General features: G+C 38.7%; 2 protein-coding genes across 3 annotated transcripts; one reads left to right on the top strand and one right to left on the bottom strand.

The window, feature by feature from the left end:
• Positions 1–57,553: 57,553 nt before the first annotated feature.
• On the top strand, positions 57,554–191,200 carry TBL1X (transducin beta like 1 X-linked). Of its 2 annotated transcripts, XM_008926805.3 has the most exons (16): positions 57,554–57,626; positions 106,314–106,421; positions 140,701–140,808; positions 157,683–157,828; positions 160,706–160,955; positions 166,565–166,697; positions 173,985–174,126; positions 176,963–177,026; positions 177,129–177,226; positions 178,754–178,814; positions 183,303–183,424; positions 184,549–184,623; positions 186,996–187,123; positions 188,268–188,433; positions 189,189–189,290; positions 190,337–191,200. In XM_008926805.3, the coding sequence occupies exons 3-16, from the start codon at positions 140,751–140,753 to the stop codon at positions 190,361–190,363; spliced, it is 1,572 nt and encodes a 523-aa protein (XP_008925053.3). In that variant the 5' UTR covers positions 57,554–57,626; positions 106,314–106,421; positions 140,701–140,750; the 3' UTR covers positions 190,364–191,200. The 2 variants fall into 2 exon arrangements, with proteins under 2 accessions (XP_008925053.3, XP_029820593.1); XM_029964733.1 differs by lacking the exons at positions 57,554–57,626; positions 106,314–106,421; positions 140,701–140,808 and adding an exon at positions 153,325–153,398.
• Positions 191,201–205,419: 14,219 nt separating this feature from the next.
• Positions 205,420–219,270, bottom strand: GPR143 (G protein-coupled receptor 143). The gene is made up of 8 exons (XM_008926806.2): positions 218,124–219,270; positions 216,356–216,465; positions 213,333–213,427; positions 211,894–211,986; positions 211,295–211,404; positions 209,864–209,972; positions 207,445–207,562; positions 205,420–205,993 (listed from the first exon to the last, which is right to left on the bottom strand). The coding sequence occupies exons 1-8, from the start codon at positions 218,365–218,367 to the stop codon at positions 205,694–205,696; spliced, it is 1,179 nt and encodes a 392-aa protein (XP_008925054.1). The 5' UTR covers positions 218,368–219,270; the 3' UTR covers positions 205,420–205,693.
• Positions 219,271–230,082: the final 10,812 nt, after the last annotated feature.

Below are 230,082 nucleotides of genomic sequence, written 5' to 3'. Positions count from 1 at the left end.
CTGAATATTGGTGTGGTGTGATGTAAAGCGAGTGACCCTTGACCTATTTAATGATATGTTGTTGGGCTCTCGGGCAGGCATCCTGCACAGCGCAACAAGGGGGGAAAACACCAAGCCACACCCTAAAAGTTCGGCTTGTATATTAATTTCTCAAAGTCGGCGTTTACACGGAATAAAGGCTTCCCTTTATGTGTTGCCTTAACATGCTTCTCGCTGTTCTCCACGAGGATTCGTACGGCGTTTCTCTTTTCCTGACAAACGAGCCTTGGAGTGTGGATGTGGATGTGTGCGGTGGGGGAGGGGAGGCGGGATGTTCGGCGGGGCTCATCACTGCCTCCCCCCCAAAAAAAGAGAATGCTGCAGAAACCTAAAATATTCCTTTGAAAAGAGTGATGTTTTCAAATAAAATAGAGTGTAAAATTAAAATGTCAAGACTGATGTTTTAGGCTAATAGTATGCAAATAAATATATTGTGCCAGGGGGGATCTAGTTGTAGGCAATAAATACAAGGGCTTTAGTCGTGATAAATATAACGTCATATCTTTCTTCCTTATTCGATTTATTAGCAGTCCTTTAACTGAGACTGTTCCTGTGTCATATATAAGGTTTAACGTCATATACTTTGCTTACCATATGACTGCACATGCTGAGCTTAGGCCTCTCCCTGTCCTGCAGTCAGTGTTCTGTCATGTACAGAGACACCGGGCAGGTTTTGAACTAAATATATTTATTCCATGATAGCAGATGTTGTTGGCAAGAGAGCAGGATTTGTCCTAGTGTGTGTTTTGGCGTTGGTTTTTTTTCTTAAACAATTACAGATAATAATTGCAACATCTCAAAGACAGCAATAGTAAAACAGGGAAGCTTTTCCACAGAAGATTTGTAGAGGGGGTGGCAGGAAAAGGGAAAGCAAGAGGGGGAGGATGCTATCACATTAAAAATGCGTTAAACCTCTCTTGGGCTACATGTAATAATGGCAAAAACAGTGGAGATTTGAGCAGAGCTACTGTAGTCGTTTCAGTTTTTAACACCTTCAGTGAGCTATGCAACAGTCTAGGATAGGGCAACCCTCAATGTACACAGACTGAGGAACAAGTGGAGAGCAGTGCTGTGGGAAGGGACCTGGGGGTCCTGGTTGACAGCAAGCTGGATATGAATTAGCAGTGCCTTGGCAGCCAAGAGGGCCACACATGACATGGAGTGCATCAAGCAAAACATCACCAGCTGGTCGAGGGAGGTGATTGTCCTGTTCTGCTCTGCACTGATGTGGTCTCATCTTGAATATTGTGTGCAATTTTGGGTGCCACAGTATAAGAAGGATCTAGGGTTACTAGAGAGCATCTAAAAGGTGAAGGGTCTAGAGGGGAGGCTGTATGAGGAGCAGCTGAGATCACTTGACGTGTTCAGATTTGAGGAGACTGAAGGGAGACCTCATTGCAGCCTACAGCTTCCTCTTGAGGGGAAGCAAAGGGGCAGGCACTGATCTCTTCTTTATGGTGACCAGAGACAGGACCTGGGGGAATGGCATGAGGCTGTGGCAGGGTGGATTTAGGTTGATTAGGAAAAGGTTCTTCACCCAGAAGGTGACTGGGCACTGGAATAGGCTCCCCAGGGAAGTGGTCACAGCACCAAGGCTGACAATGCTCAAGAAGCATTTGGACAATGCTCTCAGGCACATGGTGTGATTTTTGGGGCTGACCGGTGCAGGGCCGGGAGTTGGACTCAGTGATCCTTGTGGGACCCTTCCAACTCAGGATATTCTATGATTCTGAGGTTGTTTTTTTATCTCAAAAGATGAAAAAGTGTGTTTCAGAAGCATAAAGGATTAAAAATTATGCATATGTGCAAAAACCGGCAACTGCACAACTGTCCAGGTCTCCTAGGACGTAAAAAAACTCTCTGCAGATAAGTTGAGTACATCCTCTGCCCTTCCCCCACCCGATTAAGTAGCTCCAGTGTCCTCTGCTATGCCACTGCTGAGAGTTATGCTATGGTTCTTCTTTTCAGCCGATTTCAGGTATTCTCCACAAAAAGAGTATTTAAGGAGCAAAAATAGATTAAATCCTTGATAAGGAAGGGGAACTTGTCTGCACCTGGAATTGCCAGGCTTCTGCTCTACCAGTTTGCCCAGTTTTCATGGAATCATAGAATGTACTGAGTTGGAAGAGACCCACAAGGATCATGGCGTCCAACTCCTGGCCCTGCACGGGACCGCCCCAAGAGTCACACCATGTACCCGAGAGCGTTGTCCAAACGCTTCTTGAGCTTTATCAGCTTTGGTGCTGTGACCACTTCCTGGGGAGCCTGTTCCAGTGCTCAGCCACCCTCTGGGTGAAAAACCTTTGCTTGATATCCATCTAAACCTCCCTGGACTCAACTTCATGTTGGTTTGGTACTGTCATTGATTTACAGATGGGCTTTTCCCATTTTTGTGATGACAGGGGCCAGAAGTAGACCTTTTGTCCACTTGATAAGTCTAATGTGCCATGTCTCCTGGGAGAGCTTCCTGAACAGAGGCTTCTCCTCTGTCAGCAGCAGCTGTTAAAGGCCTGTCATCCCTGAGCTTGGAAGGAGTAGAGGAGAACGTCCCTCAGTGCAGATTGGATCTTGTTTCTCGGTGTCCGAGATAAGTCAGCGGTGCGATACACTTAGGATTGAGCGACACATTCAATGAATTTGGTTCATTGTGGGGATGAGGCCGGAAAACCCATCCCAGGGTTTAGCCTGGCCTTTGCCACAGATAGTGCAAATGTGCTTTTGTGCTGTTAGCTCTTGCTGTTTGCTGCTGTAAAGAGTTCAGTGTTAGAATTTATGCTGTATAAAACCGATGTTGTTTATGTTTTAGTAGTGCCAAGGGGCCCCCATTCAAATCAGGGCCATTTTGGGAATATTGTAGACGATGGTTCTCGCCCTGAACAGGTTGTAATGTGAGTAAGTGAGGGAGACAAAAAACCAGGAGGGTAAATGATGGAAAAAACTGACTCAGGGGAGCAGCAGCCGATTGTAGTGCCTTATCTGCACAGCCATGGCCACGGTGTGATCTCAGCTGGTAGGAGAGAGGAGAGTTGTTAACACTTGGCAGCACTGTCGCTGGTAAATCTGTCTGTTCTGTGTGAAGAGGAGTGGGCATTATAACATTCGATCCATATCCTGGATTCTCTTTACTATTGCTCTTTTAATTCCTGGTATTTTAGGTTATGTACGCCAACCTGCCTGTAAAATGATGCAGGTTTTGTAACTCTTGGGACAGCTTCTTTTTTTCATAATCTTCATTATGAGGCAAGATGGAAGTAATTTTGTGAACTCTTTTTTCATCTGCTAAATTAAAACTCCACTCCCTCTTCCCCTCCCTCATCTTGCCTATTTTTAGTTAGGAGGAAATAGCTGACCTCTTTACAGCAAGAACCCATACCCCCTGGGTGCCATTTATAGGTTTCTACCAAATGGCCTACTTGGACAAGTTGATTGAAATTAAACAAAAACATTGGGACTACAGCTCTACATAGGAATAGCAGCCGTCCTGTCAGGACAAAATCTTGGCATTTTGATGACACTGAAACAAACATCCAAAGGCGAAAAAAGGCGTTTAGGTTATTTTGCTTTTCTTTGGTAGACAAGAGAATATTTTAAAGGCTTTCTTTTTTTTTGTTTGTTTTGTTTGGTTTTGGGTTTTTTGGGTTTTGTTTTGGTTTTTGGTTTTTTGTTTTTGTTTTTGTTTTGTTGTTCTTGCTTTCTGGTCATTATTATAATGGAATTTCATTTAAGGATGACTAACAGTATTTTGTTTTACAATGACAAGAAGCCTCCCAAAGCTAGGGCTGTGTAAAAGCTAGGAGCAATCGAAGAAGGGTGTTCAGTAAGAAAAGGTCATAGTTTCTTACCAGTTTTGTTCTTGTGTAGAGATTTTGTCCTAGATGGAGATTTATAAATTGTAATTACTAATGTTTAGTGATTCCATAGAAGTATAAAATTGCTTTTGTTAGCTTAATTGAAAGCAAATTTAACTCCATAGTGGGTATGTGACTGTTTTTGAAGGTGGAGCTGCACAGGCCTTTTGTGCTACTTTTCTTGCACTGCTTTTCCTGTGCATATTTGTATTTACTTTAAGAGATACTAAAAATACTGGACTGTAGCAACAGGTATTGTATTTCTTCATTTGTTGTTTGACAAGAGAAGAATATATTGCCTTTGATATCTTCTGTTTGGATCCCAGCTATTAGTCCCTTTCTTTCCTCTGGGTTATGAGCATGATTGCATCAGGAAAAGAGGCTTGGGCTTAGGAACATTTGATGATATGCCTTCCATCTTTATAATCCTGTTGACTTAATGGAAAAAAAGGGGCATCACGATATTTAACCCCATTTCTTGACTTTCTTTGTTTGTAGTATGGACAATTAATATGTGTCTGCTTGACCTATTTAAACTGGAGTCTATGTAAGGAGTGATAATTTACGTGAAGTTGCAACAGAAATTTATGCAAAGAACCCTGTGGTATTCATGCAGTTCAAAATCATGACGATAGTACTGTAGTATGAAGAAACAGTTATTTTAATATTTTAGCGAAGTGTATTGCATAACTACAGTTTGGCTTGGGTGTTGAATGTTACTCATTTGCTGTGAGAAGTTAACACAGCACACTGAACACATGGACAGAACAGTGCCTTGATGCTTCGATGATATGACGGCCTATTTCTGAGCAGACAAGTAGACTTATAATGTCTAATAACTATATATATATACTCATCAAAATACTTTTGTCTAATTAAGTGGTAAATTTTATTGACCCTTTGCTTTTGAAAGGTGGAACAAGGCATTTAAAGAGCATTGTTCTCCATTAGTATGTAGCGGTTGCTCTGTACATCACTCCACTGCCATTCGAAATGAGATTGCATTTACTGACCTAAATTTCATTTAAGCTGCTAATTCTTAGTTACAGTTTAACCTCTTACTACTATGTAGTGGCTTTAGGATGCATTTTGTTATATAAAATCATAATTTTATTAGATGAAAAGATGTGGTAACATCAAATATGATTTTTTTTTCTGTCAAAACAGAACTTTCCCATACCTGCAGTAAGTTATTGATAGAGCAAAAAAAGCAAAATTTTTCCCTTACGCATTAAAAATGCTTGTAAAATATTCCTTTGTCATTATTTTCAAGAAAACAAAGAGGATTTTACTTTGGTGGATAGATTCCCTTTGTCATTCTTTAGAATAATATATTTGTTGTGCTCCTTTTTGATGGCAGTAAACTGCACTGGATGTACAACTTTGCCTTCTGCTACAGTTTGCTGTGTAGCACTATCAGCTCTTCATTAACCCTCTGCCACTGAATGGAGACTCTGCAGAATATTCTCTTGTTCAAGAGTGAAGCCAACTATTTATGACTTATATTTCTGAACAGAATAATCATGTTATAGAGGGACTGCTGAAAGGGAGCTATTTCAGTGTTATAAGTAACATGTATACATCTGTTGTTATGTTTCATGCTTAGAAGTGTCCAGTGATGAGTGTGTCAATTTGAACACCACCCTGTAGCCTACAGCAAAATAATCGGAAAGATGTTCTTCCAAAAGAATTGACCTTCACAGGGCCCAGTTAATGAATACATGAAATTTTTATAAAGTGAAAATATGGATTTTTTTTTTTTTTTTGCAAATCCATGCATGTCAGTAACAGAATTAGGAATTGTTATAACTATGCGATAGTTTCAGTGTCGTTTAGCAGCTACAAGTAGCTTGTTCACTGTACCAGTGGGTTTAGTCTGGTTGCTACTGGCAGAGGATATGTGTGTGTCCAGAGACCTATTAGTAGCAAGACTTGTGTTAGCACATAGTCTCAGCTGGGATTGTAGAATAAGAAGCAGTTTTGCAAGTATGAATTGTTTAAAATGAACTACACTAATTGCCGTATGTGATTGTGTGCATGTGCATGTAGGTATACGTACACGGATAGCCTTAAAGGTAGTCTAAAAATTAGTTTTGGAGAAAAAAGGAATCTCCCTGAGGTTGGAGAGTGGTGCTGGAGTGTAGTGGCTAGGCTCTCACACCCCAAACTAGGATGTGCTCAGGTTTCAGGCTCCAGTCACAGCAGCACCTGGGGTGGTGCAAACCCAGTGAAATGACTGCAGGACTGGGCCAGGCTGGATGTCAGGTTTTGGGAGAAGACGGAGTGCATTATGTACTTGTTGAAATGTGGCAAGGTCAGAAGTGCATACTGTGCTTGTACATCTGACTGAGCATGGTGAGCCCAGGAGGTGACAACTGGGCTATTGTATATGGCTGAGAAATGCATTCAAACTTCAAAATTATATCTTTTTTTTTTTTTTGGTTACTCCTAGAAGTAAAATTTAAACCCTGAGCTTGATAGAGAGACTGAGGGAAAATTACCCTCCACTGGAATGTTGTCCACAGATAGGGTCGAGTTTTGCTGATGGGTTAGGACAGGGAATCCAAGCACAAACAGTGCCCATTCATATTGCGGGGGTTAATTTCCAAGGATATCTGTCTGTTGCTTTTTACAGTCACAAAACAAACTTAACCCTTTTCATTCCTGTTTACATGCTCACACGTGGACCTCTAGGAATTTGGTTACAAAATTGACTGAAACACACCAAATATTTTCTAAATTTCTCAGAAGGTATTGGTAATGCTGCTAATTATATGGATTCAACTCTCTCTCATTATATGGATTCAGCTCATAATTGCAGCTGAACTTTGCTGTTTGGTTTTTTTTTTCTTTTTGGCTTTAATTTTGTCCTTTTTTAATGTAAGAGCTTCTGTAGTTTTATGTAGTTAATAAAGTTTACGTTTTCAATTTTTGACTTTTAAACTAAAATACTATGATCTGAGGAAGGTACAGATAAAAGGTAGGCCTGAGGATTATTCTAATGAGGAAAACATCTTCCTTCCTATATCAGTTCTCAAAAATGAAAGTAAGGAAGAGAAGCAAATACGTTTTTAGTAACTTTACATGGTGTTCACAAGACAGATTTTATGTCATTCTGTGAAAACTATTCAAGGTTTCTTTATTTTCATTTTGACTATTACTGGGTTTGTTTGGGTTGGTGGTGTTGTAACTCAATAACAATTCTTGTTTGTATTTGGAGGAATCTGGTTTTATATTAAAAAACCCAAACACTCTCAACTCTAATACTTCTGCTTGTATCAATAGGTATCTTACATAACTTCTTAATTTAAACGAACCAGTTAGTGTAAAATTAGTGCATGACAGTGTATCATAAAAATTTATCTGGTTTTATTCTCCCAGGATTTTATGTGCTTGGGAAAAAACATAAGGGAAGCTGTAAAGGTGGCCCTAAACACAATATCAGAGTGGAAGTAAAGAACTTATTTGTTACATACAGCTCAAATTTGCTAAAGCATTGATGTAATGATTCACCTCACTGCTGATGAATGAAACCAGCTTTTCTGGGAGGCCACCATCATGTCTTTACTACATAGTCTGGTAGTGCTGGGTAGAGGTTAGGTAAAAAACAGTAGCTTAAGCCCTGATGGGCAGTTTACAAGGAGGAAGAAGAAGAGTAGAGTGGAATAAGCTACCTGAAAAGCTGGGCTCCCCTATTTTTAACCTGCGGACTGTCAAGTAGCCAAAGAAATTTTTAAATTTTCTGAACTGTATTTTTTTTTTTCTTGGCTAAGATGATGTGTCTTCAAAACAGTTATTCCTGTGCATTTTTCAGTGTTAGGAGGGTAGTATATATGGTATGTGGGTACTTTATAATACGTTATTTTGTGGTTACAGATACTGCTTTTTGTGTGTGTTTGGTTTTTCTAATGTTTAATGTATTTGTGTGTGAATTAAATTTTTTATTTTAAATTTTACTTAGACTAAACAAGAAATTCTTCGTGGTATCTACCATGTTACCAACAGCATATATTTTCAGTTTAAAAACCACCTGAAATATGGAAGGGTTATGTGTCCTCTAATGGCAACATGCAGTTAAATGCAGTTATACATTGTCAATTAGATCATATGCACTGAATGGTGGGTTTGTAGATAAGGTTTGTTTTGCATAGCAGGTGTTTATGTACATGGAGACCAGAGTGAAAGAAAGAAATTTAATTTCCTCTTACTATAAGTAGTACCATGACCTATATCCCATACCTATTTAAAGAGTGCTCAGATAATTGCGTTGAATGATTTTGTAGTTGTTTGCTCCTGTATTCATTTTGCCATGAGATTTTGAAGTACAACATTTTTCCTTTTTTTAAAAATAAATTTGAATGTATGTCTATGAAAAGAAAAAAAAATCTGTTCCTTAATATCTTTACAAGGCAGTTGATAGGGCACTCCTTTCCACAGCTGGGTAAATAATTTACATTCCACTTGTGGTGGAATGTTACCTGCTTACCATCCTACAGAACTGCTATGAAGATTTTAGTAATGACTACTTTTGAAGAATTTTAAAGATCAAAATACATTATTTGATCTTTATTTTGTTGCTAGTTTATTAAAACGTGAATGTAAAGTTCTGCTTACTAAAGTAGAATCCTATTTTTCATTAGTTTATCAATTAGGGTAGCAGGGTATAAAAGGAAAACTGTGAAAAAAAAAGTTTTATCTCCCTTTCAGTGTTCAGTTTAGAATTAGAAGTAATGATTGCTTTAATATGTTAATCTTCTGTTAATCTGTAAGTTAGTTTCCTGGCTAACAAAGTTGGGTTTAGGGTATTAGACTGCCTCAGAACAAGACTTTATGGTTTTTCTCAACCTTTTTGTAATTACTTTTAAACTTTTTTTTTATTACCTCCCTCATCCAGTAAAAAATCTGTTGGGATTTCCAGTGAACTTTTAGAGGTTTAATTTTAGTGGATATTTTCTGTGCGCCATAGTTGTTCTTTCTGATAGCTCCACGATACCTGTGTAACTTCAGCAAGGACGGAGTTGATGATCCGTTTGCGTTCTGAACATCAACAAATCCTGTTATAGCTATGGCCTGATGTTGCAAAAATATATTTGGCTTGTGCAGGAGACTTCTAGGATCAGGCCTTATATGATGGCAGCACAGATTCTTGACTGATTAAGCAAACATTTCTGAGCCATATTTAAAGCAATGGATGATGCACTTTTAGATTTAGTCTGTCAGTCAGTGTTCTTGTAATAAAACAGAGATCGTGGTGTCCCTCTCATTTCCCCTACCCACATAAGTAGTATATTTTGTATGGCATAACTTCCAAAGTCTGTCTTGAATACCGTTCTTATGTGAATCCTCACAGTGTTCTTGGAAGTTTCTGTAGCTGAGAAACATTTAGTTGAGATTTAGAGCCCGGTTTCTTTACAGCGTGCAAGGAGCTGTGTCGGCTATGTTGAAATTTACTGGGCTTACTATTTCACAGTATAAAGTGTAAAGCTTAGCAATTTTAAGGTTGCAAACACATATATTGAAAAGCAATCAGCTTAGTTGGATGGTTGGAGCCTATGACCTTTTTCAGTCAAGTGTCCTTAGTTTTTCAGGGAAGGCCACATTAGAAGGTCTAACAAACACTAGCAGCAACCACCCGTAAGGGACTAGCAGGCAGTGGTGAGATGATCTCAGTGTTGCCTGTCTAGATCATGGATAGTCTCAAAACTGTTCTGCCAACTATGACGTACCACATAAGAAGCCCAGCATCTCAGATGTGGCACCTGATGGTTGTCTTTTGTGTAGGGGTTACAAAGGCCATGCCCTCTGTTGAGAGTGTGCACCAGTGCTCCCACACAGCAACAGGTGTCCCCAGGCCAGGTACACCGACTGAGCCTTGTGCTGGCTGCAGGCTGGAGCTGTGCTTCCTCTAGTCTGTTCTGCCATGGATCTCAGCAGTCTGGCTCTCGTTATTTTGCACAGACAGCAGCGCCAAACCTTCCTCAGCCAACTGGTTAATGCCAGCTAAGCAAAGCCTTCTGTGGGTAGGGGTCCTGCAGCTGCCTTGGTTGACACCAGGGAGGCTTTGCTGGAAAGCAGAAGCCTGACAGTGCATAGTGTAACACTTCATCCTTCACAGCAGGTGCTGGCTAAAGAAAAAAATACGAAGATTACCCTGCTCCTAAATGCAAAAAACCCCTAGAATGGGTATGTCTGTGTACTGGTGATGTGGTGTGTGTATTTTATTTTAATGTACTGTTTTTCTCTGGGGTGCTTGCTCTGTTTGTCTGCAGTAGATAAGGAAAACTACACAGAAGGATCATTGCATTTATTTTTCTAACCTTAAAAATAAATTTTCTAACTTTTTTTCATTTGATGACTCAAACCTCCTACAGTTAGTTGTCTTAAATATATAACTGTTTATGCTATTAGCATTGTCTTAATTGTTATTTTTGTCTCTGGAAATACATATGGTTATTTTTCTGGTGTCTCAAGTGGAGCAAATATCTTGCCAGCCTGTTTAACGTGCTAACGTATGTGAGAAAGTATGCCCTGTGGCCTGAAACATCATTTATGTATTTGCCAGTTGCCTCAGTGTTTTAACTTCTGTTAGTACGCATTGCATTTGGTTAGGTTGAATTTATTATTGATTTCAACTGTTTGCAAATAGTCTGCTGACAGACCATTTGCTTGTGTCTCCTTTGAGCCATCATTTTACCCTCATTAGTCTATGGATGCGTTCTTTTGAATGTTAGCTAAACACGTTCATAGAACCGGTAAAATTAATAGAAGGAAAAATAGGAGATATTTGTAAACAACATTATGAAACTTCCTTTCAGTGTTTGACTCTATACTATACTACATTTATTTTTTTTCTGCAAGTTTTCCCTTTTTATTCTCTGGGGTTTTATGAGCTTCCCATCATATACAGCCATTTGCTCAGCTCTTTTAATTGCCACCCCCCTTTTTTTTTGGATACACTTTTGCTTGATTTGGTTTTGAAGACTAAAGCTACTAGGTAAATAACAACAATAATATTCACCAGTTCTCTAATTCTGTAGTTTCAAACCATGGTTTGCAAGCAGCTAGGTCTGTTTTTATAGAGATCTGGGGGTTAAAAAAAATAGGAAACCTGTTGTAATTCAGTTCAAATTCGCTGTACAAGATATCTTTATTGGCCCACAAATTTAAAGAATTAAAAGATCCCTGGTCTAACTGTATTGTAAACTTCTTAAGGATGTGATGATATCTATTTTTATGACTTACTGCTTTGTGGGTGTGAATATCATTAAGCAAGTAATAATCTGTGTTTTCACAGAAGGTAATTTATACCAACATTAAATTTTGGCGTTTCGTAGATATTTATGAAGATCTCCCTTCTCTTACGTAGGGCTGTGAAGGGTATTTTCTCTGACAGAACACAGATTTGGCTGATCTTTAATTGCACAAAGAATAATCTATAGAGGAGCATTTGGATTCCCTTAGTTTGTGTTTATCAGGTCTGTCACGTAGGAAGCCTGCTGAACTGATTTTTCTTTTCTTTTTTTTTTGGGGGGGGTCTTGTGCAGTACTTGTTTTGCTTTTAGAGTCTAACAATTTATATGGCAACATCACATTTCAGTAAATCCAAATTCTTGCGTCTTAAAACGTCAAGAATTTTGTTATTTGTGTTACTACACTTCTGTTTTCTCCTCTGCTTGAGAGCAGCATTGCTTGCTAATGTTAGGAGGGGTTAGGTAGAGGAGGTGTGTATGGTGAGAGTGAGGGCGGGAAGTAAAACAGGCTCTGGCTGTTTACGCATTCCAAGCAACCATAGATCTGCTTGCTTTGAGGCCAGAAATATTTTCCTTTTCACTATCAGTCTTGCAGATCTGGGGTATTTGGGCACACTGCCAATAAAAATAAATGGCAATGTGTTAATCTCTTAGATTGAAATGTAATAAACCATATTTTAGCGTTTTGTGTGTATGCATAAGAATAATAGATTAACAGCACTTTGTAATTAGAATATGACGTTTTTAGAAATACTGAAAGTTATGAATAGTGCTATACTTTCTTCAAGAATTGCCTATAAAAGGCAATCTAAAAGAAAATTTGACTCCTTCTTGCTAGCTTATTCCAAAGGGAAAGTTGCATAATCAAAATATTTTTGCTAACTAGATTTTCTGTTTTCAGCATGATAACCTTTGGCTCAAGGAGCTTATGATGAGTCTCTCTTTCTAATTTCTGTGTAATGTGTGTATATATATGCATTTTTTTTCATTGATTTTGTAGTGAGTTTAATCTGGTTTGTAGTCCTTCATTTATCATTCTGGTTTCCAGCACTTGTGTTTCAGAGTTCTGATGAAATCAGATACACAAAGCCATCCACCTCCATGTCTTTTTTTCTTTTTTTTTTTTTTTTTGTCAGTATTGAAAATTATTTCCTGCAACCTGCACTAAAATACAGACTGAGCAGGCAGGCAGATGAATAATGATTTCTTCTAGGTTCTGCCTAATGTAATGAACAGACCTTCTGTTTATTATTATTTGTTATCAGTATTTGTGTACATGTGATTTCCTTCCCTGAAGCTTGCTTTCTTGGATTTCTTAAAGCTGTATGCTATATATGACATTATTAGTTTATTCCAAGTGGTGCAGTAATTCCACTTTGTCACTCCAGCAGCTTTGTCACTGGGACTTGACATGACTCAGCTTCTTGTTGTTTCTCCTTTCTGACCAAAATTTGTTGCGCTCCAGAAATATTACCATATAATTATGGCACACACAAAAAAAGACATTCCCACTGAGATAACAGCTGTTACCCTCAGTCTTAAGACCATCCTAGCACATGCAGTGCAAAAGGTAATTCAGACTATACAGTTGGGTTTTTTTCCAAGGGCAGCTAATTGCTTAAAACTTTCCTGCATAGCTGTGGCTGCCATCCAATCTGCATTTCGAGGCATTAAACTGCTTTTGGAAAAGCTGTAGGCTTCTTCAGCTAGACCACCAGCAACCTGGACAAACATGGTAATATCTCTCTTGACTACATTTTTAGGACAAAAGTACTGCACCCCTCCTGTAGTGACCTGGATCTAAAGCCAGAGGTTGTTTGGGGCTGCTGTCAGGTGAGATCAGACTGTTGAGTTTAACCTAAATGGAAGTAAACACGAACGTTACCTGCACCTCGTTATCGCTGTACTTTTATGACACACACTCAAGACTGTTTGTATACTGGCTATGGCTCATGCTGATTATGTTGTTAATAATTTGTGTCTCTAGAGTGTGTACTAGCTGGGTGCTTTAGAAGCCAACGTTTTTGAATATAGATAGCTAAATAAGAGGCTTGTTTTTCAGAAGCCTTGAGTAGGTACAGCCACAGTTGAAATCAGGAATTGGTGGCTGCTTAGTGCCTGGATAAATAATTAGCCTTAATACAGGAGTGCATCATAAGATTCTGACAATAGAAGGTCACCTCCCTCTTTTTTCCCAAAGATAAATAAAGCGCTGTTTAAAAAAAATCATAGAATCAACCAGTTTGGAAAAGACCTCCGAGATCATCAAGTCCAACCCTTGATCCAACACCACCGTGGTTACTAGTCCATGAAACTAAGTGCCTCATCCAGTCTCATCTTAAAAACCTCCAGGGATGGTGAATCCACCACTTCCTTGGGCAGCCTATTCCAATGTCTGATTACTCTCTCTGTAAAAACTATCTTTCTAATATCCAACCTAAACCTCCCGTGGCACAGCTTAAGACCATGCCCTCTTGTCCTACTGCTGGTTGCCCGGAAGAAGAGACCGATGCCCACCTGGCTACAACCTCCTTTCAGGGAGTTGTAGGGAGTGATGAGGTCTCCCTTGAGCCTTAAAGAAAAAGATCCTACCAAGTGACTACTACAAGTCTGCATATAGATGTGTGGTTTTTTTCCCCATCTCTATATGTTTCTTGAAAGAGCAAAATTTGGCCCTGATCCTCAGCAGCAGCTTCTCACATGTAATATATGAGTGTCTGTCCAGGTGGTATATGATTTATATTGAGGTTAGAGGGTCTCTGTTGTAAATTGGTAGCAAGTTTTTCTGCCATATGTGCTTAGTTTTATTTAATGTAACATTTGATGTAGTGGGAAGATGTATTATTATTGTAGTAGTGATTTAGTTTACTATTTATTACAAATATTTCCTAACTTAACATGAAAACTTGTTTTTTGGTTGAAATAGTAGGAACTGGGAATCTTGTTCTTCTTTACACAAGCAGAAACACTAAAGAAACAAGGATATGAGGTATAGTGGCCTAATGCAAAAAAAACCAAACCTCAAATGCTTCTTAAAATTAGACAGATTTACATATTAATTATATGTATAAATATCTAGAAATTAGTAGTATCATGTGATGACCCGTACTAGATAAGAATTACATGCAAATTGCACTCGCTTGGAGGTTTGTTTTTTTTTCTTTGTAGCTTAGAAATATTGTCAAGTTGGTTGAGAGCTTAGTAGAAGATATTTATTAAAAGAAATTTGATGAGAAGAACAAACTGGGATGTACTGTTCCTGTCGACAGAAAAGTTTAGGAACTGTAAAATAGTAGCTTGGACTTCTCATTTCTTTCTCTTTTTGTTTAGGTTGAGAATGTCAGCCTGCATGGACCATACTGTAGGCTGGTTAAATATTGTCAATTAATTTCGAGCCACAGAAACTATGAAACGAAAATTTAGACATACTTTTGAAATTGTGGTTGTCATCTTTTTTTTTTGCTAGTAACAAGTCTTTGACAGCCAAAATCAATATAAGAAAATAGCATTGTTGACTTAGCAAAACAGTTGGGTTAATTGTTCAACACTACAGATGCTACTTAATAACTTTCTTTAGAATTATTATTTAGTACTTATTTTTTGATTCACAAAATTTCTTAGAAATCTTAGTTGTGAGTCTGGCTGATGCAGTAAAAAGCCCCAGTGAACAGTGTCACAGAGGCATATGCAGCTTGTGATGGAAAGAGGCCAGTTTAGTACTTAATTTGTTTCTTCAACCTCAGCCAATCAGTGAGGAACACCTGCATTTTGCTTAGTTGTACCAGCATCTAACTGCATTCAAATAAGGAGAAACCCCACCTTCCCAGAATATGTGAAAGATGGTAAGCTACTGTTTCAAGAGACCTCTCATAAGTAGGCGATAATAAGGAGCACGAGCTGATCCTTGCAGGAGGAACCCTCACCTAGCTGACCTCGTTGGTCTTTTGCAATTGTTTCAAAAAGGTTTCTCTCACCATTGGTTTCACAGTTATTGAACCTGATAGTTTCAAAGCCTGTTCTCGGCTAGCCTGCTTCCTGTGAAAAGTGGTGTTGGGCGAGGTGTTCGTGTGTGCCACATCACGCCGGTGAGAAATAAATTGTGTTTTGATCTGCAGGTCTTGCTTTGCATATTAGATTTTATGTTGCCTTTGGAGGGGGGGAACAAGATAGAGAGAGAAAGAAGCAAACAACAGTGCTGATATGGTGCAGTTTTATTGGAGAGAGGCACTCATACCAGCTTTCCACCAGGTTTGATCTTTTCCCTGATACTTACTGCTGGTAGGTGTGGTTGAAGCTGGTAGCAGAACAGCTTTAAAAAGGCTATGATCCCTTGGAAGGTAAGCATTTACACAGTACCAGTTGTCAGGCTTTAACTAAGCATTGGCTTTTCTGAAAGAGGAAATTGGTTCTGCAAGTGTTGTAAATTGCTACAAATTGTTGTGTTGATGAATCTGTAAAAAAAAAGCCCTATGAAAGTAAACCAGAAGAGCACTGAAACAAAACAAACAAAAAAACAACCCCCAGCATCCCTCACCAAACCAAAATTAAGCAGATGACAGATTTGTTAACTGAGCACTGAGGGTTGTCTTAGGACATAGGTGCTTACATTTTGAATTGATTCTCAATTGTCAACTTGACGTGTGTGGGAGGTAAAGTGAACTTTTCCTGAAAAACATTCTCATAGGAACAATTGCTATTTGTGGTTCTTCTGGTACACTTACGTGTATGTTTGGGGAGAAGGGAAATGACATATTAGTGTTTTCAAGTCTTTTAAATCAAAGAATTGTCTCACTTTTCTTAAGCAATGCAATTTTTAGATCATATCCATTTTTTTGGCTGCTAGATAGATATGCTTTATTTTCCAGTAAATAAATTTTTCTTATTTTAAAAAACTGTAATTTTGTCATTATAATTGTAAGCAATTTAATTAAAATACTGATAATAAAAAGAGTATTTATATAAAGGAGCTGATTACACCTGGTGATATAAGATCAAAATTAGGCCAAAATTTTGATGTTGTCTATCAGGCTCCCTGATGTAGACATGTATACCATTATTCCAGTTGTTTCTGTAATAGTTTGCAGACCATTTTAGCTGTTTTATGATTGCCAGTACTGTACAGGTTGACACTGATTTAAAAAGGAGCTGTGTTTAGAACTAATCTTTTTGCTAGTTACAAATATGTCTTTTTCCTCCTTGAACTTACTTCACTGTAAAAGTTAACTTAATAAAGCCATTTCTCCCTTAACATTAAAACCAAAGTGCTGTTAGCTGCATTTTGATGAATTGAAGTGTTCAAGACCAGGTTGGATGGGGCTCTGAGCAGCCTTGTTTAGTGGAAGGTGTCCCTGCCCATGGCAGGAAGGTTGGAACTAGATGATCTTTAAGGTGTCTTCCAACCCAAACCATTCTACGGTTCTATGAATATGTCTGAGTTTTAAAGAGTGACTAAAAACAACCCCAAAAGCAAGACGTCTTACAAATGTAAGTATTTATATACTTAATATTTCTGTGAAAAATGTGTCTTTATTGTAGGCTAGACATTTCCTTCATATAGGATGTGGCTGTAGGTATTCAATATTTATGTCTGTGCTTAGTTGTATACACAATAGTTTCACAGGAGTAAACAGCAGCACTTGTGTGGGGAAAGCTTAATGTGTGTATGTTTAGGACTTGACCCTAATTACTAGTTTATAACTTCTAAGAATTTCCTGTCTGGACTAGAAATGTTTTAAAATCCATCTTACTTCTACTTTGTAGATTTTAAAAACAGTACCCAGTAACTAAGAGCTTTCAATGGGTGGGCAGTGAACACCTACTTGCTGGGCCTTCTGATTCATCTTTGTGTACCTCCAGCTCCCTCTCAGCAAAGACTGGGTAGAGGAATATTTGACTGCTGCCCTCAGTGCTCTTAAGGAAGAACAAGTCTGTGAGGCTTCTATGTAAATAACACAGCATTTAGTAATGAGAAAGTTAGCAACTCTGATAATTGCTCATGAGGCATACCTATGTAGAATTGTGCTTTGAAAATTTCTTTCAAGTTATCTCCATATCTCCTGTCTGAATTTTATATCCACCAGCAATGCAGACTCATTCTGCAACTAAAAGCAAGAAGTGTATATTTCAAACATTGTCTAGTCATGGTTAGTTTCCTCCTGTTACATTGCTTAGAGAAGTTAATGCTCCCTTCTGAGATGAAGGAGGCCTGTCACCAAAGGAATTGAATAAATTATAGTGGTATTCAAAGGGTAGAATGAAAAGACAGGTGTGGGAATCGCAGCTGAAGGTTTAGTCAGATGAAGGAAACAGTTGTAAATATGCAGTCTGGTTCATAATGTAGGTTAAAGGGAACTCATAGAGTTCCCAGACAGTGTATAGGCAGAGTTTGAGTGGTTTATAAATATTTGGGGTGCTTTTTTCCTCTTGCATTAAACACACTATTTTTCAAAGACTTTCTGTCTAAGGTAGGCACTAGGCTTCGTTTACCCAGCCATTTTGAGAAGCAATGTGGATGTTTTTCATAAAACGCATGGTTCACCATATTTTCCAGAGCTGTGGGGCTGTGTGTGCTGTCTGTCCCCAGTGCCAGAGGCTGCTGGGCATTGCAGACATTGCCATGGCCAGCTCCTCGTGTGTGTTGCTGCACACAAGTCTCACCTGCTCAGGGTAAAGCATCTTCTGGGACAGTGTGACACATTTGAGGGAGCCGCCGTTCCTCTCCCAGGAGAACATGCATCTGTCAGATGTTCTGGGAAGCCAGGGAGGGGGAGGAGGTTAGCAGCAACAGTATGAAGCAGCAAGGCCAAATTTGCCTGGCACAGCCATATGGCTGTTAAAGTACTGCTGTCAGATTGCTTCTTGTTGGTGGGTGAAGAGGGCTGGGGTGCTCCCTGCGGGAGGGTAGGGTTGGAGGAGGCAGGAGCTGGGGAAGAGGGATGCATGACAGCTTTTCCTGGGTGGTAGGGGCTGCAGGACATACCCTCCTCCTCCTCCTCCATCTACTCCTCTTCCTCTTCTGCACACTGGCAGGGGCTGTCCATTGGCTGTGGCTATTGTTTGATGCAATTAGATTTTATTGACTAAGACAACCTTAATAGGTTTCATTTATGTACCTTGGTTTTATTGCACTTTAGCCCTCTAAATACCCATGAGGCTCCTAAAATAACAAAGATACTATTAATTAGAAGCTAAAGGGAGCATAAACTTTAAAACAATCATACTTCGCTCATCCTTTATTATGTGTACATATTTAAAATATACTTTCAGTCTTTGAGTCAAAAATAATTTTAAAAAATCATTTTCAAACCCATAAAAGCAAGCATAAGAATTACAGTTGATTTAACCTGTGACTCTGTTGTACCCCACTTGTTTGAAATTGAGAAGATCTCACACTAATGGTATCTCTTAAAATGGGGGGAAAGGGAGAGAAGAAACAGCAATAGCTAAATAAGAGACTTTAGAGCTAAAAGCCTAATTTGTAATAGAGTATTTCATTACCACTTGTGCAGTCAGCAACAAAATAAAGACAGTACATTGGACTGGAAGCTGAAGTCTTCTACTGTGAAATGGAAATTTATCTGGTATATTGTACTTTTAAAAATATATCATTTGTTTTTCTGCTAATGAGTGCATGCCAGATTATTGTTTACTAGTGATCATTCTAGTCCAAATCAGAATTGAAGTTGGCAGAACATAAAGGAAATTTCAAGACAGCTAAATATCATCATCCGGAGCTTCATTTACTGTATATTTTTGTAATTTCAAAGTTAAGATAGACCGAGGAACAGGCATATTAGTCACCAGCACAGTTTGGTTCAAATAACTAATATTTTTATGGATTCATCCTATTTAAGAATAGATTAAAGTCTCAGTATTACTGCCTTTAAAAATCCAGTTGTCTATTAAAAACAGAGCTGTTCAGAGTGGAATACGAGCATGGACTTTTGTGTAACTAGGAAGTGCATGTGAAGCACTATGCTTTTCCCTTGTGAAGTGGCTGGACTGGCTGCAGTGCTGTGCAGTGTTATGTTCCGTAGGTGTTTTGCTCTGCTGACAAGTGTAACCATTTCAGTGCCTGAATGTAAGAGTATGAAAAGGTTGAGAAGAAAAAGAAACCAAAATAATCGATTTGTATACCATGGACACATTGACAGCTAGAGTGAGTTCTGTCTGATTTAAGCACTTGCCAGCAGAAGCCAGAGTTTGTATGGTGAAAACTAAACGGCAGGTCAGTAGCACGAATTGGGTAGCACGAATGAGCTTGGGGATTTTGAGTTGGTGAGCATCATATGTCTAAACATTATTGAGGTTTTCCTAAGAAACAAAATCTATAGTTTGCATTCATAAAATCATAGAATATCTCAAGTTGGAAGGAGCCCATAAAGATCATCAAGTCTAACTCCCTGCTCCTCACAGGACTACCTAAAACTAAACCATAGGACTAAGGGCAGTATCCACATTTCTCCTCTGCCAGGCTTAGTGCTGTGACCATTTCCTTTGGGGAGCCTGTTCCAGTGCCCAACCTGGATGAAGAACCTCTGGGTGAAGAACCTTATCCTACTGTGCAATTTGGCATTGACTGTCTGTCCCTCCCTCCCAGAATAGAACACCTGGCTGTGTTAAACAACAACAGCCACATATGGCAGTGTTAATGTGCTGGCAGTCTTAAAGATAGGGGATTCCTACAGGTGTTGCAAGGATTAGTGGCTATGGGGGTGAAGGAGACAAAAGTCATGCCAGACCCTCACAAAATGGGAAGAGCGTAACTTCCTTCATTCCATGGGGCAGCAACCAGCTTCCCAGTCAGGTATGGAAACACTGACTGGCTGGGGGGACATGCTGTAATCGTCTGGGTAACAGCAGAAGTTTGTGAGGCTCTTCAGAAGGCATGGAGTCTGAAAGTGTCAAAACCCAGATTCCTTTAGTTCTGCTACTTATAGAACAACATATTTATTCATTATGTGGGCTGCAGTCTGGTATGAACTTAATTCAAATGCCTATTTGCAGAAGGGGCATGAACTTACTCTTTTTAAAATATGCTTTTGAGTGTAATTATGAAATGCAGATAAAGTTATAAATCCATCAGTGAACTGACTATTTTAAATCCAACTAGTCATGTTTCCAGAGATTAGATTTTTACAAATGTGATATTTTTAGATGGTTGAAAATGAACATGTACCACATGCCGGAGGTATTGAGGAGCTTTGTAAACTGTAAGTTTAAAGCCTGCTGTTTACAATATGATGTTTTGAAATCTGTTTATCAAGTGGGTTTATTGTTACGGAAGCTTAGCATAGTTCTGAATGTCTACAGAATTGCAGAATCATTGTAGAAATTTATTGTTTATCAAACAACGAGAGAATTTATGCTGATAATTAAGACTTCTTATGTAGTTAAGTTCTGTAACTCTTGCATGAGGACTTTCTGTTACTAAGCTATGTACAAAAGCATGTATAAATTCTTTGAGGTATTGGGGTGTGATGTGCAATACATAAAAGACTGCTTTATTTTTAGACCACATTTTCACACTAGCTTGCAATAGGAATATGGATTTTCTTTACATTTTAATTTTGATTATTTTCGATTATGGCCCAGCTGGCATTTCAAAATACATTTTATATATAACAGAATGCCTACCTATTGTCAATAGGTACATTTTTTGGAAATTAGTTGTGGTACGGTTCTCATCCAGGTTGGTCCTAAGAGGGAAAGCTGCATCCAGTAGCATATCAAAGAGCACCACCAGCTGCTCAAAGAGGTGATTATCCTGCTGTATTCAGTCTTGGTGCAGCCTCACCTTGAGCACTGTATGCAAGGTCCTTGAACATGTCCAGAGGAGGAAAACAAATGTGGTGAAAAGGGCTAGAAAGCATGTCCTGTGAGGAGTGACTGAGGACTTTGGGCTTGTCTGCTCCTTGGAGAGAAGGAGGCTGAGGGGTGACCTCATTCCTCTACACCTTCCTGAGGAGAGGAAGTGGAGAGGGCGATGCTGATCTCTTCTCTTGGGAATTCAGTGGGAGGACACATGGGAATGTCTCAGAGCTGCATCAGGAAGCATTTCTTTACCAAGAGGGTGGTCAAACACTGGAACAGGCTTCCTAGAGTGGTGGCTGACACTCTGAACCTGACAGTGTTAAAGAGGCATTCGAACAGGGCCCTTACAGTATGCTTTAACTTTTGGTCAGCCCTATATTGGTGAGGTAGTTGGACTAGTCAGTTGTAGGTCCCTTCTGACTGAAATTATCCTATCCTATCCTATCCTGTTCTTTAGCTATGGAACTCCTGTTATTTTTGTTACTAGACCTGTAGAGCATAGTATCTCGCAGATCAGGCTAAACATATATCCTGAAACAATGCAAACCAGAAGAAAATGAAAAAGTACCTAGGTGTTCCTTTACATGGGACTTGATAGAAAGCCTGCTTTGAGTGCGGTTTCAGGCATTTTGGAACGTCCACTCTCGGCAGTCAAGTCAGAGTTTGTTGCGATCTGTTCTCGATATTGTTTTCCAGGCATAAAGAAGCTTATTCTCCAGTGGTGATTACAGTGTAAAAAAACTGTGCTAACCTAGTGCCACCTGTGTAGGCGGAGCTATTGTGCTAGAGGTGCTGTCATTTTTGATTTTTTTTTTTTTTTATTCAGTTGTAGCCTGTTTAAAGCTTAGTCCATTTACCTATCCCCTTACGGTAAGTCAGCAAGTATCAAGTTGTTTGAACCACATTACCTTAGATTATAAAACACTTCTGTAGCAATGAGTTGCTTATTCTTAGCAGTGGTTACAGAAAATCTAATAGACATGAATATGACTTTATGCAAAACAGGGAGAAAGGACTTGTGAAATGACTGTAGAGTGTACAGCCTAGCCACTGTTTTTGTACCATTTCAGGCATACTAAGCATTCTGAAAGCATGCAGAATTTCTATCAAAAAAATTTACCAAGCTTTTATTCTGGAGGCAAGAGATTATATTGGTAACTGGAAGAGTGCTCAAGAGAAAAATTAGTTGTTCGGGATTAAGCTCACTGTCTACGATGATCATCTTTCCTGGACTGACGTGTCCACAGTGTGACCAGTGCTTGCTTTTGTTTTCTCACTGTGCTCAGATTTACTTACATGTATTTAGAATGAAATCCTATAAAATTGAAAAAGTATTTACACTACTTTGCACCCACAGCAAGTCATTTCCTCTTGCTGGGAATAGCTGTAAAGAAGTGGTGCTTTAAGGGAGGGACTGCACTGTGTGGTTGGATGGGATGAGATATATGGATGGAGTGGTTAAAACTTGAAAGCCTCCCTTCACCTATTTTTGCTCTATCCATTCTACTGAGAAATTATTAACAAGTGCTGAAGGCATGACTGCTGCATGGCCCTGAACTCTCAATGCACAAAGAAAAGATCAAACATACCCTTTTTTTTAAAAAAAAATGAAAGGAAACCACAGGAGTTGGAATTTGTTGTGAGTGAGGACTAATCTGACAATACTTACTAGATTTTAAGTGAAAGTGAAATATAACTGTTAACGATCACATCAACGGTTGTTTTTCAATCTGTTTTTCACGTCCTACCACAGAGAGGACACTAGTAGACTGAGGAGGGGTTAAGAAACTATTTTAATCAAATGTTAAACACTGTTGAGGGAGGTATGGCTGGGAGTGCCGTGCTCAGGAAGAGATACAGACACTCTTCTAAAATAAGTAAGATGATTTTGCCCTCCTTTTTATTTTTGTATCAGTGCTCATCCCATCCTCCACATCATGTTTGTTAGGCTGAAGATTTTGAAAAGATAACATTTGCTTTCTCTCCATATCAAGATCTCAATCCCATTTGTGTTGACATTTTAGCCTTATGAGCGAGAATGCATTATGTAAAGTTTCCATTAGCCTGCAAAATATTAAATTAAGTGTTGAAAACCTGAGTTGTTTGTGGTGAGTGAAGCAGAACAAGCCACGGAGATGATTTGTAGTCGTCAAAATTAGATAAAGTTGTTGGTTGTTCTTTTTTTTCTAAAGTTAGACAGAGAATGTAGCTACCACTCACTTTCTTTCCATTCTCTTTACCTTTGTTCGGAAAATCAAATACATTGAACAAAGGCCAAGTTCTTAATAACACAAGTGAAAGCATAACTATAATTTGTAGTTGGAAATACTGTGAGTAGCATATGTGGCTGTATGTTCCTTTGGCAAGATGTTATTCACATTCTCCTTGAACATATAATTATGTATCATTGCTTAATAAGGAGAGAACTTCTTTGTCAAACATTTCTCTGTAGCATTAAGCTTTCAAACTGCATGTTGTAATAGAATGCTTTGGAAGATATCAAAAGGTTCAACTGCATTTTTTTTTTTCTGATGGGAGATAACATAGCTGCAGCATTAATAGGTAAAAGTGTAATATGCAGTAGTGTATTTGTGCATAAGTAGTACAGGATATAAATGAAATCTGTCTTGACATGCATTTATGGTAACATTCTTGCAGCTTGTTTACAAAATGAAAGAATATCTGTCTTTGGTAGAAAATTCTATGTTTAAAGCAGTGTCCTACTATCCTTTGAAGTGTTAAATGCTCCTGGGTTTCATTTTTTTTGGCACAAGGATAGTGGATGTTGAAGAAGCCAACAACATTAGCTTGCACAGGAGCATTCCTGTCTTATTTTTGTTTCTAGGTCTGTTTCCTGTGTTGGGGGAAGGGGAATGAGAGCACAGCTGCTCCCTAAGTTCAAGATGAAGCTGCTTCTTTAGTGTGTTTTAAGCCTTGGTCACAGTTTCTTACTGGAAGCCTTTAAATGAGCTTTAGTCAGATATTCAATTGCGCTTTTATAGGCATGAAATCTCCCTCCTTCCCCCTTCTCTTCCCTGACTCTCCATTCTAGTCCCGAGCAACAAAACCCACTCCCTAATGAAACAGAACTCCTGATTATCTGCAACATAAATATCCCAGAGGACCCTCAGAAGCAGAGCATTTTGATGTACATGTTTCTGAGTTCAGCATCGGCTGGACAGAGCGATTGATCAATATTTGATCTGAGATTTATTTGTTTTCCTCACTTTTAAATTGTTGATGCAAGCCAGCACAAAAGATTGGCAACTTTGGGTACCAAAGCTGATACATTTGAACCTTTATTTCTCAGAGAAACTGAAACATAACAGAGAAGGGGAGGTGAATTTTCTGCCTGGTTATTTATGGTACCTCCAGTTATTCAGACAGAAAAAATAACAGCCTATTCTCCTATTTCCTTATAGATATTTTAAACGAAGTCTTCTATCTGAATTTTGCCATTCATATTCCTTGAGCAGAAACACTTCTAGTTTTTCATAGTTGTACAAACAAATTAAAGCACCTCTTTCTTCTGTTTGTCCAGTTCACATTTTACTGGCCTGTGTTGCAATCAGATATATATAAAAGAAATAAAACAAGCCTGCATTGGGAAGAATGTCAGTGTTGCAGTTATTCTCTTTCATGCAGTGGTAGGACTTTATATTGAGGTACCTTTGCTTACATAGACTAAAATGTTTTGGTGGGAAGGAAAACCATGTATTGTTGGTTGTATTTTATTTTCCTGCGAGAGAGCAGTTTGATGGTTGGATAGAAGGGTGCATTTTGTTTAAAATGCAGAATAATGTGGGAAAAAAAAGTTGTTGCCTCCCAGAGGCATACAGTCTGGGGCAGCAGATACATAGATGGAAGTCCAGTTTTCAGCATGGCTGTTTCAAAGTCTGTACATAGTTTAATCCAAACGGAGCTGACAAAGGAGTTAATGTTGGGCACTCACTGTTGATTTACAAGTCTTGGCATACCATGAAGGCACTAGAAACCTGGCTGAGCACCAGCGCTGTAGACTAGATAACCAAGGTAGTTATAAACCTGGATTCCTATCCAGCTAAAATGATGGAATAACTCATGTAGGGCATGGCAAATAAAGGTCAGAGGAGAATCACAGGATGTTGCTAATGCTTGTCAGCATGAGTTTGTTAAAAGTAGGCCTTGTAAGACTGCTACCCTTGCGATGTTTTTCATCTGCTTATGCAGTGGGCTGTTGATGAAATAGTGTGAAAATACACATTTAGACTTGTGTAAGGTTACTCCCTTGGTGCTATTCAGCATTTTTGTGAAGAATCAAGAATGATGCACAGTGAGAAGGATGCACAGTAGCTGAATCAGACCTAAAGGAGGGTTAATACACATACATTTGAGGTCCTTGTGTGTCTGTGTGTACCAGTGGGTTGCCAGTCCTCCACACTTGAACATTTTCTTTTTTACCTCTGCTCATGTAAGAATAATCACTTTAAAAGTTTATAGAGTATTCAAAGATTGAGAAAATAATAATGAATAGAGCAAATTGCTGAGTGATTATGCTTGTAAAACTGGGAAAAAGAAGATTGTTGCTTTAACATAGCAAATGTAGCATTCTGCAGAAAAGGACTAAGACATGGGCCTTCTTTTAGAGCAATAGACTCCATCCCATGTAAAACATCTATGGCTGACAGGCTGACATGGTCTCTGGGTACATAAGCTAGAAAGTGTGGGAATGGGAAAGGAGATGACACTAGCACTGAGAGGTTTACGGCTGGGTTGTTTTCTCTGGTTCTAATGTCCACAACTAAAGAAGAAAATAACCGAAGGTTCAAAGAAGAGTTGCAGGTTTAAAGGGTGGAAACATACCTTAAGTAGAAAGGTTCTTTGAGTTTAAGATATTGAAGTTAACAGAAAGCTAAAATGTATTCTCTTTGAGCCTTCGTAATGTATAAATCCCTGAACTTTGGTGCTTAATTCTAACTGGGAGAATGATGGAGCCCCTCTATTCTGATCCCAGTTCTGTCATGTCTTGACAATTTTAAAAGCTTCAAGAATTTTATATAAAATAATGGCTTAAGAGTTTTCAGTGAAGTAGTTAAATATAATCACCTGATTTTATAGATGGAGAAAGTGGAATAAAGTCACATGCTTTAGTTCTACTTCTGGATTTTTTGTGGAGTACATTTACAGAAATCTCAAGGTAGGGCTATTTTCTAATTGTGTTGTCCATTGAAATGGTTCTGTGAACTTTCCAAATTCATTATAATGAAATAGTTTTAAAGGAGAATTTATATTTGTTATATGGGCTATGATCTTGAGGAATTGTATTAGTAACTGCAATCCTAAAACTGAAATTCAGTGGAAACTAAGATGGAAAGTTAATGGTTTGGTAATTGTCTAATAACTGCAAAAAGTGAACAGTAACATAATGAAAAATATATTAAATACTTTATTTAATTATCCAGTGACACACATGCATATTGGTGTATGGGCTACTCGAAAAATCAAACGTGAGACTGGTGTGAACTGTAGCATGTTATAGAGAAAGACCGTGAAGTCAAGAAATGTGTGATAGAGGGAAATGTTGGAAATATACTTTTAAAAATGCATCAACTTATTTTTCAGGGAATCATACCCTATGCATATATGTATATATATGTATGTGTGTATATATATATGTGTGGATATTATATATCTTATTTCTGTGGAAATTAAAATGGTTTTTTTTCTGTATTAAGAAGTGCCATATGCTGGTGCTGGAGAAAAGTTTTAGTGCCATTTCTTACCATAAAAATGTATACTAAAGAAGAAGTAATACAACCTCTAAATTATTATTGCATGTTTTGCATAAATGTTCATTATGCACTGTCTTTTCCTATATTAGTAGCAGGAGGCAAATAGTGACCTGAATAATGAATGGTGTACACAATATAGTGTTTTCAAGCAAAGCGCTTATGTTTATGCAGAGCAGGAAAAACATAAGTGCAATACAAAAATGTGGAGGAGATAAAAAAAGACTGAAAACAAAGGAACAAGGCATGGAAATAGGATCTAAAAGTTCACATTTAAGCAGTTTTCATATTAATACATAACTATATTTATATATATTTGGCTAAACAGAGTTTGACTAATTGTTCTTAATTTGAATTTTCTCAGGGATAGCTGCATACTTGCTATCCTATGTCAAATTAATTTTTTCTCAGGTATAAACTTGTCAGCAGATGTTCCAAGGTTCTAGTCTGCTTCCACCCTCCTGATATGATGGGGTGTGGTGCTTCAGAACTTGGCTACTCTATACCTGGGAAGAGTGATTCAACTTTAATTAGGTCAGTCTTTTAATGTCAAAACCCTCAAGCTTTCCACTGTCCCAGCAGATGCATGGCAAAAAATTAAACCTGCAAATCTCAGTGCTGTGTGTGTATACATGAACTCTTGGAACTTCAGTGCTGTGAGCTGTAAAACCAGAGTTGTTTATGCTACCAACAAACAAATAACACCAGGTCCTGCCGTCAGCCTTTTCTGAACTCTTAACAACCGAGCAGAAATGTTCCAAAGTGAATTACAAATGTAGCAGTCTTGCAAATTATAAGAATATTGAGATCACATGTTTATAGAAAGTGTTCGGCAGATGATCTGGGTCAGTGCTGAGGGGTTCAGCCCTGCAGCCTGACACAGAAGTTGTGGCTGATTAAACCGGAACTAACTTAGCTACTGTGTCAGAATTGTGTCATTGCTCAGAGCCTTCCTAACTCATTCCGGGGGAAACAAGGTCTCCTTTTTCTTCTCTAGCCATTGTTGCTTTAAAAAACAAATCCAAAATATTAACTGTACAGTAATGTTGTTGTCTGATGTGATCAACAGGGAGAATTTTCCTCAAATGTGTATTCGTGTATAGATGGTGGATGATTGTGTTTGTTCTTGAGGACTTGACTGAACTTTTCTCTAAATGTTGTGTACTTGTCACAACAGTCAGTGTTCATTAATGTTACAGGCGATAGAGGTGGAATGTATAAATACATTTGTGGCTGTGTGTTCTGAAGTCTGTTCTAAAGTGACATATTCAGTTGTGTAATACTGTTCTTTCCTCAGTAGTATTTTTTTACGTCTGAACAATGTAAGCAAAAACACACAGGTTTTTTAAATTGAATGATACCAGGAAGGTTCAGGAAGGAAGTCTGTATCATTATTTGAAGGGAAGGAAAAAAAAAAGCAGAAAGGAATCAGTTTTTTCTCCCTCCCCCCCCTTTTTTTTTTTTTTTTGGTGTTCTCAGACTGCAGCAGAGTTTTGGGTGTAAATAATATATATGGTGTTGTATGTATTTTGAAACAAAACATCTCACATGCAAGTATATTTTAATGTTGGAAGTTAAGCTCTATGCTACGTCTGTTCAGCACTAACCTGTCTCTTTCAGTCTGGATCCTTCTGTGAGTTGAGTGCCTGGGGGAAGGGAGGGCAATGTGCCTTCTTCCCAACTCTCCTGTGATTTATAGCAGTATGTGACGAAAATGGCAGGACCCAATGATACTGCATCATATGTAATTATTGTCGTCCTTCCTCTTGGTGTACTTTCTCTTCCATTTTTACTCTTGGTGTTTTCTGTGTCAGAATTTAGGTGTTAGTCTAATTCTGCCTCTGTCAGCTGTCTGTCCTCATAGATTAGAGGAATCCCATTTTTAACTACGTTATTTTCTTGAAGACCTCTATCCTAAATTTTAAGTTACTTAGATTAAATTATGATTTTTACAAGAGCATGTAGTGACAGGACAAGGGGGAAGGGGTTCAAATTGAGAGAGTAGGTTTAGATTAGATATTAGGAAAAAATTCTTTACTGTGAGGGTGGTGAGGCACTGGAACAGGTTGCCTGGAGAAGGTGTGGATGCCCCATCCCTGGAAGTGTTTAGGGCCAGGCTGGGTGGAGCCCTTAGCAACCTGGTCCAATGGAAGGTGTCCCTGCCTATGGCAGAGGGGTTGGAAGTGAATGATCTTCAAGGTCCCCTTCCAACCCAAACCATTCTATGATTCATTATACAGAATGTTATCCAGTGACTCCCTTCCCATCCTTACTTTTTTGGAGGAGCAGAGATGAGGCAAGGGACTGTAATACGCTACTCCCAGCCTTTATTTTAAAATGCATGTGTTTTTTTTTAAACCAAGTTTAGTCAGACACCAACCATGGGGAATGCTAATCTTTTATCTTGTTTGGTTTTTTTTTTTTAATTATTATGAATTGAAATGTAAAGCTGGTATTTTAAAATTCAATACTAAAAATGGGACAACCAAAATACTTGATTTTAAATCAAGTCAACAGTCTCAATTTTATCATGTTGATTACTTTGATAGGACCATTTCTGCAATATTAAGCATGTATGATATTAATTTAAAAGAAATTATTAAAAATACAATTTTCTTTTTAACATATATTTCAAGTTGATTTGCATCATATGTCTTTGTAATTATTTTTGCATTTCTTCCATCCAATTTCTGCAAGATATGTTTGAAAATCCATTAATTTTCCTATGTATTGATGGAAAATGTTTTTCCATCAAATTTTCTAATCAGATGTACTTAAAATTGTTTTGCAAGCAAAATGATTTTTCATTTTATGGACATTGAACAACTACTTTGCATTTATACCAGAAATAATAGTAATAAAAAGGTACTCCTGGCAGAAAAAGGTATCACACATCATCCATCTTTACACCTTTTCCTAAAACCTGCCTGTTTCCATTATGGAAACATATGAGATGCCATGAGTCTCTTGGTATGTTTATGAGTGATATAGATAAGTGTTCACAAGAAAATAAAGCTGCCCTGTGATTTCCATGGGTCCCACATGATAAAATGTGTTACAGAGGAAAATAGATAGTTTTGTGTTACATGCTTTGCTTTCAGAGAACTATGGATCTCATTGCCATGGACAGCACTTTAAAAAAAATGTGATTTCTAATTTTGTTTGTGTTGTCTCATGAATGCTGTTCTCTGTGCCCAGTGGATTGAAGAGTGAACCGTATGAAGTCTGGAAGTGGCTTTAGGTCACTCATCCTTGCTGGTTGTTTAGGTGTTTTTCGGATAACAGGAATCACTAGGAGAACTATTCCTGCTTGTTTACAAATGTGTCAGCTCCTCCCAGCAGGCGTTCCTGTGGAAGCACACAGAGCTAATAAGAGAACTTGCTAAAAAATAAGTGTGACAATGGCAAAGCGTTGTAAGCTTCTGATAGCTCATTTTGTGTCTCCTAAGTCCAAAAGAAGGTCTCAAATGTACCCTTACTCCAGAATATATCAGTGCTTTGCAACAGAATATAAAGTAATGTACTGGCTGATTCCTTAAAAAGTCATTTGACTTAATATCATAAAAATCTGTATGATCATAGCCACATGTAAAAATTTCGTAGTTACGCCATGCAAACCTCATTTTTAAATTTGAAAGTATTATTGTTGCCTAACACAGACCATCAGAGCCTGGCTATTACAGAAGCCTGAAGCTTCCTGTACTCTAGATTCATTCATCCCAAAATGGGGAATAACATGCCTTACATTCATCCTTGCATAGCAATAATAATAAGGGCTGAACTGAAGTGCTTTCAGCACTGTGGCATCCTCTGAGTGCTGAGGGAAAGTGTCACTGGCAGAACAGTTTTAAGTGCTCATGAAGAGCTTGATCTTTCCAATCTTTCAATTTACCTGCAAAAAGGCTACAGCATGTGGTCACGTGCACAGTATCTGGGAGATCTTTTTGCTATCTTACTGCAGTCTTTTCACAAATGGATTTTTGAATGAAGTTGTACTACAAAGCCGGAAAATATGCTTACATCAAGTTGTTTTCCACCAGTGAATACAGAAATGAGTTGAGTAGAATGCTAGGCACACTGAAATGTTGTACATGGAAATCAGTGTTACCATCTTGGCAAACTATCAGGTTCTTTGCAGAAGCCAGCAGTATTGCCATAATAGAAGATGCTCCAGGCTCCCATGAATTCCAGCCATCCCTACTGATGGAGCAAGAAGGATAAATGTGCCACTCTGCTTTAGCTATTATCTCGCATTTGTTCACGGACTAGAGGGAGAGCAGCTGGTCTAAGCTACTTCAGAAAATGGAGTTCTTACTCTTTCTCTTTTATGAAAAACAAATATCTTCCTTTCTGCTCCATTCTCCTCTCCCCACCCAATCCTTACCTACTCAGGCCTGATTGCAGGTGTAAGAGGATAGATAAACAAGCCCTGGGACCTGCGTTATGCCTCACCTCCATCTTTCAGATCTAGAAAGGAGGAGAAGTTGACCTTACTTCATCTGTCCTTGATCTGAAAAAAAGGGGGTTGGGTAGACTTTGCCATAGCAGGAGGAACAGAAATTGTTTGAGGGGCCTGAGGTGCATGTGGGTGCAGTTGGCAGGTGATCTGAGCTACAGGCAACTGTAAGGCTGGCAAAACAGATAGCTAGTGAGAAATTTGAGGAGTAACAGGGAGCTCTGCTGCAATTCTGAGTAGCCAGAGTACAGCTGCAGCAGGAAGCAAGGTTACTGCACTCTGTAAAGTGGCAGCCCCATAGCTGCTCTGTGTGTTATAGATGCGTAGGAAGACTTCAAAAATCAAAGAGGATTAGAATAAAATTGAAATGCATTCATACAAAAACAGAGGCTAGTTTTTAATTAAGTTGTTTCTGGTCTTCAAATAGAGTTAGTACTACAAGAGAAAAGCTTGTGATATGCTTAATGGTAAGCACATCTTTTAGTGTTTTAACAAATAATTTTTTTATGTATGGTTGGTTTGTTCACTGCTGATGAGAACTACATAGGGGTAAAAAAGATACTTGATCTGTTTAGGTAATGTCATGCTGTTATGATCTGCTCCTTCTACCTTTGGAATGATCAGTCAGTTACATTTTTGATTAAGATAGGTATGCATCACAGTTACAGTAGGGTTTTCAGTTCTGGGCAAATCAAGATAAAAACAAGTAATGACTTAAAAAAACCTGGAGAAAAACCAGCTAATAATATTTGTGTCTTGATCTTTGAAAGTTTTTTATGTATGTATTTATTTTTAAATAAAAGTCTTTCAGCAGCGCGATACTCAGAACTTTCATTGGAAATGTTATAGACATTTTCCAAAATTAGCACCCTATATCAGTGCTACCTAAATTTTCTAGGCATTTCAGTCGGTGTTGATTGTTTTACCCAAATACATTTAAATTCATATAAGCTGATGAAATTTAGAAAAACCTCTGAGTCTAATAGAAACCCCTCATTCATCTTACCCATTGGACCAAAAATAAGATCATTTGATAAAACAAGTCTCGTTTCTACTCCAACCTGATCTTACAAAATTTTGAGGCCCACCAGCTTCTCCCAATTAGTTCTTCATTGTGAAAGATAAATTTAATTTTGTGAGAGACCAGGTATGCAAAAGTCAATGGAAAAAGGAAATATTTAGGGCCTAAATGATAACAACGAAGACCTGTATAGTGATGGAAAGAATTTTTGCAGTAGTAACAATGCAGCAGCAGTATTATCTTAATACATGTCAAGGTATAAGTGGTTCACAAATCACTTAAAAATATTTGTATGAGAATATGTTTTGCAACTATCAGTGCAATTCTGTAATCTCAACAGTTATGCAAATAATTGTGTGAAAAATAAAACCAAAAATTACCGCAGGTTTTTTTTTCCCCATGTAGAACGAGTGAGACTCGTGTCATCAGTGCTGCTTGTGGGCTCTCTGCCCTCTGCAGCCCCAGCCCCGTGGGTGTGTAACATGTGCCCGGTACCGCCGGGGCTATCGGTGTGTGGGGAGAGGTGTTGCCAGAGGCCAGACTGTCACAACACGTGCCATTGCTTTCATACAGGGTGTGAGTTGGCTGTTGGGAAACTCGCATGTGTGCCTGGAATGGCAAGAACTGTGTCGGTGACCTTGGAAGTTACAGGGCTTCATTAGAATATTCTGCAGTGTGCTTTGTAAGTCCTGTTTAAACCTCTACAGAAGTGAGTCTTCAAGTTGTATGGCACAATATTACCACAACTAAATGATAAATATCTTTAAAAAAAAAACCACCACAACTTTTAACTGTCTTTACTGGATCTGTGTTTCACTAGGGAGGCAATATTGAGCTTCCCAGTTCCAGTAATATTGGAGGCAATACACCTCCTTCCTACCTCTAGAATAGATACAGATTGCATTTTAATTTAAAAAAAAATAACAGGATGATTCACATAATTTTTTTTCCTGCATCTTTGGGAGACCATTTCCTGATGCTAAGTTCTAGTTATATGCCAGTTATGTCAGCTGTTTAACTTCATTTTCCCTTCTTTTTTTTTTTTTTGATGGGTAATTTAGCAACAAGCTATCCCAGTGAAAATAGGACTAAAAAATCTCAGTGAAAATAAGAATGAAGACACTTCACAGTTACTACAATGGTCTTGACTATTGTTAACACCACGAAGAGTTTCCTTTGGTAGGAAGGGCTCTATGAGGCCAGGCAGTTTTGGTAATGTAGTTTTGTTTCAGAGCTCTACTCATTCTCTAAAGTTTCTCTCATGCTGTTAATAGAACAGATTTACAGGTGTGGAGGAATATATGGACAGTATAATTTTAATCCCTTGCTACTCTAAAAGTTAATGCCTATCACTTCCATAGTTAGGAACTTTTTATCTAGAAAAAAAAATGCTCTTGTGAGCTTCCCAGAAGACAAAACAGAAATAGGCCCAATTGCAGTTCTCTGAAGTGAATCCAAGAAACTTTCTGGTACAAGTCTCTAATAATAGACATCTTAGAAGAATTTAGGAATAATACTTTTATTGACCAATGATAAATAAATCTCAGAGGAAACCTCCTGTAGCAGAAACTGCCTGACCAAGCTTGGCAATTAATTGTTCTGTACCTAATGTAAAGAATTAATTAAATTTTGATATAATTATGTTGTCAAGGGATATCAAATCAGTGCTCAAAGGTGGGCAAGTGATTTTTTAAAATTAAACAGTAGTCCCCCTTTTTTGAGAGATAAAGTTCAGAGTATAATTTATTCACTTGTACTGTTTTATTCTGATTAGAAGGTTAATTAGAACATTTTCTTCTATTCAGATAATATAGCCAGCTCCTTTCACTTGTAGACATTATACCATCTAAAAATTTAGTTGCTTATTCCTCACAAATTTGCTCAACATGCTTCACGTACGTGACAAGACTGTTTTACTGTTATGAGGAAGCATTAATTGTCTCCAAATAGTGATCCATGAAAAGCTCACCTATTGTGGAAGAAGCCACCAAGGATGAGCCCATGAGGGTCACTAAACTACATCAGGTTTGGTCTCTGGTCTTGGATGGAAGGTGCACTAACCTCCCCAGCCCTATCAGTGCAAATTTAGGCATGCCTGGTAAGTGCAGGCAGAATTCATATGTTGAAGAGGAAGACATGCCTGAGACTGAGTACTTGGAGTTTGGGTAGTCCAGATTGCTTTTTTTGGGCTGAGGGTTGGGTAGCTATAATCCAGTCTGATCCAATTTAACATGTCACTTGGGTCTTCTGTGCATTTAAGGAGAGAAATGGAACCCCAGGTAACCTAGGACAGGGACAGTAAACAGAGAATCAAGGTGCTACCAGATTTTAGAAACTTGACTAGTTACTCTAAAAGGCTAGGAAGTGGTGTGCAAGTGCCTCCCTCCTTTGGTTGGGACTGTGAGACAAGTGCCAGCCTTTCCAGGTCAGAAGGGGAATAACTGGAGTCCTGGAGTTCTGGAGTTGCTAATTCCCAGTTAGCTATACAGTCCTTAGCACTTTGACTTGGCTACAGGGGAGAGGCGAGAGGTGGTGTGTTCCCAGTTTGCAATTTTGCATTACCTGATGTCACTGTAGGCTGGTACCAAAAAAGGGATGTCCTTGTAGCTGTCTTTTTGTTGACTTTAGCACACAGGCCCTGGGAATCACATGGCATGAGGGAGAGTCCAATTAGAAGAGTCGTTACACCAGAAAGTTAGTCAAGGTGTGTGTAGGAGGGAGTAATTTTCGCTTCGACTGGCTGATCTGCCTTGCACTTCTCTCTTCCCCACCCCCCTGCACTGTAGCCATGGGACCATGGGCTCTGAGGCACATGAAGAAGAGCCAAGCAACCAGGAGAGCAGCTGTAACTGTCAGTGGTGGCAATCTCCAGTTAACCAAATTAGATGCAGAGTGAAAATTTTCAGTTCTTAAATCCCATATCTGCATCTTTTCTCCACGTGCTCTGTATTTTCCTTTGTGTTTGAGGTGGTCAGTTAACTTGAAATGCTGTTCTGTGCTACACAGAACAGTTTGGATTTTAGACCATTTGTTCAGCTTCAGTCTTGGGATTTTGTAATATTTTGTGTTTGGGCTGCTAGCTGGAAACACTCTCCAGTGTATTTCCCCAAGTTTTAACCTGAGTGAGCAATTTTAGATTGGGTGGCCTTCCTCTTTTGCTCCTCTTCTTTTGTCTCCATCGTACACTGTGGACTTCCCCCAGGAACTGTAGGGTGGTGGTGTAGGCGTTTGCCCACAGCTCTCTGGGTGACCTTGCCAGCAGCTCCTCTGACTCCCTTGGTAGATCTCTTTCCCCTGCAAAAAACCATGAGGGGAAGCAATGGAAAGGGCCATCAGCCTTCTGCTGAACTCCCAAGGCGAAAGGCTGGGCTGTGTGTCTAATACCTCTCACTACTAATGATGCATCAGATCTATTATTTATTTTTCTTGGATCTTTTAAGTAAAGTCTGATGTATTTGCTGTACTGTGTTAGCCCGAATTTTGTCTAATATTGAAGTTCTGTACTTTTGCCAAATGTGTTGTGAAAACTTAGTTTTTTCCTTCTGCCTTTTTAGTGTGTTTGGGAAGGCACAAACTCATACTTTTCTATGTTTCTGAGCAGCCTTTATTTCTTGTTCTTTGAAGTATGTACTGGAGCGAATGGAAGGTATTTCTTGCTGCAAGCTGTTTTAAATGATTAGTCAGTGGTCTTTCTGTACACACACAAATGCACATGTATGTATGTGCGTGCACACGCACACATAGAAACAAACATGTATAAGCACTCTAGACCAAATTCTTTAAGAAACTGGTTTTCTTCTATATTCTCTTCCTGCTTCACTTTCTAAAAAGTAGTAGCTTCAAAGGTTTTAACCCATTTTCTGCATTCTCATCAAATACAGCATTTGGCTAAGTGTTAAGGTGTCAACCTGCCCTATTTCCCCTTCACAGGAGCATTCTTCACACCTGCAGCTTTCTTCTGTTTTTCGTAGCAGAAATATTTGCATCAGTCTTAAATCTTTGCCAAATCACTGGTGACACGTATTTCTGTAGCGCTTTATTTACAGTGTGGATCTCTTTTTTGATATGAAATGTCAACATCTGCACTGGACAAGTTAATTTATTTGGAGAAGGTCATGACATCACTTAAAGAAATGCTGGGCCATCAGCTGAGAGTATGGTTTAACATAATCCTTACCTGTTATGATTATGCTGGAAGAAAGCTTGTTGTAATGAAAACAGTACATCGAACTGAATTAAAGATTATCTGTGGTACAGGCAGGAATTTCACCACATAAAAAACTTGGCACATGATGGGTTTTTTTTTTCTCTTCTGAGACTGAATTAAATATTGCAATAATCAGAAGACTACTACTTCAAATAATAAATTGAGGTAGTTGAGTAGGAGTGCATTAACTCTTTATATGACACATTTATGTTTCAGTAGATCTGTTAATGCTGTTGCACAGTCTTTGGCCTTTTAAATATTTGATAAATAATACTTATGTTTAGTGCCGTTTTTCACCACCTGATCATACTGCAGTCATTTGTGGGCAAAGACACTCATAAATGAGTCCTGCACCTGAAGGATAGTTGAGGAAACTGTCCAATACAGAGATGCTTGTTTTGGTCTAGCAAAGCACATGGATTACACAGTGCTGTCTTAATTAGTCCCTCTGGTGTGCTGAAATGCTGAGCTTGTAATACCTCATTGCTTGTGACAAAACTGTGGTGTTTAGGAGGAGGTAGAGAATGCTAAATGTATAACCTTCATTTGTACTCACGTCAGGCATATCAACATAAAACATTCAGTTTTTCACTCTTTTTTGCATGCCTTGGTGGTTTTCCCCTTTTGCTGAATAATTGTTAATGAGCCTTTCTTAAATTCCCTTCATGCCCCTTGATCATCAGGCTGTATTGACAGAAACTGTTTTAGATGTTTAATCTTTTAGGTTTTTTTCCTTAGGCATTATAGGGTGACAAAATGAGATAGTAAATGTGGTAGCCACTGCATTCTACTGCTTGTGATGGTTAAGCATTTAAGAAAAACCTTTTGAAATTTCTGTAATTTGTTGGTAACTTCCTTGCTTTGTTAGGTTCTGTCCTCTTGCTCTCTGAGTCATAGAGGGATTATTTACTTATACTTCATGTGTGAGAGTGAGTGAGGACTGGCTGATAGGACTACCACCTGTGCAGGCTCAGTGGGAAAAAGGGTGGCTGGAGGATGGTTCATTGTGGTGGTCTTCAGGCAATGGAAAAACACCTCTTTGGCAATCTCTAGCAGCAGCAGCTGTCCAAGACTCTCTGACCTTGTTGCTCTCCCAAGAAGAAAAAAAAAGTGCATCAGACTCGCAAATACTTTCATTAACAATTAATTTCTGTATTACTCCTGATTTGCATAGCACTTCTGAGACATAAAATATTATCCTTTTTTGATTAGGCAGGAGTACCTTATTTTGAGCTCCAAGGAAACTGTACTATTATCCCTTGCCAGAAATGAATTTTGTGTTCACAGCAAGTTATGCATTTGCTTATTGTATGTTATGTAAGATGTCCTTTGAACTTGCTGTGTGTGATATTTCACAGGAGCACTGGAATAGTGTTATTTTTCAGAATGCACCATCAGACAATGCAAATAATATCAGTTCTCAAAATCCCAGTTTATGGGAACATAGTATTTTCTGAAGTATGTTATTGTAAAAATTATGATGAAGTGGTGACACAAATCAATAAAGCTAGGGGATTTTCAGAGTAGAGACAAGTCTGAAACATCTCTGCTTCATTCTTCCTGTTGTGCAGTGGTACTAGCTTCTGCTCAGACTTTAGTGTCAGTTCTAATTCTGAATTTATCTGACAGATTTATCTCTGTCAACCACAGGATTTGTATGCCATCTCATACTGTAGTTTCTGGTGCCTGTACTTAACTGATTTGTTTCCTATCTGCCTCGTCCATCTTTTCATTTCTGGCAAACTGGATTTATCTTGTTTTTATGATTAAATGGAAGGAGTTGCTAAGGAATGAGATCGGGATCCTTTATTACATTTTAGCATTGTTCCTTGAAAACCTGATTATATCTTGCAAATTAGAGTAACATCTCGAAGGTAATAAATCCTGCATAGCTTGTTAAATACCTCATTTTTTACTTCTAGATTCTTACTGAAGCAGAATAATATTATTCCAAACTACACTGAGTGTGAAGTGTTTTACTGTTGCTCTGTATGTTCACTAGTAACTAAGCATTTGCCATCCTAGGACAGAATTATTTTGTCTCAAAGATTTTACATTCAGAGTATGATTTCATAACTGTCAGTTAAATAATGGTTTTTTGTTAATGATATTTAAATATTTATCGCCTCTCAAACAGTTGGGATAAAGCGAAGGAAGTACTTTTCTAGACAAATTCAAATCCATGTCTGTTAAGCCTCTGTTTATCTTCCATTTTCTAGTATGTGACTGATACCTGGGCTTTGTTATTTGATGGGCTATAAAATTTGCTTTTGTGTCTCATGCATTGAAAATGTGCAGCATATACATATATTTTTTTACTGCTGATAATTAGATTATAGTTTTGCCAGTCACATTTGCTTCTAAGAGTTTATGGTATAGATCCATTGCATTTATGAAATAATTTTAATTGGTTTCTCTGACTGGGAAGTGTTCTGAGTATGTATATGCGTTTCTCCTCCTGTCCTGGCATCTGAATACCTTACAACTTCACTCGTGAGCAGCCTTCATTCATAAAGGATTCTTTTGAGAGTCTCTGCTCTAAGATGTTTCTTGCCATTTCTTAGTATTTTTGTCTGATGAACGTCTTGTTGCTCTTGACAATAAGACACTAAAATGGAGACGCTGCAGAGATCTAATTGACCTAGTAGCAGATTGTGGGCAGTAGCCTTTGGACACGATGCATTTTCAGTCATCTCCAGATGAAAACTTCAAAAGCAAATGTGTTGGGTTTTTTTATTTTAAAAAATTCTTGCCCTTGCAAATTTTGGCTTCTTACCATTGGTAATGATGCAACTCATCACTTTAGGAAAGTAAATATATGTGTGATTGCCTCTGACAGAATTTTCAGTGACTGAAAAGACCATTTCTTCAGCAAATCAAATGTCCTTCCATGATGCTTACTTGAAATTTGCACTTATCATGGAAATTAGAAACAGTGGGCAGGAGTAATCATACCTGCAGGCAAGGAACAGGAAATCAAGGTGATGGACTAAAAGACATAATTAAGAAGTTAGATCAAGAAAAAGAACTGTATTTAGGGAGAAAACGAGTGAATCTGTGAGTAAACAGAGCACACAAGCATGGACTGTAAAGGAAATTCCTGCAATGAGGCAACGGACCCAGGAGTATTTCCAAGCCATGAAGCAGTAGTCATGGTTCATATACCTCCTGACCTGTATTAGGTGGGAACTAAACAGGCACCAACTCTGTCACCTTGATTTCCACAGCAGGGGCACTCTGGTAAAAGGGCTGGAGCTTTTATGAGTGCAGAAAACAGATTTGACAGCAGCATTCTTACAACTAAATCCAAACTTTGCAGTGTCATGTAGTGGAACTGAAAATTATAATTGGAGACATGCTATTTCTTCACTTGTTGACTTTCTAAAAAGAAGCGTGGCTTTATTACCTCTAATTTTTAATGTAATATTCACTAGTTTGAATACCGATTTTTCAAATTAGTAGTAGTTGATAATTATCAAGCATCATTCTTTCAAGTATTTTAAAATGAGTGTGATTGATGTAAAGCACTTTCCTGCCACTGAGGCATACCTAACTGGAGCAGTGGATGTACCATGTGGTTAGTCAGCATTCCAGGCAGCAAACTCCTGTTGTGCCTTTAATGTCTTTAGTAATCATAACTCATAGCAGCCTAAGGTTTACTCTAATTTATAGACCTAGGATATGTTTCCTAGGTAGTGCCATGTAGTGAAGGATTGGTGGTGCAGGAGCTCTCTGCTCTGGCTTCCACGTATTTCCATCCCCACTGCTGGAGTATGGTGGGGACAGGAGAAGACTGCCTTGTCAGTTTGTTAAAGGTGAGCATTCCTGGGCTTTAGCAGGGTCATCTCGCGGGTGGAAGAGTTTCCAGCTGCCTTCTTGCCTTAGAAATCTATCCATTGTGTGTTATATGAACTCAGGATGAGGTCTTATTTTAGTTTCAGCCCTGGAGGGCTGGCCATTTTGGTATCCTTCCTTCATTTCAGGGGATCATACATATGTACTGTAGGCTCTCACTGTTCTGAAACTGTGTGCTGTTGGTCCATTTAGAATTGCTAATTAGAGAAGATAGGTGGAAAAACTTCATGTATGTGTTTCAGTTTCCAAGATGCCCTGAACTCTTGGCATATATAGACTTCATTACCAAAACAATTGAGAGCAGGCACTCAAAATGATGGGATAGTATTATACTGCCTTTGTCAAGCCTTGTACTAGGGAAAAAGGAAACAAAAGATTAAATGGCTGGAAGAGGAAAACTCATCTCCTCTCCTCCACTGTGGCTTATTTGGCTTATTTTTATGCTAAGGTCAAGAGAAATACTCTTTTACAGACAATATCTAGCTGCTTCTTTTAGTCTGTTGTGCATGAGATGGCTAAATATAGGAATGCACATGCAGTATTTATGTTGCTGTGAGACAAAGATACGCCCTTAACTTGGCCTGATCTGAAAATAAAAGCTCTTTTGGTCAGAATCACTATTGCTTTTATGAAGTCTATAATCATTATGCTGCAGCCTGTAGTATTAATGATGTTTACAAGTACCTCACAGTTCCCTTTCCATTTGTAATTAAACTGGTTCCATGTCTTGATAAACAGCATCACTGAAATATGTAAAGCAGAGCTCATTTCATGTACAATGTTCAAAGTCTCACTCCTTTTTCTGTGAGGTTGCCTTTCTTAATAAACTGTTGATTCCTAATTCATGACCATTCTCACTGAATCTGCGTTTTCTCTCGAAATACTTCCCTAGGCTGCTTCTGTTGTTCTGAAGAGCTGATAGGTAATGAATGGCAAACAATGTTTTCCAAGGCTTAATCAAGGCCTGCTGTCAGAGTAGGTCACTGGAGAAACTGTGGCTCTTTGCAAGAGTGTCCTCCTTAACTGGTAGCCACAGTTGGAAAAGGTGAAACCTGAGGACAGTGGAGTTCTGCAGCAGCTCTAGAGAGGAATTTAGCTGACATAGACTTGATGCAATAATGACAAAAATGTGTGGAAAGCTGAGTACAAGAGATCACGGGGAATTCTCCATTTCTTCTTGCCCAGTAAGATCTTAACTGCGATACAAGCACTCTTACAGGTGAAGAAGATCTCCTTGTTATTTTGAAACTGGTTATAGTTTCCTTTCTTTGGTTTGCTTTTTGCAGGCATAGTTAGTGTGTTGACTTTTGTGTTGCACGTAAGTCAACTCACTCCTTCTTTCCTTCAAACTGGACAGGGTCAACATGACTGTTAGATTGCAAATATTTTGATGAGGGCTGTTTTGACAACATGCAAAAATACTTGCTGCAGAAGAGAAAATAGCAGAAGATAGAAAAAAAATAATTCTAATTTCCTTGAATTTAACACGGTAGACATTTTAAACCCTACATTAAAATTTCCATCTTATCCTTTTTCTTTGCGTTTTCCTTACTTTCTTTGTCTTGGAGAGGAGGATACTTAAAAGATGGAAGTCCAAAGCTGAAAAAAATTTATTAAAAATAATGCTCTAAGATATTCAGAGGTTTTAAAAGAAGTCATTTTATTGGAAAAACCATCATATCATTGGTGATTTCTTTTACTTCAGTGAGTTTCCCTTGAAAAATTACAATGTTCTGGATATGTTTAAGTGAGTGGGTATCCTGCCATGTATTAATGTGGAGTGGAGTCACTCTTCTCCCCTTTTTTCACATTTGCTTTTCCTGATCTCAACAGAATGTACCCGAAAACAATACATTGACTAATTTTCTACTGTCTTTTGCTACTATAATGTACTAACCTTGACTTAGTATCGGATTGGGTAGAACTGACTCAGAGCAGTGTCTAGCTAGTAGTCATTAGCTAAGGTGATGTTTCAGGGAAATTGGAAAGCTCTCCTATTTAAAGCTCCCCGTGTTTTAGTATCTTATTTACCAACATTTTCAGTGAACATAATACCTGTAAGAAATGATTTGCTGTTAATTGCATGGAGTCATAGCTCTTTCAGATAGCATGGGTTGTTTTATTGTTATATTGATGTTTAGGATAATGGAGATGCAAACTTCCATTAGCATGCTTGGTCACCAGGAAGGCACAGAGGTGCTGAAGTAAATATTACTGTCTGGTATCCTTTTTCTGTTGCTCTGAGTAGACAAAAAATGGCCGAAGAAGGTTATATTTTCTTTTTTTTTCTTTAAATACATATTTGACCCATATGTCAGATAACTGCTAATCCTGCAAACACCAAAGCATGCGTGAAACTTGCTCAGATGAGCATTTTTACTGACATGGAGGTTGCTGAGGTGAATAGTGACTCATTTGCATGTAGTAAGAAATCTTTGAGTAAAATCAGTGGCTCTTGTAAGTGTGAATGTGTCTGACAATTAGCTTTAAGTATGTTTTATCTTGATATAAAAGAATTATTTGGATGAAAGCACTCCCATGTGCCTTATCAGAAAAAAATAAGAATTCTCCAAAGTGTTTCTTTTAAAAGCCTCTCTCAGAAGTCTTACTATGCAGAGTATGCTGCTTCTTTTCACAGGTCTTGACTGGGCAGTTTAGTTTGACATGCATGGTAGAAGTCTATTAAATAAAATATGCATAGATTAAAATTCCTATGATATTACCTTTTTCTAAAAAAATATTTCTTCATCAGTAGGTCCTACAGGAATAATATAAAATTGTATTGTAAAAATGTTTTTTCTTCCACTGATACTTTCTGGTTTTCATGAAATTAGCTTAGTTTACTACTCTGCATCATTTGACTCAGTAACTGTATCAAGTATTTAGGTCCAACCAACTTATTTAGGAGTTACTGAGTTTCTAAGTAATGCAAGTATTTCTGTCAATCTTGAGACAAAACCATAACTTTGTATCTCAGCATTCACCTTTGTGTTAAATATCGAGTACTCTGTTCTATGGAAAGTTCCCTGTACTTTCAGTGTATTTCCTTATACTCAGCTGTAATGTGTTCCTAAGAGACTAGATCTGCATAGTGTAGAGGTTCAGAATGGTTTGGTTTCAAACACTGTGTGTGGGCAACCTTGCCAAATGTCAGCTGTGATAACATGTAACTAGTAGTATCTCCCTATAATTAGCAGTGTCCCACAAGGTTCAGTATTGTATAACTTACTCATTAATGAGTTGGATGAAGGAGCAGATGCCTCCTCAGCAAGTTTACTGATGAAGCAAAGCTGGGAGGAGTGACCAATACCCCAGAGGGCTGTGCAGCCCTTCAGAAGGACCTTGGCAGGTTGGAGAGGTGGGTGGAGAAGAACCTTCTGAAACTCATCAAAGGCAAATGCAGGGAGAATAACCCCCTGCACTAGTACAGTCTGGGAGTGACCTGCTGGAAAGCAGCTCTGCAGAGAAGGACGTGGGGGTTCTGGTGGACAACAAGCTGTCCGTGAGGCAGCAGTGCCCTTGTGGCCAATGGCATCCTGTACTGCACTAGGAAGAACACTGCCAGCAGGTTGAGGGACGTGATCCTGCCGCTCTATTCAGCCCTGGTGAGGCCATATCTGGAGTTCTGTGTCCAGTTCTGGGCTCCTCAGTACAAGAGAGACATAGAGTTCCTGGATTGGGTCCAGCAGAGAGCTACAAATATGATGAGGATATTGGAGCATCTCTCTTATGAGGAAAGGGTGAGGGAGTTGGGCCTGTTCAGTCTCGAGAAGACCGAGGGCAAACCTCATCAATGTATATAAATATCTGAAGGGAGGCTGTCAAGAGGATGGAACCAGGCCTTTCTTGATGGTGCCAAGCAATAGGACGAGGCAACAGGCAGAAACTGATGCTCAGGAAGTTCAACCTGAACATGAGGAAGAAGTTTTTTATTGTGCAGGTGACTGAGCTCTGGAGCAGATCGCCCAGCAAGGTTGTGGAGTCTCCCTCACTGGTGATGTTCAAGAACCTGTTCAAGACATCTGGACACAATCCTGTTGGACCAGATGTCCCCACCAGTGGTCCCTTCCAACATTACCCATTCCTTGATTAATTTACTTGGTAACCCTGAATAATTTCACTAGGATGTCATGAATGTTGTTAAAGTGAAGGGACGTCTAGTTTATAGTCCCCTGCTCAGTGTCTTAGTGGCCAGCTGGTTACTCTGTATGGAAAATTTCAATGGGGCTTTGTGGCATGAGTAGTATTTGGAAATCTTAATTGCCTATGCTGTTACTTCGATGCAAAATACAAGAGAGTAAACTGAAGGAAGTAATTTTGGTCTTGTGTGTTATGCTTTTGATCTTCTGAATAAATTTAAATTTACTGTAAATTGATCAAAGTTAGAAAACTCAAGCCAAAGGCATCACTGGAGTCATGCCCCTAGCAAACCTGGTAAATACCACTCATGAAATTTTTGAGTGCTCCTCCTGTACTTTCTTGCCTCCTTTTTATGGGCGTTAACTGCTCTCTGTTGTTTCTGGTTTGCAGGTTATTATCCCACTTGACATCTGCATTTGCTCAGACCTTATCCTGTGTCATATCTGTACTTTCACATCATATATGTACACCGCATTCATAAAATACATTAATCGCAAGATACTCTTCACTGTTAGAAAAAAGTGTGCTGCAGGTAAACATACATTTAGGAGCTTTAGGTTCCCTGGTTTTGAAGGGCATTAGGCTTCTTAGCATAGGTGCAGGCTCTGTGTTGGCCTTATGTTTTATTTTTTCTTATTCTGATAGTTTTGATATAAAGATTAAAAAGTAAAGTAGCAAGGCCAGTTAGAAGGAATGAGTGGGACTTAGTGACTAGAGATGGAAGTACTGATGATAATTGAATCTGTTCAAGTGTGTTGTGGTTTGAAAAACCTTGCCTTTATGCTAACATCAAAAACAAACAGTGCTCAAATACAGATAATTCAGTATTCTTGAGATATTAATTGAAAGATCAAGCACCATAAGGCAGCAATGCAAACTTCCTTGATTTAGTCTCATAACTGTGTATCATCCCTGGCCAGTGCGAGTAATTTACTGTAAATCACTGTAATTCTTGTCCTTCCTGATAACACCATATCACACTGTCAGTTTGAAACAGGACCTGCTCATTTTTGCTTGTAAACTGTGATGTTTCTTTGCCATGTATGCATACAAAGATTTCAGTATCTGTTTGTATACACGCAAACTATATGCCTTATTTGCAGATGTATCTTGGCAAAGGTATTTTCCTACTAGGAATATGAGTGGATTTTGCTGGCGGGACTTTATGAGAGGTACATACATTTGTATTCAAATAAAGTAGATTTTGAATTCTTCTGGAGATGCTGCTTGTTTTCTGCATCGAGATTCCATATTAGAAGTAAAAAATACACCTCTGTTGTATGGACACTGAAATTTTAATATATAAATAGAATGTACACAGATCCCAACTGCTAACACCAGGAGATAGTTGTCCTGATTTTCAGTTTACTTACTTTTTGTTGGTATAAGTCAAGCATGCACTCAGTCAACACTGCGTGTATTTTATATTCCATGTGTCACAGACCGAAAACCTAACCAGAATTGTGCCTGATATTTATCTGCAATTTTAGCAAAGCATAACCTTTTCTATTATCAAAGACCAAAGGACCAAACTGATATATTCTCATCTAGCTAGTGAGCATGTGTGAAACACAGGACAGAAAACCATCTTTACAACCTCGGGCAAATTGGACTACCTTTTAATAAAATGCTATGTGTTACTGCAGCTTTGTATGAGATGGGTCATCATCAGGCTTGGCAAAACTGGCTTTTCATCCCTTCAGTTTTAAAGTAAAAGACATACTTAAGCCGCCTTGGGCAGGTTTTTCCTCTCCCACTGCTGGGCAGTTGCCTAGATGTGAAGAATGTCTACCTCTTCTGTAGCTGACTCAGCTCAGCTGGCCAGCAGTAACGTGCTAGGTCATGTCAGCTCAGTTGTTTCTGATCCATGCCTACCTTCAGTGATGCATGAAAGTGCTCTGAAAACATAAATATCTAGAAATATCTATTTTATCCGTAGAAGTGATGTAGTGAGTTGTCTACAATTTCTGTGAGGTAGTGCTTGAGGCTTTGTACAGCTGTGTGGTTTCACTTCAGTGCAGCACTGTTGTTAACATTGACTTCTATACCACAGGGTACTAGCAAAAGTCATCTCGTCTGTCTTTGCTATTTGTGAGCTTTTTCCAATACCAATAATGGGTTAATCTGTGTAAGACAGATCTAAATGGGAAATGGTTAGGGTATGTATGTGATAACAAGTAAAAAAGAGAAACCAAGTTCAAATACAGCTAGGATATTTATTTTCTGACTAGAATACTTGCTTTATTTACAGAAAAATACTCCCATGCGCTTAGCTCAGAGGACAGTGCTGGCTCTGCTTGTTACTTGGAAGAAAAAGTATTTTTTGGAATGCGACTGCAAATTGCGTATGGCATTTCTGGGCAGTTAAGAGATCCTGAGCTTTAGAGGAAAGTCCTTGTTTTGTCTGGTTCTAGTGATGTTCATGTTTTGAACAAACTTTCCACAAAAGTACATTTTTATTAGGAATATTTGATTGTAGTAGTGAAATTAACACTATGATGTGAGTAGCTACAACACACTGACTTGTATAGGTACCACCAAGGTGTTTGCTTCTTAACAGTCAGTTCCTTTGTCCATCTTTGTTCTTTGAATTTGTGCTCCTGCATTCTTAAATTTTTTGTGTCTTTTTCTTGGGAGACCAGGAGACTGTCACTTTCAGTATGATCTAAATTCTTAAACAAAAAGAGCATTCAAATTGTAAATTCAGAATCCTGAAAACATTTTTCAGGAGAATATATCAGCGTAGATGTGAGCTTCAGTGGAAGGGGTTATCACTGAACAGCTCTTGCTCTGACAACTAAGAGCAAGTAGGTGGGAGGGGAAGTGGCCTAACACCTAGGGACTTGTGTGGATGTAATCCCCACAGAAAGGCACTTTTAGTGCTAGCTGAGGACATGAAGATGAGAGCAGGCAGTGGGGACACCATGCCCAAGTCAGGGTGGGTGGAGGTTTGGCCTTTCTGGGTATCTTCTGTGCGGCTCCTCAGCAGGCTAATGCAATTAGTACATGGCAGAGAAGTGGCTGTCTAGAACCATCCATTTAGAAATTAGTTTTGAGCGCAGGTACGTGCATTTGGTATGTAGTAACAGGAGTACCCTTGTGCGCTGTGTAGGTCATCTGTTTGCTCCTAAGGTTTGGAGGTGTATATTTAGGATTAAGAATCAGAAAGTCTCAGTTGCTAATTCAGCTCTGCAAGCCCCCAGTGCCTGGTCTCAGAGAGGTCGCACTAATCTTTATTTCAATGTTTAAAATGAGGAGAACATCTGTTAACATCGTAGGATGTTCTGTAGATGATTTAATGGTTGTAGCAGTCTAAATTAGGTAAAGTACTGTCATGATGCCACTTAAATGGCTCTAAGCCACCAGTATGATGCAGCTGTGAAAAAGTCTAATGTGCTTCTGTGATGCATTAGACATAATATTTTTGTAGAGAGAAGGAGAAATGCTAATAGCAATTTCATGAAACCTTCCTGAGATCTCATTTGGAATATTGTGTCCAATGCTCTTCCTTTTCAGTGAACAGAAAGATGGACTTAAATTGGAACAGGTGCAAAGACAGATTACTAGACTGATCAGAATTAGGGAGTATTTATCTTTCAAAGAGCAAATTAGAAAGCTTTTATTGTTTAGCTTAGTCAAGTGAAGGTTGAGAATCACAGAATCACTGAATCTGCTGATTGGAAGAGACCCACAAGGATCATCAAGTCCAGCTCTTAGCCCTGCACAGGACCATCCCCAAGAATCACACCATGTGATTGGGAGCATTGCTTCTTGAACTCTTATCAGGCTTGGTCCTGTGACCACTTCCCTGGGGAGCCTGTTCCACCGCCTCAGCATCCTCTGGGTGAAGAACCTTTCTCTAATATCCAACCTAAACCTTCCCTCACACAACTTCATGCCATTCCCTTGGGTCCTATCACTGGTCACCACAGAGAAGAGATCAGTGCCCACCCCTCCTCTTCCCCTCACAAGGAAGTTGTAGACTGTGGTGAGTAGACTGTTCAGCCTCCTCCAGGCTGAACACACCAAGTGACCTCAGCTGCTCCTCATACCCCTCATTCCCCTCAAGACCCTTCACCATCTTCCTTGTCCTCCTTTGGACACTCTTTAATAGATTAATATCTTTCTGTATATAGTGGTGCCCAAAACTGCACACAGTATCAAGGTGAGGCTGCCCCAGTGAAGAGCAGAGCGGGACAATCCCTTCCCTTGACTGGCTGGCGATGCTTTGCCTGATGCCCCCAGGACACGGTTGGCCCTCCTGGCTGCCAGGGCACTGCTGACTCATATTCAACCTGCCATTGACCAGGACTCCCAAGTCCCTTTCCGTGGCACTGCTTTCCAGCATCTCATTCCCAGTCTGTACAGACCTCCAGGGATGCCCCATCCCAGGTGCAGAATCCAGCACTTTCCCTTGTTGAACTTCATCTGGTTGGTTATTGCCCAGTCCTCTAATTTGTCAAGGTCTCTCTGCAGGGCCTCCCCACCTTCGAGGGAGTCAACAGCTCCTCCCAGTTTTGTATTATCTGCAAACTTGCTTAGTATCCCTTTAAGTCCTTTGTCCAAGTCATTTTTGAAGATGTTGAAGAGCACAGGGCCTAAGATGGAGCCATGTGGAACCCCAGTAGTGATAGACCACCAATCTGATGTTACCCCATTCACTGTTACCCTCTGTGCTCGACCTGTGAGCCAATTGCTCACCCACCATGTGATGTGTTTATCCAGCTGCGTGCTGGACATTTTGTCCGGAAGGATCCTGTGAGAGATGGTATCAAAAGCATTACTGAAATCCAAGAATATTACATCAACTGGCTTCCCTTGATCACCTAGGTGGGTTACCTTGTCATAAAAGGAAATCAAGTTTGATAAGCGGGACTTTCCTCTCATGAAGCCGTGCTGGCTATGACTGATGACTGTGTTGTGTTTCAGGTAATTTTTTCAATATATCCCAGAAAAATCTTTTCCATGCTTTTACCAGGCACTGAAGGCCTGTACTTTCCAGGTTCTCCATCTTGCCCTTCTTGAAAATCAGGTAAATGTTTGCCAGGTTCAAGTCAACTGGGACCTCTCCAGATTCCCAAGACCACTCAAAAATCATCAAGAGAGGTTTTGAGATGACATCAGCCAGCTCTTTGAGGATTCTGGGATGAATCCCATCAGGCCCCATAGATTCATAGGGATCCAGCTGGAGCATCAGATCCCGCACAATTTTCGGGTTGACTGGGAGTTGATCATTCTCACAGTCATGGTCCTCCATCTCAGGACTCTGACAGGATGAAGTTATTCTTTGTAAATAAATTTATGAGTAAACATCAGCAACCAAGACCTCTTTCAGCTGAAGTATAGTCAATTTTTTTTGGTATTAGTATTATCAATTGGTCCTGAATGAACTTAGACAAGAAATTACAAGAACTTCCCCCACCATTTCTTCTGAACAGAGCAGTGGGGCAAAGAACCTGAACAGTTTTAAGCCCAAGTTTAGTAAGCTGCACAGGAGATTTCATTCTGGAATGACGATAGAAAGTTAAGTTATGAGACAGGTCTTTGGGTTTGAAGTATTGAGGTCTCCAAGGGGTCAGAAGGGAGACTGAAACTGCTTGTTTTCATTGTATTTGTTTGGCACTAACAACATACTTCAACATTCCCAGTGGTTGCTAGTGGATAAGAAGCATGTTTTTCCTGCTCTTCCAAACCCTTTTACTAACAACTTATTTTACTTGTTCCCTGTTCTAACCCCCATCTTTTTGCATTCGCCATGAACCAATTACTAGATCTGGGATCAGGAATGAATGAGTGCCCCTCGGGAAATTAAACGTAATATAGATATTTTTATCCCTTTTTTGTTGTGTGAAGCATGGCCCACTTCCTGTGATCATGTAGAAGTTGTTACTTAGCAATTATTAAAAACATATGCAGCTATTGCAAAGACATAGAATATAGCCAGTGCCCCCAAGCTGTATTCTATAATTATAGCTTTTTCTATAGCTATTTTGCCTTTTGTAGGGTATTGAGAAGCTTTTTTGGGGTTTAGTGCACATGGAGCAGATATCCAACGGAAACTTCAGAACTGAACATTCATTGTGTGGTTGCCTGCAGTTGCACATCAGTCCCGAAAGGATCATCCCGTGTCTCTGAACTGTGCTGACGCACACACTGAAGTGCCTGTTGGTGATCCAGAGGAGGTGTTGCATTATTTCTGCTGCTCAAACTTTGCTGTTTGGTGCAGACAAGTTTCTTGGTCATGTTGTCTGGAGAATATATGTATTTGTCACCTCCTGTACCCCAGAAGAATTGTTCTCAGTAAGTGACGTCTTGCAGATGGGTTATCACTCTGCCTTTGCATTTTTGGCATTTCTGTGGGAAAGTTGATTTGCTGGGAATTCAGCCAAGACCTCAGATTGAGAAGGGGGAACTACAGAAGGAAAATGAGATGTGAAATTCTTTCATAGGCTCTAACTTTGGTATTCAATTAAGTAACCAGAATGTGGGCAGGAAGTAGAGGATGGTAAAGAGCAGTGCTTCCATTCGTTTGTCTTGTTTTTGCAGAAAGCTGTGCAGCTTGAGAGGAGCGTAGTGTTTATAATACATCCATGACATGGCTGTTTCTTGGTAAGTGTGCCACAGGAGGAAGTGTTGTTCTTAAATTAGTAAATGAAAAAGCAGCTGATAAAGGATGGGGGCTACTGATTTCTAGATTTTGTTCACGACAGGATTTAAAGGGAAAAGTTTCTTTTCAGTGTTTCATTGGAGGGTCAGATTAAAAAGTAAAATATTTACTGGGCTTGATAGGCTCAGGCTGTATTGTACCACCAAACACTCATCTGTCTGTGAAAAGGGCTCTATGCTTTAGATGTCTATTGTCATAATAAAAAAAAATTATTCTCACAGAGGATGGCTATAATGTAAACCTGAATATTTGTAAAATACATTGTTAAGCAGTTGAGAATTCCTAAGAAAATAAACTAGTTAAATAAGATATTGTTCCTGCTTTCACCAGTAACTTGTGTGCTTTTACACATATTATTTGAAAAGGAGACAAATAATATTGAGAACCTCATTAATGTTATAATTGAGGCCAGTTCAATGTCACTTTTGGTTTTTACCATAAAAAGATGGTAGCTCCCATTCAGGATGAATTCTGTTTCAAAAATTGATTGAGTTCAGAAGAGTGTATTTGCTGACTAAATGTAATAGCCAGTCTTCTGAAAATTTTGGCCATAACATTTATATTATATTAGACTCTTAAAATTAACCTGATTTATAAATTACTTTGAGATCAAATATGGTAGGAAATACATTTTAATGGAAGGGGTTTATACTGTGGTAAATTTCTTTCCTGTTTAACACCTTATAGATCATCAGTCTGGGGGAAAAAATGCACTGAAACCTTGTCTTTCATGAACAACTGTGTGACACCAACTGCACTGTTTATATTTAAACCATTGGATTATCTCTACTACTTTCTAGCAATGCTCTTCATGATGAGTTCCTGTAATTAATGGTTCCTGAAAGTACCAGCACCTCTTCTCTCCCTCAGCCCTCTGAAGCATGAAACTCAAGGATCAAAGAAATGTTAACTATATTGGCTTTAGACTGTATAAAGTATAATCCCAGGTCACTTGTTTGCTGGAAAGTTCTAGGACTTTTCTGTGTGAAGCAAGTTAACTGGCATCAGCCAGACTATAACAGCTATAGTGGTGATCCTAAAATCCTCTTACTCTAGGAGAGATATTTTGAGGTGAGCTGGGCTTCTTTTGGATGAAGGCTGTTAGGCAAAAGACCTTTTGGTTGCCAAACCCTCCCCCTCCAGACCCTTCCATGGAATATTTAAACTAGTTCACTGTATGATTCTGTCACTATTAACTGGTAAATTTTCTATGCCAGGAAACCATTAGATGGTAGGAATCATTACTTTCCTTCTGTCTTGCAGGTATTGGGAGGCACAGGCACATGTTAATGTGACCAGGTGGGGAAGGAGGCAATTCTTGTCTTATATGTGTGATTTGTGGGGGAAAATGATGGACCTTCAGTTGTAAATGATTTTCTTGACTTTTCTGGCAAGGACATATGTGTGGGTAAATGAAGTGTCTTTTTCATGTCACCGGTGATAGAAACTAGAATATAAACATTGCAATACAAGGGATGCCAGGAACCTGTGGGCAGGAAGAGAAAATAAACAAAGCAGAAAGTTTTTATAAAGTGAGTGGAGGCAAATACTGACATTTTTTTTAAGGTTTTTTTTGTTGTTGTATTTTTGGGGGGGAGGGGTTGTATGTGTATGGGTTTTGTGGGTTTTTGGGGTTTTGTGTTGTTTTTTTTTTAATTCAGGATCAATCTACTACTAATAGTTATGTTACTAATTTCTTGTTACCCTAAGTAGCAAACATGTGAATATACTGATTAATAGGAGACTCAGAATGCCAGCTTTTGAGAAATGCCTCCGATCACCTGTGATGATTGGCTTGTGTATGAGTTGCAGTCATTGTATGAGTTATGTCCTGAAGCCTAGTTCCAAGGGCATGATTCATATTGACAGTCCTCCTTCCTACATGGGATGTGACAATAGTGGATTTGGAGGATCAGGCCATGCTGGGGATGGGAGCCAGGATAACTGAATCTGCTTCTGCCTTGGACACCAGCAAGGCAGTGTACGAAGTGGAAGAACAAGCAATTGCACAGAATTAAGTATATTCTTGTGACTGTTTGAACCTCTTCAGAAGAAATAAGAATAAATATCATCTTACATTATCCTACATTATCTTACATTATCTACATACCTTTCCATGTTGAGTACTTATCAGCAAGATCCAAGTATTTTGAACATTTCTATTTCCCTGTTGCATTTGGGATCAAATAAAGATAATTAGATCCCACCTGCAGCATTAAAATGTACTTAACACAGTGTGGCTCAGCAGAGGAATGAGTGATTTATTTGTAAATACTGTGTTCATTAATAATACTGCATTTATACTTAACTTTTATGTCGACCACACAAAAAGGTTGTTGAAAGGTTGAATCCTTCTAGTGTACCTAAATATTTTTGATAATTTGTTATTTTAATATAAAAAGTATTTTATTGACCTTTTTCAGTTAAATCAGAGATTATTTTTTCTTTTTAGTTTCAATATTGCACGAATCAAGATGTAATAGAAATTCCTCTCTAGCAGACAGCTTCTATCACAGAATCATTCATCTGTACTCATTAAGTAAATTATGCTGTTACTAAATGGACACAGTAGCAGTAATACAGTAGCAGCATAGGAGAGATTTATCCATAATCCAGGACTGCAGCACAGGCTGGTATCTATCCACCTGGGGAGCAGCTCTGTGGAAAGGGACATGGGTGTTCTGGTGGACAGTAAGCTCAATATGAGTGAACAGTGTGCTGCTGTGGCAAGAAAAGCCAACAGGATGCTAGGCTGCATCAATAAGAGAATCACCAGCAGAGATAAAGAAATCCTTATTCCACTCTACTCGGTGCTTGCCAGGCCACACCCAGAATGGTGTGTTCAGCTTTGGTCCCTGCTATGCAAAAAAGATGTGCTGGAGAGGGTCCAGAGAAGGGTCACAAAGATGATCGAAGGACTGGGAAGCCTGTCATGTGAGGAAAGGCTGAGAGAACTGGGCTCGTTCAGCCTTGAGAAAAGAAGGCTATGGGGACACCTTATGACCATGTTCCGGTACTTGAAGGGTGTCTACAAAGATGGTGGAGACTCCCTTTTTACAAGGAGTCCCATGGGAAAGATGAGGGGTGCAAGTTACTCCTGGGGAGATTCCAATTGGACACAAGAGAAAACTTTTTCACGTTCAGAACAATCAGCAATTGGAATTATCTCCCCAGGGAAGTGGTGGATTGCCTAGCACTGGAGACTTTAAAGATTTGGCTGAAGAGGATGCTGGGCCGGCTTGCCTAGATGGTGCTTTTGCCATGGAAGATTGAACCAGATGATCCTTGAGGACCCTTTCAACCTGGTATTCTATGATTCTATGATTGTATAAAATCATCTTAAATTCAGCCTTAACCTTCTTAGCCCCCTCACACAAATCACAGGGGTGTTTGAGACAGGATAGGGAGATGTTTTTGGTTAGTTCGTTCTTTTTGGGAGAAATAGGTGAAGGTATGCTATAATCTACTTTCTTCCAGTACAGTAAAAATAAGAACACTTATCCTTGGTAAACAGTGCCAAGAGAACTCTGTTCTTAATTAAAACCCATTCCTCCCTCCCCCACAGTACCTAATATATTTGACTGAATCAAGGACTGTTTTGTCTTCAGAAAGAACGGTTTGAAGAAGTGTAAGGAACACCTTGTTAACTGAAAGATTGAGTTAGATGTAGATTGAGATTTAGACTCTAAGTAACTTTATTTGGATCCCTTGTAGAATGATAGAATGATTTTACTTTTTTTTAATTTTAAAAGGCTGAATGGTGTTAATCTGCCATCAAAACTGAAGTACCTACAGTTCAAAAAGCCTTCATTACAGCTGCATTGACATCTAAATATGTAGGTGTCTGTAGTGAGGGATTTAAATGCCTGAAATTCTGTCTGCTCAGACAGCACTGCTGGTTTAGCTTCTCTTCTGCCCCAGTTCTTTTGGGATCGTGACATTAAGTGTTCCTGCTCATTAGCCCTTGTACAGATCTCTTTAACACCCATCCTTGGAAGTGAGTTCAGCACATGGCTATGGCACGCTAATCACCAACTGTGTAGGAACCAGGAAAAGATATGGAGTTGGTTGTTGAGAAGAAATCTGAAAACTGCCAGGGCAAGAGGCAAGCATGAGAAGTGAGTGGGAGAGTAACGCAGTGGGAAAAACACTGGGAGGTGAAAAGCGGTGCAGAAGAGCTAACAGATCTGTGAAGGGTACAGAAGATGTTGAGATTAAAAGGAAAGCTAATATAGGAGAACTGTAAGCTAATGGGAAATGGGATTCTGGTTGTGGGGAAGGAGCAATATATTGTATAATGAAGTTGATGAGAATGAAGCAGTTGCTGAAAAGAGGCAGAGGGGCAGGACTGGGATCACAACTAGGAAACTGAGCCTGATGACAAAGAGTGTGATGGGGGTGGTGGCACATGTCCACAGGATTGGCAGTGGTAGAGCTTGGATGAGAGAGTTTCGAGGGAGACTTAAGTGTCTGCATTGAACAAGGTGGAGCTTCTCCTTTCCAATAGTTACTGTTTTAAAAAAGCTGGAAGTTAAACCAAGCTCAGAGAGTTGCCTTGAGTAAAGTTGTTAAGAGTTACAAAGAACAAGTGCTGCAAAGCTGGGATGGTGAAGAATTAAGATTTTCTAAAATATGTTAACTGAGCTTCCTTGGACATATGCGTTATGATATAGTTTTATATCATATGATTACAGATTTGCATGGTCTTTTTAAGTGGAACAGAGGTGTATGAAGACTGCAGCAAAGTAGACAGGTCTTTGAAAACTTGCTTTTATTTGTTGTAGATGGCGGGGGCAGTGCACAACAAGCCAGGAAAGATGTGCGTCACCTTAATAGGCAGCCAGATGAGTACAACTTCCCCAGGAAATTAGTTTGAGGCTAAGTAGTCTGATAAATGAACTTTAGGAATCTGGTTGAACACTGAAGTTTGTAATGCTTCTGATTCAGAAGTTTCAATCTTGTCTATGGGGATCATATAACCTACCTTGCAGGGGGCTGTAATGCAATCTGTTGTTATCCTGACAGCACCAGAGAGGAGCTCTGTCTGGAAACTGGCATTTCTGTGCTCAGAGTGCTGTTCTGGAACAGCACAGGATGACCCAGGGCAGGTAACATACAGAGCTGTGCTGTGACCACGTGTAATGCAGTCAGTGTGTAGATTTCCAGTACTCTCTTCTAGCTACTGTATTCACTGAATCAGGTCCTGTAAAAAAAAAAAAAATTCACGTCATCACCTAGTAAAAAGCCAGTCAGACGAGATTTGAACAAGGGGGCCCAATTAACTCCAAATCTTAAAAAAAATTAAAACCAAAAAAAGAACTTCTGAAGTGCTTTCCTTAAAAATGTGTTAGTTTCCACCTCATTGGACACCTGTCCTGTATTAAGATTTTAGGGTTGTTGAAAATGTTGATGTTTGTATATAGCTTGATGACTTCTGTTTCTTTAAATGGCATGCTTTCCATACATTTTTCCTGGGAAAATCTGAATGCACAATGTGCAAAGAAAACATAAAAACTAGGAAGCATGGTTACAGTCAGTTTTTTAATTTTCCTTGACTTCTGGTAATATCTTCTTTGAAAGATTGTACCTTGCTTAATTTTCCAATTATATATACTTGCATGATGGAAAAGATGAAAAATAATTTTCTTTTAATCTGATGTAATTACAGCTGTATTTTAGGGGAACTAATTCCATCTTATCTTATTATATTCTGACCATGGTCAAAAGTAAGGCTGCAATTACTATTTAAAGAGACTAGTTTCAGTGGTTGTGTCATATCAAATGCATTGCTTTTCTACTCTGTTATTGTTAGATGGAGTGCTCTAAATTAGATGGTCTAATTCTGGAAGATTTGAATACATGCAGGTGGACTTTTGTGTCAGCAAAGCTACACTTGTTTAATTGGAGCTCCATATGTCTGCAAAAATTGATTCCATATGGTCAAATAGCACATTTTTAAAATGTTTCTTTGATTCATACTACTGCCAGGAGAAAGTAGAATATTTTTTAAGCTCCTACTTAGCTAAGTGACAGTACACCTGTACACAAACCTTCTTTCGCGTTTTAAAGTGTTAATTGAATATGTAGGATTTTCCTGTCATGTGTTAACATTTTTGAGGTAGCTTAAACCTGTGGCTGACAAAGGCTTAACTGTGTGCTGTCTGTTTGTACTCATAAAAACAAGTGATGAAATATACTTAAATCATGCAATCCCACCTTCTACTGGGTTGAATTTACATTTCATTTAAGGTCGTGCTGAGTCTAAAAAAATATATATATAGAACTGGTCAAATAAAACCCAGTCTTTTTACATGGGAGAAAAAAGCTTTGAGTTTGCTTCTGGTTAAGCAAATTGATGGGGAATAATCCTGTTAGAAAAGCTGGATATCTGAATTTTTAAATTGGGGCCATAAAAGTTGATATAATCAAGAGATGAACTAATAAGAAGTTATGCAAATTAATTTTTTCTTTGTTTTTTACTGTACACAGGTACCTAAGGATAAAACTGGCCTGAAGGGAAAATCTGGGGGAAACTGGGGAGCTTGACTGTTCTTGCACCTGAGTAAGTGAATGCTTAGCTGAAAATCAGCTTTAAAAAGTGTTAGAACTGTTAAATGTTCTTCAGCATCTCCACGCCTAATCTGTAATTTGAGACAATACTTTGGCTTTTGAATTGATAGAGACTGGAAGAACTACGACTAGCTACAGGGAGGGAATGTTGTGTAGAGCCTCTAGTGCTTTGCAGTAGGTTTTCCTTTTATTCTTGCCCTTAAAGCCTCCATAAAGTGAAACACAGATTATAAGCAGGATTTCTTGGTATTTTGATGCTTCACCTTTTTAGTTTTTTATCTTCAGACTAATTCCTGAGTTTCTTAAGGTTAAACTTGATCTTGCTGGTTTGTATTCAATAGTAAGGCACTTCAGCAGAACTGAAGTCCTAGGAATGGGCCAGGTTAGGTATGAGGTCATCAGAGGGTGAAGGCTGAGAGTGACCTTGTGGTAGCCTAATACAGTTGTCTTGCAAAGGGTGAATGCTTATTCCATGGTTTGTTTTTTTGAGACAGAAACTATTACCTGGGTTGAGTTTGCTTCCGCTAAAATAGGACAGGGACAGCTTTTCTTCATCAGTTGGACATGGCACATGGCAGACATTCCTAGGGATCTGAAGGACCCCAGTTCCAAACTCAGGCTACGCAATTTTCTGAAACGACAGAAAAAAATATTTTCCAGTTATCCACCTAGCTTTCTTTCCTGGCAATCCAATGCTTATTCTGTTTACAAAAAATAATTTTACATGTCAAAAAGGTACTTTGATGTATTACTTATTATTTAATGTATTTATTTAGTCATACATATTCATATATGGCATACATGTAATATTAATGAGTAGATAAATATTGTATGGCATGAAACTTCTTTCTACTGGTAACGTATTTTTAAAAATGGACAAGTTAATTGAGTTTTCTGAAACAATTGCTAGAGCTGGAGCCTTTCTTCCTGCTGGCATTTATCACACTAAAAGAATTATCTTTGGTTTTGGAAAGCTTCAGTAAGTTGAATATCCTTACTGGTATCTGCATTAAATTTTACAAACAATACTTACCAGTCGAGAGTCTCTCAATTTAATCTGGTCTAAACTTGTTACCAATGCTGTTTATTCCAAATGTGCTGTGGTTTAATAATATAATAATTATATTCTTGTACGGAGTGCACAAACTTAGAAATTGATATGTCTGCCTAAAAAATACTCATTTTGCTAGAGTATTTACTGTGTTTATCTTTGCAGTAGCGTAGTAGACAAAAAGGTCTCTCGTTGCTTTTGATATTAAAGAGAGTTAAATATACAACTTAAAAATATGCCAGGCTTTGTGAGCTATACATGCATAAGACTTCAAATTCATTTAGAAATGCACCATAGCAGCATTTAGCATTATCATTCTTTGATTTGTAAATTAGGTACTGAATCACAACTAATACCTGAGACTATTATAAGTAAATGGTTGCCTTCCTGTGCATTAGTAGTTCTCACTGAAATTCTAGTTCCTTGTCTTGCACTCATTTTGTATGGTTTTAGGAATTAGTCTGTGGAATAGCAAACTACTACGTGTAAGGTTTATTAAGGAAAAGAAGTTCAGTGTTCTTAAATAATAATGGCATATTTTGAAATCACAATTGGCTCAACAGCTCTGTTTTAAATCCAGCAGGACCTTTGAGAGAGGGGTTTGCCTTGTTTCTTTTAACTTCTATACTAACATGCAGCAAATGTTTTCATTTATTTCCCGTGTTATCAGTCCTACTCTGCATATTTTAGTCTATTGCTTTTGACAGTGATGAAAGGCAGGTATTTTTTGACCTTTTGTATTTTGGGTGCTTCATAAGCTCAGCTGTTCATTTGGGGAATATTTTCTCTTTCGGAATATTTTTCTTCTCTTTTGTTCCTGTTTCCTTGTTTGAAAGGCAGCACTAGAAATTCCAGGTGCAATGGTAATGTTTCTGAAATTACAGTTTAGATTTTGTGCTTGCGTACATGGGACAGGAACTTGGCCATACAAAAGAAAGGCAGTCATCTGCTGGGTTTGAGGATCTGTAGTGACTTCTGCGTTGACAAAGATATCATGTCAGTGTTATGTTGCTTTTTACTTGAAAATTGTCCTTAACTGTTGTTTAATAAAGCAGAAGTCAAGAATTACTGAACTAGGAGAGGAGGATAATCCAATTGAATTGTGTAGTCTGTTCCTTTATGAATGTAGGATTGATCTCTAATTTAGGTGTTTTATCCAGTTTATTTTTTACCAGTTACTGTAGTTACTGCATCACCTACGGATTTTCTCATTCAGACTTGAAATTGAGTGCCTTGGGGCAAGATTTTCTCAATTAAGCATGAAAATGAACTGGCCTTGGTTTTGAGAGCATCCTGTGCGTAGCAGTTCTTGTGCCTGGTGTTCTGGAAAGATCAACGGGTTTGTGCAAATCTGCATCTGGGTTTGAAGCAAGATAAACATATCTGTGCTGCAGCCCTCTGTGTGCTGCATTGTGCTCTTTTTCAGGGATTGGTAGGTATTAGTCCATCCTGAATTTAGAGACTGAAGTGAAGCCAACTGGTACTGTTGCTGGAGCCTGTTGATACTGTAGGATGAAGCTCTTCAGCTTCTTTTAGCAGTTAATTGTAAATCACAGTGTATGGTTTCTGACAGCTTTTAAAGATGTCATATGCTCTGCTGTTCATAGTCTGGAAATCTCTGGGGGTTTAAAACTCTCTACAGTATCTCTCTCACAGAGATCAATTAAGTTTCTAATTAAAGCTGTATCAGCCTAGCATCTACTGAAATCTTAAAAGAGTTGATGTTAAAATAAATATAGTAGGTTTTTTAATCTTATGAAAAAAGAACTTTTGAGGATTATTGGGGGGTTTTTTTTATATTTTTGAGAGGGTTTCTTTGTTATTCACAAAGTGGTGTTTGAGTAATGGAAAGCTTCAGTTGCTGAAATTTTTAATGAAGAGAAGCCAAACAAATTTATTTAAACAATTTTATTTATTAAAATAGCTTATTCTCAGACAGCTAACAGAACTGTAGTTGCAACCCTCCCTCATGCTTTCTGCCTTTGAAAGACTACTTATTTTGATCAGACCTAAAATGTTGATGAAATTATATCTCTCTGTTTTGCCTGAAGTCAAGTGTCACACCCTTTCATTGATGTTTGGAAAGTTGTATATCACTACATTTGAAAGGTACCAAAGTCCTGTGGTTGGCCTCAGCATTAAAACACATAGACGCTTCTGCTTTATGGGGCTGTAAACCAGATAATTCATCACTACTGACAATCTGGAGGTAGATGTGGGCTTTTAAAGAACAATATATTACAAATTCCTTTGGAGGGGGAGTGTTTGTTTTTAGGGATTCCTGGAGAGTGGAAGCCTATTATGGTGGTATTGTGCATGTGATAAATCATGTACTTTGCCTAGGTTGGGGTTTTTTTCCTTTTTTTTTTTAAGGTCTAAGACCATTCAAACATTCTGTCATAATAAGAATAACAAGTAGTATCCTCTCTACAAACACCGAAGAGAGGTAGAAACATTTTTTTTATTTTCACAGTGTAATATTGTCTCTATCTATATAAATAAATGATAGTGTGTCACACAATTCACATGAACAGCAGTGCAGCTGTATTGCTGTTGTCTGCCCAAATAACAAGAAGTGAGAAGGAAAGAGGGGGTGACAAGGGGGATATGTATTGGAGATGGGCATTGCGGTATGAATAAATTGACACTGTGGTTTTATGGGGGGGGACACTCATTACAGGAGGCTTCATCTGTTTGCTGCTTCCCATATTTAGAAAGCATCTTTAGTGATCCTTTTTGCAAACCAACTCATGCAGTAACTGGCAAAACAGAAGCAATTAGTGGTGTAATCTCAAAGGGAATCTCAAGCTTCACTCTAAGTGCAATGATTAAATCCACTAAAATGATAACCATTGCTGCCAAGAACTCCTGTAATTGGTCACTAATGTATTTTGTTGTAGCAGTCGATAACTACTGCATTTCATGCACGTAATTAGTAATGCATACACGTTTGGTCAGTAAAATTGAAAATCCTGATAACCGAGGGTTGAGAGGGTGGGAAGGAACATAGAGCTGCAGAACTGAAATACTGCTCTGTTGATAGTACCTAACTAGAACTGTGTGCTTCAACAAAACAAGTGTCCTACTGTGCTGGAATACAAATGGGCTGTCTGTGGCAGGATATAGCAAAGACATTTGGCAGAGAGGGATTTGAAAGCTTCTGGCATAATGTAATTGAATTGGCCATTTCTTTAAAGATACAGCAAATTGTTTGCTGCAGCATTCATCATCATAAGGAAGGTCAGACAGCTTGCCAAACATATGATATTCATAATAAAAAGTAAAACGGTGACGCTTATATTTAAACACAAATCATGTTATCATGTTTGTAAAATCTGGGGAAACGAATGGGAATATTTTTGGTGGCGCTGAGGCGTTAGTAATCTAAGTAAGACTGTAATTCAAGAGGGGGAAAGCATATAAGAAAAGACCCACAGGGGAATTCAGCTACTGAGCAACATGGGATCCCCCTGATTTGAGAGGGTATTAGGTGTTTTGGTAGGATTATTGCTGACTTTCTCTTCTGATCACTTAAGGGAATATTAGCTTGTATGATCCTATTTTTCCCTTTTAAGAAAACAAAGGGAAAAATAACAAAGAAGGACTTAAGTCTTCAGAAAGAGACAAAATTTGAACTGAAGCATTGCTGGGGGTTTTTTGTTAGTTTTACTGTGACAAAATAAGCTGATGCAACAACCTGTAGCCTATCTGAAATGTGATATGAAATGCTCAGTATTGGTACACTGGGAAACCCCTCTCGAGTCACATCCAGAACACTGAACGTAAATTGCACGGTGACGGGGGCTTTGGGCCATGCAGTGATGCCTCTGCAAATGAGTAGCTGTTAGCTTTTAGGTTCTAACACATTCAGGAGACTGGCATTTTGATTTCTTGCACCACTGCACCACTGATAGGGTTGGAAATGGGAATCAAAATAATTAGATTGGATATATAGATCCCAGCAAACCAGCCAAGAAAGAGGTTGGGCTGCTCTGAATTCTAAAATGTGCCAGTGCTTTTTTTATGAGAGTGCGAGGATGGAAGGAATAAACTAGAGTGCAGATGCTCACCGTTTATATTCAAAGCATGTAATAAAATAATTGAATATATGCTTCCTCCCATTAAAGCCTGTTAAAATCAGTAATAAAGTACATTAGTGTTATATTAAAAAGGGAGCACAAATTTTCAGGTAATATATCTTAGTTGTATGCATGGTGTACAGATAAGCAGACTGGGAGATGGTCTTTTACATTATCCAGCATATTCCTTGCTTATACAGGACTGTTCCTGTCAGTGCATTTTCTGTTATTTTGCCCAGCAGTAGCTTTGCAGTATTCCCTCTGGCAGTTTTTTTACAGGCCAACAGTTGTTCCCCTCCAAAAAGCCTTTCCTGCTAGTCACTCAATATTTTCCATGTAAAAACCTAACAAAAACAAACCACCAAAAAACCCCTCACTTTCCATGTACTCCTTCTTGAGTTTCTATAACTGGCAGAAAATGTGTTCCTTTTTCTGCTGTGCAGATTCCTCCTTTAGATATTTGTGAACTAATACCCCACTTTCTCTTTGCCCCACCTTACCATTTTTCACCTGTACAAAATCCATCTCTCAGTCTTTACTCAAATTTCAGTTTGTTATATATTTACTCTTCATTTAACCAAGAGATTTAGGAGTCCAGTTCCTCCTAAAATTATAGAGAATATGTTTTTTGCTGTTAGCATGATATCTGATGCTTTTCTTTTTTAAATTCTACTCTATGGCTTGACTGCCCTTAATATCTCTTACTTCATTTATGTCTCAGTACACTATCTCCTCTCCTTCTCTACCTTCCCTATTACTGAGTTTTTCATAACCAACTTGTTATCTCTCGCATTTTCCCAGGTAATATCTCTGTTGCTTTCCATTTATATTTCTGTGTTTCCTTTTACTGCATTAAATCCAAGTCCCTCTTGTCTCTGTAACTTCTAATCTATCTAGTCAATGTTCAGCATCAGTCCAAACCAGCCTATTGGTTTGTGTGCACATCTGTGATGAGGAAGGCACTGGATACAGTATCTCCTGTGCTTTGAAGCCAGATGCTCTGGTAATACTGTGTGATAATTACACATGCTGAAGGACTTGCCTACTTTTGCAGAAGCCTGTCCTGCGTGCTGTCCCTAAAATACTGACTGAATTTGTAAGTGAATACAGCAATTAATGCAGTAGTCGCTGCAAAAAGCTATGTTGAGCTGTTTCTGAACTAAATATCAGCATTTTTTCCCATTTCCCTACTTCAGATCTACAAGAGGTTTGCCCTACTCAGTTGTAAAGATAGTGATGAGGAATAGCAAAGTGATGTCTTCTTGTTTTGATCTGTACAAGCCCATAATATCTAAAGCTCCTTCACAAGTTGTCATTTGTGTATCTTGAATGTGCATTGTGGCCATATTGTACAGCTCGCACATAGGTATCCTGTTCAGTGTGATAAGATGTTTTGATGTAAGATTGCAATAGTAAAAAATGAAAACTGTATTTACTATCCATATGGAATGCATGATAAATAGCTAGTATGGAGGTGCAGTGTGGAGGAGCAGTACTCCTACCAGAAGCTCAAAGAATTTGGATTTATTAGGGAGACAGTTTGGGAGTTCTGCAGGAGCTAATCTTTCTGGTAGAAAACTGACAAAATCCAATGTGTTTTGTTAAAAGGAAATTGAACTTGTGAGTTGATCATCATCTAGTAATAAACATGTGAAGACTTATGATGTGAGAAGGCTCTTTTCTTTGGATGCTATGGAAATAAAAAGATGCATTGGAAATAAGATAAAGATAAAAGAATTCAAAGAGGAAACCAAGTTTGTTATTTCCCCAATATTCACAGCTATTTTTAAGCTGGCAGAACTGTTGAAGTTGAGACGAGGAATTGTCCATTAGCTGAAATTTTTAAATCCTGCTCAGATGAATTTCTAGAATACAGACTTCTTTCATTGTTTCAAAATTATGTTTAATGCAAGAATTGCATGTTTGAGTTTCAAAACTTTTGTTATTGAGGACACTCAGGTAACCTGTGTGTTTCTTGTTGAATTCATGCTTATTAAGGCCTTCAGTTAAGGTTCAGGCGTTCATACACTCAGATTATTTAGTTCAGATGATGGTCGTAGGTTTCTGGAGGACAGTTGCAACACAGTAGTTGCTGTGCAAGAAACTGAAGTGGTACAGTAATTTGTTCTGCTCCAAAGGTTAGCTCTTAAAACACACAGCTCACTTAAGAACCCAGTAAGGATTGACTGGTGTTGAGAGTTTATTTGAATGCTTGGTACTGTTGGGAGTTTGGAAAAGAAATGTTATTTTGGTGTTTAATAAATTTTTCCTTTACCTTTATCTGCAGCAAAATTGACAGGCAGTATCACAACAGGTCTAAATGCAACATTTCTTTTATGGCATTAATTTTATAGAAGAGCAAATGGAGTTTGGAGAAAAGAAGAAATGAACGACTCCTTAGCTTTTTTAGATTAATAACTTACTGAATGTGAATGAGTGCAAATGCCAGTGACTTGAACAAAGGGGTCAAAATAAATACCTTGAGCAGGTTCTACAATGTCTGTCTAAGAGGACTGCAACATTTGATCCCCCATATTTTGACTACTGCCATTCAGACAACAGTATAGCAGTGTATTACACAGGTAACATTTTCTGTACCTTTTAGGGTGTTAACTGCCATTAAATATTTTCTGTTCCAATGTATAAATAACCCTCTGTGATATGAATTCTAGGTAATGGAAACACCTTACATATTGCAGCACCACAGTATAGCATTTGTTTTATTTAGGAGACCTGCAGATGTATTTAACCCTCTATTATAAGTTATTAAAATCATATGATACAAATGTCAGGACTTGCCACATAGCCAATTGTGCTGTAACTCAGAACAGCTGAGCTGTTTCTTCCTTGTGAGGAAGACTTTTCTATGCTCGTTGTTGTCTTATTCTTGGTTATTGAAACCAAGTTTATGTCCCTTTACAATAATCTTCAGAACTAATTAGGTTCAGTGAATATCTTTTCACTGCCAGTGCACATAATATAGGATGATTTCTTTTGCTGTGTAACTAATGAACTCAGCTTGTTATTCTATGTTGACTTGGCTTTTGAAGGCCATCTGAAACATAGGTAAAAGAATATTCAAACTATTTTCATTTTTCTGATCTCTTTGGCCAACACTTAGAAACATGGTGAGTGGCTACCTCTTTGTGAGAGACTATACAGTCAAGGAAAGTTTTAGGTTCTTCCTGAGCTCATGGTGAAGTTACATTTACACAGAAACTTAGCTGTAAAGAATTAGTTATTTTAAAAAATAAACATTGTGGCTGTGTAGGACTCAGTTTTACCAAAGGATGTGGAAAATATTTTTGTAATTTTGAAAATAAAATCCCATTGTTTTTATATGTTCTTAGAGGAATGTTTTTTTGAAACTTGCTTTGTTACTGTAGCAAGTTTTTTAGATTTTCAAAGCATTAGTCCTTAAATGAATAATACCCTTCTGCCACTCATGTATTGTTTGGGGAAATTAGGCTTGTTTAGGAAATGATAAGTGACAGCACTGATATCTTAGCTCCTTATCTTGGGAAGTGCTCCCCTTATTTTCCTTTTCCATACCCCTCTCCAGGAACAAAAGCAATACAAAAATGCAGATGTTGAAAGGCATGAAATTGTACTTAAAATATTTTCCTTTTCTCTTGGAACAATGGTTGCTGACAGCAGAAAGCTTGCTTGCTTGTTAAAATTAGATTTGAATCATCAGTGTAATAGCAGTAGGAAATTGTAGGATGGAAAGGTGCCAGGAAGCCTATCTATATCTGCCTTTTCAGAACATGTAAGGTGGGCCCTGAATGACTTTAGCTGTCTCCTCAGTTGAGTGAGCTTGCGCTATATAACAAGTACTAGTTAAGCATCTTTAAAACAAAATATTTTGCCCTTGGGCAGGGGCCATTGAGGTGACATCCCAAGAACAGACACAGGCACAGCTATGCAAGACAACTTGCATGTTACAAGTTAGGCTTCCAAAGACTGTTTTTCTTATTTGTTCCTTGCAACATATTTAATTAGGCCCACTCTCATTACCTCTCACCATTTTCCTGGACTGGGATTAAAAAAAAAAGTCTGTGTTTGGGGTCTTGGTTTATTGGATTTTATGATTGTAAAAACACTGGGAAGTTTTCATAAGCTAGCTGTGAATAAATCAGAGGATGATGCTTGCTCTGAAGCTGCATCATTCTGGTTTTCCTCAGCTGTTTTAAGGCAGTCCAGTGCCTTAAAACAGTGCCCAATTGCTTCCTTTATGTAGTCATTATCTGTTGGCTTTGCAGTAACCCAAGCTATGGAAGTGACCCAAGCAGTGACCTCTCTGTGCCCCTTAAAACCATTCACAGAAATGGTTGTAATTCTGCTGATGCAAAATGCAGCTGCCCATTTAAATCTCTTTTTCTTACAGGGGTGCTGGTTATGTCTCTGCTGTGTACCGGCTTCTGTTTAATTTCTAGTGAGGTTTTTGCACTATTTCCATAAGCAGCTTAGTTCCTAATTACTTCAGGGAGTGCTTTGCCTGATATAATGGTAATTGATATCAGCTGAAGTGCTAAAGCTACCAGTCCTCTAATTTAAATTAGTGCCAGTCGGACGTGGGAGAGCCAAAAGCAGGATTGTGCATGGGAGAGGACTCTCCTTCTGAAAATTGTTTAGTTTGCTCTCATAACAGAGGAGGAGTTTTCTGACCTTCAGGTCATGTGGTTATTCTTGTCCTGGGTGGCAAAGTAAAATCAAAGTGTTTGTGAAGGGACGATCAAGGAGGAATTTTAGTTTAAGTGTTTAATGGTATTTAGTACATTACTATTCTCTTCATCAGTGCTATGAATGCAATCAGACATATTTTAAAATAAATCTACATAAATAACTGGGTTATAATAATGCAGCATTGGTTTATATCTTTTTATATAATTTGTTTACATCTACTCCGTTTAACACTCTCTCTATTGTATGTATGTATGTATCCATCTATCTGTGTATATCTGGAGTTTATATATGTAATGTTTATTTTATGGAGAAATAAGCAGTTCTACAGCTGGACTGTATTGTTTATAGATATTATTTAATTGTTGGCAAATATTTGGAAGGCATGGGACCACCATAGTTCCGTGAGACTGCTGTAGCAAATTTGATGGTACCTAAGAGAACATTGAAAGCGTTGCTTGAGCATGAGTGGCCGTCTTGACTTGACCTGCTTGTGTTTTCATCTTTTAGACCACAATTCCTCCTCCTGCACATGTACCAGCTGGAAGAACAGTGGGTTATGTGAAAGATTTTACTGGAAGTTGCTGGTGTATCTGTGATTGAAAAAGTGGATAGGGTTTGATCTGCTTTTTTCCCGAGAGACCTTATAGGCCTGGTGGAATGATGTACTGTCAGGTAGACTTCAGGTCACTCAGATGATGGTAGTTTGTACTTGTTCTTTTCTATATATTGACTCGATTATTTATTGTTATATCTTTGCTGATTAATTTAATTGCTTGTCCTGTATCATATTTGTAGACAGTTATTTGCCACATTTCTCAAGACAGGGACAGGAGCCTTCCCCTAAGTAGCCCAGATACTTGTGTTATATAGATCCTTCTTGTAAGCGTTCTTCCTATTTGTCTTGTAGGTGTCTATAAAAGTATGTAAATCTAACCTAGAATATTAAGGGTTTTATGGCCTTAATACTTACATTTTAGTTCAGTGCAGTGCACTGTGGTATTGCATGTACTCTTAATCATACTGTTAGCCAGTATCATCTTTAAACATATTCCATGTCCCTTAGGTCTCTACCTACCATCTGTTACTTTATCCCATTAGATTTCCACCAGATTTCCCATTTTTTCTCCAGCATACTGTGCTGAAAAAACCCCTCCTTATAGTTTCCCTCATTGATCTCCCAGTTTAGTCTTTATTACACAGCTAATCAGATTATGGTGACTTTTTCTATTTTTCACCTCCCTGCGCTTTCCAGTATGACCAAAAGCCGTGCACCGGGGTACGATACTCTTCATTTCTGCACACAGGTATTTTACATGAGTGTACAAGATTCTTCTAAGCACTGTTTTGTGTTCCATTGCATGGCGGGTATAAAGACCTACGTGGGGCCCAATTCTTCGCAACTTCATCCTCTCAGCTTCCACTTCCTCCTGTGGACCAGGGGAATCCAACTCTTCGCAGCTGACCCAAGCCGATTCAAAAGCAGTGGCTCCAAAGGGCCTGTCCTGCCCTCCTTCCCCTTCTGCTTGACCTGTGCTTCTGCTCCCAGAGTACTGGCAGCTCTGTTGTCATGCTGAAAAATGTGAGGGGAGCGTCCAGTTAGCTCAATAGTCTGATCCAGCCCTGACACATGGCAACAGTAGGCTCTTAAATAAGCTTAGGCTGGCTGTTAATACACAGGGCTGAGTCACTGCTGAAATTACTTTGAAGTTACTTTGCTGTGCACCTTTTTAAAGCCAACCATTGCTAGAGCTGATCTGCCTAGGATGGCTGTAAATCGCTGTCCCAGGCCACTGAATGATGAGCAGCTCAGCTGTTTGTATGGAGAGCTAAGGGTGGCATCTGTGGAGAGCTACCTCCGTGGGGGTCTGCAGCCACCCTGCCTCTGCTCCAGCATCACTGCCCAAACAAAAACCTAGGAAAATACTCTACAGGCAGAAGAAGTGGCTTTCTGTTTTCTTTAAAATCTGTGATATATAAAGTATTCTGGGAAGATGAGAATTACTTACAAACTGGTGACAATTCCAAACATCTGAGAGACCATGTTTACTGATAACTAACATTAACCGACATTCCTGCATGGGAGACCATTGTTTTATAGGGTGGGAAGGGCTTCGTCCATTCACTGCTCATTTTTTGTACTGCTGGACAAAAGCTTGCCTTATGAAATAGCATGTTTTCATGGCTAATGAGCTCGGCCAGCCCTTGGTTTCTCTCCATGTACTACAGGAAATAAACCATATGGAATATTACTGTGGAATATTTAGGTTCATTTATAAATACAAAGATTCATGTGTACAAATTGGCTTCAGTCTTAATTGATTTAGAATACTTGATTAGACAACACAGCTGAGCCAACATAATTCTTGCTGCTGCTGTGAGAGGTGGTTCAGCCCTTGCTTTTGTCTTCCTGTCCCTTCTAGCCATATCGTGCTAGACTCTTCAGTCCACTGCTGAACTCCTTCCTTCCTGGAAGAGATCAAGCCATTTTATCTAGTTTGATGGTATGAAAATGATGTTTCAGCTTGAGGGTCACAGGTCTAGTGAGAAAACCTCCAGTACCAAGAGGCATGAGCTAGATCAGCATGGGTTCATTTCTCCTTACTGTCTTGATCAAGAAAATGAGTAGTCTGTTTTTACATATATCTTCTGTGATATATTTTTAGACGTTACCACCTGCAAATGATATAATAGTCTTATGGCAAAAAAAAAGGCATTTCTAGCACAGATGGCATGATTAATAGAGCTGTGGTTTTACATACTTTGAATTTTAGTGGAGTGAGGAGACTTTCTACTCTTAAACTTATACTATCCTGCATTTCAAAATAAAAGATACTAAAAAATGCCTTGGTGCATGTATACTTGGCAGAAAAACAAGACTTGTTACTTTACCCAGTAAAAATAAATGGCCACAGAACAAAAGTGTTCTTCACTAGCTAATCATGTAGAACAGGGCTATGTTTCAGTAGTTTTGGCAGCTGATGAGGGCATCACATGTTTGAAGTACTGGTGCTCTACTTCTGTTTATTCCTGTCTTACTGAGGTTCTACAAAGCTGGCCAGAGTCACCTCTGGTGTCATGCAGTAATTTTGGGAAACAGTTACAGAGTTTGCAGCATTAGGAATGATGTGTTGGGGTACCATTTTGATTTAACAACCTTAGCGAGCATGTGTGAAAGTGGAAGTGCAAAGGTTGCAGAGGCAAACTTAAGTCTTGTGCTCAAGAGCTGGAGCAGGTACTGATTGGGGCAAGAAATATCTTGTAGTGTTGCCTGATTTCAGCTGCTGCTGTTTGCCCAGCATGGAAGCAGCAGTGGGTGGTGGTGGGAGCTGCCTATGGTCAGAGGAGGCAGGTGACAGGAAGGGAGAGCTCAGAGCAAAATTGTGCTTCTGGCTGGAAAAAGCAAAGGAGAGATGATGCCTTAGATTTCGACAGCTCAGGTATGCTTTTCTCATATTTAGGTTTTCTATGGTCTTAATAGCGTTTTCATTTGTGTGTCACCTTTTTGGCTGTTCTGCTGTTTTCTGTAGAGAAAGGAAACTTCGTAGGTGTAGTGCTAAAAACACATAGTATTGACAGCAGTCCTAGTTTTGGGATTCCTGACCATTGGCACTCCATGACTAAATTGCTTAAAGCTGACCTCAATGATTATCTTAGGTAACAGGATTGTACTGCTATCTCTTGCGGATCAGCCACTGAAAAGAGATGTCCGAGTTGGATATAATGAATTTAACGTGCCAGCAGAGCCAAGCCAGGCAGGTCTGCCAGACCCTCTGTGGGTTGAACTGAGCTGGAGGCATGGGGACTTTGATGGCTTCAGGAAATCACCTTCTGCTTGTGCAGCCTCTGTCCGCATGGAGAAGGAGCTCAGTGCAGCACTCTCCTGCCGGCCAAACAGAAGCTATCAGAAGTGGCCGAATGGGAGCATGTGTCCTCCACTTACTGAACTTCCTGTGGGCCTGGCTGGGTGAGCTGGCAGGGCAGCCTGCCCACTGGGGTCTGGCTGGAGCCTGACTTTGTGTTGAAGCAAAGAGCCAGGGCAGCATGCATAGGGTAGTGGGGGACTTCAGCAAATGGGTTTTAGTAGTCTCTGTTGACAAAAGCTGAGTGGGAATTTTTTTTTTCTCCAGAGACTTTGAGCATAGCTAAGTCTGAACATGTTTTGCTGAAACTGAAAAGGTATCTCTCTGCGCCCAGGACTTCTTGCTGCCCAGTTTTGAAACACTGCTGCAAAATAGGGAGGTTTACAAAACTGACAAGAAAGTGGATTATAATAGAAGACAGAGGTAAATCTAAGTGCCATGACTTCTTGCTTTACATCTAAGGACAGACCTCTCTATTCTCAAGCTATTACCAATCTCGAATATCCAGATTTGTATACTGTACAGCATTGGGGTGCTCAGTGGTTTTGACAGTCTGGTCCCTTAAAAAATTATTTCAGAGAGGTTACTTACATGTAAGAGAAGTTACTTACAGCCATGTTTCCTATGAAAACTGCATCAGGTATGTGTGGGCATACAGGTGCATGTGTACCTGTGCCGAACACAATTAAAATCACTGTCTGCCCATACAGACCACAAGGAGGCATTTTCCGCACCGGTCAGTATCTTGGACACACAGGTTCTGCAAAAGCATTTTCTCACAGTGACAGTTTATTCTTGGAAACACAAAACCGTGAGGAAGCAGCGTTATGTCACATGTCCGTGAGGTTTTGCACAGATGAAGGGTAGCGCTGCCCAGGAATATGGATGTTCACATGGAGGCCTCCCCATCCGTGCCTCCCTCCCTTCCTCCCCCAGCCCCATCTGCACTGCCTGCCCCGGCTCACAGCAGAGATGGCTGTGGTTGTACCTGTTTGTGGGTGATGGGTTGTTTTTCCCCTCCGATCGCTGCAGGCACGGAAGAGAACAGCAGCTTATCAAGCACTTCAATCTGGTTTGCTGAATGTAACAGCTTATGAGAAAATGGCTGCCTTGTTTTCCAGCCGTGTCCCAGGGATGGCCACGCAGGAGAAAATGAGGATCCGAGCATGAGAAATCTCTTAGCAGTTTCCCAGGCCATTTAACATTTATAAATACACTATGAAGGATCCTTTTTCTTTCCAGGTAGCTGCCTCGCTTCAGTCCTTGCAGGTTTGCCATTCAGCAAGGTGGGAGGAGGGGTGGAAGGGAGACATTCCAAACCCTCACCAGTGCTCCAAGGGAACCCTTCTCAGATAGGGGTGCTCCCTATATACATATATAAATGCACGTATATGCAAGGTGAGACTTTAAGCTTGAAATTTGTCTTCCAAGGTATTGTAATCCCTTACTTTTTAGCAATTATAATAATGAAGTCTTGTTTTCTTAAGTATTTAGTGCTTCTAAAAATGACTTTATTCATTTTCTCACCATTTGAGTGACATAGCATTGCATTATAAGCAGACATTATGTGATGTGAAATAGAAATGCATACAACTCTTAACATTGAAGGATGTCTAGGCCGAGAAGGTTTTAATCTTAATAGAGAAATGATCTGCACAAAACAATTCCCCCTGAATAACCCACTACAAAATTCTCTGCTGTTCAAATGCGTTATCCCATCATTAAGTGGGATAATAACAATTTTTATCAAATTGTTCTAGCTTTTCGCAACAGTTCGTTTCCTTCTATTCTTCAAATGATCTCGATGTTTTAATGAATTCATTCTCTCAGAATCCTGTTGGAAAAGGCAGAAGTGGCATAAGGAATTATAAATTCTTAAGGGAGCAAGAAAGTCACTTACTTGGAATATTCTGGAAAGTCTTTTAAAAGGACTTCTAGCTCCTTTGGCATTTGGGCCTTTTACATAAACTACTGTCTCATAAACTGGTAGATTTAGCTGTGCTGGTTTAAGATGTGATAGTTATCTGTTGTATTCATCTGCTGGGCTTAATCCGTCATCAACTGCTCAAGCAAATGCAGTCTAGCCTGTGTGCGCCTGTGGAAGCAATGGCTCTGGGATCATGTAACCCATTCTGCCTGGTAGGTCCTGCCTGGGGACTCCTTGGGCTGAAACTACCAGAGCTCCTAACAGCCAGGCTCTTAACCACCTGCATATGTTTATGGTAATAAGGGAGAGAAAAAAAGAGTAAGAAAAACCCAACCAACCCAACCAACCAAAAATCCCAGTGAGGCCTTATCTAACCTGGCTTTGAACACTGCCAGGGTTGAGGCACCTTTTTTCTTGGTTGAACATAGCACCATGAGACCTGTGCTAGAACACCTCTGTTTCTGTGAAAACTGCACTGCATGTCGGGTGGAAACATGAGAGTGCCCATGTAGCTGTTTCCCTCTTACAGAGGTCAGCTGTGCTGCTTCAGTGTCACTGCAAGCCCGGGGAAAACACTTCACCCCACAGCTGTACCAATATCAAAGAGAAGATGTGTTCTTGTGAATCAAACTCTCCCTATCTTTTCTTTGTATTTTTTAGAGCTGTCCAGATAACCTTTTTTTGTTCGTTGGGGAAAAAATGCTTTTTAAAAGAAAAATAAAGTCAAATTGTGTGTGTACCAAAGGAATAAGAGGAGTACTATTTGTAGGAGATACTACAGTTTGCTTCACATTTATTCTTCTGCTATTGTTGTTTCTTTTTTAACAACTGGAGTGGAGGAGTCTGAAAATGAAACTGGTAAGACAACTGCAGGTTTTGTTTTGAAAAGCCCTTTGGAAAGCATACCTGTTTCATACTGCTGTGCCAGCATGGAAGCTGGCAGAGCTGCTCCTTCCCTCTGAGCAAGGCTCCACTGCAGCGCTTTTTGGAGCAGGCTTGTTACCCGACTGCCTGCTTCCTTTATGTCTCTTGTTTTGGATGGGTCCCACGAGGTCTGTGACAACATGAATTTGGGCAGAGTGCAACAGGCTGGTCAGGTGACTCTAGGAGGTATCCACTTTACAACAAAGAAGAACAAATTATTCCATTGAAAATGCTGAGCAGTGTTTGTTTATTGGCTGTAACAGCACTGCACAGTGTGGGGTTTTGTATAGAAGCCCAAGTTTAGCATGGTTAGCAAAACAGTGCAGCTTTTCTAGGGTGATGCTTTACCTGGGCCACTCATACTTTACTACAGGAAAAATTATGGAATGCAGCATGTCTTGCAGTACTCAAGCTAGGATGAGTGTGTCCTCTGCAGTGTGGCCTGGAGACATATTCATTGTTTTGTTCTGCTTTTCATCTACCAGAATACATATATCCCTTTACCTCTTTATCCGTCTCTTTATTTTAAATTATACCTTCTGGGGACAAGGATAATTTTGTCTCTTTTTTCATCTGGATTCTTCTAGATTTTAATATAATCTTGCATATAAGATTCATGATTAGCATTCCTAGGCAGCAGTTAAATACAAATAACGATACTTTATTATTGATTCAGGCTTTCTGTCTCCTGTTGTATCTTGAAAACAGCTGGTTGGATTGGATGCTTTGAGCTTTTTTATACTGATATTCGCTGGTTTGTAATTCTGAAGAGAAGAATAAATAATTCAGATGAGACTAGGAGTTTTTGTTTATTTTTTTTGAAAACGTTGCAACAAAGTGGTTTGAGCATTAGGCTATCTAGTGCAATTCCAAATATTTTAAAAATAGAAAACTTACGAGGTAATGTTATTGATGTTCTGTCTTGCTGAATAAATATTTCAATGCACTGATAATGTGGAGCTGCTTTGGAGAGATCTCTGCAGACATTTTTGTTACACAGTGTGAATGCTCAGCTGCAGATGTTAGGCACCAAACCTGACCCACTGTAAAATGTTTACAATTTTACAATCTCTCTGTTTTAAAAATGGAGCAGCTTTCACAGTCTTTTATTCTCATATAGCTTCTCCCTTTCCACACAGTCATACCTAGAAATCAGCAGCTTGCTTTGCTGGACTGACATACACACTACTTTATTTTTCAATTTCATGAGTAACAGGCCTTTCCCAGGTTGTAGTAGTGCTCCACTGACATAATGATGGTTACTCCTTATTCGCACAAAAAATCTAGTGAAGTCTCTACAGATTTAAGTCTTTATGGTGGGATATAGAAATGAGTACAGTTACTCAGATTAATAATTTTAATTTCTCAGCACTTTATTCTAGTTTTTCTTAAAATAGAGTATACATTTGTAGTGCTACTTTAGCGTATATTGAGTCTGATATATACCTCCTCTGGCTTGGGTGTTAGCTGGACTGTGAAGTGATGGTATACTGGGTGCATTCTGACTTACACAGAGAGGGGAAGAGAAACATAAAACTCTATCCAGGACTTGTAAACCCTCTTTAAGAGTATTATGGCCAGAGAAAGTGTTGTAAGAGGCCATGTCTGCCAAACTGTGGGTGCCTCCATTGTACCTCATGCTGTTTGGGAAGACAGTGGGTCCTTGATGGCAAAGCAGTACTTTCTATGTGTATACATGGCATCTCTGCTAGGCCAGAAGCGACCTTCTGCTGGAGACAGGTCCTCAGATCTGAAGGTGAACACCTTCTGACCATCAGAGTTTAAGCTGGAGTGGTTATGTTATTCCTCTTTGCCTGTCTGTTTTGCCAGTGAAGTACGATCTGTCTGCATCATTTGCTTTGGTGGAAACTACTTTGCACGGCTGATACCTGTCCACGGCTAAAGGTTCTTAACACCTTTTGGCCACAACAGCATATCCACATGGGCCTTGTGTTGTTAGGAGCAGGTAGCTGTGGGCTTTTTGGTTCATATGGTTGTAGTTTCAGATAGGAATAGGCTTTGTTATATTGTTTGTGTACAAACATAAAAAATTTCATTTCAGAAGATGGCGTATATCTATTTTAAGTAAAAAGAGGCCACTTTTCTTATAATATAGCTACTCAGGGTGCTTTATGTTAATGCATGCTCTTGGAAGAGGTTTTGTTTGTTGGTACTTCTGTTAGTTCTGAACCCATGAGGAAATTAAACTGAATCATACTTTTTTTTCTGGGGCATAGAGTTTTAAACTAAGGACTGTGGTTGTCCCTTAAGGGGAAGGGAGCACCCAAGAAGGACGCACAATTCGATGCTTGTGGTCAAAAGTGTGGTCTGACAAAAGTCAGAGCATCTGCAAAAGCTTACAAAGTTTTATTAGTAAATTACACACTTGACATGTATTAGTTTGTCCCTGATCTCCTAGTATGAGCACATGGCAGTGAGTATGGATAAAGGGGTAGGGAAAAAGGGAAGAAAGAGAGGTGAATTAAAGAGGGGGAAAGACAAAGAAAGGCGGAAAATAAGGAAGAGAGAGATCACCAGTCCTGGTATCAGCATCAATCCACCTGATGAATGTCCAGGGTTCTGGGGGGTACATGTGCCTGGGCTTTGTTGGGGTGCCTTTTTATAGCTCAGTTTCCCTGCCCTGGAGATGTTTCTCAGTCCATTTTTCTAGACCCTGCTGGAAATGGGTCAAGGGTTTCAGTGGTCTTTGGTGGTCTTGATCCTCCCTTATGGTCCATGCCTGCTTCTGGACCTCATTCCTGTGCTTGCCCTGGACTACATTGTGCTTATCTCCAGGAGCCAGAACAAGGACATTTGTCCCAGGAAAGGGCTGCTCTACCTCCGTGTGGTCCCATTCTCCAGGCACATCCTGTTCTTCCTCACAGTGTGTTATTACCAACAATCCTCGGTTGGCTCCACAGCTGTCTGACTGCCGGTGTTTGAGACACACGTTAGCCCCTTATCTTCTAGGCTTGTACAAGGACACATGAGCAAGGTACTCTAGGCTAACAAGTTATTTCATGTTGAAGAAAGGGTGGTAAGTTAATCTGTGCACCTTTTTATGTGCCATGAGCTTAGAATACCTACACAAATACACCTCTGTCTTCCTACAAGTAATAAGTTACAGGGTGTCTACAGACCTCAGTTACTAAGCCTGAAAATGCAGGTCTGTCTTGGGATCCAACTTAGGGAATCATATTGCTGTCAGTGATAATCACAACTGTACCCATGCACAAAAGGTAAAGAACATGCAACTTCCCAGTTGTGACAGGGAGCAGGGTAAAATATTTTATCATGGATGATCTGAGGAAAGGTATCTGCCTGGCTATCTGATAAATTTGGCAGTTAAAAGTTCTTTTTATTGTTAAATTGGACAAATTTGATCTGGAAGTAACGGAACACAAAAAGCATCAAGCACAATAATGTCACTACACTCGCTTTTCACATTAAGACTCACAGACATGGATTTGTACCTCAAATTCACCAGTGAAAATCTGGAGTAGCTTAATCTGTAAATCATTTGAGTCTCTCCAGGCATACTTTTCTGGAACAGCATGAAGCGTCAGCCAACCCACTGCAGGCTAAATTGTTCACCTGTTTATTCACCTATGAGCGTGTTCATCTACTCACCCACTGACACAGTTTCCTATGAAGCCAAAAGGCAGGGGCACATTTTGTAAAAACATGAAAATCTTGAAATTCACAACTTCTGACAGCCATGACAAATAAGCAGCCATATGCATTACCAATCCCAGAGTTATCTAGTATCCTTTCTTTATGTAATTTCTTATAATACTTTTTTTTAAACCATCTTCTTTTCACTTGTTATTTATTATTCATAGCGTTAATAAGAGTTCACTACTTGGCTTTATTTTCATTGGTGTCCTGAATATTTTAACACAGTAACTGTGCTTGCTTTGTTTTCTTGCTGTGGATGTTTTTGTGCTTTTTTTCACCTTGTGTTTTCCAGTTTTATCATCTGGAAATATTAATAAAGACATTATATACCTTTTCTTCATCCAAAGACATGGTGCATCTGTTGACCTTCAGGGCATATTGCTGGGGCCATCTGGTTTTGCAGGGAAGGGGGGGATTGGCAAGGAATGGGAAAGGATTTAAGGCAGAAGGAGATATTAGGTTACTCATTTATTATTTGATAAGCTTTTGCTTTGTTGAAGGGTAAAACTAATTGGTCCTTTGTTACAGTGTTTGTCTTTTTATAGTCTTTGGTTTTTCCTGTGTTTTGTTGTTGTTTTTGTTGTTTTAAGTGGTGCTGGTCTGGGGAACCTCTTGTGTGCATGTGCTTTTCTTTATTGAAATAAACAAAATAATGTGGCCCTAAAAGGCTGTGAGGTGTTAACCAGTGCTGCTGTTGTAGTCTATTAGTACCAGGATTAAATGACACTGTTTTGGGCACTGTTCCTAGCCTGTGTTCATCCCTCAGTTGAAGAAAGTTTTAGTGACCAGTGAGGAATTAGCAGGACGAAGTACCAACCACATTTCAAACTGATAGTCTTCTCTTAGTAGCTTCATGGCATATGTTGAGGAGATGTCATTTCTGCTCTTGTCCTTCCAGAGTAAAGGAGTCTGACGTGTGTGCAGCTTTTACTGGGGGCTGGAGGCAGAGAAGGAAAAGGAGGAATGTTATCAGCTCTTGGTGTTCTCTGTTTCCAGTATGACCACAGCCATTGCTGTACAGTGGCTGTGATACATAGTTTAACGTTGAAACCTTGGCTTTATTTTCCTTTTCTCCTTTCTCTAGTACCATTAAGAAAACACTTGGCATATAGGATATAAATTGTTAATTTTTCTTTTATTTTGTCAATGTGTGTCGTATATCATATTATGAAATACACTGCAGTGCATAAAAAGCTTTGATTTTCATATGCTAAAACCTGTTACAATTAAGCCACCCAAATTCTTATACATGAAGTGAGAATATGGCACACATTTTCTTAGGAGAAGAAAAAATACAGGATAAAATATTATTTCAGCTGAAAATAAGAAACAGCTTCGTTGTAAGAGAAAAGTTTAAGCTCACATGTTAGGAATCATCTTTTATAAGTTAACAAAGGGCTAATTTCAATTAAAGCAGAAATTCCCGCATCAAATTATTGTGTCTTCGTATGTTTAAGTTCTGAGTGATTTGTGTAAAAGCCTGGAGGAGGGTGTGTGATGTGTGTCTGTGTGTGTCAGTGCTTCTCACTGTGTAATCTCCTATAACTGACTGCCTGTAAAACAAAATCTCCCCTCAGTCCAACAGCTCCTGCCCACATGCAGGAGTCTTCTGATAAACTGTAGCAAATCACAATTACGACAATATGATGATCTTGTCATATGCTTTTGTATTTAATAATGTCCACAACACTTACTAAATATTGAGTTTAGTGTCAGTCTTCTCAAAGGATTTATTTCTCCATCTTGGCCACTGTATCTTAGGAGGACATAAGCCAGTTGAGTTATACACTTACCTTACATGATGAAATATGATGAGGAAAGACTGGAAGAAACAATGCACCTTCGTAGTGTTTAATCAGTTCTGCCTGAATGAGGAGAAATGAATGAATGGGGGTGGGGACAGACCCCTAACTTCTGTGAGGAAAGAGAAAACTAAATAACCTCATTAGGAAAGTTTGCTTAATCCATTGTGGTTTTTGGGATATTTTGTGTTCAACTGTATTATCGGTCTGAGTTTTGCTCTTAGACCTTTTATCTGGTTTCTTTTTATATAAGCTGTAAATTTGAGAGTGAGGCAAAAGAGCTTGCAGAATTTGATGTTTTCCTTGTGGCGTGATGAAAGCATTGTAGAGGTTTACCTAAATAAAACTCCAATAGTGACCCAGTTCCCTGTCTTTTGAGGAGAAGGGCTGGTTAGCTAATCTTGATTTTGTGGAACAGCTGAGAATAAGAAATGAGCAGGCTATTGTCTTTGTCCTGGGATTTCCAGTGGCCATGATCAAAAGCCTTTCTCGAGAAGTCACCTATGGGTTTGTAGAAATTCCACCCAGGGCTCCTAGCTGCCTGAGTTAGAAAACTTTGAAGACTGTGTAGTTTTTCTTAGGAAAATACCTTAAAACATAAAACATCTGTCAAGAGAGCTTTTTGTTTGCAAAGCTTCTTGAAGCACACCTTGGAATTTCCTTCCTTGGTGGTAGTGAGTTTTTGCAGTAAATGTGAAATAATCAGCAATGGTGTCACCTGATTTCAGCAGTTCAGAGGGATGTGAAGGTGCTTGAGAGACCAGGATTTTGAAGAGTTTCATTGTGCCATAAAACATAAAACTCTCATATAATTACAGGTTTTGCTTTTTTAACAACATACAGTAAAATAAGACAGTAAGAACATGATCAAGCAAGGAATCGTGTTCAGATGAGCATACAGTACAAAAAGTTAAACATTTAGAATTTTATTTTACAAAACTCAAAGCCTGTACTCTAGATTATTTGTTCTTCTCTTATTCTGTGGATCAGATTCTCACATTCTTTGTATTTTAGAGTACTGAATTCCTGTCTGCTGCTTTTTTATTCATGCAGAATTGCTGACAGAATTGTAAATTAAATTATTTTCTGGATGAGACATCAACTAGATCATTAACTAAATTCCAAGTGTAGAGCCAAACTGGCTGCCTTTGTAATGTTGATGGAATTGAAACAGGTGTGGTGGCAAAAATTTTTATGTGGAAAATCTTGATTACTTTAGTTAGCCATAACAGAGTAAGTCTGTTCGACTTTCAAGTCTAGAATGAATTTCCAGGATGTTAATCTGGAATAACAGTGGTAGTCTGAACAGAGTCCTTTGACTATAGCCATTCTTCTCATTCATTTTCAAAGGCACACCTGAAGGAATAAAACATCTCCAAGTACTAATGGAATTTAGGAAGGGATTTTTTTTCTCATTAGAAAGTACATTTTGGTTTTCTTACCAAAGCAACGTTTTTCTTAGAAAATGCTCATCTTTTCTAAAGTTCTGAAGAATATGAAGGACCTTAGTGAAGTAGCTTGATGGATGATTAAGAAAACATTTTCCCAATAGAAGAGAAAACATGAAAATAACATGCAGATTACCAGTTGGAAATGTAGTAAATAGACAAGGGCACTAACATGCAAATAAGATAAAGGAGGTTAGAGAAGGACTGTGAAAGACTTTGAAAATAATAAAATAAAGACACTGGAACATGCTGTCCAGAGAAGCTGTGGATGCCCCACGCCTGAAAGTGTTCAAGGCCAGGTTTGATGGGACCCTGAGCAGCCTGGTCTAGTGGAAGGTGTCCTTGCCCATGGCACAGGTTTGAAACTAGATGATCTTTAAGGTCCCTTCCAGTGCAAACCATTCTATGATGCCATGATTCTATAGAAAAATTAAGTTACTTATATAAATGTGGAGACTTTTTCTAAATGTATAGGTTAAGGTAACGTTATCAAGGGTTGCAAGTCTGTGTGACAAACATGATGACTGTGATGTTGACAGTACTTAAGATTAGTAGTAGTCTAGCAAGAAGGACTGCAGAGGAAAGGGAGAAGGAGTACTGAGTGTTCAAAATTATTCTGGAGAATAATCACATCAAAAATGGATAAGGATTCTGGTTGAGAGCATAGAAGAGGCAAGTCTGGAGCACAGAGTATCTATTCATAGGTGATAATTAAAATCAGTTTTGAGTGAGATTTCCCTTGTGCATGGAGAGTCAAGGACAGAACTCTGTGGAATCCCCAAGTGAGGTGTAAAATGCAATTAACGGTGAACATTTAAAACAAAAAGTAATTCTATAGACTTTAAGAAGAAATATAAGAAATGAGCAGTTTCGTTTTCATTTGAAGCCATGGCTATATGCAACATTGATGTTTCAGTTAGTGGTTTCTCTTGGATTCTTTACAATAGAATTGAATTCAAAAGTAGAAAAAACAGTATATGAGAGTACTTGAGGAAATGCTAGATGTTGAGTAAAAAGCCCTTCCATCTTCTGATGAACATTTTACATCTGCAGTTTGTGTTGATTGCAAAGGATTACCATTTATTAAGTGATACACTGAATAGAATTAAACCTCTATTAAGTAGGAAGAAATTTTGAACAAATTGATATATTTACATGAAAAGTTACATTAAACCCCACAGACAGTTAAACAGCATAAACATGGAAGAAGATTAATTTGGATTTTCAGGATGATGTTGCCTAACTCTTTTTCTTTGGAAAAAAAAAACAAAAACAAAACATGCACACATGTACATACATTCATGAGAATGAAAAGTAGAAGACTGTATTTCTAGTCTCTTAGCTGTATTCCCATTACTTTTAACATAGCTTCTTTTGGGTCAGATCATCTCACCTAATTTCATGGGTTACACAGATGTCAGGTAACGGAGGTGTCTGTCTACCTTGGAGCCATCCCTGGCCCAGGCTTAGGTGCTCCCAGCAAAGGGCCTCTCCTTCTGGGGCAGAGTCTCCCTGATGAGGTGTATCATGCTCCAGAAGTGCCTGTCTCCCGACTCGGAGAGGAGCCTCACTTGGACACATGTCTATATTGTACTTGTCAAAAAGACATCGACACAGCTATTAGCTTCTGCTACGTTTCACTAACCTAAATGATTACTCCTTACTGTCCCTTAAATACTTTGTTTAAAATGTAGCTGAGCTTGCATTCATTTTATATGTATTTTTAATCAGCTATGCCTGCTGGCCAGGGCTTTTATTTGTCATAATTGATATCTGATGTTATGAGCTTTCTGAAATTAAAATAACCTGTTATAAGGTACTTGCTAAGAGAAGAAAGCTAAGGTGAATTTTAAAGCACAGAGAGAAGACACTGAAGAACAGGGATTCACTGTCAAAGACATGCCAAAGCAAACAATGCTCGAGTGTATTGAGCAAGGTCAGTAGGGAGGAGCTGAGTAGCTCTAGGCATGTTTATAACTAATTTTTGAAATACTACAAGTGTAACTCACATTATAAATAACCATATGTTCATTAAATAACTGAAGAAGGAAAATCTGGGAAAAGTTTGTCCAGACATTTATAACTTTTTTTAGGACAGCTGATCTTTTCCATATGATTTTCAGACTGAGAAACTATTTTCTTCTCTTGAGGCTGCTCATTGTTGAGAGTTGCAATAAAGGAAAAGAGCAAAGTTATCATCCAAGCTTAAATGCAAAACATGAAAACATTTGGGATTTAACCTGACTGTTTGTTGCTTGATATAGCTTCTACTTTATAGTGGAGGTCTGAAGCAAATCTTCACTGAAAACTTAGTTTAGCTTCTTTTTCCCAAAGTCCAAATTGGTGGTTGAATGCCTGAACAGAATAAAGGAATATGCATTCTGCCTGCCAAAGTGAAGAGGAATTGTTCAGTACATATTATGCAATTCATCCTCATCATAAAGAATGTACTGTTTTTCTATTTCTAATTTCATATTCAGTCATAATATAGATGTAAACAAAAAAAGGATAACATTTATATGAAGAGTATACAAAGCAAGTGAATTTATAAAGAAAGAACAGGGGTAGTTCAGAGTGGAAAAAACTGGAATAGATACAGGTTACTCTGCAGACATTATTGTAAATGTCAAGTAGAGTTTGACAGCTGGTAAGTTGGAGACATAATTAAAAAAATTTCCATACATGTACTACAGACTGCCTTTTAGTGTGAAGAATTGGCACCCAGCGAAATAAGAAGGTGAGTGGCATATGGGGGATTAAGGCAGTTAAATTGTAGTGTAATCTGGAAGCAAACAAATACACCATCAAGACCAAGATAACTATAGTGATGGGACTGGTGTAATGTATTTGTTGATTCATCATATAGCAATCTATGCTAATTAAAGGAAGGTTCATCTCATGAGGTTTTTCATCCCAGGCGGAGCCTTTGTGATACAGAAAAGAGGAAAGTGTCAGAGGAAAACTTGTCTTGAGAGGCAAAGATTTCCATTTAACAGACTGGTCTGCCTGACAGTCTGTTTTGATGGAAATCTTTGTAAACTGAGCTAAATTGTTAGACATTATGGTCAGTTAGGTTAAATAAAGGCAGTTAGGGGAAATCCAGTATTTAGCAAGAATTGGTATTTCTGTTAAACATAGTTTCTAAAAATTACTTTGGATTTAGACATCTCCTAAAGTCTTCATAGAAAATCAATTATATATATACTTGTACTCTTCAAATATTACTTCTGTATATATTTATTTTTGGCTTCAGTTTAGATTACAAATGGAATGACACTTGGCTGTGACCCTATAGAAGGGGAGATCAGTTTGGCACTGTAAACTAATTCGGGAACTGAGCTATGCATTTATTTCTGTATCTTTGTCTTTAGTCTTTTGCTTGGATTTCTCTGGATGTTTTCTTTATAGTTATGCTCACCACTTTCATTTTTTAAGACATGCTTTTTAATCATCGTTCTGCAAGTCTAGCAGTACTGCCTGACACAATGCTTCCACCACAGACAATTGCTGCATCAGGAGAAGATTCTGCTGAATCACATGTCAACATGAATATCTTAAAAAGAAAATATTTGAATGTTCACTAGAAACAGAACAGATTTTTTTTTTTTGCAATTTAATATGAAGTACAAAATCACAATCTGTAAGTCCTATGCAAATTGGGAGCTACTAAATCCCAAATTATTATTTGCATTGATCTAATGAAAAAAATAGTCAGACAGTATTTGCTACTGGAATTTTACAGAAAGTCATTGACTCAATTGTGAGAAGACTAATTCTGGATCTGGATCTGGCCAATGTAGTAAACCCACTTTTGGCAACTGTAGCCTTTCCAGCAGGGGAAGGGCTTTTCTTAATTTCTGCTTATCAATTTAGCGAACAGCTTAAAGATGAGAAACTGCTTGGGAGATTACTAATTAGGAAAGCCCCTACTTTCTCCCAATGAGTTACTTAATTAGAAAACCAAGAAAGAGAGCATGAGATCTGTTAGTTTTGAAATCTTGGAGGACATAGGGACCAGAAATATTCAGTTAATTTCTCTTGTATGTATTGAATTGGTTCAAAATGCAAAACTGTTTTATTTAATGTCATGCATGTCTTACATAAACCTTTATTAACTGGTAAAGCACTGTTTCAAAAGATCCTATTGTGTTTAAAACATGGATATTTTTTCCTTCATTTTAATTGAAGTTTAATTTCCAGTTTTAAAAGAATATGACCTGATCTGTAAGAAAGGGTCATTCATTATTTTCTAGCTGAATGGTGTGTAAAAAGAGGAAATGTAAGTTAGCACACATGATTCCATAGGTATGTATGTAACACAGCTTCATGGTAAGCAAATTGCAGTATTGAGTTGATGTAAAGATTGTATTTCAGTATAGATTAATCATTGTGTACTGAGAAGCTCAAAAAAAAAAAAAAAACCAACCCAGAAATAAATGGTTGTGTAGCTCCAGAATCTTTTTGGCTAAGATCCACAAAACATATAGGGTGTTGGCTGAATTGAAGTGGACAAGCTCTGGGATGGGGAGATAAGAGCAGCAAGGCCCCATTTGCCCCCCTTCAGAAGGAGGTTAGACTGGGCTTAGAGCTACAGCCATGGCCATCCCTTCTGCCTTGGCTCCTTTCACGCCTGGGGTGCCCTGTCCCTTCTGCAAGTGCCTGCCACGGGCGATTCAGCAGCGTGGCTCTGGCACCACTATTCCTTCCTCTGGGAACCAGAGGCTGGCCAGCCTTCCCTGAGGCTGAGCAGTTCCAGGGAAGGGACTGAAGAAACTAAAAAAGCCCAGGTTGGTTTGAAGTTGCTTTGTTGTTCTTTCTGTGATCCTTGAGTGTGCACAGTGTCCTGTATGGAATATGTTTTCTGGATCGTTTTGAGGGAGGTGCTAGTGGAAGCACACTTCCTAAAGCTTGAAGCAAATCTTGGAGAGACAAGAAAATTGAAATAAGTAATAAATTAGATATAAAACATGCAGATTCTTTTTATGTTACCACTAGGAAGGAGGGAAAATACTGTTTTGGGTTTTTTGCAAAACTGAATTTCAGCTAAATGCTTCAGAAAATATAATATTGAGAATAATCTGTTACTTTGTCGTTTCCATTTTAGTTGCTGATTATTCCTCATTACTCAGAGTTGCTGTTGTTATGATGTGCATGGATTGAAGTTGAATTGGTGTGTTTTATAAATACACAGGTCTTTAAACATGAAATACCAGAGGCCACCCACAACAGAAGAATGTGAAGTGTACATGAACTCTTCCACCGCTATGTCAGTGGCTTGATGGTGTCATTATCACTGTTAATTTATTTATGTAACTACCTGAAATTCACTTATTTGACTTTTCAGTTAATGTCTTGTTCCTGGTAGGAAGTTTGAGGTGTTTCTAAATTCAATACTGGAGTATTTCATCAGAAAGGATGAGTTGTTGAAGAGACTTGGGAACCGTGTCACCTTTTCTCTCTGTAGATCTGAACATGAAGCATGGTGGCAGGACAGCATGGGGAAAATTTACACCCCTTCATGTGAATCTTTCAATTTGTTGGTACTCTCAGCCTGGGGTTGCTCTTAATAGCCTATGGAGTCATTGCAGGACAAGAAAATAATGAAAAAAATACATAACTTGTGGGCAGTTTTTAGAGATTCTAGAAAAATTCCCCTAACCTTTGGAAACATAAGTCTTCCTATATATTTTGCACTGAGCAGAATTCAGATAATAATTACTAAATGTCTTTTGTTTATATTTCTCTTTTGCAGTCATATGGTAATATTTTCAGAAATGGTTTCATGCAGTCACATTTTCCCTATAAACTTAATACTTTAAATTTAATGTTGGTGCTGAGGGGTTTTTTTTTCGATCCCAGAAACATGTGAAGACAGGGAATTTATAAAAGAATGGAAAGAGAAGTGACTGTTGGCTGCCATTATGATGGAACAAATCTCTGAGGTTAATTTTGATTCCCCCACACATCTGTATATATCTCATGTATTGACAAGTCTGTGTGCACATTTTGTAAGGCGTGTTGTAAAATACACAAAATCAAATTTCTAATTGAAAGAGGAGATCTTTTTCCATCTTGCCTTGTCCATCCTGCCTTGTGCAACAGTTGCCTAAGCCTAATTCCCTTTTATGTGATATTGATTAACAGCCATGCTGAGTCTAGGACTGTCAGAAGGACTAAAGGGTATTTAATTATTCAGCTGGAATAAAGTGGAAGACAGTGCAGCAGCAGCAGCTGTAACATAAGACACTGGTACTAAATCTCCAAAATATAAGAATTGTTCAGTAATAGCCCAGTAATTCTGTCCTCCTTTCTGGCTTGGAGGAAATTCATAGAAATCTAAACACTGAACGCTTGGAGAATGTGTCAGTGATGGGATTGTCATCAAGATCACTCCATACTTTTGGTATGTTCTTAGGCACAATGCCAAGTAATTATATTCACATAAAAAGAACACCATTTTATCAGAGGTACAATGTTCCTAAAGATTTTCAAAAAGGAAGACATGCAAGAGCACTTTTCTGGTTATTTGTTTATGGGTCTATCACCTCTCCAAGTATGTGAAGATTTCATGGTTGCTGCATACATGTGCATGAAAATCCCCAGTTCTCATGGATAGCTTCAGTGTGCAAATTTATTGTGGAAGTATTTACACATTTGTCTGGTTCAAAGGAAGGAGCTGAATGCTGGAATCTTTTTCATACTTAGAACAGGACATAGAAAAATTAAGGACACCATAGTATTCAACTAACAAAGTTGAGATACCTAACTGTGATTTTAGCTATTTTGTCCCATAACATTCCAATGAAACCTGCCACAAATATACAGCATTATTACGCATTAATGTTCCACTAAAGTATGTCCTGGTGTGTCTCAGTACTGGAACCATGAGGAGGTCCCAGAGCTGTAGGCTGTTGGAGGCTGGGAGAATACCACTGTGTCTGTGCTTTGTTCATACATTCTTCATTAAGTATCTACTTTTGTCGTGGTTAAAGAAGAGACACTGGCTAAGTGGATGTTTAACCTGATGTAGTCAGTCTGGTTTTATGGTCTTTTAATTTTAAATATGTATTTTAAATAACTTTAACTATTGTGTATATTATGCAGAATTTTCATAAGACATGTAAATTGGAACACAAATGCTGTCTTTTAGTATGAGATTGTAAGTTACATTTTGTCTGGACTGAACTGTAAGAAACAGCCTAATAGAATATGATTTCTTAAATCAGAAGGTATCAATAGCCTTGTTTGGACTTTTGCTAGCATGTTTTAGTGCAGGATTGGGAGCAATGGTTAGCCTGTCCCAGAGCAGTATGTTTCTAACATCCAAGAGCTTGGATGTGATATCATTCATTTCTGTGATTTGCCAGTGAACACAAAAAACACCACTGTGCTGATGTTTAAAAGGTTTGGGCTTTATTTATGTCTGTTCATATTCTGTTTTCAATTACGGATGGATTTTTTTCCCTTGTTTGGGGTGGAGTATGGTAGAAAAGATAGGAAAAGAGAATCCAGTAGCTAGTTCTCAGTTTTTAAAATGATTATTCCTATTTTCATTTTTAAAAATAGTCCTCCTTACAGATTAAGACTCACCAGAGCAGAATGAAGACATCAGAAGGAAACAGGTGCTGTGCTTCCTTGTGAAACAGTTTGCTGCCCGGTCTTTCCACCTCATGAGTAGATAGATCTTCACATCTTTTATTCTCAATTGTGTTAATTTTTGGAGGTTTTTGGGAATGTGCATAGAAGGCAGCTCTCCACACCAGGGATAAATCAGACCATATAGTCACAAGGCAGAGTGGAAAGGGAGTGAGTTTATGGGAAAAATCAATTGTTGATATGCTGAGTACAAATTAAAGGCAGCTTGCAACACTGTTTATTTAAGAGATGAACTTTACTGTGACTGGAGAATGGATCGTGAACCTAAATAATGTCATTGTTTTACTCATTAAAGCTGGAGCAGTGAAGTAAATAGTGTTCCGATAGCACAGCCTATCTGTGCACAGTCTCTTCAGAATGAGATGAGGTAGTGCTGTTAGAAAAAAATAAATTATTTGAAATTAATTCTTTGTTTCTTCCACAGCTAGACCTTAATTAATTGGTACATGAACAGGATAGCACAGGCTGGTTGCTACTCTAGAGTGGCTGGTTATGTGTCCTGTCCTATGCTGTCTAGTCCTTTTATATTTATACATGTCTGCATGGATATTTTTAAACTGATACTGGACCTACAGTCCAGGGTGTAATTCTGTCATTTCACAAGCATTGTCTGTTTGTAGAACAATGTATATAAACCTCTACATTTCACTTGTATTGGATAGCGTTTTCAGAACAATGGTTAGCAAAAGTTTCTCAACAATATCATTTATTTAGTAACAGTCACTAAATGCACAGTCGCACTTGGTCCTATATATAAATTTGATATTATAATAGAAATAAGTCTCCCAATGCTGTGCATTCAGTTTGATTATTATTGCATTTATTGAATGTTTAAGGTTATTCAGCCTTTGGCCTCGAGCTGTTGTAGCATGCCTCAGGTTGTAAGCAAATTGGATACAAATGCCCTGCTTGTCATGTCTTGCTGCTTAATTTATTCTTTGGAATAAGTTAGTCTCATAATAGGCAGACACATCACAAAAAAGTATTGGACAGAGATGAAATATTAGCCTTGTAAAGCCCTTCCCAATGTTGAGTCACTTATCTTTCATAGAAAGTAATACATATGGAAATTAATGGCATGCTTCTGCTTTAAAGAATGTTGCAGAATGTTTGGATCTGTCAGCAGACTCCTAATAAAGTGGCCCTTCTCTAGCCCTGTGGTGGGTCTGCATTGTCATGTGATGATAATATTTGAGCCCACTTTTCAGGGGGAGGAAGTGAAATGCATTGGTGGAGGGATGCCTGTACCCAAAAAGTCATCACCGGTGAATTAAAACATACTCATTACCTTTAATGGTAGTGACAGTCTGAAGTGCATTTTTAGAGTCACAGAGTTAATACAATGCAATTTTTATGGTGGTTTATTTTTAATGTGATATTTCTGAAAAGTTACCCCAGTACCTCCTTTGGAACAAAGATACTCTTTCCTTGTGAAAACACCCTTTAGTTACATAGTTTTGAATAGCTCAGCAGCTCACAAAAAGAAATACAGGAGAAAAAAGAAGATCATTTAACTTCTGTGTAATGAAGAACTTCATTCTTCCAGATTATATATTGCAATGCACACAATAGAGAAATTACTCGGGGATCAACCATGGTTTATGTTGCTAGAGCCTTATAATAGTATTACTTAATGATAAATACCTCTATACATTGCTCTGCTCATATCAGTTTTTATTATGTTATAGAATATCCTACTATTACTGCGTGCATGACACCAGGTTTTAGAAAGAACTGTCATTTTGGATGGCTCAGTATTTATCTGTTGGCTCTTTAATGAGACTGTACGCTATTATATCTTGCTACATTCAGTAAACCTAAAATGTCTTTGTAGGTCTGTATGGGCATTTTCTAGGGATGATGGATTCAATCTTACTAGAAAGGTGCTTTGATTTCTTTGATAAATTTTTAATACTTTATGCCCAGAATGGCAAAGTGTAGTTCTTATTATCTTTTGATGACAAGCCTGGACTACTAGAACATGCAGTCTAAATAAATACAGCAGTGTTGAGACCCTTCAAACCTAGTAGAAAATCTTTCAATTTAGTGATGAAAATCACTTTATGGAACTAATTTCCAGCCTTAAAATGTGACATATATAATGCACTATTTTATTTGTTCCATTTGCATTATTCCTTCACAAGTCCATCCTGTCTGCCTTTTGCACAAACAGTGTATTCAGGCTAGCTTGTGAGAATAAAAAGAAAGGATTTGTCACATGCAATCCTCTTTGTTTGGAACTCACGGTGGGTTTTAAGGACATCAACGGGTGTATGTGGAATGGTGACTTTCATACTTCGTTTTCCATATTGCGAACATTAGCAACCACAGATGAATTTAATCATAGCGCTCAAAGAATATGGAAAGCTGTAGAGAATGCTAATAAAGTGAATCATGAATTTTTAAGCTCTCAGAGGATGCTCTAAAAAGAAATTGATTAATCACCGTGCTAAAATAATATAACACCTTGAAATAGACTTTTACTTCAGTGAACATCATAAGATAGTGGTTTAGTTTCAATACTGGAAGGCAGTAGTCTCCATAAAGTAGGTCTGGCTCAGTAATGAGTTTGCTGTTATGTTAATCACTTTAAAATCACTTAACATTTCTCTTGTGTTCATCTTCTGCTTAACTCAGTGCACATACACATGCACATGAAACCCTTTCCTGAATTTGATGGAATTTTTGTTAGTTCACTCATTTGTGGCAAGAGAACGAAACCTTCTTTGTCTGCTCAGTAAGGAAGGTTGCTGTTGAGATGTTTCTCCAGACCTTACCACAGTTTTCTTTCTACCTAGGGGGAGAAACTAGTGTTCTACACTTTGATACAAAAGGCTTGTGTGGAGTTTTAGTGTACTAGGAACCGTGACATATCCCTACAGAAATCTTAGCACTGCAGCCAGCGGGCCCAGAAACACGAACATGGTTTTGCAGTACAGCCTCTGTCATGAAAGCTACTCCATCACTTAAGTAAATCTCGAGCCATCTTGCTGTGGAAAACTGGTGATTAATTCTTTTTTTCTATTTTTCCCCCTTTTTTTAACACTTTCACTCTGCAAAAAATGTGCTGTAGGGAAAATGGTAACAAAGCAATTGGTAATTCTTTATGATAAATTGTGTAGAAGCAGCAGGATGCACTAGAGGCTTACTAGAACTACAGTTTAAAAATAAATTTCATATATGAACATAATATTTAAGGCTTCAAAACAGGTTAACATAATATGTGGCACTAAACATATTTAAAGAAATAAAGTATGAATGTAAAATAAATGCTGTGGCATCTTAATCCAAATTAGATTTCACAGACTATAGCGAGGTAGAATTGTGAACTCTGAGAGATTGGTTCCATTTCCTGTTAATGTTCAGCTCTCATGCACTGGATTTTCTGCCCTGAAAGAAAAATATGAGTTCTCTAGAATAATCCAGCTTTTCATTCTATTTTGCAGCCTTGTCTAAGCAGATGAATCTGATAACTCCTTAAATGGGAAATTTGCCAGCTGAGAGAAACCCAGAGGGCAACAAATGGGCAGTGATGACAGAATGTCTTGAATGCTGAGAATGTTGTTTTGATTCCACACTGTTTAAAAATATATTTGTCTAGTGGAAGGTAAAATGTTACACAGATAACACAGGAGATTTCCTAGGCATCTCACACACACAACGCGCGCGCAAACACAGTATTTGTTTGGATTTTTTTTCTGTAGGCTTAACCCGGATAAATTAAATTACAAAAGCTCTCAAAAAAAAAAAAAAAAGGGCTGGGGGAGGAGGCAGGACATAAAGCAGTGAAATCAAAGCAACTCTGCCTTAAGGCTGCAGAGATTTCCTTATCTAATCCTGCTGTTTCTGGGTATTTCAAAACATATGGCTCACCTTTAGGGGCAGTCCCCAAACAGTGGGAGATGTTGCATCCCATCTGTGCTGCAGCAACTGGAGGTGCAATAACAAGGTGAATTGAGGACGCCGAGATGACTGTATTTAAACTCATTGCTGTTTTACTGAGGTGATGTTGTGGGGAGGGTGGTGGGGCACATTTAATTTGGGTGGGGTTTTTCAGCTACCCTATGGATGTGCCTCACAAGTCTGAACACGGGTACTGCTGGAGGGGTAATAGTTTTGAGGAAATCTGACAGTCTGAATCAAGAGTAAAAATTTTAGGATCCTGGATACTGGGAAAAGAAAAGACAGGAATGAAACCTAAGAACCAAGGCATTTCATATTTTATTCTGGCAGCAGCTGGACTGGCTGAATAGGTTCCTGTCCTCCACTGTCCACAACTGTTCAGTATTGCTCCCATGAGACTTAGTTGATCATGTAGTCACTCGCTAACCTAATCTGTTCACTATAATATAGCTTAGTTTAAACACTTTTTAACACCAACTTTCTGAACTCTTTAAGACTCATTTTGATATGAGCAATTATTCCTGAGATACTTAGGGGCAGCAGTGTTCAGCAGGAATGTAAGGGAAGAGTGATTATGAGAAACAAGGGAATGAGGCTACACCAGTGAAGCTTCACTCAGAACAAGAAGCTTGATGACAACCTGAAATTGCACACTACAGTGGATAGAATGGGGTATATAGCTAGACTTACGACTACCATGATGAAAATGAACTTTTTAATACTTGTTCTCCAAATTTTCTAAGCCAAGCTTCTAAGTCTCCTACCCTATGCCTCAAAATTTTCCTGAATAATTTCAAAGGCCAGGGCCAAAAATGACTTAACACCTTGCATCTCAATAAAACACTTAAATGTAAACAAAATCTGTAAACTGAGATGCAAAAAGACTCTTAATGATCCTTTTTTTGTTTCTGTAGTTCTTTGATTTCAGTGAGTCTTTTGCTATTAGGTCCTTCCTTTCCTGCTAATGTAGTACAAGAAAACCACTCATTATAATGAAGGCTGCATATTCATACCCAGCCTTAGGCATCACCATCCATATACATATACTTAAGTTAGAATCAAAGTTAAGTGGCATGTTCTGTCATGAAATAAAAAGGTTTTGTTTCATTTAATGCAGCAGAATTAAAGCAAATATCTTTCTGTGCTAATGCTTGCTCTCACTTTTCATAGTTTTGTCAATTTGCAGAAGAAGAGTTTAGCTTCCAAGATGAAAAGACTGACAGGTTTCTGGAACTGCAGGCCACTTCCTTTTCATTTTGAAGTCAATGGTAATTGCACTTCTGCGACCCTGGGAAAAATCGCCTTTTAATGCTACCTAAAAGTAGCATCACATACTGACTACATGAAATTCAATGCTGTAAGTTGTAAATGAAGGTGCAGTGTAGTGTTAGATTAGGGCATATATATATATATATATATATATATATACAAATTGAAGCAGTCTACATTGTAATTTGAATTATTGTCATGATCTGTATGACTTCCAGATGTTCTGAATTATTACTTTAGCATTTCAAAAATGAGGACTACTATTTATTGAAGAGACCTAGAAGAATTTATTTAATAAAATTAATGCACAGGGAAGCATTAAACAACGTGAGACACTTCACAGTGTTGGAAGTAATAGATGCTTTTTCCCTTTCCACTCTTAAGCTCCTTGCAAGGTCCTTGCAAGGTTTCAAGAAATTATGTTTGCAGCAACATAATCAGCATCTTTGGGCTTTCATGCTGGACTAGCAAGCCTGAGGAAGCTTCAGGAAAAAGGAAGACGAGTTAACTTTGTGGTTTTCTGCATTTCAAAAGTCCTTCTCCCTCTGCAACAAGTTTAACTAATTAGTCGAATTTTCAAAATTTGGTGTGGTTTTGCATTTGGTTTGTTGAGTGATTTGGTTTTTTATTTTGGTTGTTTTTTAATTAGAGTTTTGACACTCAATTCAGATTCTTTTTGCTAATGGCTTTTTAACATGCTTGGTGAACCTTACTATGTTTGAACATACCATGAAATAGGGACTATAAACCATGTATTGACTGAATCATTGGATAACCATTTACTGATACTGAGATCTTGAGTACTCTTTCTGTGTGTCCCTTCAATGAAGTACAGTCTAGAGAATCATTAAAAATCTGTCATCTTTAGTAACTGAAATACCTCTGAAGGTAGATAGAAAATTGAAATAAAAGAAACCAAAGATGGCTAGATCATACCATTTATGGTATCAGAATTGCATTAAACCATAGAACATCATCTATATTGAGAGATAATACTTTACTGAAATTCATTAAAGGAATTTATCCTAATCTCATCACACAAACTTTTCTTGTGTATACTAGTCAATATTCTCATATATGCTATCATAGGAGGTGAATTTTGTCTCAGTGTAGAGGCATGGATACCCATGTAGTCCTATTAGGGCATATGATAATGAGACAGCTAATATCAGTCATCAGTTTAATCAGATTAACGAATCAACAGGACCAAAATCTAGAAAAGTTATTTCTTGTAACATGCAGATGGTAATTTTGAAGATTTTTTTCCTGAAATTTTACTTCTAATGGTGACTCTTACAATATTTTATTAAAAAGTTCAAATGTGTTAAAATTACGTAGGTTCCTGGACGACTCAGAGGACTGGGTTCCTCAAACCAAGAAGGCCCCAGATTGATGCTCTTTACCACCAAGTCTGTGGGATGTTTGTTGGAGGGTTATTTTGTCTGTGTGTTTTTTAAATGCTCAGGTTTTTCACAACCCTGTTTACTGCAGATTAATTCATGCTCCTGTTCTTTTTTTCATTTAGTGTATTTCTCTAGCCAGTATTCTCAGCTGCATTTTTCATATCCAGACAGTATAACCTATTGATCTGTCATGCATTTTAATTGGGGGAAGATTAAAATTCAGAAAGTTAAACTGTAATTTAATTTAATTTAATATAAATAGTTTTTACTCCTAATCTCTACAATGATTTAGGTAAAAGGAAAAGGTAATGTTGAGAGGTAATCTGCAGTATAACAAAAGCATTCTGTATCTTTAGTTATCAGTCTTAGCTTTGTTACAGTTGCTTAACCAGCATAAGCTTTATATGATCAGGAAGAATGCCTCACGTTTGATGCTTTTAAGACCTTGGATCTGTCTGGATTCAGCATGTAAGTTTGTGCTCTGCTGTTTTTTATTAAGCTCCTTATTTTCTATGTAAATAGCGCAAGAAGCATATTTAGTTTTAGTATGGAGAGATGATTGTTGTAGCATCATATGATAATTCAGATTGGAAGGGACTTCAGGAGGTCTGTAGTCCAACACCCAGCTCAAAGCAGGGCCAGCTTTGGGGTTAGTCCCAGCTGTTCTGGGCTTGGTCCAGTCAGGAGTCCAAAGATGGAAACTGCATAGAAGTTGTCTTGCAAGAAAATTTGTAATGCTGAAGATAATACTTACTGAATATAAAAATCTGATTTTCAGATGGATGATACAAATGAATGTTCTGTTTGTCGATAAATGTATTAGGTCACTTCTGCCATGCTTTTTAGAACAGACATTTATTTGCACTCATAAAACCCTCTGCATTTTTGGTGTATCTGACTGCTTAGCCTGCCATGTCCTTCCAGGTGTACACTTCTTCTATACAAAACATGAAAGTTAGTGGACTATGACTCCAGCTGTAAGTTTTATCTTAGATGATTCCTCTCTTCTCCTCAAACTCTTTTTTTCTGCTTCTATTAAAAAAAAGTCAGAATTCAGTGCAACTATTTAACTATAAGCTGCTGTAAATTTGCCTCTGATTTAAAGGGAAGAATAATTTTGGAAGTGCTTTAAAGAGATACCATTTACCTCAAGAATTAAAAAATTGTCTCAGAATTAATACCCAGCAAATTCAGCTTCACCAGCAATATAGCAAGCTTCTTCTTAAAGCATACAAATGAAGGCAGTGTTACATTTTTTGCTTGGCAGAGATGGTTTCTTACTTAGGAAATTCAATAAAAACCTTGATCTGTTTTATTAAAAATGGCTAAAAACAGGAGAAGATTTTTTTTTTTGGCTTTTTTACTTCAGAATGTTCTTTTGATTAGATCTGACATTTGCTCTGCTCAGTACCACTGCCTTTCAAAGGAGTCTGTGTTAACAGGAGTGTGAAATTCTGCATTTCATGTGAAAGGATGACTGACAAGTGTTAAGGTTCGTATGGTTCAGGGCAGCCCTTGCTCAGGATACTCTCTGCCTGTTTGTGGGAGTAGAGAATACGCTAAACAGAGGAGATGAGACTGGGAAGGAAGAGGCTGTCTTTGAACGACAGGGAAGTTGGCTCACTGATGTGCAAGTGTCAGTGTCTCTGGGATGAGTTTTCCAGTTTCAGGCTGGAGGGAAGGAGTGGGTGGAGAGTGCAAGTGAAACTGAGATTTCTGCTCCGGGGCGCACATGAAGAAATCTCAAGCAGCTCAGTTTTTAATAACCTGCTCGGTACTTTAGCAGGCAGTGGAAAGACCTGTGATTGCATTTTTGAAAATCAAATCTGGTAATGTCCAAGTAGCTGCTATTTTTTGGCCCTATTCTGAGATGGATGGTTAGTGCTGCTCCCGAGAAGTACTGACTGTACCTCATCTTGCTGCTGCTGCTTGATTCACAAGCTAAATCAGTTTAGATCACTTGAATATGTTTTAATTATGTATTTCATTGCTGAATGTTCACATATAGCTTTTGTATTCACGCTTTGAATTCATACTGATGACCACCTTTCCAGGTAAAAGGATGAGGCCATGGGTTAACTTTATTTTGTAGTTCTATTTTTGAGAGGGTTTATGGATGTTGACTGTTGGCAAGCTACTGGTTAGGCTCATGTAGAAGTACAAGGAGTCCGTCCTTCTGGTTTTATTGTTTTGGAACATTGAGCTTTTCTGTGTCCATGATGAGAACATTTGGAGGAAATAAGCAGATGAAGCAATGCTACCACTCTAGCTGGGTCCTGTGATTCCAAGCCAGAATATATATTATTGACTGCAGTACAATCTAGAAGAAGGGCACTTTTTAAAACCCATCTTTTTCTACATCTTCCTACTAGTTATTACCACCTTTGTCCCTTTTTGTTTCCTATCCCACAACTTGTTAGAAAGGAAGCATTAGAGTATAACATCCTAGCGTAATTATTTTCATCATTAAAAAGAATTTGATGAGAATTTAGCATTTTTACATTTACTTCATTTTCACAGCGTTGCACATTTCGGAAGTGCCTGCAGTCCCCAGAATTTCAGACTCTGCAGAGGTCCACTTATTGGAACCTGTCTGGAAATAAAAGTCACAGTGATAAAGTGGTTTTTGTTACAACATTAGAAAATTCTGTCTAAGAAATTAGATAAATTTTTTGGTACTTTTATGAGAATTCTCTAGCAGCTTGCAAAGTGCAAAGTTCTGTGGCAGCATGATGTTTGGTTCAAGTCTATTTGAATATAATTCAGACAGCTTTAAAATTTCTTTTGTTACCCATTGTTCAGAAAGATGTACAAGAAGTAAATAGTATGGAGAAATTTTAGCTCGACAGCTGTAGCCAGCCATCTTCAGGAAGGATGCCCTGAAAATTGTCCTCTAATGCAAACTTCTCTAAACTTTTGTATGACTGGAAAACTTAAAGTAAGTTCTCTGTGTTTGTGTGTTTCCCTACTAATTTTGCCATCATACAGTTCCATAATGCGTACATTTCATTTCCATTTTCTGCCTGATAGCTCCAGCATTTTATACTTAGTGGGCTAATCAAACAAATGACATTGTTCAATACTGGGAAGAGATTAATGTGTTACATGTCTGGTTCTCTCCCCACTCTTAATACACTTTTTTCCTTTGCAGAAATGTACCTGATAAAGCACAAACCAAAATGTGGGCCTGAGAAATATTATTAGGAGAATGGGTCCATAGTGCCAGTGATTCAGTCATCTGTCAGCCTGATAAATGGATTAGTGTAAGAGGTGTTCCAGTGGGGAAATGCAGCCCATAGGGCTTCCAGATAATTATATTTAAGTTGTTTAGTGCTGCTGGGAAGCAGCATCCAGGCAATTACTGAAAGCTTTGATGCAGTGTGCACTATTAGAGCGTGCGTTCAGAAACTCATTACCCTTTCGTGCTTGCGTTGGATGGATTCTAGGAAGTTGACAGGAAACAGAGATCAGGAATCAATAACTAGAAAGGCATTTTAGTTAGCTTCTGATCCATTTCCTGATTCAGCAGATTCTAGCCTAGAGCATTTCATACAATTGCTGTAATGTAAGGGGAAAATGTGACTTAAATATATTAATGACTGTGTATTTATATATTCATTTTGTTTCAACGATGTGTAGCTGAAGTTCCACCCAAAGTTTCAAAAGGTCCTTCGGGGACAAACTGCTGCCCAAATCCCATGTGACATGTCCACAGTGCCTACCATCTCTGTTCCTCCTAAGTTGATTGTAGTAATTTCTCCTAAAGCCTGACCTTGCAGCGAGTATTGATGCCTCCACAACATCAAGAGTCTATTACCACAGTGCCTGTCGTACCCCACCTTCAAAATCTCTTGGAAATTACAGCTTGTCCAAACCAAAGCTGATGATATTGGCAAGACATATTAAACCTTGTTTAAGAAAATGATACTGGCTCTGTCTCTTTGCTGTGGGCTGCAATTCACATTCCTGGTGCACATTGAGAAAACTCTACAGACTTTGCATCATTCAAATATGGGAAACAGCAAATCCTTTCACGCGCTGCTCTGCAGTTGGGTACCTCCAAGACGTGCATGCTGAAAGCAGCACAGTATTTGCACAACTGGGGGCCAAAGACTTGAAAGTTCATTTCTTAGGTTAGAATGACAGATCTACTCGGGGCAAAAATTACATGAATTAAGTGAAATTGTGTGGTTTTCTTTTTAATCTTGGACTCACTATTGAATCAGGTAATGGTGACTGTTAGGGCAGTGCAGAGGAGGCTGCATTTCTTCTTTTCTGTTTCTTCTTCTATGCTTTTGCCTGAGGTACAGCTAAATAGACAAATGAAAGGATTACACTTCAATGCTTCTGAAGGGGATAATTTTTTCCCACCTACCTGCAGTATCACAGAATTAATAATTAAACTCCTTTTTTATGTTTCCATCACAACAGTCCTAGATGTGCTATGGGATTTGTTTCATGTTTTATAAAGTTCAGCAGAAATCTCATCAGTTACTGTCAAGAGAGAAGTTTGGGTGTGGGGTTTTTTTTGTTTTTAAATATGGACTTGTTAATTAGAAAAATGGCATTTGGTTTGCCTGAGAATTGGTAAAATAAATGCTGTGCTATTTGATATGTGTAAGTCTTTGTGATAAAAAATTTTTAGAAATGATGTGTTGTAGGCCACAACACCCATGAATCCATAGGGGTACTGAGGAAATCCTCTTATAGTACTAAGCATTTGCAGTCTTGGTACCTGCTTTGGTTACTGACAGCTAAACTTTTCATAAATGCATTATTACCACTGAAAGTTCAGGCCTATCAAATAATGGTAGATAACTCATGTATCTCCTGTCTCTGAAACTATTACACATGTAGAGGGAATATCTACTACAGTCAGATACACAGCTGAAGCAGAAAAAAGCTAAAGCTGTTGAAGCACCCGTGCAGGCAAAGTGCTGACATTAGTAAATGATTTGGAGAGTTGATGTTGTAACTGTGTCTTCCAGTCTGGCTCTAAGACTGGTTGTACTGAGTCATTGTTTGGGCTGCTGAGAGTTAATTATTCTCTGAAGAAGCCTGCGTAAAAGGGGTAGCAGAATATAGCCAAATTAATGAGACCGCGCTTCTGAAATTCTTAATTTCATGATGTCCACTAGCTTTGACAGAGGTAGTTAAATGAAACTTGAGAAGTGTTTCCACTTGCAGTTTGGTTTTCCCTGGAGACACTTGCTTCAAAGTGACAGCCCAGGCTCTGTGAGCTGCACCTGAAAGACTGATGTATTCTGGGGAGAGGCTTTCAAGTCTAAGTATTTTAAGTTTTTGTGGGAAGAGATGGGTTATTTCTGAGGGTATTTTTGTTGCTTTGACTTAGATTTTACCATGGGGAAACTTTTTGCACTAGTACTATAATGAAGATTTATTTCAAAGTTGATTTTCTGATTTTTGACTGATTTATGACTTCGTTTCCTTCATCAAATCTGAGCATTTATCTGTAGTAGATTTAAAATAAAAAAACCTTTCTTAACTTCCTTTAGAGGAAGCAGCTATGGGAGAACGATAGCTACATAACTGTCAAAAGAGGGAATTTTTTATCATAGCAAACCATTAAATAGTGTTTATTTACTCTATAAGACCTTAGGGCAAATACATTAATATTCAGGGATTGCGTGGGTTTTTCTGAACAGAATTTGCAGTTCCAGTGCATAGGTACTCTGTGGAAACACAGTAGAGAAACCCAGCTTGTTGTGTTGTGTTATGCTGAAAGTGGTGGTCATTTCTGCTCCACGTGACTGCAATGGCATCTGTGATCCATGTACAGAGCACTTGCTGGTCATGCCCCAGGGGAGCCACAGCTGTGGTTATACCGATGAGATTATATTTATATTTAACATAAATCCATAAAGAAACTAAAACCCTAGCACATCAGCACAAGTTTTGCAAATGTTGGAATGTTCTCTTCATTCATCTGTACACTTTTTAGGAATTGCTTTAGAAAATACATTTTAGGTTATTTTTGCAGATGGGTGGCATAATTATTGATGTCCTGTTATAATCTTCTGTATAGTCATGGTTTACTACGAGTATACTCGCCCAGGGATAGTTTGAAAATATTAAACCTGTTTATCAGTTTGAAAGAAAGCTAAATATTCGTGTTGTGCACTAGGTATCCTGCATTTCTTTCCCAGAGATATAGTGAAATCTCTGGAAACTGCTTTTGTAATTTAGTGTTTGTTGAAGATGGCCTGTTTAGCATTTAAACTTCCCAGTGCCTCTAAAAGCCAGAAAGGAGGGGGGATAATAAATAGTCACCCACTTAATGTTTTTTTCATTGTGAAACAGAGTTAAGAAGAGTAATGACACTGGTTTGGTTTCTCCTCATCTCTGTTGTGTAGTAAAAAGAAATAAAATTATTTAGCTGAAACTATGCAGAAATAGTACTTAAATCTACATATGAAGCAGAGGATAAATGCAGTATTTCATCTGTGGCCTACTAAGGACAGCACTAAATTCATCCCTCCTTTAAGAAACGTCACTTTATTGACTTCTTAGTGTAAATGGTGCTGTGGACACTGTGCTTGTACTCTACCCTATCCTGGCTGGTGCTGTGGGGACAGGGGTGAAAGGCAACATTACTGTTATTCAGTTAAATTGGCATTTCTTATGTAAGAAGGGTGGTTGATAAGTTAGTTGATACATCAACTGCCTGCGTGGGAGTCCGTGTCAGGGGTTCCCATGGTTTTGCTTCACAGAGGTTGTGTTCAGTGGAGTAACTGAGAGATGCACAGAGATCAATGAACACGTTTGTATTGTTTGGTTGTCTTTTGTGTTTTCAAACATAGTGCAAATCCAAAGTCAAACCATGTGTACCAGATTTACAATTAGTAAAAATGAACGAATTTTTTTAACTTTTATTTTTGGTTACATTTCCTGGCAGCTTAGCCCAACCCAAGGCATAGAACAGCAACAGCTATTATATAGCAACTGCAGATAAATTAGCACTTCTAATATCTTTCCTTATCCCTTCCTTAGAGGATGAAATTTTTTAAGGTTGCTAACTGTGAGATCACTTCAATGTAACATAAAAACATTCTTGTTTTTATTTCTGTTTCTTCTCCCATTGTCCCTTTTGTAGGAAGCCCACGTTACTTGTGTGTCCAGAGTGAGGCTGCTGCTTCTTGCAGGGAGAGAGCTGGAAGCACACTGCAGGGCCAAAGCAGCTCCTGGATTTTAACTGAGGTGGAGAACTACTTGGCTAACCCACTGAAACACCTCTATAAGAAGGTTTTTCTGCCCAGAAAGCTTACCTGCCCATAGGGGTGGGACTGGCAAGTAGTTAATAGCATGAAGTGCTGTTATTTATTGCTCTCTGCGCAGAGAGCATAATTTGTACTGCCTGCCTTTGGTCATACTGATGCCCTGAGTGACCCTTGTGAAGAGAGCTCCTGCTGCCACGCTCCTGTGACTGAGTCCTTTCAGCTCATGGGGGAAAGAATAAGCTTCCTAAATTGGAAGCCAGAATATTATTCACAGCAGAACTTAGTCCACCTGTCTCTGGAAGGATAGCTGTAGTTCTCTGAATCTTTGTCTATCTGTGTGAAACCCAGTAACTTGTATATGACTGCAAGATATCTTGTATTTTCACAAAAACTCATCTTCTAAAGAAGTCCCACTAAAGCTTGATATCAATGAACGGAGAATCTCTGCATTCTCCTTTGGATAGCTGCACTAATGGTTAGTCACAGGTGATAAAAGCATGTACTTTATTTCTCACTTAAATTTGGTGTCAGCTTCCAGATGCTGATTTGTTTTATGCACGCCCTTTGCTAGATTAACAAGCCAGTTGGTACTTAGAATATTCTTCCAATGAAAATACTTAGGTGCTGTAATTAGGTCATCTTCTTTTTTTTTGGTGATAAACTATACAAACTGAACTCTCCAGATACTTTATATTAACACTTTGCAGCTGTATTCTGTGATTTCTGGTGGTGGGTTTTTTTTCCAGTTTCTTTCTAAATTGTGAAGATCTTATCCTATTTTAAGTAGGAATAGGTTGCAATACTAATATCACCAAAGAAAGTTTAAAAGAACATTTTCTGTCTTTGCATACTGTTTGTTTCAGAGCTCATATTAGTACTTAATTCTGTATGAAATCAGATTTGAAGAAACTCTTTTGTTGTTGAGTAAAACCTTATGGGTAGGGGCATCTGCTAGCATGACCAGTTACTGCAGTCATCTATACATGCTCTCACCTAGTCATAAGGGAAATTTATATAACTTTTCAATGTCACTGATACTTATAAGTAATAAAATAATAATAAAGAAATTGTATCTTTTCTCCTCTAGGATGTCTCTTTCCTTTTGTTTTTCACTTTTTCAGCAGAGAGCTAGTATGAACTTTTTTAGCAAAAAGTTGTCTACCATGGTAACCAAGGCTGGTCTTAGGAAAGGATTCGATTAGCTCTTCCAGCTTATGTTACCAGTGCTGCCTCCACTGATGCCTTCTGCCTGCTCTGTAGCAGCATGGGAAGATGAATAGCCTTTAAGTGATCCTGTCACGGATAAAAACCTCCAGGGATCCAGTTTGTAAGATTTGTAAACAGAACAAATGAAAACATGACCCAACCAATTTATGAGTATAATTATGATAGAAAGTATTCATAGAATTTCTTCAATAACCATTCTTCCATCTACAGTGCTACAGTATGAGTATCTGGTATTCTGCAGTGTCCTTTACACTCAATAAATCTTGCAGAAGCCTACAGTACAGATATTTTCTTGGTGCTTGGCATGAGAGCAGCATCAGTATGTGTTACATACTGTTGCATAGCATAATGTCAAGAGTTTTGAATAGAGATAATTTTAATATAATAATACTCTTAGCAATTTCCCCATAAGACATGGAGAAGTTGTAACAGAAAAATCCTCTAATTGTTGCTTGGATTTTTAGATTTTGTATTTACGCACAATTATGCTTCTTGGGTTTTTTGGTTTGTTTTGTTTTTTTTAATAAACATAATATTCTCCACAGAAAAATGAGATGGGAGACAAGTTGTGGATTCCCCAACCCTGTCAGTGTTCAGTGCCAGGTTGGATGGGGCTTTGAGCAGCCTGGTCTAGTAGGAGGTGTCCCTACCCATGGCAAGGGGGTTGGAACTAGATGATCTTTAACGTCTCTTCAAACCCAAACGATTCTATCAATCCATAATTAAAAAAAAAGATGGGGTGGAGAGATAAGAACAATCATCTCAGAATGCCATCTGAGAATGAGATAGGTAATTAGATAAGTTGCCACACAGATGGAGATTTGTATACACTCAGTAAATGAACGCAGAAAAACTATGGACTTCTAGCTTATGTCTTGTTAATACTTTGTGATGCTTAAATAGCATTTATTGTCCCTTGTGTAGTCATTCACCTCTGATTAGAATAGATGTAACTTTCTGAAGTGAGTAGTAGTCGATTAGATGGTGTACTTGCCTCACAGTAAACTAAATGAGAACATGTTGTATGTAGTACTGTAGACTGAGAATTAGAACTGGATTTGTGAAAGCTTCTCCTGATTATGTGTTTAAATATGTTACTTATTACATTGATTATATCAGAAAATTATACTTAATGTATAGTTGTCATGGTTTAACTTGAGCTGGTAAATAAGTATCACACAGCCACGCACTTCCCCTAGCCATCCCAGTGGGATGGGGAGGAGAATTGGAAAAAGATAAAGCCCATGTGTTAAGATAAAGAAGAGTTTAATAATTGAAATAAAGTAAAATATAACACTAATAATAATGACAATAATTATTAAAGGGGGGATAACAAAACAAGGGAGCAATAAAACCCAAAAAGGACAAGTGATGCACAATACAATTGCTTACCACATGCTGACCAATGCCCAGTCCTTCCCCAAGGAGTGAACAGCACCCTCCCAGCCAATTCCCCCCAGTTTTTATACTGGGCATGACATTCTATGGTATGGCTGTCCTGGCCATGCTCCTTCTTGGCTTCTTGTGCACCTGCCCACTAGCAGAACATGAGAAACTGAAAAGTCCTTGACCTAGGGTAAGCACTGCTCAGCAACAACTGAAACATCAGTGTGTTATTAACATTATTCTCATACTTAATCCAAAATACAGCACTGTACCAGCTACCAGGAAAAAAATTAACTCTATCCCCAACAAAACCAGGACAGTAGTCTTAAAAGCTGTCAGACATTTGTGTGGAAGAGGATAATTAATTTTAAAAGTCTCCAATGAATATCTCATTTCACTTTACAACATTTAATTATTAGATTACATAGACAAAAATTGAGCATAAAACTTAAGGCTTGAAACAGAGGAGTAGGAAGCTAGTCAAGATACGTGGTGCTCGAATGGCAGAGGAAGTCAGAAATAAGGCTTTACTCATCACACTCGATGGCAGGCATGGAAAAGTGTGCAAATGGGTTTATTATTGCAGAAGAATGTCAGGCTGTCTTTCATGTCTGATTTTCATAAATGCTTGCCTTTAGACTTTCCCCAAAAAACATTCAAGAAGGTGATTTCTTTTACCTGCTTGTTTCTTCTTGCTCAAAGTGGTGCTCAATCAGTTCCCACTGGAAGCTTTTTGAGGAAGCACTTTTGTGTGCATCCCACTGTTCAGAGGCAGCGCACTGGCATTTCAGTCCTGTGCTCAGCAGTGGTTCAGGGTGAATTGCTTGCTTTTGTTTTACCTGACCAGAGATGCTGAAAATTGTTAAGCCAAGCTCAGGGTGTATTAGGATTCTTCCAGATTCCTGAGAAAGTGCAGACCTTTGCAAAGTGCTCGAGTGCTGTGTGTCACTGGGGCTTCCCCTCGCCTCTCTAAATCTTTCTGTGATGGGTGTTGGATTTTTTCCCCTTCAGGTTCTGTCAAAGCTCCTAACTTGGAAGCTAGCACTTTGGTGAATGCCAAAAGCAAAAGGAGTCAAATGCTTGTGTTTTCATGAGGTGATGGACACCGTACCATCTTGACAGGTACCTTTCTCTCATTGCAGCCCTCTCAGCTGTCAGATGTGGTGATCTCCATGGTAACTCAAACCCCCAGACTCTTGACAGCAGCCTGCGAGGAGCAACATTCAGCAGCTCAAGGGTCTCACGACCAGGTAAGCCAAAAGGAATTGCTCAATAAGAACTCACATCCAGTGCACCATTTCCTGTCCAACTGCCTTTCAGGTTTTTCCCTGGTCAAGCCACCCAGGCAGTCAGTTCCTGTACGTACACCAGTGCTGTCATTTGTCCAACTCTCTTGAACAGAGATATTTGACAGAAAGTCTGCGTTTATCAGGGTTGCTTTTTAAGCTACGGGTTGAAGAAGCAATGCAAAGAAGCACTGGGCAATTCTTTAAGTGGTTTTGGTGTTCAGTAATTGCCAGGGTAAAAAAAATTACTCCAAAATGCATCAGCAGTAAGATCAGTCCTACCAGTGTACCGACACCACCAACAGTACTGCCCATCTCTAACATTAGGCCTGAGCAATCTTATTCTCCTGCAATGCATCAGGGACTGTTTCTGTGTTTATGTAACATTCATTGGTACTCTGCAGCCTTTTCAAGTTGCTGCTGTGCTCTTTTCACACAAGTTTCTAAGTCCCTCTCTGTGCTAATAGCAGCATGTGGGGCATTCTGGTTAACATCTTAAGAAGGTACAGACTTCTTCCCCTTTTTTGGTGAATTATAGAGAAAGAACAAGATCTTTGCCATTTTTGGGAAAGCAATGCAGGGACTGTACAGCTGTATTGACTATTGCGGTACTATGAATGCTATGAACAGAAGTAGTATCTCTGGTCTTATGCACTTACATGTGTGGGAGATTAGCTACTCCTTTTTGTTATAAGATTTCACTGTCATTTGTATTGAATTTTTTCTGTGCCATGTATTTTGTGAGCTCTTGGTTTCTCTTCACTGATAACTATACAAAACGTTTCCTAAACAAGACTTTACAGCCTCTCTTGCCCGTTTCCTTGGCCACTGATTCTTCTCTTGGCTCAGGTGTCCGTGTGTAGGGTTGAGTTTGTATTGCATCTGTTTCTCCAACACCTCCCAGACATGCAAAGATTTTGTCTGCCCTAGATTGTCCTTAACCAAAAAGTAACATGTCGGTGAGATGAAATTTATTCCCCTAATAGGGCTCCTTCTTGCCACGTGTGCCAGCTGCTTTTCTGAAGGCCAGAACACCTCAACTTCTCACCAGACATGTAGCCAATTATTGATCATCAGTCTTTTTGTTTTCTGTTACTCTGAAGGTCAGACAGATCTCCAAGATCTCTTTCACGTCCTACCGAAACATACAGCTGGTCTTGACTATCCAGAAATTTTGTAACAGGGAGTGAGTACATGCTTTAGCACTTTTCCTCTCACAGTATCACTGAGACTTTCCTCTCTGCAGGAGAATGTCTCTGACCAGTCTGGGGACAATGCAGGGAGAAAATGTCAGTTTTCGAAGAAAGAAGCTCCAGGAAAATGTCATAGATTCCTGGCATTAAATGTTTTAGAGACTCCTTGTTGGATTTTGGAGATTTGTTAGGAGCAGCAATGCACATCTGCTCAGGCACATCTGTAATGATCATTTATCTGAATCAGTCAGAGGAAACCCAAAAGCAGAGAAAAACATTATGATTTTACAAAGTTAGTAATAATTTTTAGTGAATCTTCTTTTGTTCCTGAGAATGGAACACAGAAATTTCTTCAGTCATGTTTTACTAGTTTAGTTGCTTGAATTAGACCAATAAATTTTACATGATGAGTGTCAGATCACTTAGGTACATTCCAATAGGTAGTCACCAAACTTATTTCCTCAACTTAGTTGTGGCTTTTGAAAATCATGGCCAAAATCACTAGGCAGACTAACCAAAATATGTTTTAACAAAATTTGGTCATGTTAATTTTGTCCTATGCATTCTTATTGTCATCATTGTTTGTTATTGCTGTGATGGGGCTGACAATGACAAGAGGTTGGCTTTATCGAGATCATGTGTGATATGTTGTATAAATGCATTGGGAATTACAGTATTTTGACTAGAAAACCTTGTAAAAAGCAAGATGAAACAGAGAGATGAGGCAAAATCAGATGTCGAAAAATGAAAGGTTGGGCAAGTTCAGTTAGAAAAAGTAGGCATATGCACATGATACCTAGGAAGAAACAGGTCACCATTTGCTAGTTTGATGTTTATTGTATGAATTAGTTGCTTTGAATTTAAGAGTGAGATGGATAGGATGTAGTGGAAGATCCTTCAAACGTATCAGCATATTAGCAGGTTTCTGTTGTTCAAGAAGCTTGCAATAGGTGCAGTTCAAGAATGTCACAAATGAAATGTGATAGTGCAAGTTGTGACTGTTGTTGGTAAAAACACAAAAGCACAGATTAACATAAGAAAACAGTCATAATTTTTAAAAGAAAATATTTCCAGAACAGTACTTTTTCAGAAGCATTCATTTGGTGTGATGGAGAAGAATGTTTTGTTGAGAAGAACATTGCATTTTATTCAGGGAAAGTACAAGAAATTATGAGAAAAAATTTGACTTGCAGTTGCATGAGTTTGAAAAGTACCATAATATATGCATACTGTTTCTTAAAAACTTTTATGATTTTGTACAATTACTGATTTTTAGTGATTTATTTGAATTTATTTAGAACTTTTTAAAATTATACTGCACAGACAGAAAATACAAAGGCTTTCTGTATGTTAACGACAGTTGTTGACACCTAATCCCACCAAATAATTTTATTGGTCAGTTAGATTTACGGACTAGAAAAATCAATCTGCTTTTAAACAGTGTCCTTTGTAATTCTTGGGTTTAGTTAATAAGCTCTGTATTGATTTTGATTTCTAAAATTGTACCTGTGGGCATACACATGAACTATTCCTTCTGACTACTCAGCATTTACTATGCATAGTGTGGTTATTCTTGAAAGTCATATGGCACACTTTCTGTTCACTGAAAAGTAGTGAACTGTTGTAATAACATTTTTAAAAATAGACATATTTAAAATAACATGAACATTCTTTAAATTTGCAGCTGTTTCATGGCTTTATTTATATATTCCCTGATGCTTTTCTTGTTACTTGGTGAATCATGGTTAACTGAAGTCTGATTTTATTCATGAAATATTACTTAATCAGTACTTTTTGGCCTATCAACCAAGTCAGAAAAAAGTATCTATCTAGCTAGAACATGAACTTGTCTCTTTTGCACCTTTACATGGGGCTGGAGAGATGAGGAAACTGTTTCAGTCATGGCTAACTTCTGAGATACGTGTTTTGAGCCTTTCTTTTACGTAGTACAGTTTTAAATTGCTGCTAGTGGAATAAGATTGTTGCTCTTTATTTTTTAAAATCTTTTCTCTTTGACACAGCTAAGGCTTCAAGGAAGTTTTTCAGTGATAGTAAAGAGGATGCTAACATTGCAAAATGAGATGGTAAAAAGCCTTATCCTTTGATTTTTAAATTAAGATGGTGATTAAGGCATAACTCAGACCTTTTAGGACTGGACTGTTTGATTTGTAGAGCACCTTAAGATGCCACGTTGACCATACCAGTCACTTGAAAGTACTTAGTAATAGATATGCAGAGTGGAGAAAAGCAGTTTTGGTTGTAATTGTTAATAATATATTTGGTTCACCTGGAGTGCCAGATTAAGTGAGAGGTGCATACCTTCATGAGCATACACCATGGCACAGGGTAGGGGAGCATGGAGCTCTGCTTTGCCCAAAACTGCTCAGCTCAGGTATGTCCTTGGACATGTACCCTGTAGTGTAGTACCATGTGTGTAGTACACTCCAGAGACACTGTGTCTTCTGCATCGTGCCTGTAATGAGGGACTATGTATGTGCAGTAAATCTGCTGCTTCCCAAAGAGAATTAGGACAGTTTTCCTCTGAAGAAGAATGGGGTTTTCTGCTTTTTAAAGGTTGGTTCACTTGAAGCTTTTATTTTGTACTGAATTATTTTTTTTACATCATGGTGTAGAAATGGAATTACTAAAGGCAGTGTAGTTAAACATACTCCTAAATAATCTGAATGTCTCATGCAGCCATCCCACACAGAAACAGAACAGGTAATATAATTGTTCTTTCAGTAAGTTGTTTCTCTCTAAATTAAGCCATGGAGAGGTATAGGATCTGTATTTCTATTTACGTTTTTGTATGAGCTTGTTCCTAACACTGCTTTGATTTAATGGAACATGAATATAATTTATGGATAAACATACTGTTATATAGATAGTACATGCTAAAGATTTGTGCTCAATATACAGATTAACATCAGTTAATTTCAGAAGAAATTTTATCTTTAATCAGCCTGTGAACATTTTCACATGGTATTTTACTGTCTAATCTTCACTCTGTAAATGAAAGAAATCTGTAAATGAAAGAAATAAAATGATCATTTTTTTTCTCAAAAGTTTATTCAATATAGTGGTGAGAGTTAATATATTTTTTGGTGTGAACCAGAGATATTTTAGGTATAATTAATCAAAATGGAATTGCAAGCATGTCCTCACTGATAGTGTGTTTTAACTTACTCATGGAGATCACAGGTTCACAGCTGTCCTCGTAACAGAGGACCTTGACCCAAGCTTGACTTTTTTCATAAATGTGATTACACTGACTTAGTAACTAAATTGTTGTAATGGCTTATTTGGAGAGTAAGTGATCACCACAAAAAAAAGCTGAGGTGATTTAAGGTATTACAGATCCCACACCTGAACTGGAAGAGCAGTGCCCTTGAGTGCCTGACTGTTTCAGTACCAAGTCCATTTGCAGCTCTTGTTGAAGGCTGTTAAAATGGCCAGGATGTTCTAACTTTAAAGAATGCAGTGAGAGATCAGTCAGTCTTCTGCTCTGATTCAGCTGTGAGGGACAGTAAACTCCAGGTAAGGAGCAGAGGCAAATGGCTGCAGCACCCCTGGTTTTACACCGGTGCCACCGTTTGTGCAGTATGTTTCAAAACAGTCTTTGGGTTGACTTGGGTGGAGCCCATTCCCTTTGAATAATCCGACTTCCCAGAGTTGTATAGTGCTGTATCTTCTCCTAATAAATGGTTCAGGAGATTGGGTTAGTATGGATGGTACCTACTCAGAAAATACAGGGGGAACAGGGAAGGCACTCTCCCAAACAACATCTCTGTTGTAAAAGAACAAAGTGGGTTTGCAATTTTTGTTATATCTGAGATGGTTAACATTTTTGTATTGGTTGCTCCATGAGCTACAGTGTGATTTAGCAAGCATTCAAAATGTCTGTAACATGAATTGTGTTTATCATCAACCTAAATCAGTTTAAATAAATTTAGCTCATCTGATGCATGCATAAATTAATATCCCTTTTATCTAGCCTACTTGCAGTCCTAATAAACAGACTAATCAATCATAGCTGCCTTCTTCTATAGCATGATTGTATATCTCTGATCAAGGAAAATGTAAAATAATTTCTCTCTAGTCCCTACTTAGATCCCCCCATAATCAAGGATTAATGATTTACCTTAATCATTTTTACATTCCTTGATAGAAAAAAGAATTTTTTTTAGTTCGTGTGTTTAAAGGATGATTACATTCAACACTGTAAAACTAAAGAAGTATAAAGTATTTTTGTTTCTCCACAACACAGAAAAGAATGCTAGTCTGACTGAGAGAACTCTTTGTAAACACAATGGCAATGATACCATGTTTTGAAGAGTTTGTGCTGTAGTAATGTCTACTCATTCCTTTTAGTTATAGCTGGTTTGAGGCCACTGTCCCCTTTCTTTCTGGTTCCAGTGAGTCCAGGACTCTGGCTAGGCATTTTCTCTCTTAATTGAAATATAAAGTGCCAAGCAAAACCTGAGGTTGGCTTCATGTAAGATACTAGGAAAAACCCAAACAATTAAAACTTCCCTTTAGGTTGTTGTTTGAGAGCCTCCTTAATGGATTAGCTGCATCCCCTTATTCCCACACAGAACTGAAACTGGCCCCCAGATAATACTTTTATGGTGAACTACTTACCCTATATATCAATTGTCTATGATCTTTTAATTATATACATTTATAGTATATCACACATTTCATTACTTTTGTCTAGCTAGGCAATTATGAAAAATGTGTAATGTGTGAAAGATCAACTTGGACTTTATTTACTGTAGTATTTTACAGCTGCTTGCTATACTTTTACCTTCTAACAACAAATTCTGCCTTTTGCAACTGCAAAAGGCATCAAGGCAAATTTGTGTTCTAGCTGGTTTATCTCTAAAATATGTGTTCAGAATATGTCCCACTAAGTGCATTTGACAAGATTACAAAAGCAGCAGTTGTCTTGAGAAGTATTCATATCGTAGTAGTTAATGGCAATTTCTTCACTTCTACTTCAGAAATAGTGTTCCAGATAAAGGTATAGCAAGGAGTTGCATCAAAATGGTATGTAAATACCTCCTGAGCAGCCAAATGCTGCTTCTGGTATTGTAGCTTAAGGATGCTGCTGCTGTTTCTGCCTCTTCTGCTCAGCACTGACAGCAAACCAAAATTGGTTTTGAGAAATCTTGCTGTTGAACTGTAGCTGCTGGCTTTTATACAGAAATTGAAACATACTGGCCCATATAACAAAAACTAGACTTTAAATGAGCTAATCATCTTGCCTTGTTACTAGTAAGTTCAATGTTAGACTTGCTTAATATTAGAATATTTTCTTATGTCTGTAGAGAAATTAAATTCAGAAAATATGCTTATTTGTTCTTTGAGCTTTCAAGTTATGAACTTTGTTCCAAGAAAGATTTAACGTGAATATATTTTGACATGGAGATGAATCTTTTCCTCTATATTAAAAATTGAGCATTATCATGCAAAAATAATAATTCTATTACTGGCACAAAAGAAGTGTGTAGTGCACATTTTTGAGTAAACATTGTAATATGGTGTTAAGCAAAAGTGTGTCTGCTTGTTATTTACGTGATTCCATTCCATGAATACAGATCTTAAATATCTTTAGTCATTTGAGGGTCAATAATATGCTTCAGAATTTGGCCTGAAATGTAAATTAATCCTATGTTTTAAAAATATATTACTTTAGGTTTTAGAACAATAACCTCATTTTACACTGCAAGTTTCATGATTTTTTTTTCAAATTCTTTATTTTTTGAGTCAAAAGTTCAGCTGTGATAAAATATGACTAAGTGTAAACTTGGTATCTGATATGACATGAGGTCTTTACAGCCATGTTTTTATAAAACATTGCTTCAAAATCCTTCCAGATTAAATGATAACATTCCAATAATCTGTTCATTTTCTTCTTTTAAAGAACTCTAGCTTTACATCAAGCTGTTAATCATAGTGGGATGATTCTGTTTTAAGCAATTTAAGTTGATAAATCTCAATGTAGTAGTAAACTGGAGAAGCTGTTTTCTCTCTTAATGTATGTGTGCTTTTGATGTCTTTCTATATACTGATAGATTTTCGTAAATTATCTGCTGAAGAATAAGCCCAAATATTTTAAATTTATTCTAATTAGATAATGTTTTGGAAGTCTGGTAATGTATAGAGTCTTTGCAAGCTCAAAAAGTGAAAATTCCCCTCATACATAGGTGTTTAAAACTATGCAAACATCATTTTTAAAAAAGTAATAAATACTATATAAATTTTTTAAAAAATAACACTAGACCAGAGCAGCAGAAGTCAAGGAAGCAAAGTTGTCCATGGTGTCATCAGTCTGACGACTGTCCTCTGAAGAATGAGGAAGGGGATCAGTAGAAGCAGCTGGGTCAGGGAAGTTAAGTGAAAAGGGAGGAAGGAATGTCTGAGGAGGAATGGCTGGGAGGCCAAAGCTTGGGGATCCTCTGAGTTTCTCTACTCCATAGATGCTTTATGAGCTTGTGTGGCCAATAGTAAAAAATGAGGGAAAACTAGGTATTAAACCTGTTGTTATTGCCTATTATCAGTTTTGTATAAATCAAAATTTACCAACTGTTTCCCACCTTTTTTTCCCTATAAACTAACCATCTGTATTTATATTGACTTTTTCATCAAAGTCATATTTTGAGAATTTACAAAATCTCCTCACATGGAATTGCCATTTATCTTGTGGAGATTGTTTCGTTCATTCCCCAAAGCTTTCATGCTGCCGTGTCTCTCAGAGCTTTCTCTTGCTGTGGTCCCCTGTCCTGTAATGAGTGTCTGCTTTCTCCTTGCAGCACTTCAAGAGTATATGAGCTTTGATGGAGTCTAGCCTCTTTGCATATTGTTCTTTTGACTTTTAAGTCGAGTTTGGTTTAGGATTTCACAGGAGAGTGAGTATTAAGACCTCATTGACAGGTAATGGTCTGCATCATTATATTATGTTTTGTGTTCCTAACATTTTGACACAAGTGTATTGGAGACAAATGAGATTGCATTTGTATTGATTTAAACCATTGTTGCTATGCAGCGGAAGAATTGTGTGTCCCTTTGAAAGAGAGAGCAAAATAGGAGGGGCTTTGTTTTTACAGAGATGGAGGAAATACAGATTTCTGGTACTGTGGCATGTTTGTTGCTACTGGAGTTGAATTGCTGATGAAATCGTGAGGTATATGTTTTTTGCTGTGGCCTCGTCCAGGTTGCTCTATTAACGTCAGCCCCAGGGCTTGTTCACATAATTTGAATGATGCTTTTCAGTGACTTTAGAGGGAATTTACGCAGCAGATTTTATTCGTCATGTGTTTACTTGGTGTTCTAGAAACTTGTATTATTCTCTTTATGGAACTTCTTTTTGTCTTAAGGAGATACCAGAAGTTTAAAACAGGTGATTTAGCTAAAAACCTTGCAAACACAGCAGATCTCGATCTCTCTCCTATGATGATGTTACCTCAGAAGGCAGGTGCAGAGCTGTTTACTGCAGTCAGACGTGATCGCTCTGTTCTAAATTAAATCTACCCGTGATGGTTAGCATGGAGGTAATCAAATCACTTGCACCATCTGATCTGGTCCCTTCACCTTTCATTATCAAAGCCCATTTAAAGTGCTTTAAACTAGAACTGAATTGATAAAACAGATAAATTCATGCATCTGTGATCACATTTTCCTACCATTGTATTTTGTATGGAGTCTAAAAACCACGCATAAAACAGCCTAAAACCAATGACAATTTATTGCATACTGTACCTTGTCATCTGAACAATTCTATTAATTTAGCCACTCTTAGTTTTGTTTTGAACAATGCAGAATAGTTTTTCATTACCATATGGTATTTTTAACTGATATAGAAGATAAAAATTAACATTCTGCCCTTAGAAATTACCTTATTTCCTTTGGATCATAGGCAGTATGTAAGAAGTTGTTAGGCCATTTCTTTAAAAACAGAGTGACTTCTTTCCCCTAGTAATTTCAATTTAACAGTTGAAAACAACAGTCATTTCCTGTGGATGGTGTGTAATCTCACATAATTAATAGGCTTTTCAGCCCAATATTGGAATAAAACCAGTTGATGCTCTGTTCTCCCCATCCCCATTTGTATTATACCTGATCGGTACAGTGAATGTTAACTAAACAGACCTAAAAGCAAAGAAAAAGTGGGCTATTAGCAGAATTTGTATGAACCTCTTAGTTCCCATGCCTTTTTGAAAAGCTATCATTATTAGCTTTGGTTTGCTCATCAGTGGCGTTTGATTGTCGATAATTCTGCTGTTGAGTTGGTCCCATCGGCAATACCTTTGATCTGGCAGCTAAGGAAATTAGCCCATTGAAGGCGAAGTAGCCACTGAGACTTCATTCCTGATTAGTTTTGCAGGCATTCCTAATGCTTTTTCATCTAATTAGTAAATCACTACCTAAATTAGGCCCACCAAGCTGAAATAGAGGTTAAGGGATGTGGTCAAGTCTTAAAAACAAGATGTGGTTGCTTACTGTATGCAGTGCAGACGTGACTGGGTTTTCAGAAGCCCGGGACTCAGGAAAGGGTTGGGAGGGTGCATCTTTTTTCCAAGTCAGTTTAAACAACAACTGAAGTTATTTACCTCTTGGAGCTGGCAGAACAGTTGAAGTATTTCTGAATTTGTAAAGATTTGGGAGGAGAGGGAGCAATTGCAAAATGAGTTTCTGTGTGGTGCACCATCTTTTGAAAGGTTTGAATTGAGCGTTGAGCCTACTGAAACAAACTCCCCTCACATCTGTAGGGTATTTGGTGATGTTAAAGGCTAAGTTATGGCTTTGGATTTGCATGGATTTTGGAAAGTAATAGCATAGCTCATAGCTTGGGTATCTTCATATAAGAGTATCTTTGCCAAATACTACTGGTGCTGGTGCACACAGTAACAAGTGAGTGTTTACTGCATTTCTGAATATTAGTCAAAGTCCATATTGATGAAAGACAGTCAAGTGTAACTCATCTTCCCTGTGAAGTAGACAAATGGTTGAATAAGTTTCGGTTAGATACAGTTGTTGGTATCTGTCTATGGCAACAACACTGCAAAAAGTGGTATTGGGGTATTGTCTCTACAGATCAGTGCAAATTTCACTTTGACACATCTTATTAGCAGTAATGTGCAAGAAAAAAAACCTTTAATTTTCCAATGTCAGTTTTATTCCCACTTATTATAGGACTAATATAATGAAGAGTAACATAAAATCCCCAGTCTCTAAGACCATACAGCAAGAAGTGCAAAACCTCCCAGCAAGGCTGTATTAAATCTGCCTAGCCATGGCTGAGCTCCTCATGGTGGAGTTCTCCCACTCCCTAAGTGGCCTGCATCCTCCTGGGGTCACCTGCACTGTGGTGGCAGCTGGGACCCTCCAGGCTTTGTGCTTTCAGCTATCGGGCATTCATAGGGGTTTCAGTAGGGAACAAATTGCAAGGCATGTGAATACCAATATTGTATGGTTGGACTTGATATTAAAGGTCTTTTCCAACCTAGATGATAATATGATTTTATGTACGACTTTTGGCTCCAACCTTTCTACTGCCTACATAACCTGGCAAAATTGAGTATGAACGTTTGAGTATTTTTTATGCTACTAATATTTCCAGATTTAACCATTCACTCTTTTAATGGTAGCAGTAAAAAGTGACTGATATCAAAACTGGGCAGGTGACAATGATCATCACCCTCTTTTCTTTTTTTTTTTTTTTAATTTTACTGTCAGTTGTCTAATTAATGCTGCTTGGTATAAAGGAAGTCAGGTGTTGATTTCAGTAGATACTGTAAAAGTTATCAGGTTTAGTCAACTGTATCTTGGAAATAGAAAACTGCAAAGTTTCAACCACCCCAGTGTAAAGATAACCTTCATTCTGAATACCCCAAACCCTGAGGGGAAACAGAGAAATTTTAAAGGCATAACAAAGAAACTGTAAAAGATAAAAATAAACGTGGGAGGTGACATAAAAAAGAGTGAGCTTAGAAAGTGTATAAATCCAATCTTTCTGTGCACTTACATGTAGTCCCCTGCATCCCTCCTCTTCTTCCTTGTGAACTGTGTCTCCCTTAGACCTGAAAGCAATGAGATTGTCTTGAGTACCACAGCATCACTGTCATGCCCCTGCTTCACTTGAGAGCCATAGAGTCTCATCCTTTACTTTAATAGCTCCAGTCTGTTTAGTCTCCTGTCAGAGGGACTTGCCATATTGTGCAGCAGTTAAAAAATAACTACTAATACTAGCAATGAAAACAAGGGAAGCAAAAAAGGCAAGAATGTGTATTTGTGCAGTTGCTGAAAAATGGAGTTTACTTTTAGCACTTCGTTCTCTTCCACTAAGAAAGTGCTTCTGCTTTTATTTTGTTGCTTTTCTGGAAGATAAACAGAGGAAATATGAAGATAAGCAATTGTAAAGGGAATTTTTGGTTGTCTAAGTACACACACAAATTGGATTTCCCCTCCCCTGCTTCTGGCTATCTGCCAATTAATAATTTGAATTAACAGGAAGCTGGAAGGTTGGCAGAGTGATGAAATTCAATCAACCTTGAATTCAAAGTCAGAGTTGGGTTTTTTTTATGATGATGATGTATCTTGAAGGGAATTTTGAAAGCGAAAAGACATGGTGGTTTATATACTTTGATAAGGTTTGCCTTGTAATTTTGGATTTTGTTTCATTTTTTTTGTACATTTTGTCCAGCTAATTACCATGTAATGCTGGTGAGATGAATGAACCCTAAGTGAACTATTATAAAGCAGTTCTACTTCCCAAGGTTGCAGAGTTGGAATTGAGATTTAAATGTAATTTTGGGGAATCTGTCTTTAGCTTAAACTGCTTAGTTTCTCCATTATTTTGAATTACAAAATGTACTTCATTAGGATAATATGGAACAAGCTTGAAATATTATCTCTTAATTTCAGTGTTCAGATGATGGTCTGATTCACAAGCGTGTTGTGGTTCAAAATAAATGTAGTAATTTTCGGTGCTGCAGGTGTTTTTCTTTGTCTAGCACAAAAATGGCTTAGCTGTTATACAAGACCAAACATAAGACTTGACAGCGAAGGATTATATCTCTGGATAACACTGGTTTTCTCTATGCGTGCTGGTGACTGTTATGAAATTTTGTGATATTCCAAGCTTTTAAAGCAAGGTGAATTACGTAGGACGTGAAAAACAAATATGTTTCTTTTTAACACATTTTTAAGCTAAATTAAACAGACTTTAACAATTCGTAATTATTTTCTGGATTTACTGTAACTTTCATTTGCTGTCCAGCTCGCTTGTAAGCATGGTCAAACTAATCTAACTGATAGCTTAAGAGTGACTGTAAAATGCTTATGAAATTTTTTCTAAAGGATTTCTCTTTAGTTAAGTAGAGAAAAATAAGTGAGTGTATGCATAGATCTCTTAATGTGTCACACAATTTTTTGCTTTAAATTTTAGATACAAGTTACACCTGCATCGCTGCCTCAGCATCATATTCACACTTGAGCAGAGACATTTTCCATGGCAGGAGCAGTGCTGTAGTGGAGAGTGCCATGGCAGGAGTCTTTGCTGCAGTGATTTTATCATTCACCCACCAAAGCCACCTCACCTAGTGTTGACTGAAGATGATAGGACACGCCTTTTCAGGTGTAAATCAAGGTTACAAAACAAATGCAGTGGAGCCAAACTTCAGTCAGACATCCTGATTTTTATCCATTTGGTTTGGTCCCTTGCTGCTCTTTATAGTAAGGTGGCACCTAATGTAGTGCTCAGACTTAGGTGAGGAGTGACACCAAGGACCCCCAGATGCAAATCCCCGGCCGGTGTGGACTGAAAGCTGGTCACACACAGCACCTTGTGCCACAGCCGCCTTCTTCCACACACTACAGTCCTTCCTTGCCCACACTGCAGACTTCTGCACAAAGCAGGTGAGAGCTGGGGAGAAAGAGCAAAGTTCTGCAGTGAGACCGACCACTCCTAACAGGTTGCAAGCTGGGGTGTGCCGAGTGAGCACATATCTGGGGACTCCATTCTGCCTTTGGTCCTGGTCCTTATAGCTAAGCCAACCAAACAAAAATGTGTTTATGATTCCAGTAGTAGTCTATCGCCATGTTTACAGGCACAGTTCAGCTATCCAAGAGTGGTATTTCCTCTTGTAGTTTGTTCAGCGGTATTTATTTTCCTTGGTTTTGAGGTCAGAGAGGTTAATGTGTGACTATCAAGTACCAGACATGCTTTTAAAACTTTAGAGAGTTTTAACAAATAAAAGGAAAATGTCAATTCTCTGTCAAAAGTATAGACCAAGATGTATAATACTGGAAGTTATAATTCGGACTTCAGACACCCAGAGCAGTTTTCCCATGAGTCCCCAGTGTTCATTCTTTGGTGAATTTTGCTGTAACACTGTACTAAAATCATAAAGTTGTTCCAAGTGAGGGAAAAAAAAAAAGGCATACTGCATCTTTTTTGTTGTGTGTCCTGTGGCTTTATGCATACTGTCACTTTTTCATTATATTTGTAGCTCCATAAAATATTTCTCATCATCTATATATAAAAGTATTTGAAACCAGCATGCCATTCATCATCACCATCATCATCAACAACTTCTCTTTAAGTTGTTGTAAATCAATGTAGTGCCCAGAACAGGAGCAGAATAGGAAAACCAGTCTAGCAAGTTCCTGGAATAGCTGTTGTACAGAAGTTGTTATTTGCTATCTTAGTTACAAGTCCAAGAGCTCAAGCGTTTTCTGTCATCTGTCAATACCCCTCACTGAGTATTGTGATATTGAGATGTGAGTTTCAGTTATGGCCTGGAGCTACACAGTAATGAGCCAAAAAGGGCGGTTGAAGCACCAGGAGCACCTTGCAAATTGTTTCACCATAACTAATATTCTTGGGCAGATAAACAGTCCTCTTTACTTCTGTACCATAAGCTTCACCTTCTCTATGGTCTCCCAGAGTACAGTTGTGCTTTGCTGTGCTTTGCTATGGAAGGAGCCTTCAGAGTCTGTGAGCATCTTGTCTCAAAATTGTTGTTTTATTGCATCGACTAACACCATTTATGTTCACTTATGCGAATTGCTGAACAGGTGGTAAGTTACCCATTTTGCTAAACAGCAATCTGTATGAATAACTGGTTATCCTCAGAAAGGAATGTATTAGTGGCATGGTTTCTGTTGGCTTTTCTAGAGGTCATGTAGCTTTAATAACGATGAGATCAAACATTTGAGTTCTGGACTTTTTTTCTTACTAGTTCCAAGACTATGTGAAAACAGCCTCAAGGGAATCTTTTGGAAGAGTTTATTCAGATGCTGACTATCAATAGTATCTCTAATGTAATTTCAGAAATGGGTCATATGGCTGTTTGCTGCTGAAGTGGAGCTGGGGTCAAAAGTACTGTTTGACTTCTGAATGCAAATGTCTTGCCACATTTCCCTTTGGAAGCAGCAGATAACTAGAATGAACTGAAACTAGAGACTGTGTTTTTTATGACACAGATTGAACTCCTGCCAATGACAAATTTCAAGGTACATTGTGAAAATGAAATGATGCAGTGCTAGCTAAAGTGCATGACCTAACTATGAATAGATGTACCCATGTGTACAGCACAGCTCCTACCTTTCTTTACTTGGAGAGAACAGTTTCACATGTACCAAGGTCGACAGAGTGGTTGTATCCTGCAAAGCTCATGTCATGCATGAAAGTACATAAAGACCATCTGGGAACTATAAAAATAGCCTGTCCTGACTAGATGATTTGTGTGGTGGCCAAGGACTGATACGCTCATTCAGGAAATGGCAAAACAATGTCAAACTTGTTGGGAAATATCCAGACTCACTTTCATCCTTGGGAATGGCCTGGTATCTCATGAAACGAAATCCACAAGGAGACTTTAGACCACACGGTTTCTGAATGCCCTGAAGGAGTCTGTGTGAACTGAAGTGGTTCAGTCTGGGTAGTGGAAATGTTAAGATTGTTCTTAATATTTTAAGATTTCAGGCTTGGTATATCTGAAACAGATTGAGAGTGATACTAGAATTTAACTGACATCTAAAGATTTTTTAAAATGTTTTTAAACTTTTAAAAGGTTTTTTTTCAAGTTTTTAAATGAGATTGTGTCAAATTTGTCATACAATTTACTACATTTTGCCACATGCTGGTGAGCTTTATTGAGCCATCTCCAAATAGCTTATGCTATGATCTCACATGAAGATGGTTTATAAAGCAAGATTGAAATGTTTTCATTGACCGACAGGAATGCAGGACATACAACTAAAATCTGGGTAATGTTGGCCAGACATGGGGTTTTTTTCCTTAAAAACTCAGTCTAGAAAGAATGATTCTAAAACAACAGAAATAGCTATAAACAGTGAAACTCAGTTTCAGCCTTTCTGTGCAGAAGAAGAAATAGAGATGTTAATGACTGGTTTTCTGACAAGCATTGATGTGTCACGGGTGACACAATAGCAGCTTTTGAGCACAATTTTAATGAGGTTATCATACCTAAATGACTTGTGTAGAAGCCCTTAACCTGAACACCGTAACCTGTGACAAGTCTGTCTCCCAGTTTTTATCGTTAATGGATATGCTCGATAAAGCTGTTGAGGTTCTCCAGCCACATCAGGCAGGCCAGGCACTATTTTAAATGCTGTCAGGAAGCCTAAGAGATGCTATTAAGAGAATAGCTGTAAACCACCTCCCTGGTCTGGTTTAACATTGAGCATCTAATTATTGCCATACATTTTTGACCTTAAAACTGCTATTTTATATTGAAGAGAATGTATTAGTGTGAAGGAATTGGATGCTATTCTGTTAAATAGTTTGAGTCCTCTAATGGCTCGTTTGGTCACTTACTTATACTACCTACCAGAAGAGCAGTATGTAAAAGCAAGAAATTCTGATGTGCCCTGTTAATTGAGTAAAATCTGACTATATCTGTGTTATCTTTCATACTTATTGCTGAACTTGGATGGAGATTGGAGATTCGACAGGTCCATGCTATTATGTCCCCAGTACCTGCAGTAGCAAATTCTGTTTGTTAACTTACCCCAAATTCAGCCAAAATTTAGGCTGATTTATGGGAAATAGAAACTGGGAAGTTTTGACTTTAGAGGGAGTTCGATTTCTGAATTGACACAAAATTAGGGATCTGCTCACAGCTCTTTGGTCTCCTGTGTGGTTTTTTTATATTCTAATTGTATAAAGAGGAATTATGCACTTCTTTCAAATGTGGAAGAAAACCATGAGGATATATACTCAGTAACCTGAGGAACTTTTTATTTTATTTTTCCAGGGGTGCAAGAGTATTTAGAAAAATCCGTTCTGTCTTCATATAAATAGTTCGATCTTCTGTCTGAATGAAGGCAAAATCTTCAGAATAGGGTATGCACATCTAATATTAGTAATATTTCAGATCCTGTCTTGGGAATATTTGCCTACAATGTAGTTTACCATTCTTCTGTGTGTAATCGCTTACTTCTGGAAGTGACATGAGTAAGTATCCTGCTTATACCTAAAGAGCATGGATGATTTCTTGAAGGACAAAACTGTCATTTTATGTTAGAGGTATAGTTACAGGCACCAGTTCTGCTGGTGACAAGAAGGTAACACATTTATTCTGCTTGCTGAATACAAGTCTTTATTTGTGTGTGATCTTGGGGGGAAGGGGAAATTAAAGCTGGGGGGTTTTCATGTTTTTTGAGCACGACTGAGTGATTTCAAGTGAGGGAATGTAGTGTGGGTGTTTCAGGAGTTGTGAAATCTTTGGAATACCGACTTGAAGCAGAAGCAATTGTGCAACTTTTCTGTTTTATAGCCTCACCTGTAATCAAAGTAAATGGTGTTTCCTAAATGAGAGGGTGAAATTAAACAGCAGGAATTAAATAGGAAACCATTTCTTTGCTCTGGGAATGGAGCCTCGCTTCAGGTGGCACTTTCACCTGTCACAGCTCTTGCTAGGCTGCATCCCACAACTTGGCACTGCCTCCATCTTTGCTGTGTGTGCCTCCTTGCCCTTCCACTGCAGCTTTCCTGCCATGCCCCCAGGATGTACATACATGTACACAGTCTTGCCCATTGTCTCTCTCACAATGCAATTTGCCACCAGTCCCCTGAGTTTGAGCCCCACAGTTCAAGCTCAGCTCAGACCTTTCCACATGTGAAAGTTCCTGGTGCCTCTTCTCAGGCTTAGCCAGCTGGTTCCAGAGGGAAGCTCAGGAGTTGGGTTTGCCTTTGCTGCTCCAGCAGCTGGTGGCAGGAGAGCCATTGGTAGCCTTTGCAACTTTAACAGCCTCCCATTGTAAGGTGCCTTCAAGTGTAGATGGTTTTCCCCTTCAGCTTCACCTCATAGGCATTGTAGCAACTGGCTTTTAAATGACTTCACCTGAGCACAAAATTTAAATAGAAGTGTCTTTATAATCAAAAAGGATCCTTATAAAAAAGTAAATAGAAGTTGTACATTTCACTTTAAATAAGCCAATTGCCCCAATTTAAAAATAAACCTGCTGCAACAGAGTATTTGTTTAGAAAGTGATTATAAGAGTTGAGACATGATATTATCACTGGTTAGCTCACATGAAGTAAAACCTTTTTAAGGGATTCATTTGATATTAATAGATACTCATTGCATCTTAGTGACTCTATATGTCTTCCAGAATATTTTACAAATTTAATAATTTAATGAACTGGACCATATTTAGTGATGAAGTAACAACATTGAACATGCATTCACAGGGCTGTTTGATTCATTGGAATTCATTTTAAGTCAGTGATTTATTTGTTACTTACTTCTACCTCCACACTGGTAGAAATTTATTTGACTTCCTGTCTCTAGGCTTCTCCTTGCTCCACTACTTCTTTATTTTTATGGTAAGAAATATGCAACTCAGTCAAGAGATCAATCATCTGGAGATGATCTAGCACTTGAACCTTCACCCTGAGCATGTCAGCCACCCTCTGCACTAATTAAGAGGTGCTTTGTGGAAGTTCAGTAGTGAGGATGGATGCAGCTCAGCTGGTTGCTGCTGCTGTAACAGAGATAGAACCAGGAGGAACTGAAAGCTCATTTAAAGTGGGACTGGGAGGGGCAAGTGAACAGCTGACACATGGATGAATGTTTCAGATCTTTTTTTTAAATATGTTGTGTCAGAAGGATTAAGAGCCATTCTACACACTGGCATTATTGGCAGTTTATGTTATGGACTAACTTGCAGTAGAACTAGAAAGACTGTTGTTAGTTTTGCTTTTTGAGAAAAGCAAAACTTTTAGAAAAAACTAATAGAAATTATTTTGTGCTTGGTACTGACAGCTGAAATGATCAGAGAGGCTAGAGATGTGAATTTATGAAACATGTTTTATATTCATATTCGTCACAGATGCACTGTGGTCCTTCACTTTGGGAGAGAATGGATGTGGTGACTTAACCTCCTAAGCATTGATGACATGTAACGAGAGCCTCTGTGTAACACCAGAACTTACACAGAAACATTTAAGATGTATTAGGTAATGTTTTAAGAGTACTTTGAAAAGACAGAGCAGTAAAAAGCCATTAATGTGACACTATTAATTCCTGAGGTGGGAGATTCATCTCTATGTAGGAATTGGCATTTGCATGTGCATAAAACTATACTTTTCTTAGACTATTATTATCATTATCGATTGTATACGAACACCCCATATTGTGTTTTATTTTATTTTGCTGCTTTTTATACTGTAGTTCTTATAAAAGGAATGCAGATTTTATTACTAATTATAACTGATTTTCTTTGTTAGTGAGATATCCCTAAATTATTACTCCCCCTCCAAAAAAAAGTCTTAAGGTGCTTGATCTGGGTGTATGATAAATGCTGTATGGGAGTGTCTATGTCAGGTCTTAAAATAAGAAAGCTGAGAGTTTAAGTTACATGCTATAATCCTCTTACTGCTTAGTTCACATAAAGTAAAACAATTTAAAGTTGTTCATTTAACATATCTCCATTGCATCTTAGTGACTACATGTCTGTTACAGAGTATTTTACAGTTTTTAATAATCATGGAAGACTTGTGCATATATTGGGTTTAAAGTGTCAGCAGCTAAAAAACAAAATTTCTTCACAAAATATCTGTTGTAGCATTTTTTTCCTTTTCCTAAAGAAAACAAAAAGCTATTACCCTATCAGGTAACAGTGATTTATTAGTATGAAATGTAGAATAGGTGAAACCTTTTTCTAAGATTTCTTTCACAAGGTTTTTCATTGGAAGGAGGATCATCTGCATCAGTGCATTTGGTGGGGAAAAACTGTCTTTTGAACCTAGGGGATTACATCAGGCATATATTAATAAAAGAGAAAGGAATAATTTCTTGCATCGTTTTGAAAGTCTTGTGCTTTCTTTGCAGGTGGTAGGGTTTAGAATATCCCTTTTCTCAAGCTCCAGGTCAGCTCTGTACAAGTTGGTAGTCAATAAAAATTTAAGTGATGGCTCTTCACTGATGCATTTTATTTGATTGCCTTTTGTCTAGTTTATAGTACCAGAATATTGCTCAGTGACAGCTGAGCCATGGTAAAAGTGACATTGGAAAGTACAAGTTTTGTTTCCTTTCTGTCTTTGAATGCAATCCCTGAGGACAAGAATGCATTGAATGGTGTATGCTTGTGTGTATTTCTTATGTTTGATGGAGCTGACTAAATATGAGCAGTTTATTAAGAGCTAAAAATTTCAGCAATTTTCAAGTTAAATTTGACCCAAGTAAAATACAGGTACTTAGAAGCAAACAGCTGTGCTGTGATTTAAATCTGTTCTTAACTGAGAAAAAAACAAATGGGAGAGGGAAAAAAATCTACTTTATGTTTTTTAAATTATAGTTCTAAAATATTTTAATAACTCCCTAGGCTAGCTAAGTGTTATAATCAAATGCTTAGGAGAAAAATCCTTAGCTCATAAAAATAATAAAAGTAAGATGTAAATAAATAGAGCTACAAGGCATTAAAGATCACGTGGTCTAAGTCTGCGGGAATAAACTACTGATAAAAATTAGTATGAAGGCCAGCAGAGAAATTTAAAAATCAGTGTCATGTTTTGGCTATAATATCTTTTCCTCTGAAATACTTGTTGGGAAGAAAGTATTCTCCACTATCTGGAGAGACACCTGAGACTGCCATTTCAGTTGTCCATAAGTCTGTAGCCATGATGCCCTTTACCCTTCCCAGTGCCTGTTGCATCCCTCACCTTTTCCCGTGCATCTGTGTCTGCTTTTCCTTGTATACAAAGGCATGAGTAGGAAGCAAAGTTAATGCAAGGAAAATATACTTCAATTACAGCCTCTAACAAACCTGTGCCATGCATATACAAGTAGTATTTTCAGGAGACTTTAGTCAAATGTGGAAGGATTTTCACTGTGACAGAAAAGACACTTTACCATGGGAGCAGCTTCTCTGCCACATGTCAAGTCCCTGCTCTGAGGTATGGAAGCACTGGAGATTCTCATTGAAAAACTGAAACTGTATAAATATCAGCAAAACTGGTTTTCACCATCTTCACTCTGAAACAACTGAACTATTTTTGCTTATGCCTTTCAGGAAAAAAAATTTGCTTGAGGCAAAGACTCACTGTGGAACTTTACAGTCCAAATAGTTAAAATGGAGTCAAATTAAAGGTTATAATATAAGCTTATAATGTGTCATACTTAAATATAGGTGTTGATGTCTGCTCCTTGCATAATACTACAAAGGCTCTTGAGTTTCTGTAGAAATAAGAAGAGAGCAAAATTATCTTCCCTTAATAAGGAGATGTAAAACATATGTAAAGAATTGTGATGAAGAGTGAAAAAAATGAATGAAAATTCGTCTTTGGACAAATGCTCGTATTTACATCACTTTTTCATTGATGCTGAAAAAATGGAAGTGTAAATGGTTCGTGACTCTGCAGCCAGATACTTGAAATAAACAAGGGATCATTAAGAGTGGTTATAGATCTCTGTTTCTTTTCCCGTCTGTGGGAGTCTAATTCTTTGCTCCATAGAGTTTTTGTTTCAGCAACCTGTAACCAGGTGTAAAGTGTGCTCTCCTGGGAGCTGGAAAATGCAAGTTTGAACTTGCTAATTCTTAAGTGAATACTTTAATGTTCAGTCTCTTAAAGTCTGTTATACCACTTCCACTGCCACCTTTCTCCTTTTTTTTTTTTTTCAAATAAAAGTACTGAGTCAGTTCTCCACAGCCAAAAGTACAAATTGGAGCCTGGATTTGGAGCGGAAATTTGAAGCAATGAATCCCAGTCTCAGACAAGTGTCTAATCCATGTCTACAGGAAAACACATAAATCTTTGAAACAGGCACATAACTCTCCCCATTCCTTGTAGAGGGAATTTCATAGCTAGCTAGTCTTTGAGAATTATGTTCCAGGAGCTGGATGACTAAAATACTCTCTTGGTTACAATATCCTTAAAAGATCTAATAGGCATGACAGTATGGAGTGTTACTCTACCTTCCTGCATGTGTTTTCCAAGTAAAAGTTCTTTTTCCAAATAAAATTAGTGAAGAGGACAAATGAGTAAGACTGTTCCAATTTGGAAAAATTGCTTCCTTTGAATTAATGCTCATATTGATGTTCATTTAAAAGCTGTATGGAGGTTTTGCCTCTTCATAACACCAGCGTGATTTCTCTTTGTGCAAACTAGAAGAAACAAATAATCTGGGCGGTATGAGTGGGAGCGCAGCCAGGGATCAAGGGACGGGATTGTCCCCCTCTTTATGGTGATTGTCAGACCATATCTAGATACCGCATCCAGTTTTGGCACCTGTCACAGGAGAGATGTGGACAAGCTGGAGGGAGCTTGGGAGGACCCAGGGCGGTGGGTCTGTAGCACTTGCACTGTGAGGAGGGACTGGGGGGAATGGGGCGACCTGAAGAAGGGATGGCTTTGGAGGCACCTGACAGCCTCCCAGCACCTACAGGAAATCACTGAGGAAATGGGACCAGGCTCCTCACAGTGGTGTAGGGTGGGAGGCAAGGGGTACAGTTTGCAACAGGTTTAGAGTGGGTATAAAAGGAGTAATGTTTTCCAGCATGTTCACATTGTGTTGGCAGTGGAGGAGCCTGTGCCATCTCTGTCCTAGCAGGGTTTCAAGCTCTGGTGGGTGCAAGCCCTCAGCAGCCTGGTCTGACCCCAAAGCTGGTCCTGCTTTTGGCAGGGGGTAGGACTAGAAACCTCCAGAGGTCCCTTCTAGCCTGGGACCCCTCAAGCCTTTAGGCACCCAAAATCCTACCTGTTTTCAGCAACTTTTATAATATTTCTGCAATAGCAAGTGTATGATTAACGCCAGCCCTTCTGATCACCTGTAGCCTCCCTAGAGTCCTTCTTGGAGTGAAGGCAAAAAACTTACAATCTATTTATTCTCTGATGAAGTAATTCTTGTCTAGGGATTAAAACCTTTAAAAGCTTCTCAAACCCTGTATGTGTGAATTTAAGGCTTCAGTTCTCTCTATCTTGATTTTTTAAAGCAGGGGAGTGCTTTTTTTATTTAATCCGAGCTAACTAATAGCTATGTCATAATATATAAAAATCCTTCCAGAGAAGTATTTAACTGAAATTTTTTATGAAAACCTGAGATTATGTCATGTCTGTCTCTGACTCTCCAAGGATTTTTTAGTTCATCTTAGTTTCTAGGCTGGTTAGCTTTTTCAAAAAATAGGTTAAAAAGCTTTCTTCTTAACACTGCCTTTTAATCTATAGACATTGTTATTTATATTAGGGCTGTGTAGGACTTCATGATGCTGCCACCAGAAATGTGATTCTTTGTCTTTTTGTGTTGTACATTCTTCACCCATCTACAAATAGAAAAAAAAATGAGGACTGGCAACTCGCTCTAAAAATACTATCTGAAGACACAAACCTTAGAAGGTGCTGCTGCTTATGTCTCCTGCTATCCCTAGACTGGAGGAAACATCAGAATTCCATATTGAAATTAATGAAGAATTGATAAAAGATTGGGAGGGGGTAAAACCGTCATATGTTTGGTACCTTCATATGTGGTTGGAGGTCAAAATAGTCAAACATCTTTCAGCTAAAGAGAAGCACAAAGTCTTCCACTGGTCTTACCAGTAAGACAGAAGGCAGGAAAACCTAAAATGACAAAGAGGCGGCCTCACCCCTCTTGGCCAATTACAGCATGTAAAGGACGGAGAATGGATGAAAAGGCAGATAATGTGTGTGATGGTGTTGTACAACTTGGATTATACTGGATACATTCTGTGCGAAATTTTCTTTGCTATTTAGGTCCTGGGTATGGAGTATCCAGAGGAAAAGTTAAAGATAAATTAGTATCTGAAGTTGGCGCCTGAGGTGGTTTTTATAAGACCTTAATTCTTTGTATTGATTTTTAATGGGATTTTTTTCTGCAATATTTAGCGATGCGAATACAGAAGAGTAACTTAGAAATAAGCTTTTACTTCAGTGGTTGCTTAGAAGTTTCGGCAGGCATTCTTTGAAAGCAAATTATTTCCCTCCATCCTTCTTCCTTCCTTTTCCACCATCCAACAAGGAAAGTAGTACTATGCCTTCTATAAAATGGAGACCCTTCTCCAGAGCTCAAACCAATATAAACCAGGAGCCAGTGAAACTTTAAAAAAAAAATGAATACACACACAAAAAAACCCCACAACAGATTTCCACTAAGGTCTAAATGTTAGAAGTAGAAATATACAGCAGTGAAATACCCTGAATTTATGTATGTATTTTTCTATTCCATTGCACTCTTCTATGTAATCTTTGTCCTTATGGCTTTTAACATTGGCATTCTCTTAGGATTATTCAAGGGAAAACATTAAGTATTTATAGCCATAGTTAAAATATTTATAAATAGTTTATAATAGGATCTGCCATAATAAAAGTTTGAAATAGTTTCCATTATAGTTCTTTGTTTTCACATATTCTAAAATTTACAAAATACGGCTTTTGGGGGGTAAAATTTTCCATGTTGTGAGTCTGAAAACTATTTCTGCTTCGTTAATTTGGAGTATAATCCTTTCAGCTATTTTGGAATTCTAGACAAATGGGAAAAATGCTTTTTCCCTTTGTACAATAATAATAAAAATAAAGAAAATCTTCAACTACATTTTTAACAATACTACAGGGGAAATAAGTGAAGGTTGAAATGTGTGGCAAGGCTTTTGCTTGCTGAGGGGGAAAAAAAAAGTTATAAATGATGGAAAAATAACATCAAACTGTTTCCAGTAACATCTGCTAAGCTTATTAGCAGAAACTAATAAAAATCCACCCCGTTAATGACATCGCTGCACATTCCCTTTGCCTGAGGCCATCCAGACATGAACTAGCCAAGCTGCTGTAGCTCCCTGCTGGCCTCTAGACCTTCACAGGTCTTCCGCATGGCGCTCGCTCACTGGACGGATCCCACATTTTGAGGTTTCAGGGATGTGCCCATCTCCACTTCCCACACGTGATGAACAATGCTGGTCCTTCTGTCTGCTACTTGTAGGGATCTGCAGCTGTGTGGGGCCAGCCTGCATGGCTAAAAAGAAAAATGTAGGCTGGTTAGCCTAGCACAGATTCATGTTGTTTTACCTCATCTTACACAGAGAGCTTTGCTAAGTCCAAGGGTGGTCTTTGTCATGCAAGTTACAGGTGTTGCCATGAGACAGTAGTACCACAAAGGTTTTCACTCTTAGTCTTTGTCTAACTGCACTTGTGTCAGGGTGTCCTAAAAGATACTGAAACAGAATGAAATTTCTATGTACATGGAATTGAAACAGGTTTTACTGGATATCTGGGTCTTGTGGGAGAGATGTAACAAACAAACCTACAGGTATGTGGACAAACAGGCCCTGCTTCTTGGCGCCGCTGCTGTGTCCGTGATACCGCTTGCCTGGAGAGCATTGCAGGGGCCCCGTAGTTCTGGGACAAAGGAGCAAAATATGGGACCAAGTCTCAAAGCCCTTTACACTTTCACCTCTGTGCGTCACTTCCCTGGTGCTGAGGCCGTGTGCCTGTGCACAGTGTGCTGGGTGGTGGAGGTGCCTTCTGCTGTAGTGGGCACTGACACCACTGCAACCAGTGAGGTGGTAGTGGTCTGGTCTTTAAAATGAGAATTTACCCTCGGGGTGGTATAGGAAGTGGTTTATGTAAGGAGCAGGGTAAAAAAGCACACAAGGATGTTTTATCCTTACCTTGCTCTTCAAAAATAAGGTGCACATGCAAGACACAACCCAATTCTTCAACCAAGTTAAGCGCTCCGATGTGTTGGGAAAAAGTAGGATTTTGACCCCTGCTACCACAGTTTGACCATTTTAAGCAGCAAAGTTGCAGGATAAAAATCAGAAATAATCAAAAAAGCCTTATTCAGATATTCTGTCTTTTGAGCAAGGCCTTCAGACTGTCTCTCACTTGTCCTTCCAGGCCCATTGCTCTTACATTCCTTGCTCTGGCATTGCCTCATTTAAAACAGGTGCCATGGCTGCTAACCCCCACTGCCCATGTGGCTCTGAGGTTTCTGGAAGCTCCTTTTGTGTTCCAGCTGCATGGTGTCACCTCAAAGACAATGTTTTCTCAACTGGACCATGGCCTGTCTCATCACAGCTAGTGCCTGTCCGTGCCCGTTCTTGCGGGCCAGCTTGGGACTTGAGATACCTCACGTTTAAGTGTATCTTTACTATTCGATGTCAAACAGCTGAAAAAGAAACTACACTTTATTCTAGATATCTGGGGAGGAGGGATGTCCATTCTAGAAGTTCATCTGTGTTATTTTACATCTGAAACAGGTACAACCAGTTCTGGTAGGAACTCATGCCATCACACTCATTAACCTCAAAGCACAGATGAAAAATGTAAATATTTGGTTTTGTCGAGGTTTTAGTGAAAATCCAGGTATATTAAGTGAAAAGTTAAATTTGAGAGAGCATTAGTACAGTGGCTCTCTTGCCAAAATTAAAGAAAATCAAATATTGCTAGAGAAATTGTGCCATCTTTTTAAAGTTGCAATGTTCTTTAACTTTTTTGAGCATGTAGCACAATTTGTAAGATTTAAAGCACATTTTTATTGCATTACGTGCATAGAAACGCACATGCACACAGACAGTCTGTTACTGCACAATCAGACAATCATGTATTTTGGCCTAATTGGTTTGAAATGAGTGGACACATACCATTGTCCCTCTGCTTGTCCTAATTGCCATTTTGTGCTCATGTAAGGACGAAAATCCTTGGTTCTTTTTAGTGGCAGGATTCCCAATTGACTTCAGTTGTTCCAAGAGTGATGAGGGATCTTGATTCTCAAACTAAATCCAATCATGTGTTTTGATTTCTCAAGCCTCTGTAATTCCTTCCTTTTTTTATTTTAAAACAATTAATTTCATTTTGTTTGCAATTTCTGGGCCTACTGTCAACTGTTGCTCTCCCATTAGTCTTATTTTTTCCTTCCTGGACCTTTCCATATAATATGCTAGTATGAACAATATTTTTGTTTATCAAAAAAGAAGGAAGTTTCCTTTTCTTAGAACCAAACTATAAAAGAGGTTTAACACAATTGCACTAATTAAGAGGAGCAGTGGGGGTTTTTTGCTTTTTTTCCCCTTAGCAAAGAGACAAAGGGAAAGATCAATACTGGAAAACGCATTTCATTCTGCAGCAAAGGCAGTTGGAAAAGATCCACTTGAACTCAGAACTGAAATGCTGGAGGCTGCTGTAATTAAGTAAATCAGCTGAGAACTGAAAAACAACCTGATCAAACTGAGAGATTATAAGTATGAAAGATCTGATGCAGAGTTCAGCATCTCTTTAGATAGAGGAAGTAGAGTTTGCTGGGAATTTGGTGATTAAAGGCTTGTCTTTTGTTGATCATTAGTTATTTTGCTCTGGGAATTGTTGATTAATTGAAAAATGTTTGAATAGCACTTAGAAATTGCTGGAATATCTCTTGCTGCCCTTTCTTTAAGTAAATAGATGTGGATTTGGTTCCAAGTGGCCCTTCAGTTTGAAATGTAATTTATAATTTAATGAAAAGTAGTATTCATGCAGAAATAAAGCTTTCTGCAACAATGTTCACTGAAGTGTTTAACTGGTCAAATTATTTTTATAATATTTTTGTGTTACTTTTGCTTTTATTTTTTTTTCATGTTTTGATAGTTTCCTGGATGATGTGTTATTTTGTTAACATTTTTTTCCAGGAAAGGACAACCATTTTGATAATCTATTGCAGATTTTTAAAAATATAAATACAGTAGGCACTGTTATGATTTTAAAAAATAGAGATTCATCTGTTCAAAGACACATCTTTATAGATATTGCATAGTACACTAACCTTTTCCCTGAACAATGTTTTGATTTTATTTAAATGAAAACCTCATTTTTGTCCGGTTTGCCCACACAACATTTGATTCCTCAGGAGTGGCCTCGTGAAGACAGAATTACAGGTTCATTGATTAGTACCACATGTCTATGGTTGGCATTCCTTCTACGTCCTTTTTCTCTGATTGGCACCAGATTTGGAACACCGATATGGTAGAGCTCACTGGTTAATAGTATGAGATCCAAGTGTCAGGATCCAAGGTAGACCTTTATTACATCTGTGCCATTTTTTCTGAAGCTCTCAGGTACAGATGAAGTTGTTACAACTTTTCATAGAATCACAGAATCAGCTAGGTTGGAAGGGACCTCTGAGATCATCAAGTCCAACCCTTGATCCATTACCACTGTGGTTACCAGACCATGGCACTAAGTGCCACATCCAGTCTCAGCTTAAAAACCTCCAGGGATGGAGAATCCACCACTTCCCTGGGCAGCCCATTCCAATGCCTGATTACCCTCTCTGTAAAGAATTTCTTCCTAATATCTAACCTAAACCTCCTCTGGCAGAGCTTAAGGCCATGCCCTCTTGTCTTCCTGATAGCTGCCTGGGAGAAGAGACCGATGCCCACCTGGCTACAACCTCCTTTCAGGTAGTTGTAGAGAGTGATGGGGTCTCCTCTGAGCCTCCTCTTCTCCAGGCTGAACAGCCCCAGCTCCCTCAGCCTCTCCTCACAGGACTTGTGCTTGAGTCCCCTCACCAGTCTTGTTGCCCTTCTCTGGATGTGCTCCAGCACCTCAATATCCTTCCTGAACTGAGGGGCCCAGAACTGAACACAGTACTCAAGGTGAGTACAGGGGAAGAATCACTTCCCTGATCCTGTTGACCACACTGTTCCTCATCCAGGCCAGGATGCCATTGGCCTTTCCATCTGAGTGTAGTCTTAAAGGCAGCAGTGAGAATGGGAATGAGCCGTAGCTCCCTGGGTTTGTTTTGGTATAGTGTGGTCTTTTAAAAATCAGTGGAAGTTCAGTGTAAATAAGTAGATTTAAAACCAAAATAAGAGCCAGGCTTAACATTTGGCAGTGCAGGATTTCTGACAAGCCTATTGCCTTCTCTTTTTGAGGTCCCTGTCCTTAGTGATCTGCTATAAATGATGGTGACAGACATCTAAGTGAGACAGTGCATACTGTACAGCTCAATAACCATTCCCAAAGGAGATTATTCTGCAGAATCTCAGCTTTTGTTTTCCCAAAACAACAAATTTGCAAATGCACTTGTGACGAAAACTTCAAAATATTAACAGCATACAAAGACATCTGTGAGCATCTGTAAGGAGCCTAGGACAATAGATCTGAAAGGCTGTAATCGCCTCATTTTTTGTCATTCGGTAGTTCCGGTGACCTGTGAGGATCATTTGCAGAGTGAGGATAGTTAACTATTCACCTCCCCACTATGAAAGACCAGGGAGGTATTGTGTAGTTCTTACTGTGAGCACATCTTCATGTGCTTTCTTAAGTGCAAGGTCTCCAGAAGGGGCAATTGGGTTTTTTTGGTTTGTTTTTTTTTTTTTTTTGAAGTATGAGGTCTTGCTCAAGCCTTAAAAGGAAGAGTCAAGAAGTCATGCCTGCACAATCTGCATTTTGAAGAGGGCTCACTGTTAATTTGGTGACTGACATGCGGAGTTCGGAAAAAACCATCCCGCACCTTGTAATCAGGAGTGCGATGGTCTCATTCCCTTGTCAGGATACTTGTAAAGAAAAGACTCCTTAGTTTCATAAAATGGCAGGAGAGACTGTGAGGGGAGAGGGAGCAGAGTGTGCTCTTTTCCTCTCCGAGAAGTTTCATTTGGCATTTTTGGAAAGTAGCATACTGGAGTTTCCACAAGAGGAGGCAGCTGCGATAAAAGCCAAGACTGAGGAATGCACTGGTGTGGGCCAAGCAGAGCTCATTACCCTTTGGGGAAGAGCTGCTGGCTACTGACTCTGTTCTGGCTCTATGGTAGGGCGCATCCGAGAAATACAGAAGCATAGAGCTCATTGAAAGTTTCTGATGAAAGCATTTTTCAACAGAAAATACTGAGATTGCCTAAATGATTAATTTTTTGAGAAGTGGCTTCTGGCTTTGGGAAATGTTTTTCATTAAACTACAGAATATATGCAAAACAGTAACACATTGATTTGGCTATGCTGTCACAGTGCCTTCCTAGAGTCTATTTTAGTCTTCTGTTCACATTCTCTTCTCTGACACAGGGAGACTGTAATGGGTCCTGAGAGATGCACCTTGGTGCACGGATCCATCTTGGATGAGAAAATGGGAGCACAAAAGTGTGAACTCCAGTTCCCATGCAGCAAGGCATCAATTTGACAACATTCAATGTTTGAACTTTTCTGGAATGTGTTCATTTTTATGGAACCTCTCCTTGCCTTTTTTTCCCCAAAGCAAATATGCAATTTCTCTTCACACCTCCCTATCATTTTAATGACGGTGTTGTTATCAGTAAAACTTCGGTTGTGAAAAGACATTTTGGCCTAGCCTTGTCGAACAAGTAGGTAAATAGTGTAACCTCTCCAGGAGATAAAATGAAAATTTGTATGTGTCAGTTGGGGTTTTGAGGGGTTTGTTTTTCAGGGGATATTACAAAAATGACCCCCAAAAAACCCTCCGAGAAGTTGGCAACTGCTCAGCACTGAGTTAAAGCAGACTGGAGCTTGCAGATTTTTTCACAGTGTGGCCTGACCAGCCATCTGATGCATTTCTGTCGGCAGGGCTGGATGCAGAAATGGGAAGTGTCTGACTTCCTATATAGGTTTCAGGTTTAGGTTTTAGTTTAGGTGTTTTCCCTAAATGTCTGGCCTGTTTCCGCCTTCCTGAGGGGAAGATCGACTGGTAACTCCCAGTCCCTGTGGATGGCATGCTGCAGCAAGTAGCAAATGTAAACTCATTTCCTGAAATAACCTTGGCCATTCCCTGTTCCGAGATTAGCCTGGAGGGCTGGTCACGGCCCTGGAGGACCCTGTGGCCATCATTTAGAAGAAGGGCAAAGGAGTTGAGTCTTTAGATACTATTTGAAAATCAAAAAAGTTATTTTCCCTTGATTCTTCAGCTAGATCTCCCTTATTTATGGCAACAGTGCTAAAATATGCCTGATGAAGGGAGAACAATCCTTGAGTAGGGGCATGGGATGTAAAGAAACTGTTCTTAGTTCACCTGGCCAGCACTGTGCTGAATTATAGCTATACATAAGACTGCCTTCTCCAGAGCCACTGGCATGGCCCATTAGCAGGATTCCCAGTGCCCCAGGAAGGTTTAATTTGAGAACAGTGGTATGTCAGTGCACAGAGCCAAATGAGATCCAGTGGTGTACTCCAGGAATCAAGCTGCCCTGGTTGCCCAGAGCACAGGGAAGCTGCAGCATTAAGCTTCACTGGAGCCAGCTCAATGCCAGATGAACCACTTCAGCAAAAGCCAAGCAGCCCTAAAAGCACAGTGGTGGCATATTCGAGCTAATATCCTAGATTTTTACCTCTGTGTGCAAAACATTTTTGCAAAAACCTCATTTCGGTAGATCTGAGAGTTGAGTCTTTATTTAAAATAAGTGTTTAATTTTGCATGATCTTGACAACCCATCCACTGATGGGGTTTGTATGTTTTAGATACATTATACTTTGGGTAGTCTTAATTGACTCAGGTCACATGTTTGGACATTCTTAAATGTCTGCAGCATCACCACCCAAATTTTTAAGCTGAGGTTTAAGTAAATAGAACTTCCCATTATGTGTAATTGGGTGCAGGAAAAAGTGTTTCAAGTAAAGAAAGTTGTAACACGTTTGAATGCCTTTTGTTAATCCTCTTGACATTGTGAAGAATGAAGATGTTATTGCTGGTTTAAATGTGAAATGTCTCCAAAGGCACATCGGTATTCTTCATACACTGTACTTCCTTACTGTTTAAAAAAACTATTAATCTAGGTAATACCAGTCTTCAGTAAAAAAAAAGGAGATCATCAATTAGAATTAAATCTATCACAGTGATAACTGAAGGTTTCTGCAGTTTTCTACAGAAGTTTGCATTTCTACATTTAAAAAATATTGTGTTGTGGGGGAGGCTAGTTGTTTGTACCTTATGAATCAGCCTTGGAGATACACAAAATATAAGTATGTTTCTCTCCTCCCTGCAGTGTCTTTTTAGCCACTTTTATTTGGGCTGTTTATCTGCAGAGAAGAAGGAAATCAGAAAGAGTGTTAATGAAATTGAGTATGGTCTTTGTCTTTCATAGCTCAGCCAAGTTTCTAATGAGTACGTTTCTCTGGGTAAAAGCCAAGAACTGTGTATTGCTGTGGATGGGTAAAAGCTTTACAGTTGTGTATCTGATCGCTACACTGGCATCTGTGGGAGGGAAGAAACCTTAAATATGCGAGTGGAGATCATCTAGTTATTTGTGACATGGTAACAATGTGTATAAAGATATGATCTGACACGTATGTCAAAGTAATTCCTGTTGACTGACTTCAGGGAAAATGCATTGTAAATCCAACTACGACTTGGTGTGCTTGGGATTCTGATGCAAAGGTAGCTAGCTGCCATGGAGCTTTTTCTTCTGGGGCTGTCAGATTATTTATTTTGCAATCATGCTGATTTTCTCTGATTTTAATTCATTCAAGAAAAGTCATCTTTAGAAAAACAAACAAAAACCAGCACTCTTCCTTTCCTTTGCTTCTCTTTCTTGAAGCAACCGTCTGTATGTGGGAAATGGCATGTTAATGTCTTAAATTGGCAGGATGAATCCAGAAATGGCATTTGTAGTTTCTTGTGTTTTTTTTTTTAATAAAGTTCATCTTACCACAGAGTACGTCATTGCTGAAACTGAATTTTTGTAAGAGGTTTCATCTTTACCAACTTTCCTACCACCAAATTCTGAAACAGCTATTTTTAAAATGCTTTTAAAAGTGGGTTTTTTTCAACTCACAGCTATCAGATTTTCTTTATTTAATATTATCATGGCCATAGCAACGATACAGATGTATTTTAAGCACTCAAATGTGAAAATGGCCTTAACTGTTGCTACGAATGTCTGTCTTGTTCTTCATTGTACAACAATGATTATGCAAAAAGGGGCATAGGGGTTTATTAATTATTCAGCTCCAAGTCTGTTTATCTGGAAGAAGTATGTATAAAGTTATACTGGAAGTGATGCTTTCACTGGCTGCAGTTGCCAGCTTTGGTAACTGAAGCCTTTACCACTGTCAGTGCTTCAGTCTCCAAATCATGTGGCAGACAAATTTGAGCCCATTTTGCAGAAGAGGGATTGAAGAGAAAAGAGACCGAGTGGCTTCCCAGGGCAATACGTGACGGGTGTGACAGGACTGGCTGTTGGGTACAGCTGATGCTGTCCTCAGCCAGGATCTTAGCAGAAAGTGCTCATCCTTTCCAAAGGAGATAACATTTTCTTTACCGGGATTGCATAATTTTCAGTATTTTATTTCTTCTTGTTCTCTGTGAAATGCAAACTGTAGTGATAAAGACTGGAGTGCTTGAGGAGGATGCCTCCCAAATTAGCAAACTGTGGTTTCTTATGGAAAACCAGCATCCAAGCTACTGATGAAATACAGCCTAGGATAATGAAAGGCCTACCAGGGTTCGAAAGACCTCCATTTACATAAATATGCAGAGACATCTGTTACAGTCATGAGTGACCTGCTGGTTTAAATCATCACCAGGGGAAACGTCGTCGATCAGCATCGCCTGCAGTAGCAGGTGCTACTTTAGGCAGCAGGAATTACTGAAGAGGTTTTCGATGAACAAAGACGACCTTTCCGCTTGCCAGGAAGAGACATACGGGAAATTGAAAGACACAGCACACGCCCACGGCCTTTCATTTGTGAGACACGATGAGAGCACAGTGTGTGCCTCTGTGTCCAAATCTCTACGTGATTAGTTATAGGTATAGTGTGGATGACAGTGTTCCAAAGTTTATGTCTGAGGAGTATTATGTTTTTTGAAACCAAACTACTTATGTCAGATTCCCAAGCTGGAATGAATCATCAAGATTTAATGGAAAATGTTCAAAATAAATTCATCATCTAAGCCCAGTGTTTTTATTACCAGAGTATAAGCCCAAAATAGTAATGTAAAACCATCATCCTAAAGGTTGCGATTACTTAAGTGAAAAATGAAAGTTTAATTCTTGCTCACCATAATCTTATAATATTACAAGTTTATATAATGCAAGGATATTTGTATTCCTTGTTGGCTCAAGGTATATGGTGTTCTCTCTTTCTCTCCCCACTTTCCCCCTGCACCATTCACTGCATAACATGGCTTTGTAAGCAGAGAATCTGTCTTCAGTGGATGAATAACTGGACAGAAAACTGGATTTCAAATTTGGGGCTGCAGAAAGGTTATGATTTGGTGTGTTATATGTGACTGTAATTGTCAGCAGTTCTGAGAAAAAAAAATGCTCACATGGTAAAAAGGAGTGTCCAAAGAACGTGTGGTAAAGCCACTGAAGTAAAAGAATTGACATTTGAAAAGTCTCCCAAGATATAAAATGCTCCCTCTGTGTTTCTCGTATATGTTAAATACTGCTCTTTAATTATAATAAAGGGTGCAGTACAGCTTGAGTACTTGATTCACAATATTTAATGGGTGCCTCACACTGGGACATTACAGCTCTAATAACTGTGTGAGATCTTTAAATACCTTAGCAATTCCCACCTCTGTTTTGATAACACATTTTATACCAAATGAAGATAAAACAAAACCTGTTCTTTTCTCTCCTTTGAACAGAGCGTGGATCACACTTCTCGTAGACCTCATCATATTGAGGTTGGGCTAAGATGAGCATAACCAGTGACGAAGTGAATTTCTTGGTGTATCGCTATCTCCAGGAATCGGGTAAATTTCTGGTCTTTCCTCATAACTTCTGGTCATAAATGAAATGGGAAAATTGACTTTTCGCATGATATTGCTCTAGGAATGTTGCCTTGAGTGTTTCAGACTGATAGGCTAAATATTTCTCGCACAAACCCACATTTCTTTGAAATCATTGTCTTGAACATAAAAAAAGTGCAAACATGCACAGGTACAAAAGTAAACATTGCAGTTAGGCAAAACAAGGAAGTAAATAACATTATGTTAACAAATGTTTTGGTAGAGTAATATCATGTCAGCCAAAGTCATTTTTGGCAGCATGGGCACAAAGCACATATATGTTATATCTTTTTTCTTAGCTACCTGAAATTGTCTAAATTGGTTTTATGTTGGCTGTTAATGGAAATCTGTTTGCAAATTTCTGATGTTTTAGAATTTTGTTAGAGTAATTATGTATGTAAACTGAGCTGCGCAAGGGTCAGTGTGGCTCTGTCTCAATATCACTTCCATTTCTGTCTGTTTTCCTGTTGGAAAATATCACAGGGCTTTTCCTTTTAGAAGGAAATCTTAAAAAAATATTAAATTGAAACTTAAATTTTGGGTTTGTTTCCATAGTCTTGATTCCACTCTTTGACTGCAAGAAGTAGAGGGTCTATTAGCTAATGGAAAATATTTTGTTAGAGATGATAGGGGAGTTGAGAAACATTGACAAATAATTTATAGGCAGCATCACAGTTTACTTGGTACTGACCCTATGTTGGTAAAAGTAGAATTGACTAAAAATATTTCATGTTTCGTATGCTGAAATGAACAAAAATTTCTATGAAAAATACATGTTGTCCTGTCAGAAGCTTTGAAGCCAGTTTTAGAATAAACCCTCCAGACCTGAGAGATGTCTTGCACAGGGGACCAAAATCCCAGCATGATAAAAAGATGTGGGGTTAGCCTACTTCTGTTGGTCATTATAACTAGCATTCATTAGATATGTTACTTTGAGATGTTTCTTCTACTTGCAGGACTGTTTCTATCCCAGAAACCTAAATCCCTGCGTAAAGAACCTCCACTGAAATTACAAAGAAAATTTTTCATACTTTTTTAGTATTTGGTCTTTTAAAGCAGTTCTTTGAGAGTCCAGTTGTGGCCTGTGTTAGCTCTTTTCTCATGTTGTAATTCCATTCCACTGTCTAACAACAGAGCTTCATAAAAAAATAGTCTAGATCTGGCGTGCAAACAGATGAAAGAAAAAGAACTAACAAAACTAAAAACGTCATCCAGACAAAGTTAACTTTTAAAAATAAGCTGTTCTGTACCACAGTGGATAGAGCTTTTAGACATTAGAGTAGTGCACAGATGGACATAATCAAAGTGTAAAGAATCTTGAAATTATTTTACATTCTTATATTTGAGTTGTAGGAGATAATGCATGACAGTGTATTAATGCAGTAGCTTTTCCTGATGTGAAAAAAGAAAATTAACCTTTTTTATTTCTCTTGATACATCTGTAAGTGGATTAGTGTTGTGTAGTGATTCAGGAGACTTTACAAAGTCAGTCAAGAATGGTGGTATTCTAGGTAACCCATCTCCCACAAGCAAGTGGTCACTTTTGCCATTTTACAGAGAAGTTTACATACAAATTTTCATATTAATGGCCAGTTGTACTGCTCTTACCTTCATATGTAGAGGGCCAAAAGTTTCTCTTTTTTAGTCCACACATACTAAAGGCATTTTGTTTCCAGTGTTCTATTCTATTGTAAGAGAGTGAAAGTTCACTTTTTTTTTTCCCCGGGTACCTGTCGTTTAATCTTAACGTGTAAAGCTTCCAGGCTTTCCCATAAAGTGTAGGCAAACGGTGGGAGGAAGAGAGAAATGATGAAAGGAAATACATATGGCCAAATATCTGTATAAAAAAGCATAATATCCCTATAATATTTCACATATTTTTCATCTACAATGCACAGAAATACTTGAGATTATTTGAAACACTATAAAAAAGATTCTGGTGAGTGCTCTATGCTTCATTATGAAAATGCTGGCAGATGATTCTAGTAGAGGTTTACCTCTTCTAAAATTGAAGTTAGGTGTGAAATTCAGTAATTATATTTCCTCCTTAATTTTCTGTCAGACCAGAAAACTTGCGTGGGAGAGTATTGATAGAGTTAAACTGTCTAAACCATTATTGTTGCTTTTTAACAAACCTTGGCATACTTAGGGGAGTTTCAGTGAACTGGAAAAAGCAAATGTTGTGCCAGAATTTTTAAAGGTTAAACAAGATGATCCAGGTAACTATAGGTCAAGCAAAATCACTGGAAGGCTGAGACTAAATATCTCCAACAAAGATGAAGGGATGACCTCATGCCAAATGCCAGCCAGCAAATTTTTATGGATAATAGATCTAGTCAAACAAACTTGATACTGCTTTTTCCAAGATCAGAAATGAAGGTGACAGAGAGAGCTGTGCTGACATTAATACACTTAGGCTTCTGCTTTATGACATTTACTTACTGTTGTTGACACTGCAGTTAAAATTAAATAACAGTGAGTAAAATCAGTGTAATCCAGGGTTACCGAATGGATTAAAAAGGGGCTAACAGAAACATCTTGAAAAGTAATTAGAGTTGGGGAGTATTCATCTCAGAAGTTGCTTCTTGTGGGAACTCATAGGAATCTGTTCTTGGTGTAATAGTGCTCAATAGTTTTATCAGTTACCTGGAAGGAAATACAAAGTGATTCCCGAGTAAGTTTGCAGATGGAATGAAATAGTAAGTTGTGGCATTTGGTGAGTTATACTGACTGATCATGTGGTTTAACAGCCAGGGAGACTGCTTTGAGTTGCCTGCTGCTGGAGAAGATGTCTGCTCAAGGGGCAGTACAGTCAGATCCCCCCCATACAAGACAGGACTTGGACAAATTAAGGTTCTAAATGTTTAGCTGTATTAAAATAAGTGAGTAAATAGTTACCTCTTTACATAGGTGACTGTCTCAGTGTTTATCTACCCCCAGAAAAACAAAGCAGTCTGACATAATTTCCTTTTAGGCTCCATGTCTTAATGGCATAGGAATTCCACCACTAAGGGGACTAGGTGGTGTCACTTCCACTGAATGACCCCTTCTTGAGGTATAAAGAAAACAGGTGTTTATCTTCAGTTTAAGATTATTGCTTTCTATCCAAGGTCAAGTCTTGCAGTGTATAGTTTTCTTCTTTTTGCATATGAATTTTTTTGGTGCACAGTTTTAAATGACCATTCTCAAAAGTGCTGAGTACTTCCAAGCACTGTTTAGCTCAGGAGACAAACTTTTTAAAGTCAGGCTATATTTATTTTTAGGTGTCTTGATACAAAGTCTACTTTTAAGTGAAATGTTGGCCCCAATTACTAAAATCAGGCTTAGGTATGTCTACACTAAGAGTGTACAACCAGTGTTGAGATAGGAGCACACAAAATACTCTTGTGGTGGACATAGTTATACCAACAAAGCTAGTACACTGACAAAAGTGAAAAAAGCTATACCAAAGTAGCCACAATTCTGGCATCCAAATTATGTTGATTCGACTTTGTACCTCTTCAAACTCCTGAGAAGCACACTTTTGCTAGCAGCCATCTTCATTGCTGACATAGAACTTCACTTGTTTTTTTTCTGTTTCTAAAAAATCATACAGAATTCATAATGTAGAGTTTTCCTGTTCTGCTTTTCCCAAAAGAGAAACATGTATTTATTTGCCTTTTGGAATGGAGGTCTGAGTAGCACAAAACAATGAGGAGTAATAAGGATCCCAGGGAAATTTCTAAGAGGTTGGGGGGGTGGCAAAAAAAAAAAAAGGGAAATAAAATCTCTCACATAATTTTTAATCTAAAATGTACTGTCATTAGTTGTGAGTGACAAATCCCATCATCAGTCCAAATGCTACAGTAAATTACCTTCCCTACACAGCCCAACATGTCAATGCAGTTATTAAAGCTTTTAAAAATTTGGTATTTTTGATGCATTGATCAATTTACTGTGTTCCTTTTCTAGCACTTAAATGCATGTTGTAGTCTAGAATTCTTGTCTGAAAATCAGCTCCCCAGTTGTCTGTGTCTTACACTGTTCTCTAGTAGGGCATTTATTGTCATGGATGTCTGGCAATGACTGGTTAGAGTTAAGATGGTGTAGTAGTTTCCATTTTCACTCCTACTTTTACTTTTTGGTGTGAATTTCTCTGTGTTTTATGACACACACTTTCTCAGTGTATAATGTGCACCACATCTAAGACAATAAAAGCTCTAGCTAGATGTTTTTGCTAAAAGCTGTCAATGACACAGATACTGACTTGGGACAACTTACCCTTATACTTTAGAATTTTCACTTGGTTTCTTCCCAACCATAAAAATGAAGGCGGCTAAAAACATAGTTTTTTCCTTCTGTAAATTCAGGGTGATAGCAGCACATTGGTCGGCTTGGTTCACAGTTGACAGATTTTTCTTGTTTTCCTAGAAGATAAGATTCTCAGATTATAAGCACAGATTGAAGGGCATATAGAGCACAGAGGGCTTCTGTGAATCACAACACAAAATCCTTTGTAGTTAGGCATGTGCTCTTTCCTGTTAACCACATCCAATACATTTTACTGTCATTCTGCCTTTGGAAATTATGAGAGAATGCAAAGTGTGGATGTTCTGAAGCTTTGGGGATTTCATCATTGTGGAGGTGTTCAACTAGATACTAGTAGTCAGAAAAGTACTAAATTACATTTTGTCCAATGACATTTCTTATTTTTTTGAGAAGGAAGCAACGGAATTTGAAGGAAAATACCTTTTTTATAGAATCATGCTCCTTTTTAATGAAGAAACTTTATACAAAATGTAAATATCACATTTTTGGTGGGTAAGTTCTCAGGCAATAGTGAATGACTGAACATCAGTATTCTGTTCTTTTGAATTTGTGCCTTATGCAACAGTCTCTACTTATATAAGCCTGTGTAATTTTTCTGTGAAGTCCATGCTTTTCCTGTATGAGGTATGTTGAGAGTATTTTTTTGAACAACTGTGTATGGCACAGAGTTCCTGAGTCACAAATGAGAGAAGTGCATGTTGAAAATAATTCAAATTAAGCATAGCATAAAAGATTGGCATATATAGGTCAGCTAAATTTGCTTCAAAGCTAACTGCTTCCTTTGTGTAGGAAGGCTGCTGCTAGGTAGAAGGGGAATGTACAGTGCTTGTTTTTTTCTTAAATTATTAAAATCTATATCTTGAAGAATAATTCATTATAAGAATTAATCACTTTGTCAATAAAGGCATTTGTTCAGTGTGACAGTAGTGTGCAGTGATGACAGAGCCATCATCATGGCTAGGCTTCGCGAACGAAGATTTGGGAAGGCTCTGTCCACATTTGTTACAGGTACGCTGGTGGCTTATGAGGCCAATACATGACAGACATATCCGATTGCAAAAGGCACAGCAGAAAGACTCCTTAGATGGTGTATTCTGCAAGACACGATTCTTTCTGCATGGCCTTTTTTCTTCGAGAGTGATCCTGCGTGTGTTCTCAAAGGAAACAGCTGCGTTATAGAGGTGTGTCTCCAGGCCTCCCGATTGGAGGCCAGAGTAGACCAGTTATGTTGATCAATATGGCCAAGGCTGAGATGTTGTTTCAGGGAGTCCTTGTATCTTTTCTTCGGGGCTCCTCTCTTGCGGCAGCCGGTGGCAAGTTCACCATAGAGCAGGATCTTAGGGAGGCGGTGGTCCTTCATCCTGGAGACGTGCCCTGCCCATCGCAGCTGCGTTCTCAGTAACGTGGCCTCAATACTTGTGACTGCTGCTTGTTCTAGAACAGATGTATTGGTCACATAATCTGACCAGTGGATGTTTAGGATTGTACGAAGGCAGCGTTGATGGAAGCATGCTAGGAGACGCAGGTGGTGGCGGTAGATGACCCATGATTCAGATCCATATAAGAGAGTTGACAACACTATGGCCTTGTAAACACTGATCTTGGTGCTTTTCTTCAAGTGTTTATTACGCCATACTCTTTTGTGGAGTTTTCCAAAAGCACTGTATGCCTTTGCTAACCTGTTGTCTATCTCTCCGTCAGTCTTACCATTTGAGGAGATGAGGCTGCCTAGGTAATTAAACTGTTGGACTGATTTGAGCTGACAGAACCAGTGGATAATGATTTTTCTTTTGCCTTTTTAATGTTTTTGTCCAGTTTGGCTCGTTAGGGTCATAGAAGAGTTCTGTCTGGATGGTGTCTCAGGAGATGACAGAATCAGAGAATAGTTCAGGTTGGCAGGGACCTTTGGAGGTCATCTAATCCATCTCCCCTGCTCACAGCATGGTCAGCTGCAGCGAGTTGCTCAGGGCTGTGTCCAGTTGAGTTTTGAATATCTCCCAAGGATCGAGAGTCCACAACCTCCCTGGACAGACAGTTCCAATACTTTATCACCCTCACAGTAGGAAAGCAGTTTATTTTGGAATTTCACATGTGTTTCATTTGCCTCTTGTTCTGTCACTGGGCAGCACTGGAAAGATTTTGGCTCTATCTTCTTTGCACCTCCCTCAGGCATTTATTCACATGGATAAGGTTCTCTTCTCTAGGCTGAGCAGTCCCAACTCTCCCAGCCTCTCCTTGTATGGCAGATGTTCTGGTCCACTGATCATCTTTGTGATCTTCTGCTGGACTCTCTCCAGTGTATCCATGTCTCTCTTGCACTGGGGAGCCCAGAACTGGATACAGTGCTCCAGACATGTCTCACCAGCGCTGAGTAGAGGGCAAGGATCCCCTCCATTGACCTTCTGGCAACACATTTTGTAGCGCAGCTTAGGACGCTCTTGGCTTTCCTTGCTGCAAGGGCACATCACTGGCTCGTGTTCAAGTACTCCAGCCTCCTGCTCAAGCCTGAACAGCCTCAAAGATCTTTTAAACAACCTGTAGGTAAAGGTGCTGTCAGCAGGGTAGTCACTGGAATGTTCTTGAGGCTTTGTATGTAGCTACGCTCTAAAGGAAGGATGGAGACCTTTTGTTTGCTGAGGGGAAAATGCATCCTTGAAATGACAACCTGCCAGCCAAAGATTAAACAAACATTTTAGTGTAGTTTCAGTAACAGTCTGTGGTTGCATTATTTGTGTCTACATACATATTATCACTCTCCCTTGGGCCATGTATGTTCTGCCTGCAGCACAGAGTAACTGGAGTTTGTAGATCGACCTCAGCTGCACAGATGTGAGGACACTTGTGTATTTTGTTTACCTTCTCTTTGCACAGGTACTTTTGTGCTAGTGTAACTGAGTGCTGAAACAGGTATTACTGAATAAATAAAGTAATACATTTTTAGGACATACATAAAAGCCAAGTGTTTAAACCTGGCCCTAAAGTTTGTGTGCCTCAGTTTTCCTCTTTGAAAATAAAGCTAATCCCACATACAGCACCTCAAAGCAGATGTTGAAAGTTTATAGTCCTAAAATATATTGAAATCCTCTGAGTAAAGATTATTACAGGGGGACTGGGACAATATTTAACATTCTTTTTCAATTATTTCAGATTGCTGTTTATGAATTAATAGGTGAATCACTAAACATAGTATGAATGAGATGCTAACTATATTTTTCAGGAACTGGTGTTAAGACTGAAGGCAGGGATTCTTTCACCTTTTTAGCTGTACAATGGCAAGGCTTTGGAGCAAAACAAACTCCACTTTTAATTCTTATGATTTAGCACAGGTCTGATTTGTGGGCATGCAGTCCTATTTGTATGATGTATTATCCTTCTTAGGACCAGCCTACAATTAACATAAAATGACTTAAGGCTTGTTCCAAATCTTTGATATATTGGAAGTTGGCTATAGAACCAACTTTTGTGTCTTTTCATGAATTATTGTAGATAAATAAAGCCACAGTGTTATTCGAGGAGTGCAATATGTGTTAAAGTGACCCTTGGATAGGAAAACCTGAGAAGTGTGACCAAAAAAATGGTGTGGTTTAAATCAAAGTGTTTCATAAAAGTCACCTCAGAATGAATGTTCTTATACAATGGGAAACCACCTGTAACTATACATATTGCATATAATACAACATAATATATATATAATGCTTCCAGAATAATATGTTTGGAGTAAAATAGTGTGTTATCAAAAGGATGTATGTAGGGATTTTACTAAACTGCATCTCCTTTTTTTTTAATGTCTCCTCTACTTCATGTATTTCTTCTAACTAGGGAGATAGTGACTGTATGATTCCAGAAACAGTGAGACTGACTGAATTTGAAATTATACTTCATAGTTTGAGAATGGATGACTGCTAAAAAGACAAATCCATTTCTAAAATCAGAACTGTATTATTATGTACAGTTTCTGTCTCTGCTAGTAAACATTTATTCTCTTTGTAAACACTAAGTACATTTTAAGAAAATCAGGGTCAGCATTAGAAGACAAAAAGCTTTATTGGGCTGCAGTTCCCAAACCATTTTTTATAAACTTATCAAAGATATAAATCTTGGGAAGAATGAAGCTGATAGGTTAAAAGTAAATACTTTTCCCAGCTTCCTTTAAAGATAAGCAACTCGATTTGTAAGCCAACAGCACCTGTGCAAGTCAAAACCAATTGCATACTTTTTTCATAGAGCAGTGAATATGAACTAGCAGTATTGGTTGGTTTCACAAAATCCAGATTTCACAATGGAGAAGAAAAAGTATTTTTACAGCTAATGAAGTTATTTTTGTCATGCTTTCTTCTGGTAATATTTTCAGAACAATGTAATAAGCTGTATGAGAGCCATTTTTAGGTGGGTTTATATGCACAGAGGTTTGTGACCAGATATCTTTTTATGTATATACTTATAAACAATAGTTTCAAATGTTTTGTGGGGGAACTCAAGAGGTCCTTTTGAAAACTTCTGTTTATTCTACCCATTTATCTTGCATAAAAGCAAGATAAATGCTGTGTAAGAAAGCAGTACTTCGTGCAGAATTTTTAAGTTCATGTGAAGGAAAGAGTATTTCCTGCTTACCTCATATTTCCTTCTAGGTCTTGTCACAGTTTTCTGAACTTGGCTGTTTTGATTTTACTTCAGCCTGAAAGTTGCCATTTGTTGGATCTTGGACACTGAGCAAACGCGCTGATTCTTAAATTGTACAAACGTAAACAATTACACCTTTGCAAACTTAATCCATAGCACAAGTTTTGTTTCTGATCACGTTGTGTTCTGTTTTTTAAAACTTGCATAAATGCAGGATTTTAGGGGTATTAAGAAAATAGCATATTGGGTGGAAGACAGATGTCTAAAGGTCAAGATGGCTTTGCTAGCAAAACCAGTGCACTGCTAAGCATTTGTCGTTTTACTGCCATTCATTATGGGCCACCACTTATAGGTGTATATTAGAACAGAGAGAAGAACATAGCTGAAGGGCAATATGTATGACTGTGAAAGTCTCTTCTATAAATGTAATCCTTAAAAGTCTCTCTCTTTGGATGTTTGGTTGCACAGACATGACTAAAAGATAACAACATCCTGCTAATTTAAAGGAGAAGATTATTTTTTCCTTGCTGTGACCTTTGTAAGCAGCTTCAAAACTTGCCCATAGTTGCATTGAATTGCTAGATCTGTGTTGATATTTATTTGCAATTGTCATTCTAATTTACACAGAGTGACTGAAAACAGGGATTATTTCAGATCTTGTTTTCAAGAGATTTTTATAAGTTCTATTGGTCGTGTTCTGTTTTCTCTCTGTATTTTATTTCTCTTTTTGTTGATTTGCAGTCCTCAGAAAGGCTTACACAGTGTGTGCCAAGTACTGCTCATCAAAAATCATTTCCAAGTTGTATTAATCTTTTCCAACATATTTTCCTGCATGAAAAAGAAAAAAAAGATACCTGCCAAAAACATTCTTTGGCACATAATAAAATAATTTTGGGTAGCAGACATTTACTCTGAATTCTTGGCAGAAGGGGAACAGGTCAAATATCCAAGAAAAAAGAGCAGAATGTTTAATATTAGTGAATAATCGCTTCTACAATACTTTGGGTAACTAAGCATGCTATAATTTCACCTACAGCTAGGAATCCTTTCTTTTTATTTCCCAGGAACTGTGAAAGTGCTTGTAATACAGGACACATTTCCCAGGGTTCTGAAAATAATTTTAATCATTCAGCAATCCTAATCTTGAAACAAATGTACAAGCCCTATTGTTCAGCTGATTTTTCTAAAAATATATTTCAACTGCAGTTCTCTATTTTAAATTGCTAATGTGCGTCCTTGTTAAGCCCTTTATGTAATTGCAAAGGTAAGACTTCAAAATAAGCAGACACTGCCAAAAACAGAGAGGCATTTTAGGATGTAATACTGAGAAAGAAAAAGCTCAGCTAGGAGAAGAATCTCAGTCTGCTGTGAATAATAAACAAGATATGCTGTAGGATTTTGTCCACCTTTGTTTTTTAACTGTTAGTAGAATCTTATTAGTGGCTTGAGGCACTAGACACTTATTAACTGCAACCAAACATATTTCAGAGAAGCTAGTATCCTTTTTGTGAAGCCTTTGCGTGTATGTACACTGGGGGTTTATGACCATACTTTTATGGATACATACTTAAATTTAGACAGTAATCTAAGGAGAAGCAGGATAGGGATCCATATTACATTCTCAGTTCTCACTCACTGCATCATGTAGAAGGGGGAATACTAGGCTAAGATGGTAGCTGCAGTCAAGTACAGTGAAGAACATCACTGTAATTCTCTTGGGCCATGGCAAGAAATTACATCATTTACCTGAGGAACTAGATTAGCATTAGGCCCCCAATTAAGAAAATACAGTTGCCCTAAGTTAAGCTGTTTGCTTCTGGTTTTGCATCCAGACATTGCATTCAAGTCTGCCCGTGTCCCTTGATCTTCTCTACACTGGTAAATCTAGACCTACGGAAGTCTTAATTTAACATTAACTGGGTTTTTTGTACATTAGTATTTGGAGGAAATTACTTTATTAGTGGTCATATTTCACTGACGTTTTTTGTGGATTTTTTTTCAACTGCACTGGTTGGGCTCTAATTTATTTCAGAACACCACATTGCACCACTCTTCCATTCTTGCCTAACTGCTTAGATGGCACTCCCAAGACCCAGATGTCAAACTTGAGGTGAATGTTTTTCGACTGGTTGCATCTGATTTCTTTGGCAAGCAGTTGTGCAGGCAGCTGTGGAATTACTTGAGTTTGGTAACGTGGTAAAGCAGCTGATGAGATTGTGTGGGGATGTCTATTCCTCCTCCATGTGATTTTCTTTTGACTCATAACACAGTGGATTGTTCCTACTTGATGTTGTCTAAATTTCCCAGGATTTTTGCCCATATACCCATTTATAGTCAGAATAGATGACTTTCCTTTGCCCCTCACAACCATATTTTTTTGTTTTCCCCTGCAGCCTGTACAGCTGTAGTCAGCTCTTATGTGCCCTCCGTTCTTACATGAATTGTACTTTGGTCAAAGTCTAAGCAGTAGTGCCAGGTACAAGACTTACCTTAAGAAAACAGGCACTTGTGCATCTGGAAAACTCAAGATTGCCGGTGGATCCCATTATAGCAGCTGCAGGTTGATTCTACTGAGCTAGAAGTTTTAATAAGTTCTAAAGCCTTGCTCTTTTTTGTATCCTGAACCTGCCTGTGTCCTGTACTTTAAAAGAGAACACTTTATTACTTCGGAGGTGAGGGTTGGAGGAGATTGTATTGGGAATTCCCAAAAAGAAAGAAAACACAGTGTCAGAGAAATCAATTAAATAAAAAGTGCTGGTTGTTTCCACCTGGAGATGGTTAAATTATTAGAGAAAAAGAAGGGATTGTCAGACAGATTATGCCTTCTCTTTTTTTTCTCCTCCCTTTTTATTGAGGTAATAACATCACTAATTTAGTCATTTACAGAAATTGAACCTAAGATGTCTGTATTTGCAAACCTCGGTCTGGAGTGCTTGAGTTAAAGAAATAGGAAAATTTACTGAAGGAATGACAGACTTCCATATGAAATCTCACTAGTTTCCAGGACAGAGGGCCACACTGAGCATTAGTTTTACAAAGACTTGTACTCAGTGTTGGGATAAAGATGCTTGAGGTGTGTGTAAAAGGCAACTTTATGTTCATAATTCTTTATTCTCTACAGTAACAAATGTTTCAGTGAAGGACCTTACAGTGTGAATGATTAAACTGAGTAATTTGCGAAGAACTTGAAAACATGGGATTTCTCAAAAATTATTTAAACGGCATACTATTTGGATTTACCAGAGAAAACTAAGTCCAGTTCACAAACAGAAAACTTGCACAGTGTTCTACAGATCACTTAACTATTGTTCATCAGGGCATCCCCAAGGCAACTCCTGAGTAACCAGCAAAGACTGCAAGAGTTTAGAAGTCATTGCTTCCACAGACCCCTCTTTGTCATTCCCCTCACCTGTACAACCACGGCAGTAGGTGCTGTAGCTGTAACAATTCAAGACTGCAGTTTAAAAAAGATGTTTTTTGCGGTGCTAAAAGGATCAGAAACTGAAAGGAGCACTTGGTGGGTGTCAGTTAACTGAGCTGCAACTGCCAGATGAGCTGGTGTAGGGAATACTCAGCACCACCCCAGTTGTGAGCCTAGAAGGAGGAACGCTTTGCTCCCAGAAGAGGTGAAGCACATCTCTGGAGAAGACAGGTCATTCCCCAGGCTGCATGGCTTCCCAGTTGTCTTTCCTACACCTACATTTCTGCTGTGAGCCAGGCATGTTGCAAACAGTTAAAACTACGTAGCCTGCAGGTCAAACAAGCAGAACATCATTAGGTTAATTAAATAAAATTTAGTCATTTTATGATCAATGACAAATCTAGTTTTAAAGGAAGGCCATTTTTAACTGAAAAAGGAGCTGTCAAAGAAAAAAAAATCTCTATCATCTCCATTTTTGCAGTTATAGCAAAACCTATCAGTGAAATTTTGCAAAACACAGTCTTACATATGCATTTTTTGGCACTGCCTAGGGCAAGAATTCCCAAATGGCTGTGTATGTACCACTGAGAGTATATACAGACACCTCGGTGTGGGAAAAGATGCAGCACAGAACCGGAACCTGTTACCACTGTCAGTACAAAAAAGTGTGGGAAACTCCCAATGAGGAATTCCACTGAGTTTTCAAGTCTGTTTTTGACTTGCATAACAATTTTGGGGGGGTGGAGAGGGTCATTTAAGTAATTTTTTCTTTGTTCATTGTTTCCTCTCTGCTTTTATGCTCTATAAAATGCTTCAAGCCCAACTATTGCACAGGTAATCACTTCCATTCATACCAAGATTGTCCCAAGACCTTCACTGTTCATTTGGATATATTTTTCATGTATAATAATGTATTTACAGATTATACATAGTTTGGTGGTTTCTGTTTTCTCATCTTTTTTAAGGCAGAAAAAACCTGGAAGCATTTTCTTAGGTCTTCTGAAAGATGCAGTTCAGGGCACTGGTCATGTCACAGCACAAGTGATTGTCTGGGTCACTGCTATGAAACCCGTTCAGTGTGTGGCCATGCTTTCTCCTCTTCAGCCCTTTGTGTTTATGTCTTTAACCTTAAAAGCTCAGTCTCATTGCATGTTTCCTCAAAGGGTTTATTACATTAAGATTTTGTTTACTGGTACTATTTGAATAGAAATTATTGTTTTATAGAGTGATTATTACAGTCACCAAAATGACAGAATTTATGAGAAAGAATGCATATGGACACAGATTTGCAACTTTCATTCATTTCACTGCTGCTACAGCATTTTCAGTTTGTGTCTACTGTAATTTCACGTCATCCCTACCACATCCTTTCTTCAGATCCTGACTACAGAGCACCTTCTGTCTCTGTTCATGCTCCTCAACTGCCTTGACAGACTGGAAGTGGGGGTGGTGCTTGTGTTTCAGCTTTGCATCCCTGGTGTGGTTTCATGAAAGTAGAAGGAGGGCCAAGTTAGCAAGCTAACATTTTTTAAAAATTGCCTTTGTTTAATGGAAATCACCTTTTTGTAAGACTGAACTATAGAGCTGCAACTTTGCTCTGCATTTCATTGTACATTGATGATATCTGATAACTATAAAAGTAAAGCTCAGGTGATTCTTCAGTGTTACCAGAAAACGGATGTAGGTACAGCTTCGTTGAGGATGTTGTTAACTGTGTGTGTTACTTATAAAAAGCAGTCTACTTTCATATGAGCCTTATATATGCTACAGTAGTACAAGAAGTTAAGAGGGAATTAGCTGTCAGTTGGAGGACTGGTTAGCATGTTTCTTTTAATTACAATTGTGTGGGAGGATTTTTTCAAGAGTGGTGAGAAGCACCATGTCCAGCAGCACCCATTTAAACAGTTTTGCTTTACTGATGTTTCAGTATTTGGATCTTCTCAGATCCAGCTGGAGGTTGCTCCTCAGCGACAGTGTACCCAGAAGTTTTGTGTTTCTTCATCTAACAGGTGCTTTGGTAATAGTTTCTTAGCATCAAGAGAAACGGTAAGATAACAAGATTTGTTGCAATAACACAACTGGGTTTTGTACTGAGAAGTTTCTTCTCTCACATGCAGTGAGGTGAGATGTGTTACTCTTTGGGCATGTGGCAACTCAGTACTGGACAAAGAGGTTAGCTGTGTTCCATAATCATCTGTCTCCTGGCAAAGAAGGGGCTTAATATGTGGCAACAGACAACTAAAAGTCTCTAAGATACCAAATGTAATAATGAGAGGTAAAAAGTCATGGTTAAAATTATGCCTACCATAGATCCATAGTCATGATTTTCCATTTTTTTTTCAGTTTCTATCCATGTTTGTTGATTACCATTTTTATGCCCTCCACCTGTGGTTTTAATCAGAGACCGTGTTACAATTTGCTGAGCTGGTGACTTACAAACTAGCTGCTGGGGTTTTTCAGCAGCCGCCTTCAGTGCTCTTGGACAACAGCTTCATTTTCTCGTTCTTACGTAGACTTGCTGATTTATCTGTCGTGTTTTTTTAAGTCCATTCTTTTTTAAGAAAGTTTTGTTACTGTTGTTGATTAATTGAAAACCACTTAAATATAAATTAAGAGGGATCTGATTCTCTAATTCTGGTTGGTTGTATGCCATGTATTTATAGATATACGCAGAGATTTCAGTGTTCAGTGGTCAGGCCCTGGATCTCTCAGAGGCAGGCTGTGTATGCTTGATACTTGATTTCTTCCTCATTGTGGTGCCCAGTAACATGCCTAGATGTCCTACAAAACTAACAACAAGGGAAAACACTGCCTTGCAGATCTTATAGTCTGTTTTGGGTACAGCAGGGGGTCCAGCAGCTCATAAACTAGACCAGGTCATAAAGAGCAATACAGAATAAGAATTGGACCAGGGATTAGATAAATGATATTGCAGTTTTTCAGGTGAGCTTTTTCTGTGCTTTATTTTCATGCCTAGTAATCCTACATAATTCTGTTGATAGGCAGACCTGCCACTTCCTAAAAAATGTCCAAAGCATCCCAAACATTCCCCAAAACTGGGAGAGTGCCAGGAAGGAAAGTTAGGGTTGGGAAGGGAGAGAATGGGGGTTGTTACCAGGAAAAAGAGAAAAGCAGCAGCAAAATAAAATGTGTGGTGGGGGGAAGGGGAGAATCACAGAGAAATACATATCTCAGTTTCAGTGCCTGTGGTGGGAGGCATTCTGTTTCTCAGCTTGTTTTTATTAGCTATCTATGTTCATAATTGAACTAGCTGCAAAAAGGATGTTGAAAAGAGAAAAAAAGCATTTCTGTGGCACGAGCCCAAAATCACATCCCCAGCCTGCACACAAGTGGACATTGCAGTGATACGGGGGAAATCCCTTAACGGACAAAACTATAAATGAAACTACTCTTGACAAGGGGAAGAGGCACAGCTATATTTAATGGCAGTATTTTCATTTGAAAGCTGCCTTTTTTTTTTGGCTTTGTTGTTTTTTTTTTTCTTGTCTATTTGGTGGAGACCGTGAGGGTTCTTCCTGTTTGAGACAGTGCATGGGTGGTTTCCCCAAGGCTTTTAATGTTAGATTAATGCTCTGGAGACAGTGTGATGATAAATGGGTTCCTACAGTTATATCTACATCCTGTTCCCCCTCCCCCCTCCCACAGCTGCCCCTACGTGCAGTTGCTCTGCAGCGCTCGCCTTCATACCCAGCAACAGTTCTGAGCAGCTTCAGCCAGCATTTAAGGCAACACTCTTTAAAATTTGTCCACTGAAATCCTTTGATTTTTGGTGCCATCACCTTCACTGCCGCTTATTTACTCAGACAATGACAAAAATAAAACAGGGAAGAGAAAGACTTCTGGCTAAAATACAGGCTGCCACATTGGCTTGTCATGTGCTGCCTGGCAGATCCCAATTAATTGCTTTTGCTGTTACTGTTCACATACAGAAATTAGGTTTTTCTGTAGTTTCACATTTTAATGGTAGTGCTCTGCCCATCATATATACAATATATGAGAGAGAATTTGAAATCCCTGGTATAAGGGAATGTCTCCCCTGTGTCAGCTGCATCTATGCCTGGATTTTGTACAACTTGCACGCTGGTAGGGATTTAAGTGTGCAGCTTCAGTAAACAACCAGCACTGAAATTCAGCAAGGGAAATGGAGACTTGAGGCACGTTTTTAACTGGACCTGCCCTTCTGGCAATTGATGTTTTTCGTGTGTTTTGTGGGGGTTTTTTTGTTTCAGTTAGTGCAGTTATTTTTGTCTGCCTGCATTTCCATTTCTGTACACCTCCCCAGGTGGTGGGGGATGGGTGGTCAGGATGGCTCTGGATGACCTCCCCGGCTCGGTGCCGCCAGCCCACATCCTTCTGCTTACACGGTAGTGTCTCTCAGATCTCAGGACAGAATTATTTTTAGACCATGAAGGTGTATCGGACTGGTGCATTTAGATTTCATGTCATGGCTTCCTTTTCCTGCTCTCAGGTTTCTCCCACTCGGCCTTTACCTTCGGTATCGAGAGCCACATCAGCCAGTCCAACATCAACGGAACACTAGTGCCACCTGCCGCACTCATCTCCATCCTCCAGAAGGGGCTCCAGTATGTGGAGGCTGAGATCAGCATCAATGAAGTAAGTACCACCAACCCCTTCCCCCTGTGCCACCGCCACTGCCCCCACTGGCCAGCACACTGGAATGTGCCAAGCAACACGTCCCAACAGCCCAGAGACATGAGCCACTGGTACCCAGTTTCTCTTGATCTGCTTTCATTTTATTCCTCGTACCGCACCCCGTCCCCAGGTGAGAGCTGAAAAGCTCTGAGACATATTTCAGTTTTTAGCTGTGGCATTGAGGCCTTCTTTGTGCTGTTTAAGTGGATATTAATGGTGTTTCTGCTACCCCAGTCAACAGATGTTGGGTGCACAGGTTCTTGCAGCAAACAAGAAAAGCCATCTGTGTTTTTACGGCCTTGTGTTTTCAAGGTCACAGCAGAATTTGGCAGGGAAAACCTGCAGTGTAGGTTAAAACTTCACTCCCTGACACCTCCTAGCAGGCAGCACTGCTTGCAAGCCATGAGAAGCCTGATAAAAAATCCACGGAGGTCACTGGAGAGTGATTTCAGTGACTTTGACTCAGATCATATAAGACCAGGCATCCTGTACGTGGTGAAACCGGTGTGTGTAAATTCTGATTGTGTCTGGGGTGCAGGTTGTCCGTGGGGATTGTACAAACAGCTACAAAGTGTCTCTGTCCTCCTTGAACTGCCAGGGGAAACAAAGAAGGGATGTGGGAAAAGCCAGTGTTTTTGCCCTGCCAACCTTAAAGACATGATGCTTTGGGAGGGAGTGAAGCATGACAGATAAGCAAGCATTGCTTTACCAAATATTTACCATACATATCTGTGATTGACAGACATCTGTAATAAACATTAATACAAAAAAGGTTTTGCTTTTTCCTCTATACCTGAATGTAGCATGTGAACAGCATGGGTGAGAACAAAGGGATATAAATGGAGAAAAGGTGGTGTTGTTTGCAATGTGTAGTTTGAAAACTCTTGTTTTTATCCAAACATTCTGTGCAGTTTTCTTTTTATGACTTGATAATCACTTATAAGATTTGTGTATGTGTTATTTTGTAATTGGGGCAATGACATTTGACATTTGTGCCAGGCTGCACTTTGATGCAGTTGTAATAACAAACCCATGTTAGGAAGCTGTCCCAATTTGCTGCTACTTAACATTTTGCCCCATGCCTGAAATTGGAGCCACACAGTTGGAAACTTTCAGCTGTGAACAGCACCTATATCAGTTCAGGTTGTATGAGACCTGTAGGGACCTGCTTTTCATGGGTCCAGCTTCAGAATTGCCCTAAATTGAGAGAACCATCTAAAAATAGACCTGTTGTCACCATTAAAGTTCATGTTGCTCTCATCCTGGTTTGATTCAGGTTGAATAAGGCCCTGAGCAACCTCGTCTTAGTGGAAGATGTCCTTGCCCATTGGTGGGGGTTGGAACTAGATGTTCTTTAAGCTCCCTTCCAACCAAAACCACTCTATGGTTCTGTTCAAATACATCCTGTTCAATATGTTACAACTAAGCAAAGGCCATTTTTGCTACAACTGAATGCCAGTAAGGGCTACGTTTATGCTTCATATATACTTTTTTACCTGAATTACTTGAGTGGCAAGTAATCAGTAAACTAGTGTATAATCTGTAAACTACTGTGTATAAAATTATTGTTTGTGGTATGTTGAGGGCAGTCATAGTCCAGTGAGCAGTTTTGCAGTTGAAAATATAAGATGGCAGAATCCATTGGCAAACCTTTTGTTTATTGTGCAGGAAGGATTTGAGTCAATATTCAAATAAATGTCAGCAGAGACATTTACATAAAAAGATGTTGAGGAGAAAAGGAGATGATATTTTTCTTGTCTGATGACACTCTTGTCATTTTTCTTCACTATGAGGAAACAAATATGTAGTATCTTAATATTGTAATTTTAAGGGGTAATGCAATGACTAGTCCAGCAGAAGCATAGCAGTCAGGCAAACAGCTACTTTTCCTTATTAGTTGTTGTTATCTATTGAAAATTATATTGTTTACCAGTTACATCATTTATCCATACCCTAATCTTATCTGCTATTTCTCAAGCACAAATCTTTCACTGCTGGACCATTATTGTTTCAAAGAATTAAAGGGAGTTTGCAGAAGATTGGTAAAATGGCACTTTATAAAGACTTCTAAAATCTTTTTCCTATATTTAATAGGAGAGTGAAAGTGAAAAAAAGCTAAGTAGATACAGCAATTGTTGATCTGAGTCTGTATTAAGTCTTAAAAAAGCAGACCTTAAAAATTTATTCAATTGGTTGTTAAATCTGAAGCCTAATTTACAGAAATCAAAAGGAAAGTCATTACTATTATGAATAAAAGTAGTGGAATAAAGGAAAAATAATGGCAAGGCTGTCCTGTGAAATCAGCCTGCAACGTGTGGTGCTAGGCTGATGAACACTGTGTAAGAAACCACTGAATTTGTGCATACATCATGTTTTGGCTGAGTTTCATTATTCATCAGCTTCTTCCATTCCATTCCTATGCTCCTGCAAATGCAGGAAGACAAACAGTTTAACCAAAGTCTGTTTGCCTTTGTCATGGCTTTAGCCATGACTCTTTTTTTCAAATAGAAAACAAACTGAAACCTTCTGTCATCCGTCAGACATATTTTTTCCCACAGCATAATTTCTGTTGCATCTGTAAAGCATTTATATGGTTAGATTTTCTATAAAATTCCAACAGAATACTTTTTTACTGAACAGATTTCTAAGTGTACCATGAGTACCACCGTCATGGATCTGAGAGAGAGCCGGTCCATAGTCATGTGGCACTGTTGGATAAGTCAAAGTGCAGTATCTTCACACAACCTGGTTTTGTTTCCCTGCGTCATTACCTCTCTGCCAGCCTCAGTGGTGAAGATCCTAAACTTGTGGTTTCACTTCTGCTCCTTTTCCCTGCAGGATGGTACAGTATTTGACGGCAGGCCAATAGAATCCCTGTCTCTGATAGACGCGGTGATGCCTGATGTTGTTCAGACCCGACAGCAAGCGTTCAGAGAGAAGCTCGCTCAGCAACAAGCCAGTGCCGCGGCAGCAGCGGCAGCAACGGCAGCGACAGCAGGAGCAACGACGACCGCTGTTTCCCAGCAGAACACACCAAAGAACGGAGAAGCCACTGTGAATGGAGAGGAGAATGGGGCACATGCAATAAGTAAGACAGTATGCCACTTCTGGGCAGTTTTTGTTTCAGTGATACTCTTGTACTTAACTGCAAGGTGGGGTGCAAGGTGTACTTTCTGCAAGGTGGTAGAACTAAGGGCAGTCCTTTCAGGAGGACGGGGTATTTCTAGAAAGGTTACTAAGTAAAAGTGACGTTTCGTGTCACAGTGCTGTGCTTTACTGGTCTCCTCTCAGAATCCAGAAACTTCAGATGTCTTCAGAATTGCAAGTTGGAGACAGGATCAAGAAGTGGAACTCTATGCTCTCTCCTTAGAACGGGTTTTATTGATATTATCAGCTTTATAGGTGCTTTTAGATATTTGATAAAATTTGGGACAAGCTGTAGCCAAAGCTTGTCATTTTGACCAGGCTAGGAGAAAGATGGGTTGAGAGACTGGGACCTACAAGTCATATCTGTGTAAATACAGTATGACCAGAGTGTAGCCTTGTGCAGTAACTGTCTTATGAGAATCCATTGCCTTGGCATGGTCTTTGGCCCAATTTGGCCTATATCAGCTTCCATTCTTGTACAATGGGGCTGAGCATAGGATTATCCATAGCCTTACTGTCATGGTCTTTAGTCCAGTTTGGACTGTACCAACTATCCATCCCTATACAGCATTGCCAAGCACAGGATAAGGAGTCACTTGTGCCAAGGACCATTCCCAGGAGACATCCTGGATGCACCCAACGTGTCTTGAAGGCACAGAGGAAAATTGTTGCTCAGCCTTTTATTTAATAGCACATGCTTAGTCATACAGTTTGCTGCAGGTACCTAATAGAAGATCCTGCCTTCCTGAGATTTCCTTGGTTTGTGGGAACAGTCAGTTCTCAAGAGCTCTAAATTCACCTTTGCTCATGTATGACCAAGGGAGACTGCACTCGTGTCTTAGACATCTAAAGTCAGACATGTCAAACATGGAGTGGACATGCCTGCTTGTGTAACTGGATCTTGATGATGTGCTAACATTATGAGGCAGATGTGATTACTGGTTCTGGTTTCTGTGTGCAAGTCCTATTAGGGTACTGCCTAACTTCTGAAATGAGACCTTATTGCCCACTTGCCTCCTTAGGGAATTCTAGAGGAACATGCATGTCAGGTTTTGTAGAAATCCCAACAGCTCTTTGGCTTAGACAAGTGACAGGTCAGGATTGTAGTCATGTAACAGATTTTGTTTGTTCTGCAGTGTAGATACCCTTATCAGTCTCCATCTTCTCTTTGATCTGACTAGATTCCTGTGTGGGTGAGTGAGGAAAATGCTTTCAAACCAGGTTTTTCTTCAGAGAATTCGAGTTAGACAGGATAGTTTTCCCCAGTAAAAATGCAATTATTTAAATTACATTTTTCATTTGAGAAACCAAATGTAAAAAAAAAAAGCACTTTTAAACGTATCAAATGCTGACATTTTGGGTTTTGACACATTTCTTCAGCTGATACATGAAAATTTTTGGAGAATGTCTTACTATCTCAGGACCAGGAAAAAAACAAGTTCTTAAGGTAGAAAACTGATTATCAGCTTATCACAAAAAGAGAACCATTCAGACTTATTTCCTTCTGATCCAAAGAAACATACATTATTAGTGAATTAATAAAAGGAAAGCCTTAAAGATCAGTTCAGGTTTATAGCCACACTCTAAGCCTTGATTTCTCAGATCTAACATTAATGATTCTCACAGCTATTTTTAGTAGAAGGATTTTCACAAAGAGTTGCAGACCTTTTCTTGGAATGTTGAGAAGGAAAAGTCCTTTATGACTATTCCTGGGAGAAAAAAGTAGTACTGGGAGACCTACTGGGTAGAAAAGACTGCTGATATGAAAGCTGTGAGAAACTTCCCAAACCTTCCCAAAAACAGAAGTTTTTACTTTTATTGGATTCCATAGAACTGGCATGTGTTAGGATGGGTTTGAATAATGTGAAATTGAAAAATGATAACTAGCATCCTTAGTCATTACCTGGAAGTCACCCATATATCAACCTGTCATAAAAAGGCAGGTAAAAGAGGTGTCTTTGAGAAGTTATCTAGTTTGCATTTATTCTGGCACAGAGTTCTCCCTGACATTGTAAGTCTTTCCAAAAAAGTTTTAATATATTTAATATAATATGATTTATTTTTGTATGTGGTATTACACGTATAAAATTATAGATTTAAGAAAGAGACAACAAAAATAACAACAGTTTGAGGTGCAGATTCAGATACTAAATAAAAAAATCTCTACCTTCTCTTGTTGCTTCCCAAGTAATGTTTTCAGTTTTAAGTCACTTTAAATATTATAGGAAAAAATTAAAGTCTGCATCTAGAAATGGAGCCAAACTTTGGATTGTTTTAGAACTCAAATACTTTTAGTGTCGTTTGTTTCATATTAATTGCAAAGATTGGCTTGGGTTTAAGAAAAATAAAGCTCTGGAAAGAGGACTATGCCCTGTTCCTTTGTAACTACAGCCATAAAGAACAACCTCAATGAAAGGCCTGTTGAAGATTCAAGTAAAAAAAAACACATTTCCTGAGAAAAGACAGGGTTAGCAGTTGGAAGATCTTTAAAATATATATATATTTTTTTTTTATTTGGAGGACATAGAGAGTTAGTATTACCAGTGTTTTGAATTATTATTTAAAAAAAACAAAATAACTTCAGTCGTAATAGCTTCGGGGAATAAGACTTTTGATTTCCAGTTATTTGGAATTTTTAATACATTTGAGGAAAAAAAGTAGAATATAGTGTAGACTTAACCAGAGATCTTCTGACCTTTAGAAAATGTTTGTGTTAACAGAATCCTCTCTGTGACCATGGTTTTCACCTGTGAGGGTCTGCTGCACTTGGTAGAACTGCCTTCTCTTTTAGAGACTCTCTCTGAGGCAGTTTTGTGCAAATGTCCTCTTAACCAAATGCTTTCTGCTCTGAAGATACTTTAAAACAAAAGAAGCCTGTTCTTGATGGTTACTAGATATACCTATTTATTGTCATTCCCCATGCACACATTGTGGCTGCATCCATAGGAAAGCCAAATTTTCAGGTGAGACCAGGGCTCACAAGAGCTTGTGCTATGTAAGGAGCTTGTCACTCCTATGTGTGCACCATTTTGTGCTCAGGGGTTTCTGCAATTTTTTGGTGTTATCATAATTGTAACCATTGTATACTGCTGGTGTCTTTCTGAATCTGACAAGAGCCTGAGGCAGTATCACAGAAGCCTGAACTGTCCTGTTTGTTCAGTGGGGCATTTTAACTTTTGTGCTGAACAATAACACTCTAAATATGAATGTTGCTGACTACTGATGAAAATAGGAAGAAAACACATATAATGTGAACATTTTCAAATGATTTCTGAAAGACTCTTCATCCTTCCATCTTTTCTCCTGAACCACGAAGGCTGTGGTGTGAAAATCATTACTGGAAGACAATACAAAATCATCCTGCAGGTATTTCATTGCTCCCAGAGGCCAGTCATTCTTGCATGTACTAATGCAGGTATCAGCTAATCAAGGTTTCTTTTTCACAGCATGATTATTTGTGGTTTTTTTTTTCACAGCAGTTAATAACATTCAAAGTGTGTGTCTAGGTTCCTCCATCTGGCCATCTACAAACAAAAAATATTTCTAAGTATCAGATGGCTTTGCTCTGATAGCACCTCTTGACTCTGGGACCTTGGAGTAATGCTGCTTCCCAGCTGTCATTTGGTTTTAATTGAGAGTGAAAAGCAGACCTGCCTTTAGAGCCAGGCAGGTAACAGTAGGATCCAATGTTGTAAGAGTAGCATCTCATTTAAATTTTTCAAATTAAAGTGGTCGAAGTATCTTCTTGATTTACCCCCAGCTTCCAGCTCACACTGTGAACAGGACACAGATGAATGCATAACCATTGTCATGCTGCTGTTTTTCTCATGAAAATATGCTTTAAACCTGGTGAATCTGTGCTGTGCTGAGAAACAGACGATTGCGAGTTCAGGGCTTGTATGTTCTGGAGGGTTTTAGCATTGCTTGTTCTTCAGTGCCTCACTGCTCAGAATATCACATCAAAGCTCCCAGCTGCTAGTGTCAGGCTAAATCTTGAGTACTGGTATAGCTTGACAGTATTACTTTTAGTAGTCATACACATAGGGAATTGTCAAGGGCAGTGATTAACAAATGGGCTCAGCATAGTTGTAGATTTTACAAATAAGCATTTCTAATGTTTAATTTTTGCAACAAGTCCATAGGTAATAAGTGTAGTTAAAAATACAGGTATCTTTAATTAGAAATGGGGTGTGAAACTACTGTTAGTTGTTTTCTGATTTTGATACTCAGTGCTGTGCAACTCATTGAATTACATGTAGATTCCATTCTGTCTGTAACGTAGATGTGGCACAGACATACTTTTAGGGTACTTGACCAAATGTGCAATGAGAAGTGCGACTGGTGTGACTCAGCATAAATTAGGCAGAGACAAACAAGGTATTTGAAAGCCCGGGTAAGGGTAGAAATCTGGATGGCAGTTGTGCAGTGTCATGCAAGTCTGTTTTCTCAGTCGATGGGCAACAGCTCAGCAAAGCAGGAGTATGAGGACAGATGGCTGATTTTAAATGCCATAAACATGTGGCAATAAGAGAGCATAATTATTCTACTTGCAAACCTATGGATCTCCATATGTGATTAAAGAATGACTAACTAAAAGACTTAACCCAGAAAGAACACTTGCATTTTGATCAGTCAGAGCAGATCAACTGGCCAAAGCATTGATTAGGTAACAGGAGGCTGCCTTGCCTCAGCCTGCCAGCTACCCACTCTTGGGTCTGCTCCCTGCAAAATGGGCCACACTTCTGTGTGTAGCATCTGCTGTCTGCTGTTTCAGTGTGTCACCTGTCCTTGGTTGGTGTCTTGTTTGCAGAGGATAATAATCTTGTGTTGCTGCCAGGAAGTGTAGCTAGAGCTTAATGAGGAAGATTTATAATGAAGCAGTGAAAGTCTGGAGTAAAAACATGGTTGGTGATGCAAGTTGGAATGAATGGTTACTAAGAGAAATTCATCATTTACAATTCACTTTTTTTTCGTTAAGGAAATAAAAAAGCTTTATAAAAACAAAGTTACTTAGACTGCAGTCTAAAGAACCGCAGAGTTACAGCATGCATATGCTGTAATATCTAAGACTCATTTGGTACCTTTTTATGTATTATGAGAAGGTGATCACTCGCCATTTCCCTGCCATACTCTTGGAATGAGGTCCTTTCTTGGTATATTCTTTGTGAGTAGCACACATATTACTTACAGGACACAGTGTAAGAAAATGTATGTGCTGTATGTTACTTTTTTAAAGTATGTTAAAAATCTGTAAGTAATTTTTAATGAAGCCAGCATTAAAAAAAAACTATACTGAAATAAAGACTGACTGTTTTGGGGAAGAAAAGCTACGTGCATTGATACAAAATATTTTAGAAAGCTCTACATTTTGAGGAAATGTCAGGAATTTGAATTGTTGTAGGGAAGAAAATAGAGTTATATGGTCAGTGACACAACACAGAGTATTATTTATATGTTGATGTAAGCTTTAGGTCATGGGTAGCTAGCTTGTTTTTAAAGCAGACCTAACTGCATCTTGTAAACTACTTTTTCTGATCTATCTCCTCACAGATAATCATTCAAAGCCAATGGAAATTGATGGGGATGTTGAAATTCCACCTAACAAAGCAACAGTCCTTCGGGGCCATGAATCAGAGGTGTTCATCTGTGCCTGGAACCCTGTCAGTGACCTGTTAGCATCTGGGTAAGACCATGACTGAAGCCAGCTTCTGCAATTAGAGTATATTTAGAAATGCAGGAACTTGCAGGTGTATTCGGGGTATGAATATTCTCCAAGCTGTTTTTTCGGCCTGCAGCACATTTTTTTCCAGCAGTACTGTACCTGTGTAACAGTTAAGAAATTATAAGATGATGCAGAATATGAAGCATTTTTACATTTAAGATGTGCACTCTGTGGCCCTGAATACAGTCAAATTTTTTAAAATATTTTTTAAATCACTATGGATAATTCCTAGAATATTTGAAATTTGTGTAATCTACTGCTCTTGGTTAATGGTTCACATTGGGATCTCAGACATTGGCATCCATGTTTTCTTTCTAAAAGTATAGAGATGGGAGGTTTCAGACTGGACCTAAGTTTGTCCAATGAGCTGAACATTAAGGAGAGGTTTGAGGAAATGTTTTGGTTTAGTGTCATTGGAAGGGAGTCCAGTCTATCTTCTACAGGACTGCTCAGCAATGACCACCACAGCATGGCAAGTGGATCAGTCAGGAGACTGACTTACAAAAAGCACTTTTGATCCAAACAAAAGTACCATTGTAAACATACCCCAAGAGCTACATGCTGGCACTGTTGGAATCTGTGTTTGGTCATGCTTAAAGTTAAACCTTAATGTGAAGGCTAAACTTAAGAAATCTAGCTGGGAACATGGAGGAAAGCTGATCTAACTTAGACCAGGTAAATCACTCAATGTTACTTAGCAGTATTAGAATACATTTCTCACAAGGAAGAGGAGAGTCCTTATTTTATTTCCAGCTTTTTGCAAGATCATCAGAATAGTCTTCTTGTCTTTATTCACTTAATACATGAGAACAAGGAATTATAGTGTAAATGGGAAAGAAAATTCAAGTAAATTCAAGCTTGGATAAACAGCAGAGATCTCTAAGAGAGTGAAGATAGAAATTTCAAAAAAATAATTTCAGACAACAAACTGAATTCTTGAAAACCAGAAACCTGCTGAATATGCTTCATTTTGAAATGCTTTGTTTCAGGCCTGGTAGCACTTTTAGCATTTGCAGCACTAAGTATGTTCATTTATTCATTTCAAGCAAGTCAGTGCTTGCCATACTGGACTGCTTCCCTAGAATCTGTGGTTCACAGTCCTAGTGTTCACAGTTTAAATGGGGGAGCATTTAATAAACCAGAGTATGTAGTGCAGTGACTGAGGAACCAGTCTGTGTTTAACTTTGCCTTAGAGTAGTACTAAGCACTGGTAGATGGATCCCTGGGACAGTGGTATCTTACACAGCTTCAGTTAAACCTGGAGGATGATAATCAGAACCATTAGTCAGATATCCGAGGTAGAGGAGTACCCTCTCACTACCCCTTCAATGAAGCTTTACCCTTCAGCGTAATTGGTCTTTTTTAATAAACTTTGCTGCTGACTGTAGAAGCACATAAATATACTCATGGTTACGAAGTACAGTCAAATGCTGTGTCTCATGGAGACTAACAGCAATGCAGCATGTGCATCTTGGTCAGATTTTAGCCTGCTCATAAGAAACGAAGTAGGGACACAGTTTAGCCTTCGGGTAAGGCAGCTGCCAGGGCCTGATGAAGTTGACATGAGTGACGTGGCATGGAATGCACAGAAGAGAATGAAACCGAAGGAAGAGAGCTGAGTGATTGTGCCACTGCACAAAGAGGCCTTTGAGATGTCTGGTAGAGTAACAGTGTGAGCTATTATCTACAGGTAAACTCTGTGTTACAGCACCAATTGAACAAGGGGGAGAAATTCCCAGAGATCTACAGTGTGCTGCAGTTCTGTTTGCCCTTTACAAAGTAATGATTCAACAAAAAAGACCGCAGTTAGTCTGACGCATGAACGTCAAATTATTAGATTCTATAATAACCATACTGTGCTACCCAGTCCATAGTTTTCTTCTGGTTTCCCATCTGCTTGATTGTAGCCATCTGTTGTCTTAAAAAATACATTTCAAAACCTAACTATTAAGTAGAGGAATTAATAACACATTTGTTTTGTTTATAAAGTACTGAATCAAATCTCAGTTCATGGCAAAGTATTTTCTTCAAGCCTTGTTATACAAGCAATAAGTTTTTCTAACAATTAGCAGCAGCAGTTTAGACAGCAACCTGATGTAATCCTCAAAGAACCAGAAGAATAATGCAGGTTCAGAACCTTATCTGAAACAAGCTGTTTAAGAGGAATATAGTATGAATTACCCAAAGCTAGAGCGTTGGTTTCCAGATTTAGTGAGTATCCCACTGAGAGAAAGGGATTTTGATATTTAATGTCGCATCTACCCAGTTGCTGATTTTTTAGTGTGTAAAGACTGGCACAGGAATATATACTCTCTGGGCTTTGCAAAGAGCTGTTTCAAAATACAACATAGAGACAGGAATTTCTCTGATCAAATAGCTAGAAAAAATATATTCTGCAGCTGCTCTTCCTCTTCCACCACACCCATAACCCTTAAAGCTGAGGATGGGGAGACTAGAAATACCAGTAAAGGCTATCAAAGAAAGGCATGACTGTCACCAGATGCCTATGAGAAGAATGCTTAGATGTTATGAACAGAAGCATTATAATAATACAGTGAAGTGTGTGCATACAGCCATGTATACATATAGCCTTGATGAAGGAAATCAAAATTCCAAAACAAATAATTGCAGAGTGTTTTGGACAGGTTAAAAAAAAAAAAGAAAAAAAATAGGTGCTTGAGTAAATCTCAAGATTTGGCCACTGCCAACCATAAGTCCAAAGACTGATTTCTTCCAGTAGTTATCTTTCAATATCTAAGTTTTAATTTTCTGACACATTTAAATTGTTGCAGATGGTTATGTTCCCTGGGTATTGTAGAAACCCATTACAGCTGCATTCACATTAGTAAACTAACCATGCCTGGGAATATTCCTAGGCACTGAGGCCAGCTGGCACACAACGGCTGGTGTCTGTGCTAGCAAACTGCCCTGGCTGCCAAACAAACTGCACACTGGGAATCGTCTCTGGACATTGTAACCACCAAGCCATGCCCAGGAGTTATTCAGAGAGAACATCAGGGCCCCAAGCAAGACTGCTAATTAAAACCAGCCAAAATCTGGCCAGGGAATAACCTGTCAGTTTGCTTGCACAGGTCATCATGGTCCAGTGACACAGTGTTCTGAACATGCTTGAATTTCCCAGTGTGGAAGTGGATGGACTGTAAATGTCAAGGCTGCTAGAGCCTTGAACTCCAAAAGCTTTTCCTGTTGAATTCAGGATGTTTCTGTCATCATGTTCCACTGCTGCTTCCAAGAGTGTGTTCTGTTCTGTGACATCCAGCCATACCCTTCAAGTAATTCATGTAGCTGTGAAGCAGAAGGACCTGGCCTCATTACCAAAAGCCAACAGTAGATTTCTTTGCTTGTCTTTGCTGATCTATGCCAACCTCTCTCACACTGGGGAACTTTGTCTTCTACAAATCACTCTGTGCACCTTTGCTCTCCCTAGTCAGCAAAATAGTTATCCATAAAAGCCGCTGTCCAAGATCTTTCAGTTATGACTGTGTCTCTCCGAAGCAAGAAAAGATGTTTCCAGGCCATCTGCTGTCATGGTCTCTGGGTTTTATATAACACTTCAGGTTACTGAACCGCTCATAGCAGTGGTTTAGAATCCACTAAATTACCTTTTTGAATTACCAGGTTGAGGGTGTTTTTCACATACCACTCCTGTCATGTTAGTGCCAGGTATTAATTCTGCTAATTGTAAGTACTTATTCATTAGCAGGTGACTGTATTGGGACTGTTTTCCTCAGTGCACCAAATGCATTAATGCAGAGTGGTCAGCTTTTGGGAGGGTCTACTTGAATAACCTGTTGCAGGGAGCAATGTTGAAGAATCAGTGGGACAGAGATCTCCCTCAGGATACCTGTGAGGCACTTCCCTGTACTGATTGCCTAGGAAGACTAGGCACTTACTTTAGGAGACCTGCTTTATTAAGGAAAAGTTAGGTGTCAGAAAAATTATGAGGAGTTCCCTTCCCTTTATGCTTTTAATAATCTCTTTTCAAATAAAAAAGTTAAAACTCTAATCTGTTGGAGCCAAAAAGTGTTAAATACACATTAGCAATATTGCATCTCCAAATAACAGTGATTATAAGACTTGCAACTGAAGAACATACTCAGGCAGGAGAGCATGAAATAAAATTCTTTCCAAACTAGCCTTCTTAAAATTTGGCAGTACTCTGCCATGGTGCAGATGAGTATACCTACTGCTCAAGTGTTCATGACTTGCATGTTGGAAAGAGCTGCTTTATCATGCAGATAGAAATGCTTCTGTGAGCTAAGGAGATAAAATACCTTACTGAATTTTGCTTGAACTATGGTCCTCTAATAAGTCAGGGTTCATTGAATCATTCAACAGAAATCAGAATATTTTTCACAGCAGAGAATACTCTTTTTTTTCCCCCAGCAACAAAAGGGAAGTCATACAAATACCCCTGCCACACACTGGTAGGCTTATAAAGCCTCTCTGCAGGGACACATAATAGCTTATGTAGCCTTAGGAAGAAGAAAATGGAAAAACAAAATTAAAATACTGGAAAATAATATTGCCCAGGCCTTGCCAGAAAACTGACTAAATAAAACTGTTGAAAAACAAAACATAACCCTTTTAGAACTAGCAAATAGGATACTGTATTCAATAGCCAAGTGACTGAGTACTTTATTCACAGGGTCCAATAACAAGCTGGATTATTACCATGAGGGCAGGACTGTCCTGGAGTTCTTATATAGTGGAGAAGCCAACACTGAAGGAATTTCCTACTTAGCATGTTAACCAATAAAACAGGCCTTGAAAGACTTATGTTCCCACTATTGTTAATTATCACAATTAAATATGTTCCTTAACTTCTGAGCCTCATAATTAACTTTGTTAATTTGCCGGACAACATGTGTGAAATTGTCAGTTTTTCAGACCTCTGAAGAAGTAAGGATTTATATTACAGTCACAGCTCTCTGTGGTGGCCAAAATTACCCTGATTTGAATTACTTTTTAATCACTTACATGAAAGATAAAGTACCAGAAATTAAAGAATGGCTGTACAGCAGTAGCTAAGCAAAGTCCTGACCAACCATCACATCTCAGCTTGGCACAAAAGGTTCAGAGGAGTTGGGGGCACATTCCCCATGTGCCATGACCCAGCAGAGCTCAGAACCACTGATACACGCAGAGAGGTTTCTGCTTTTACAGTTTAACTGTTGTTTGTGTAAAATTTGGCTAAATTATTGGTAAAATAATGCACAGAGATCAACGAAGTTCAATAATTGCATGGTCAATATTTGCACTTGAAGACATGTCAAGTGTTTAAAATTTGCCTGGGATTTTTAGTATAAATAATTAAAATGTTTTATTAGTAGGCCAAAAGAAAATTTAATATTCACACGTGATGGATTTCCTTTTCAGTAAAACATGGTTTATCAAAGCAAAAATGGATCTCAGGTTTTTAGTCTTCGAAGAAAGACTTTTCCTCCTTGTTAGTGTATAGGAAAGGAAGTTTTAGTCATTACTTTAAAAAAGGGAAAGCTAACACAACAGGTATCTCAACACTGGAATTTCATCTAGACTGTATGAATTCTTGGATGTATAAGAGAGATTCTAATTCTGCTCCAGGTTTCTACCTACATGTAAATAAAAGTTGCCTTCTGGGCAAAACAAGCAATCCAGGGTACTTTGTTTTGATTTTTGTTGTTATTGATTGTTTTTAAAAAAAGGAGGAGGGGGAGTGAGAGAATTAACTAGAAATCATACTCTCTTCCACTCCATTGCAAATTGGTTTCTACCTCAGAGATGTTTTTCATTAGAAGAAAAATTTATGCAAAGTCAAAATAAATATATTATTTACAAGCAGATAATTATAAACTTCCTCCTCAGAAGTTTTTCTAAGCAAAATCAGGGTTTCAACCTGCATTAAAAACACCTCTGTGGAAAATAATCAGCCTATAAAATAGATCAAAATCCTGATGCTGTCTCTGTCTTGTTCTACTATGTCAGTAGCTATTTTGCCACTTTTTCAGACAACATGAGCTGAGCAGTCAAGCTACAGACAGCAATGGACCCTGTAGACATGAACGTAGAAAATGAAATTAAGATTTTAAAAAATAATTTAAATTGTCTTTCTACTTTCCTAATCTTTAGGTTTTGTAGCTTGATTTAATGCAGAGAGGCTGTTTTACAAGACGTCTTCTGTCAAAGGCTGTGTTCTGGTCTGTCTGAACAGAAGTACATAATGAACGGGCCATGGACAAATTAAAGGCAGCCTTAAGTTCCCCTCCTGCTCCTGCACAGTAGCTGTCAGAGGAACCCAGGCAGGACCAGGGAGCTGACACTGCAGCACCTTTATCACACTGCTAGAGGTCCACTTCCCCGAGGCTGCTGCCAAGGTGACAGTGCACAGCTCTGCAGGTGCTGATCCTGCGGGTCCTGTCACCCTGTGCTCAGAGCCTGCAGCAACTCCGAGAACACCAGGGACTCAGCAAGCCTTTTGGAGCTCATGTGCACACTTTTTATAGGAGGCACGTGGCACAGCCTGTGTGTGTCTGTCTCTGTTGTCTCTCTTCAGTGTTATGTTTGTAATAATGTCTTGCCCCAGACTATCTCAGTTATGGTGATACTAACTTTAAGGCATGAAGTGCAAAGTGTAGAATGTGTATGTGTTTTGGGTAAAACTTCTTTGAATAAACCAAATTATTACGTGGATTCAGATGATAGACATAATTTAAATGTGTGTTAGCATTTTTTAAAGATTATATGGAGTGCAGAAGGATTTGGAAAGAAAAAATTACTTTTTAAAGGCTTATGATGCCTCGGTCTGCTCGGTAGGTTTAGAGAAAGGTAGTTGGATTTGCTCTTGGCACTGCACGGGAGAAACAACAGAATTCTCAGGACGTTCAAAGACTTTTACTTGCAAAATTTAGAACATTCTGATAGAACAAGGCATTTGGCAAACTTTAACTTAGCAATCTTTAAAACATCCAGACAAAGTAAGGCACTTCTCAAACCTTAACTTGGCAAACTTTAAGGCACACGGTCAGCCGCTCCCATTAGAGTGTGGAACTGGTGGCACACCCTCCCACCTACCCAGAGCTCACCCTGCTCCCCCTCCACTTCCTGGTAGTTTTGAGCCAGTCAGCCATTCCTCCAGTCTCTTACAAGGCCGTAATATTCTCTCAGTGAAAACAGAAATAGCAGTTTTTACAGTTTGATGGGTCGACACGAAGAGGAGTTTTCAGCTCTCCACAATTGCTTTTATAGATCCGGAGACTCAACAGCCAGAATATGGAATCTCAATGAAAACAGCAACAGCGGTTCCACTCAGCTAGTTCTGAGGCACTGCATAAGAGAAGGAGGACACGATGTCCCCAGCAATAAGGATGTGACTTCACTGGACTGGAATGTAAGCTAACTTCTAAGACTGTGCATGGTTTTTAACTGTCTAAATTTAATTCAGAGGCAATTACAGCTGCTACTCTGAATCTTTTATATCTGAGGTGACCAGAAGCTCTGTCCTAACCTACTGACCTCCAGTTTCAAATACTCATAATAGCTGAACTTTCCCCTACAGGCTGTAATTTTCCAGGATTGTTGCCATCTTCAAGCTTAACAATTATATATTTGTATCTCTATTTTAAGAGCATGGGTAAAAATAAACTGAAGTTAACTTTAAGAACGAAGATTAAGCAAGCAACCTGTGTAATAATGAAGCCTAATTAATAATGTATTTGCATTTCAGAGTTACTTTATTTTAGCATGTAAGGAGATAAAAGCACCAGTGAAGGTTTTTCTGAGGTTGGACTCTCAAGGCTCTCTTTTATTTGAATTATGCTGTGCACAGCAAAACATATTCACATTACTTTCTTTATCTTGGTAGGAGCATGTGTAGTTGTTCTATCTTTACCCACTCACCTTCTGAGTGAAATTGTCTTACCTAATCCCTTTTACTTTCATCCTGCAAAACCTCTTCTCTTAGGTAACATGCTCCTGCACAGAGAATACTGAAGTGAGCAGAGAGGACATGTATTTTTAAGAATCCCCAGTGTCTGGGCAGTGTCCCTGGGCAGCTTTAAGGCTGCTTCATGTCTCCTTTCTGCCACCAAGCATTGTAAAAAGAGCTTACAAGACCCTACAGGAACTTTAATTAATCTTGAGATCATTTACATTCTGTCTGTTTTGCTGATATTAGTACAGACAGAGTGATCACATTAGTCTTGTTTTCATAGGAAAACAGATTAAAAATTAAGAACCAGAAAGGATTCTCAGCAGTTTTGTACAGTCTCAGTTGCTGGCCAGAGACCAAGATTTCATTAATCTTCACTGCAATATTATTGTCCTTCAGGTGAGCTAGGTGCTTCACAAAAGTAAAAGATAAGGCCACTGCACAAGGTAGTTTTCCTCTATGTATTTTATATTTGCACAATGAAAGAACTTGGTGAATACTACAAAAAGTAGAGGTAGGCTAACAAAACAAATAAAACTCAAGAATGTTTATCACTTGTTTCCTATGGATATCACGGTAAAGAAAAATAGTTTGAAAAAACTGAATTTAGGAGTAGAAAAAGAGTAATTGAAAGAGGAAAACATGCAATGGATGCAGAACAGTTATGAGAAAAGTTGTCCAAAACATATAAGGCATTGTCTAGTATTTCCTGTAGTAGTTCCTTACGTTTCCAGACTTCATTGATCACAGTATTTTACTTGCATTGTGCTAGTACTCAAAGTAAGGAAATGTTCCTAATTCAAACACTTGAATGCTTCCAATGTACTTTGAGTTTTCCAAATAATGTTAATTACCATGAACACATTTGGATTAGCTCTATATCTAGTCCCTGAGCTTTCCTTTCCTTTTTGCCCTTAACACCTTTGTTCTCATCAGTGATCCAGATAAGAGTATATCACAGTGAGATTAGGTTGTCTTAGGTTTTGTTGTTTTCCCCCATCATCATTATACATTTTAATTAAATCTGCAACTGCTCTGACTCACTGGTTTTGGAGGATTGGAGTGGGCATATGTTTCAAAGGATTATTTTATGCTTTTTCCTAATTTTCTATTCATGAAGCTAGAAATGACATCTGCCTTTGTTGTTTATTTAGAACCACAATATTAATCATATTTCCCTGTGAAATTTTCACACTTGTGATATCGAATCAGTTCTTGTCTGATTTATGTGATTTATGTTATAGTAAGAAAGGTTATTTCTACAGATCATATTCAGATCATGGTACCAAAGACTGGATTCATCTCCCATAGATTTAACCATCTAAACTAGTCATCTAGACTCACTTTAAGTCAGCAGAAACAGCAAGACATGCCTTTGTGCTGGTCTGGGCATAATCTGAAGCAAATGGAATCATGAATTACACTCCAGAGGTGCAGTTATATGATGCTGTTAGTTATACAGGGAGACTAGATTGCACTTTTAAACTAACTCCTGACTTCTGGATACCTGGAGATAAATGGGATGAGTCTCACTCTTAATCCCGGTGCTGAAAAGCTGAAAGACTAAATGCCCAGCTCCAACAGTACTCGTCTTACCAGATGGAAGAGTCAAGTTCCATTTTCATTATTTTCATTGTGGCCCAGTCACTGCAGCATCATTGGTTGCACAGAAGATACCCTTCTGTGAAGGGTTCCTTCCAGAAGAATATGTGTAATTCGCTGATCCATGGTCTTTTTTTTCTCTAAATTGGGCCCCATGAATCCAACTTTTCTCGAGCTGTCCATCATGGTACTGTGCCCCTGAGCACATGTGGGAGTGTGTGTTCAGACAAGTAGAAAGTTTCTTGGTGGTAGATAGCATTCAAGGTGTAAACTGTGAGTTGAGGTGGCTTACGAGTTTAGGTCCTTTTTTCAAGTATAGGTGCCTGAATTTCACTGAACTGGCATTTAGTCTGGTTTTAGGTGACCTGTTGATGTCTTATGGGCTCTTTATGTCTAAGAAATAGTATCTGTTTGTTACCTGGAAGAAACCCACAGAACTTGTTATATCTTGTTTTCTTTTTCTGATCTTTTTGATTAAATGACTCATATCTGATGGTATAGCCCAGTATTTCACTGTATGTTAGAGGGGTTTATTTCCTCTGTGCTGTCTGCATACTTTAAATCATTTGTCTCAATGAGTGGACTCAGAATTCCCATAACTCACAAGTAGCAAACCTTAAAAAAGAAGGAAAAGGTTTTGTTGAAGTAGATTTCATCTTGTGTTGACCTTTGCCATTTATATATATCCCAACAGAGTGATGGAACACTATTGGCTACAGGCTCGTATGATGGTTTTGCAAGAATATGGACAGAAGATGGTAAGTAAAACAACATTTATTTTCTTAAACATCAAGCAGCAGTGAACTGTAATATGACTAATTTGTAAGCAAATTGTAATAATAACCTTTTCTTTATTCCAGGTAACCTTGCAAGCACCTTAGGTCAACATAAAGGTCCAATATTTGCCCTGAAATGGAACAAAAAGGGGAATTATATTTTAAGTGCTGGTGTTGATAAAGTGAGTTTTAAAAATACATTATTGTAACATATAAATATGCTGATCAGTGAGCTTATGCTGTTGAATTCCTTAAGATTATTTTCTTCTTCTCCAGACATCCTGGAAAGTTTACATTTCTTTAATATGTTTTAGTGCATGTTGATTACATTTTGAGGCTGCATAAATGTGTACTATTTTTATGGAAAATATTTTACCTTGAAAAAAAAATGTGTAAAATTGTATCTTAAGTGTGTCACAGTTAAGAAATGAACTGCTTCCAGTACTTACTTTTGTAGTTTTATCAACTAATTATTGACAGAAAGGAAGTGATCTTAAAAATATTGCACCTTTGAGCTCATCTAATTATTGAAACACTTTTATTTGAATAAAATATATTTGGCTTCCTAAGCAAATATGCAAAAAAATGGTAGTTCTGAACTCAAAATCAAGCAAAACATAGTAGTTACAGCTAAGTGCACATTAGAGATTAAAATGAACAGATGACTGATGATGATGAGCACACATCCATTAAAACTGAAACTGGAAAGTATGCAGCATTCATCTTACCTAACTTTCGATGTCTAAAAATTAGATGCATGTGTCATCCTTGGCTTCCTTTATAAAATTCAGAGAGAAAAACTACACTTCCAAGTGATGTGCTGCATGGCCTGTGTTTCGGTGAGATGCACTGACAGTGCTTCTTTCCAGCACCTGGCAGAGGGAGTCTATGGAAATTAGCTGAGGCTTGTACATTTGATTTGTAGGCTAGATGAATCCATGTATTTTCACATCCTTCCCTTTAATAGTGGCTTATACTCAGTATATGTTCAGCTACACTCATCTTCCAATGGTAGTTCCATTACTCTGGCAAACTTACATTCTCAGTAAAAGCAGCAATTCTTTAGATGATCCATTCTCAGCAGGATGATGCATCCTTAATTTAGTTTCTGGAAGTATATACTCCCAATAAATTGACAGTTTGCTCAGAAGATGTTATTGAGATCTACAGGGGACATGCTTATGTGTGCTGTGAGTATGGGTTAAAACCTGTAGTAAGCCAGTTACACTCTAGTCCCGCCTCAGTGGCAAGAAGTGATATGTACTCTGCTGATAGATAAACATTTCACCTGTTGGTTTGATTGTTAGAAATGTATTTCAGCATAGTTTCAGAGTAGAATGCAACTTGCATCTTTGGAAAGGGGAAAAAGTATTCTTTAAAGAAGACAACTGAAACAACCTTAACAAAATGCTTATTAAAAATGCGTAGTTTTGTCTTCTAGCATTATTCAAAGAGAATATACCCATTCTTCATAGTTCTGTTGCTTCCTCTGTAGGCATGTTACTTCTTTATCTACACTTACACTATTATTCTGTAATACATGGAAGCGATTTCTGGGTTTTCAGCTGTTTAGCACACAAGGTGCTCTGCAGTCACTAATTTTATCAGGGGCATCTTTTAGAATTGCCCCTCAGTGAAGGTGCTTTCTGTTTTTTTTAATCTGAGCTGAACAGTCACTAATTTTTTTTCCCCCTTTTCTTTGGATACAGACAACAATAATTTGGGATGCTCACACAGGAGAAGCTAAACAGCAATTTCCTTTCCATTCAGGTAATTTTTTGCATAACTCTTTTTAGGAAAATGAAATGCAGTTTTTAATTTTCTCAGTGTACTTTATCCTTTTGTAAAAATGTATCTGCCAGAGAAAAGTTTCAGTCAAATTTTTTGTGCTTTAACTATCCTGAGTATCATGGCTTGCGAGTTTATTCTCATTTCAGAAAGATGCAGTTCTGTGAGAATCAGATTTGAAAATCAAACTGATTCTAAGAAAGGATTTATACACCAGCCATGTCTACCTAACTGAACAATTCTGTCGTTATCATATGTGCTTGAATAGTACCAAGTGGTGATTTATGGAGAAAATTTTCAGTGGAGGTTCCTGGGCTCTTTTCTGTTCTTTCTGTTCCTGTTTCTAATGAAGCTGACTTGAGGGAGAAGCAGGCAGATCTGTCATGTAGCTTGCATTCACCACTGCACTAAGATCCTCAGGAATTTCTTAGCTTTTAATTTTGACTTGAAATTTTTCAATATTTGCTCTCTCTGATTATCAGAAGTCAGTTACCAACCTTGAATTTCAAAACCTTGCAGCACCAAAACCTTACTTGGATGGTCGTTTGTAGATACAATCTGCTGCAAAAAGACAGGAGATGACACAGATACTACAGATCTTGACTATCAGGCAATCAGTGATGCAATCTGAAATTCACCTGAGACCAGACTTGTAAGATGATGGCTGGATTTGTGATCCAAACTGGCTAAGTTGTCATAGTGAAGATTTTTAAGGGGTATAGTCAAATCAGGTTTAAAACCACCAAGACATTCCAGGTGATGATACTAGAAATGTTCATCTTCCTGTGTGTTTGCTGCAACTAATCCATCTTTAAACACAGCAGGCTTTCACAAGGTGCTTAGTGGTGTTTAAAAACACATATTTGCTGCTAATTCTAAAACATTGATTTGCCCATGCTTTTCAGCTCAATTTCTAGTTCTTATTCTCGCAGTTTCACAGATGTTAATAATATGCACGTCAGAATGATTATTCAACAGAAGACCAAAAGTATGGCCATGTACACAGCAAATCCATACTCTGCATTTTTGTCACTCATCTCCTCGCTTATTAATGCAACTGTCAGTTTAGAGGAGTTGGTGTCTGCTGACAGATTTTCTCACAGTGGCATTTATTTATCTATCATAACTGTTCCATAACAGCAAACTTTGCACTGTAGAGCGGTTTAGTTAATGAGACTCTTAATCCTCTGATCCCCATCTATTAATCTAAATAGTTGTGGATCCAGAACTTGGTTGCCCCTTCAGAATCACATTCACTGACATATAAGCTGTCTTAGCCGTGATGTGCATCAAGGACATATCCCTCCATTCCCCTTTTAGCAAGTTGAAAACTTCTCTACATCTTCCGGTGCAATATGGCCATGTCCATCTGCAGTAATAGACTTATTTAAAAAATTCTTACTGTACATGCTTGCTTGTCTTTGGACCATAAGACACAACTGAAGTGTAGATGTGGAGAAGCTAATATTTTTAATTTTTTTTTCAGTACTTCAAATACGTTTTCATAGGGAAGTAAAGCAATTAGTTGTTCAGGAAGTTGTTGATAAGCCAAAAGCATATGTCCTACACAACCCTCTTAAAATCAGCCAGAGTCTGTCCTCACATGATGGAATCTTTGTCCTCACAAGTCTAAAGCCACAAAGACTTCACCTTGTCATCTTTGAATCACTTGCTCACCAGAACAAACTAACAGCAAATTCCTTCCCATATCTGGAATCTGAAAACCTTGTCTACATAAGGGTTAAAGATGGCATTTTAACAATTAAAGTCTAGTCTAGGCAGAGTACACTTCCTTTAATACATACTTCTTTGAAGTTTGGAGAAAGTTGGCCTGGAAATAACGTAAGTTTTTTTACTTCCTGCTGCTTCACAACAATTAAATTAGTTTACAACTACATGAACAAAACTGTCATCTTAAAATACATAAGAAAAACTCCTTTTTCTAGGTCTTGAAGGCCTCCATATCATTGGTGCATTAGTATTCCCATGTAACTTTTAAGGTTTTATAGTCAAAATACATAATTATGCAGATAAGTAGTTTCTAGGGTTTCATTATTCTTTGCAAAACTATGAGTCATCGTGGGGCATTTGATCAAAATATGTATTCACAAAACTTATTTCTTTAAAATGGAGCAAAATAATCCAATTTTGACATCTGGTGATAGATGTGGACTGATGTCTATGCATGCAGGAACAAAAACTGGTTGATTGCTACCAAGAGAGCTATTTGTACGACCCAGTTTTAGATATCTAAGTGTGTAGTTACAGGACAAGGGGTGAATGGTTTCAAACTGAAAGAGGTTAGGTTTAGATTAGATATTAGGAAGAAATTCTGTACTGGGGAGGTAGTGAAGCACCTGAACAGTTTGCCCAGAGAAGCTGTGGATGTGCCCCCATCCCTGGGTGGGATGCCCCTTTCCATCAAGGCCAGGTTGGGTGGAGCTCTGAGCAACCTGGCCTGGTGAAAGGTCCCTGCCCGTGGCAGGGAGGTTGGAACTAGATGATCTTTAAGGCCCCTTCCAACCCAGACCTTTTTATGATTCTGTGATCTAAGTGCTCTGAATCACACCTAAATTTGTTCAGAAAAAGCCTAAATTAATGGATAATTATTTTAACACTTTTATTGTTGGTTTTTATTTTAGCTGTGTTTCTTACAGATTTGTTGCTGCTTTTATTAGATGATATTCTAATTGGTTTTATGCAGTTGGCTAGTATCTTGTGCTTTTGGGAACACTCTGGCAATTTGATTACTTGCATCAAGAATCACGTTTGGTTGTTTTCTTTCAGACCACTTTATGTAGTTACTTCTCCAGTAAACATATGATTGAGTACACAAATAAATGAATCAGTGTTAATTATCAGCACTTTATGTTTCAAATCATGCTGCAATGTAAATCCGTAGCTTTAGGTGCCAGTAGCTCTCTGAAAATTACTTTTTGATTCATACATATCATACTAGATATTAGCCCTGAAGGCATATTGTTATTAATGATGATAGATTTTTGTTTACTCTGAATTAATAATGCAAAGCTTGCAACGTAAAAAGAAAGACAAAGAGGCAGTTAAAGAAACAAAATCTTTTGTTTCATGACCCTCATTCATGTTCATTGGAAAACTCAAAAGTAGTCTGCCTTTCTTAAAGAAATTTCCTTTATATTTCTGCAATGTAGTAATTCCTTATCTGTCATACAGAATTATTGAGCTTTTTCATTAATACTGTAAAAAATACTTGTATGTGAAACAATTTCAGCCCTCCATTCTCATTTAGGGAGCTACCTGATGATTCAGAAGGTGATGGGGATCTTGTTTCATTCTGCAGTTCATAAAAATTACAACAGGAAAAACATATTTAAATCTAACAGGCTTGGAAGACCAGATATCCTTTCACCTCTGTATTACCAAAGTATCTTTCTGAACATATTTGAATAAGGAATTTCTTGGTTTCATTTTAATGATAAATTTGCATTGTATCTTTGCCAGAAAGAGGTTCAGCTTTCTTTACTATATGCTGGTCTCTTTTTGACACACTCTTCTCACTATACTGTGCTGAGAATGAAGATTTCTGTATTTTAGCAAGTCTTATGTCATCCTCTGGAGGGCAGCTAAACTCTTTCCTGAGGGAAAAAACCCAAGCAGCAAAGAAACACAAGCAAGCTGTTTGTCAGGAGCACCCTCCGGCTCCTGCGCATGCTTTTAGTCTGCAGTGACATGCTGTAAAAGTTGTTTGGGGTATTTTTCCCATACTTTTTGCAAAGTGTGTATGTTGCACACAGGCACTAGTTGCACGTTCATGTGCTATCTTTACAAAGTTTCATTAGTTCAGTACTAGTTAATGCCAAACCCTCTACAGAAACTCTTCCTCTCATTTCAGATCAGCTTGATCAATGGTACCTGTCTAAAATCAGTCCCAAACCAAATTAAACTGAATGTCAGTGTTATTAATCCGGGTGCCTGCACAGAGCGATAGGTTTGTATGGGTGGTTGCATAAAGCTGGTGCAAAGGGAGATGCCACCTGTGTCTTTACCTTCCCAGTGTGTTGTGTCTGGCATTCACAGGAACATAGTTTCTAACCCAGATGGAATTATTCATGGGTTTTTTTGGATTAGTTTTCTTTCAGTTTCTTCACTGAACTGGCTTACAGAGGGTTGAATGCTAGAAATGGCCCAAGAGACATATGTAGCTGGGAGCAGAGAGGGTGGAGGTCGTGTTTTACCCCCTCTTATGTAACAACCCAAAAGATTCTCATCAACAGACGCCATGCAAGGCATCCAGATTATCCACTGCAGTAGAAAAATTAATTTGTGCCCTTCAGACAGTTCCTAATCAGCCCTATAACAGGCAGCAGGTGACAGGCCAAGAACTAGCCTGTAGTCTGTTTGATCCATAGAGGTGACAGGAGAAAAATGATTTGGGGTAGCTGTTTCTTTGCCATGTTCCTTGATGTTCCTTCTGTTGTTTGTACTTCACAGCTCCTGCTCTGGACGTAGACTGGCAGAACAACACTACTTTTGCCTCCTGCAGCACTGACATGTGCATTCATGTATGCAGACTTGGCTGTGATCGTCCCGTTAAAACCTTTCAAGGACACACAGTAAGTTTAAGACCAAAACGTTAGCAGCATATTACAAGGATGGCAGATGTGTTTGCAGGGTGTGTTCTAGCACTAAAGGTGTTACACCCCATTGCTTCCCTAAAAACATATTCCTTGGGAATGATTCACAGTCTGTGAGAAGGGATAAAATGTTCTAAATCACTGTAGGAGGCAAAACCTGCGGCTTAAACAGTGAGAGTGTTTATATGTAGCATGAGCTGCAGACTAAAGGCATGTTAATAAATAAGATTTTGTTTTTCACTAGCTTAATTTTCTTTAGTTAATGAGAGCTGTAAATAAGGAGAAAACAATTTACCCCCAGCCATTGTTCAATTTTAGAATCAATTTAATCTAATAAGATGTATTTGAGATGTATTTCCCCCCTCTTTTCCTGGTGGTATTTAATAACCATCAAAGGCTACTTTTTCTAGCTTTCATTTGTGAGAAAAACTGCTATCATCTACCAACCTGTAATTTAGATGTTAACTTCCAGAACCTGCTGTCTTCCCATTGAGGAAAAACTGCATTTGGAGACCTTTTTCCTAGTCTGTGGTTAAACTGATATTTCGTGACTGGTTGTACATTCCTAGCAACATGCTGGTGCTTTTTATGATTATATAAAATGTACCATTTTGCATTCATTTACACGTATATATGTCTCTTTAAAGAGACCAACACTGTTGTAGAGCTGCAATACTAAGAATTATAAACTCCACAAAACTTTACACCCCACCAGTATCAGTGTTTTCTATTGAACACTTGTCAGAATATTGATGAAATAAATGCCTCCATTTTAAAAAGAAGCTAATGCTGTATCAATCTGTCTTGTTTGAGGGTTTATTTAAATCCCAGCATATGAAGAAAGGATATGAGAGACTTTATGCCAGAACACACATCAGAAGACTGATTGTATTGTTCACAAGTATAAAATGGTTCCACTCCAAAATGCCACTTAAACAGTGTGTTGGGAAGGCAGCACTGCTTTTGTTCACCCCTAAAAGCACCCAGGACTGTAATTTGTGGGTTAACTTGCTCCATACATAAACCTTGAGTGCCCTCTGCTGAGTGCCCAATACAGTGCAGTGACTGGAATGTTTACTTTAAAAATTCACTCTTTATTTCAGAACGAAGTTAATGCAATCAAATGGGACCCATCTGGCATGCTACTAGCATCTTGCTCCGATGATATGACATTAAAGGTAATATAATTTCCATTCCTGCTGTTCAGAAAGTAAGGACAAAAATTATGTCTATTTTTTCATCTTCTCCAGAACGATAGTGCTGTACCACTTAAAACTCTGCATGAACAGTAGTTTCCATTTTGTCCCATATTTCTTACAAGTTAATCTGAAAGATAGAGCACAGAGAAGCAGGCACTGGAAAAATTGAGACATACTATCCAAATAAGTGTTGCATGACTGATATGTCATTGTCACAGAAAAGTCATACTTAAATATACACAGATATATATACACCTGCATACCTGTCAACAGAAGCACAAGCCTGATAAGAAGCAGTCGATTGGTTGCACTTTGAAAAAGAATATAAAAATCGTTTTCTTTCCCTTTGGTGTCTTTTTTTTTTCTGAAATAACTTCATTAGAGCCATATGAGTATTCTTTTTCTCTTTTTAATAGTCTTGGACTAAGCAATGGAACACAACATATGTATTCAGAGCCCATCAAAAATCTGAATTCCTCTCTGAAGATGCCTGTCTTTATCCATTCCCTGTATAGGAAGTGTGTGGTAGCTGTGCTGCTGATGTACATGCCTCTGCTAGGGGCCTGAAGTTGGGTGGAATGAATATATATTCTGGCTCGCAGGCAGCATAAGCTGCTTTACCAGCACACCTGGTACTGTATCAGCACAGTATTGCTAATATCTGGTTTGCAGAAATGCTTTCCACAATAGAGCTTTTCCAGCCCAAAGCCCTCTCTCTCATTCTCTTTTCCCAGCGACATCAAATGAAGGCTATATCTGTGTGGGAATAGCTGTATGTTCTAAAAGCAAAGCCCTCCTGCTGGACTGTTGATTTATGCTGGTTCCTTGAACAAAGCAAATATCCCAGGAAAGATTTGGTTTTGTGGATAGAATTGTACCAGTAATAATTTCCTCATAGTGTGGTTGTGTTAATTAAGACTCACACCTCTTTCCCTTGCTGATTGACACAGCTGAAGCGTGGGACATTTCTAGCATGAAACTGAGAGAGCAGCAGAACTTGCAGATGAGAGCTAAGTGAATGTCAGTGTTACAAATGTTTCCTCTTCATAAGCAGCCTGACTTCTGCTGTTCTGCTCTGGCTTTGCCACGTATACCCACTGAGGTTTTCATTATTCTGGATTCTAAATGTATTATTGCAAACTACTCACAGAATTGGAAATTTACAGAAAATGGGGCTGAAAAGGGAGCACCTCGTCTGTTATGCTGCCACAAAGCAGTATTGCTGTAACTGTTCTTGCTCTCTTAAACGTCCTGACCCAGTGGTAGCACAACTTTTTGGTGCCCAGTTGTGTGCTGTGTTTTAAAAACCACTGTGGCTCGGTGGTGTTGGTACCAGTTCAAATTCCTGACCACTGAATTTGGCACAAGAACTAGTGGTTTGCTATCCCTGACCTCACCTGTTTTTAAAAACCTTCAGTGATGGAGACTGCAAATGCTCCAAATTCAGGAAATTATTCTTCTTCCTTTTCCTTCGTAAATCAGTCCTCCCAGACTTCTTTTTCTTCTCTATTTTTGGAGTTCTTTATATTTTCCTCTAACTTCTTGGAACATACTGCCTGTTAGCCACAGAACATGGCTGAGCTTTATGTAGCATTTCCAAAAGCAGTCTCAGGTCCACTGATGGGAATTCATCATAAGAGCTCATCATTCCTCTCATAGTGCAGACTTACAACAACTGAGTTAAACCATTGCTACCTTTTTGGTATCTCTGTGAAACTGAGTGACTAAATTTGAGTTATTTTCCCTGCTGTGAATTAGCTTCATCTTATTTTCTCAGTTAGCTTAAGAAAAGATGGACTAAATTACCTGTCATCTCTGTTGAGCATATTCTTCATCTCATGCTGAAGTATTTGACCATATAACACTGCATAAATAGCTGATCATCTTCCATCTTCTGCACTGTTAAAAGCATGAGGAAGACAAATGGAGTTCAAGAGGGAAAGGAAAATTTTACTTGCATAAGAGAAAATTGCTAGGTTCTAAGCAGTTACTGCAATCTTCTTCTCATTTTTTAAAATGACTGTGTGACTTAAACTTCAAGTTAAACTTCTCTAAATAGATTACCTTTAACTTCTTTATGAAAATACACTTATGGGCTATGGGTAGTACAGCAACTATTTAATTCTTCTCACCTATTGAATAAATACTATTAGATATGTGACTCCTTCCCCTATTGGAGTTATTTTAATGTGTGTGCCAAATTACTGCATTAATAAATTATGTTTATGTGTATGTATGTGGTCAAGATCTTAAATAAACAAATGGTGAGAATAACATAGGACTGAAATAACTCAGCTGAGAAGAGATTAGTAACACTGCTGTTTATCCCCTTCATTATTACTCTGACTTAGATTTGGAGTATGAAGCAAGATACCTGTGTACATGATCTTCAGGCTCACAGCAAAGAGATTTATACTATCAAATGGAGCCCTACGGGACCAGGCACCAGCAACCCAAACTCCAACATCATGTTAGCAAGGTAAAAAACGTACCTCTTTCTCTTGTCTGCCAAGAAGGATCGTCTTTCTGACATGTAACCCTACTGTCACGTCACCATCAGTCTTCCTGAAGGCAATTCTACTAAAAAGTATCTGTAACTCAGAGGGATGGATACAAAGGGAAAGGATTCATATTTGAAAAAGGAAGGGGGGAAAAGAAGGAAAATTGAGTCATGTGATATTTAACTTTTCAGCTGCCTTGGTTACAGGGTTGTAAATTTGACATTGCGCCTTCACATTCAGCATGGGGTTGTTATGAGTGAAAGTACTGAGGCAGATGACACCTATTCAGCCAGCTGGAATGGTTCTTAACCAGGGTCAGGTTAAAAACTCACCTGGGCAGATACAGACAGTTTTTGTAGCCTTCTTAGCTAACAGAGAAAAGCTTGGATAATCTTTAAAGATCCACTAGAAAATCTGTGCAAAATTATTCTTTGAGTTTAGGAAATATATTTGCTTATAGAATGACAGTTGATGGTAGTACTATGGGATTGTCAAATTAGTTCATGGGGTATGGAGTTTGGAGAGGAGTTGTGTCAAAACTGGTTTATTTATTTTACTCTTTAGTCTGGGAGTGGACGGTGAAAAACTTCACTTTCTCAGAGTTATTCTTTTAATATTATTTTTAATACCAGTTATTTCCTTTGCCTTTCTCTAAGCCCGTAGTTTGGGATTTACATGGAGTGTAGCAAAAAGCAACCCTGAAACAAAGCAAAAGGAACCACAGTTCTAGAGAATTACAGAATGTTAATTCATTAAACAGTGTGAATTCACATTAGGAATAAGACCTGTTTGGAACCCTTTATCCTATTAATGATAATATATATTCGACCTTCCTGAATAATAGCAGGTAGAATCTCAAAAGGAGGGAGCTTGGCCCTCTTAGGGCTGTATACAGCACACATAGATAAGCCCAAAGGGTCTTCATACAAGAATTCAGTTCTATAGCTATAGTTCTTAACATAAAAACCATAAAGGCTGTGGTACATATTAGCTTTTCTGTTTGAAACACTGTCTTGCTTAGCCAAAAAAACTGTGGTATTCTTTTATAACGTTTACAGTATCACACTACAAATGGATTAACACCCAAATTATTACATGCTTGTGTTTGAATGCTTGTTGCAGTGCTTCGTTTGATTCCACTGTTCGGCTGTGGGACGTTGACCGAGGAGTCTGCATCCATACATTAACAAAACATCAAGAGCCCGTCTACAGTGTAGCTTTTAGTCCTGATGGAAAATATCTAGCCAGTGGGTCCTTTGACAAATGTGTCCATATATGGAATACTCAGGTACTGTTTTGTTCATGTGAAGCGCATGCTGGTTTAGGTGACACATTAATAGCAAAAGCTTAAATGGAAAATGTTGTGTACTTCTGCCACATATGACCTGCCAGCCAAGGTCAACCTGATTGTGTTGGCTGATACAAATCCATAGCAATTGAGTCACTCAGGTGCAGTGAGGTGACTGTCCAGTACATTTCTGCTCAGTGTTCTGTGTATGCTGAAGTACCTAGCATGCATGAAAAGGTACATTGTGTTGGGTCATCAGCTTTGTGAAGCAGAGGTGTGGATTGGTTCTTAGCAATAGGGGATACTTTTATGTAGTTACAAGCTGAGTTTAGGTGTGAGTCTGATGCTCCTGGCTTAGACTTTCTGAAGAGGAAGTGATAGATACAAAGGGTGTACAAGCTGGGGACTGATGATATTCTGGAGAAAAGTGGGACATCATAATTCCACAGATTTAATTGTGGATACTGATGCCTCACAACCTGAAATAGCAACAAACTTTAGAGAAGACCTTACAGCCTAACTCCCCAGGCCTTTACTGTTACAGAGTTGACAAAAACACTCCTACTGTTTCTGGAGGAGCCTGTTGCTCTTCATTTTCAAAGACCAGTTTCCTAATTTCAGCACCTTATGGAGACAGCCACAGCTGGGTGATGGGAATAGCTCCCCCTCACTTGCTTTTTAACGTAGTGCCACACGACAGAGAAAAAGAAGGGGAACTGCTGTATCAAATGTCTGCATGCTGTTTTGCCTTGTAGAGTGGAACTCTAGTACATAGCTACAGAGGCACCGGGGGCATCTTTGAAGTCTGCTGGAATGCTAGAGGAGACAAAGTGGGAGCAAGCGCATCAGACGGATCGGTAAGGATCTTTAAACATTGTAAAGGTTGAGTGGAGATTTCTTTTCTGGGGAGCACCAACAAAATACATGCATGCCGTGTCACCTCTTGTGGCCAGAGCTAAAGGTGAAGGCAGCTCAAGACATAAATAAGTAGCTCTGTGGAGTATATTGAAAACGCTCCTGCTTTGAAAGGTTTTGAATGCTAGAAGGTTATGTTTCTATTGTAAATGACGAATGATTATGGAATAGGTGAATATTGCTGAAAATGAGAATGACTTTTAAATGCATATTTAACAAGAACAACAGTAGCGTTGTTTCTGTCATTGTCAGTTTTTAATGAAGATCATACCACAGCAGTCAACTCTCTAACAAACGGTTTTCCTGGAGCCTTCCAAGTTTGATCCCACAGAAGTTTACTCTTGAATAAGAGTAGCTAAAGGAATGATTCCCAAAGATTTCATCACGTGGTAAAGGAGAAATATTGCCATGGAAATACTGATTATTCGTTACTGTTTTCGCTGTGAATGTTACTTTTAAAAAATTGTAGTTGTATCATGATCAGCTTACGAAGGACACACATGGCTGGCTGGCATAACTACTTTGGAGCAGTATTTTTCAACTGGTATTAACAAGGGGCACACCTCGATCACGATTCAGTTGCTTGAGCTTAGTTGTGCCATCTGAGACGGTGCCATGCCTGGCTTCCAGCAGCTGCTCCAAATGGTCACGTGTCCACTGTCATGCCTGCCAAGCCTGCATTTATTTTGGACCTATCTCAGAAGTAGAATTGTATTTAGGTAACTGAATAGTATCATACCATAGTGTTATCTGGGATGTACCACCAAAATGTTTGTAACCCAAGGGAAACCCTGTTAAATGTGTGTGTTTCATTTGGGTTTTCTCCCTTGTGGGTTTGTTCCTTTATTTGTGTGCATGCAAACCAGTGCTTGAGACAGGCTGTCTCGAAGCTGGGGAGTGTGATGTTCAGCTGGATGATCGGCCTGTGTAGGGGGACTGCCACATCACCTTCAGAAATGGTTCTTAATGCTGGGTCTTTTCCCTGCAGGTTTGTGTTCTAGATCTGCGGAAGTAGAAGTGAAATGTTTTAGAAGAAATTTCAAATGGACCAGCAGTGAATGTGTGGGGAGAAGCACTCTTCAAAACTATTCTTAACAGCTCCAGAACTGTACGAACTTGAACAAAGTTAGAGTGTACCGTGAAACCAACTCTCCCTGGCCGCAGGTGACTAGTATTTTGTCCGTAACCTTCATCAAGGAGTTAAAACGCAGTCACTTCAGAGGGGGAGGGAATGGTTTCCACCTGGAACATTCAGCCTTGGAAGCATGAAGCCACCAGCTAGGCATTGCACTGTTTGGTTTGCATCTGAGAACTTGCTCTGATGGCTGGGAATAAAAAAAGCTGTGCCAAAAAAAATTAATAATTAAAAAAAAAAAAAAAAGAAAAGAAAAGAAAAAAAAGAAAAATGCTGTGATAAACCAAAAGGGAAAAAAAATCCTCCTCCATGCGGTGTTGTATTTTTTCCTTCCAATTTGGACACTACAGTTGCTCTCCCAAAGGACGTTCAAAGACCAGTTTGTACTGATGAAATGCTCAACTTTGTAATCACAACACTTTCTATTTTCTAGACTACTTTTTTTGTTCCGTGTTTTTTCTATCAGCTGGAATATTACAGCCTGGAGGATCCCAGGCTTAGGATGAAACTTTTGTTTTCCTTTTATTTCTCCCTTCCACTCCCAACTTCTCCTTCCTTTTTTTTTTCCTCCTCTTTCTTCTTGCCCTTTTTTTATTTTTTTCTTTTTTCCCTGTATGCCCATAGTAGATGCAACCAGGTGGACGTGACAATGAAAATTTTTGACAGACTGCTTCTCCTCTCTTCTATCTCTTCCTTTTCCTTTCTTTTTCTCCATTTAAAAGAAAAAAAAAATCCTCCATGCTTCAGATCTTAACGTCTCAAGGGCACTTTCAGCAAATTGTGTAATAAGTGCTTTATATAAGAATGCAGTGCTGGGGAAGATTTTTACAGGAGAAAGATGACTTTTAACAGAAAGAACCCAGTGTATTTTTGGAAAAAAAATATTTTTTATGTTAAACTGTTTTAAAAGCCTAAAATTACCACAAAATGTAGACCAGTTGTGTAATTCAAGCAAAAAGAATGACACAGAGTCCAGGTAACATGAAAGGTGCAGTATCCTTTTTCTCCTCTTTCTCAGAAAGTGCTGTAAGAAAAAATGTCATTTGATACAATAAATACCAGTCCTTTTCTAAGGGCTCTCTTCCAGCATCCAGCCATTCATATAGTCTCATTTCATTTTTTATGACTGTTTGATGAGGTACACTTATTCAAAGAGATTCATAAGTTTGAGACTATAAATACAGCATTCATTTTCTTCTCTAGTCTATATTTTTGTTTGTTTTTGGTAGCCAGGAGAAAATGCTTGTGTATCTTCTTCCCTCTAGAGATAGTTCAAATTTCGACAGAACATGGATTTGGCTGCCTTACTGAGCAGTGCTGTCTTCCACTATTCATTCCACTCAGCTGTTTTTATTCCAGTAAGTCAGTGGGGTTTTACCACTGACTTGATGAGACCAGATGAACTGAAATATATTGACTGCATCTGTCACTGTTGAAGAATGGGCTCTTGGCCAGGCTCCTGTCCATCCATGGACCACAAACACCAGGAAGCAGGCTCTTCCATTGCATCTGGTGGTATGTGGTGCTGCTGTCACCCTCAGCCCTGCACATGCCGCATCCTGCTAGGAGAGCTCTGGGTCTGCACTTGGAGGCTTGCTGTCTGCCCAGGCAGGTTTAGCCTTGAGTCCTCAGTGTGGTACTCAGAAGACAACTTTGAATACTTCACTAGGTGACATCATCATAAAAGATATATAAATTGTATCTCAACATACATACCACTATAAAGTTAAGGTGGGTAAAATGATCAGAATGACAATGGAGAGTTCCAAAGCACCACCTATCCACTTTGGACTAGATATCTTTACTGTAGCCCTGACACCTGCACAGATGCCAACTGAAGACTACATTACTCTAAGAGGAAATGATGGATGCAAAGAAGGGCACATAGGCAGAGTTTACTGAAAGTGCTGTAACTATAAGGCAACCTTGGGGTGGTGGCAGATGTTACTTAGATCCTCAGAAGTGGCTGAGTCAAACAGGTGTCCTCTCTAGCCCACAGACTAGGCTAGGATCTGTAGGAGAGAGATTAACATATGTAGTACCTTCTTGCCCAAAGCTGATGTAACACAGCATCTCCCCTTGGATTTGATCACAGCCGCTAAAGTGGTGATTTCATCTGAGCAAATTCAGAACCCTAGGGCTGAAGTAGTGGTGTAAGACCTGATGAGCACCACAGCATCATCGTGGAATCTGTACACCACTTTTTCTCCTGAGTTTTCTTCTCTTTATGCTTGCATCTGTACAGGATCTTAGTCCTTCCAGTGGAACTGGTCACTGCCAGCTTCAGCAATGTTTCTTAAAAATACACCTTTGGAAAGGAGAAAAGAGCAGAAAGAAATAACTGCTAAAAGTGTTTCTCAATCCTGAGGCAAAAGCAGTTATGTGGAATTTTGGTTATTAATGTCAGGCTTGTTTGTAATTTATCTCAAATAATTGGATGCTAGAAGGTGTCAAGGATTATTTTTGGTGTTAAATGCATTTATGTGTTGGTTTTAATTTTCTGCTCCAAGGACATGGGCTGTAGATCATCATGTGGCAGTTTTGCACTGTTTTATAATAACCACATGTACCTATGAATTTAAAATCATTACTCTTTTTTAAAAAAAGACTACTTGCTCAAAGAGAGGCTTGAATTTGAATACAAGGGCATAATGTGATTTTATAAAGCACAGTTGGGTCAATGATTTGATTACAGTCATTGCATGTACACGGTTAACTAACTTCCTAAGCTGCTTTTTGGTAGCATTTTTGAGAATAACAGGCAGAAATTGCAGTTCTGTGGGCAGCAGAGCAGTGGAGGGCAGCACTGATGGGACTCTGGCCTTGCCTCTGTCCCCTGAGTGACACCAGAATAGGCAAGACCTCAGGATTTGAAGAGATGAGTTTTCTCAATCTGAGTTCAGCAACGCTGTATGACTGACTGGCTACATAGTCTGTGTTTCCCAGGCTGTGCTTTTTCCTGGGATAGCTACTATAGATGACAGTGCAGTGTCCATGCCACCTCTTGCTTTTTTCTTTTTCTGTTTTTTTGAATTTGTCAGAACACCACTTTTCCTCTGCCTGCCTACATGGAGGTAAGAAGCCAAGAGAAACAAAATTTGAATATCAGTTGGTTTGCAAAGCCCACGTGTGAGAGAGGCTGCTGCTGTAAGTTTTCTATACGGACCATCAGATATAAAAGCAGCACATTTGAGGAGCTGAAAAAATTCACCTTCCTTCCCCTCCCCAGACCCAAAAGATTGGAAAATCCTCAAAGGTTCTGTAGTAGATCATTGTCAGCTATTAAGGGAGACAGAAGGTGTAGTTATAAAGGTTAATCCTAGCCTAAGGAGATGGTTTCTTTAGGACACAGGACTTGTGGAGAGAGAGGCTTTTCCAGCCGGTAGTTAGTTCATCTCAGCCTAGACCCACAGAACTGTGCTCGTAGGAGCTCTCACTTTTCTCGACAACAGCGGAGCAGCAGCATTCTCCAGCCAGCAGAGCCTTCCTGCAGCTCCCCTAAAACAGAACTGCACGAAGCAACAGGCTGGGGGAGTTAGTTTTTTTCATAAAATTTCTTTTTATAATTTTGTTTATAGTTCTTTGTAACAGAAGAGAAATGGAAAAACCCAAGTGACCACACAGGATTGTGAAACCATCCAGAGACTTGCTGGATTTTTATCATTGCTGGCTGTCTGGAACTGGCCTGGAATTGAAAAAAAAACCAGTTTCTGAAAAACCACTCCACTCTGTGGGTTAGAAGGATACTGAATCTTTTATGTAGAAAACACTGGGTCCCTTATGGGGCAATAAAGGGCCTGACTTACAGGGTTATACACACATTAACCCCATGCTACATCTTAGAAATTTCCTTTTAATTTGTTTTTAAAAAAAATTAAAAAATAGCTAATTTTAGAGCCAAGTGAAGTGCACTTTGTCAAATGTAAGGGTCTGCTTTGTTTTTGGGGTTCTTTTTCTTTTTCCCTTTTTAATTTTTCCTCCGTTTTTTTCCTCTTACTGCCTTTTTAAAATATATGGTTCTTTGTCAATTGCAGAATGTTCTTTCAGCCACTCACTGAAATTCTGAATTCTGGCTTCTGCAGTTTTTATTGTCTGTGTCAGACTTGCAGCCAGACTTGGTTCTCATTTCAGCGTTTCCCAGGTTCTGTTGAAACAACATCAACCCTTATTTTGTTTTTCCCCCACCCACACTTTCTTCAAATTCACCTTGTGTATTGTAGCTCATTTGTTTTAAGGAGAGAATCAACAGATCATATTCAGTGTCTTGAATAAATTGCTATATTTTGATATTAGAGAATTCTGTGCGTGTTGTTTCTTATTCTTTTCTGGCTATTTCGCATCCTGTACTTCAGAGCTGGGTTTGGGGGACTTAAGTTGTGATGTGGTGGTGTGATCTAAAGGGTTACCTGACCTGTGGGTGTATAAAAATCACAGCTGTGCATACATAGCTTTTGTAATACACAGGGCATGGAGACTTTAGCCTCTAATTTTCTTTAAAACTCACCATTAGCAAGTACAGCTATATGTATATCAAGCTATTACAAAGTATTATCTGCAAGCATTGGTATAGCAACAATCAGTGATACAGCAGCAATTAACTGATAGCAACACTCAGTTATAGCAGCACCCAACAGTAGCAGCAATAAAGTGTATATGTGTGTGAATATAATATTTTATCTATAAAGTTATCACTAGTAAAGGAAACTTATCAATAATATAACAGCAGATGCAGTTATGACAGGTTACTTACATGTATAGATGTGATCCCAAGCTTATTAAATCTCAGAAGGGGCACAGCCATCCCAGAGGTGGGAGGACAAACCAGACCAACCCTGGACATGGGCTTAGTGGGGGAACAATAGAACAACAGGCAGAGTCTCCCTGCAAAGATGATCCATGTCACAGAGTTTAGAGTCAGCAAGGTGTCCCCAACAAGGGTCCAAGGTCTTGTAGAACAAGCTCACACAGACCTGTTCAGGAAAGGAGCAAGTATGTGCAGTGCGGGAAGAGAGGAGCTGATTTGGATAGAAAGTAATTTCTAAATCATAGAGACAGATATAAGAGGGTGTAGGACACTACCACTTCAAGCAGCCAACAGAAGCAGTTAATTCTGGTTTCCACCTGGGACAGCCAACAGATTATGATTTCTGTTCCATTTTGGAACTTTTCCTGTTCTTGCAGTTAGAAAGCCAATGGCAGTTACCAATACTAATGCTTTCTCATTCTGTTTTCCCTTTTTCCAGACCATTTTTCAGCTTATCAGATGATGTTACCATTACAGTATCTTAGTTTTGCACTTTCTGAGAGCATCTCAGGATGCCTTTGGTTTCTAGGTGCCCAGCTGCACTTCAGAGGTGCTGGCTGTGCTGCTCAAGGATGCTTCTGGTCACAGCTCCCGGGCTGGCAGGCAGTTTCTCTCTCAGAATTTCAGCAGACTTCTCCTATTGAGTATTTTTTTCCCTTTCAACCAGGTCATCTTTGTGGCTGCTCACATCATATGTTTATTGAAAATCTATGAAGCTGCTAAGGAGCCAATTTGAGTAAGATTGGGTTAAAAAGTTTCCTTAAAAAAAGTTACCTGAAAAGGAAGTTTCTTCATATAAAATAAATTGGACTGTAGTTCTGATCAAGGTAAATTTTTAATTTTTCTTTAAGATAACAAGGCTAAAATTCAACTTTGCTTGATCAGTTGGAGGGTTTTTAAGAACTGCAGAGTATTTGAACTCATGCAAAGATGTCACAGTTGTACTCTCCCATGGGCTCCTCTGCTTGGGGCTCAAGGCACTGACACCTCAAAGGATACAAGGGGAGGGGGTTGTTTAGCTTTAACAGACTGGATGCTGTGTAGTTTTTAGTTGGGTTTTATTCGACAAAATGGCATCCATGGTACTTAATGGGGGATTCAATATGAAATGGGATTTTTACTTTGTGACCACGTAACAGGTTGAACCTAAGCTAAGGCTGGGAGATTGTCAAAAGCCTTCAAAAGGAATTAGCAGTCAGAAGAAACACTCCTGTGTGTCACATCATCTAGTTTTTAGGTGTTTAAGGATCTAGAGCATTAAGTTAAGATTAATATATAACATTTGAGAAGACACAGGTGCTAGACAAACTGGTGTGCTGATGATGAGTACCTTACCACATGATCAAATACTCAAAAAAGAGAAAGTAATGCCCTTTCATGACACTTGTGTCAGTTCATGTTCTGAAGTCTGCACAGCAGTAATGTACCATTAGGACAAATATGTTTGTTCAGCTCTCACAAGACCACCAGCAGTCTTCATAACAGCTACTCAAAATAGAGAACATGAGAGGTAAGACGGCAGCCAGAGGAGGGCTGGAGCTTGATAGGTAGTGCTGTGTAAAAGCTCTCACTTTACCTGCTTCTTAAATGCTATACGATGATCCTATTTTTAGTCATGTCATTTGCAGGAGTGTTTCGAGAAAATATGTCACTGTCAAACTAAAATTGTAGTTTAGTTTTCCTTTATTTATCCTATATATATTTACTTAGCCTGAAAATTATGTGACAACTAACACTGGAAGCATTAAGCAGTCCTAAACACTTGCTCCTCAGTTCTGTCAATTAAAGGGTACTTTTTAGAACTATTCTGGGAAGATGTAATATCAGCATCTCATTCAAAACCACTCATTTTTCTGCCATTTTTCTATGTATCATTTCCAGTCAAGGGTGAGATCAGCTTTGTCCTTTAAGAGCACATGCAATTTTATATCTAAGCTCTGTGGTATAAAAAGTAATTTTTAAAGCTTTGAAGTCTCTTAAGTGAAGAAATTACTCACTTGGCAAGAAATTTATCATTCTTGCTGACTCCTTTCCCAATAGGAAGGAAGATCTTTGTTTCCTTAGAGATAGTTTTTTTCCATTTCCTTTTGAATATATTCACAAAGCCAAAAGAATACAAAACCTAATAACTGCAGGAAAGCAGCTATATCCTCCTTTATGGCTGCAAGATGTAACATCTTTTACCTTCACAGAAGCAGCCTTGGCTTCACTGTGTAATTAATTAGTATCTATCTCAATACAAAAGATCAAAAAAATATTCTTCTCATGACTTTCCAAATCCTTCCCATTAAATACTGGGACAATGTTTGGCACCCTCGTCCTTCACTACAGTAACTCACCACACTCAGAAGTGCACAACAAACAAAAATGGATTTAGTTGGGAAGCACTGCGGTTCCAAAACTGAGAATTATCTCTCCAGGCTTCTGAAAAATTCGTGGTGTCAAGTGAACATTGCATCTCCACATGCTGTGTTGCAGTTCCTGAAAAAATCTGAATATTTTCTTTAAGGGAAAAACAGAAAGGTCTTAAGGTCTTAGAAGGGTTTTTGAGATTTCCTGTACCCTTACAGCCACGGTGTCCTGCCAACTGGACTGAAAATGCAGAGAGTACTGTCAGCGAGGGCACTGTGGGAAGATGACTGAGGGTAAAAAGATAACAGTATGGAAGTTATGGAGAAAAATACAGTTGCTACTTCCTGGGTGGAATGCAGTCAGCATACCTGACCTCCCACACACAATACAATCTAAGGGAGACTAAACAAATGGAGAGTGGAGTGGAGTGCATACACCACAGTCAGGCTCTCTCAAAACTCTTGCAGAGGAGGGAAGTCAACAGTACTTCCTTGCTGATAAGCCACACAGCAGCTGAAAAACAAGGGAGATAAAGGAAGATGTCCTTGAATTAGCAGTTGTGGCAAAATCACTTTCCTTGGACTGACACATGTACCTGTCACAAGGTTATCTCGGGTACTATACTGAAATACTTACCTCCAAGGTAAGACCACCCCCCAGTGAGTAATGTGTGTTACTAAAGCCACTCAAACACCACCTAAACATAAAAGAATAGTATAAAAGTAAGTTATGAATGGGGAGAACTCAGGGAAGACTCCAGATTAAATTCTGGGGTCAGTCGACAGGCTGAACCTCTCCCCCTCCGATGCCTATTGGGCAAGAACTGTGCTCTGTGCATGCTGGATGATCATCTCAGGGTAACTTTTGTTAGGAATTAGAGCTTGTTAGTGTACTGCTTTGAATTACTATATTGCTTTGATACATTTTTGCAGTAAAATGCTATCACAGGCAGTCCTCAAATCTTAACCTGTCACGATTTTATTAATAAACCATAACCCGTTCATGTGAGCCCTTCAAGGGCATTGACAGACTAATTAAACATTAAAAGTTTGAGATAATCTCCCCTTTTCACATGACAGGCACGTAGGGTGAATGGAAACCTAGATTCCCAAGAAGAAGAGATATGATGGGAAAAGTCCTCAGTGTGGTGTTGCCATCTTTAAAGCCCTGGACAACGGTTGCTTGTCAGCTTCTTTCCCAGAGGCTAGTTTGGGGAGAATCATGAGAAATTCGTGCGCAATGAAATGACCATGTCTAATCATGCACCCACCTTCTTCCACAGAGGATGACACAGGCAGAGAGCCTGTAGTTCAGTCAGCCCACAGAGACTCCCTTTATTTTTTTTATATCCCTATTAAAGGTCCAGGTCTCATGACCTGATCAAGGAATACTTATCAAAGCAATTTAAAAAAATATAACCCCATCTGCCAATTTTTAGAATGGCATTCTCAATGGATTTTTTTCAAAGATGGACTTAGTCTTTGGACTTGCTTTTCCCAAGCAAATATTCTACAGTAGCCTCTTGGAGGCCCATGTAATAAATTATTGCTTGAGTCAGTTGAAATAAACCAAAAACACCCCACTGTCACTGGAAATTGGCCCTGAAAAAAATTCTAAGGCGGCAAAGCAAGAGCAATTTAATGAGAAAATGATGGTGGAATTTTTGATAGTGTTTTTGGAGCAGCAGTGAACTGAATGTTAAAATTCTATTTTTATGAAAATCTAAGTTTTCATAAACAGCATATTTGTTCATCATTTCAAGTAGTATCTTCTGGGGTTCTTGTTGTTGGTTTTTAATAAAAGGCAATAACATTTGGAGAAGAAAAACCAAAAAAATGTTCTAAAACAAAACCAATTAATTTATAGTTTACCCATCATCAGAAACTGTGTTTCTGTGCTTCTAAAACCTAAGGAGTACTTGTGTGCATGTGTGTGTGTGTGTGTTGCGATGAATGTGTTGCAATGTATGTGTGCACTGACATATGAGTTTTTGTGTAACTGAATATTTATCAGTTTGTTTCACAAGTGTCTGCAGAAGAAAGGCAAGAGGCCACCTCACAGTTTCACAGGTATGACCAGACTCTCATCTGGAATAAAATGAATCCATGAAGTGGGTATCTACAGTGTGATATATTCATGAAATAAATTAAAACAATACATGCCATTTTTGTCTACCAGTAATGTACCAATAAAACTAATACTTGAAGATGGTGCCATGAAAAAAACCCCAAAACCACATTCCTCTAGAAGAGAGGAATAATTCTCCCTGTGGAGCCTTGTGACTGCCTTTGTGTCTTCAGCTTACCTGCTCACGCCTTTCACAGGTTTCCAGCTATTCAACATCAGCCTTATTTCCAGTGAAGTCATGGAGCTCACTAGCATCAGAGCCCAGCAAACCTGGCAAAAAGGCCTCTATTACACTTAAAGGTATTTATTAAAAAGTCTTTTGTCTTTAGCAAAAAGTATTTTGCTAATGTAGATGTGATTTTTTTTTTCATTTTACGTTAAACATTATATTGAAGGAATCTGGGTATACCAGCTTTCAGACTGTAAAATCCTTGGGAACTAAGGAAAAAGCTGCCTTATCTAGCCTCCACTGCATTGTTCTGGGTGTAATTGCATTCCTAGGGGATGGCTGACTGCCTGACGTGGGGCTTTAGCAGAGCTGAGTTGTTACACAGGGTACTTACTGTGGCTGCGGGAATGCTTCTGATCCTTGGCAAGTCATCTGGTGCCTTGAGGAAAGGGCTGGTGAGAAGAATACTCTGCTCCTTGTCACATGGTGGCGCATGACCAGGAGGAGGATGTTTCATTGCCACATAAAAGGTGGTGCTCAGCCTAAGGAGGGAGTTGCGTTTTTGCTTTTTTTCCCCCCTCTTTTCCTCCCGGAAATTCAAGATCTGCTGTAGCAGGCAAACCAGGAGCAGATGTTATCACGTGGCTACAGCATCAATGAATGGCTGCTAGTGTTTTTATGCTTCCTGAGCCTTGGTGCCCCTGAGTGGTGAGGGTGCTGCCAGGACAACCCCACCATCACAGCTTGATCCTTACATCGCGCAAAACTAGCCCCACTGCTTTGTTTTAAAACCTGTGCCTTTAAAAAGTACCTGTTTCAAGAAGCATGATAAAAGAGGTGGTGTTTGGTTCTACATATTTTCAAGACTTTTCTGGAGGCTCACAGATGCAGGAGTAGGTGGGTACCTCTGTGGAGGCAGCTGGAGGACAAGGATCCAAGGCCTCCAGTTACCCTCTGAGTCCCTCTCAGCTATGCAGTGTGAAAGTGTTCAGAGGGAGGCAGAGGAAAGCTGGTGAAAAACTAGGGTAGGACAAGGCTTCATGGACAAAGGTTGTCTTTATTAACAGACTTGTCATTCCCCCACTCACCAGAGGATCATATCTCAATCCACCTCTTAAGACCTGGTGTCCTACCGACAGAAGTAGGGCAAGAGGCTGCCTGAACTTCATCCCAGTACAACACCAGGGCACGAAGAGACCCCCAGTCCCCTCTGTACTGCCACACACAACAGGACAGAGCCCAGGACAGTATGTGTTGCCACCTTGGCAGCTTCCTCAGCTCTAGGCGCTGGCTTTGCAAAGTGACAAAGTCCCCTATGGAGAAGCCTGAAAGATTAAAAAGTTTCTTGCCACCCCAAAATGTGATGAGCCCCAGCAACCAAGAGGTGCAGGAGCAGCAGAAAGTCTTCCCATCACTTTCATCACTGGATAGTTTCCCTGATAGGTGTGTGCTCAAATTTTCTCAGCCTTTTGAAAATTTTACCTACAAAACCCGTGGTGAGTTTAGCCCTCTGAATGCTTAAGAGTTTGCTTAGAGAGCTGCAGTGGGAGAGTCAAATTTCCATACAGCTCACGGCATACCCTAAGGAACATAAATCAGGAAAAAAGATTCATCCCTGGATTCCTGAACCTGACTGTGCTCCCTATTTTACTTTCTATAAGACTTGCACCTCCTTCAGCTGCCAGCTTCAATGTCCACACATATGCATGTCTGTCCCTTAAAGAATGAATGATCCAGACACCATCTGCCCCATCTTATGTTAACTACCACGTTTTAGTGATTTTCATCTAGGATTACTCTAAACTTGAGGATTCCATAAAAGTTAAGAAAATTTTTGGAGATCAGATTCATCACAAATACACAGAGGCAATTACCGAAGTACAAGTCAAGTATGGATATACAGGGCAGGGGGGGATCACATTTAATTTTTCACTTTCTAACTGTCTCCATGCATTTGATCTATAAGACCAGCAGAAGGGCTTAATGAGAGTTGTAGTTAGGATTTTGGTATTCAGACATATGGTGGACCTCATAAACACAGAGCTTTGGTATGCAAGAAATCTGCCTATTCAAGTTGTTTATTATTTTATTAGTGCTCATATTTCAGCTTTGCAATTAGCCTGAACATCTGGTCAAATAAAAGAGTAATTAAATGTATGAGGCTGGCAGGTCAAATACAGTTCCATATGTCCTCTTCCACCAACAGAAACAAATAGGAGTGTTTAAGAACAGGATATGAGAAGGCACTTTTTCCACAAGTTTTCATTTTATCTTTGAGTGCTTAAAAATAAGTTTTGGTGAATACAGAGAACACTTATTGTGTATGGCTGGAATTGATAAGCAGGCTGGGAGTTGACAAGGGTGTTAAATAGAGGCAATTCTGCCCTGTATGTATAGATATCCTCTGTATGAGATTCCACTACGGTAATTATATTTCAGTAATATTATATATTAGATTCAACTACTTTTTTTTTCATTTACATTTTTTCCTTTTAATAAATTCAGAAAGGTCTTGTTGTACTTTAATATGGCCAAAATACAAGAAGCTAAAATTGACAACTGCTGTAGTCTTGAAACAAAACTTCAGCTACGTATATTTTGTTAGACAGTATCTGGTCTTGTTTTATTTCTGTTTATTTCTCCTCTGAGTCACACCTTGCTATTCCAGAGAAACAGCTGCTTCCTGCTCATGAATGAAAGAGCTGTGTGACTGTGGAAGCGAGCCCCTCCCAGAGACAGTGTAAAATGAAAACCATAGACTATGACTGCATCTGTGGACTTCAGTATTGACAAGAGCTCTCCCTTGTTAACCCAAGCCATGTTTGAAACACACCTTAGAAAACAAATCTGGCCAGAGACAAGCACTTAGAAAACAAATTCAGGCCAGACACAAGCACTTTCCACATTCACCAGAGCAGCCTGCATCATAACTAAGCAGATAAAAATCATCATTGAAATGAAAGCCAGGATGTTTTTCTGTGTGCTGACAAGCACAAGGTTCCTCTCAGTGGACAGTGGATGGCACATTTAATAAGGCAGTGTTTAGGTTGGTGTTACAGCTGTGCTGTCCAGGACATGGTGTCTAAGCTTGCCCTTGTTGATCCTTGGAGCACACAATTAGTTTCCCTCAAAATGTAGCCATCTGTGGTAGCCTGTGGCTGCCCTGTCGTGTGCATGCAGCAGGCACAGGCAGTGGGGGCAATCAGATGTACCTCAAAAGCATGTTGCTGGTGGGAAGAGAGAGGCATCCACTGCAATACTTGAAGAAGGCAATGCTTTGCCTGATTTCTTGAATGATGAGGCAAGAACAAGGTTTGTGTGAGGTGAAATCAAATGTGGTCATGGTTACACATGAATAGAACCAATTATCACCCCGTTTTAAGCTGTGAAGGAATGCCTCCTGTACATCCACTGGAGGCTGGGAACAGCAGGTAAGGAAACTCTCCTCACACCTACTTCTTTTCTAAGTCAAAAAACACTGTCAGTTTGCTCTGCAATGCTCCATATTAATTTCTCAGTGCATCACAATGAGGTCAGTTGTCTTTCTTAAGCTCTCAAATGAGTCCTAACTTTTCCTGATGAAATCCCACTAGATTGACACACTACACTCACCCCAAGGACAACCTTGAAAGAACAAGAAAAGGAGAGGAGCAAAGCATGGCCCTTGCAGAAGGCTGTCCCATCACAGGGGTGCTTCAATGTCAGCAGCCACCTGGCACTGCTCAGGGGCTGCTCATGGCCTTGCAGGCACCAAGACTGGGACACCCCATCTGTCCCCGTCCCAAATGTGCCCTGGAGCAGTGAAGAGAGGGAGAGATTAGTCATTCAGTCATCTCACAGGGCCTCTTAGTACAGCCTATCAGCTCCCAAGTGCTTTCGTGCCACATAATTATTCCTGTGAAGCCAGACTGTTAATTTTGGTTTATGGTTTTGCAGCTTGGCTCACACCATAGCATCTCAAAAGGTTTACTAAGCAATTCCACCTCCACATTTTTCCTGCTCTTTTGACCTCAATTGTGATGAGTATTGCACTGAAAAATGCTCTCTGTTTCAAAAGAATCAATATAATCTGCTCCTAAGTCTGCATGTTTTCTCTTTATACTTAAATAGGTAACAAATGACTATGATAAAATGAAAGGGTCTGGTGATCTGCCAGTAGTCCTGACAACAAGAACAGCAATATAAAGTCATAAAGCCACAAAGGTTTCTATGGGGTACAATGCAAAAGACTTGCTAAAAACCAAACACAGCTCTGTAGTGATCTGCCTAAATAGTTGTCCACTCATTGTTTAATGCCCTTGTATCAAACAATTAGCTCAAGACGCCAATTTATTTAAATTAGCCAATCAATATTTTCCAGTAGTGGTTCTGTTGATCCTGAATGGCTAACCATCCTGGGACTCCCCTGAGTAATTAACACAGGAGCTTAAGCTTCATGTCGTTATTGCATTAACTTTTCAGCTGTCTTTAACTTTTTTTTCTATTTTTTTCTTTTTTCCAACAGCTTAAACTGAACTGGGTTGGAAAAGGAAGGTGGGAACAGCCAGTGAAGTTCAGCCAAAGTGGATGTGAGCAGGGCTTAAAGCTCAGCCCTGGTCACGTGCTGAAGCAAGGGAGGCCTGTTCTCTGGGCTCAAGGGGCTTCATCCTGCCATCAGTCAAACTGTTGTAAACAGCATCCAGAACAACCCAACTTCAATCATATCACTTTTACTTTTGAAATGAAGTCAGAAGCCTAGAGTAGATATGGTCATAATTTTTTCTTAACTTTCAACCAATCTAGGGTGTTGTTTGGATATAGGTATTTAGGGCACTGTAGCAAAAGAGGTATGTATCTGAGAAAATAAGGAGAATGGATTTAATATCTATTCATTCAGCAGATGAAGATATAAAATAGAGCCCATCTCAGAAAAAGGACTATTCTGTTTGTTCTATTATGAGCACTCAGAGCATCGAAATGTTTTATGCAAATGTTATCTCTTAATGCACCTGCCCCAACAGTCATCATCCTGTTTGGTAAGTAGACATAAGGATCAAGCTGAATCCATACTAAAAAATAGTTTGAAGGGTTATTTTTGCTTGAACCAGGAGTGAACTGAAACCATTATTCTGAAGTGTTTGTGAAGCCTATGCTGGGCTCAATTTTTTTTTAAAAAAAGCTTTTTAGGTCCCTAGATAAAACCACACCAAAAATTCACATAAACAAGCTAAAAGAAGACTATGTCAGTGAGAGTCTACACAAACAGGAAATATTTGTCCTTAAGTCAGAGTTTGCTGTCACTAATGCTTTACCAAACTGTCAAGGCTGGAAATGGTGCCTCAGAAATCCTAGACCTGTAATTCTGGGTGAGGAATTTTATGCTGAGCAAGGCAAGCAAGGCAACACATTTAAAAACCCAACATATTAATAGTCCATTTATTTAAACAAAAGAGTCTTCTACTGTATGGAGGTTACAAGAGAGATTAAAACAAAATGGATGAAAATTAATTGTCAGAAACATATATCTTTGCAGAGATATGCTCCTACTGAAAAAGGATCAAGCCTTTATACCTGTTTACATGTCTCCTAGAAGGCAAATAAAGATATAAACCATATCTCTCTGTCTCACATGCTCTTTCACACACTCTCTCAAGTTATAGGAAATGACATCAAGCCACTGAGCACAAACCTAATTCCAGAGTACACAATGATTCACACATTAATGTGGTTTTATAAGTATTGACAATGTGAAAAGTTAGATCCAGCTCTGCACCTAAAACTACCAGCCCTGGTAGATGGGAGAGCTTCTGGTTAATCTCTCATCACTGCTAGTGTTACCTTCAGACAACATGCTTATAGCCTCATCAGTCTGCTGGCTGTCAGTTGTCGATATCTTCTTTGAATCATGGACGTTGCTCTGGTAGTTCACTGGAGAGGGATAGGCATTTTCCCCCGCAGTTGACGAGGACATAGATTCCCAGGGGATTTCTCTTTTTCGCCATTTCAGGTCCACTCTCCATCCTGTCCACCCATAAAAAGCTAATGTGAAAAGAAAGCCTTGCATCGGATTAAGAACCCCCTAGGAAAGAGAAGTACAACAGGAATTACACCAGCAAGGCTTCATTTTGAGCTCCAGTAAAATGCTTTGTATGTATTAACAACTTCCCTTCCAATGAACAATTGCTTTAAAATATGCTATTTGCATGCAAATAAAAATGTATGTTTTGGCCATTGCAGACACAAACAAATCAGAGTAAAATACTGTGATCTGTTGTTCCAAAATGGCTGAGGCCATCCCAGAGAACCTAAGCACCAAATGACTTTTTAGCATGAATTTTAGCCAGTCAATCCCCTGGTGCATTTTTAACTTTCCCCACAAACTCTAGACTTTTTTATTCATGAAAGCAAATATATTTTTCATTAGAAACCAAGTCAAATACATAAGCATAGGCACTAGCATATACAGACAAGCATTTTAAATCAGCAGGAATTGATCTGTCTGGAATTCCTTTAGACTCTTGAGCCAGTGAAAATGTCCATCAAAGCAGGACAGTAAAATGGGGAGAGGTACTAAAAAAGAAAACTCTGAGCGATCTCCAAAAAACTTTGCCTGTTCCCAGTGCCATGGGATGCTTAGCAAGTTAATGGCTTTAGCTGCTTCCATCTTTCTCACAGGAAAAGAGGAAATTATTTTTACAGCCAATTAAAAAAATAGTTCAGTTCCTAGACTTGACCTCTTGCTCTCTAGGTGAGCAAGAGCAAGGTCCCTGTCACATGAATGTTTTCACTCCTTCTCAGAAGAGGACACTGTATTACATCAGTTGCATCACTTAATCCTTCAATATCAAACTGCTCAAGGGCTTAACTATACAAAGGATGCTCAGGCCTTACAGCTATTTAGCAGCTCCAGAATAAATTTTCTTGGAAAAGGAACATGCAACATCACCTCTGAAAAATCAAATATTCTAACAGGAGAAAAGAGGGTAAGGTACAGTAACAGAGCAGCATCTTACAGCTATTTTTGGTGCCTTGTTTCCAAGATTTTTCATCTATTTGTCCCCAAATAATGACCAGAATGTCAAGATATAAGATGTAATTATTCTTTAAAATTAAAAAAAAACCACCTTAGTTGCAAACAGAGAATTACCATAAAATGCTCATTTAATGGGGAAACCTTCAGGAATCGTGAGCTAAAACTTTGCAGCTTGCATTATTGCAGAGATTAGCAAGGTTAGGCTAGAAATCATTGTAGTGGTCTGTTCTGGATCCTAAAATGGGTAGTGATTACTCACAAAGAGAATGCATACTCCAGCAAATGGGAGAAAAAGCTGGTCCCTAGTACACCTTTGTCAAAGTTTCTATGAGAAATGCGCTCCCAAGTGACTGCTCATTCCTTTCTCTTACTTAATGATTTTCTTCCTTGATTTTCAGAGTGTTTATATCCCCCAAAATTATAAACCACATACTATACTGTTCCACCAGTCTTATAACAGTGATTTCTAAGACTAAGCAATGTCACTTCTGACCTACCATTATAATCCATGTGATCAGTGCAGCACTTCTGATGTTTTTCAGGGGCATTTCATTGATATCTGGCTGCATTTCGAGATAGAACAAAAGGGTCTCATTGATAATATTGGATGACCAGCTATTGGAGGAGCAAAGAAGAAAAAGACAGTTAAATATATCTATGTACATGTAAAATATGCTTTACCTTCAAATTATACAAATTAAGATCACTAATAAGGACAGTAAGATTTTTTTAATCACAGAATCATCAAGGTTGGAAAAGATTCCTAAGATCATCAAGTTCAACACAGCTGGACTTGTTAAATCTCAATCTAAAGGAACTAGTAGCTTTCTGAGACCATGATCAAAAACCAGACACCTACCTACTAGCCCAGGCCTGGACAAAGAAGTCAAAATAAGAAAAAAAAAAACCAAACAAACAGAACCTGATAATTTGAACTTGCTGCAGAACAATGACAGTAAATTACAGAATAAAACTGAGATGAAAAGCAACTGTGATCCATAATGGGAACATCATTCATGCTGACTTTTTTCGCTGATGCCTTGAAAGAGTTGTGCTCACAGATAAGGAAACCAAATATATGCACATGTTGTTGTAAAAGGCCTTAGGAATTCCAGCTGGAGTTTGAATTTCAGGGTTAGATTACAGTAAACTTTCAAAATGTCCATAAAAAAACTACAAAGCAATACCAAAGTTGACTTTAAAACCCTTGAAAATGCTATTAATTTTTTTGAATAAAGGTAATACTTGTTTCCAAATAAGGATGAGGATAATCAAGCCTTATTATGTGAAAGAAACTGAGTGTGTTCTACACTAAATAAAGGTTATAGCAAGTGGCTGTAATTTCCTATGACTTCTAAACAGTTAGACCAGCATTTCTTTTTTAGTTCTACTGCAGCTTCAGAAAGGAAATCATCAGCATCCATATCATACTTTCCAAAGGGTTTTATGCATGTGCTTCCTCCAATTATATTTTTATCCCAGTGTAAAACCTCCTGCTCTTCCCTCCCAAATCTGTAGGCATCTCTTCTACCCTGTGTTGCCCCATCCTGCTGTCTTTGACTAAGTCATATCAGATTTGACTTCTGGGACGGAAGGAAATCTTCCCTAAGCTTCTGAGAGAGGACTGCCTCAGTCTTTCCCTCCAGTAACCTTTGAGAGAGGTTTTTACACTCTAAAGCTTATGTTTTATGAGAACAAAATCCTAAATCAGAGCTGTGATTTTGTTTGGGGTTTTTTTCAATAGGAAAAGCCAGAATGAGACATAATGGAAATAAACAAATGTCCCCAGAGTGTCCATAGGAAATTGGCCTTTTCTTTCATGCTTGCTCCCAGATCATCAAGCTGGCCACCATTCCTTAAGTTGCAATGCACTTCTGTGGTGCCTCTGGGCTCTTTCTTTCCACAGCCCTGGAAGCTTGACTAAATCTCTGCTCCTCATTATTTCAGCAATTTCCAGGAAGCCATGCTGCAGGATCCTTTGCTGCTGTCTCTGTCTCCTTTCTCTGCTGGCTACCCCACCCTTCACATTGGAAACTTCACTCCCAAGCCAAGTAGACTCAGTTATTCCCTAAGAAAAGATAATCATGTCCCCTCAGAGCACTCCAGCAGCCAAGAGAAGATAAAAAAGGCAGCGTCTCTTCCTGCTCAGCCTTTTAAAGCAATGTAACATGCATTAATACACCTGTGTATAAAAAAGTTTAGTTGTAGAGACTGTAAGTTTGGCCAAGTCATTTCACTACTCCAGGACCATTTCCTGCTGCCTCACTCCTCTCCTCCCTGTCCTACTGCCTCTTTCCTATCCTACCTTGAAGTACCATTTTCATGAAGCAAGATGGAATACTAAAAAAAAAAATAAAATTAAACAATCAGAAATTTCACACACAATCATATGGAGATTTTTGGCATATAACCTTGTATTTCCAGTAGATATGCAAGTTCTTTTCAGGCATTTGGGAACTGCAGAATACAGAGGTTGCAGCATTACATAATCATAGTCAGAGCCATGAAGCCAGTCTTAGAAGCATATTTATTGTAGGTTTTCAGTGATGTGTTTGGCGACAAGAGGCTCTGAGAAATCTGGATTACAGAAAGCCATCTATCAGCCCTCAGTGCTGGGAGGCTGCTGTACCACACAGCTTCAGTCTATGCCCAACCTATTGGGAGTTTTTTGCTATTGTTTCTTGGTGCTTTTGTTTTTCTGATGGTTAAACATTTTATCATTTCCTCACAGCTTTGTGATGTTACAGGAATGATTCATTGCCGTTGTGAACTAGTTTAGAACTGCTTCTTCCTTATACACCTTCCCTTCCAAGCATAAAGACAAAAAAATGAAGCAAATGATCAGGTTTTACTCTTGTCCCATACCCTCTCCAGCTGGGAAAAAGGCAGTTTAAAGCAAAACAATACACCTCTTACCAAATAACAAATACCAGCATAATTTTGAAAAAGCGCATCTGGATCTCTGTTCCCAGACGTCTTTCATTCTCCGTGTAAATCCCTTGTCTTCCTTTCAGTAAGGAGGCAACTGGAAAGCATACAATTATGTTCATTAATAGACATGTATCTTGTTAGTTTAGGCACAAGAATCCAGAAGACAGATGCCTGTAAAGAGGGAACTGCTGTCTCCAGCAGCAGTTCAGAAGCTGGAAGGACCATTATAAAGGAATCTCACATACAGCCTAATCCTAAAGGAAAATAATTACACACATTTGGATTCATAAAACGAGTGATGTCCCACGAGTTGGTTTTTCTTCTCTCAATCCCCCTGAATATATTAAACAGTATAGTCAATATACTTTTATTTTACAACAAAAGGTAGTGCACACAACCTCTATATGATGTGTGGTATAATTACACACTTACTATGTGATGTTCAGACTAAAATAGAATAGATTCTATCCTATTATGCCCATCATTTTTCACCGTGTCATTGATAAAGCATTATCTACACCTCTGAAACTTGAAGATGAAATGTCACAAAAAAATAGTTATGCCACATGCTGTTCAGATATCACAAGGAATATACAAACACACAAACCAATACACTCTATGTATTTTCCCATAAAAAGGGCAAGTTTTTACAGGAACAACTTCTTAAAAGAACAACTGTTCCTTTGAAAATTAGGATTACTGAGAGACACAGGATAGATGGGATGAAGACTAAACTGAGAAGACTAGATCTTTTCCTGCTGTTTTTGTATAATAAATGTGTAGATATATTCAGATACCGCAAATATCTAGAACTATCATATTACATGCAAAGAATGCATTGAATCTGTAGCTTTTATTCAGTCTCATTTCTTCCAAGCACTGGATAATAAATTAAACTGGAACTTCAAGATCCCATCTGAGTTGTGTACAATTCCCATTTGTTTCATAATCTCAGAATCAGAAGTGACAAAATTCTGATCACATTTTATTACATTTTTAGCTCAAGGGCTGCCAAGAAGTTAAATCAACTCTCAGATCTCGCCAATGTTATCTTTAAACCAGAATAAATTACATTCCAAAGTCCAGATTGGTACCAAAGCTACAGCAGAGTTTAGCATCCACTATACATCGTCTCAGATGCTTTAAATCAAGTAACACAGAAATACTTTCACCAATCTACAGCAGGTGTTTATAACAGAACAGGTTGAGTATGTCATCAGACTGTGTCTCTAGGGCAAATTCCCCATCAAGATGGTATCTTCATTTCAATAGGCAGCTCCTTCCCACCCTTTGCTGTATCTTTATGATTTATTGAGAAGCTGTCCCACATCACGGAATACAAAGACATGACTTTCTACAGTATTGCTTTGTTGCTAAATAACACATATTGATTGATGTTGGCCAGTAGGAACATACCTGCTGATACTGTCCTCCTAAACAGGATTGGGTTGACCACCAGCACTAGCAGGAGTGGGGCATAGGTTGTGACGTAATGTGGGATTGCATGTTCCAAGCCATTTTCACAGCTGAGAAGAAATCATTAAAAGCTTATGCATTTTTTCCCCACAGCTGACAGTTCTGGCTATTCTATATCACCTTTAACTTAAAAAAAAATAAAAAGGAATGAAGCAAACAGATGCAAACCTTATAATTCATAGACCTTCACCATCAGTTCATATTGGACATAAAGCTGATTTATAACATGCACTGTCTGTGCATTTTTTCTCAAATTTAAAGGAAAGCTAAAACCAGGAGTGGGAGAGCAGTAGGCTCACAGCAGAAGCTGTATCACAGCCCTGAAGCATGCCCAAGTACCTGTATTGCCTGGCATTTTTCTTCTGGGTCCCCTGAAACCCAGGGAAGTATTTCCAGCATACTCATTGACTCAGTGGGACATGCTCGTCAGAGATCAAAAAGCCCAGGTTTTGGATGTCTGCCCCTAAAGCTGACCAAACGACATTCAAATGACCAGAGAGTGTTACAATTTTGCAGTCTGTTCCCAGAGTTCTGCTTACCTGGAGATAGAAGGGTAATAAAGCAGTGCAATCCCCTCCACGCAGAGCAGCACTGCAAGGCCCCACGTCATCATGTGGTACAGCACAATTGTACTGCAAGCACCAAACAGGACAGGCACAATTAAAGATATCAGACCTTACACGATCCATGTTGCAAGGTAAAAATAGGACCCTCACTGAAAAAGAGCTTTACAGATAGGAAATCATGCAGAACAACACTGGCAGTACATTAAACTAAGGAAAGCAGGTGTAGCGGGGGGGGGGGCTCCTCCAGAAAAAAAATGAGCAAAGCAAAGTTGTTCAGGCTTGCACATAAAGGTCCTGTCCCCTCCAGCCTGTAGGGTGGAGGGTCAGGACTTCTTCCCTTCCCTTTATCCATAAGGAACCCCTGCATCTTTCATTTCTCCTGCAGAGAGCAAATTAGCAGATTAAAATTTAGGAATGGAGTTGAACAGTCAAATAAAACACATGTAATTTGAAGAGAACTATGTTTAATTTTCAGAGTTGGATACTGCTCCTGTCTTAGGGAGATTCAGATCTGTATGTGTAGAAAGTCTTTTGCTGTTTACTCTGATCTTAGAATCAAGCACAAATACACATGATTTTTTTGCGTAACAGGGAAGGGGGAAGGAAGTAGGTCCCAGATGTTTCAGACTAGAACTATAGGACTTTAAAAAATCAGGTTTATCCTCAACAGTGTGAAATTAACTCAAAAAGCCCCATTTTGGTAACATTTGTCATAAGAACCATATCTTCTGTACCCGACTGCTAAGTATCCTCTGGGAACAGAAGCACATAATCCAACATTTAGCAGTAGCAACTGAAGGTTATTTTGTTCTTTAAATAACCAACTTAGAGACATCATATATTTTCTGTCTGGCATTAAAGCATGGTACTTTCCAAAGGGTTCAAGTTCTTCTGTCATAGGCATTGCAGAAAAATATATTGTAAAGTTCCTCAGAACTTTACAAGTGTGATCAGAAGGGAAATAATGACCACCCTGAGAAGTGGATAAAATAGAAAGTCCGAGAAAAATTAAAAAAATGGGAAATGAACTATATGAAATTCAGCACTTTCCCCCTCTCAATTTTTCATTTTCAAGATAACACTTTTTTTTCTGCAAGAATCAATTTCAGGTACAGAACAGGGACCAAATAGTCATCTCACTGCCACAAAATTTATAGACCACAATTTGCTCCATATTTTTCCAAAGGTCAAATGAGTTCAGTTACATTTAAATTTAGGTTGGATGTAAATAAACATCTGAGCATTACTCTGGCAATTTAAGTACTTAGAACATCACTCATCTCTATCGTTACCTGGTAACCATATGAACATCAGATAGTTGTACAAACTTCACTTATACCCTTAGATAGCTGCAAACACAGACATACAGTGTTGGAAGGAAAATAACAAATTCAGAGCTTTAGCTCTGGTACCTCAGTCCTGCTGATCTTCTCACCACCAAGTAAGAATCAACAGCATAGCAAAACAACCACCAGAAGCCAGCACTATATAACAGCTGGATCCACATCTGGAGGGGAAAAAATGCCAAATGTCACAGCTGCTTCTCGAGTACCACTGGGGCAGGGGAGGGACTTTGGCCTGATGAGTTGTTCTTCAAATGTGTGTATTTTCCAGACAAGATTATAAAGTATGAAATCTTACTCAAAATCACAGGAACAGCATTGTTGTAGCCTATGGGTCAAGTCACAGGTAAATTGAGCAGTGTTTGCTTTCACAGCTTATTTTGTAGTTTAGAAAACCTGTTATTTACCTCTCCATTCCTAACCTCAGTGTCATAAGTGAAGCCCAGAGAAATTTATAGGGAGGATGTTTTAATTTTAGGTTAAAATCTTAAGTGTTTCTCAGTAGCTGAGACATGAAAATATAACTGAGGTCAGTTATAACCACAGTGTGCCTATGCATTCTGGGTTCTGCACGTGAGAGGTATTTTCTCAGTGCACAAGGACCTGATTCAAGGAACGGTTATCAAGAAAAAAAAGGTCACTAATGAGAAAATCACTCACCCTCTGGAAAAATATCCATACTGAATTCCCTGACTGATTTCTTCAATAAAAATACAAAGGAAACAGGTTCAAGTCAAGTTAAATTCAACAGCATTCTTGAGCTGACCTTATGAATTTTACCCATGAGTTTGTATAAGATAAGTGACCTTTCTTTGCCGCTGTTTATAAATTCCACATTTCTTCCCCATAGGAGTTGGCTCTTTGTAATAGTCTGGAACTGTTTAATATTCAGATTACCTTCCCTCCAAGACATCTTTCAGTTCTTATCTGAATATCCTTTATCACAGCTCCATAGCGGCATCATTTTACATCTGGAAACCAACATGCTTTTTATTGAGCCAAATGTCAGTGAATAGAGATCAACCATTCCATCCTCTGAAAGGCAAATCAAGCAGGGAAATATTTCCTTTCACCATGGGTGTAGACCCTACCTCTAGTCATTCGTGGCACGAATTATTCAGCATTTAATTCAAACACCATGACATTTTCCTAGTGCACAGGAGCAAAAAAAAAAAAAATTCCAGTCTTCCTTCTAATGCACTTTACCCATGGCACTGAGCATGTAACTTCATCTGTATGTTTACATATTTGCTGCAGTTGAAAAATGCACAATTTACTATATGTACACACACATATACAAAAATAAACTGCGAGGATTTCAAAAAATCCAACATAGACAAGACTGTCTCCAAAACCAATACAAATCAGATATAACAAAAATTTTCATATGCTATTTTACTTTTTAGCAAAATGACACATTTTGCTACAGTGCCTGAGAGAGAACCCCTCTGCAAACCATTTAAAGAAGATGTGTAACAGCCTCACTATTTGGAGTTTGTACTGGCTTGTGGTTAAGTAAAATAAAACAGTGGGGCTAAAAGAAAAATAAAATAGAATTGGAAACATTTTATTAACTCACATGAGAATATGTATGGGAAAGTGAATGGAAGGAGGGTTAGTTTTCATTCCAATATAATTAAATCTAAATTTAAAGTGACTCAAATTACAGCATTTTACTAGAGTCCAAGAAGGGGAAAATAAAAATTATGGTAGACCGCTATGCTACTCACCATCTAACCTGAGATTCAAATGAAAAACAAGCAGTCTGCATTCAGTATCTTGTCACCATTGAAAAATACTATTTTTTGTCTTAAGGGCAAGAAAGTGAAATTTAAAATATGAGGAAACACATGTTTTGAATAGGACATTCTTGCTACAAGATATTGAAGTTGTTGGTTTCCTCTTCCTTGAAGGAAAAAAATGAGCATTTGCATCTAATAAGCAAAACTTAAGGATGTATGACAGAATTGAGAATCAATAGGTGCATACAATTTATATTTGTGTACGTGGCATAAAACTGTCATGTTTGAAATTGCCATTATATAGGCATACAAGGCATAGTGAGTTCAAGCTGGCACATATTGTTCTATTTAAAAAGTACTGAATAATTTTCTTTACATGCAGCATATCCCCTTCTACATTGTACACTTTGAATTGCAAATCTAATACTATTACTGCTCATGCATTCATTCACTGGGCACCCTATCTGTTGAATTTGGGTAAAGTGATGATCTATCTTATCTGTCATTCTCCGTGTTTTGGTAAAAAATGTTACCTTTATTCTTGTATAGTAAACTCAAATTATATGTCTCAGTATTATGATAGTAAAATTTGGAACTGAGTTTTAATCTGTACTTTTGGAATGCATTTACATTTTCTTATTCTTGTGTTTTAATCCAGAAGATACTTAACTCGACTTGTCCAGATGCATTCACTGAATGCCCATATAAGCAGCAATCTGAGGTGTAATCCTACATGGCAGAGACAGACCTTCTGCCAGCAGCTTTCCAGTTTTGAGTATATTTATCTTTAAGTTCCTCTGTGTCTAAAACACACATGCTCATGCCACAAAGGCTAATTTGAGCTACCCAAGTTGCTGGTTTCAGGAGGTCCCCACTGCCACCACACAGGCTGTAGTTTCTGACAGAGAAAGTGGGAAAATAATCTCATGCTACCAGTGCAACAGAGCCACTGGGGTATTAGTGCCAGCAGTGGTTCACAGCCCTTTCAGGATTGCTTATACCCTTATGGCTCTATATTCCTGACTTTAGTACAGGTATGACCTCCACTACCCTGGCAATCCTGCAATGAGTGAATACTAAAAAACTCTTGGGATCCCTTAGACCTGTGCTGCCCTACATCCTCACAGGCACCACGCAGCATCGTGTAGCACCCTGCCCGTCCTGACACAGACTCTCAGAGGAAGGCAAGAACGTACTTGCAGGGGTGTGGCAGAGGCTGAAACCACCATATCCAGGCTCTGACTCACAGCCACATTTCCTTTTGGACACAGTAGTTTGCCTTTCAGACTCCCCACGAGGAGGGACTGTTAATAGGGAGGAGGAGAAAGGGGGGATGACCTCTGTACCTACCGCGCTCCCCACGCAGAAAGTGGAAGGCCACACATCAGTCCTGTTCGCCACAGAAATGTTAGCTATGAAGCCTGGGAAGCCTAGCCATACACTTGACCTAAAGATCATACCTAAGGAAAAAAAAAGTATTAATGCTTTGAATCTGCTGGTGTGATTTGAATCACATGCTTTCCCCTGGCCACATATTTCACATCGCAGCCCAGATTTTGTGCGTCTCCCAGAAGGCGACGGCTGCAGAGGAGCACAGTAGGGACAACTGTGTTATTTAAATGTCAGTGTAATCATTCAGGGAAAAGTAGCCCCAAGAGTTGGAAGCTGCTGGAACTTGCAATGTTATGTAGATTAAAATCTCACTTACTTACAGATGGTCTCACACACTTCCTTAAAATAAACTGGGTAGCAGTTAACAGATTGACATAAAACAGTCACTAACTATTACAATTTTACCAGCATATATTCATACACTGATATTCACTTCTCTATAATCCCTCATTGCAGAAAAAAGTTATTTCCCACTTTTTGCTGCCTTCATTTTTACAAGCAACTGTTCTCCTCTCTGTCACAGGACTGAACCAAAACAGGGCTTCAGAATTAGGAGAGAACACTACCCTTTTTAAAAATAAACTTAGAGTTTGTTAGTGAGGTTTTCTGGGTTTGCTTGAAATAAAGCACCAAAATATAACAAACCCACCAGATTTCCCACCAAGAATGAACTATTCCCCACCCACCAAAGTGAATCTAATACAAAAACAATACTGGATAACTAGTTTGAGTTTGTCAGTAAAAGAGAAAGGGAAAAACCCAATTTTGCTGGCCTCATCTGACTAAAAGGACCTTTTCCAGGCGAATGTACATATGTATTTTCCATATCCCTCTTTCTTTATTTCCCCCTATAATGTTTGTTTTAGTATTGGTACTTACTAGGCACTGTGAGAGAACAGTATAAGAGGTATGAAAGGGGAAAAGACCTGAAACACACAGACACGCACACACACAACCCCCACTCGGAGCAGCAAGAGAGACAAAACAGCACTACTTCTATTACCTAATGTGAAGGAAAAAATGCTACTGTAGAAACAAACTTGTCCTGTATTTTCATGTGTCATGGTAATTTGTAACCAATTGGTAGTAAATGATTGATGGGACAGCTTAAGACACATTAGTTTCATTTTGACTCATGTATTTTGTTTTATTCTCTGCTGTTCTACTCCTCCAACCTATCACCCAGGGGCTGGACAGCAGGTTATCCTTGATAAGGGAGCTTCACTTGCATTTCAAAAGCCTGTGTCCAGCTGCAATTCAAACTCACTTGCTGTCAATGTGATGTGCCCAGAGAAGCGGCTGGCACATGACAAGAGGCACTCTTGGTCTGAGAGGATTTAAAGACATAGAGGACAGTGGTTTTCAAATGCAGTTGTAAGGATTGTTTGATGTCAGCTTAGTTTTCAATGTGCTGCACCACCTCCACTTTTATGCCTTACTCAGAGGACCAGCCACTATTCTGGATTTTAATTTGTGTTAAAGCATAGATTTTGGTGTAGATTTGTCAAGTGCTTTCACTTCTAAAGTATAACTACTGAACAAGAACTTTCTCCCCAAAGGCCTATTATTTTCTGATCTCACCTAGCCTAAATCTTTCTGTGAACACATAGAGCATGTTTTTCTCAGAAATCTCTGCTATCCAATCACCAGTTTCATTTGTCTATGGTACCTCAGGGCAACAAGAACCTGCTACAGCAATGGCAAGGGACATCAAGTGGGCACTTACCTAAGCCTCCAAGGATGTCACAAATGGAGATAAGGAGAAGGATGGTGGAAGAGGAGGAGGCTTTGGGCATCTTCCGTGGGCTCTGCCCTTTCTTTGGCAGAAGCTGCAGGATGGTCAGCATCAGACTGATGGAGGCACTGCCAATGCAAACTCCGCAGAAGACTTCAGGCTGGAAGTTCATCACTAGCTGTGTAGCTGCATCCCTGTTAGGGCAGCAGTAGGTTTCTAACCTTGGAGAAGCCATGAAATGTCCAGCTGGTGGAGGGGCCCCAGGAGCAGAAGAAAATACTGTTGCTTCCCCAAGGCAGCATTTACTTTTTCTTCACCCTCCCCATTAGTCCTTAGTGGTGAGAATCACGCGATTGATGGATCATGTGCTGCTGCTGCTGCTAGAAGTAAATCCCCCCAAGCTGCCTCTCTCAGCCTCTCCTAGCAAGGAGATCAGATCCAAACAAGAAAACACAGTGTAATCTGAAACATGCCCCATGCTTGCTCAGAGCCATTGGCAACAGTTCACTCACATATTTCTGTTTGCACAGTATGTGATACAGGAAGACTTAAATTCGTCAGAGCATTGAAGATAGTTTAAAATAAATAAGGATGCAGATACCAAAGTAAAAGCATTAGATTTTAATTGTGTTTCTCTTTAGCCCCATCCCACACAGCACCCTTTAATTACTGCAAATTAATTGAAAAGATGAGTCTGGATACAAGCAGCCCTGGTCTTTACAGGGAGGAATAGGTATACAAATCCACATCCAAACCAAAATCTTCGTTTCAGTGATCCAACCCACCCACCTCCATAAATAAAATTAGAAACATACCCTGTCACTACAGAAAGAGATTGCAATTGGGAAAAAATATTAACCTCATCCTATTTAAACCACAAGCACAAAAAATCCTCTCTTTAGTCTGTACTGTCTGCATTGGATCAGCTCGACATGGAAAATTCCAGGACTTAGAATTTCTCAATAATATTTTTCTCTTTTCTTTTTTTTTTTCCTTTTTTAATTTGGTAAGGGTTTTATATGAAAACAGGATTTTGATCTTCAACATTTGTTTTTACTTTATAAGCTAGACAATATCTTTTAAGATGGGTCCTGCTAAACATAGCAGCAAATACTCACAATTATAAACACAAAAAGTAATTCTCCCCTCTTAGCTAAGCTTCACTTAGCTAAGCTGATACTCCCTATATCAGCCCTCACTCTTCCAGAAAACTTGTTTATAGGAGCTCATTCAGAATATACAGGAGGGAGCACTGCCAACGGACTTGAAGTCAACGGCTTGTTTAATGACATAGTCATGGATTTTATAATTAGTCCCTATAAGAACAATTTACCTAACCTTTTATTTCTTTTTTTTCCCCACTGGTCCAGCTTATTATTCAGCAAAAATTATGAAGGACTAGTGAATGACGGTGGGATGTTTTGTGTATAGGGCTTATAAACACAGAGATTTCAGCCAGTGTGTCTGCCCTTAGTAGAGAAAACAGCCACTAGACCTGGGTAAAATGGTACCTGCTGCGTTCTTCATTAGGGAAAATACCTTTTACACTTGATCTGAGCAAAAGAACAAACTCCCCCAAGCTCATCAGCCTGCTGACTGCTGCTGAGGGCTGTGCAGCCTCCCGATGCCAGACAGAGGGAACAGGGCTTGGGTGGCAGCTGGAGCTGAAGCTGCCAGACCTGATGTGTGTCCACCCAGCCTGTTCCAGGAGACTCCCCAGTGCTCTGCCCCGGCTACGACACTCAAAGAGCAGGATGTTAGCTTGCAAATTCAAACTCCTACACACGGATGTCCATTCATCAGCAAGGTGTCTGAACTCCCATTGTAGTCAACTGAGGTCTTAGGCAGCCAAGCTTACAGTCTAGACTTTGTCTAGAGAGCTGTTTAGCTCTTCTGAAAATAAATGCACAGGGTGAGCTGAGTAGGCTCCAGTGACCATACTGGGAACTCGGGCATCCACATCATCAAAGACTGTGCAACCCAGGCAGCTGAGCTGAATGTTTTTGCTGGGTGTTTTTGCTCCTTTACAGCATAAAGAGATTTCCCTTCTCCATGGATGAGGACAAATGAGTGACCTGAATGTTGCAATCCTATTTTTTGTTGCTACTATGTATACATAGTAGCAAGGAGACAGCAAGGTTGCAAAATCAGATTGTCCTGCTCCAGGTTGTCAATACAAGGCTCTGTTGTCAGTACAAGTTTGGGGCTTTATTCCACCCCTGCTAGCGCAGCGATGCATGAGGTTGCCACATTTCTGTCAAGATACTGCTTTGAAATCTACCTGGCTACTAAAGAGACACAGAGACAGATTATTAGTTAAAATAAAGCCATTATATACCATATATACAATTCAAATACATATAAATTAGAATAAATTATGTTTGCTCTCATTTGAAGGTAAATTACATTGCTTGGTTTATACTTAAAACAGCAAAACTTTAAATTATTAGACAGAAATGGAAACTGTTGAATAGAAGCCTTTCATTTCCACTATCAGGTTCTACAATTGTTCCCCTCACTATTTCTGTTGCTATTTTCCTTCCTTCAAAAATCTGAAAAGCATGTCAAGTTGTTATCCTGATTGTTTGTTCTGGCTTACAGATCAGAATGTTTTGTGTGTTTTGCTTTTTTTGCTTATCATTTGTTTTCATTGATCTTGACTGTGATCTTCTAGTTTGCCCACATGGATTTACCACTTATTATTTTTTCTCCCTGCCTTTTTTTCAGCCACTTTGAAACTACTCTCATTCCTCAACTGTACTCTAGTACTCTGGAGACTAATTTTTTTATCATTCTCTTCATTACTCTCCATAGTTTTGCCAGCTGTGCACCCTACTTTTATTGCTTTACTTCTCTGAGTGAAGGATTGGTTTTTAACCTCTTCTTCTGGGTCCCTTGCCTCCTCTAATCTCTCAGGATTTGATTACACAGTTACTTAGAGAGGGAGTAAGTGGTTTTTATTGGGAGCAAAGCATATGACCTCTAGCATACCTAATGCAAAATAGAAATCAAAGTGACTCATAGATTAATGGATACTTGCCATGATACAAGTAGAGGTGTCAAACATGCCAACATTTGAGGCTGAATGGGAGATGGATCTGCCAAACTAATGACCCACCCATTTTCTCAGCTGGTAAGATCTAGCTAGTCTCTGGTTCTTCTTGCTGGTGTTGAAGTATAAAAAGTTAGAACAGTCAAAGAAATTCAAAGCTGGTTTTGCAGTCCTACACTTGAGATTAAACTTTCTTCTTGTGGTTATGAAAATAAGAGGATAAAAGCTGGGGGCAAAGGAAACAGAAAAGTAGTGAAAGAAAGTAAGAGAATCATTATTTTGCCTTGTTGAGGACCATTATATATTATTCAATAAAACTTACATCATTCTACAGGTCCTGATTCTCTCTGAAATTATTGACACAGTTCCCACTTCTGCCAGTGGTACGAAACAGACCCATGAATATGGTATTGCCTCATTTCTGCACCAAGGCAGGATCTCAGCTAAGCAAATGGTATAGCTTGGAAACAGCCATTAGCACACATACAAGAAACATTAAAAAAAAAACCAAAACAAACAAAACCCCAAACAAACCAACAAACCCCTGGAATTGCAAATACCATTCAATCACACTCACAGCATAAGTACAACACTAAAAATTCCAGTCCTGGTTTTGGACATTGGCAAGAGTGTGCTCAAGAATGAGAACAATACTGTGCTCTTTGCAAGGAGAACATGAGTGTACTCCATACTTTTAGAAATAACCTACTCACTCTCTCCTTGGATCCAGGACATAATGTTTCATCCCTGTCCATGTTCATCATTAAGATGAAACACTGGCTTCTAAGGGAAAGCAAGGACAGGCATGCATTTCTGTCGTTAATGTTTCTGTGTGTTTATGGCTTATGTTTGAGTGTGCAGCTATACATATCTCAATCACTGTTTTAATTAAATCTGGGACTACAGCACTGGTTTAGAAAGGACAAGGAAATTTGTGGCTATAGAGACAGAGGATAGTTTATTTTTGTTTATATGTATAGTTCAATGCATGAATTAACAGCTCCCAATGAAGATCTTAGCTACTTTACAAATGTAAAAGCTATATTCATCAATGGTTCATGATCTCATTGTCTTTTACACATCACCTGACGTAACATTTCCCAAACTGAAGAAAGCTAGGTCTGTCTTCAAGCTAAATGGATGCAGTTATGATCTCCCCAACAGATCCTGAAATATGTTCTTAAAAGCCTTGACATACAAATCTTCTATATGCTTTAGCACCATTCTTCATTTTATCTACATAGACTTCCTGCAATTAGATTTAATTTGGAAGAAACTATATGTCCTTTCCATAATCAGCAGTATTGATTTTTAAAAGTAATTTTAAAACTGTTTTTCACTTAATGTATAACTGAAATTAATGGGGAAATTCATACCCCGTTATTTCTATTTCAAGTTTTATGTAAAATTAGGAAGGGATATTGGAACAACAGTGATATTCAAAGTGTAATGTCTGTCATTATTATAACAGCTACAGACTCCATTAAAAAGAACTGAAAGAAAAACATGCATAAATTCCCATCCTTCAGTGATTAAAATATAATTATAGAATTGTAGATTATTATTTTACATTTAAAGATGGTGAATATTAATTTTGAAAGTATGATAATTAATATCTCATTTGCATAAAAATAATAATGTTGAAGTTCTTTTTGTTTTCTCTAAGAATAAAAATATAAATACATAAAATGAGTGTGCATTTGAACAGCTCAATAATTGTGTGTATTTGACTGATGCAATCATGTTACACAGATTTTATTGATTTATTATATACCTTCTCCAGGGAAATGTTACCTTACCTGGCTTTTGTGAAGAAACATACAAATATTAGTTATTGAAACTGTGCCTCCAATGCATTTAAATTAGTAAACAAAATTTAAACAGATGAAGTACAAAATAACTGAGTAGAAAAATGTATCCATAAAACTCAAGAAAATTATTTTTGCTTAGGGATTGGAAGAACAGAATCCCAGATTCTCCATGCCAATGCTGAGAATATTACAGTCTTCCAACCCGTATTAAGAAAAATTTTTGTGGCCACATTTCTGGACAAATTCCACTCTTAATCACTGTCATTGTTACAATATTTCACAGAATAAAAATATTCCTCTGTTTCAGCACATGTGTAATAAAGAGACCTTGTCCTGCACCTACAGAGACCACATGAGACAGAATTTGAATAGGAGCTGAATAATGAAAAAGACTGTGAATGAAGTAATATTATCTCTCACACACTGTGATACTGAAAATTGGATATTAATGTTCATGAGCATGCAGATGGTACCCTGATCTACAAGATGTTGAATGTTTATCCTGCCCTCAGTATCTTCCAAAGGAATCCTGGGCCCCACCACTTCTGCATTGTCTTTGAGAGGTTACATTAGTTGGTTCCCTCAAGAGAAATTATGTAGGATACTCTTATATCCTTGTTATGATTACTATACTGTGCAATCTTTTTAGATTACATCTCCCAACACCCAGCAGTTATGTTTTCAGAGCCCATTAGCACTAAAACCTCAGTTCTCAGATCAGTCTATGTAACCAAATTGAAATATATTACAGCACTAACTTCACAGCTCTTACAATGCAAGAACTCTCCAAGACTCTATTAATTAAATTGCTAAAAACGTCAATGTACCATGGCCAATTAGATGGTCTTGTTGAATGCTGTAACCATGTATCAAAGGGAATTCTGACAAAGTACACAGTCCAGGTCCAGACCACAGACACCAGCCAATATCCCCCCCTTGAAATCTCATGAGCATCACTGGGTTTTTTCCTCTGCAGTGGCTGCATGGTCAGCAGTCAGCCCTGCAGCAACTTGGGACTGGGTGAAGGAAAGTTGCAACCTTCTGTTCCACAGATTGTTGTCTTGTAGTTTCTGAAATGAGCAGATAGCTCAAAAGTATGGCTTAGCTGCTTCAGGGAATCAAGAGGAAATGCAGTAATAAAAGCAGAAACATTACAGTGCGGAAGGAGTTGGGATCCACTCTTTTGACTTTTCTTTGAAATCACGATTAAAGATCATGATTTCATTGTCAGGCATGGACTTCGCGTTCCAGGGTGGACAAAGTAATGAGCATCCAATGTAGTTTACCAGATACACCCTTCAGGTGAGCAACATGGCTACACTATATATTTATATCACAGCTTGGCTACATCAGCTACTCCTGTTAGTCAACTTCCTGGGAGCACAACTCCAAGAAATCGTTTGGTCCTAAAACTGCTTCAGAAAATGCAATCTTCTGAAAGTAATCCTCTGTGTGAGCTTCAATACTAACAATGCTTCACTTGCATGAGTCTGCTTTACTCAAAATTCAGGCTAAGGAAGCAGTACCTTCCACAGCCTTATTCTTTCTAAGCCAAACACAAGACAGGAAAAGCTAACCTGAATGTTGCACTTCTCGTTTGTATGGCTTGGTAGGATTCCCTCAAATATCCTATCAACCGCTAACTGTTCTGGTAGCAGAACTGAGAGGAGACCACACCTACACATTTAGTATAAAGAGGCCTAGCACTCTGTGGGGATGTGACACACACAGAAAGAACTTCTGTCCCCTGGACTTCTGGGCATGCTCAAAACAGCCTTACATCTGCCCTAATATCACCACATTCATGCAATACAATAAGTCTGGCACTGCTGGACCATAGCCTGTTGAGCATATCTGATGCTTTAGGGCAAAATGCTATGGCACTGTAAAAAATAAAGAACATTTACTTCATGCCTTATGCATGCTTAGATGGGCTCTCACAGGTGCTACATCGTATGACCTTCACCTGGACATGGTTCATTTTCTGTGTAACCAAGCAGAGAGTAGAAAGGTCATTTGTAATGAAGAAATGCTGTCTGTTTATAGAAAGCACTGGGACATTTATTTATACATGGCTGATAGGCAGAAAAAGGAAGGTCTGCTTGGGGCTAGCAGCAAATGAAGACAAAGTCCAAGTGAAAAATAACAGATTACAAGGCTTTTGTCTGCTCTCATGCATACTCTGGCCTTTTGCTATTTATCTACCCTTTTAAAAGCCTTCACAGCGTTCTCTGCAAAAGAGCATTTGAAACCTTCCCTTCAGCATTTTCCCTGACCATGCCTGCTCCAGTGACCATCTTCATCAAGTACAGAATTTAGATGTAACAGGCTATGATATCAGAGTTTAAATGCATTAGAGACTTTTGTTAGCCTTTGAGGCTATGTCCCTCATGTAATTAAAATGGTCCAGCCACTGTTTTACAGCACCAGGGTAAGTGGCAGAGCACAGTTTGTACAGAGAATGTTATCATGTAACGTGTTATCAAAGAAGATAGACAATGAAAAACACTCCCTAATGTCCCATAATCAGAAACACAGCAGCAAGAATAAATATTACAAATGATGCTTCGCTGAAATGATGGAACTTCATGAAGAAAAAAAATCCTAGGTTAATGAAGCTGCAGTGCACATAGATATGATCAAATACAGCTATATAGTGAATATATATACATATATATGTACATGTATATGTATATCCATATACTGCTGGACTCTCTTCCACAACTAAAAAGAGTGGCTTCATCCATACTATCTTGTAGTAACAGTCACTGGACCACATTATCCCCCAAACTGTGTTCAAGCATTGCCTAGTTAGCCTGCTGCTGCTGAAACAGTGTGGACAGTCATGTACTGGTGCTTCAACCTGTGTGCTCTCACAACCCCAGCTTTTGGGTTCCTTTGTAAAGTAGTCATCTGAGATGTTGTGATACAATTTGATAAAAGGCCCTAGCATAGGAACTGGAAAAGGAACAAGTGTACAGATACCAGAGGGACAATGACCCAAAACAGGACTTAACAGGTGCCTGGACTTGACTACAAGTTGAAAACCACAACCCTGGGGAAAACTAGTTACCTATTCACCTTCTCTTGTTAGCCTGTATGTTATCTTCTGACTCTGCAACCACATAAGGAGTTGCTATCAACCTTTTTTTTGACTTTCAATCTTGTTTTCATGCAACATTGTGAAAATAATAAATCCTGAAGTGGACAACAGATTACAGAAGTCTGTGTTGGACTCATCGCTTTTTTCTTGTCTACAGGTCTAATAGGTCTCAAGATCTGAGCCAAGAATATTATTGTTGGTAAACCATTGTATTTTTTCTCTTTGTCAGTCATAGCTGTAGTTTGTTCCACAGTGCATGCTCTCACCCTCATAAAATTGCTCTGAAGTACAAAGCATATGTGCTGTGGAAATAAGTAAGAATTGAACAAAGTTTGAATTGAAATCATCATGGGAGATAGAAATATCAGGGCATCATATGAAGTGCTATTCTTTCACAAATTTCAGCTTTATAAAAAACCCTAGGTAAAAACCACAGAGGATTATTTTTTTTTTTTTTGGTCATAAAGAACTGAAGAACTCAATATATATTTGAGTTATATATATCTGAAAGGTTGAGAACTTCTAAGGCTTTTTCCAGCACTAATTAGGTGCTGATGAAGCCTTATTTGCAATACAGGAGAAACAAGATACACTTGGGAAAGGTTTTTAAAGTGCCTAAATCATAGAGGAGACATCCTGCTGGAGCTTTTCAACATGTTATTTTTCATTCTGGTAAAGTAGGTAATTTGTTGAAATCAAAGTGTTTTGCAGAAGAGTGTGATTAGGCTGAATTCATCAGAAGCAGCATGGCAGGTTTCCAAAGGAAAGCCTTTTGGTTTCCAGATATGCCAGGATGTCTGTCGTTGGGCTGCTACCCAACCTGTTTCTCCAGGTTCTCAGGACTTTCAGACTACACAATGGACTGTCAGCAGCTTGCCAAACCTTGAACTACTTGATCAAAAAATCCATCCACTTCTGTTACAGGAACTTCTTATCACTATTTCAGTTGTTTTGGTCTTTGTGATGATAATTTTCAAAGACATTAGGGTTTGAAACAGGAAGGAGCTGGAAGCCACTGTGCAGCTAGAAAGCTACAGTCTAATCACTATCAATGAAACATGGTGATATGAATTGCATGACTGGAGGGCTGCCATCAATGGCTATAAGCAGATCAGAAGGGACAGGCAAGGAAGAAGTATTAAATATTACAAAGAAATTCTTTACTCTGAGGGTGGTGAGACACTGGAACAGGTTGTACAGAAAAGCTGTGGATGCCCCATCATTGGAAGTCTTCAAGGCCAGGTTAGATGGGGCTTTAAGCAAGTTGACCTAGTGAAAAATGTCCCTGCCAATGGGACATTGGACTAAATGATCTTTTAAGGTCCCTTCCAACCCAAACCATTCTATGATTCTATATTTCACTGTATGCTTTGCTAATTGTACCATAAACACTTTATAGGATTAACTTTTGCTCCACCTACATGTGCATGCATGCCCTATAGCTTTTCACAGTAATATTAGATTGCTGTGCCAGTGAGCTATCTGGGAATAAGATATGCAAGTCCATAACTCCTACTTTGTGACTAATTTCTCTCCTGAGTTCTGGCAGTAATCTCACTGGATTCACAGTATTGTCACAAAACTGTAGCCTTCAGAAAATATTTCTTTTTAATTTTTTCTTCTTCATTGTAGAGATCACACACTGTAGAGAGCACTGGCAACTAAAACAATATGCCTTCAGCAACTATGTCAGCTGGTTACATAGAGGATGATGCCTTGGTACAGTTATAAAATAGATAGGTTATTTTGGCAGATACCACTAAGGATGTGTACAAGTCTGCTCTATTCCTGTGCTGGAGCTGATAGAGCAGAACATGGGCAGTGGATCAGCTGTTCAGTTTCAGCATCTTAACTTAAATTGTCCATGAACTATGCATGCTCCAGGGCATCAATTTTTAATTTCATATGGATGAGGCAGAGGCACTTTGTCTCTTCACCAACCTGTTGATGTTTGGCGGTTAGCTCCAGGAAAGGAGTAGTAACAAAGAGTGGGAGGTTGTAAAGGCTTACCTCACCTCAGTTCTTTACTCCGTAACTATGAGTCAAAAGCCTCTCCTTCTCTCAAATTTCTCAGCTGCTGGGAAAAAAAAAAAGCCCTGCTGACACTGAGAGGTCCAACACAGTGAATGGTTTCAAGTAAAAAAGCCTATTCCAGAGCCATCCGGCAGGTATCCTGTGCAATTCAGTGCAAAGTGCCTCAAGGAAAAGATATGTGGTGTACAGCCACAAGGGTGAAGCAGGCTGTACCTCAACATTACACTGTGCCTGACACTGTTTAAATAAAATCCTGCCATAAAGTAATTTATTCACAGTTTTGGTAATACCAATGACTAAGTAGAGAGAAGGTATGCAATATGAGCAACAGAAAGAATGGAGGCCGGGTAAGTTCTGTGGAACAAAATTTCACTTGAAGTTGTTAATCAAGCTTCAAGTACCAAGGTAGGAAGACAGACGAAGAACTCTGAAAAGAACTCAGTTTTTACAAGGCAGGGATTCACAAACTGGGTATGTGGGAACCATCCCTTAATAAAGTCTGATATCTCCTTTTCCATGGCAGGAGAAGGCATTTGGGTAACTTTTGTGTATCACTGTGAAGTATCTTTGGCATGTTTTTACAGAAGGGGATCCCTTTTATACCACATTGGTCACTGCTGCATCATTTTCTGTCCTTAATGTGAAAAAGTGTGTTACTTCCTCTGATATATTCATGGCATCCTGATGTATCTTGCATTTCTACCTTCTATTGCAAACTTCTGTGTACTCAGAAAACATTTGACAAGCTGAGGATTTGGTCACTGAGGTTTTTGTTAAACAAATACAGTTATCATTGGTTCTCTTATCACACAAATGAAAAGTAATATTTTAGAGCACATTCACTAAATCCTTTGTTCTTTATTTGAAACCTTGTGAAGGCTGGTGAAGCTGCAGAAATTCCATTAATAAAATTATCGCAATATTATAAGAAGAGCAAAAGTACAAGGCTCCAGCTGGGTTCTGAACAAGCTTCAAGTCTCACAGAGAGGCAGGATATAAAAGATATGGAGAGAAATTTGACCAATACGACAAAAGAGAATTCCTGTCTTGCTTTGACGTGTCAAACTTACGTGAATGAGGAATTTTACATAGTGGTCTCTTCATTTTCCATTGGTAACATCAAAAGAGAAAAGGTAAAAAAAGGTGTCATTCAAGATAAAGAAGTCTGATTTCTGAACTGTCAGTCACAAGCTGAGGATCTGCTTGATGATTGTGTCAGACTATCAGGGTGTAAGCAGGCCTGAAACTTAGCTAGAAACTTGTTCTGAGGTCTCTCTTAACCGTGAGTGCGAAAGCTTTCAGATATTCTTTCTTTAGGCAACTGCTTTCCCAAGAGCTACATGTCCTCATCTTCCACTGGTGTAATTACAGTATCAGTTTGACAGTTTTAAAAGCATGATGATTCCTGGCTCTAGATTTTCCATTTTTAAAATCTGTGCTCAGATTTCTTCATTGTTCTCCAATACTGAACTTATAAGACCAAATCTAAAAGCCAAACAGTAATGTAAATCTTGAATTTCTTATGTACAACAAAATGTTCAAAATGAAGAAGAATTAATGTTTTGAAGTTGAAAAAGGGGACACGAACAGGGAAAGCGTTTTTGGAAGCAGAGTTTGCTCTTCTCATTAGTGATGTAAGCTATTTTATTTCCATTTCATTTCAATCAGCATACTTGGCAATACGCTAAAGTTCAAATTGTTATTCTGGGTCTTTCTTCTATTACCATGCTTACAAAAACCAAATTGTATACTGCAGCTCTTTAAAACTTCCAGCTATAGGTTACTGAGTATACATTGCTGTGCAGACAAACTGGTATGTCTTACACAAACATAACTGTAGACTTTGTCTCAGATTCTAAGAACAACTGGAGACAGGCCATTGAGTAAACCACTTGTATTTCTACTTGTCTACATGACAGAAAATAATTAAAGAAGAAATCTGACTGAGGA

This window comes from Manacus vitellinus, unplaced genomic scaffold (assembly GCF_001715985.3).
Source record: "Manacus vitellinus isolate BGI_N305 unplaced genomic scaffold, ASM171598v3 scaffold_7_pilon, whole genome shotgun sequence".
Classification (NCBI taxonomy): Eukaryota; Metazoa; Chordata; class Aves; order Passeriformes; family Pipridae; genus Manacus; species Manacus vitellinus.
Note: the sequence above shows the minus strand (reverse complement) of the source record. Positions and strands in the feature narration are given on the sequence as shown.

Excerpts from the sequence above, each read along its gene's own strand:
- GPR143 (XM_008926806.2), bottom strand. The coding sequence starts at position 218,367 with ATGGCTTCTCCAAGGTTAGAAACCTACTGCTGCCCTAACAGGGATGCA. Across the intron at positions 216,466-218,123 it reads TGACATCCTTGGAGGCTTAG|GTATGATCTTTAGGTCAAGT; the intron begins GTAAGTGCCCAC and ends TTTTTTCCTTAG. Across the intron at positions 205,994-207,444 it reads TGATCACATGGATTATAATG|GGGGTTCTTAATCCGATGCA; the intron begins GTAGGTCAGAAG and ends TCTCTTTCCTAG.
- TBL1X (XM_008926805.3), top strand. The coding sequence starts at position 140,751 with ATGAGCATAACCAGTGACGAAGTGAATTTCTTGGTGTATCGCTATCTC. Across the intron at positions 140,809-157,682 it reads TCGCTATCTCCAGGAATCGG|GTTTCTCCCACTCGGCCTTT; the intron begins GTAAATTTCTGG and ends TCCTGCTCTCAG. Across the intron at positions 177,227-178,753 it reads TAAGTGCTGGTGTTGATAAA|ACAACAATAATTTGGGATGC; the intron begins GTGAGTTTTAAA and ends CTTTGGATACAG.